The following is a 288358-nucleotide window of genomic DNA, read 5'->3' on the forward strand; positions in this document are numbered from 1 at the left end:
ATACAATCTCCCCATACTCCATTCCTCTGAGAAGTCAGTAAATAGCTGATTATTTTTCTGTCATTTCTTCTTTCATATTTTTAACTCACTTAGCTTCAGATAACTGGTGGAGTAAATCCCCCCTGACAACCAGTTATATATTTTTCCTATCTCCTTCATTAATTCTATATTTCCTAGCCCTACCTCTACCTAGGGCCTCTCCATGGCATATTATGGCAAACTCTCTAATATTGTATAGGCTAGACTGGAAAGGCTAGATTAAGTTGTAGTAACAAAGAAATCCAAAATCTTGGTGACAGAAAAAAAAATCTAAATATATGTCTTGCTCTTTCTATTTACCTATCGTGCCTTTCCACCACACTCCAGAACCTAGTCTGATGAAGCAAACACCATCTCAAACATTGCTGGTCACAGTGACAGAGGGAAAGAGAGCTCTGGGGGGCAGGTGGCGGGTGGGGGGGGATGATCTTGCAGCAATAATTGAATGCATAGGCTAAGATGGGATCTATTTCTTATAACTCATGGCCCATCCAACAAAGGAGCCAAAAAGCATGTTATTCTATACACCCAGAAGGTGGGAAGCCAGAAATAATTGCAGTCGTCACTAATGATTACCACACTGTGTTAATAACATCTCAACCCACCTCTCATTTTTCTACCCCACAAATGCAGAGGTACAGTTCTAAGGTTTTGACACTATTTGTGCCCTGCCCACTTATTTTATTTCTTGCAAAAACAGCTCATTCTACTCTGCCATCTGTATTGCCTCCTTTTTCTCTTTTTAATCTTCACTTTCCTTTTTCTAAGTATTCTCAACAAAATATTTTGTCCATGCTATAGAGAAGCCGGAGGATGAAATGTGGAATTTTGCCAAATTCACTCTAAAATGTGGTTTGAAAGCTTTCCTGTGTGAGAACTGTCAGAAAATAATCAGCAGATTCTCTGTCTCTTCAATTATCCCAAGAAATGATAAAAGCTAGCCATAGATTTGTGGTGGATAGAAACCAAAATTAATTTTTGTCACTTGCATCATTTTAGTCTATATGGGAGGGGGCAGCAGTAATTCACGACTGGGTTATAACTGATTCTGAAAATTTTCTATTTAGATTGGAGGTGATTTGTGGCTGGTATTATAATTTATTCTTTTTCATCAGAATATCCAATACTGATTTGCACATAGTAGGTGGTTCCAAATTGTTACTTATATTGTACAATAAGACCCTGATTCCTGCTTAGGAATGTTTAAATAGGCCAGTAGAAGCAAGGACCACTTTTCTTTCTGCAAAGACCCCTTATTGATTATAATTACTGTTAATACTCTATATAATCCACTTTCATATACAATTTTACACTTAATTGTCACAACAATTTTACAAGTATCCATTATCTTCCCAAATTTGAAAGTGAAGGAACACGTTCTCAGATTAAATTACTTTCCCAGTTGTAAGTGACAACTTAGTCGTCAGGGAAATCTGCAACAGGAACTCATATTTTCTGAATATAAATCCAGGTTTTTTTCCATTGATTATCTATTATAACTCTTGAAGCCAGATGTATTAGTTAGGATCAGGTTTGGCCGCATATACCAACAACAACAGAACAAGACCGAAGTTCTTTTCCTTTTGCCTCTATGTGGAGGTGGGCAGACCAGAGCCGCTGTGGTGACCCTATGGAATCATCAGGGACCAGGCTTCAGTCTTTCTTCCTCACCGCCTAGCACATGGCTGCCACCCTCAGTATCAGTTTATGTTCCAAGAGGACAGGTGGTTTCCAGGGTTTCCAGCCATCACCTCCCTGTTGAGGGTTATGCAGAGAATTGCAGAGTGTTTCCCAAACAAGTCAGCTCTTTTTAAGCAATGTTCTCTGAAGTCCCACACAAAACTTCCATCTACGTGTCATTGGTCGGGACTTAGCATATGACCACATCTCACTCTAAGGGTGGCTGGGAAATCTGGGGAATATAGTCTTTAGTGCTGAGAGGCAATGAACTCAAGGTAAAACTCAGGGATCTGTCACCAAGGAGAAGGGGAAGAATGGATATTGTATAGGACAATGGCAATCTCAGCCAGTTCGGTACCTGATTTCAATCTGAATTCTCTCTCCAACTCCAACCTCCAGTAAATAATTAACCAAGAGACTTACCATGAAATTGATAGTACTGTATTTTATCATTGTGAGGTGTACTCTTCCAACACCTTTTCACATGATGTGACTTACTATAAATAGAATCAATAAAATCAGTGAGAATTTTGATTACCATTACTTGTCACCTGTCCTAACAGCCAGATTCTGTTTGCCTTAGTTTGTCATAGATGCTGCAGAGATGCTGCCTACACGTAGGCTTGGAAGAGTCCCAGGACCTGAGCCTCTCCTGAGGAAGGACAGTGCTCCATGCCCTGCCATGCTTGGACTCAACACATTTATTCATTAAGTTATTATTCTTTCATTTACTCAATAACTCAAAAATATTTCTTGAGTACCTAAAGCCAAGTATTGTACTGGGCCCTGAGGACACACCAGAGAACCATGCCTTTGTTTTAATGGGTATTGCACTCTTCTGGGGACAATGTGACAGAGACAACAAATTATACAAAAATATATATACCAGAAGTGCTAAGTGCAAAGAAAAATAGAACAGGGTGTGGGATAAGGGGTGTGCCTGTGGGGAGTGGGGGACATTTTAGAATTTATAGTCAAAGAAAGTCCATGATAGGTGATATTTGAGTGGCTACTTAATTGAAGCAGAGTGCCGATGTGCATACCCAGAGGAAGGACATGCCAGGCAGTGTGGGATTTAGGATTAAGCTACTCTCTCAGACCCCATATTTGATCCAGTGACCCTGTGATTAAAAAAAAAAAGAGCTATCAAACCATGAAAATACATGGAAGAAACTTACATGCATATAGCTAAGTAGCCAGTCTGAAAAGGCTATCCAATGTGTGATTTCAATATATGACGTTCCTGAGAAGGTAAAACTACAGAGACAGTAAAAGATCAATGGATAGATAACAGGGGTCTGTGAGGAAGGAGGGATGAATGAGTGGAACACAGGGGATTTTTAGGGCAGTGAAACCATTCTGTATGATACTGAAATGGTGAACACATAGTATTATGGATTTATCAAAACCCACAGAATGTACAACAGAATGAACCCTAATGTGAACTATGGACTTCAGGTAATAATAATGTGTTGATATTGGTTCATCAATTGTAACATACCGCACTAATGCAAGATGTTAATAATAGGAGTGTGTGTGCATGCAAGATAGAGAGGGAGAGAGAGGCGGGTGGGAGAAAGGGAGTACATGGGGAATCTGTTCTTTCTGCACAGTTTTTCTGTAAATTCAGAATTCTCTAACAAATAGTCTCTTTTTTAAAAAGGGAAGAATGCATAAAGGGATGAGAAGAACTTGTGACTGCTTTTGCAATCTTCCGCAGCATCAAAGACCATCTGCCAAACCTTACCCTCCAGATTCACTTCCTAATTCATCTACCCAGCCTCCTGGTCCAATGACCTACCTACCCCCAACCCAGTCCCTGATACAACTGCATTTCTATACCCAGGTGCATTTTCTGATGTTCTTCCCTTAGCTGGGGGGGCTCTGAACTCCTCTTCTCTGTGTATTAAAGTTCTGTTCATTTCTTAACCAGACTCTCTTACTTTCTCCATGAATCTTGTCAGTATCCTTTAGTCAAAAAGAATCCCTTCTTCCTTTGCATTCCAGCAACACCCTGCAAGTACCCTATTACTGATCCTGGTTGGCCTTATATTACGCTGTTTTTTATCTGTTTTCCTTGAAGGCCAGTTCCTTGTCTTAATTTTCTTTGATTCAACTATAATGCTAAACACAGTGCAAGGCACATAACTGGAATGGAGTGAATGTTGACTGGAAACTGTAATTAAATGTAGAAGAGATGTGATAATTTAGTCATGAAGGTCCTGTTTTCTTGGCTTTTTTCTTAGTTTGGATTTCCTGGTCCTCTTTCACTGTTAATGACCCAAATGCCATTTTATTTGTAAAATATAAAGAATGGTATAGAGAGGAAGTTATTAAATTACACAAATGATAATAATAGCAAATGATTTCATGTAAAGTATGTGGTGGAAAGGGAAATTGGATCTATTGCATATAAAGAATATCACATTTAACTTATGGGCTGTGGTGAAGGAAAATACATATAAATTATTAGCTATTACAGCCAGTAGATTCCTACTGTAATTGACAATGCTAACATTATAAACACAGACAGTTTCACAAGAATGAATTTGGTATTCAATACTGTACCATTTGGGGGTACATTTTTCTTTATTACTTTGACAATCGGAAACAACAGGAATTTGAGTTGCTGATTTTAATTGATAAGCAGATTGCCTTTTGCCAACTATTGAGCTCTAATGGCCCAAGGTCTGTTCATTTTTTCAACATCATTTCTGTGCAACTGAAATAAAATGATCAATTAGTCTTTTAAGCACAGCATCTGTGTTTTGAGGACAAGTTGAGAATGGAAGTAAAAATTGATTTGTGGACGAGTCTCAGAGGGGTACTGGCTCTTTCCCTTCAGGAAAGTTCCCATCTCTGAGCAGAAGGCAGCTGCTAGAATTAGGGCACAAGTGGCAGATACGGGTAGGTTTAGTACACAACCTATGGAGCAGTTTTAAACTGGTAACAACTGACATAAGTGAGAGCTAATCTAATGCTACATTAGCTGAGAAAAACAAGTGAGCAATACTTACTCAGTGTTACACACCTGGAAGGGAAAGAAGACCATGCCCCGAACTATACGTGGGCTCTACTGCTGCCACTATGAGGGACAGGTAGTAGGGCTGGGATAGGAACCAAGGAGGGAGAATCTCCATTGATGGGAAACTCTATCTTCTCCAAAACTAGATAATGGCTTCACATAATTCCCTAGGTTTTGTAATATACACTTATCAATACAAATGCTTGCATGGATGTGCTTAGTGAGTGCTGTTTATTTAGAAAATGGTGCTCAGAAATGTATGTATTCTAAAGTGTATATGTAGGACTTAGATAACACCAGAAGAAATAATCTGTAGTAGTCAGAAAGAATCTTAGGTTAATGCATGTAGCCCAGAATGTAGGGGAAAAAAGAGCAAGACCATGATATGCATAAACCCAACTGACCATCAATATCCTACACGACAAGCAAGACATGCCTAGTTGGAAAAGCTCCATAGATTCACCGACACCCCAAATTTTGATTAAAAAGATAGCCTCCTGTTGTTTAGTTTTCAGTGATGGCGCCTAGAGTTCATCAGATCCATTTCACTGCTGTGAACACTAGCCTAAGCAGTCATCTCTATCCCTCCCCCTTCCAACACACACACACACACACCCCTTCAGACTCAAAGGGGAGGAATGACAAAGTTCATTTATCAAATCATAATAAAAAATATTTAACTCATTTGGATGTTTTGATTATTAAATGAGCCAAACTTTATAAAATGCCTTGCACATGGAAATCTCATAAAAATTGCTACTGCTGTTACTACTGCTGCTGCTACTGTCTGGCTCTGAGGCAACACATAATCTAGGTATTAACAATTATGCATAATGAGTCAGTTGTGATATAATGTAAAGAGCTGATCTTGGAATCACATCAGCCTGGGTTTGAAACCACTTACTAACAACCGAGAGTTTGGCTTATTTACTCAACTTCCCTGAATCTCCACTTCTTCCTCGGTAAATGGAGCAGTAACATTTACCTCAGGATTGTTGTAAGGAATTAATGTAGAATACCTAGGAAGTAGGTGGTGATTGATAAATGTCAACGTCTTCTGAGATTTCCTCCTAAACATTTACTGTGAGAGTCTCCACTCCAGACATGAGGATGCAGCACAGGAATAAGTGGGTTGTACACCCGATATTCTTTCCAACACTGAGTGATTGATGGAAACCTGTTATCTCTTTCTGAGCAGCAGCTGCTGTTGACTGCCACACAAGTGCCCCCGGAAACATGCTGTTAGCAGATAGTTATGCTTTATTGCCCATAGTCAGCTGATCATTTCTCTGGAGGAGCGAAAATCCCAAATACAGCGTGTGAACCAATGTGGCCAAACTATTCAGAATTTGGTCCCGGATAGATACAAGAGTGATCACATCCTTAACTACCCCATTTCCAGCAACTTTGCATGCTTACAAAGCACTGAAAGCCCATTCATTATAAGTGCCCACCTACAATGCCCCAGTTTATATGTTTATCTTGAAAGCCAATTATATTCCTAAGTTTGTTTTGCAACTTTTCTCCCAGGAAATTTCTAGCCATTCTCTAGAATTAAGCTGTTGTATGACTTTTTAATCTCCTTCCAGAATCCTTCCCCACTCTATTTGGCACCTAGAAGTTGGCCATGAGATTCGAAGTGAATACTAATGTGACTCCTGTACTAGCCCTTCTGCAAAGAGGCAGAGTAATCTCGGAGGCAAGGGCTTTACAGTATGATACAATCCTTATTATCTCCCTGTATGGGACCTATATTAGTTAAGCCTCACTTCTGTCAATTGTGAAATGGAGAGAATGCATTCTGGTAAAGAATGGTTGATGCTTAAGTGAATGCATGAAAGGAAAATGCTTAGCAGGTAATTGATACTCAACTTTTTAATGGGTCTTCCATTTTTATACAGATTTGTTCAATCTACCTTCTTAATCCCCCTTGTTAAAAACTTACTCTGAACCTCTTGCCCATTTCAACTCAGCCCTGTCACAACTTGAGAGAAGCAATCTGTGAGCAAGTAGCTACAGCAATGCCTCAGTGCTTCAATCCCAAAGCTTCAGTGCTTGGTGATGGCTTGGGAAGGATGGTGCCTTCCTTGGAAGAAGTGACACTATGGTTCCACCTTCTGTGAGACCACAGGCAGCCTGACAGACAAGAACATTTCCTGGGCTCCCACTGGGCTCAAAGCACCTGATTAGGTTCAGTGAGGGATGACAAAGGAAGTAGAAGATGGGCCTCCTGCCTGGGTGCTCCCTCCACTAACTGCTTAGAAGCCTGAGAGAAGCCGGGGAGTCAAGGTTAGCTGGAAGATGTCACACCACAGTGCCCTCTACTCAAGGAGAGCTCATTTTGAGTTGGCAAGTATTCTATCTGTTAGCACAGAAAATATTCATTCCTGGAGTAAGGGAATTGGGAGTTAACCAGATCCAGGGCACCCAGGAGGCCTTGTAAATCACAGAGACGCTGAACAACCTCAAAACTCTGCTGAGAACACTGAGACTATGTATTCCAGTCACAAAGGAGCACAGAAGCCTTTTGTAAACCAAGGGAAGGTAGATGCTGTGGGATTGCTTCGCAGAGAGGACAAAATCTAGGACAGCAGCTACAATAAAGCCACAGCTAAGCCGCAGTCCTCCTGGTGTCTTTACTCAGTCCTTCTTAAAATTTCTGATTTGTCTTTTGTGGATATTGCCTGATCAAAAGGAAAATCTCTTGTTTGACCAGAGAAGGGCTGGGAATGGCAGGGGAGGTGTGCAGAGGACAGGCGGGGGCTTGTTTATCTCTATGGTGGATCCGTCCCTCCTTCGGAAGAGCAGGCTGTTCCACCCCGAGATAATGGGGAGCATAATGCCCCGCCGTCTCATTTCTGAAATTCAAACTTGCAAGGGCGGATTCATGTGTTTGCGTTTAGGAGAAAACCCAAGGCCTCCCACATAGTCGTGGGCTTTGTTCACACGGTTTTCTTCTGAGAGTTTCACTCTCCCCCGGGATAACTAGATTCTCATAGAAACTAAACTGAAGTGCAAGATTAATCCAGGTTGGTTACATGCCAGCTGTTTCCTACAAACCTTTGAAGGTGGATGTGTGACAGACATTTCTAATTATTTATAATGACACTTTTATTACTATGGCTCTTTTCTCCTAAGGACTTTGTGATTTCAGCATGCTCTAGAAGGCTAGAGTTATTCATCACAGCTTATTTATTTAAAAATTGAGGTGAGGTGAATATGGAAATAAGCAATCTAAATCTTTCTTTTAAAATCATATTTTATACATCTTTCCATTATTAACATTTTTATATTGCCAAGAGTGCTTACTTTCCTGTTCCAATTCAGTTATATATATATTTTTTCAAGACAAATTTCAAAGTTGTAACTTAAAACAATTTAAAACAATCAAAGTCAATAATGCTTAAAAGCAACTTTAGTATAGGAGAAAAACTCCAGATTTGAGACAAAACACTACGTTTACTTTAGCTGTACCACTTTAGAAAATGTTATTTAACCTTTCCAGCCTCAGTGTCTTTAGGTATAAAACAAGGATGAAGATGTCTACTTGACTGAAGTGTGGTTGAGAGTTGAATGTGATTAATTAAGTGCATGAAAGCTACCAGGTGAGTTTGATAATTAGTGTTTTCCTGGGTAAATACCAATGTTCACAGAACTGAAGAATAGCTTTGAACAGAGGTTCATATTTGAGGATCATGGATAAAGGTTCAAAGATGGGCTTCTTCAGGAAGCCCATGAATACCCTGAAAACAATGTGCAAAACTTCTGGGCATCTGTGTATGTTAGGACTCCGGGTTGTGACAGAAACTGAACCCATACCAGCTTATTCTATCAAGAAAGTACAGGTAGAAGCCTGGGTAGCTTGGGAACAGGTGGAATCAGGGCTTGGAATACAGCCAAGGTGCTCCACCTAGTGGCTCTGTTTCTTCTGCAGATGGGCATTATCTGTAAGCAGATAGGGTGAGGGATCCTGGAGAAAGACAACCAGGCATGACTTTCTCGACACAAGCCATTTTGGCCTAAACTGTTTTGTGATCTAAGCCTGGCCATTATGCTTGCCCTAGAACAGGTCTCAGTAACTAATGTTCTTAAGGGAAGTAAGGGAATGCAGGAACAAAAGAAGTAAAAGCAGTCAAGAAACAATAGTTCAGCAATAAAAAAGAGTCCTAGTTCCTCTGTAAGGGATCTACATAACAATCTGATACAAGTCTGAGTTCTGCAGGAACTAAGCCCCCCACCCAGCTGGAGGATGGAATGATGATGTTGACTCTCCTGACTTCAATCAACTAAAGCCTGGACTCTGGCAACCGTTGCCCCAATGTTATGGTGAATTCTTCTCTGCTCAAGCCCCTTCATGAGTATGCACGTTCCCTTAGCTTAGAACTTCCCCAATTTTGCAGTTCGGGGAGACACTGCTTTGGGAAAGACCCCTGGTGTTCTCCCTACTCGCTGCAGGTAATGATAAATCCTTCCTTCTCCTGACCTTTGGCTTGGTTTTGTCTTTCAGCTCAACACCCACCAAGAGGCGAACCTAGTTTTTGTTTAACATATTCACTTTTACACAGGTGACCAGCTTCTTGAAAACACATTGAGGGGCATGGATTCAGACGATTACATCACCCATACTAGAGAGGAATTGGTTCTCTCTCTTCCCAAGTTAAGAAGTCTCAGGAAAGGACCCTGATCCTTCTGTCTTGATCGGAACATCACGGTGGCCAGGAGGCAGGGAATTTAAGATGCTAGTGGGGACCACTTGTATGACAGAGTAGAAAAAAAACATTTCCTAGGAGAAAAAGGGGCTTGAGTGTGGCTCCAGGGAGACAAAATTCACATAAATGGACTATTTTGTGGGACTTATATATCAGGTTTTCAAATGTTTTCATTCACCATAGAAGAACCACACATCTGCAGATTTGAGAATTAAGAGGTTGTTTCCTTTTGTGGAAATATCTTGTGGCAGATATTTCTTAAAGAAACCCAATGTTTCTGTGAATATGTAAAAAGTTTTCACTTAACTGCAGTCCTATGATTAAAAAATTAATGCAAAGTTATTTATTCATAACCTTCACATAAATTAATATTCCAACTGAAGTGCACAGAAGACTCCAATTAAGTTTAATAATTCTCAGTGGGCATCTTAGGTTCCATAAAAATGGCTTATATCTGTAACTTGCTGTCAATTTAACTCAACAAATATTTGAATACTTTTTATGCATAAGATTTGAGCTTAGATAATGTTAAAAGAGAGTTGACCACTTGAGGAAAACATCCTTAGTATCTGTGATGATTAATTTTACGTGTCAATTTGTCTAGGCTATGGTGTCCAACAGTTTATCAAACGCCAGTCTTGACGTTGCTGTGAAGGTATTTTTAGATGTGATGAACACTGAAATCAGTAGACGAGTAAAGCAGGTCAGTTTCCATACTGTGCGTGGAGACTAATCAGCTGAAGGCCTTAAAAGCAGACAGGTTTCTCAAAGTGCCAATTTGGCCTCAAGACCGCAGCATAAAAACCTTGCCTAAGTTTCCAGCCAGCAGACTTCCAGACTGCAGATTTTGGACTGAACAATGTAACAACAGCGCTGCCTGGAATATCCAGCCTGCTCTACAGATTTCAGACTTGCAAGTCCCCACAATCATGTGAACCAATTCCTTAAACTAAGGCAGAGTCTCTCTCTCCTATTGGTTTTGCTTCTCGAGACTCTTGGCTAATACAATATCCCTAAAATATAAAGGGTATCTATAATTTAGAAGAAAAACCCAACAACCCAAGAATAAAATGAGCAGAAGAAGCAGACCTTCCGCAAGTTCACCTACCTTGGCGTGAACCTCGACCACCTGCTTGGCCAAGTCCTACCAGCAGCTCGGGCCGCGGGGCGGCGGGGCGGCGGGGCGGTGGGGCTGCGGGGCGGCGGCACCAGCCTGCGGAGGACGCCTGCGGAGGACGCCTACTCCCGGCTAAAGCGGCTGCGCAAGACCAAGACCGAGGCGCCGCCCACGAGAAGCCGGACGTGGTAGAGCTGCACCTGAGGGTCATAATCGTCCTGCCTGAGATGGTGCGAAGCATGGGAGGGGCGTCTACAACCGCAAGAGCTTCAACCAGGTGGAAATCAAGCCTGAGATGATGGGCACCTACCTGAGCCAGTTCTCCACCACCTACAGGCCCGTGAAGTACAGTGGGCCCGGCATCAGGACCACCCACTTCCCGTGCTTCTTCCCCCTCGAGTAGCCTGACAGCCAATAAAGGAACAGCCTTCTCAAAAAAAAAAAAAAAAGTGTTCTGTGACTGTTTCACATAAAAAGAAATATAAAAGATACTTAATGTTGCTCAAAATGAGGGATGTCACATTAACAGTAAGTTAAAATATCTTACATATCAGAATGACAAAACGTCAAATACTTTAATTTCTTATTAAAAAACAAGTGAACTCAATTGTTGATTATGTAACCACACAGAGATGAAATTTACTTCAGGTTAAAAAAATAACTTCAAGTGATTACTTTTAGTAGTAAATACATCGTTATTTTAAAACTACAAAAGGTGTGTTTAAGATAAAACTAGGTACTTACATTAAGGTAGTTAAGGGAGGGGTTTTCATCATGAGAAAACGGAGAATGCATACACATGTAAAGTAAAACAAGTTAAATATAAACCTACAGTCTTAAATTTGAAACATTTTTTTCTCTTAAAAAAACCCCTACATTTCCTGACTCTGTCCACAGAAAAGGCCTAGTAGCAATGAGAAGTTGTGTGGTTTGTAAATAATTTTCCACTAAAATATTCTAGGACTCTTGGTGAAACAACTGTTTATAGCCAGACCTGGGGCAGATAGTGGGAAGATGAACCTGAGACATCTTATTGAAACAGGAAATAAGGAATTTATCTAGACCAATGTACTCATATCGAGAGAAAACAGAAACCAAACGGAAAGGACTCTTTCCCCAATAGTCTGAAATAAGATAATGTGAGCATCAAAAATAATAATAATAATAATGCCAACCATAGATTGAAACAAACACAATATATAAAAACCCATTAGCTCATTAATAGTCTTAAGAAAAAAATATTCCTTGGTTACCAATTGGAGTTCATAAGACCCAATGTCATTTCTCTAAAAACTGACATCTGTTCTTCCTTTCCTGTACACACTTTATTTTAGGGTAACTAAGTAATTAATGTGTGAAGTTCTTTAATAGAAGAATCTTTTCTAATATATGCTGAAAGAATTAGAAAATCATTATTTGCAACCTCTAGGTTATCAATGGAACTGGGAAAAGATCATTAATGGATATTCAACCATTTGCTAAAGGTTAATAGGGAACTTCATAAGAAGGACCCTGCATCCCCAACTCTAATCATCATTAAAGTAAAACTAACACTTAAGTGTTGGTGATGATGTGGAAAAGTTACTACCCTTGTGCACTACTGGTTGGCATGTAAAATGATACAACTGTTGTGGAAAACAGTGTGGCAGTTCCTCAAAAATTTAACAATAAAATTACCATATGGTGCAGCAATCCCACTTCTGGATATAAACCCCCCCAAAATTGAAATCAGGGTCTTGAAGAGATATCTGTACACCCATGTTCATAGCAGCATTATTCACAATAGCTAAAATGTGGAAGCAACTTAAGTGTCCACTGAAGGATGAATGGATGAGCAAATTGCAGTATATACACAAAATGGAATACTATTCATGCTTAAAAAGGAAGGAATTCTGCTACAAGATGGATAAAACTTGAGGATATAATGCTAAGTGAAATAATCCAGTCACAAAAAGACAAATATTGTATGATTCCTCTTGTACTTAGGATAGTCGAAATCATAAAGACAGAAAGTATAATGGTGGTAGCCAGGGGCTGGGGGAAGGGAGAGTGGGGAGTTATTTTTCAATAGTTTTAAAGTTTTAGTTTCACAAGATGAAAAAAGTTGTAGGGATGGATAGTGTTGATGGTTGCATAACAATGTGAATGAATAACTACTACTGAACTGTACACTTAAAAATGGTTGTGCTGGTACATTTTATGTTATGTGTATTTACCACAATTTTTTTTTTAAAGTGAGACTACCAGGTGCGTGCGTCCTGATGTGATGCAAAAGGAACTACGTATTACAACCTATAAGAGATGTTTGCCTAGATAATTGCAACTAAATCTACTCAAGCATCCACATTTAACCACCTGCTTACAGGGAGTACAGAGTGAAAAATGAACTGAACTTGGAATGGTAAGCAGAACTTTGAAGTTTGACAGGAGGAGGGAGGGCTGAGAGGAAAGCATTAAAAGCAGGGATCAAACCACAGGAACAAAGGAGCAGCAAGCAGTTCCTGTGGGAAATAGGCATTGAGCTGCTTTCTGAAGACCTTGAATGTCTGACTGAGAAGTGAGAAGACACAAACAAATAAAAATAATGGCAGTCACTTGTGAATGCTTTCTAGGGACCAGACACTGGGCTTCTTGTGCTCATTTATTTCTCACCACAATCTTTTATGAGAGGCATTATTTTCATTGTTTTACAAATGAAGAACCTGAGGCTTATGAAAGGCTAAATAACTTGCCCAAGGACACCAAACACTTACAAAGAAGGGTTCAAAGTTTCAACATCATCGCTTTCTTGACTGTAGAATAGAAAATTCATTGAAGAAAGTATTGCTTATACCTCTCTAGCTAATGCAAATCACTCTTTGTGATTTGTCCTTGGCTTACTTATTTAGCACATACTATATTTCATTGATTCAAAATGCCATCAATTGCAAAGACTCACAATTATTTCATGTACCAAGAAAAATGCCATCAATTAAAATAAAATACCGTGTTTTATCATTTAGAATTTTTATTTGCTACCTATTGAAGGAATCCCTATGGTATTATTTAGACATTTATTTTGAATCATATATCACTTTTATCATACATAAAATCAACAACATTAGCAAACTATGCTGGCTAAGAATTCCTAAAATTTCTTACCATTCATGACTTTTTCACATTGCTTTTCAATTCAGTCAGCAAGGTCTCTGTTCTTCCACATATTTTCCTTTGTGCCATCAAGACCCAAGATATAATCAAAGTCCACTGGTGTTGGGCTCTTAAGTCAGTTTTGCCATGATATAGAGGTAGTCTACTTTTGAGTTCCATTTGGAACTTAACCCATTTTTTTCATGTCCTTCCCACCTCCTCCTGCAATTGTTTATATCCTACGGGTTAAAAGAGTGTTTCTGATTTTCCTCCAATGTACTGAAATTTAATTTTGCAAGTTTTGAGGCTGAAATTTTCTTATAAAATGACAACTATGTCATGATTGGTGCCAGGCAAAATAAGGCGTTCATTGGGCATAACTTGTATCTTGATTACAGAGGTGTTAAAATGTGACAAAGAAAAATGCAGGCCTTAGGATTGCTAAATATAGTAGTTAAAAATAACATATTTGCTTAAACATTATGAGATGTGGAGACAGAATTAGAGTAGCTAGCTGGGAGACTGCCTGGGTTTAAATTCTCTTCTTCAGTTACTTACTTCCTGTGGGTCCAGGGGCAGTCTCCCTCTCTCCCTACCTTCTCCCCGTCTTCCCTTCCTTCTTTCTTGCTCGTATTTATTGAACATCTGTCATGAACTAGACATTAGTATAGGTGCTTGGAAGTCATTAGAAAATAAAATAAGGATCACACCCTTATCCATTTTGATTCCAGTCTTAAGGAAGAGAAGTCTTAAGAAAAACATTTTAGATGTGGACTACCACAAGTAAGTCAACAAAGTCAAAATTAAAATGTGTTTTTTCCTACTATCAATTTAGACTCTTAAAAAATTACTTTTCTGATCTTCAAATTCTTTATTTGCATATTACATGAATAAATTGTGTATGTGTGCATATTTGTATGTGTATGTTACTCTTTAAAATCAAAATACAGATGGAGCTATTTCTACAGAATGTCATGTATTCTTCAAGGTGAAGAAGAAAAACTTCTGCCTAAAATGATGATCAGTGAAACGCAAAAAAGGTAACAGCATGGAAAATGAAACATAAATGAGGTTTATAAAATTATCTTGGTTATATTTCTCTATGGTGTTGTCTGCAGCCCAGATGACCCTCTCATTTAGCACATGAGTTCTTGGTTAACTAAGTTACCTCTGGAGTTACTTTACTGTTGTTCATGTGTGTTATGAATTTTATTTTTCCTCCCTTAAATCCATGGAGAATATATATCATCCCAAATGCACACTGTCATTTTGAATTTGAAATATTTCCTTGGACTCTTCATACAGGAACAAATCTATTATTTTGTACAGGGAATATTTTTTCCTTTGCTTGACATCACAGGCTAAAGAGCATATCATCTTCAGCAATTTAAATTTAAATGAATCAATGGGCTAACATTGATTTGCCTCTGTTCCTCCACAGCCACATACAGTAGTTTGCATTAATTAAATTAGTAATAAAGGAATTAAAATTGCTAGCTTCTAAGGGAGGGACATGTCAGTGGTATTAAATGTTGCACTTGGAATGATTGTCCTTGCATGTTAATTATTAGCTGCCTGAGATGCAGAGGAAGTTCAAGGAAATGATACTCTAACCACGTGTTATCTTAATTTGGGAAAAGTTCCTTTAAAGGATGAATTGCATTACAATGGGTTTTCTAATCAGACCATGCACTAATTTAGAATCAATGACCTCTAATCCTTTAAATCCACTATCACTGGCAGTAATTGGGAGGCTTCTGTAAGGCTGTTTACAAGTTACCTATCTGGACACAACAAAAGATGGATTTGTTTACAAATTCGAATTTGTAATTGTGTGCGCTAGAAAGCTCATCTCTTTAGTTGCAGTGGTGATCAGGTCATTTGTGGCATCGTGTTATTGGTGTATGCGTAGGCTTGCGAAAGAGGAGAAAGAGGAAGAAAGAATAAAAGAAATGACCACTAATGTGGTTCTTATCAATTGCCTAGTTTCTTTCGGCAGCCTAACTGCTGCCACTTTTGGACTGCACAGTGCAGATGACCATTTTTCCTTTGTTAAGCCTAGGTATACAAGCAATAATGGGGCAAGATTAGCAATTGTTTGGTTGCTGTAGCATCCATTCAATGACTTCCGGTCTAAAGAACAAGACACCTCAGCAGAAAAGTTTTCTTTTTGAGTTCCTTACCCCTGGTTGGAAACTTGGGCAGGACTCATGGCTTTTTGGTTCACTGAGAGATAATAGACAGTTTTGTAATTACTTGAAATCACAAAACACAGTCTCAATTCAATCTTCATTGTGAAGTAAGGCTTTCATTTTCCATTTTGCTCTAACTAAAGCTTGACCACAGAAGTGCAGTGTGAATGCTTTTTTCCCCATTCTCACCACACCCTTGCTTTGTATCTGTAGCTTCGACTCTGGACCTGGAGTATGGGAAAGGAGGTGGGAAAAGGCTTAGGGAGGTAGGCTTCAAGGTCTCTGGCCTTGGAGGATATTTAAACCTGTGTCTTCTGATTATTTAATTTTTTTCCCTCCAACATAGCATAGTGGGTCACAGTTGCAATAGACTAAGAAACAAAGGAAGCAAGTAACTAACCTGATTGAATCGGAAGACTTGATGTCACCCCAAACTTCACTCCATCAATCTTAGCTATACTGGGTCACCTAAGTCCATGTGGCTGTAAACTGCAGTAGACAAGGCCAAAGTAAGAAGAACACACATACATCCAATATCTCCTATACAGCAGGTGCTGCGGTCCTTTTGACTATGTCAAACCTTGACATTGCCATCGAGCCTGCTGACAGCGGCACAGACCTGACTTGAAGCTAGAATGAGGACAGTTCTGTACGTGTGGAGACCATTTCCAAGAGTAACTACAAACAGGTAGGCCAGCGTTTGCCCAAGAGCTAATCTATTGGACCAGATACCACCAGCAAGTCAGCAGTTCTCAGAGACTTTGTTTTCCCAGTGTGGGAAAAGATACTGCTCGTTGTTTTCATATTTAACAAACATATCTATTTCTTTGCTTACTGCCTCCATCTTTGTAACCTATACTTTGTTGAACTGGGCTTCCCTGCCCTGCAGAAATCTCCAATTTGCACTCAATAGTCCACGCGGAGTCATTTTCTTCTTAACATGTGCATTTTATTCTTTAAAGGACAACAGGCTCCAATGTAATTAGTATTCCTGACATTTTACAAAGGAGGCAACTGAGGCTCAGGGGTTTGATGTTGTGCTCCAGGCCTTACTGCTAATAAGTTACAGATCCACAGATCCTACATTCATTTAGGAGTCCATTCAAGGTCTGCTTGTTTTTAAAGACTATAATTTTTCCATTAAGCTAATAAGTACATCTGTCCCTCAAGAATGCCCTGTGCCATTTGGGGAACACAAAAAGCAAAGTAACCATCTCTCCCTTCACACCATCGCCACCATAACTTCATCTAGGATGTGGTGGATAGTCAGGTCTGCTGGATCTGCGAAGGATTTGGTGAGGGTACGTACATATGTACATATGTATATGTAGGTCTGTTTAATAACGCCCTCCCAATTATTTGTTATTTATATAGTCCTATCCATATTTTTCTCTCCTTACATTGAACCTTCCTGCTGAGCAGTTTTATGTCTTCAGAACTTGTGCCTGAAATGTGAAAACACAAGGAAAAGGTTAATGAAAGCAGTGAGAAAACTTTTCGGATATCTTTCAGGACGTTGCCTGTGATCTTTTAGATTCATATTCCGATTTACTGCCTGGATACCTGAGTGCTTACTGATCAGTATGATTGTCCAAATGACCAATGACGTGAATTAATGAAAACTTAATTAGGCCTTTTGAGCTAAGAATATTTTTTAAGAGACTCTGACATTTGGTGAGAAATGTGGTGTCAGCGGAATATCTAGCCTGAATATAATTTCTAATTTGGGGAAATGTATTGGCATGTAATTATGTGAGCATATAGAGAGAGCAATTATATGAACCTGCCTTGAGTGCTGAACTTTGGAACAATGAAAAGGGACAAATGTGGGCCAGAGACAGACAGAACACATAATGTGCCCAGTCTGCCCAGAAACTTGTATACAGGCTTAAAATTTATACGCTTAAGATCTCTAAATAGCTACCTGGCATTACTACAAATAATTCTTATGTGTTGATGCCAAAGAGTATTTAATACCATACAGAGGGATTCAAGGTCCTGGGGGAGGGGTGAATGTTGGTCCCAGAAAGGTCAGAGAAGAGGGAAGCATTTCAGAAGCACAAAAATCTAACCATTGGGGTTTTAATAAAATGTCTCTGATTTTTTGAGGAAGGAATCTTCTTGATATTATCCTGACCTAATAAGCCATCCAGGAACTCAGAGTTGCCTCTGAAGAGGTGTACCAGTTCGTTATTGTCACATAACAACAATCTCAAAGCTCAGTGGCTTAAAACAACCCTCATTTATTACTGTAATGCCTGTGTCTGTGGGTCACAGCTGATGTGGGCTATGCTCAGGTGATCTTGGCTGGGCTTGCTCATGTGACTGTGGGCTGGGTAGGAGCTCTGCCCTGGCCTGGGCTTGTCTGAGGCACCTTACCTGGTGCAGATCTGCTCCATGGGTCCTCAACCTCCTCCTGGCATTAACAGGCTTGCCTTGGCTCATCCTTCTTATGGTGATGACAAGAGGGCAAGAAGAAACATGGTAGGCCACTTGAGATCTAGACTCAGAGCTAGAAAATGGTCACTGGTCACTTCTACACAATCTTATGGGCCAAAGCAAACCATAGGGCTGAGTCTAGTGTCAAGGGGTGGGAAAATATGCTCTGACCCTTTTCTGGGAAGAGCTACAAAGTCACATGCAAAGTGTATGAAGACAGGGAAGGGTAAATAATCAGGATAATGCATATTATAATATAATATGCACATATATATAATATATAATGCATATAATGCATATTAGCTACTAATGCAACAGATGGACCATAAAAGAAACAGAAACAGGATGCTTTTTGCAAAAGCATTTAATTTTAGGAAACGTCTTCTGAAACATACAAAGAGGGGAATGGAAGGAAAGGACTTATCCTATCGTATAGCTGTAGTTGCTTCTTCTAAGAAGAAAATATGAACCAAGGACAAGATCAAAGGCTGTACAAACTGTTGTGATATGCTTCATCACACAAAGTCATCTTTTAGCAAAAGATCAGTTAACTGCAATTATAAATACAAGTGCTTTAAATCTGGAAACTCGAGCTGATCGGGAAACCAAATCATAACTGAACGCTCCCTGTGCTCATCAAAGTTTCCAAACGTCTGCTGCTCTGTTCTTCTCTTCCATGTCTAAATTGGAATATAAATTATTTTGGTAAAGCCCATTTGACTTTGCTCCCAACCACATGGTTTCCCCATTGGATCAAATGTCCAGAAAAACCATTTTAAAGAAGAAACTGAGAAGTTGATTTCCACCCCAGCCTATACACATACATATCCTACTTCCACTAGTAAGAGTGGGGAATAATGGAGCCGACCCAACAAGAAGTGTCTACTGCCAGTTTCTCTTTGGTGCAATGCAAGAGTCACGGGGCAACGATGCTGAGGGGATCAATGTAAATTTCACTTCACTGATGTTGCAGAAACACCATAAATACTACAGCATTACTATTTTTAAATCTGTACAACCCTTTGAATTGAGCACAAATTTCATATATTGCTATTGTCATCAGGACAACAAAAAATATAGTGAGTCCTTGGTGATAACTATAAAGTACGTATTTCATATTTTAATGACTTTATTTTATTATATTCAAGAAAAATTAAACTTAAAAAATGAAAGAGTAATCACTACACGCAACTTTTAAATTGCATTTCTCTGAAAACAGATTATCTGTTAGGAATATGGAGGAAGCTCTATTTGTTGTTTTTGTGGTGTTGCCAGTGTGACAAAAACCCATCATCTTTCAAGTAGCTTAATATGCAACTATTATATATGAAGAACAAAGCTCTCTAAATTAAGAAAAGTCACAGACGATTATTCCTGTAAATGAACCTGAAAATGTTTGAAAAAATCATCTTTCCTTTTGGAATCAGACTCAACAATAGGTAATGTCTATTTGTCTGTCAATGCAAACACTATCTTAAAGCTTTTGGTGGCCATTCTAATCAAGGTAAGAAAAAGGAACTTAGTTGTTACTGCCAACAATGTAGAAGCCCAGAATTTGTGGGTAAATTGGGTTTTTACTAACAGTTTAGCATGTAAGGAACGACTCTGATGCTTAAACATAAAACTTTTCTTATCAGAACCATTCCATTTCCTTAATAAGCCATCCCAGGGAGAGTCCCATGAATCAATTTTCCAGCAGTAAATACATCTCATTTCACTAATAACATGTTTTTTTCACCGATGAGAATTCAAAGAATTATTCAGGGTTGCCCAAATTTCAACTATTATTTCTGTGGAAGTGAACATCTCGGTATATGAATCGAGCCATCAATTTAAACTTCTAATTGAAGCTCAATTTATGCTGGCCTAGCTGGGAAAACAATCAGAAAGAAAATATTATAGAAAAAGTTGAGATGACATTTTGATTATTTATCTCACAAATAGTCCACATTGAGCTGCTGTCAGCTTCTGAAGGTATGTTTTGTCAAATGCTATACCTTCTGGAGACCATAGCCTGTGCTCTCTGATAATACACATTTTCTTAAAGAATATAATAATTTATGTTGAGCCTCTAGATGTTGAGGACCTCATTTATTTCTTGGTAGTATAGAGTTTATGCAATTAGGTTTACTCATACAAATTTCATTGCAACTATTGAGTCTAACATGTGCTATTATACCTTTTGTTACAATTATGAATGCCTCCCATCAAAGTACCATGAATATTTTTACCCCGTAGCTGCTTCCTATTTGACAAATATTTTGTAGCTCTTCAAACAATTCCTTTTCTGATGAGCAAATCCTATATCCTCCCTTACAGGTTTATGGGGTAAAGTAGCCCATAATGTGTGTGTGTGTGTGTGTGTGTGTGTGTGTCTGTGTGTGTGTGTGTATGCATGTGTGCGTGTAAACACCTATAAATGTAATTGAATATCTTTGAATTCACTCAGCTGCTTGGCCATCACAAGGTAAAACCTTTTCCTGAGCTAGCTAATAAAAAGAGACAAGACAGGTAACTTGAGAATGCCATCTGCCTTTGCAGTCTTATGCTTGTGTGTTCATTTTCCAATGAATATTTGTGCATTTGAGGAGCATTTATAAGAAAAACTGAGAGATGGATATTTGCTGAAGAAAAAGAAATTGGATTGGAACAGGTAAAGAGGGGGAAAAAATGAACTCCAGTATTCTGACTTCATGTTTCTAGTGTTTTAAAAATACTTTTTATTCAGAAGCTTAGATAAGAAATATACATTCTACGTTTAACTGAAGTAATTTTTATTGTTAAAGTATGATACTTGTAAAGCCAAATCTACTGCATTTTTAAAAATAGTACACTTAATTCCTTAGACATGTAATAAAAAACTAACATTTATATAATAATTTATTGTTTTCAAAGCAGTTTTCACATATTTCTTATCATATTACTCTGAATATGAATGGCATTAGTTACTAGGGGGAACAAGTAGGTTATTCAATGCAAATCTATCTTTTGGCACTCTCCCCAAGCATAGATTAGATGTATATTCAATACAACAGGGATGATAAACAATGTAGTGAATAGAACTTAAACTTGGTCATCTTGAGCACGGGTCCTAGGTCAGCCACTCCTGGTGTCTGTGATTGTAGACAAACTTATTTACATTGTCTTCATGTGTAAGATAGGGACAGCACCTCCTGTAGCAGAATGGTGGGTGGATTCAAATGAAGCAGTGTAAATAAAACACCAATATAGTCCAGGTCTCACAATAGGTAACTAGTATCTGAGAGCAGTTTGTGTGTTTAATATGTAATGTGGTATATATATATATATATATTTATATATATATATTTTTATATATATATATATAGTGTGTGTGTGTGGTATATATATGTGTGTGTGTGTGTGTATATATATATATGTGTGTATAGTGTGTGTGTGTGTGTGTGTGTATGTGTGGTATATATATATATATTTATAGTGTGTGTGTGTGTGTGGTGTATATATATATATATTTATATATATGTGTGTGTGTGAATTTATATATATATGTGTGTGTGTGCGTGTATTTATATATATGTGTGTATGTGTGTGTGTATATATATATGTGTGTATAGTGTGTGTGTGGTATATATATATATTTATATATATTTATATATATATATAGTGTGTGTGTGTGTGTGTGAGATTTTTTTATATATATATATATATATGTGGGGGAGGTATTTAAGTGTGATGTGATTGATATATATATGTCACATCACATTTTTAAATACAGAAGTGTTTTAATCATATATATAATGTCTAATACTCCAAATACAGTTAAAATATTATAATGTTTGCCTATTAAGTGATTTGAATATCTTGGAATAATCCTTTATAGATGGTATAACCAGTTCATGTATCAATTAATGTTTTTCAATTTTACATATTCTAAAAAGGAAGATTTCTTTATTAAAGAAGTGTGGGAATTATAGTAGACTGGGGTGAGCATGGCCTTTAGAATCAGATCGGTTTGACACCTGACTTATCTTCTTAGAAGCTAAACGTACCTGGGAGTTATGGAATCTCTTTAAACCTTAATTTTCTGCTGTGAAACGGGGGATATTTAATACTATTTATAACCGTTCAGGATTAAAAAAGATAACGTATAGATGGCCCAAGCACACAGTGTGAGCTCAATAAATATTAATTACTTTCTCTGACGCACATAGCTGGCTCTACCTTACTTGGAGGGGGAAGCATTTCTAGGTTCATGCCTAGGTAACTCCAGATGGTACGCTGAACAGGCAAGGGTCCTCTTAAGTCAGTTCCCAGGACAGCCACGTGGGAGGCCCACAATAAGTGTGACTCTATGGCTGAAAAGGGAGATACACGCATTATAGAAATCACCCCTTGTGAAATCGGGGACTAGCTGAAGTGGCTTACCTGACATCATAGGAGGGCATGGACAATTTTATTTTGCTGAATTACTTCTCCAGGGAGATGGGGAGTCACAATGAGTTTTCCACTCTTTAATAAAGACAACTACTTTCTATGCATGAACATCCTAGTTTAGACAAGAGGCAGACAGCTGTGAGAGATATGTGAAGACATATTTCAGTTTTATTATCTTTTAGGCATAGACGGGTATGTTAATCCATTTCCACATACAAGTCCTGTAATCACAGATAGGGAGTGAACCTTGAACTGGCAAAACCTGTCTCCTGTTGCCAGAGAGTTAAGTTTGGAAAGACGAAACCTCAAAGGTTGAGGATTGTGCATTATATTCCTTCCAGGCCTTGCTGTGCTTATGGCTGCAGTTGCACACATAAGCTTTCCGTTTTATCCAGGCATTGATTCACTGGTAACAATGTTGTCTCTTTTTTCCCCAGGCAAACTTTCTGCTTTCAGTCCAAAGCTCAGAGTTTCCCATGTTCTGCTCTCTAGGTTCTGACAGCTGTTTTTGGACTTAGTTAACCATAGACGCCAAGAAATAATTGCAGTAAAAACCTCTCTTTCTATTGTTGCATTGCTTCTTTATGCAAATGTCTCTTAGGAATTAAACTTTGAACCTTTGATCTCTCACACCAAAGATAAAAAGAAAAAATATTTATATGGAAATAAGTTCATTTTAGTGTTCACGGTTTATTGTGGAAAGCAGGTGTTTAAAAATTTTAGAATTTTTTTAACAAAATTCTAAAGATAAAAGAAAAAAAATCACAGTATTTACAGAGATAACAGAATGGCGTAGCCATGCAAAACAATAACTTTGGTTTTTCCCCTTTCACTTTGGTTTAAATATTGACCAAGATTCAATTTTTTCCTGCCAAATAAAACTTCAATAAATCAAAGTTTAGAGGCAAAATAACATATTTTCTTTTTTCCCATAATATTTTATACAGCATCGAGTCTAATAGGATATTTTATGTATTTAATTCATACCAATACACTATAGGAAGCTTTTATTAAACTGAGTCACTATTGCTCAGACAGCAAATGGTTTACAAATGTACAACAACGTGTGTTTCTAAATAATGCAGAAGCGGCAAAGTATTTATTCCTAATCTTCATCTGACTTTAATCTTCAATTTATTTTTCATTGCCTTCCTAATTTTTTATTCCATCGATCTAAAAAACAAACACGAGTTTTCCTTTCCTCCCAAAGAACACAGTTCTATACCTGGAAATCTGATGTTCATTTTTCTTCAAGAAAGTTATGTAAATCCATGACAAAAATGGCCATGCCGTGTTCTCCCAGAAACCAGGCTTCTGCTTGAAAGAGCAAAGTTTAAAAGTCTAGTCCCAAGTAGCTATTGGCCCATATCCAGCCTACTTCAAAAAGTTTCCATTTACACTACCACCCTATAAATTTCCTCCAGCATAAAACATGTTTATAAAGTTACAAATTTGAATGTAATTAAAGGTATATAGACATTTTATTATTATACTTTTTGATGTACTGCTTGATAAATTATGTACCAGTTAAAAACACTAAATGATCTCAAGGTGCATTCAATATCTGTAGCGTAGTTAACAAAAACACACGAAAAAAATATATATTCTATATTCTGTGGAAAATAACACAGCTTTGATAATGATCACTGTTAAAAATCTCCAATTCTGACTGATATCTTTTTTTTTAAAGGAAATAGGTATAATTTTAAGGCAGTGGATAACCCAAAGGATTTAATTCCAATTTTCAATTACAGTGATTTACATAGTGACCTATGAAAATGGGAATGTTATCCATGATATTTTCAAACTGTCTCTCATTCATTGATTTGTTTTCTTATTTTGACAGAAAATAATTTACTAGCAGGTGTCTCTAAAGGTAAATGCTACCCAAATTCTACGTGATGTTTTTTTCAGAATAGGTAAAATTGTCAGTTTGGGAGCACCATTATTATGTGTGTGTCCATACATGCGTGTGATTTCCTTGAGAGTCAGCTGGTGGCATGTACACAGAAGTAGTTCATCTGGTGCTTATCAACTTCACTCTTTGCCTCCTCTTCCCTAGTGATAAAAATCAGTTTTTGATTAGGGCAACGTGTGTCCCTAATCTTCACAAGCTTCCACCTTTGGGATTTAGGTGCTTGTGAGAGAGTCTGGGGGCATTACTGATAGCAATCAGAATCAGAAATGTACCTGCTCAGATTATCCATATAAACAATTGAAATAAAAGCGTCACATTATACACCAGATTAACAGCAACTCCCAGAACAAAGCTTACAGTGTATAAAAATAGCTACGTAAAAAATTTACATAAAAGGCAAACCAAAAAGGAATTCTCAGTGCAGACATTTACAGAAAAGAAAATCAAACCAACACAACATATGACCTATTATCATGGCTGCCAAAACTTGTTGTTATTGTTTGTAATTTCATTTCATTGTTTTATTTGAGATAATTCTCTAAAATCCTGTGACAGCTTGGTAGAATGAACTGCTTAACACTTGAACCATGAATTGCTGTCAATGTCTTTGTATATGTCTTAAATACAATCCACGTTCATGCTTCAATTGGTCTATATAGTTTTCTTTTCTCTGAAATGATGAAAAAAACCACAATTCAGATAAGTTACCATAGCAATCACTTTTCACAATCAACATATGCTTTGTACTGAAAGTGATACTTCATAAGAGCTTTTTTTTTTTTTTTATAAGAGCTTTTTATAAAGCTCCACTGTCCCGGAACCTAACTGCAATCCCAGGTATTGCTGCAGCTCTTCAACTAATAATCTTTTTGAATTGTTGAAAGTATTTTTGTGAAAACTGCTTAATTCTTATGAAAATTATAAGGTTTTTCAGGAAAATATTTCGTTCTGTTTCTCTTCAGGTTAACAAACTCACTTATCCCTTCAAATCACACTCCATTTTGTGGGCTTTGTCCTCAAGCTCAATTTTCCTTTGAGAATTTACTCTATCTGATTTTGAAGAAAAAAGACGGCAAACTCTACATTTACAGAGGATTGAGGAACGAATCCTAGAGAAGCAGAAATAAGAATCAGGTGGGAATGCTGTGTACTTGGTCTCCAGTGGAAGGCAGGATAAGGGAAGGAATTCAGATCTCACTCCTTTCACCCAATCATTTTGAGATTCTGGTTTCCAGATTATAAAAATGTCTGATTTCAATCATTCTTATTTTTCTTTCCTGTGTGCATTCTTCTAATTGCAATTCTTTCCCTTGCTCCCTATCTCCTCTATGGGATTAATTTAGGTGACCTACTCGAATCATAACTTGCGGTTTATTTATAATGAACCAAAGTTTTACTATGGCTGTTGGGGATTTTTATATATTTGAGTAAACTATAGTAACACTATTCTCAAGGACACAAAAAATAATTTGTCCAAATGGCTTCTCTGTTTGACTGGCTCAAGAGAACATAAATAAAAATAAAAAGTTCAAATTGAAAGTGGCAATACCATGGAAACATAGCTCTTTTGGAGATTATCTTAAAAATCACACTCATATAGCTATTATATATTGATGTATGCAATATATATGCATGCATATATATTATATTGATATATACATAATACACACATACATATATATGCACATATAGATACATACACACATATATAATATATACACTATTTGGAAAAGTGTGTGTGTACACACACACAAATTTGTTAGTCTGTTCATTAGAATGATTTGAGAGATGGCTGTATAAATATGCTGACACTTTTAAGTACATTAAATCCTTGGATTAAAATTTTTATATTTTAAAATTATTCTCATAATTGCTTTTAAAAATAAAGTATGAGAATTTCTTCTCATCTAATCAAAATATCAATTTATAAAATTAAGATTTTTGCACTCAGCAAAATTTTTGGCATTAGAATAAAAAATGCTCATTGAATGTTAAAATCTCAAAATTGATTTCAATTATTCTGAGGATAATGATTTTTATTCAGAGGATGGGGAATCCATTAAGATTCCATACTTCTGAGAATACCTTTCTGAGTAACCAAAGTTTCCTTTTGAAAAACTCTCTTCCTGTTTGAAAGCTGTAATTATAAGGTATCTTAATGTCAAGGCTTTCCCTTTCATCTCTAGGATGTTTCATACTTTCCTGGGAATTATTTCTGTAAACCTCAAACAGCCTACCCACCTGGACAACAAGTGGAACAGTTTCTCTCTTAGGCTTCTGTTTTGTGATTGTTTTCTTCTAACTTTTTGTTTTCTTCCAGATTACCAAGATCCTTGTTTACATGTTTTGATGCAGTCCTATGAGAGAATTAAACATTATCACATTGACACACACATATTTAACCTTTCTTATTTTTAATTTTAGGGTTCACATTAATGTATCTTTGAAAAGCAAATGTTATACATCTAATACAGGTAAGCCCCTAGGACAAACAATTGCACATCTGTGAGCCTTGACTGGTAACAGAACACATTCCACTGAAATTACCTTGGTTGTAGGGTTGCATTAAATGTATGCTAAGAGAAAAAGAAGTCAGTTATTTTGAACACAGACTATACATACTTAGTTGCATCATGTTTTTGGCTGGGTTGATTTTCTTTCTACTTTCCGGGAAGTAATTATTATCATTTGATAGTCAAAATTTTCATTCTGGGAAAATACATCCTGCAAAAATTTTCTGAAGAAGTTTCATTAGGGGCTTTCAGTTTCTGCATTCCCTATTATGCATCCATGTTGAACCAATGTCCTGTATCCTAGCAGAAGATAAGGCAGCTCCAGTGTGGTGGTTCTCAAACTGTGGCCCCAGACCAGCAGTATCAGCACCCCCTGGGAACGTGACAGAAGCGAAAATTCTGAGGCCCCACCGTAGAAGCATGTAAAGGAAACTCTGGGGATGGGGCCTGCAATCTATGACAAACAAGACCTCCTAGTGGTCCGGCTGCATGTAGTTTGAGAACCACTGCCCTAGTGGCTTCCAGGGTTGCACAAGACTACTAGATTCTCTCTTTTAAGAGCTGAAATCAGGTTTTCTTAAACACACAGCTAAATTCCTTGGTTTTGTGACCACTTGAGAGAAATCATAACTGTATTTCCAAAAGTGTACTATTTCCTTACCTCCTTCCTCCCTCCCTCCCCTCTCTCTTCCTTCCTTCCATTCCTCCTTTATTCCCTAACTCTCTCCTTGTTATAAGCACATCAGGGGAATCACAGTGATATGGTACTTCAAATTATTACTGCTATATAATTCCTAGTAATACTTCTACTTTTATATAAAAATTATATAGTACCAGACGTGTCTCTTGGTTAAGGAAGCTAGGGTAGAAAACTCCATTTTTCCCTAAAAGTATTTCTATGCTTTAAATAGAACTCCTTAACTCATTTGCTAAGAATCACAACTTAATAGTGTGATAGTGTTAAGAGTGTCATAGTGTTAATAGTGTGTAACTGTGTATGATTTATGTCCAAGTGAGATAAAGACATATGGCTCATTCATACTGAGACATTCATTATATTTAGCCTAAATTTAATTTAATTTGTGATTTTAAAATTCTTAATTTAGCTTAAACTACAGCCTTCTAAATTGATTCATAAGCAGGAGAGCAACCTCAAACCCTGCCAACATGATTGAGTCCTATAATATGAGACAGTATATATATATATATGAATTTACATGTATAAAATAGAGGTATATATGCCATCTACATTATATATATCACATTTTATATATATATATATATATACATATATACATATATATATATATACACATATATACATACCACAGATCTTTTGAGGTCTAGTCTCTTTTGCTAATAAGTTACTTAACTAGTAATGAATAAAATCTTAGTAACCTCAATAATATCCACACAAGATAATGTACCTATCATAAGAGTACAGTTCAATGAATTTTCAAAAACTGGGTGCATGAATGTAACTAGTACCTAGTTCAAGAAATAAAATAGTTGCAGATGAAGAAATCCCCAATTATACTCCCTTCCAGTCACTTCTACTTCTCCAAAGGTTACTATAATCCTGATATCTCACAGAATGGTTTTACCTGGTTTTATAATTTGTTATAAATGGAATCATACCACATGTATTCATTTGTCTGCCTTTTATTTAAACTCAACTTTATGTTTGTGACATTCATATATAATGTTGCATGTAGTTGTAGGTTGTTTATTTTCATTGCTGTATAGCTTGTTATTGGGCTTATTTATCTATTTTACTGGTGACAGACATTCTTGCTCTTTATTCTTTCTGGGATTTCACTTATACATAAATTAGACCTTTTGTGTGTGTCCCACATGTCTCTCATTTTCTTGTGTATCTTATCTATTCTTTTTCCTCTCTGTGCTTCAACTTGGATGTTTTCTATTGATCTGTATTCCAGTTTACTTCTCTTATGTTCTGCTGTGGCCAGTCTGCTTTTAAATTTATCCACCAAAGACCTATTTTTTTTTTAAAAGGTCAAGTCTTTTATTTATATATTTATTTATGGCTGCATTGGGTCTTCGTTGCTGTGCACGGGCTTTCCCTAGCTGTGGCAAGCAGGGGCCACTCTTCGCTGCAGTGCACGGGCTCTAGGCATGTTGGCCCCAGCAGCTGTGGCACACGGGGGCTCAGTAGTTGTGGCTCGTGGGCTCTAGAACGCAGGCTCAGAAGCTGTGGCGCATGGGCCCAGTTGCTCCGTGGCATGTGGGATGCTCCCAGACCAGGGCTCCAACCTGGCTCCCCTGCATTGGCAGGCAGATTCCTAACCACTGTACCATGAGGGAAGTCCCCAAAGACCTATTTTTTAATATTATCTGAAGTCCCCCCAAACCTATTTTTTATTAGTATCTTTTTCAAGTCTAAAATGTCAATTTGATTTTTAAATATTTTAAAGTACATTTCTATTTTCTATTCCATTCATCTCCTTTGGCCATCTTTTCTTCCCCTTTCAATATCTTATTTATAGTTATTTTAATATCCTTGCCTGTTAACTACAATACCCAAATAATGCATAGATCTGCTTGTCTATTTTTCCTCTTGATTATTGATTATATTTTCTTGACTCTTTGCATATCTAGTCCTTTTTTTTTTGCATGACACCATATATAAAATAACAGAAGAGACTACATATGATGCTATTTTCCATCACATAATGTCCCCCCTTTACTGCAGATAGGTGAGGAGATAGGGTCTGAAGCTCAGTTGCAGTTTTAGTAAGACTCAGTCTACATCTGGTTTGTCCCTACTCCTAAGTCATGGACCTCTCAAGTTTCTGATTGAGACTCTGGCATGTTTTGCTTTCTTCAGATCTTAAACACAGAGAGATCCAGCTCTTCCATTCAGTGAGTCTCTACCCAGACCTCCAGCCATCTGTCCCATGACACTTCAAATGTGGCCAATCTCTTTAGTCTCCCTGAGTTGAGTGTAAGCTCCTTGATAATAAGGACCATGTTTTATTATATCTTACTTTATGGTAGGCGTCCAAAAGATATTTTTTTCCTGCATTGAACTAACTGACTTTATTACAGTTTATATCTAATCCCTTTTACTGCTCCTGATGATATTAGTGTTCAGCAATATGAAGTCAATACTGACCCAGCTGCTTTTTTACAGATAGGTAAAATAGAGAAAATACTACATTGAAATGACAGAACTTGAGTGACGTCTTACTCCAATGTTTTCAGGTAAAACTGAACAAAATTATATGCATAAACATGTACCTTGATTATTCTAATAGCACCTTGCTATATATTCTAATATATACTAATAACTATAATTTCTATAAATCAGTAAGATATTGTGGCAATCAAGGAAAACTACATGACTCTCAAAACCTTTTTCTTTTATTCTCCTTGCATCCTCTCACCTCCCTGACTTTTCCTTCATTCCTTTTCTCTCTACTTTTCTTTTCACTCCCTCTCTTTCTCTTTTATTCTTTCAAACTCACTTCATTAAATAATATTCTTTCCTCCAAAGTAAAAATTCCAACTTGCAGGGAGCCAGTAGAGAGAGAGACAGATAAAAGAGTCAATGTTGTATAAGTATAAAAATAAAATAAAATAAAATAAATTTAGCAATGTAATAAATCAATTTTGCAATTGTGTTTTTTTTCAACCTACTTTGACCAGTATGGGAAGAAGGAAGTTATAATAAGTTTGAGGACATAATATTTTCACAACTTAAAAATAAATCATGGACCAGTCCCTCTCATCAGGAAACTTGCACAAGCCTCTTAGATAGCCTCATCCACCAGAGGGCAGACAGCAGAAGCAAGAACTACAATCCTGCAGCCTGTGGAACAAAAATGACATTCTCAGAAAGACAGACAAGATGAAAAGGCAGAGAGCTATTTACCAGATGAAGGAACAAGATAAAACCCCAGAAAAACAACTAAATGAAGTGGAGATAGGCAACCTTCCAGAAAAAGAATTCAGAATAATGATAGTGAAGATGATCCAGGACCTTGGAAAAAGAATGGAGGCAAAGATCAGGAAGATGCAAGAAATGCTTAACGAAGACCTAGAAGAATGAAAGAACAAACAAACAGAGATGAACAATACAATAAATGAAATGAAAACTACAGTAGAAGGACTCAATAGCAGAATAACTGAGGCAGAAGAACAGATAAGTGACCTGGAAGACAGAATGGTAGAATTCACTGCTGTGGAACAGAATAAAGAAAACAGAATGAAAAGAAATAAAGACAGCCTAAGTGACCTCTGACACAACATTAAACGCAACAACATTCGCATTATAGGGGTCCCAGAAGGAGAAGAGAGAGAGAAAGGACCCGAGAAAATATTTGAAGAGATTATAGTTGAAAACTTCCCTAACATGGGAAAGGAAATAGCAACCCAAGTCCAGGAAGCACAGAGAGTCCCATACAGGATAAACCCAAGGAGAAACACACCAAGACACACAGTAATCAAATTGGCAGAAATTAAAGACAAAAAAAATTCTTGAAAGCAGCAAGGGAAAAACAACAAATAACATACAAGGGAACTCCCATAAGGTTAACAGCTGATTTCTCAGCAGAAACTCTACAAGCCAGAAGGGAGTGGCATGATATACTTAAAGTGATGAAAGGGAAGAACCTACAACCATGATTACTCTACCCGGCAAGGATCTCATTCAGATTCGATGGAGAAACCAAAAGCTTTACAGACAAGCAAAAGCTAAGAGAATTCAGTACCACCAAAACAGCTCTATAACAAATGCTAAAGGAACTTCTCTAAGTGGGAAACACTAGAGAAGAAAAGAACCAACAAAAATAAACCCAAAACAATTAAGAAAATGGTCATAGGAACATACATATCGATAATTACCTTAAACGTGAATGGATTAAATGCTCCAAGCAAAAGACACAGGCTTGCTGCATGGATACAAAAACAAGACCCATATATATGCTGTCTACAAGAGACCCACTTCAGACCTAGGGACACATACAGACTGAAAGTGAGGGGATGGAAAAAGATATTCCATGCAAATGGAAATCAAAAGAAAGCCGGAGTAGCAATACTCATATCAGATAAAATAGACTTTAAAATAAAGAATGTTACAAGAGACAAGGAAGGACACTACATAATGATCAAGGGATCAATCCAACAAAAAGATATAACAATTATAAATATATATGCACCCAACATAGGAGCACGTCAATACATAAGGCAACTGCTAAGAGCTATAAAAGAGGAAATTGACAGTAACACAATAATAGTGGGGGACTTTAACACCTCACTTACACCAATGAACAGATCATCCAAAATGAAAATAAATAAGGAAACAGAAGGTTTAAGTGACACAATAGACCAGATAGATTTAATTGATATTTATAGGACATTCCATCCAAAAACAGCAGATTACATTTCCTTCTCAAGTGCGCACAGAACATTCTCCAGGATAGATCACATCTTGGGTCACAAATCAAGCCTCAGTAAATTTAAGAAAATTAAAATCATATCAAGCATATTTTCTGACCACAATGCTATGAGATTAGAAATGAATTATAGAGAAAACAACATAAAAACACAAACACATGGAGGCTAAACAATACATTACTAAATAACAAAGAGATGACTGAAGAAATCAAAGAGGAACTCAAAATATACCTAGAGACAAAAGACAATGAAAACACAATGATCCAAATCCTATGGAATGCAGCAAAAGCAGTTCTAAGAGGAAGGTTATAGCTATAAAAGCGTACCTCAAGAAACAAGAAAAATCTCAAATAAAATATCTAATCTTACACCTAAAGGAAGTAGAGAAAGAAGAACAAACAAAACCCAAAGTTAGCAGAAGGAAAGAAATCATAAAGATCAGAGCAGAAATAAATGAAATAGAAACAAAGAAAGCAATAGGAAAGATCAATAAAACTAAAAGCTGCTTCTTTGAGAGGATAAACAAAAGTGATTAACCATTAGCCAGATGCATCAAGAAAAAGACGGAGAGAACTTAAATCAATAAAATTAGAAATGAAAAAGGAGAAATTACAACAGACACTGCAGAAATACAAAGCATCCAAAGAGACTACTACAAGTAACTCTATGCCAATAAAATGGACAACCTGGAAGAAATGGACAAATTCTTAGAAAGGTGTAACCTTCCAGACTGAACCAGGAGGAAATAGAAAATATGAACAGACCAATCAAAAGTAATGAAATTGACACTGTGATTAAAAATCTTCCAACAAAGAGAAGTCCAGGACCAGATGGCTTCACAGGTAGATTCTATCAAACATTTAGTGAAGAGCTAACACCCATTGTTCTCAAACTCTTCCAAAAAATTGCAGAGGAAGGAAAATTCTCAAACTCATTCTATGAGGCCACCATCACCCTGATACCAAAACCAGACTAAGGTACTACAAAAAAAGAAAATTACAGACCAATATCACTGATGAATATAGATGGAAAAATTCTCAACAAAATACTAGCAAACAGAATCCAACAACACATTAAAAGGATCAAACACCATGATCAAGTGGGATTTATCCCAGGGATGCAAGGATTCTTCAATATATGCAAATCAATCAATGTGATACACCATATTTACAGACTGAAAAATAAAAACCATATGATCACCTAAATAGATGCAGGAAAAGCTTTTGACAAAATTCAACACCCATTTGTGATAAACAGTCTCCAGAAAGTGGGCATAGAGGGAACCTACCTCAACATAATAAAGGCCTTATATGACAAACCCACAGCAAGCATCATACTCAGTGGTGAAAAACTGAAAGCATTTCCTCTAAGATCAGGAACAAGACAAGGATGTCCACTCTCACCACTATTATTCAACATAGTTTTGGAAGTCCTAGCCACGGCAATCAGAGAAGAAAAAGAAATAAAATGAATAGAAATTGGAAAAGAAGAAGTAAAACTGTCACTGTTCACAGATGACATGATAATATACACAGAGAATCCTAAAGATGCCACCAGAAAACTACTAGAGCCAATCAATGAAATTGGTAAAGTTGCAGGATACAAAATTAATGCAAAGAAATCTCTTGCATTCCTATACACTAATGATGAAAAATCTGAAAGAGAAATTAAGGAAAAACTCCCATTTACCACTGCAACTAAAAGAATAAAATATCTAGGAATAAACCTACCCAGGGAGACAAAGACCTGTATGCAGAAAACTATAGGACACTGATGAAAGAAATTAAAGATGATACCAACAGATGGAGAGATATACCATATTCTTGGATTGGAAGAATCAATATTGTGAAAGTGACTATACTACCCAAAGCAATCTACAGATTCAATGCAATCCCTATCAAATTACCAATGGCATTTTTTTATGGAACTAGAACAAATAATCTTAAAATTTGTATGGAAACACAAAAGACCCTGAATAGCCAAAGCAGTCTTGAGCGAAAAAAATGGAGCTGGAGAAATCAGACTCCCTGACTTCAGACTATACTACAAAGCTACAGTAATCAAGACAATATGGTACTGGCACAAAAACAGAAACATAGATCAATGGAACAAGATAGGAAGCCCACAGATAAACCCACACACCTATGGCCAACTAATCTATGACAACGGAGGCAAGGATATACAATGGAGAAAAGACAGTCTCTTCAATAAGTGGTGCTGGGAAAACTGGACAGTTACATGTAAGAGAATGAAATTAGAACACTCCCTAACACCGTACATAAAAAGAAACTCAAAATGGATTAGAGACCTAAATGTAAGACCAGACACTATAAAACTCTTAGAGGAAAACATAGGAAGAACACTCTTTGACATAAATCATGGCAAGATCTTTTTTGATCCACCTCCTAATGTAATGGAAATAAAAACAAAAATAAACAAATCGACGTAATGAATCTTCAAAGCTTTTGCACAGCAAAGGAAACCATAAACAAGAAGAAAAGACAACCCTCAGAATGGGAGAAAATATTTGCAAATGAATCATCGGACAAAGGATTAATCTCCAAAATATATATATAGCTCATGCAACTCAATATTAAAAAAACAAACAACCCAATCCAAAAATGGGCAGAAGACCTAAATAGATATTTTTCCAAAGAAGACATACAGATGGCCTAGAAGCACATGAAAAGCTGCTCAATGTCACTAATTATTAGAGAATTGCAAATCAAAACTACAATGAGGTATCACCTCACACCAGTTAGAATGGACATCATCAGAAAATCTACAAACAACAAATGCTGGAGAGGGTGTGGAGAAAAGGGAACCCTCTTGCACTGTTGGTGGGAATGTAAATTGATACAGTCACTAAGGAGAACAGTATGGAGGTTCCTTAATAAACTAGAAATAGAATCACCATATGACCCAGTAATGCCACTACTGGGCATATACCCAGAGAAAACCATAATTCAAAAAGACACATGCACCCCAAATATTCATTGCAGCAGTATTTACAGTAGCCAGGTCATGGAAGCAACCTAAATGCCCACCTACAGACGAATGGATAAAGAAGATGTGGTACATATATACAATGGAATATTACTCAGCCATAAAAGGAATGAAATTGGGTCATTTGTTGAGACGTGGATGGATCTAGAGACTGTCATACAGAGTGAAGTAAGTCAGAAAGAGAAAAACAAATATCGTATATTAACGCATATATGTGGAACCTAGAGAAATGGTACAGATGAACCAGTTTGCAGGGCAGAAATTGAGACACAGATGTAGAGAACAAACCTATGGACACCAAGGGGGGAAAGTGGCATGGGGGTGGGGGTGGGGGTGTGATGAATTGGGTGATTGGGATTGTCATGTATACACTGATGTGTATAAAATTGATGACTAATAAGAACCTGCTGTATAAAAATAAATAAAACAAAATTCAAAAATTATAAGCAAACAAACAAATAAATAAAATAAAATAAAGCATGGACTATAAGAAGCTCTTGTAATAGTAATGATTAAAAAAGCAACCCACTTCTATTTTGTCAATTCTTACATTTATAACATTATAAACTCTCAGGAAAATACAGAATAAGCTATATGGCTATACTTGAGCGTAACAAGAAGAAATTAGAAACTGAAGGAAAGTTGACCCCTATACTGGGTGAGCTCTACTTTTGCATAAGTTTTCCTCTGAGGGCATCTCCCATTTGCAGAGGCATAGGCTAACTAGAACTAAACCTTGAAATCAAGGGTAATAAAATCTCAAAAAAGGAGAGAGCCAAAGAGTGGTGAGGAGCCCAGATTTGTGTGTAAACTACACAAATGATCTCTAAACTGCATGTGTGGAAGAAATTTCATGTAGCCCAGAAGAAAGCAACACCTGGAAAGCTTAAAAACCTGACATAGATTTTAGCTGTTACCCATACAGAGGAGACAGAGTTTGTAGTTGAACCTCACCAAGCCAGGAGTTATTGGCAATCATGTCAATCTTTCTATTGAAATCCCAGAAAAACTTAGTAAAGACTATGTGTCAAGATTCAGCATTCACCCTGAGACAGATGTGAAATATAAAATGTAACAGTAACTGTGACATGATCAAGGAAATCAGCCAGTAATCTAATTCTCTGCCAGAAAAAACAATCCATATCCTTTAGCCTATACAGTAGAACCTAGGATCTCTACAACATATCACCAAACAAAGAATAGTTATGAATAAGAAGTTACCACACATAAAAATGAAGAGTAAAATAATGTAACACAAAGCCCAGAGAATATCCTTGGATAATAGAGACTGGAAATAACAGTTAAGAACTTTAAATCAGTATTACATAACATGTCCAATGACTTAAAGAAAAGTGTGGTAACAATGAGAGAACAGATAGAAATCTCAGTACTGAAAATGTAAACGAAAGTAATTCTACAACTTAAAACCACAATATTGAAAATTAACAATTCACTAAATTATCTTATCACCAGATTGGAGGTGCAGAATAAAGACTCAGTGAACGTAAGGACAAAAAATATAAATTATATATTCTAAAAAATTGAGAGAAAAATAATAGAAATAAAAGAAGCAAATCCTCAGTGACCTGTGGGACAATAGTGAGCAATCTAACAAATGTGTAATTGGAGTCCCAGTAGGAGAAGCAAAAGAGAATTGCGGCATAAAATATATTTGAAGAAACAATGAAAAATATTCCTAGATTTGTTGACGTCCATTAACTTGCATCCAAAATGGTCAGCAGCTCCCAAGGAGGAATGATAAAAAGAAAAACACATCTAATTACATCATACTGAAAGTAACTGAAAGCAAATATAAAGACAATGATTTGAAAGTAGCTGTAGAAAATTTGTTCAGGGGAACAATGACATGAAAAGCAGCTGATGTCTCATCAAGAAAACAATGCATAACAAAGTTAATTCAACATCTTTAAAATGCTGGAAAAAAACCCTCAAACTAGAATTTTATATCTAGTAAAAATATATTTTAATCAAAAGCAAAATAAAGACATGTTAAATTGAATAAAAGAAAACTGGGAAAAATTATCACTAGCAGACCTGTGCTAAAAGAAGTATTAAAGAAAGTTCTTTGGTTGAAGGAAAATGATACTAGATGGAAACTCAGATATATAAGAAAGAATGAATATAGATTGTATATGTGCTAAAATATAAAATACTATTAAAATTTTTTTACAAAGACAACCAACTATTTAATGCTATATATATAGCATTATATATGACCTTTGAAAAATTGTATTTTCATTTAACCTCTTCCATCTTTTTTGCTCTTGTTGTCATATCCATTACAACTGCATACATTATAAACCTCACACTACAATTATATGGAGGAGGATAAATGAAGTTATAATGTTTTGGGGTTTTAGACTATTACATAAGTTGACTGTTATAAACTGAGTTCTTATTGAAATTCCTAGAGCAACCACAATAAAAGAATACAAAGACATATAGTTAAAAGGCCAGTAGATAAATTAAAATGTAATACTAAAACTTATTGGAGTGTCTCAAAAGAAGGCAGGAAAAGAGAAACAGAGGACAACTAGAAAACAAATAGGGAGCTGGTGGTCTTAAATGTAAATATATCAATAATTAAGTAAAATGTGACTTGGCTAAATCCTCCAATTATAAAGTAAAAATTGTCAGACTATAATAAACAATGAAGACTCAACTACATGCTGTATACAAGGGGTTAAGATTTTTTCTGAAAGGTCCGGATAATAAATATCTTAGTCTTGCAGGCCACATGGATTTGTTTCAACTCTTCTGGCTTTGCAGCATAAAACAACACAGGTAACATGTAAAGAAATGGGCACGGCTGTGCTACCATAAAACTTTATTTATGAAATTAAGCAGCAGCCTGGGAGTCATAGTTTGATCAGTCTCTCTGTACATGAGATGCACTTTAAATATAAAGAGATAACTGAAAATAAAAGGGTAGAAAAAGATACACATGTACACTGTAAGCATATGAAAACAGTATGGCTATATTAATATCTGGCAATGTAAAATTCAACACAAGGAGTATTACAACCATAATGAGAGACATTTAATAATTATAACAGGTTCAATACATAAGCAGGTCACAACAATTGTTAGTGTATGTTCCTAATGAAAGCCTAAAGCAAAAAGTGACAGAACTAAAGGGAGAAATAGCCAAATATACAATATTAGAGAATTTAACAGATCTTTCTCAGTAGCTGATAGGGTAAATGGACTAAAATTCAGTAAGCATGATCATAATGAAATAACTAGTACTGGGCTAGCTCTAGTACTGGAAATGTATGCTTGTAACTTTCTTATCAATGCATTATATGTGAAGTGATTTCATATAATTTGAAAAAAATCTATAAGAATAAGAGGATTGAAACAAACTATTATCTACTTTAACATAATATACTATAGAACACTCTACCCATCAGCCACCATACAAGTATTTTCAAGTGTGGAGTAGCATCCACCTGGAAATACTGCATGCCTGCATGCTAGGCCAAAAAAAAACAAAAACAAAAACAAGAAAAACCTCAATGCATTCAAAAGACTAAAAGCATACAGACTAGGCTGTCTGAACAAAATGGAATTAGATGAGAAATGTTTTGAAGTTAATAGAGTTCTAGTTACATGGCTCCAAAGTAGAAACCACAAGAGGAATATAAAAATATTTTGAACTGAGTAAATATGAAAATATAACATACTGAAATTTGTGGAATGCAGCTAACCCATTGCTGAGAGGGAGATTAAAATTTTAAAAGCTTAAGTTATAAAAAAAGAAATGCTAACATCAGTGATCTAAATTTTTCATTTACTTCATGAAATTAGAGAAAGAAAAGCAAGTCAAACTCTAAATAACTAGAAGAAAGAAAATAGTAATGACAAGAGCAAAAAACAATTTAAATTGAAAATAAGCAATAAAAACAAAGCAAAAAGTTAGTTATTTGAAATCATCAAGAAAATTGAAAGTTCCCTAAAAAGACGATACATGATATATGATATATGATATAAAGGAACAAAACATAAATTAAGAAAATTACAGAACAATATTCCTCATGAATGTAGACAAAAAAATCCTTAATGAAACATTGGCAAATAGTATCCATCAATATATATATAAATTATGATACATCATAATAGAGTGGGATTTTTTCCAGGAATGCAAGATTGGCTTAACATTCAATCATCAATCAATGTAACTTACCATTGTATCAGAATAAAAAATATGAGAAAACAATATGATTATTTTTAGAAATAATGTAGATATAGATAGAATATAATATAGATGTAGATATAGAAATGGCATTTGAGAAAATTCAACAATGATTTGCGATAGAAACTCTTAGTAATCTAAGAATATTAAAAAATTTCTTCAACCTGTTAAAGGACATTGTGTTGGAAGGAATTTGGCCTTGCCCAAAGAGAGGTCTGGCCTTTGTGCTCAGTTCCTGGGAGATAATCTCTAAATAGTTAGAATTTTCTGAGTGATAGGAGTGGCTTTCTTATTTGTGGGGGGCTTCTTGGATCACACCTGATAGTTTATGCTGAGGAGATGTCTCAGGGCAGGGCCATCAACACCCAATCATCTTGGGGTGGAGACTGGCCACACCTGAAAGAACAATCATACAGTTTAGGATGGGAGCTTTGGGCCATTTGATATCAGCCTGACATCTGGGGAAGGGAGAGGCTGGAGATTGATTTCAACCACATGGATAATTAATCAATCAATCATGCCCATGTAATGAAGTCTCAACAAAAACTTTGGACACTGAAGTTCAGGTGAACTTCTCAGATCAGCAATACTCCATGCTTTTGCCACTCATTGAGGCCAGTAGAGTAACAGGTCCCTGAGGACAAAGGAAACTTCACATTTAGAATCCTCCCAGACTCTGCCCTGCACTTCTCTTCTCTTAGTCAATTTTAATGTATCCTTTACTTGTAATGAATATAACCATGAGTTCAGTGAGTATTCTAGCAAATTATCAAACCTGAGGGTGGTTTTGCAAAACCCCAAGCTTGAGTTGATAGCAGAAATGAGGGTAGTCTTATGTGAACTCTTCTAACTAAGTATTTGGACCCTAATTCCTTGCAGCTGGAGTCAGAAGTCTTGGGCAGACATGGCAGTCTGGAGGACACTACCCTTAACTAACTCTGAGTAGGCAAATATGAAAAACGTACAGCTAATATCATACATAATGGCAAATACTGAACAATTCAATCTCTAAGATTGAGAATATGTAAAGATGTCTGCTCTCCACATTTCTATTCAACATTGTATTGAAAGTCTCTATGAGGGCAAAAAAATAAATAAATAAAAAGCATATGAAATGGAAGAAAAGAAGTAACATTATTTCTATTTGCAGATAAAATGATTGTTTACATAGAAATCTTAAGGAATTCACAGAACAACTAACAGAACAAGTGAATTTAGGAAGATGGTTGTATGCATTTCAACAGCAAAAATTAATTATATTTCTATATTCTAATATTAAAATGGAAAATAAAACTCACAGAATAATTGCATTTATAATAGCTGCAAAGTACATAAAACATAAGAATGAACTTTATAAGACATATCAAATGTCTACATTAAAATTTATAAAATATTGCTAAGAAAAAAAGGAAAATATTTAAGTAAATGGAGAGATATAGGATAGTCATGGTTTGGAAGACTAAATATTTTTAAGATGTTAAGTATACCCAAACTTATCTAGAAATTCAAAGCAACCATAGTCTCACGAAGCTTTAAAAATTGGGGTGGGGGGGAGGTAGAAAGTAACAAGTTGCTCAAGTTTATATGGAAACACAAAGATATAAAATTACTAACACAAGCAGAACATCAAAGTTGAAGGACTATTATGATGATGAGGATGAAGATGAGGATGACAAATGTGCCAAGGCCAAAAGGAAGTTTTTTTAACCAATGGTGCTAGAATGACTTGATATGTATATGCTATATATATATATATATATATATATATATATATATAGCATAAAACAAGCAAATAAACTAACTTTATCTTGCACCACACACAAAATAGCAGATATATACTCAAATGTAAAACTATAAAATTTCTAGAAAAAGACACAGAAAAATATCTTTTCCACTTTGGAATAAGCAAAGATTTTGTAGAGTGGACACGGAAAGCAGTAAATATAATAGGAAAAAACTGATAAGTTGTTATTCATCAAAATTAAAAACTGCTCATCAAAAGACAGCATTAAGAAAAGAATAATCAAGCCACAGACTTCGACAACATATTTACAATATATAACAAAGGTTTTTGATATAGAATATGTAAAGAACCCTTACAGAGCAATTACATAAGACAAATAACAATAAAATCATAGGCAAAAGATTTGAATAGTCGCTGTACAAAAGAAGCTCACCAATAAGTACATGGAGCTTAAAATCATTAGGTCTCAGGGAAATGCAAGTTAAACCCAAAATTAGATATCATTTCACACCTCCTAGAATGGCTAAAATTAAACAGAACAACACCACCAAATTTATGCAAAGATGTAAAAGAACTGACACTTTATGTATTGCTGGTGGGGCTGCAAATAGGACAACTACTTTGAGAAAGCTGTTTGGCAATTTCTCATGAACAAGTATCTACCCTACAGCCTAGCAGTTCCATTTCTAGGTATTTGCCCAAGAGAATGAAAACATATGCCCACGAAAAATGCTTATATAGAAAGTTGGTTTTAGCCATATTATTCATGACAGCCCATACTGGCTTGAAACTATCCAAGTGTCCATAGATAAGAGAATGGATTAAAATAATGTGATATATTCTAACAACGGACCACTACTCAGCAATTCTAAACAATTAAATCATTAATACATGTATTGATATCTCAGAAACACTGTGTTAAAGGAAAGAAGCCAGATACGAGTACATTCTGTATAGTTCCATTTATGTTAGGTTCCAGATTAAGAAAACGTAATCTCTGGTGATAACAATCAGCATAGTGGTTGCCTAAGGGAAAAAGGATGGCAGGGCTGGACAGGAAGGAATTCCAAGGGAACTTTCTGAGGTGATGGGATGCTCTATATCATGACTGGAATAATGGTTACAAAGGTGTATAAATTTATCAAAACAGATTTAATTGCATATTTAATGTAAGCGAGTTTTACCTTAATATAACAACATTATACAGCGAAAAGCTAAAACATGATCCTTATGGCCAGGGATTGAAAGAACCAGGCAAAAAGTACAATGAGAATCTGGATACCTTTTCCATTTCCAATACTATTTACTTTCTAGGTGGATTTAGTATTTGTCTAGGGATGAAAAGTGGTTTCTGTGATTTTACCAAATTCTGTCAAATAAAAGAAGGAGGTACTCAGAGGAAAGGAGTGATTAGAATTCCCTCGAAGGAATTCTGTGGTATTCAGGGCAAATCATAATATCTTTCAGCATACCTTTCAGGTAAAATCAGGCTAAGAATCACTGCTCTCAGTCTGGCATTACAAAAAAGCGTTTGTTAAGAGCAACATGAAACATATTTGTAGAATAAGAGCTGAGTAACTTCAAACTGATATTTTTCTTATTTTAAAGTTACAAAACAAAAGTAAAAACAATCTCCCTTCTTTTCTTAATTTCACCCTCCAAAATCATAACTGCTAACACTCTTATAATGCCTTAATGTGCCAGGCACTGTTCTAAGTGCTGCATAGGTATTAAATTATTTTAGCCTTAGGATATCTCTGTTTTACATTGAGACTAATAAACTTGCTTGTGGTCATAGAGCTAGCAAGTAGCAAAACCAGGATTCAAGATCCAGCAGTCTGGCTTCCCAGCCCTGTGCCAGGTTATACAAATAAGCTAAGTGTTAACCACTGTGAAATGTACTAAATAGAAATAAAAATAGTGTTGCTGCTGGGGGAAGGGGTATTCACTGACTCTACGTATATAAGATTTACTTGGAATTTTTAATGAATTTCTCCATTTTTGTTACTGAGAGTCCACTCTCTCTTGCAGGGAAAAGCCTCTAAAAATTATTCTGATTACTTTTGGGCTCAGTTTTGAGATTGATATGGTAAAAATAATATAATTTTATGGAAGTGTCCTTTTTAATTTGGGGAAATTTCAGAGATTTGAAAGCAGGTTAGATTTCCATCTACTACTGGAAGAGAACAAAAATTTATTTAAACCATTCCCTTTAGCAATATTTTCAGTCAACATTTTTTTTTCAGTCAACTGATTTGAGGGATGAGGTTAAGGCATTAATAACGAGCACTTGGGTTAAAATAAAAATTGTTACAATTATTTGTCTTAAATGTTCTCAATCAGTCAGCTTTTTTTTTATAACTTTAAATGAGATAAAATTTAAATAATAGAATCACAATAAATTAATATTGGAAGACTCTCTAACTAGTGAGGCAGAGAGAAGAGTCTTGACCTTGGGGTCAGTGAGTCTGGGTTCTCATCCTCATGTGTCAAGACTTAGCTGCAAGTCCCTGGACAAGTCCCTCCTCTTAAGATGCTTGCCCTTCTGTAAATAGGGGACAATAGGATCTACTCACAGGGCTGGTGTGAGGATAAATGTATAGTGTATGTGAAAGACCCCAGCAGGTGACAGGGACTCACAAAACTGATGGTGAGTAATGGACAGCTGCCCAGGCCACATAGCTACTGAGTGGCCAAAGGGAGTTCAGTCCTCGCTCTCAACTCCCCTTCTGTGTTATTTCTGTAAGTGCAGGGCTATTAAAGGTTCAAGTTGCTTTTAAATAACTTTTTAGAAGATTCTTAAACATTTTTGTGAGATTTTCCCCAGTACCATAAACTTGTTTCTAGATCTCCTTGAAAGGAAGTAGGGAACTAATCTAGTGGTGTCTTCTAAGTGTACCTTTATTTATTTATTTAATTTTTTCGGTACGCGGGCCTCTCACTGTTGTGGTCTCTCCCGTTGTGGAGCACAGGCTCCTGACGCGCAGGCTCAGCGGCCATGGCTCACGGGCCCAGCCGCTCCGCGGCATGTGGGATCTTCCCGGACCAGGGCACGAACCCGTGCCCCCTGCATCGGCAGGCGGACTCTCAACCACTGCGCCACCAGGGAAGCCCAGTGTGCCTTTATTTTAATGCTTCAGAGTTGCTAAGAGACTGGATGGAGGTGTTATTAATGCTACAGTAGAGATCATATTGCAGTATATAAATGTATCAAATCAACATGTGGTACACCTTAGATTTATACATTGTTATACGTCAATTATATCTCAGCTAACAAATAGGTTAGAGGGGGATGAAGGAGATAGGAAAAGTGAAGGTGGATAGGAGTTGCACACATAACCAGTACATCACAATCCTGGAATGCAGTGTCATTTGAAAAGATACATAAAGTGTTATAACAGAAATGTATATTTGGAAAATAAAAACAATACCCCTGTAAAATAATTCACACATGAAAGAGTTCATAAGACTTTAGGTTTCCCAAGTGTAGGCATATGTATAACAAATTTGAAAACTCAGAGGCAACATGAGGAACTATTATCACTTCCTCATTTAGAGGGGCATTTTCTGTGATTTCTCATTTATAGCATGCCTGAGACACAGCACAGAAGGGCACCAGGACTATGGGTATTTAAGACTGGGACCCTGGCAGTGTGGAATTGCCACTTTCAGCAAACCAGCCATTGATACCTGTGCAGGTAATTAGGGTCATACCCATGAGAATAGTTATTTTTCTTTCTTCCCTGGTCACAGCTCTCAGCAAAGTAAGTTTCCTCCTGGGCCAAGCTTAATAAAGAGCTAGAGGAGGAGAGGAGGGCTCTAACCACTGCATCTTAGAAAGACAGTTGTCAGCAATTTCTGGGTTTGAAGAAGGAAACAAAGAAGAATAAATAGTTGGACTTATTACAAGTTTCAATTTGATATCCTTAGCATTTCTAAGACTCTCCAAAGAAACTCTCCATTAAAATAGATTTCCTAATGTCTTCAGTGAAAAATAGAAAATGGCTTTCACTTGGGCAATAGTAAATATGGGAACCACCATTATGTAAAGTATCAGTAGATCAAAATAAATGTAACAGTACTGAATATGCATGAAAGCAGGATGCCACTGGCATGTATTCAGCATCATCGTTCAAAGTGTTTCCTTTAGGTGGGTAATGTGCTAACACAGCCTAGGCAGAGGCAGATGCTTGAGGAACAGGATTTCCCTTCACCTTTGAAACAATAATTAAACCAAACACATGAAATTAAAAAAAATAAAGTGAAATGCTAGAAGAGATAAAAATTGAAAACATTATGTTTTGATGCTATCTCTTTCCTCTGGAAATGTTTCAGTTCACGTGTAGTAGGAGAGGGCAGGGCCATGAATGGTTCTGCCCTCTGGGTGGCCAATGACCTTGTGATTGACTAAAGGGGGACTCCAGCATTTCCACATTATCTTATTTCCCCTCTAGTCTCCCCTGTTGTTTATGCTTTGATAGAATAATGGGGCATTTTCTTTTCTTCCTTCTTTTGGCTGCCTGCCAAGCTATGGGTAGGGAAGGAAAAAGAAACGAAAATTTGGATTAGCTTGACGTCTAATACAAGGTGAGAGGCCACATCAGCCCTGCACTTGAGAGCACACCCTTCCACCCCTAGCACTATATTAAATGCTAGCAGGCAATCAAAGTCAGAGATGAAGTTTCAATTCCAAAGAAGTCCTGGTGAGGCAGCAAAATATATTTGAAAGTTTATATGGGATATGGAATAAGATATTGCATGTGTTATCTTAGGCAGATTACACTCACTGAGCTTTAGATACTATGAAATATGGTTACCTTATTAAATTTACCTCATTAAAATTTGAGGATTTGAGTAAAAGTACAAAAAGAGAAGAAGATGCTTACATAGTAATAAATGAGGAAAGTCACTCAAAATGTGCTACAAATGGTCCTTCAGCACTATATTTTCAACTTATTCAGCAGGGAGTCTGAATAAGTTCCCTCATGGGAACATATATTTGATTTTAGACAGAGTATTGATTGGAAATAGAATTCAGTTAAAATCAACTTTCTTGCAAGATCCTGTTCCATATATTAAGAGATACTAATAAGCGTTTTAGAAAGCCTTAATTTAACAGTATTTCTTGAAGTTTGGGGGTTATAGGCAGTCTTCTTTAATCTTTTGCCAATTTAGAACTGTCTTTTTTTTTTTTTCCTAAGACAGTAGAATAGTAAAGCATTATAAAAGGCAAAACTGACAAAAGATATTTGTGATTTTTAGACTTCCGTATTGCCTACATATTGTACAAAAACTTCATGAAAATAGTCATGAGTTCCACAGTTGCAAAAGATAAATCTCTTGGTAAACTTCCAGTATTCACACAATGTGTATTTTGAGATTACAAATGTCTGGTTAATGCTTACTTCCAGTTTAGTGATAAGAAGGATGGTGGTGGTCAAGGGTCTCTTAAATGCAACCAACCTGGAAATTATGGTTTTAATACCGTTCTGAATAAGTTTGTGGCTACATCATGCTACCTTACATTTTTCCTTTATCTTTGACTCTTAATTTTTCATTAATTCTTGTAATATAAGATATGCAGGAGAGAATTTCAAACTCAAATAGTAACATTCAACTTCCTGCAGATATAAAAACAATGTTCAGAGAACAGGATGGAGAGAAAGGGAGTAAATAATTTAAAAAGTCATTGAATTATCTCTAGGTCTTTAATGTTTCCTATCTGTTAAACAACTAGATATGAACTGGGTTTAGTCAATTAATACCTTTTGCCTGGAACTGTCAGTTAATACCCTACATACACAGGAAATGATTGGAGTCATCCATTCTCACTATCAAAATATCTCAAATTAAAAAAAAAAAATTCCAGTGAGAAGTTATATGAATCAAAACAGCTGAGGAATCATGAGCCCTTATTCTGCAATGAATATACCATATCACAGTGTCAAGCACAACTGCTAAGCATATCCTTTCCATATTTAAAATAGATATAAAAATATGTATCTCATATTAATGGAATGGGGAGTGCATGTTATTTGAGTAGCCACTAGGTATGTTAACAAATGTATTCTTAAATTCTACTTGGGTATAAAAGATTGTTTCCCTCATTTCTCTCTCCACTGGCTTTTTAAATTGCCAATGCAAAGAACTAATATAATTGTGGCTCAAAGTTGTTTGCAATAATGGGTGACTCACTAAGATTGTTGATGGTATTATTTTGCAGGATGGTAGACACAAGGGTATATTTCTTTAGGTATCTGCGGAAAAAGTATGGACCATATCTTTATTAAAAATCTCTCATATCCACGTGAAATGGTGATGAATTAAGCTAAGACAGAAATGAAACTCTCATATTGATTTGTAAAGGTGAAGTTATCTAGAAGAAAAAAAAGAGAGTATAGTAGACCCAAAAATAGACTTAGCAATTCTTACCCTGAAGCACTTACTCTGGACACAGGTGTTAACAATAACTCATATAGCAAAAGTGCTTGCTTATCTCAGAGGGCAGTAGAAAGAATAACTAGTTAGAAATGTGAAGCACTTAGAAAATCTGAAAAGTTCTGCAAATTCTTAATAAAAACATTTTGATGCTTGGGGTAAGAATTGAAATTTATTATTTTGATTACCAATAATACTGACACTAGAAAAGTTGGTGCACTTTTCAATTAAATAACAGTTATTTAGACAGATGTTCATGTCAGATGGTAAAATAAGCACTTAATTTAATGAAGTACTTTAAAGGAAATGCATGAAGTCTTAACCCTTAACCTAAAGACACTATGAAGCTAAATGTCCAGTATGTTTTTACCCATGATTTTAATTTTGGGTTACCGTATGGTAATGACAAATGACATAACCAAAAAAACAAAAAACACACACCCAATTTTTTTCTATTCATAGGACGACAAACAGGGTATGATGAGACATTGGCAATCAGAATAGGATGACTAAGGATGCTGGGGGAGCTCCAAGAACTTAACATTCATTTGAACATAATGTAGAGGACTGCTGTTTATTTTTCAGCTCAATTCCAGGATACAGAGAAATTTTATTTTCATTCTTTTAAGAAATAAAATTACTTTGGAGTGCATCAGAAACCCTAAATAAATAAAACCAAAATACCCTAGAGGCCAAGCTGTTAGATTTGTGAGCACCTCACTGTGGATTATAAAGGTAGGATAAGATTTTGATAGTCAGGGAACACACACAGAAGGAGAATTTCTGTAAGATAGATACCACCTCTGGGCAACTCTTTGCACTTCCTTTCTTTTACGTAGTACAGGCAATCTTCTAAATTTTCCATGGAAATCATGGGCACAAAGCAACATGAAGTGTTTGTAGGTAAAATTTTCGCTGAGAAAAAACCCACATTTGTTATCAAGTGATAGTGCAGACTGTTCAAGATTGAGGACTGAAGTGCCAAGATTAGAACTGACTGTGCCCTAGTGTGAGTGGACATGTATATCAACTACAACACACAACAGCAATGTGTTTCTGCCTTATGTGACTGAAAAAGAGAAAAAGTAAGGCATAACAAGAGAAAATAAGAACTAGTAATTAAGCACAAAGATTCTAAAATATCACTGCCTTAAATCGAATATAATTATCCCTTACAACTGTGTAATCTCAAGCAAGTCATTTAACCATTCTTTGCCTTAGTTTTTTCCAATGTAAAATATGTATAATAAGAGTACCTACTTCAGAGATGGATTGTGAGAACGAAATATAACTCGGTACATGCTCACATCACGTGACTTTAAAAATTCTGAGCCACTGCCTCCATTTGATGGCAGCTCCATTCAAATATTACTTCACTGACATTTGTATCTTTACAGGGTGAGATCATGGATCTGATTGAGTCTGTTTTTTCTTTTGATTTTCTTTTAAGTTAACTTACCTGAGTTGTTGAAAGGGGTTATATCAAGACATCAAGAAAATATAAAATAAAGTCTAAAGTTGCCACTAGCTATACATATCCCCTTGCAAAATTCCATTTCCTCATTTATTAGATACAGGAGTTTGAAACCCATGTTTGAAACCAGGGGTACACCACATAATCACCAATGGAACTTTTAAAAACTGCAATGCTAGAATTGCATCTTTGACCAGTTGCATCTGAACCTAGGGTCAGAGCTGGGGCAATGAGGAATACTAGGCATGTGTGTATGTTAAGAATCTTCATTGGTCAACCGGATTTTCATTATAAACCACTGTTAGATGATTTGTGAGGTTGATACCATATGTATTATTTCATGACTCTAATAATCTTTAAACACCATCTAAATCATTTTTAAAGTAATCTTGGTACTTTGTCTAATCATTGTTTTAAAACTCAAGACAACATAATGATGACTTTTTCCCTGAATTAGATTCTTCTATGGAACAAAGTGACCTGAGTAGAATAGAGAAGTAGTGACAACAAGATGGCTCTACCTCACCAACACTTGCACTGCTGGCCAGACCTGTCACTGCAAAGACACCCAGCTGTCCCTGCAGGATGTACTCACCGCTTTTCCTTAATCTCCAGCAACCTCAGCCAAACTGTTTATAATGCCTGACTTTTAGGCACTACGTGCCTTTTAAAAATCTACCTAAGCATTGGAAAAAAATCAGATAATTGAATTCAGACCACTGACTGAGAAAAATAAGGGGACACAGGTGAAATCACTCCAGGCTGTGTCCCCAGTCTTGGTAATATAGTCACAGTGAGCTGAAGACAAAACATGATCAGCCTGATTTGGGGGATATGTCTTTCCTATTATAGAAATTACATGCCCAGCTGAAATGAGCATAATGAACACACTGTATTTTCTCCCAGGGAAAGTCAATGAACAATGAAGATCTTTTTTCTACAACTTACTTTGATTTCTTCATGTACAGCCAATAGACGACACCAGCAACTAGGGCAGCGAGGAGGAGACCAACAACGATTCCCACAATTAGTTTTGCCTGGTCATTCACCTTTTCTTTGTTTTCATCTACAACAAAAAAGAAAAGCCCATGCAATTACAGACAATGCCAAGCATTTGTGAAAATACGTCAATCTAGTTATTATTTCTTATTAAAAATGACTGAGGCTCCCTACTAAGAGTAACATGCAAACTTGTGCTTTTAAAGGAGTAAAATTTTAGCATTCTTACTCTCTTGTCTCATTTGCTATTTTAATTCAAGTCAAAATTGTGACAGCTAAGAAAATTACTTATACAATGACACTTCATAAATCTTGAGCGGATAGTCAAGGAAGAAGAGTCGGCAGCATAGTACCTACCACTTATCTCGTCTGCCTCATCGTGTTCTGGAATACTTACTGAAATGAAAAATGTTAATATGAAATTAAAAACAAAATTTGTTGATATATGAAAGTCACCTTTACCATTATAGTATGATGTAAAAATACTCAAAGATAAAATATCTATTCTACAGCTAAGGGTAGAAAAAAATTTACACTTAATAGAGTGTGAACTTCCCTACAAAGAAATTCATCTTGTTTTAAAGAAAGGAGAGTAGTTAAAACTGCAAAGGTATTAATCTACCACAGATAACTTCACAACTGACAAGCTATAGTATTGATCTGAAATCCATATTAATTTCCCCACTATCTACCACCTTTTAATAGGACTTCTTTTTTAAGAGAAACAAGTTGCAGTGTATGAAATCTTCAATGTAGTGTTTCTCAACTTTTTCCAATTTTCTGACCTCAATGGAGGAGAATTCATTTTCATCCTCTAGTGTCAGGGATTTGCCACTGAGACATTCTCAAAGTGGTAGGGGTGGAGGTTAAAACTGGGGACGTGGGCTTCCCTGGTGGCGCAGTGGTTGAGAGTCTGCCTGCCGATGCAGGGGACGCGGGTTCGTGCCCCGGTCTGGGAGGATCCCACATGCCGCGGAGCGGCTGGGCCCGTGAGCCATGGTCGCTGAGCCTGCGCGTCCGGAGTCTGTGCTCCGCAACGGGAGAGGCCACAACAGTGAGAGGCCCGCGTACCGCAAAAAAAAAAAAAAAAAAAAAAACACATCAAAACAAAACTGGGGACGTCTCAGAGGTGAAGGGGCAATGTATGTTGATGCTTGTAAAAGCCCTCCAAGTGACTCTGATAGTGCCGTGCTCCTGGCCCATGTTAAGGATTGTCACTGTGGTGGATTATCATCTAATATTAGACTAAATAAATATTCTTCTATGCACATGGGCTTGCATCAGAACTTCCAGTGATGTTTGTTAAAATGCAGATTCCTAGACCCCTCCTCATACATACTATATTGGAATTTCTCGGTGCTCAGTGAACTTGAAAATGACGGTATTAGATGTTGATCAAACCACTGCAAGGTCTAGAAAACCACTATTCGATGGGTTAGAATAAAAAGAGAGACTTGTGTTCAGGAAGAAAGGATAAGTTCTCTTTTTAGGTAGGACAAATCAATACTCACTGAATTGAATTCAGAGAAGTCAGTACTCCTATTTTAGAGTTATGTTCGTTTGGTTCTTTTCTCCTGTCAATCCAAAAGGCTTTTAAATTCCAGTCATATTCTGTTAAGGACCATTATCTTTAGATAATTATTTTCTCCTAGCTCCAGCTAATTCCTATCTAGTATATCTTTATCCTGCTAATGTCACATACAGGATTCCAACTGACTGAAGAATGAAGGTTTGTAGGGTCAGTTAGCATCTTGTCCAGAACTGAGCCTCATTCTAAGCCAGCCCTGATTTAAGACTGACATGACAAAAAAAAGAATTACAGAATTGAAGATGAGAGATAATTTCAAATTAAATAAAGAAGCTGCTACTGGTATGTTTCCATTACTTGATTTCAACATTGACAAATTTTTTTTGTCACTTTCTCTGAGATAATCTCATTTGTTTGTTTTTGTAACCTATGATTCAAATATGATATTCAAAAGCATCAATTTTTGAAACTAGATTTCAGGAATTCCGGTATCAGTTTTACTACCAACTTGCTGAACGACTTTAAGCATGTGGCATCCCTGTGCAAAATAAGAATAGGATAAATACTACAAAGAATTGAAATGCAAAATAATAGATGAAGGGGAATTAAAAAATTACCAAAATTAAAATTGTTACAGAAATGTTTTCAGATAATCTTTGAATTATCTGTACTCTGAACACAAAACATGGATTAAGTAAGAGCAACTTAGTCCTTATCCTCTGTTGATCTTGGAAATATTCCTGTACAAGATAAAGTCTCTGACCCATAAAACATGAAATGATTTAACTGTCAAGACAAGGATTGTACAAGAATGGATACCAGGAAAAAAGAAAAAAGAAGAACATTATGATGATGATACCAAATGCAAAATAAATAAATAAAACTTACCATAATGCAGCACAGGAAGATGGAATTGAAGATTTTAAACTAATGAAGAATAACTTCAAATTTTCTTACATTTTTAATGCCAGAAATGAAATACTCACTAGCAGAGACATTCAAGGAGTTTACTGTTCTCTCCAGCTGGTTTTCTGCTGTGCAAGTTAATGTAACATTCTCTTCAGGGGAAATGATAATTTTACTATAATACCTGCCATTGATATAAGGAGATTCCTCTGTCTGGAAAAAGAAAAGGAAAATGGATTTAGAAATGGAAATGAATTAAAAACATGAGAAAGAGTAATATTGAATGAAATGGGATAGGTGTGGTGTTCTGTCGTGTTATCTGGTGTTCAAGGGTACATGTAAGGTCATAGATAAAACCAGTTTAGGTTTATAACCACAGCATGGAGGAAAAAGAGTAGCGAATCCATACCTGGATTTCTGTTTATGCTTCTATTATTAATTCTAATAATTAAATCAATTAAACTCTTCTTTTTCAATAGATGCTCAGGTTAGTCATTATTTTGACATGATAGTACCTGTCTCAAAATAATTAGTTAGAGATTAACTCATCACCAATTTTCTCCTAATAAACATGAATTTAATTCTATTTGTAAACTATGTCATTGTTCTTCACTACAGGGGTGAATCCCTTTATCTTAAGCCATGATATCTAAGTGCATATGTATGTATGGTTTTCTCATGGGAAAAAGACTATTTTTTTCCTCAATTTTCTTGAGCTAAATACAGAGGATAGATTATTTTTTCAGTGACTGGTAAGTTCATTTGGTTTTTGTGAGGTATTAATGAGGATCATCACTGCCATTTAATTCCTTCAAACATAAGAGAAAATTCACTTTAATCTCTTCCCCAGGACATGACTCCTAAGTCCAACTCCACTAAAGCAAGCATGTACTTGTATTCTTTTCTGAGGCATATTATACACACCACATCCTGTATTGTTCTCAATGTGCTTTCTCCTCAACAACATCTTAAAGGCCTTGAGGACAGGAGAGAGCTTCATGCTTAGAGACATCATGGAGCCCCTGGGGTAGGGGTGGGGCACAAGTAACAGCAGTTGTAAAATAATAGATTCACCATGTGATTGAGGAGGGAACAAATAAAAAATTATGGATGTATCAGCACAAACCTAGGACAAGAAAAATAACATATCACCTAGTGGGCCAGAATCAGTCCTTCTTGACAATGAAGAATGGCATTATTATTTTTATCCTCATAGTAAGTTCACCTGCTTCTTTTCCATTTTCCACTAGTATTTTTCACATAACTCTCACTGAGTCTTTGTTTTTATTATGTTTATCTCTACAATACATTTGCTTATTTCTAGGATGGCCTTTTAAACCTTTGTATCTTTTTATTCATCAAATATTTACCAGATGCTTATTTTTCTATTTTCTTTGTTTGCATTACCCAGTACCAAAAGTTATTTTTGCTGTAATTATTACTAAATTGAACTAGAAAGAAAAAAGAATAGAAAAGAAACAGTCATTTTTTATGCCAAAAAAGAGATGTGTACATTGTCAGCAATTCAGGTCTTTTTTCTGAAATCAAGAGCCTTTTTGTCCTCCTCAGGCATGTTCTCTTGCTTGTGTGTCCGCATCGCACTTAACCAAATCAGGAGGCATTTGCTTGTGTCCACTCCTTTGGGGACCTTCCATACTTGAGCTATGCAAATTTATATCCATCACCCATAGGTGAAAGAGCCAAAATTCACCTTGCTCTGCAAAACTACATTGCATAAGCTGGACCAGCAGCCCAACTTCCCCAGACAGAGAAAGAATGGACATTTTAACTTTATATTGAAACTCTGGTTTATGCATGCCTTCTCAGACTTCAACTGGGTCTGAAGCTGGGAAGAAGGCAGCACAGAAGATTCAAACAATCAAATGGCACATCTGGGTATTCCTGAAGAGTCTTTAGGTGGCTGCACTGTGAAGACGGACATGAAGACTGTCTTAGAGAAAATGGAATTAACAAGTATATCAGTAACTCAAGCTGACTGGCAATTTAATGGAATTACAGCTCTGAACTGTTAGTGATAGACAATATTCTCATCTTTGTGTGTGTGTGTGTGTCAAAGAAAATTAATGGTAGTGTTCATAAGTTCTTAGTCCTTTACTACTACCAACTAAAATGGTGTGACAAAGGTACAAATATTACTGTTTATTTTATGAATACTTTATGAATATTTTTGTTCAGCAGGAACCAACCTAGACACTATATATTTAGCTAGCCTTACTCTGGCCCTGGCACACGCAAATCAGACCATATGTTCACAGTATACTATGTTCTTCACCACAACCCAGGGCCCAGTTTCAAGAAGAAATAACACTTAATGTGCATAAGTAAGCAAAGTATAAGTGAGGCCACTTATACTCAGATGTGGAAGTTCATGATGCAGGAAAGCATATACCTTACTGCTTTAATCACCCAAGTTTCAGGAATTAATGATCATGGAACAACACTTAATTTATTTCCTTTTAAAAACAGATATTGAGGGGCTTCCCTGGTGGCGCAGTGGTTGAGAGTCCGCCTGCCGATGCAGGGGACACGGGTTCGTGCCCCGGTCCGGGAAGATCCCACATGCCACGGAGCGGCTGGGCCCGCGAGCCATGGCTGCTGGGCCTGCATGTCCGGAGCCTGTGCTCCGCAACGGGAGAGACCACAACAGTGAGAGGCCCACGTAACGCAAAAAAAAAAAAAAAAAAAAAAAAAAAACAGATATTGACCACAACAAAATGATTCTTCCATTCTCCATGGCCCTATGATTTTAAATTTCTCTTTGAGTTATGGTCTTCCTTTGGGAAAATTAAGAAGTTAACAAAAGCTTCTTCTGAAAATATACTGCAAATTTCATGTTGATAACAAGCTAGCCTACAGTTTAGGTACCTAAATAAAACCCCACATTGGACCAAGTTCAGCACATAACAAGAAGACAAATACTTGCTTGGTTTATGACGCTTCCACTGCCAGTAATTGTCCACTGTATAGCTGGCTTCGGAAAACCTTCCACATGGCAGATTATTGTTTTAGACAGTCCACTGGGATCAGTTTTCTTTGTCATTTTGATTTGAGGTTTTCCTAAAATGTCATTACACTTAAAATAAGATGTTGAACTGAGATCATAAAAGAAAGAGATATTAAATTCTCAAAGAAAAATTTAAATTGGTGCTCACGTATTTTATTACCTTCTACAATCAGAGTCAATGACTCTCTTTTCTTTAGTCCTTCAACCTCTTGCAGAGCAGTCTCACAGACATAGTTTCCAGCATCTTGATAATGGAGACTAGAAAATGATGGGCTAGATCGAAGCCTGATGTTATCCTGATTAAATAAAAAGTTAATTATGTTACATGGCACAATTATAACTCTCCATGTATTTATTACATAATAATGAAACCCAAAATTATACTTCTGGGTCTAATGAAAATGAAAGCTTCTTTTTTTAACTTCAAATTCTTTCAAAAATAGATTTCTTTTTTCCTCTGTACTTTTAGAGTTAGACATATCAGAGTTTTACGTCAGACTCTTCCATTTACTGAATTTATAATTTGGAACAAGTTCATAAACTTCTGAGACTTGGTTTCCTTATTTGTAAAATGGGGTAGTAATCTTACCATATTGAATTGTTATGAGGACTTAATTATATGCATAATATAATGTGTTTACATTCAGGAGAATTCTCAGTTGATAGTAGCTACTCCTTATAGTAAATGTAGATGAATTTGAATTGACAGATATCGGAGACTTGTGCTACATAATCAATGATGGATATAAATACCGAAAGTCATTTTATAGGAGACAGTTTTCAAGACAGGGGATCCATTACACACCCATGGCAATTATGACAAAAATGATTTTTAAAGAAACCTTTAATAACAGATTACTATCCTAATTCCTATGAACAAAGGAAATGCAACATTTAATTTTGAAAATCATTTTATAGACAGAAAATAATGCTATTTACCAGAAATTGAAATGCTCTTAAGAAGACAACTAAACACAATCTTAAGATTATGTGGTATTTGTTCACTACGAATTTTTTTCCATTTCCATCAACTAACCAATGGCCAGGCAATATTGATCGGCGCTACTGACATGAGGTATTTAATCAACAGTAGTGACTGCAGCTGATGTGGAAACTGGTTTAGCCAAGTAAACTTAGTTTCTCCAGTCCTGTAGTAAGACACACTATGAGTGTTCATATGCCTAGAACTTGTCTAGCCCTTTGACCATTAACTACTACAAATACCTCATGTTAAATATGCATTTTAACTATCTGAGTAAATAAGAAGTTGTGATGAGGTTGTGTTTAAAAGAAAGTGAAATAAGAAACTGAGCTTTAAGAGTAAGATAACAAGTAACAGAGGATCCAGCATGAAAAGAGATAAGAAAGCAATAGAAAATAATTAACATTTTCATCAAGAAGAAACTCTAGCAATAAATTTCCCACAATTTTTTTTACAAAGATAATTCTTGCCAACCCCTATTTTAAGTGGTTTGTATGTGTTTTGTCAACACATCACTGGTTAAGTGCTCCTGTTATATGCCATGTTCTAGTAATAAATGGACTGGGTGTTCAGATACACTAGCCAAGGATTCGAGTGGAGGGAACATAGTTACAACCTTTCCCTTTGGTGATAACCTTGTCTCAAATCACTAATTACCAATTCTACTTTCTCACTCTAAAAAGATAATAGCAATGTTTGGGTCCCCAGGTAATGGCCTACATTTCAGACAATTACAAGAAAAGTACTCAGGAAATACAGACAAAGCTCCTAGTATGTTCCAGGTGTTCTACTATGGCCCAGGGGTGAAAAGAGATCTCTGCCTTCAAGGAGCTACTAATTCATGGAACCCACATTCAGACACTTAAGGTCAGTTTCAGCAGAAAGGCAGAAGGTTATGTGACTAGGGTGCACTATTTATGCTGGGTAAGGCCTGAGCTCGTCTCCACTCTGTCACCTGTGGCTCTCTGATTTCTCCTGCCTCAACTTCTTTTGAATAATGTGGGGAAATAATCATTTTCCTACATATTTCACATGGTTGTTGTAAACACACTGTTTATAATGTTGTGGATTAAAACACATTGGAAGTTGTTAATCCCTAAAGTATATAACTGTATATGTGTGTGTAACCATGTGCATGTGTGTATGTGTATAATTACTCAGTAGATACACATAATTAAATTAATGCCCCAAACTAAATTTCAGAGAATCAATTATGGATGCCATAGTGATGCTGAGTACCTCTAAAAAAGTTTATTGTGGTATGATTTGTATTATATAGAGAGAAACAGAGTATGAGTGTGGGTGTATAAACATATTATATAAATATATAAGAGAAGCCTAAAAAGAAATCAGTTCAAACAGTGGAATATTACCAAGGAATATTACTTACTTTCATCCATACCACAGTTGCGTTCCTACTAGCAGATATTGTGCATGACACAAGCAGAGCATCGCCAATCTGCTTGGTCACTTCCCCACTTGGGTTTAAGGACAAATCCAAATCTGTGAAGCAGAAAATATGCTTGAAATGCAACTCCAGAAAGAGAGTCAAAATATTTTTTGAGAAAAAAATAGATGAAAGAAAAAAAAATCCTTCTAACTGCACTTGAAATTCAGAAGTGATTTATGTGACTGAAATAACTGAACTGTAGCATAATCAGTCTAGCTTTTCAAGCCAGCTTTGAGATCAGTTTGGACAAGTGAATGGTCAATCTAATTGATTATGCATTTATTTGCAGTTAACATGATTGATGTTTTGACTGCATGTAAGTGTTCACCTGGGGCCTATCACCTTTAGAAAAAAATTCTTAAATCACTTCTGGAAGAAAATAAAGAAAGATGATGACTAAGTAAATATTATAAAAAGAGCTGATAAGGCACACCATGGGAAAATCAAGTATATTTAGACAGCAGGTGATAAACTAAAAAACCATTAGGTGTCTACGTGTTTCTTCAGAGAGAATTGACTATAATGGTTAGATATTTTTCAAAAATGTTATCCCGTTTCTCATGCAGTTGAAATTTTAAATAAGATTTATTATTAGGTACACTGTCAGCAGAAACCATTTTTTAAAAACAGAGTATAAATACATCTAAGGAAGTAAAATCTTTCAGATGGAAAGTAATTTCTATAAAAATCTTACTGTCATAGTATGATCTGTATGAGGAAAATCCAGTTCAATAGAACATTTATTGTACAACTACTATGTTCCAAGCACTGACAGGAGATACTGAGATGAATAATGAGCTTACAATTTACAATTTGAGGTAGAGGTAATATGCACTCAACTCTGTGATGACACTACACGGCAGCATGAAATCAGCACCTAGTGGCAAACGTGCTATAGATTAGGAGCTCAAGAAATATTTGCTGAAAAACTAGAGTAAGGGCTACAGACAGAGGTACAAGCGAAGACTTATGGGAGTGTGGAGAACAGAACCAACTTGGCTTTCAAAGCAGTAATAAAGGCATTGCATGGAGGCAGTATCTGTTTGTGGCCCCTGATGGTTGAGAAGGGCTTTGATAAGCAGAAATGTTGGGAAAACTTCTGCCACATAAGCAAAGGCAAAGAAGTGAGAGAGCTTGGCAGATTTCACAGTGGTGAGTAAACTGGTATGAATGGTTATAACACATGGAAGGTAAACCTACACAAGTAATTAAGGCCAGACTAAGGACTGTGCTTGCCATGCTAAGAGTTGGGACTTTATCCTATGGCAGTGGGATTTGCTATTGCATCCTGTGCTTCTCCTTGGTTTTACATGTTATAATTGTAATTTATTGACGTTTACAGCATTATTTTTAACACTTGTTTCGCCTGCTAGGCTGTAAGCATCTTTGGGATAGGGACCATGACTTGAGTTGTCACTGTGTATCTACAGTGTCTGCCACATTGGCCCTCAAAAACTATTGTTGAATGAATGAAGGGAAGAAGCATGTTTCTCATTAATAATAAAATAGGCATTATCATATAGAAAAGTGGAGTTTCCTCAGAATATTTGGTTGAGTTATATTTAGATGAAAATTCAATTCAGGGCAAGTTAAAGCTTTTCTTAGCTGGACAGTTAACTTGCCAGTGAGAAGATAAAAGAAGTGATTTTAAAGGATGATGATGGACTTTGAAAGCTTAGATGAAGAATCTATATGTGCGTGAATTGGCAGAGGACTAGTAAATGCTTCATCAGCAACTATAGATCTGTGGGCTAAAAGCCTGATGAGAGGTCTGTTCTGCTAATATGTGCAAGTACTGGTTGGTGCTTCTCTATCTGCTCCCTTTAGTCATCTATGGAAAGGAAACAAATCTTTTTTGAAAGCAAACAATTTAGAATAAATGGGCAAAAATAAGATTTTTATGTTTTCATTTCATGTAATTTAGAGTAAAATCTTGATTTACTTGCAATGCTATTTTAGCTTTTTCTTTTTAATAGATTTTATTGGAGTATAATTGCTTCACGATACTGTGCTAGTTTCTGCTGTACAACAACGTGAATCAGCCATATAAACACATATATTCCCATATCCCCTCCCTCTTGCGTCTCCCTCCCACTCTCCCTATCCCACCCCTCTAGGTCGTAGCAAAACACCGAGCTGATCTCCCTGTGCTATGCTGCTGCTTCCCACTAGCTATCTATTTTACACTTGGTAGTGTATATATGTTGATGCTACTCTCACTTCGCCCCAGCTTCCCATGTCCTACCCCTCCCACATTCCTTGTCCTCAAGTCCATTTTCTATGTCTACGTCTTTATTCCTGCCCTGCCACTAGGTTCATCAGTACCATTTTTTTTTTTTTTTTAGCTTCCATATATATATGTTAGCGTATGGTATTTTAGCTTTTCAGACCAACACAGGCCTTACAGCCCAGTGTTAAAGCCTACCTTCCAAAACCAAAATGTATTTAAATCCAATTAAATGCACTGAAATTCAATTAAACTGTTACATGCTTTTGTTTACTTTCTTTTTAATCGCACCTAATCATTGAGGTATTATGTAGCTGCAGCACAGCCTTTTGCCTAAACCTTCTCCCATCTATCCTTCTTTGCCTGATATACAGGTGATATAAATGAGAGTTCTCTTTCTTTAGCGTCCTGAGTAGCTAGCATCTCTTAAACATAATCAGGGAGCTTCCCCGGTGGCGCAGTGGTTGAGAGTCCGCCTGCCGATGCAGGGGGCGCGGGTTCGTGCCCCAGTCGGGGAAGATCCCACGTGCCGCGGAGCGGCTGGGCCCGTGAGCCGCGTCCGGAGCCTGCGCTCCGTAATGGGAGAGGCCACAACAGTGAGAGGCCCACGTACCTCAAAAAAAACAAAAAAAAGCATAAGCAGATTGTACCATCACTAAGCACTGGAGATTATTGGTTATTGGCCCAAAGATTTCATGAACAATGATATCAGAAAGTTATTCCACAGGCAATTTTATCTGCTGGTTATATTCCCTCACTTCACTTCTTTTCCCCTATGGAACAAACTGGATAAATGTCCTCAGAGAAAAAGTAGCACAGTTGTTATCCTGACAGGTCACTGTTTTCTCTCTAACTAGCCCCTGATGGCAGACACACTCAGATATGTTCAACATGAAAATGGAGCAAACAGAGAAGTAGCTTAGCTGTGTATATTTCTTAACAGTCCACTGTAACCACAGGGCTCCCCAGGGTGTACTCCCAACATCAGACACTCAAAAGCAACCATCTGGTTACTCTATTCCCCGATGTACCTCCTTCAAACTTCTAGCTCCTATCCTACGTGTTTTCCAAGCGTTATGGGTAGAGTAATAGATTTAGAAACATTTCCTCAGAACAGTTTCTAATATCTCTTTCAATTTTGAAACAAAGAAACACTCATATTCAATGAGATTGTAGTGGATCATGTCTAGAGAAACCTTACTGTAATGGATCATGTCTAGAGGTGCTGTTGGGTGCAAAGGACTTATTAGAAAATTTGGCTTATATTTCCAAGCAAGACTGACATTTGCCCAAAGCACTCTGTATATTCTAGTGTCACCAGGGAGCAGTTCAAATTAGTTTCCCATTTCTACAATGCATAGGGTACATCAATAATACAGACTGTCAGGAATTACAAAATGAAGAACTCAAGTGAAGTACCTGTTTTCTATGCATATTTATTTTTTTCTATCTACTGGAGTAAATATAACTTTTGGAGTATCTGAAGTATAAAAGTGGGTTAAAAGTTCTGGGTGATTTTGAAGTGGTTCTGTTTCTAGAAAATTTCTGTTGCTTGGGCTTGGGTGTTAAGAGTACTCTGTAATTTAAAAAAGATACTTAACCTACACTTTTCTTGGCCAAATGCAAACCTTATAAACTTCGAGAATATCCAAATATTTTCTTAAGATATAAAATAATTTATTTCTTTAAGATGCATGTGAATATTTTATTAATACCACAAACTGAAGACATTTAGAAAGAAGATGGAGGTTTATCACTGCCAAAAGTTGCAATTATTAGATCCATTCAAGATTTCAATATTGTAGGGCAAATCTGGACCAAAGTTGGGCTCACGTTGATGCTCTTTAGTAAGTCTATTGAAACCACATTATTTAAGAAAAATATAGCTGCAATTTATTTGAAGAGATAGCAAAGTTAGACTATGAGAGGCCTTTAAAGTGAAGCTGGTAATGAAGAATAAGGTGACTTACAGTGAACTGTGATGGCTGTTGAAGCAATCATGCTTTTTTTGTCTATCAGGGAGCATTTATAGTCTCCTGTTGCATTGCGCCTCACATCTGCCAATGTGTAAGTATTTGAACTTCGTATTCCTTCGGGCTGTCCCTTTTGATAGAGGCAAAATGTCAGATGATTACACTTGGTAGCTACAATAAGAACAGTTATATTTCTTGATTAAAATGACATTTTCTCAGATAAGAAAAAAAAAGGAATGTATTTCTTCAATTGGACAAATGAGAGTAGAGTTTGTATTATCTGCATCCTGGAAAAATAATTGTAATTTGGTTCTAAGGAAATTGAGAAGCTAATTTACATTGTATTGATGACATCTATTTTATTGACAGCATGGCTTGTGTTTGTTAAGGCAGATTTTAAAAAAATGTCTAATATTTTATTTTTACATTTATCCCTTGCTTAATCTGACAAAAAGATTTGAGGCAGCTTAAGAGAAAACATAACATATAATCCAAATTAGGAAGGAAGGAAGGGAGGGAGGAAGAAAGAAAGAGAGGGGGAAAAGAAATTTTAAAAAGAGAAAAGAAAAAGAAAAGAATTAATAAGAATTTAAAAAATATATAGATGAATTAGGAGGATATAGTAACAAAAAAGATAATTGTTGTTAAAACTAAGACACAATTTTGGCTCTGTCATCCCTAAAAAATCAAGGTAGAAACATAATTAGTTTCAATTTTTCATTTGTGCTTTAGACAAAAACAATATGTCAGTTTATTAAGATAAACAGAATTTTCTGTCAACATTTAAGTAGAAAGGAAATCACTTATACTTGTCTTCTGAGTAATATAGTGGATGATACTCTTAAACATTACTGAGCAATGCAGTGGGTGACATTTGTGAACAGATCCCTGCAGTAAATGCAGTACAGAGTTGTATATGGCTTCTCCCAGTGGAAGGTTATGTCAAACGCCAACTTGGGAAGGCTGTGGGAGAGCCAGCAAGTGTCCTCAGACAGAGCTCTCTCCTAGTCTGGCTCCATAGCATCTAGAACACATCCAAATTATCCTCTAGACATCATTTCTTTCAGCTGTGATACTGATAAAAGTTGAGAAAATGGCTGTTTAAGACCACATACAATGGCAAGATACAGCCCATTGCTTTATTCTATCAAGCTAGATATAATGTGCAATAGAAGTGTCCCTATATCAGAAATTCAGGGACGTGTTCATGAATGCACTGTGTATAGATTTAGAATCCACATCAGACCATTTGCTGTCATCATTCTTCATTTTATATTTGTTTGCTTCTGAAGAGCAGATTCTTATAGTTTATTTGGATAATGAGACCTTGAGTTTCTACCATTACAGTTTCCTATGATCAGATTTTTTCCTCTTTGCCCCTGATTTCCCTTAACAGTGAATTAAAAAAAGGCAAGAGCACTGGCAGATGCCAAAAAAACTTTTAAAGGACATTCCACAGGTGTCCCTTGACTCCAAGAATAACATCCTTTCCTCACTCACGCTGCCCAAGAATATACAATTCTTAATGTCAGCCAGCTGCCAAACAACAGGACAGAATGATGGTGGTCTCACTCAAGTAATAATTCTGAAGCACTTACTGGTAAGTAAAACAAAAACTCCTCAGGAGGAGGGTTACCATTTCCCAAGCATTTAAGAGTGATGTTGTCCCCTTCTTTGATGGCATTTTTTGATGGAAGCACTTGTATTGTCACCTGCTCTGTAGGATCTGCAAGAGTCACAGACACAAGTTAACCATTTCATCAAGTACCAAATTACTCAGTACATACAATGAAAATGACTAAATTATACACAATTTTCTCAAGAAGCTAGTAATGGTAATTGCTTCAATGTATCTTTTTATAGAAGGATTGAAGTTAATAGCTACTTGACAAGTACTAATCTTGGTTAGAGCAAACTACAAAGAGACCCTGTTACATAAAAATCAATTTCTTCTCAGCAAAATGTCTTTACCTGAGGTAGGAATGACCATAATTATTTTATGTGTAAAAGACCAGTAGGAACAATCTCACTGTATAATCTCATTATAAGGACACATAACTATATTATATGTATCTTACAGTTTGGAAAGACTGGAACAGCTAGCAAAGGAGCTAAAACTATTAGCCCCTCCCCCACACTTATTACACAATAATACCTTATATTAAATAAAAAGGGACATGAGCCAAACAATACCAGCAAGATTTTTGGCATGCCGGAGAGTAGATCTGCTTTCAAAAAGATAAATCCATGAACTGAGGGAGACCCTTAACACAATCAACAGAACTGTGAATGTATTGTAATTTTTTTCTGTTCATTGGAGCCAAGATGCAACTTTCATTCCATTTCGGTCATTTTTATGGTGAAAATAGGGCTAAAGCGTATTCTTTAGTTGAAGCTACTGCTCAACAGTAGAATGCTAAAGAAATTAAAAGCTGAATACACAGTGGACCATATCCAGCTAATAGGAAAGAAAAGGAGGTGGTGTTGGCAGTTATAAATGACCCACTTTCTAATGTATCCACTTGTTATGTAGCTGATGATACAATGAACAATGAATTTTGAAATCATATAATGCAAAGGTTTATTTTAGAGAACCTCTTCCACAAGGCTTAATAACTACTGAGGCACGTGTCTATATTTCCAAACCAGCAGCACCAGAAATTATCTATGAAGACTTATTTTGCTATTAGCTAATAAAGTGAGACGAATAAGTGGTAGATTTTGAGGCTTTTTTCTATCTCTTGCAGTCATTTACTTACCTTTCTAAGATTAAAGTGCAGGAAAAACAACCTAGAAGGATTGTTATGGATTGCTTCTCTGACTTTTTCCCATGCTTGGGCATCTCTGAATATTTGCCCAGAATGTTCTGAGACTAATCAAAGATTGGTTTAATATACTTGTTCATTTTTCTGAATTTGCCTGAGGTAGTTCCCTGACCAGCAGTTCTCAGTTAAGTCAGAAAGTAAATAAAGTTTGTCCTCCACTGGCCTTCCATTTCTAGGCCTCCCTCACTCATTTTCATGGCCCTTCTCTGACTAGCTTGGTCTGTAGCACGTCACTGCAGCACATCTCTGACCAAAGCTGATGCCAGAACAGCTAGGAATCATAATCGGTCTGACTTCATGCTTTATTTTAAAACCCCCCTTCTCTGTGTCCCCTTTGCAATAGGCTCTGCTCTGTACTAGAGAGTTGAGGAACTACACTGAGATCAGAGGTTAATGTAACACATTTGAGTTTTAACAGTAGCCTTCTGGTTGCCCACTATTTTTGTTGCATCCAACAAAATTAAAGATCTCTTGCTCTCCCTTTGACTTTCAGTTTGACTCTATTAGTGAATCATCAGTCTGCCAGTTACTCTGGCTTTCTCCTTTGCCCTCTCTTATCCACTCAATCACCCATTCTTAATGATTAATCCTTATATTTTGCATCTGAGTCTCCCCTTCTATTCCCACACTTCTCTAGCACAGGCTCTAACTAATCTACACCTGAAACATTGCCTCCAAACTTCATTTGGTCCTTCACTGTGAGCCTTTCTCTTTTCTACATCTTTATATATATATTTTTTTCTCTAAATAAGTTTTTGAAGTAGTGCTTTGAATATTACAATGATATTTAAAATTCTTCACGCATTCCCAATATGTAAAAATTGAAATAAAAATGTCTTAAACTGGTATCCACAATTGCCTTGAACTTAGTTCAGGTAAGACTCCTATATCTCACTACTCCATAAATACCCCTACGTAATGATCAAAAGAGTCTACTCAATTTTTCTTTCTCCCTTCTCCCCATTTATCCTCTGTCCACTCATTTATTCACTCATTTGGGTAATATTTGTTTTGTGCAGGCACTAAGTGCAAGAGTTACAAAGTCAAAAACAGCAATTCCCTGCCCTCAGTGAACTTTCAGTTTATTTATGATGACACCAAACTTATCAATTAAGACCGTAACAACACAAAAACTGCCTAAGATGCATAAGCATAGTAATCACTGGTAGCTTACAGATCCGCCAGACTGGGAAGCTTCCTGTAGGAATTGACCCTGGAGCTGGGTTTTGAAGAATAAGGAGGTGTGTGCTGGATAACAAAGGTAAGATAGCGACAGCATATGGATAGGAATGTACATAGTATTCTACAGGAGGAATCCTGAAAATAGAACAGACTACAGAAAGCAGTTAAATGATGAAGGTTGAGACATGTCAGGACCATGGCTATAGGGGACTCAAGGCATTTTGAAATTGGGAGTTTAAAGATTAACCTGAGAGATCTGGGGAGTCGCTGAAGAGTTTTAACCACAGTAGTGACATGTTCACATTTGTGTTTTAGAAAGATATTTCTGGCAGGAGCTTGCAGGGCAGTTTGGCGTGAACAGACAGGAATACTATTTTAGAAGTTGTTACAAAAATACCAGCAATGAGGAATAGTGGCATAATCTTAGGCAGTGTCAGAAGGCAGAATCAGACACATACAAAGATGAAAGAGCTAGATTCTATAAAACTTCTGACTGGATTCTATAAAAATTACTGACTGGATAGGGTAAAGGAGTGGACCAGCGCGTCTTTCTCAGGCTTCCTCAAGATGAACTGATCAAATTTCTTTTTCTTGAATGTACTCTTCTGTACTTTCCATTTAGCTCCTCCTTCACTTCTCTAAAGTCACCCTAGAGCAGTGGCTCTCCAGCTGTGGTCCTCAGATGATTAGCATTAGCATCACCAAGGAACTTGTTAGAAATGCACAGTATTGGGCCCCTCTCCACAACTACTGGATGAGAATCTATAAAGCCAGGTCCTGTAACTTGTTTACTAACAAGTCCTCCAGGTGATTCTGATGCATATCCTGAAGTTTTAGAATCACTGTCCTTGGGCACCTGAGCTTTCAGGACTGTCCACTAAGTCCCTGTAGCACTTACCACTTGCAACTTTGCATTGACAATTTCCTTCTGATGTACATGTCTTACTTACCTATTGGAATAGTAAACCCCTTGAATGTCAGCACTATATATTAAACACTTTTGGGTCTTTGCCATGAAGCCCAGCACTGCATACATTGTGCTTTCTCAAAAGCTGTGCCCAGTGCTCCCCACACAGCCAGCCACAGTAAAATCATTTCCTTCTTCCTCATCCAAGGACTTTTCTGCCCATCTATCTGCCCATGCCTGACACTCACATACATTTCTGTTCTTTCTTAAGCCAATTTCCCAATCCTTTTCACTCATCTTGCTGTTCTTTCCTATCTTGTACTCCTGTACTTACACCAAGATAGTTTATTTCCAACTGAATATCTTTGAACAGAGTTCTGCTTCCACATACAGAAATAATAGTTTGATTTTAGATAAGCTGTACATGATGAAATCCTTTCAATCCTTGCTTTTAAATCAAGTTGAAATTTATTTACAAAGTTTAAGGCAAAACAACCCATTACGGTTAGGGCATGTGGAACTTCAGTTCTGTTCTTCTATAAGGTTCTGCACTTCATGGAGCCAAAATAAAAATGTAGCTGAGATAAAACTCTTTGAAGGTTCAGTGGGCATTTCTACCCTTTCTCTCAAATAGACGTAGAAGTACTAGGTTAGTCTACAACATAAGGCAGTATTATGAGAATTTCTGACTCACTAATAAGTAATAATAAAGTTTTCTTGCATCTTTCCCCAAGATATATCTCTAGCCTATGCTTATGAAGTAATAATGATTATATAGTAATAATGATGATAGTATTTAATAATGAGCATTTAATGTGCTATATATTGTGCTATTTTAGATTTTTGATTTTACTTAATCTCCATAATAACACCATGAGTTAAGTATTACATTAATATTTTTCCTATTTCAAAATAGGAAAACTGAGACCTAGAGTAGTTAAGCTTCTTTTCTAGAAATACAAACTAACAGCACTGGGACTGGATTGCCAGCATCTTTGCTCTTAATCATATTATCTTGGCTCCTGTCTTACAGGAAAGAGCACAGCATTGGAGAAAAGGATTCTAATCCACTTGCCACAGCTAAGTTAGGGCAAGTCTCTAGGTCTCACTTTACTGCTAGCTAAAATAATGGACTTAGATCAGATGATCAAGAAAGTTCCTTTGTAGTCTAATATTCAAATCTATTATTAACCAAAACATGTTGGAATTCAAAATCCTATTTAACTTTTATGCAATTGATCTCATTAGTAAAATAAATTTCTTTATTAAAATGGAAATTCCATATTTAAAAAACCAATCAGTCATAAGCTTCTATTCATCTGTCATTCATTCAGAAAACCATCAGATGGCATTCTGAACTCCTCCAAAATCCAAGGCTGTGCGTCAGGGCTGAGGACTACCAGAAGAAATCAGACTAAGTTAGAGATCTTGTGTTTAAGGAACTTAGTGTCTAGTGGAATACAGAAGAGATGATTATAAATAACAAAGTAGAGAGTGAAAGATATCATAGATGGGTAAGCATTTATTCTATAGGTCTTGCAAAGAGGAAGAGATTATTTGGGTACCATGCAATGGGGATGGGGGTTTGGAAGTAGATTCCAAAGAGCTTTTGGATTGGGACTTAAAATAGCATTGGGATATTTTTTCTAATACATAAAAATTGCATAATTTTATATTGAGTTACTTACAGTAAATATCAAAGACTGCTTGTTCAGAGTAAACTGTTTTCTGGCCAGATGGTCCATAATATGTCACAGAGCAGGTGAATGGCATTTGAATGTCAGCCTTGGTTGTCTTGTACTCCAGGGATGAAGTCATGATATAGAGCTGAGTCACTGGGTCCATTTGCTTTTTAAAAATTATGACCACCGCTGAAGAAAATAAAGAACACTAATGGTAGGATCTTTCATCGGAAAATCACAGTCCTTAATTAACTGTCACAGCAACTTTGAGAAGTGGTTTTGTCCTTCTTACTGTATTTAACAGGAGGGAAAATTGACATGTAGTGAGGTAGATGTCTTTTCAAAAACATGAATCAGAGACATGGACAGAAATAGAATCCTGGAATTCTATCTCCCACTCACTTTAATTAACTTTTAGAACATGCCATATAGAGAAATAATTTTCTCTGCTCTTGATTCTTCTGCACAAGGCCTAAAATGATGTTTTAAAAATCCCTTCTGATTTAATGGATACTTAAAGTAACAAAGTATAGAGTCATAGATCAAAAGAGGGCAATGCATTTAGACTCAGGATAGTCTAAGGAATGCTTAGACAAGAGAAAGGCAAAACAGGTCATCTGAATTTATTGCCCACTTCTTACCCACCTCCTTCAAGTGGTTGCAGAACTTTTCCATTCCTGTACCACGTGATGTTGCCATCCGGATAACTGTCTTTTGAAACGCACTCACCCAACTGCAAAATAAAGAGGAAATATTACAACCTTGGTTCCATCAGTGGTTGTCCATTTGAAAGCCCCAGACTCCTCAAGGGATGCAGAGTTACTCCAACGATTTCCTGACCCATTCATTTTCCAAGCCTTGACTAAGGACTGAATGAATGCACTCTTGTATAAAAACAATGTTTTGTGCTTAAAATTATGGTCTTGCCCATTTTAAAATGTGCAATAGATGCTGCCACCATTAATGAAATCACATTCATTTAAAAGCATTACCCAATTCATTTTGACAGTATTCAGTTTTAACATTAACTAAATAACATAACTATATTAACATTGGCTATTACCATGGTTCATAGATCTGTGTATTCAAGAATCATTAATGGTGTTAAAATGAGGCTGCCTCTCCAGCTTCATGCTACATTTATTTCAGATGACATATACTTACCACGATCTATAATCCCCACCACTTTATTTCACATGTGTTCTTAATATTTAGTGTTGTATTATGCAGTCAAATTCATTCTGATTCAAAGAATTCTGAACTTGTTTTTTCCCCCAGCCAAGGAAAATTTGGCTATTTTAGTTAGTGAAAATGAGATTATGAATCAAGTGGTGTGTTCATATATGGAACTCCAGTTTTGTCCCTCCTTCAATACAGACTTCCTTCAAACCTCTGCTACTGTGATTGTTTAAACCTGATCTTATCCCTTAACTTCAACTTTTCAATAGTTTAATTTGTCAATAAGATGAGACCAAGCACTATACATGACAGAAGCCTTGTCATAATCCAGCTTCTCTTTAACTCTCGAGATTTATCTCTTATTGCACTCTCTTGCCCACTGGCTAAGCACCCAAAATTCCAGCAACGCAAATAATGTGTTTCTCAAACATGCCATTTTCTTTAACATGGTATTATTTCATATTGTTGGAAAGCCCTTTTTACCTTTGGTCTGGAGAAAATCTACTCATGTGTCATTACTTCATTAAACATACATTTCGTTCAAACAAGAAAGACTTATGCCTTTTTTAACTCTCATCTCCCTCTCCTCCCTTCAGAAATGACCACGCCTTCCTCTGTGTCTCCTCTCTACCTTGTGCAGATTTTCTGCCTGGCACCTGGAACACTGTCAGCTGTCAGCTCCACTGAGCAAAGTCTATCTTATTTGTCCTGGCATCTGAGGCCAGGAGAAGGCATTCAACACTAGGCTAAGGAAAGACAATTAATCAAAAACAAGTTCTTACCTTTTTAAGCTGCTCTGTTTCAAGAAATGGGGCTTTGCTTACAATTTCGGGTTTAGATGGTTGCTCTAAAGTTAAGTAGAGAAAGATTTTAAGTGCATGTGGGAGAAGAAAATGAACTTTTGTGGTTTGGTTTATAGAAAAATAATTCATTTACTCAAAGTAGAAAAATAAGCAACAAAATAAAAAATAGATTTCTCATATAATCTATAATTAAGAAATCTGGTTAGTTTACCCCTTCCAAATATTTGCTTTATTATATTAAATATTATTTTAAGTGCTTATTATTCCTGTGAATAAAATACTGGTAATGTTTTCTGGATGCTTTATAAACAGTGAGTATGGTTTAGATCGTAAACAGAGGTTAATATACTAAAGAGGATATGTTATCTGCAATTGGTTACCATGTGCACTTTCTACTTAATAATTTCCATCTCCTTAGATGAAAACCTGAGTCCACATGAATCTGAATCACAGGGGTGCTTATTTAAAATGCAGATTTCTGGGCTCTACCTGGCCAACTAAATCAGCATATCTGGGGAAAATCCTATAAACCTACTTTTTAAACAAGTTCCATTGGGGATTCTTGGGCACAGTGGAGTTTAAGAATCACTGCTCTAAAATCATGGGAAATGCAAAGTGGCTAAGGGATGTAGAAGCCCAAGTTTCCTGTGTATCTCACACCTTATCTTTTAAATGAAGTTATATTATGAAACTATAAATGTGAGAAAATCTTTCACATTTGGAACCTGAGATAATGGACAGAAGCGTTTTAAATATAGGAAGTTCTGTAAGCATAAATTCTAATAGAGGCTTTGGGAAAAATTGATTACAAATTGCAGCAAGAAGGTATTATTTAAACTTATTTTATTCTTAGCTATCAGTTATCTATCATTGATGGATTTTTAAACTTTTTAATTAGCTCTAACAATTAGTCTATAGAAAATGGATATTGTCTCATTGTCATTGATTTTTGTGAGTCTCATGGAGAACTATTCTATTTTCAAATAAATAGACAAAAACAACCAGCTATTCTCTCTTCTATAGTCTTATTGTCTACCATCTCTATACTTTTAATTTTGACTACCAAACTAAACTAAATTTCTTTTGTATAATTATTACTCAATTTGGAATTCAGTTATCAGACATGTTACCTACCCAGACCATTATAGAAAACAAGGATGAAGACAAAAATCTTTGGAACAGCAAGATGGGTATCACCAAGATTGTATGCAAAAATAATTCTTCAGGTTAACATCCTGAGTTAATTTTCCCTTTGCAATTGTTTTATATTAGAAATTAGAATAATTAATAATAATAGTGAATCTGCCTATCTGTTGAGCTTACACTTTAATTATAAGAGGCCTATTTACTATTAATTCTAGAAGTATAATTCTCTTGATACAATTTTCTGAAGAGCGATTATCTATATTCTAAATGCACAGGTTGGAAAGAAAATATAAGAAAGATAAAAAAATGGAAAAAAGAAACATAGAAAAATAGAAAAGCATAACAGACAATTATATTAACACAAACAAGAAGTGGCAACTGGCTACCTGATTGTTAGGAATGTGACCAAAAATATAAAAAACTGACAAAATATAAAAAACTGGTCCAGCAATTTCACTCCTGGCATATATTCAAAGAAAAGAAAAACTCTAATTCATAAAGATTCATGTACCCCTATGTTTTTAGCAGCATTATTTACAATACACAAGATACGGGAGAAACCTAAGTGTCCATTACACATAAAGAAGATGTTATGTGTGTGTATATATATACACACACACACATATAATGGAATACTAGTCAGCCATATAAAAAACTGAAATTTTGCCATTTGCAACAACATGAATGGACCTGGAGGGTATTTATGTTTAGTGAAATAAGTCTGACAGAAAAAGACAAATACTGTATGTTATCACTAATATGTGGAATATAAAAAAGAAAACAAATGAATGAATATAACAAAACAGAAACACATTCACTGATATATAGAACAAACTAGTGGTTACCAGTGGGGAAAGGAAAAGGGGTAGGGACAAGATATGTGCAGGGGGTTAAGAGGTAAAAATCACCATGTATAAAATTAATAAGTAACAGGTATATATTGTGAAGCACAGGGAAATATAGCCATTATTTAGTAATAACTTTAAATGGAGTATAATCCATAAAAATATTGAATCACTATGTTGTACACCTGAAACTAATATAATATTGTAAATCAAGTATACTTCAATTTAAAAAATGTTTTTCAATTAGAAAAAATAAATTATAAAAATCAAAACGACATAAATAGCAGTTCCTGGGAAACATGTGGTAGGGGATTAAAGCCTTCTCCAATACACATCAGTAGTCTTGGTTTTACCATTATCTTAGTGTAACATCATTAATGTTCATAATTACAACTGAGTTATTGAAAAAACCTTAAATTATGTTCAGAATTCAATGTTTTATGGCAAATGTCTAATACCTTTGAGAGAGGGCTACATCCAAAATATTTAAACAGAACAAAAATCTTGGAGCTTGAGTAAATGTAAGTTCTCTGGGAACTAAAATCAGTTATTCAGTGACACCTCTCTGAAAGCTCAAGAGAGGTAAGATATTAAATTAATTTTTGTGGTTGATCAAGTGTCAAGATTAACAAGAAAAAAAGAGCAAATAGTTTTTTGTTTCCTCAGTACTATCTATGCCTGGAATATATAGAGAGATTTGAAAAAATCCTCCAAAAAATTAGGCTCTTAATAGAAAACGAGGATGGGCAGTTTTGTTAAGTTGTACTAATTTCTAGTTCACCAAAATCAGATACCATTTCAGTTGGAACATACTTCCTCTAATGTCAAATATATTCCTCTACTTTGACTTATAAACCCCATATAACCATAAATACCGATGTGTTACAATTGTTGGTCTTTTCCACATGGCCATGTGTGCTTTGTTTCCATAAACACTTTCTAAAATTTATTCTTATTTCAATAAAATAAAACTGCAGCAAACCCAGGAAAACCTGATGAAAGTATGCTAAAAATTTAGTCCTCTTTGTACTGTTATTCACTTTTCCATTTAGAAGAGAGAGTCACAGTGGGTATTGAGAAAGTAATGGTAATACCTATTGCATTTCTCTGAGTTATTTTCTCAAACTTTTGTTTCAAACCCTCTATATTAAATACATATTTTGTATGTAATTTTCTCTTATATTAGCTTGTAACAATCGATGAGTATTAGTTAGAAGACCATAAAAGAGGATGTGTACTATTTTAGCAAAATTGCATATTGATTCCAAAGTGTGTTAAAAAAACTTTATGTGAATTATGTCTTAATACGATTCAAGGATTCATAACTAAGTATAGAATTGAAAGGGAAAGTCATACTACAAATTTATTTGCATTAGTAAAATAATTTTGTCAAGAGTTTCACAGCCAGTTGAGGATTGAGTGATGAATGCAAAACTGCTCTATATCACCCAAATGCATAAGTGTTATTCTCAATAACCTCACACAGAGGATGTGGCTCAATTGGATATGGGAGGAGAGCAAGAAAAGGCAGGTGCACTGGTTACATTGAGTCAAGGGTGCTTCTCTCAGTACTTTGTCAGCAATCAACTCTTGATGTACTTTAAGTAAGTCACTGTGAACATGAAATCATAGTTTATTTTCCTTATGAGATGGGAAAAGGTATTTTTTATATTTAAAGAATCAAAATGAAATATACAGTGTAGATCTCATTTGTTAAAGAGGTATTTTCTGCTTCCTTCATTCTGAAAAAATAAAAATGACTTGCAGTTGAAAGTTGAATAACTTTCACAGGGAGGGTGGGAGGAGGGATGCTCAGTTTTGATAAAACATTGAGAACAGTGTCCCAGTGAAAGCTCAAATAACTGTGATGTCAACCATCACTAGAAGAGCTGGTTGGTCCAGGTGGAAGTCGCGGGAACAATCTTCCTTTTAATACCACACACACCAGTGCAGAGGATTAGGCTGGATTGTGGTTTTCAAATGCTTTTTAGTACTCAAGCCCTTCTCCCTTTTTTCCCCCTGAACAAAATACCATGAAAAAACTTCGAAATATTGAGTGGGCGAATTATAGCTAATCAAGTAGAAGCAGCTCCTCACCCACCTCAGCCCTATTCATTAGCACGTCAAGAGGATCCTAGGAACAGAGTGGGAAAACTACTGCCTAATCCAAAGTACTTATTTACTGATGATGAGGGAATCGAAGCCCCTGCCCTGACTGGTGAAGTCACTTGCCCAAGGTCAGAAATTAGCAGCACATCTAACAAAGCCAGATCTCCTGATGACCAGTTCAGTGATTTTTCCTTTGTACCACCGACAGCCATTTGGCTCTCTGGGCAAGCATTCAACCTCTCAGATCTACTCTTGCTAAGGGATGGTTTTATTAACTTCAAATGTGCATTAAATGCAAACAGTTTGATTTTGATGCCATTCAACTACTAACCAACCAACCAAACAAAAATGCCTCATTAGTGGTGACAAACCATGGGACTTACTTGGATTTGGTCTGCTTTATGGGCATGACTTCTTGCATCTGAGATATAGCTTAAAACTGAATAAACAAACTTACATCAGAAGTAATAAAGTCATCAGTCATGGCCTCTAGTTTTAATAAAAACAGTTTGTGCTCATCAGGAGGACACCGCAGCAAACTGATCTGGGATTAGCTCACGTTAACCACACTCATTGTGTGGTACACAGTGCATGTTGCTAGGTGCTAGGTGACTCGACAGAAGGAAACAGAGGACTGATTGATGAGCCTAGTAACTCTTAAGTGATTGCAATATATACATGTGTAGAATGAAAGCCTCCATGTCACAGCTGCTATTTGCTTCACAAATAATGATCCAGTGTAAATTCATTATTTTTAAAAAAGCAAAGCCCTTATATGTTCTTGCAGACTCTTTCTTTATCATGAGCTGTGCTGTTTATTTAATTGGACTTGGAGGATCCCACAGTTTCTAGTATAAAACCCCATTTTCAAAAGTGTGTAACTTGTCTATTTAAATTCTCTCTGGCCCAGAGCCTGGAATGCAAATTCTGTTTCTGAGAATCACTTTGTTTTCAACAACATTCAAAAGAGAAGCGGGTAGGGGGAGCTGATGGTATGCAGGGTGTAAGTTTGTTTTTATAGCCATAGAAATCCTCTGTATTCCAAAACAGCTTACAAATTTTATCAAATTAGGCCAAATGAACTTTTATGGCATTTAAAAAATTATATTCTGAAAATTGTCACAAATGTTTCTTCGAAATGGAACAACCTGAATTTTCTCAACTTTCTTGTAGACTGTCTTGATATTTGGTAATTTTAACATAATAACAAAGAAACATGTCAATGACAAATCAATACACATAACTTTAAAATGCTGTGACTTAATCTCTGTACCTACTGCAGTACATTCTTGTGTACTTATATTTACGATGTCATGGCCTAATAAAAAGATTTTGGTTGCTCTCTTTAGAAAAAGTGTTTTTAGCAGCACACCATCCATCTTCCTAATAACATCAAAGTGAAATAAAAGACAAGAAAGAAAAAATACATGGGACTTTGGCAAATACAGGATGGAGATTATCCAGGGTGTTTAATGGAAGGGGGCATAACTGGGAAACGCTTGGTACTTCGTTTGATCCATAAAATGATTGAGTTGAGTGGATGGTTTCTGGAAAGTACCTTCTAAGCTGAAAGGTAATAAACTGAAACGTGTACCATGCTTTTACAAGGTTCTTTGGGAGAACAAAGGTCTCCTTGATAGTATAAGCACTCTTTGAATCCTTGTCATGAGTCCATAGGAGCACTGAAGTCCATATAAATGCTTAAGGGACAGTCCTACTTAGTTGTATAGGCTATTACGAGAGAAACAGGAAAAATCCACGGTTAATTGCTGTAGTAGCAAGGCCCTCTGGGTTTCTTTCTTCCCTGTTTATTTTAATAATTTCTAGGTGCTGTCAAGTTATCAGAAAACAGAGGAAAAAACTGAAAAGTGAGACCTTCTTCCCTAATTAAAAAAGACTGGCATTCTGAAACTTTCGAGACCTATTTTTCTCCCTGTAATTTCTAAGATATTAAGATGTAATAAAGGTGGGATATTTTATTAGAATATTAAAAGATAAAAAGTTTTAATTAGAACTTCTCAAGTCATTCATTTGCATAGCTAGTTGTACACGCACATTAACTATATATCATCATGAAGCAAAGTAACCTCCAGTAATTATTCCAAGTTTCTTCTACAACCTTTTCTTGTTCCAACCCTCCTCTACTTTTTCCCCTTGGTGGATTCCATGTACACATTTAGAGTGGGGTGAACTTCTTTATTTTAGGGCAATTTTCTAAACCGCTTCAACAGTCTCAAGAAGTAAATCAACAAACATTAGCATTAAAGGTCAAAATGTGTGTGTACACACACATGTATATACATATATAGAAAACTTAGGTCTCCTGTTTGTATTTTATTGTTTTTACATATCAAATGGCAACTTTTATATGGTTTAGCCAAATGCATATATATGTAAGCATGATATGCATGAATATGTGCATGTATTATATATCTATGTATCAATATTTATCACAGAACATTGATTTGTACGTCAGTGAAAGTAAAGGATCACATGTCAGTTTTCATTTAGCAGTACTTCATATCACAGGAAATTTTACCCAACAAAACAACAGAATATTCTTTTATTTCCTCATTGTAAAGCTCCTATTTGCATTTCAGGTTTTTTGTTTTCCTCACTGACAGCATGCACGAGCAGAATGAAGATCTCTAGAAGGCCTCTTACATAGATGCCTACTGTGGAGACACTACAGAGAGTTCAGTCTTCTTTCTAAAGAACATTTTCTAGTACCAGCCATCAATCCCACTTAGCAGTTACACTGCAGACTACTTACTGAACACCTTGACTACTGTAGGTGCCTCAAACACGTTGTCCTCAGTTACAAGCATGCACACAAATCTCTTTTCATCACTGATCTTTGCGTTACTGATAGAGAGAGTGTAGTTTTCTGAGAGGTTCAGTCTGTCTTTGTATTCTGGTACATCGTCGTACTGCACACTTTTCTTTGTAGAGGACCTGAAGGCAATAAATACTGGGGAGCCATCAGGCTTTTCCTAAAAATTGAAATAACAATACATTTTTAAAAAACAGGCATATTTAGATGTTTCAGGATTACAGCCAGAACAACAAAATTTTCTTGGCCGTATTATTCCACCAAAATTTGTAGTTTGGTCCAAGAAGAATAATTTTAGATAAGTGCCTCATATAAATCTTTGGTTATAGAAAATTACTCTTCATAAGAAGAGAAGCTGTTAAGTTCTTTTACAGGTATCAATTTAAATATACAAAAATGAAAGGACAGAACTTTAGGAATCCAAGCTTTTCTTGCATCTGGAGGACAGAATTAGTAACTGTTTTGAAAATGACAAGGGTTGGCCTTATGTCTAATGTAAAAGAAAAAATATAGATGAAAACAAACATATAAGTATTATGTTACAAAAGGATTTTCAGCTAACTATCAGAGCAAGCATACACTTGAGCTGCAAACACTCATTTAGAAATCCTGGGCAATTATCTTTAGCATGTTCATTACTTTAATCCACATACTTTATGTGTCCACACTTTTCAGTTTCAGCCAGAACTGGCATAGCTGACCTTTACACCTAACATAGCTTAATGAGTCTTCATAGAGGAACAGTATTTGCCCTTGTGAAATGATCATGTCCATTAAGCAATAGAATTAGATTAATCACTAAAACCCATAGTTTTGCTATCTGAATCTTAAAACTTAGCTCAAAGCGTTTTCATATAAAATCTGGCATATACAATTATGCCAAGAGCACTGAGACATAATTCATTTCTTTCTCTGCTCCCACAAACATTCTCTTACATACTAACAATAATCTAAAATAAGGGCCAATCCCTCTTCTACTTACCTCACAAGGCCTTTGAGAAAATAAAATATGATAAAACATTCTAAAATGCATGACAAATTTCAAGGTGCTATAAGGAGTAACATTTTAAAAATTATTAATATTTACTAATGTTATGGACTAAATTTATATGCCTAAGCCCTAACCCCCAATGTGGGATTAGTGGAGGTGGGCCCCTGAGAGGTGTTGAAGTTTAGATGAGGTCATGGGGATGGTACCCTCATGATGGGATTAGTGCCCTTATAAGAAGAGGAAGAAACGTGAGAGCTCTCTCTCTCAATGAGAACACAAAGAAGAGGTTTTGTGAGCACATAGCAAGTGGCAGCTTTCAGCAAATCAGGAAGAGGGCCGTCCGCAAGAGGTGAATCAGCTGGCACCTTGATTTTGGACTGCCCAGCCTCCAGAACTGTGAGAAATAAAAGACTGTTGTTTAAACTATCCAGTCTGTGGTATTTTATTATAACAGCCCAAGCTGACTAAGACAATTACTAAGCTAATCTTGGAGTCCAAAAGGTTTAGCTGGTTGAATATCTGAATACATCAGTAATATTTTCCTTAAATCTTTTAATTTTGCCACAGGTTTACAATGCAAATCCTTGTATTAAATCATTCCTTCATTAAGAAAAATATGTTAGACCAGTATCTTAAATTTCTATAATATATTTGTTCACTTATGCAAGAAATAATAGTTATTAAATTTCGAGCACTTAACCGTATGCCAGTGTACTTTCTTTGGGCTTTCCATGCATTAATGGATTTAATATTCATAACAACCCTGTAAATTACACATAATATTGTCTTCATTTTTAGACAATGGAGACAGAGATTGGTTAAATAACTGGTCCATTGCCCCAGCCAGTGTATCTCAGCAGGGCCAAGACTGGAGCTCCACAGCCTGGCTCCATTATAACTACACTATATCATTCTCGACAGCCATTAGATGCCTCTTCTGTACAAGGCACAGAGGCAGATGCTGGTGAAGAGGTGGTGGGAGTGAGGTAGGGCGGGGTGCACAGGGAGTTATGATCTCCATTCACAGGGAGATTACGGTGCAGTAAGAGAGAAACTAATCCATCTTTCCTCTGTGTTTGCTCCCTTTCACTCTTTCCAAATCTGCTCTTTGTCTTTCAGGTTACATTAAATTAGAGGTTGTATAGTATGTCTGCGAATCAGGACTGCTTTTAGAGCATATGGTACTTCAAATGTATCTCATCAGTTTATTACTGAAGGTTTTTGTTTCATTAACAATTAGAAAATTGTCATTATTATTTGTTTTCATTGCCATTGTGCCAGTTACATTTAGGTGAAAATTATTTCCTGGGCATCAGTAATGTCTATAATCACAGAAGTATTCACCACTGTATTCCATTTATTTTAGCATTAAGTTTGACTCAATGGTGAATGAGGTGGTAGTCTCCCAGACCCTTGGAATTTTAGGGGTGCTAATAGACTTTGTCCTCATAGGCCTTAACTTCATATTTCCATTTTTATAGGGAGCCAGAAATAGTTAAAAATTACCCAGTGTGAGCTGGATAACAGGAGGAGGGATCAGGGAAGTGCTATGCTGCCTCACCTCCTTCTTTTGCCTTCACCTGACCTTCACACAGTGTGTTTAGAGCTTAGTAGCCCCACACTCATAACAACTTACACTTTTCGTGCAATTACCATGTGCCAAGTACTAGGTAAATATTCTGATATGAGTTACTTCATGTAACCTTCACAACACTATAAGGAAGATTATTATTATTTCATTTTTTTTCTATGAGAAAATGGGGATTAATTCACTCATCCAGAATCCCACAGCCAACACATGGTAGAACATGTCAGTCTGACTTCACAACCAGATTTTAAAAGATTGTGTTATACTACCCCTGGGGTGCAACTTACGTACATTTCTATTCTGCACAACATTTGTTCTTGCAGATATCTGAGAGGAAAAGTTGTGTGGTTCAATAAACTTAAGAAATGAATGAACTCAGACAATTCATCATGTATCTTAATATAGGAAAGGCTCTGAGAAGTACTGCAGTAAAAAAACTTTTCAAAAATTATTGGACCATCACAAGAACTAAAGTAATATAGAAGTGTGATTGGATTTGAAGTAATTCAGAAGTGTAAGATGCTTTCAGGAATATATCAACCAATTAATTCTGCTTTTTTTTACGTGTGTAAGAATAATACATAATAAAAATCTATGCCCAAAGTCAAAAAAAAATATTGGACCATCAAATCCTTTTCCTATTCAAATACCTTTTAACATTTCATGGACCTAGGGAAAATTTGCCAGTTGTGTTCAATGAAACATATGTCCTCTTTTTAAGCTTGCAAACCATTGTGAGTCTCATGTGATCTAGCACTGGGAAATTGTGCCACACAGACACCTTTTGTTGGTCTTGGTAATGAAATTGAGATATTTTATCAAAGTTACCTAGCCTTTCCACATCACCTACCAGGATATCTACCCTTCATTTCCAGACCCATCGGTGCCTTGATACCTGAGAAAATATGATTTTGCTACCTGCAAAAAATGAGTAAAATCAGCAATGTTAAATTTTAAAAGGACCTACCACTTCGACTGAGTTCTAAGATCAAGTAACAGGCTTCTAATACTGATGACTAATTTTCAGTGAACATTTGAATGCTCTGGCTTCTGGTGCATCTTGCCTTTGCAGTAACTACACCAAACAAAACATGAGTGTGTAGAGAAAGGCTGCCATCTTCCACTAAGCTCTGTCGTATACTCCACTGATTTTACCCTGGAACTCTGCCTTTTCTTCTGCCTCAAACACTTCAGGGTGAATCTTTCAGACTAATTTGAGCTAAGAATTACCTGTTTACTGGCTTTATTTTAAAATAGCATTTGTTATGTAAGACTTAGGGATTATTCTTTTGAAATATTCGACACATTAATTTCACCTTTTTACATTTATATCCACAGTTGAATATTGTCATTACGTTAACTTGAAATTCACATCTACTCACAGAAGGAATTTTCTTTCAAAAACTAGAGGCAATTAACCAAGTCCAAGGTAGGTCACACTTACATATTTCCATTTGCCAAACATGAGATTCTGAGGTACACTGAGTCGGCAAGGCATGACAATGGTATCTCCATATGCTGAGTTTACAGTATACCATCCAAGACCTTTAGAAAAAAAGGAACACAAGAGAGAGAAGAGTTTAAATGTTTTCTTGAAATAAAGTAAATAACTTCAGTTCAAGATGCATTTCTTTTTTTTTTTTTTTTTTTTTTTTTTTTTGCGGTACGCGGGCCTCTCACTGTTGAAAGGCCTCTTCCGTTGCGGAGCATGGTCTCCGGACGCGCAGGCTCAGCGGCCATGGCTCATGGGCCCAGCTGCTCCGCGGCATGTGGGATCTTCCTGGACCGGGGCACGAACTCGTGTCCCCTGCATCGGCAGGCGGACTCTCAACCACTGCGCCACCAGGGAAGCCTCAAGATGCATTTCTTAATGAAGGTTATGTATTATAATTTTATCTTAAATGACATAAAACAAAGTATGTAGTTAGAACATATTTCCTATAAATATCAACAGCTCTTATTTAGCTACTAAGGCTTCAAATGTTACATAATTCAAATCTATAAACCTCTCAGTTTAGCGAGGAATAGATAAGTAGTATATGCCAAAGGAACAGTGTGGAATCTGAGGGTTTATTTTCACCTTCACTATATTTCATAAGAAAAAACTTCACTATATTTCATAGAAATGTGGGACTATACAAAGAGATTAACATGCTTAAAATTCTCAAAACTAGCTTTAAATATGTTTGTTTTTTTCATTTGAAAATATTGTTAAGCTTAAATTCGGAAAAATTTAAAAACTGAGAACTAATACATATAAGACCACAACTGAATCTTAAATATAAGTGGCAAAATGAGCATGAAAATGGCCTGCTTTACAGTATTAATGGTTAAAATACTAGTTTTCATTTTAATTATACATAAAATATTAACAGGAAAAGAATTTGTAAGGAATTCCCTGGCACTCCAGTGGTTAGGACTCCACGCTTTCACTACTGAGGGCGCGGGTTCAATCCCTGGTCGGGGAACTAAGAACCTGCAAACTGGGGATCCCCTGGTGGCAGAGTGGTTGAGAGTCCTCCTGCCGATGCAGGGGACACGGGTTCGTGCCCCGGTCCGGGAAGATCCCACATGCCACGGAGTGGCTAGGCCAGTGAGCCATGGCCACTGAGCCTGCGCTCTGGAGCCTGTGCTCCGCAACAGGAGAGGCCACAACAGTGAGAGGCCCGCGTACTACAAAAGAAAAAGAAAAAAAGAACCTGCAAACTGCGTGGCAGCCAAAAAAAAAGTATTTGTAGTATGAAATTTCTTCATGAAGTGATTACACTGTTTTTTGGGTAGACAATCCAACTTAAGCAATAGTTTGCTACTAAGGTAAAGAAAACTTCCTGGTCTTATTTAATTCTTTATTGAAAAGAATGTGATGATCAATAATTAAATTATCAACAATACCCACATTTTTGCATATGTATGTAACATACTATTCAAATCTGTATATATTTATGAAGTTTAAAGAAACATAGGCATTTAACTTGGCAATTGTATAGTACTTAGGAAATATATCAGATCTTTTTACCTTATTTTGTTTACAACTATCTTCAAAGTTAGATACATTTACAATTAAATACCTGTTAAGATATGTCACAGTTGGATATAGAGTGTTAAGGGGCTAACTTTATTTTAAACTGAAAAGAAAAAGAAATGATATTTTGTCCACCAGGTGGTGCTAAAGTGCAAAGCTAAGGCAATTTACAACACATGAATAAGACCATCTTATGACTTTCTGAAGAAACAAGATACGGTGGATACTATCTCTCTCTGTTACCCATCAACCACAACATATAAAAATTTCATATAGGGAGAAAAATCATTAACCTTAGTAAAGAAAGAAAAGGTAATAAAATTCCTATTTTAAAATTCTGTCAATTGAGGAATCTACTTTCCTCTAAAGCAATTTTGCTCCAGTGAACAAAAGCATTACAAAGAACACAAATTTCATGTAAATATACTGCACAACTACTTTCCAGAATTTTTAACATTGTTAAAATAAAGAATACAAAGTATAAGCCATGAGAATGTGTTTTTAACTTGCTATTAGAGACAAAATTTTACTAAAATTTTTATTACATTCTGTTTTATAATGAAAAATTACTGGGTGGGAGGGAGGGAGACGCAAGAGGGAAGAGATATGGGATATGTGTATATGTATAACTGATTCACTTCGTTATAAAGCAGAAACTGACACACCATTGTAAAGTAATTATACTCCAATAAAGATGTTAAAAAAATTACAATTTTCCATCAATAATGTTTAATTGTTTAGTATCCACCATACTTTAAATTCCTTTTTACTATAAATCATTGAAGAGCATAAGACTATAAGGTCTCTTCAGCCTTGTTAAAATAAAACTTGTGAGGATTTAGATATGTGGTGGCAGACAGGCAAAGTGATGACAGTTAAGAAATTGTTTTATTTCACAATATAGTACTTGTTTTCTACAATACTTTGGATATTAAATATGGAACTTGTATCATGTATTTTAGGATCTGTTCATGCAGGTTTGTCAAACCATGGAAACCATTTTGTGATTTAATATTTTGTTTTTTTCATCAATATATAGCAAGACACTTGAATATGTAATGACTCTAAGATAATGTGAATCTCTTCTTAAATTATGGTAAGACATGCACCTCTAATTATCTAGTATAATTATAAAAACATACCTTCTTTTGACAACTGACACTGCTCCCATGAACTCCATGGTTCAAGGAGTGAAAACAGTTTACACAGCTTAGGTACCAATGAGGTGAATCCTTCGCTAGGCACAGGGAAATAAAATATTCCTTTTCCAAAAAATGTAATGCTTTGCTCTTTCTTACAGACCATTTTTCTTTCCTCTTCTCTAAAGAACTTTAATATACACCAAATTTTATAATTTTATATTTTACAATTGATTTAAAAATTTAAAAATTTTATAATTTTTATAATTGATTTTAAAGCTGTATGACTTTCAAGTACATAATGTATTAGCATGATGAAAGCACAATCACAGCAGGAAGAGGACCATATATATATATATATATTTTAACATTTTTATTGGAGTATAATTGCTTTACAATGGTGTGTTAATTTCAAGTTATACATATGTTCCCATATCTCTTCCCTCTTGCATCTCCCCCCCACCCTCCCTATCCCACCCCTCTAGGTGGTCACAAAGCACCGAGCTGATCTCCCTGTGCTATGCGGCTGCTTCCCACTAGCTATCTATTTTACGTTTAGTAGTGTATATAAGTCTATGCCACTCTCTCACTTTGTCACAACTTACCCTTCCCCCTCCCCATATCCTCAAGTCCATTCTCTAGTAGGTCTGTGTCTTTATTCCTGTCTTGCCTCTAGGTTCTTCATGACCATTTTTTTTTTATAGATTCCATATATATGTGTTAGCATATGGTATTTGTTTTTCTCTTTCTGACTTACTTGACTCTGTATGACAGACTCTAGGTCCATCCACCTCACTACAAATAACTCAATTTCGTTTCTTTTTATGGCTGAGTAATATTCCATTGTATATATGTGCCACATCTTCTTTATCCATTCATCTGTCGATGGACACTTAGGTTGCTTCCATGTCCGGGCTATTGTAAATAGAGCCGCAATGAACATTTTGGTACATGACTCTTTGAATTATGGTTTTCTCTGGGTATATGCCCAGTAGTGGGATTGCTGGGTCGTATGGTAGTTCTATTTGTAGTTTCTTAAGGAACCTCCATACTGTTCTCCATAGTGGCTCTATCAATTTACATTCCCACCAACAGTGCAAGAGGGTTCCCTTTTCTCCACACCCTCTCCAGCATTTACTGTTTGTAGATTTTTTGATGATGACCGTTCTGACTGGTGTGAGATGATATCTCATTGTAGTTTTGATTTGCATTTCTCTAATGATGTTGAGCATTCTTTCATGTGTTTGTTGGCAATCTGTATATCTTCTTTGGAGAAATGTCTATTTAGGCCAATTTTTGGGTGGGTTGTTTGTTTTTTTTGATATTGAGCTGCTTGTAAATTTTGGAGATTAATCCTTTGTCAGTTGCTTCATTTACAAATATTTTCTCCCATTCTGAGGGTTGTCTTTTCATCTTGTTTATGGTTTCCTTTGCTGTGCAAAAGCTTTGAAGCTTCATTAGGTCCCATTTGTTTATTTTTGTTTTTATTTCCATTACTCTAGGAGGTGAATCAAAAAAGATATTGCTGTGATTTATGTCAAAGAGTGTTCTTCTTATGTTTTCCTCTAAGAGTTTTATACTGTCTGGTCTTACATTTAGGTCTCTAATCCAGTTTTAGTTTATTTTTTGTGTATGGTGTTCAGGAGTGTTCTAATTTCATACATTTACATGTAGCTGTCCAGTTTTCCCAGCACCACTTATTGAAGTGGCTGTCTTTTCTCCACTGTATATTCTTGCCTCCTTTATCAAAGATAAGGTGACCATATGTGCATGGGCTTATCTCTGGGATTTCTATTCTGTTCCATTAATCTATATTTCTGTTTTTGTGCCAGTACCAGACTGTCTTGATTACTGTAGCTTTGTAGTATAGTCTGAAGTCAGGGAGCCTGATTCCTCCAGCTCCGTTTTTCTTTCTCAAGATTGCTTTGGCTATTTGGGGTCTTTTGTGTTTCCATACAAATTGTGAAATTTTTTGCTCTAGTTCTGTGAAAAATGCTGGTTGTAGTTTGATAGGGATTGCATTGAATCTGTAGATTGCTTTGGGTAGTAGAGTCATTTTCACACCGTTGATTCTTCTAATCCAAGAACATGGTATATCTCTCCATCTTTTTGTATCATCTTTAATTTCTCTCATCTGTGTCTTATAATTTTCTGCATACAGGTCTTCTGTTTCCTTAGGTAGGTTTATTCCTAGATATTTTATTCTTTTTGGTGCAGTGTTAAATCGGAGTGTTTTCTTAATTTTACTTTCAGATTTTTCATCATTAGAGTATAGGAATGCAAGAGATTGCTGTGCATTAATTTTGTATCAGGCTACTTTACCAAATTCATTAATTAGCTCTAGTAGTTTTTTGGTAGCATCTTTAGGATTCTCTATGTATAGTATCATGTCATCTGCAAACAGTGACAGCTTTACTTCTTCTTTTCTGATTTGGAATCCTTTTATTTCTTTTTCTTCTCTGATTGCTGTGGCTAAAACTTCCAAAACTATGCTGAATAATAGTGGTGAGAGTGGGCAACCTTGTCTTGTTCCTGATCTTAGTGGAAATGCTTTCAGTTTTTCACCATTGAGGATGATGTTGGCTGTGGGTTTGTCATATATGGCCTTTATTATGTTGAGGTAAGTTCCCTCTATGCCTACTTTCTGCAGGGTTTTTATCATAAATGGGTGTTGAATTTTGTCAAAAGTTTTCTCTGCATCGATTGAGATGATTGTATGGTTTTTCTCCTTCAACTTGTTAATATGGTGTATCACATTGATTGATTTGCGTATATTGAAGAATCCTTGCATCCCTGGGATAAACCCCACTTGATCATGGTGTATGATCCTTTTAATGTGCTGTTGGATTCTGTCTGCTAGTATTTTGTTGAGGATTTTTGCATCTATGTTCATCAGTGATATTGGCCTGTAGTTTTCTTTCCTGTGACATCTTTGTCTGGTTTTGGTATCAGGGTGATGGTGGCCTCGTAGAATGAGTTTGGGAGTGTTCTTCCCTCTGCTATATTTTGGAAGAGTTTGAGAAGGATAGGTGTTAGCTCTTCTCTAAATGTTTGATAGAATTCGCCTGTGAAGCCATCTGGTCCTGGGCTTTTGTTTGTTGGAAGATTTTTAATCACAGTTTCATTTCAGTGCTTGTGATTGGTCTGTTTATATTTTCTATTTCTTCCTAGGTCAGTCTCAGAAGGCTGTGCATTTCTAAAAATTTAGAACCATATATTTTTAATCATTGTATCCCAGGGACAATGTCTGGCATTTACTGGGCATCTAATAAGATGATTTTTCATTTGAATCTTGTGCCATCCTTTCCATTTTGGTTATCAAATTAGCATCTTTAAAAACCAGGGAGGAGTTGACCACACTGGAACTTTGAGAATTCTTTTTCCTACCAAATACTGCAAAGTCTGTCATACACTGTCTTCGATGTGTAAGGAACATGGATTTGGGCTTGGATGGCCCTCTCTTACTTGAAGAGAAACAAACACAAAGCCAACATTCTTACGAGTTTATGGATTAAACTACAGGAGAGGACATTTCTCCCTTCCCTTTCAAGAGAAATTAAGGATTGTTTGTGCTATGTGATCTGCAAATGACACTAAGAAGTGACTTTTTCCTTACTTGTGATGAGCACAAAGCAAAGAGTTGTTTTTAAAAGTATTTGAAAATTCATGGATTGAGTCTTGTAGTGACTGCTCGATATCCAAAATTATCCAGGACAGGACTCTTCAGAGCACAGCAAATGCAAGGGAAATAAGAGATCTGACAAGAATGAGGGCAGTAGGTAAAAAGGCAATAGTTACAGATAGAAGCCCTGGTCCACAGACTGAAGGCAGAATACATGATAATCATTTGCATTATCACTTGTGGCATTAGGAGCCACAGTCATGATGATTTTAGAAATAATTTTCAAGTTTGTTATAATCATCAACTTTCCTCTTCAGGTAAGACTATAAGGGCTCTAGGTTCATCTGATAGAAAAACCAAGGCTTACACATGTGGGAGGGCTAATATCTCTAACCCCCTAGGGATACAGTAGCTACAAAGACTACTGTGATTTGGTGGTGAATTAGCATCCTGATTTCTAGAGACGTCTCAGTCTTTGAGATGAAGTGCCAGGGAGACCCAAAGCACCTGTCAACACAAATAATTCTGTTTATACTTTTCATAGAAGCAAGAGATTTTTATCTTTGAATTGCCAAGTCTGAATTAAATTTAGCCTACTAGAATTCCCCTGCAATTCTCTCCCTGTAATATTAGTTGGTTAATTTATTCATGGTTTTGTAGCATAGAGATTATTGGATACAATTGCAAATACAGAATGCCTATGCTGTCCTTCCTCAAAGAGGCAAAATATAAAATATAGAAGGAAATGTGTGTGTGCACAAGGGTGTGAATTTCTGTGCTATACGTGTTATGTCTACTTGTATATTGTATGTCATAAGATACTTTAACCTGGGCTAAATCACCTTTTGTATTAAATGTTTTAAAATTTTAACATAGTGTTATGAATTATTATCACTGTTGCTATCAAAATGTCCTGACATAAAGTAAAACATAAATATGTTTGGTAGTGTATATATGTCAATGCTACTCTCTCACTTTGTCCCAGCTTCCCCTTCCCTGTCCCCTGTAAAATAGATAGCTAGTGGGAAGCAGCTGCATAGCACAGAGATATCAGCTAGGTGCTTTGTGATCACCTAGAGGGGTGGGATAGGGAGTGGGGGAGGGAGATGCAAGAGGGAGGGCACATGGGGATATATGTATACATATAGCTGATTCACTTTGTTACACATCAGAAACTAACACAACATTGTAAAGCAACTATACTCCAATAAAGATGTTTAAAAAAAAATACGTGTTATATTTGAGAAGCAGTATGTAATAATTTAATGATTCTTATGAAGAGTTATTAGCTAAAGGTAAAGAACAATAGAACCTAGAAAGGCTATATAGGAGAATTCAGTGGGAATAAAATGAGATAAACACAGCATAAGAATAATCTCTTGACCAAATAATTCTCACACGTAGAATTCTCAGGCAAGTGATCATAAAGTACAAGATAATTATAGTTATGCATTTTATATAGCAAATAATTTAAAGAGGCACTGAAACAGACTGGCAACCTTTTGAAGTTAGGTGAACACTTTATATTTCTAAGTAAAATAATAAAACTGTAATAATTTTGGCAATATTGATGAGAATTCCTTTTTCTGTATAAAGTAATTCTTAAGGACTATCAAGGTCAGAGTAATCATTCTCTTTGCATAGCTGACAACTAGACATTTGAGTTGAGGTCACTTAAACATCAGAATCTGCTACCACGTTTCAAGCAGAAGTACAGCAAATAATATAGAATAATATAGGACCAGAATTCATCAGGGTCTACTTTACATGCTGTAATTTAGCATGGTTAATTATTTTTTATTGCACTGATACTTTAAAAGCATCATCATCCTTGAAAGCTTTTTCTCTTTTTAGCTCTGTATCCCTGTTAGGTGCCATAGAAGGGTTAATCACATTATAATTGGCTCAGAGTTTACAACATAAAAACTAAATTCCAGTTGTACAGAAATTTTAGAGATATATTTGTGCAAATGAATTGTTGGGGAGGAAGTGGGTAAAAATGAGAGTTATCCTTAGAAATTACGTTCATATTTATTTGACTGATTTTGACAGATAAACATGCTAGTGTCCTTATTTGCTTCATTAATGAATTAAGATATGTACAACTCTAATTAAAACATGTAAAACATGTAGTGTTTCTCAGTCTCATTACTATTGACATTTTGGGCTGAATAAATCTTGATTGTGGGGCACTGTCCTATGTACGTTTAGCAATATCCCTGTCTCTGCCCATTGGATGCCAGTAGCACCTTCTCCTCATTATGACAACAAGAAAATCCTCAGACATGACAAATATCCCCTGGGAGGCAAAACTGCCCCCTGAAATCCCATCTAGTTGAGAACTACTGATTTAGACCTTCACTCATTTGATAAAACTGTGGTTTCCAATAAAGGGATCATTGTTGTAAAACAGAATCTTAGTGTAGGACTAAATAATCACTGAATATGAATGAAGGGATGGAGGAAGCAATGGCACATAGTAACATTGGTTATTATCAAATTTGTTTTCCTCACAGAAACATATTATATTAAACTATAATAGGAGGATTGATTTCTAACTTTGAAATATTGGGATCCAATCCAATCCAAGAAATTACAAAAAATATACTGTTTTAGCAATTCTACTTCATATACTACAATCAAGCACAAATTATACCTACTATATATGCTTTCTAAAGTGTAGATATCATATATATTTTATTTGATATGATAAAATATCATAGTTCTACTGATAGAGAATAAAGCTGATGCCTTTAAAGAGTCTTCCAAACCTGATTTTATGATTCAATGACACAAAGTTATCTTATCTCATAATTCCTCCCATAAATTTATTATATGAAACAAGAGTTTAAAATTTTTGTCAAGGTCGTGTAATATATAACAAGTAAAATTTGTTTGTGTGTGTCTGTGTGCGTGTGTGTGGTACAAGGGCCTATAATTCCCAAGTAACTTGGACTGCATGGCAGGTGGGAGAAGACATCTGAGGGAATCGAATGTCATTTTGAGAAATACTGAAAACAGTTATTCTATTCCCCCCCCCCCTTTTTTTTTTTTTTTTGTGGTACGCGGGCCTCTCACTGTTGTGGCCTCTCCCGTTGCGGAGCACAGGCTCCGGACGCACAGGCTCAGCGGCCATGGCTCATGGGCCCAGCCGCTGCGCGGCATGTGGGACCTTCCCAGACTGGGGCACAAACCTGTGTCCCCTGCATCGGCAGGCAGACTCTCAATCACTGCGCCACCAGGAAAGCCCCTCTATCCCCTTTTTCATTTTCTCTTTATAAACTTGGGTACTTGGGGGTCAAGCTGGGTTTTTGCTGAATCAGAGGTAGGAATACATTTGTTCAAACTTTACTTTCTACCTTGCCTTTCACAAGTGTTATATATTATAATGTAGGTATAATTGTGTAATGCCTACATATAAGAAAAAGAGTAATTCTTCTTTTCTCTTTCTCTCATCAGTTCCTATAATTTTATAAATGCATTATATTATATCTTTTAGATAAGTGTTATTCCACTGTGGAATAACATTTCGATGGGAAAAAAACATCTTACCAAATTATTATTGCTAGTACTCAGGAATATGTTTTAATATATGTGTTCTTTATATTACTTCCAAGTTTGGCATGTTACTTGGAAGTGCTCAAAATATTTATCTTTTTAGTGATGTATAGGTCAATGTAATAATCCATATTATGCCATAGAAGGGAGATCTATAAAAACAATACAATTTTAAAAATACAGTACCAGTATTTGCTGTGCTGAAAATTATCTTCTCAATTTACCACATGCCGCATTATACTCTAAGCACAGAATGATCTATGAGGCTGGATAAGTTACAATTCTTCTCAATTAGTTTAGGCTTTACCCCATCTCTGCTTCATTTTTTATCATTGTTCCTTGGGATCATCTGCTCTGGCTCAATTCCTACATATCCTTCAAGGCCTATCTCAAAAATCATCTATTCATACATTCAAACATGCATCAAGTATTTACTGAACACCTATTATAGGCAGAGTGCTAGATGTTCTTTGTGGGGGAAATATATAAAAAAGATACTGAGGCCTACTCCTGAAGGAACATGATGGAATTTGTATGAGCTGCTTATTAGGTAGAGAAAGTGGTATGGCAAAGCAGAGAAGGGAATCACAGCAAAAAGCTTGAGGGTATTGGTTTAGGATTCTTGGAGGAAATTTCATCTGATCTGAACACTGAATTTCTATAAATGGGAAGATGAGAACTACTTCACCAGTCTGTCATAGCCAGGGACCGACCAGGCAGAGGCACTGAGTGATACTTGGTTTTCTCTCTTACGGCAAACTCCATTTTTTCTTTTTAACATCTTTATTGGAGTATAATTGCTTTACAATGGTGTGTTAGTTTCTGCTTTTTAACAAAGTGAATTAGCTATACATATATCCCCATATCTCCTCCCTCTTGCATCCCCTTCCCACCCTCCCTATCCCACACCTCCAGGTGGTCACAAAGCACTGAGCTGATCTCCCTGTGCTATGTGGCTGCTTCCCACTAGCTACCTATTTTACATTTGCTAGTGTATATATGTCCATGCCACTCTCTCACTTCGTCCCAGCTTCCCCTTCCCCTTCCCCATGTCAAATCCATTCTCTATGTCTGCATCTTTATTCCTGTCCTGCCCCTAGGCTCTTTAGAACCATTTTTTAGATTCCATATATATGTGTTAGCATATGGTATTTGTTTTCCTCTTTTTGACTTACTTTACTCTGTATGACAGACTCTAGGTCTATCCACTTCACTACAAGTAACTCAATTTCGTTTCTTTTTATGGCTGAGTAATATTCCATTGTATATATGTGCCACATCTTCTTTATCCATTCATCTGTCAATATAGACACTTAGGTTGCATGTCCAGGCTATTGTAAATAGAGCTGCAATGAACATTGTGGTACATGACTCTTTTTGAATTATGGTTTTCTCAGGGTATATGCCCAGTAGTGGGATTGCTGGGTCGTATGGTAGTTCTATTTGTAGTTTCTTAAGGAACCTCCATACTGTTCTCCATAGTGGCTCTATCAATTTACATTCCCACCAACAGTGCAAGAGTGTTCCCTTTTCTCCACACCTTCTCCAGCATTTATTGTTTCTAGATTTTTTGATGATGGCCATTCTGACTTGTGTGAGGTGATACCTCATTGTAGTTTTGATTTGCATTTCTCTAATGATTAATGATGTTGAGCATTCTTTCATGTGTTTGTTGGCAATGTGTATATCTTCTTTGGAGAAATGCCTATTTAGGTCTTCTACCCATTTTTGGATTGGGTGGTTTGTTTTTTTGATATTGAGCTTCATGAGCTGCTTGTATATTTTGGAGACTAATCCTTTGTCAGTTGCTTTGTTTGCAAATATTTTCTCCCATTCTGAGGGTTGTCTTTTCATCTTGTTAATGGTTTCCTTTGATGTGCAAAAGCTTTTAAGTTTCATTAGGTCCCATTTGTTTATTTTTGTATTTATTTCCATTTCTCTAGGAGGTGGGTCAAAAAGGATCTTGCTGTGATTTATGTAAGAGTGTTCTGCCTATGTTTTCTACTAAGAGTTTTATAGTGCCTGGCCTTACATTTAGGTCTCTAATCCATTTTAAGTTTATTTTTGTCTATGGTGTTAGGGAGTGTTCTAATTTCATTCTTTTACATGTAGCTGTCCAGTTTTCCCAGCACCACTTATTGAAGAGGCTGTGTTTTTTCCATTGTATATTCTTGCCTCCTTTATCAAAAATAAGGTGACCATATGTGCATTGGTTTATCTCTGGGCTTTCTATCCTGTTCCATTGGTCTATATTTCTGTTTTTGTGCCAGTACCAGACTGTCTTGATTACTGTAGCTTTGTAGTATAGTCTGAACTCTGGGAGCCTGATTCCTCCAGCTCCGTTTTTTTTTTCTCAAGATTGCTGTGGCTATTCGGGGTCTTTTGTGTTTCCATACAAATTATGAATTTTTTTTGTTCTAGTTCTGTGAAAAATGCCATTGGTAGTTTTCCATTTTTTATTATAGAAATTTCTACAGATTAGATCTTTTATCTTCGTAAGGAACATGTCCTAAGACTGGCAGTTTTCCCAAATTCATAAATGCACATAAAATTTTCCTAATAAAATGCAATAAACTGTAACACCTTTTTACTTTTTCTTTACTTTCATCATCAACACTAGCATTGGATTCCATTTGGGGTCACTTTTAAATTATAAGCAAAAACTTTATTTAGAGATGATTTAAAAGTAACAGAAATGATTTAATTTGTAGACCCTTATTTTTATTTTTTGAGAAATGCCTCGTGAATTTTACATCAGCAAATGTACAGATTTTACTGTGCTTGTTAGAATTTCTTAACTTAGGATCCATGAATGGACATTAGGGCATCTATGAACCCTCTAAGTTATTTTAAAAACTCCCATATTGTTGTACACTGAAACATCTGTTTTTAAAGAAAGAGAATTCAAAGCTTTCATCAGGTTGTCAAAGGTAACCTTGAATTAAAACGTAAAATGTTTAAGTTTCATTCTAAATTGAAGAGAAGTTGTGGAAGTACAATTTGATGGTATCTATCAAATTTTAAAATGCTAATACCCTTTGATCCAGTAATTCTACCACTGAGACTCTCTCCTACAATTAGTTTCTGCACAAGTGCAGGACTGTATATAAAGATAACGGCATTAATTTGAATACTAAGAAACTGGAGGAACCTAAATGTTTATTAATGCAAAAATATAAACTAGAGTGTGTATCCACACAATGCTCTACACAAACCCCCTGAAGAGAAATGAGAGCCAAATACATTGTTTCCTTTTTTCTATATATATTTCAGTGTTTATAATTTTTTGTCATTCATTCATTGGCTACTGAGTGCCCACTTTGTGCCTAGTGCTGTTCTAGGGTGGGCTATCCAAATTGATAAAAGGAAAAAACCCTGCTCTCATGGAGCTTAAATTCTAGACATTTATATTTATTCATGTATTTTAAAGTTTAATTTCTTTCCAAAAAGAGGGAAATTATCAGTTTAATTTATCTACTATGTTGCAACCTATTTGAAGGAAAAGCCTACATTTCGCTCATTTTGAAATTCACTGCAGCACCATGAAGGTTGCAGGTGCTCAATAATAATGCATAAAATAAAGTCCCACTGCAGTACACTGAAAGGAACTCTATCAGATCATATTCTCACGGCCCATATTCTTTAGTCTGCATTTAACATTCCAGAAAACCATATACTATTCTTTGAAATTCTAGGGAATCCAGGATGGTGGGGAGGGGTGGCACTGTGGTGATTAAAAATCAATACCTTAACATTGTTCCCTGCCAAAAAGCTATTTTTGCTTTAAAAATATGTTTAATGGGATATAACATAAATGCAAAATAGTGCACTGATCTAGATTTACGTTTGAAATGTCACTAAAAGCATCAGGATTTAGGGTTTCTTCGGCAACTCTCCTCACATTCTTTGTTCTGAGGATGAGACTGGGATTTCCAAAAATTTGTCCCACAGGGGAGCTCTGTGTCACCAAGTCCTCATTCCTCAGTGATGAGTTTTTGACTGGGCTATGGGGTCTCTGTCAACAAGCCAAGACACTGGTCTTTTCTTAGGGATAAACTCAAATAAAAACACTTCATGCTCTGTGTGTGTGGGTGGCAGGGGGCGGGGCAGGGAGACTACACTGAACCAGAAATTGCAAATTTGTATATGAAAAGAACAGTATTCTACATTTTATTTTAAAATAGATTTTCATAGTGAAGGAGACTAAACAAGAGAATGTTTAAACATATTTTCCTTTATATTCTACAGTTTACTCATTGTAAAAATTAAAAACATTTATGTATTAATAATTGATGTAACTTGAAGTGCACAAAGTTGACTATTTTCTACTATCATGCTTCTCTCCTAATTACCTAGGACTTGATGCTGTGTCTTTAAGGAGAGTCCAGTCAGACAATTGATACAATGAAAAGAACCAGTAAAATATTATTTTCCTTTTGTTTCTCTCCCCCAATTCAATTTCTTGATTAGTTCTTGCATTGTCTCTAACCAGATCCTGAGGAACCTGGATCATTCGGAACCAGCTTAACCAAAGAGGTAGGTAGAAGGAACCCATATTTGAATACTCCCCCAGGTTAAAATACTGCAAAGGAAAGATGAATACATTTATGCTCCACGTTTAATTAAGAGTATCAGTTCTATTTGAATGGTGAAAAATTACATTTTCCTCTGCATTTTGCCACAGAAGTTGTACTGAAATTGTGAATATGATTTAATTATTTTAGCAAAGACAATAGCTGTACTGTATTCATGAAAACACTATCGACAGGAAAGCAGGCACAACACTTCACAAATGACTTTTAACTGCATCATCTGAACTAATGGAAACTTTTTGGAATTTAGCTAGAGCCTGTCTTCAGAAAGAGTTCATAGTTATTGTGACATTATTAAATTTGTTTTCTGCAAATAATTGAATGCCATGACAACGAAAAGACCTCTTGATTTGAGATAATCAAAGCTGTCCTTGAAAACACTCCCCAACCCCCAAACAACAAATTCCTAATAGCTTTGATATTCCTCAAAATGCCTTAGAAAAAAATATATCACAAAGATTTTTAGCCAATAAGATCATCATTGTTTTCACAGAGAGCTTCTGTTAATAACAGCTTGTGCTAAATTATATTGCTTTAGCATTTAAAGTAATCAGCAGCATTAGCGAATTTTATCTTATAATTGAGGTAGTGAATTGCCGGGGATAGCAAATAAATTGTCAGGGCTCCTCAATGAGCAGAGTAGTAAACTCTTGCTTCTGAATTGGTTGAGTGATCTTGTCCAGTATGCCTGCTTCCGGAATATTCCCCGTTAAGTATTTAACTAGGTACCAAAAAATGTTTACCTGGGTTGAAATAGCTTTTTGCTCTTTTCTTCACATGAATCCCAATTAGCATTGCCTATGTCTCCTGAGGATATAGATTTGTACAATAAAACATAGTAAGTAATAAAGGTTAGAAAGCTATTTAGTAGGTTTTCCCACATATTTGGTGCAGACTGCTGGCTGATTTCCAAGACTTAGATTTGTGAAATTCCAGGCTTTTAATTGACAACTCCCCACAGGGCTTGTAATATAAGTTAAGGTCATAGGAAGAAAATGATGGCTTTCTATGGCATTTTCTCTTTTTTAAGAACTAAACTCAGCTTACTATGAAATCTAGTTTTCTAGTTCTGAGGGGGAAGGAGAAATAGAAACATTCATCCAATATAATTTTTGAAAGAGATTAAGAACACAGGAAAGATAAACTTTTCCTTAAAAAATTTAAAAGTAAGACAAATAGTTGCATAACAGGAAACAGAATAACCTCTTATATGAAAATGAAATAATCTTCCAGCCTTAAGAGACTTTGTGTTGCCTCAAGGACCAGGTAAGCATAGAAACCGGTACCCATTGTAGCTTGTCCACAGTGGGAACTCAATGGTGTTGCTCTGAAATGCATGAACTTAGACAATACTGTCATCTATTAATATTAACTTTTCATAGATGCCACTTTCCCTGGCAGTCATTATTTTTAATTGATGAGTGGGAGGAAAAGTGGGAAGGAGAACAAGATAATTTAGGAAGGCAGTGAGTAGGAATAAGAAATATAGGAAGCTGTATTGAAAGGTAGTTTTATCATTTCTAAGGATGTCAGAATGGAGGAATGCTTTTAAAGATCTTTTAAGATCTGGACCTGAATATGCCTCTAGCTTTGAAACTCTCCCTTACTCCCAAAGATTTTAACTTGCTGAACACTTTGTCTTACACCCTCAGAGGTCCATCCTAACTTTAAAATGTGCCATATCTTTGCTCTCATTTAGGAAATGGTTTAATAATCTGCAGGATTTCTGGAAGGCTAGCCATCACGGACAAGGTGGCAAAAAATAAAAACCAAAAAGCAACAACAACAAAAAAAACCATCTAGAAAGGGAGAACAAGTTCTTACAGCAGGAAAATGGCTCTTCTGCATTCAGTTGGTTTTCTGTGCTTGTTAAGGTTTGCATCATATCTCACCTGCCTGTTTCACATCTTCATATTCTTATATAAGCATCAACTAAATAAATGCTTTCTCTTTATTATTCAAGCGAAAAAATGTGAAGCGTGATGGACATTAAAATGTACCTCACAGACCCCCCAAATGCTGGGAATGTACCAAGGACCCCAACTGCTGCACTCTAATCCATCACCAAGTTTGTTTTGAGGCCACACTTTCCAGGAGTTGTTCCCAGCTCAGGACTGAGCACAGCAGGGATACTAAGGCAGACAAGCTTCTTCCCTGAGGGCTGGCTATGGCTCAAGGACTCCCTGCCAAACCTTCTTTAGGCTGCAGGACAGTCTAGGACGTGTCCATCCAACCTTCCATCCCTTTCTCTTTTCCTTTGACCATTTTTTTGGGGGGCTGCACCATGCAATATGCAGGATCTTAGTTCCTCGACCAGGGATCGAACACGCGCTCCCTGCAGTAGAAGAGCAGAGTCTTAAACATTGGACCGCCAGGGAAGTCCCTCTTTTCCTTTGAAAAGATTTATAATGCCATCTGACATTTCTTCCAGCCCACTAGCTCCTCCTCCATTGTTTTCTCACATTGATGTTTCCCCTAATACAATCCTGGCATGTTAATCCATTCTGGTATAATATCTGCTTCTCAGAAGATCCTAACACATGACTGAAATTAGAATATAACTATATTGACCCTCCAGCATCAGTAGACTATTGGATTCCAGAAAATTCAGATCGCAATAGAGATGTAGTGAAAAAAAGAAAAACCCTACAGCTTGATTTAGTAAGGGGTTAGCCAATTAAAAGTAAAAATACACTAGAACAATAATAGTAAGAATAATGGACATTTATGGTGCTTATAGTTTGCAATACTCTTTTATGTACATTGTACATTTTTGCATTTGAGTCTCACAAAAGCCCTGTATGATGAGCAAATAAATGTGTGTGGTGAACAGATATTATGATGCTTCCTTTGACTGATAGGACACTGTTTGCCCTGCAAAGCCAAGAGACTAAACTAACAACACCAAGCCAATATGTAGTGGAGCCAGAGCTCAAAATTAATTCTCAACTCAAGTCCAATACTCATCAAAATGATGACATGTTCTTATTTCATTTTAAATTGTGGTTAAGTTAGGAATATTGTTTGAAAAGTATTAAAATGTTTTCCATATTTAGTATTAAATAAAATTTCCATATTTAACATTTAAAAACCTATAGATCAAGAGGACTAGAAAGAAAATAAACTATTAAGTTTGATCACCTCTTTCTCAGTGGGATGTCATGTAGCAACTGAGCATTTATTGCCAGGAAATATACAAAGTCCTGTCCACGATAGCTCATCTGATTCTCAAAACACAGTAGAAAACTGCAAATAGCTGAGGAGGTAGGCATCTTTCAGATAAGGAATCAGAGGTATAATAAGGCTCTTTAATATAGACAAGGCACACAGCTGACAGGCAGAGTAGCACTTTATGCATTTCAAACACCCAGCACTGTAGAGATAATACAGTAGACTACCAAGAAAAATTTATGGGATGAATAAAATGAAGGTTAGGATTCAAATCAAGTCCTTCTAACTTCAAAACCTATACCTTTCCTCTCCATCAAAAATACTTTTCACAATTACAATTTTTAGGTGAGTTGAAAATGTAAGTTCGCAAGAAAACCTGAACATGAATGTTTATAGTAGCTTTATTCATAATTGTCAAAATTTGGAAGCAACCAAGATGTCCTTCAGTATGTGAATGGATAAACCAACTGTGGTACAGCCATACAATGGAATATTCAGCAATAACAAGAAATGAGCTATCAAGCCATGAAAAGATAAAGGAAACTTAAATGCACACTGCTAAGTGAAAGAAGCCAATCTGATTAATATTCTGTATCAATCTGTATGACTCCAACTATAGCATAATATAGAAAAGGCAAAGCTCTGGAGACAGTCAAAAGAGGGTTTGCCAGGGGTTTGATGGGAGGAAGGATGGGACAGATAGGCAGAGCACAGAGAATGTTTTGGGTAGTGAAATTATTCTGATACTATAATGGTGGATACAAATCATTATACATTTGTCAAAACCCATAAAATATATAACACAAAGAGAAAAACCTATATAACTTATAGATTTTACTTAATAATGTAGCAATATTGACTCCTCAATTGTAACAAATGTGCAACACTTATGCAAGATGTTAATAATAGGGAAACAGGGATGGCGAGTGTTGAAGGAGTATATGGGAACTCTCTACTTTCCATTCAACTTTCTTATAAACCTAAAACAGATAAAAAATATTCTATTAATTAAAAAAACTGATACACATAGTTTCTTCAGCCTATGGAATGCATTCTCTATTTAGACAATCTAATCTAAATTCTCTTGGTTAAGATGGAAGGAAGGACATAAAATCTTCAAGGGCAAATCTTTGCATTTACCAGCAAAGGTAATCTCCCCAGGCAGATCTCTGCAGGTGCTGACAATTCCAAGACCTCTGCTGAACGGTGTCCTGGGTGGCCGTGCTGCAGCCCAGCAATTGCTGTTTTATGATTATGTTTCCCACATATTCCCAATCCTACTGAGGTGCTAATACATTGGTTCATCTTTCCATTTAAAAGAGACAATGTCTTTGACAATTTGTTCATGGTTACTGCTCAGGAAGATAATGACACTCAAAATTTCCCTAAACTGCATATTATAATATTACCTCTTTGGCTCTGCTATTTTTAACAGCTTTTAAAGACAATAGTGTCATTAAGGTTAAAAAAAGTTCACCATTCCTACACATTAAAAGAATTCCAGGTTACAGAGATGAGCTGTAAGAGGGTTAGCAAGGCTTCAGATTGTATTATGCCTTTTGTTTATGAATCTCATTTAAGTTCTATAACTGAAAAAACTCCTAAAGCTTCCCCCCACAGGAAGAAATTACTTAAAAAACAAACAAACCGAATAGAAAAGATTGAGATGCTTAGACGGTGTCCCTGTCTGAAAATCTAATGGCAATTTTCAAGTTAATTCCCCCTTAAGAGTTCTGCCAAAACATGCTGTACGTGTGCATTCTTCAGCCACAATTCTATCACTCTGTGTATATACAATAGATGATAAAGAAGTCTCTGGAATCAACTTTAAAACGTTTTCTTCTTTATCATTTTTGAATTTCCAGCAGCCTCAACATACAAATATGATTATTGGTGCATGTTCAATCTTTCTGTATATATTAAATACTTTCCAGGTAATCAGTATGATTTTAGAGTGTGTTATTCAGAAATCCATTGATTCTTAAACCTCTAATTTTAAAAACTGGAAGCTATACTACAAAGTAAATTTCCAACCCAACATCTTACTAAACAGTCACCTGGAAGTGTGCTATTTATTCTAAAACCTTTATAGCTAAGACAATTTATAATGATGTACATGGGAAAGCCAGTGCAATCTACTGAAAATGTAAAATTGCACGTGCCTGAAGAATAGTCGATAGTAAATATGGGTTAAACATTTATCCAATATTGTTGATGTAATTGAGAAACTGTAAAAGATATATGCTAAACTCCAAGAGCCATAGGATGTATTCAGTATAAGTTTTTAATTACTGATCTGTGCTGTATTTTCCTTAATTTTTCTAAGAGTTTTTTCTATAAGCTTTTGAAAATAAAATTTCCCTTAACCCAAAAGATTCTATTTCATAATAATTTAAATACATTGTGCCATAAAGCAATCGGTTGGCTACAGTATGTCAGATACTATATTCCTGTTTGGCACACAAACATAAATAAGTTATCTACTCAAAGGAGATTAAAATCTAGAAGAGGCAACAGACGAGACTGCATGGGTATGATTCCAGCCCTGCTACTAATAAGGTAAGTGACCTCCAGAGTTACTTGACCTTTACGTGCTCATGTTTCCCAACCATTAAATGGAAGATAACAACAGTATCAACCTCAAAGGGCTATTGTGAATATTAAATACATTAATATGTATAAGCTGCTTAAAAGAATACTTTTCATACAACAAATGCTCAATAAATGTTAGCTATTATGAAAAGATGCTCAACGTCATTAATCGTTAGGGAAATACAAATCAAAACCACAAGATAGGGCTTCCCTGGTGGCGCAGTAGTTGAGAGTCCGCCTGCCGATGCAGGGGACACTGGTTCGTGCCGTGGTCTGGGAAGATCCCACATGCCGCGGAGCGACTAGGCCCGTGAGCCATGGCTGCTGAGCCTGCGCGTCTGGAGCCTGTGCTCCGCAACGGGAGAGGCCACGGCAGTGAGAGGCCCGCGTACCGCAAAAAATAAAAACCAAAAAAACCCCACACAAGGTATCACCTCACGCCTGTTAGGATGGCTCTTACTAAAACAGTCAAAAGGTAAGTGTTGGTGAGGATGTGGAGAAAAGGGAGTCCTTCCTTCTACACTGTTGAGGGGAATGTAAATTGGTACAGCCATCATGGTACAGTACAGATAAAAATAGAACTACCATATGATCCAGCAATCCCATTTCTGTGTATATATCCAAGGAAACAAAATCACTATATCTAAGTTATATTACACTCTCATGGTCACTGCAGCATTATTCACAGTAGCCAAGATATGCAAACAACTTAAAGGTCCATCAACAAAGAAAATGTGATATAGGCACATGAACACACACACACACACACACACACACACACACACATAATGGAATGTTATTCAACCTTAAAAAAGAAGAAAATAAGGAAATTCTGCCATTTGTGACAACATGGATGAACCTAGACATTACACTGAGTGAAATGACAGACGCAGAGAGACAAGTACTGCATAATCTCATTTATATGTGGAATATATATATATATATATATATATTTTTTTTTTTTTTTTAAAGCCCAACACATAGAAATGGAGAGTAGAATGTGGTTGTCAGGGCTTGGGGAAGGGGAGATGGGGAGATATTGGTCAAACGGTACAAACTTTCAGTTATAAGATGAGTAAGTTCTGGCAACCTAATATACAGGTGATTATAATTAATAGTAATGTATTGTACACCTGAAATTTGCTCAGAGTAGATCTCAAAGTTCTCATCATCCCCCCCCCCCACCAACACACAAAGGGAAACTATGTGAAGTGGTGGATACACTGATTAGATTGAACGTGGTCATCACAATGCATATGTATATCAAAGCATCACATTGCACACTTTGAATATATACAATTTTTATCTGTCAATAGTATCTCAGTAAAACTCAAAAAATGTTAGCTATTATATCTCTGTCTTTTATTTAGTGGAATTAAAGAGATTATGTGCCAAATGTTGTAGGAGCAGAGGAGAGATTAATGGATAGACTGAAGAAGGCTTTACTCCAAAAGGACATTCATAATGACCTTCACAGACAGGGATTTCTTCAAGTGAAAAGGAGAATGAAGGAAAGTCCACGCAGATGAAAGGCTAGGAGCAAGAGGCATGATCTCGTTCAGCCAGTGTGGGTGAGACTTAGGGCATGTGAGAAGCAATGGAAGGAAACATAGCTGGGAAGGTAGCTTTGGGAGTGGTACTTGGAAAGCCCTTAAATAACCGCTTAAAGAATTTGGGTTTTTATCCTGTAAGGAATGTGGAAGCAATAAAAGGTTTTTGGTGTATTTTAAGGATGGCAGTGAACTGGTCAGATTTCTGCTGTTGAAAATTATCTTTAGCAGTAGTGTGGAGGATGACCAACTGGATAAGGGACTAGGGGAGAATAACCTTGTTAGAAAGTTAAAATGTTAGAAGGTCATGTAATCATAGCAAAATAGGGCCAGGGAATGAAGAAGGGAAAGCACAGTGAAGAGGAGACATTTCCAAAGTGGAGTCTACGTGAGCTTCAGTAAGTGTGACACATCATGAGACTACAAAGTTCACATTTCCCAACCTAGCTGAGTACACTGTTCACGGGAAGAAAAGCTAATACTTCGTCTCTGTAGAAGCACATCATGCACTGTGTGTGAAATCACACACTCACTAGGCAAATAGGAAAGCAGCCTTTTAGTGTTAGCTCTTTGGAAACAACTTGAGACTAAATAAGCAGAACAGTCCAAAGCAAATATTAACTCTGGTGGTGTTAGGTGCCTGGATTTCTAAACGCAAATTATTAATGTAACATGCATTTTGGTTTTAACACATGCAAGCCCTTTTTGGTTATCACTGCAAAATACAGAAAGAAAAAAGCCCAAGGTGCTGGAACTTAAATAGTCCTAAAGAAATCTTGCTGCTTTTTAAAGACTTTGTGCTTACCAGTTAGCGCTTTCATGAAAAAAGCACGAAAATGGAACGTAAAAGAAAAAGACCTACACTATTGTGGTTTTTAGACACCACTAATTTTTCTCTTTTAGAGCAGTTTCTGAATTCATTTGGGACTCCAGAAGTGTTTCTGCAAGCACAGATGAGTGGATCAAGGACCTCATAAAGCTCTGATATAAAGTACAAAGCATCGTACTATTGTTTAAACATTCCAATTCAAGTGATAGTGTGACCAAAGATGGTTACCAAAGGCTATTCCTGCTAACTTTAGTTAACAGTAAATTTCAGTCTTGACTTGATGTACAATGTCCCTCCCACAAAGGGAAAGGGTGGAAAATATTACTTATCTATCTTTCAAAGACTCTTTCCAAAGTCGCTGGTAGCTGGGAGTTAGCAGCCTCTGCTGTTGTCTTTCTTTCCCTGCTGTACAAAAGGGTAATTGAGCAATCTGTGCTCTGGTCTGCCGGGAAGTCAATCCATCCAACTAACCTGCACCTGCCTGGCTAATGTCCTTTCTCTTATTCACGATTCAGTTGCTTTTGTGTGCTCTCCTTAAATGCCCTGACTTTAGGAAATGATTTCCAAAATTATGGCCTCAAGACCCCAGGATCATGGACTGTCAAGTCAAGTCAAGACATTCTTAAAATGTCTGCCATTGATGTTATGTAGATGATAAGAAAACTTTATTAAAAATTCAGTATAAAATATCAGTTCTGCAACTCATAGCTGAAAGAACTCTGGTGTAGGAGTCTAGGAACGTGAGTTCTTGTCTCATACTTACCTCGAAATCATTGAGAACTTGCTTTCCTGGGCCTCCATTTATTCATGTATAATATGATATAAAACAAGGCTTAAATATTCTAGGATTAACATTCCCCTATATGGGAAAAGCATGCAGTTAATTTTCAGCTGGGATTTGAAGCCATATTACTTTTGTGTCTGGACTGGCAAAATCTTAAAGAAAAAAGAGAACATGTCAGATTTCTTATTTTTGCTGTATAACTTAATTTGCTGTTGGAGTTTCCAATGAATATTTTGGAAACTTGACACTGAACAAAGTTTGGTTTTGGTTTCTAACTCTGTATGAATTGATGCGTGTTTTTAGATGTAGCTTGAGTTTGCTTTAGATTGGTTACCACTATCGCTTAAGAATTATTAAAAACTTTTATTACATTGCCTCAGCACGTAATATGTTTTAAGTATTGACATATACCATGTTTTGTATCTCTCTAATAGTACTATCATAATAAGCTCATGAGGTTAGAAAGTGTTTCAGAAAATTCTGAACCAAGCATAGAATAATTTTGTTTAAATATGGAGCAAAATGAATTAATATTATTTTATCTTAATTACTTCCATTATGGATAATAAAAAAATTAACTGCCTTTCAAAATTAGAGTAGTACTTCATAGATTCAGTATTATTTAGATATAATTTTCTAGGTAATTGAAATCTAACATCTTATCGACCATATAGCTTTTAAATTTTTAATTCTTTTAGATGGATAACATTTGTACAACATTGCATATTGTCTTGACTTCAAATCAAATTATATGATAATACGTAACATTTATACAGTGCTTAAAAATGCACTTTCCAAGAACATCATCTCTTAAACCAAGTATCATTCAGAATATAAATGAACTTTCTTGTGATAATTCAGTTATTTCTACAAGCATATACTGTGCTGTAATTCAGAGAGGATCTTGGGAACTACTGAAATGACTAAACCTATTTGCCAGTATACTAAAGAGCACAGCCCAACAGGATTTGGACATCACTATGTTTGTCTGAAATTATTTATCTTTTCTCTCACTATTCCTGTCAGTTGTCACTCTTGCTAATGATAACAGCTCACATTTGCACGGTACTTGAGAGCCTACAAAGCACTTTCCCATACATTGCTCCATTCTGTGATTGCCTCCTAGTCCCTTTCCAATTTGCCACCAAAGTGCCAGGCCTTTGAAAACAAGATAATCAGACTTAAAAAGAGATTCTATTTAAAGAGTAAACAACCTCTGAGTGAGGGTCCCAAGGAGTTTCCTAAAAAATAAGGTTTAGATCATGGACAACAGCATTTATTTTGGCTGCTCAGAACCTATGTGTTTCCCACAGATTCTTGGCTGGGCTCTGAATGGTTGAGGTTGGCAGATAAGAAGCCTCTGGCTCTACAAAATATTTCTGTTATTGCACTTTACAATGAATTGTCTAGTGATTTAAAGACATTGCATATTGGAATGAGAAATAACCTTGGAGATTACTTACTGCAGGTTACTCATCATATAACTAAGGAGGTTGAAGACCAGAGAATTTTTAGTGCTAAAGGCAGAACTGACTTAAGGAAACAATCCTTCTGACTCTCAATCAATGTCCTCTCTATTAACTCGACACCATGCATTTGTTCTAAATGACCTTGGTATTTTTAAGATACTGAGCTTTTGGAAGTTTGGCACAAGTGATATGATGAAGATAATATATTTTCAAGTGTATGTACTATGACATGCACTGAAGCATGTAATAGAACGACTGCCTTTCCCGCTATTAAACTGTAAATATTTTATCAGTATTTTCTCCATAGTTTCAAAAGTTGAAGAGAAAACATTTTAAAAGAGATACTGATTTTTTAAAAATGTTATCTGAATACTCCCCCAACATACAAACCCTGTATCTTGAAAATACAAAATCCTAAAAAGAAAAGAAAAAAAAAAAAGGAAGGAGAGAGGGAAGGAAGGAAAAAAGAAAGAAGGAAAGGAGGGAGGAAGGAGGAAAGGAAGGAGAAGAGCTGGGGAAAATTAAATCATTCTTTGCATATTAATATTAAGGAAGCTTAGCAATTTTTGTGTTTCAATAATTTTCTCCTATCCTAATATTAACTATAATTAGTTTGTGGTTAAATCAGCATAGGTATTTCAATTACCTTTCTGGCAGCAGGGCTAAATTGGTCACTTCTAAGTGATGGTGTGTGAAAAAACTTACTACTATTCCCCCTAAATTCTTCACTTTCAACTAACCAACACAATTAATACCAAACATTTTGGTGTTCAAGTGAATGACAGCTTTGACTTAATATGTAATTCTTCTTAGGGGCTGAGAGTAGGAAGAAAACAGTTGCCTAATACAAGCTAGTTCATTCTCTTGTTTGTCAAATGACCACACTGGAATAGAAGAAAAATGGAGCAAGGGCTTTTAAGATTATAGTATTTCATCTCAACAAAAAAATGCATAATGAAATATAAATAGTCTATATATCTCACTGTAGAAAAGCCAGATTTTTAGGTTTTTATTACCTAACAACTTTGCATCATGTTTATACTTAACGACAACAAAAAATGAAGTACACTTTTCCCCTTAGTTAGGAGAAACTGGCTTTGAATATTTGCAGATTTATTCTCATGACAAATTTATGATGATTCACATATTTAGCTTTGGGAGTAGAATTCTAGGGAAGAAATTCTGCTATCACTTAATGTGGAAACTGTGCTGATAAATAAAGTATAACATCTAAGAAATAAATTGGAGGCTTTTAATTGGTCGATATGTGTCCTCAACAAAACCTATAATGAGGACCCTGAGTAGACTGTGTGAGTGAAGCCAATCCACAGCACCCTGACCTTCTTCAAAGAGGCTCTGAAAACAAAGTGGTTGTTAGGTAACGTAATTTGAAATAAAAAACAGGAGATACCATATTAATTTAAAGAACCAGTATTCATCAGTACAGCAATTCTAAAATTCCTATTTTAAAAAGCAGGTCTCCTGGGGATTCCTAGAGTTAAGTGGAGATGCAGCAGTGAAGAATGTAGCCATATTTGAACTGTGATGATTTGGGTATGCTGTTCTCTCTAGAAATCACAGCAGCTTTCCACCAGAGCATCCTGAGGATATGTGTTTGCTTCTGCCTGCCATCCCTGCCAAAGTTTACCCTGTTTAATCATGTGTTTACAGATGTAGAGAAGAAACATATGGACACCAAGGGGGGAAAGCGGGGGCGGGGGGTTGTGGTGGGATGAATTGGGAATGACATATATACACTAATATGTATAAAATAGATAACTAATAAGAACCTGCTGTATGTATATATATATATATATATATATATATATATATATATATATAAAGGTGCATTGTGAAAAAAAAATCATGTGTTTAAACATGATAGGCTAATTACATCAAAAAACCACTCCCAGCAGATTTTAACCAATGAATAGAAATTAATTGGTATGTAGAAGAATAGACATGAACTAATTTATAGAATACATATTTAAGGCAAAAAATATTTCTTTTCTCTAGAAAGATAGGATTAAAGGGCTTTTCTATGCATGGTTGGAAATCAAAACCATGTTAATGTTATATGAGTTTTTTTGGCTGGGAATCTGGGAAAGAATTAATAAAACATATCTTATCACTGGGCCTATTGACTAAACTGGTAACATTATAGTATGAAGAAAAAACTGCATAACTTCTACATTCTTTTTTTATCTATAATTTAACATTCTAGTCTGATCTTTTGTCTTAACTGGTAATTCACTTATCAATTTTTGGTTTCCTCTTACCTAAGGTCTTTTACTCTTAGAAGGTATGAAATACAAGCACATTTTTTATTATTTTCTAGCTCTTAGATATTAAAGATATGAGATCTCCACTCTAAATGGCTGTGAAAATTCTACTTTGCTTGGATTTTTACAGTGATTTAAACATCATTTCTATTCAGCTGGTACATTTTAACCACTTTCATGAACTCAGAAATAATTTTGTGACAATATACTATTGTAATTTATTGCCATTCATTTGCTTTTAAAAAAGGTGCCCTTAGGTTGTGCCCTTCCTATTGCTAAACATATACATTATTTTGAATATATATCAATAAAATTTTAAAAACTCCAAAAAATATTAGTGTTTATATAACATATTGAAGAAATTGTTTCACTTTATTTTAGAGCAGTTTGTGATGAACCACATCTTCACAAATGGAACAAAGTTACCATCTAATGTCACATTGGCCAGATGACAGCAAGACAGATAAACACATACTATATATTATACTAATAAACAGATAGATAGTTAAGGCACCACACACACACACACACACAGAGCAGGCTGACAAACATAACATGCTGGTAAAAAGGTTACCAAACTTAAGACAAACTACATTGTGATTCTTCTCTATTTAGTATGGAGACCTAAGACCAGAGCACACTATTCACACATTTAATATTTAGAAAACTTCTCAGTAATGCTGATGTTTCACATTTAGTTTGCCTGGCCAGAAAGTACAGAATAGTGAAGCAGAATATTGCAGAGCATGGGGAAAAAGCCCAGAGGTTTGCTATTCAAATGTTCTGGTTTGAACCCTAGCACCATGACTTCCTAGATGTATAGTCTTGAATATATTGTTTATCCTCTATGCCTCTCTACTTCACAAACTGTAAAATGGGAATAATTGTACCTGTCTTCCAGCATTAAGTAGATAATGAATGTAAGACATCAATCACTCCACACATGGTGGGTGCTTCACAAAGGATAGCCCAATTTTCACTTTCAAACAATAAGAGCCAAGGAAATCCTGTTTGGCAACATATGAGTTCAGTGACCACATCTTCCAAATGAAAAACTGAGACACAGTCTGCCAAGAATGAGTGCATTTTTGGTGACAGGAGGAAAGAATATTTGAAACTGGAAATGTCACTGCAAAACCTTGATGGGTATTTATCATGCTATGAGAAATGTAGCCATCAGGAGAGCATCCAAGAACATTCATTTTTAAAGGAATTTTATTTAACAAACTTTGGTGTTTTCACTTTAAAAAGAAAGGAGACTTACTAGAGCACAACACCCCAAAAGTCATTATCTCTGAAAAAAGATACCTGCATTATACTTTTCATGTTATTATAAATTGTAGTGGTATCCAATCCTGATATATTACATATAGGTTCAAATACAAAGAGAACTTAAAGGAAGTTCCTTATCATTTAGGATGGCTGGGGAATGCTCTTCCTCTTTCTCTACCTCCTCTTTCTATTTAGTGTCTAGAGAGAAATCACTTCTTATCTTCAATACATTCTGTGACCTTTTAAAAGTCCCCCTTTCCTAGTGAGAATGAATCAGTGTTACTTAAAGATAAATAAAAAGAAAACATTCTCATGGTTTTCTGGGTTTAGGTGGGAAGTACACTTTATTTGAATTTTTTCCTTAAAGGATACCATAAAACTTTCTTTTCTTCATTGACTCAATTCAAAAATAGAGTAGAAGACTTTTCTTCTTTAGCTACTAAGAATAGTTAGAAGGAGGTAATAGGTGAAAGAGGAGATGTAAAAGGCCTATTCATTTCATATTTGAGGGCTAGTCTTTACTGCACTTCTTCACTGCTCCCTCTTGTCTCTTCCTTACACTTCTGCAATAAACACACACACGGACATTTTTTTTTTTACAAAACCACATGGCAAACAAGCCAGAAACTTTATTTTCAATTTACAGAGCAAAGAATTAAATATTTTAATATGTAAGAAGCTCTTACAAATTAATAAGGGAAAGACAAGGGTAAGACTAGGAAATTTACAAAAAAATAAATCCAAAGTCATTCAACATAAAACAACATAAATTAAAACAAAACACTATTTTTCGCTTATAAGATAGACAGAAATGAAAAATATATACAGAATTGGACTTGGTATAGGGAAATAGCATTCTCAGATCTTTTCTGAAAGGCATTTTTAAATATAGCATTTTCAAAACACCAAAATGAGCACATTTCCTTAACCAAGCAATTCCACAAACAGAGAATTTATCTTAAGGAAAAAAATATGACAAGCTTGTAAAATGTTTGTACAATGATGGTCCATGCAGCACTGTTAAAAGCAACAAAATAAATTCATATAATAAATTACATATATATTTTTAAATAGCTACTATTTATGAAGCATATATGAGCTAATTATATATATTACCTCATTTAGTTTTCACAAGAATTCTGAGAACTATTATTCCCATTTTTATCTGCAGATGAGAAAATTGAAGTTCAGAAAAATAATGAGATTTGCTAGCTCAACAATCTAGTAAGTGGCAGATACAGAATAAGAACAGAGTTGGTCAACTCCAAAAGTCAATGTTCTTTAATTTAGATTACATGCCATATGACCCAGCAATCCCACTAGTAGGTACATACCCAGAGGAAACCATAATTCAAAAAACACATGCACCCCAATGTTCATTGCAGCATTATTTACAATAGACAGGTCATGGAGACAATCTAAATGTCCATTGACAGATGAATGGATTAAGAAGATGTGGTACATATATACAATGGAATATTACTCAGCCATAAAAAGGAACGCAATTGGGACATTTGTAGAGATGTGGATGGACCTAGAGACTGCCATACAGAGTGAAGTAAGTCAGAAAGAGAAAAACAAATATCGTATATTAACAAATATATGTAGAATCTAAAAAAAATGGTATAGATGATCTTATTTGCAAAGCAGAAATAGAGACACAGAGAACAAACGTATGAATACCAAGGGGGAAGGAGGGGTGGAATGAATTTGGAGATGACATATATACACTACTGATACACGTATAAAATAGATAACTAATGAGAACCTACTGTAAAGCACAGGGAGCTCTACTCAATGCTCTGCGGTGACCTAAATGGGAAGGAAATCCAAAAAAGAGGGGATATATGTATACATAGAGCTGATTCAGTTTGCTGTACAGTAGAAACTAACACAACATTGTAAAGCAACTATACTCTAGTAAAAATTTTTTAAAAAATAGAAGACTGATTACAAGAGTAACTGGTTTTGACCTGATTTAATTACAGTGATTCTAGAATCTCATAAGTATAATGCCAGTTATTACTTTTAGATATACTTTATCATGTTGACGATACAGTCATTCAGATCTAATTTGTCATGAAATGTTTAAATAAAGAATGTTTTAAAATATTTTCTTTCACACAGACACATTTTAAAATAATTGGACAACCAGAATATCTAACCTCACTGAGTACGGTGAAAAGTAATCTCTTCAGAAACAACCTCTTGTAGTAATAATAAATTACCCCACAACTTTACCTAAGATTGTCTTACCTACCTCAATCACCCTGTTCTGTTAATGTTCTTAACACCAAGAATGTCAAAAGACGTTGTAGAAAATGGAGAATGAGAGGGGGCATGCAGAATGATGTCTGCAAAGTCTAACAAAACTGAAGACAATCAGGGAGGTAGAAAATATATATTTCCTCTTCAGTGACTGAGGAGGACAGAAAGCTTTATTAAAAACTCTGTTTGGATGATACTGTGTAAAACATTAATTTTTCATCTCCTTTCCCTCCATCCTTAGCCCATATTTCCTGCTTTCTTTGCACACACAAAATAAGAAGCAAAGCTCTTTGTAAATTCTTGGAACAGAATTGACTTTTTCTTAAAGGCTATCAATCCATATTGAATGACATTAAGACAATAATATGAAATGTTGTTAGGTAATGAAGATATACGAGCAGCGTCACGCCTCTCTCTAAACTAAAAGAATTTGCTAAAAAATCATTCACCTGATTTGCAAAATCTAGATATATCCCTCTATGTGACAAACATTATTTAATGTTAAAAAATGCAATGTATTGTTGCAATTTGTTGTCACGATGTGCAATGTTTCACATGTAGAAAAACTTTTCTGATCATATTTCTCTTTTCACAGGTCCCATAAGTTTTTCTTTTTTGTTTTAAAAATTAATTAATTAGTTAATTAATTAACTTTTTGGTTGCATTGGGTCTTCATTGCTGCACGCAGGCTTTCTCTAGCTGCCGTGAGCAGAGGGCCACTCTTCGTTGTGGTGAGCAGGCTTCTCATTGTGGTGGCTTCTCTTGCTGCAGAGCACGAGCTCTAGATGCATGGGCTTCAGTAGTTGTGGTGCGTAGGCTCAGTAGTTATGGCTTGTGGACTCTAGAGCGCAGGCTCAGTAGTTGTGGCGCACGGGCTTAGTTGCTCCGCGGCATGTGGGGTCTTCCCGGACCAGGGATTGAACCCGTGTCCCCTGCACTGGCAGGCGGATTCTTAACCACTGCGCCACCAGGGAAGTCCCAAGTTTTTCTGATAGAAAAAATAATTGGGTAATTTCAAAATCCACATATTTTAAAGAAAGATATTGCCATTTCTCATTTTTTACAGAACTAGAACAAAAAATCTTAAAATCTGTATGGAGACACAAAAGAGCCCGAAGAGCCAAAGCAGTCTTGAGGGAAAAAAACGGAGCTGGAAGAATCAGACTCCCTGACTTCAGACTATACTATAAAGCTACAGTAATCAAGACAATATGGTACTGGCGCAAAAACAGAAACATAGATCAATGGAACAAGATAGAAAGCCCAAAGATAAACCGATGCACATATGGTCACCTTACTTTTGATAAAGGAGGCAAGAATGTACAATGGAAAAAACACAGCCTCTTCAATAAGTGGTGCTGGGAAAACTGGAGAGCTACATGTAAAAGAGTGAAATTAGAATACTCCCTAACACCATACACAAAAGTAAACTCAAAATGGATTAGAGACCTAAATGTAAGACCAGACACTATAAAACTCTTAGAGGAAAACATAGGAAGAACACTCTTTGACATAAATCACACAAGATCTTTTTTGATCCACCTCCTAGAGTAATGGAAATAAAAAACAAAAATAAACAAATGGGACCTAATGAAACTTCAAAGCTTTTGCACAGCAAAGGAAACCATAAACAAGATGAAAAGACAACCCTCAGAATGGGAGAAAATATTTGCAAACAAATCAATGGACAAAGGATTAATCTCCAAAATATATAAACAGCTCATGCAGCTCAATATTAAAAAAACAAACAACCCAATCCAAAAATGGGCAGAAGACCTAAATAGACATTTCTCCAAAGAAGACATACAGATGGCCAAGAAGCACATGAAAAGCTGCTCAACATCACTAATTATTAGAGAAATGCAAATCAAAACTACAATGAGGTATCACCTCACACCAGTCAGAATGGGCATCATCAGAAAATCTACAAACAACAAATGCTGGAGAGGGTGTGGAGAAAAGGGAACCCTTTTGCATTGTTGGTGGGAATGTAAATTGATACAGCCACTATGGAGAACAGTATGGAGGTTCCTTAAAAAACTAAAAATAGAATTACCATATGATCCAGCAATCCCACTACTGGGCATATACCCAGAGAAAACCATAATTCAAAAAGACACATGCACCCCAATGTTCATTGCAGCACTATTTACAATAGCCAGGTCATGGAAGCAACCTATATGCCCATCGACAGATGAATAGATAAAGAAGAAGTGGTACATATATACAATGGGATATTATTCAGCCATAAAAAGGAACGAAATTGGGTCATTTGTGGAGACGTGGATGGATCTAGAGACTGTCATACGGAGTAAAGTAAGTCAGAAAGAGAAAAACAAATATCGTATATTAACACATATATGTGGAGCGTAGAAAAATGGTACAGATGAACCGGTTTGCAGGGCAGAAATAGAGACACAGATGTAGAGAACAAACGTACAGACACCAAAGGGGGAAAGCCGCGTGGGGGTGGGGATGGTGGTGGGATGAATTGGGCGATTGGGATTGACATGTATACACTGATGTGTATAATATTGATGACTAATAAGAACATGCTGTATAAAAAAATAAATAAAATTAAATTTAAAAAAAAGATATTGCCGTTTCTAATAAGCATTTTAAACCTACCACGAATGGAAGTATTTAGGCTTTGAGAACAGTCAGTTGTTGAAAGTTAACAAAAAGCAAGAGCAAGAAAGCAGAAATAGTTTAGTTCTCATTTGTAAAAAGTTTATATGCATTGCTCATAAAACGTACTCTGTAAATCTATGATTTTCCATGCCCTTAACAGTTTCTTTATCTTTAGGTAGAATCATCAACCCATTCTCAGCTAATCATTTATTTGCTGTCAAAGGTAGTCAATGGCACTTTGATCTTGTTTGCTAATTTTAGACATAAACTGATTCTAAGCTCTTGCTACACTGTGTAAAATGTATCCCACCCTGCTTGCATACTTTGACTACAACCTCAGGTTCTACAAAAACAAATTCTTATTCATGTTGCTTTTTTCTTTTTTATAAGTTTGGCACCTCACTCTTCCATTGCCAAAGTTTGAGTCTGTCATTTTTTTTTTTTTTTTAACCAGGACTCTATCTTTCACAGATTCTCTTTCTGTCTACACCCATCATCATGTTTTTCTTTTCCTTTGTAAAACAAAACAAGTTTCATTCTCCCCCTCTTCACACCAAAATGTCCTTCTTGTACTGCAGTTCATATCAAAGGATTCTTCTTACAGAGAGTCTGAGATACTGCCAACCCCTAAGTGGCCTCAAGGGCTTGCAGAACCAAAGAAGAAGAAACCAAAGGGCTAAGATACCTTTGGTTCTCCAGCCTTCCTGATGTGGAATGCAGTGGTGCAGTGCCAAAGAGACCTCATACCTCTCAGGAGTTTGAGCTCATCACATCAGATGTTACTCAGACACAGAAGAAGTGGTACTTCGGTGAAGAACATATAGAATGTTCAAAGCCCCCAGGCAAAATAATCTCTCCCAACTTGAATGAGTAAGGAGGGAGTTTGGAAAGCTTTTGAAAGAAGGGGGAAAGAAGCATTAATGCATCAAAGAGAAGAGAGGCATCTGGGAGTAGCAATAAGAATAAAAGAGACGATAAATAGATGGGGGGGCATCATAAAAGTGAAGAGAAAGTGTTGCTTCCTGGCAAACTGACATTGAACATATTTTTTTAAATAGAGACCTAACCTTTTTTCCTTTTTCTCAGATAAATGAGTTTAGCTGCTTAGGGTGAAAAGGAAAAAAGAAAGAAGGAAAGAAGAAAGGAAAAAGGAAGGAATGAAGGAAGGAAGGCAGGAAGGAAGGAAGGAAGGGAGGGAGGGAGGGAGGAGGGACAGGGAGGGAGGCAGGAGGGAGGAAGGAAGCTCCATCATCAAATACAAAATCCTTTGCTACATTCTAGAATATGTCAGACTAGTGATGATATGCTTTATTCTTCCCTTATAAAATACTATCGAAATCATTCTGATTACAAGAAAGGTAAAGTTAATGACTTTAGAAAGAGAAATGAAACTAATTTTACACAATGAACACAGTGGTTTTTTTCCAAAGGACCCCAAATCCTCACAGAGGTATCCTCACTGGCCCTTTTTTCCAGCAGGCAACTGGTAAAGAAAAACTGATTTCATTCTACAGTAGGAGAAATAAAACAGGAAACTATTACTTGGTTTTATATATAAAGGCATTTTAAATACATCATCTTTAGTTGAACAAAACAGTCCTGGGGTCAAATGCTGGCTTCATCATTTATAAGCTTTAAGCTTGAGAAGATATTCAAACACCTTAAACCTCAATTTCCTCATGTATAATCTGAGGATAATGATAGCCTTTATTTCTTAGGGTTGTGAGGCCAGAATGAATTAATTTAAATTACTGTAGCAGAGAGCCTGATACATCAAAAATTTTTTTTACTGCTGCTGTAACAAATTATCAGAAACATAGTGGCTAAAAAAATAAGAATTTATTATCTTACAGTTTCTGGAGGTCAGAAGTCTGACCTGGGTCTCACTGGGCTAATATCAAGGTGTCAGCAGGGTTATGTTCCTTTCTGGAAGCTCTGTGGGAACATCCATTTTCTTGCCTTCTGTTACCTTGTAGAAGATGTGTGCAATACATTCCTCGTCTTATAGCCCCATTCCTCCATCCTCAAAGCCAGCAACATTGCATGTTTTTCTCACTGCAGCAGCAAAGCTTTTCTGCTTTTAAGAACTCATGTAATTAGGTTGGGATACCTGGACAATCCAGGATAATCTCCTCCTCATCTAAGTGTTCTTAACATTAATTACATCAGCAGTGTCCCTTCTGCTATGTAAAGAAATATATTCATGGCTTCCAGGGAACAGAAGGTGGACATGTTTGGTTGGAGTCAGGTCATTATCCTGCTCACCACAGCCTGGTACTTCAGAATGTGCTCCATAAATGTAATTAATTTATTATTTTTATCATTATCATTACTATTTTATTGGCATTATCATGGTCATACGCCTATAGATTCTCATAACTTAGGTATCATGAGTGACACTGACCTCCCACACACATCCACACCACTCATTTCTCAGTTGACGAATTAGAGACCAAGAGACAGGAAATGATTTACCCAAGGCCATCCAGCCAGTTGATGCTGATTTTCCTCAGTTCATAGTCCCTGACTCAACATAGTGCTTCCCCCATATTACCCTGCTGAGAACAGTAATCTAAAATATACACCTAATATTTATGCCTAATTTGAAGTTTATTTGCATAGAATAAAATGTCAAAAATGTCAAATTAAATTCTTAATTTGCATAACCAAGAACATAAATCAAAACAATAATTATTCTACTTTTCATAGAATGCTCTTAAGAAATATTAGGGAGAATGCTTATAATTGCTAAACTTCACTGAAGTCAGGTTAGAATTTAGATTTGGAAAAAGTGACTTTTTAGAGCACATATATTCTATCTCGAAGCCTCTCCTCTTCCTTGTTTGTTTTTTCTTGTATCTTTCTTTCCTTTCCCCTTTTTGTTCCCATAGTTCTGAATGAATATGCTGTTTGTTCAGTGGAAAAAATTAACACCTCAAGAAGACAACAAATTATTTCATTTCTAATTACAGTGACACCTCTTTTCTATATCTTTCCCTGGAGAATAAAATGTTCTGGATGAGAAAATTTTCAAGATAACTAAAATATACCCATTTAATTATAAAATTATATTAACAAAACAGGCTTTGACATTTTGGGTGGCAATTTCTCTAAAAGGCACTGAACACTCCACTGATTTATCCGTCAAACTTGGTAACAGGCTGAGCATAACCTATCCTATTTTAGATGACATGAGGATCAAAACTATTGTCCTGTATTTAAGAGAATGAATTCCCTGGGAGGTACCATGTAGTCTGAGTGTGTTGGACCATCAACTAAATGCCTTCTGAATTGCTGTGTTTTTCTAGATTCTGATTCTTCAATCTCCTTCATCACTGTCAACCATCAATTCTTTAGTGTGTCTGGTTTAAGGATTTTCCCTTCCTTTCCTTGCTTCTTCTAAACTATCTTCCACTAAAATGAACTAAATCATAAGAGGGAATCAGACAACTGAGATAAAATCCAGCAGCCTTAACTATTCACACAAGAACCTACACAGTTGACTCCTAGTTTTTTTCCTTAGCTAAGTCCTGGCAGCAATTTCTTCTTCTTGCGTCAGGATAGATACAGAGCTAGTTCTAGATGAATATTACTGTAATAATTGCCAAAATATGACGTATGAATAAATATGGTATACATGGATTTGCCTTCTTTCACCTCAAACCATCAGAATATAACATGTACTGGGATATGAAAAAAAATGTGCTACTTATTGATATCACATGGGAGTTTGCTAGGAATAAGAAGCTCAGCATCATCCCCACCTTCAAGATCTACCGAATCAGGGGTTTCCCTGGTGGCGCAGTGGTTGAGAATCCGCCTGCCGATGCAGGGGACATGGGTTCGTGCCCTGGTCCGGGAAAATCCCACATGCCGTGGAGCGGCTGGGCCCGTGAGCCATGGCCACTGAGCCTGCGCGTCCGGAGCCTGTGCTCCGCAACGGGAGAGGCCACAACAGTGAGAGGCCCGCGTACCGCAAAAAAAAAAAGATCTACTGAATCAGAATTTTGACAATATCCCCACAAGATCTTTATGCACATTAAATTTGAGAAGCACTGATTTAGAACATAATACTCTCCAACAATAGGCTCTCCAATGATGGAGTTTCATTACTACCACCTGAGAAATCAGGATTTTCTGTTCTTAGAACTCAATTTTTCCCTTTGATACTCTTCAGTCTACCTTCATGAAGTATTTTCATTATCTAACATACCCTTAGCAAAATGTTATCTTCAAGAAAACAATCTGAGTTTAAATAAATTTGTTGCAGATAAATAGATACATTATTCAATTCATTTAGAGCCATGAATCTTAGATTTTTAGATCCTTGAGGAACATTATAAATTACCAGGTTCAACCTAATCCCCTCAATTTGCACAAAAGAAAACTGAAGTCCAGAGAGACGAAGTGAGTTGGTTTAACATGTTTTCAAGTATTAACATGCTTTTTACTCTGCTTTTTACTCTATCTTAATCACAGATCCACTCATTCAATTATGTCCACTCAATTCCCTTTTGTTTGTCTGTTTTTTAAATTTGCTTTCTGTTGAAATTCATGTACTCACTCTTTTTCCACACATCAGTGTCAAAGCTGTTTAATGGGTTTATCCTCCCTTAGATTCCTCTCTACATATCTTTATCAAGACTTATAGTAGGAGTCCCATTTATTTATGCCGCACACTTAGTTCAGTTATTGCTACTGGGCCTGTGCCTAAATTAAAGCTTTATTCATTTTCTGCTGGAGTTCTCCTGGTCTCCATTTCTGCCTGGATTGACCTTTGCATTCAGGTTGGTGGCACTCTCTGCAAGCGCCTTAAATTTTGCTGGCTCAGCCTAGGAACTCTTCTTAAAGTAGTAATTTAATCTTCCCCTACAACATCATCAGTTCTCAGGAGCAAGTCTTGCTCTCTACCCTGTAAAGTCTTTAGTCTGGGGTTAGGATAAAAAACTCAACTCCACCTCCCTCTCTGACCTCATAACTCTTAACAATAAGTACTAAAGTTAGTCATGGCAAAGGCATGATTGTGGGAGATTATGATCTCTGGTGAAAGAAACTATTATTAAGAGCTCTTTTATTTCCGGCCTCCCTTTCTTGGGATCTGTTATAGCTCTTGGATTACTTGTCCTCTTTGCGTTATTTTTCTCTTATTCTTTCTGTGTAGTTAATAGGGGAACATGGGACAGGAACACTTCATTTTCTTCTCACAAGCCTATGACATAAACCAGAAAAAAGGGAAGAGGAGTTGACCTCAAAATTAGATTTTAGTCTAGGCCTTACTTAGATATACACTCCATTAGGTAGAAGTTCAGCCCAGCTAGCCAAGAACACAGATTACATATGGCTTTAAGTTTAGACCCTAATGGGTAATAAAAAGATATAATTTACCTAGAATCTCCCCTCACACATAAATCTCCATGAGGATCTGGGAGATGGATGCAAGGGGAAGAAAAGAATGAGAGGAGACCTTCTGATTAAAAATGTCAGTGGGCCCCAGACAATTTTGTATAGTTAGATTTTTAAAAAAATAGTTATTCTACCTCTAAAATGTATGCTCTTGAATCTTAGCTGATTTCCCCAAATGAACGCTTTCCTTTTTATAGGGCTTATAGATAAAACTCTTGCAAAACTAGGCAAAAATCCTCTTCCTTCATTGGTAACCTATTTTGAATCTGAGCCTAGTACAGCAACTAACTAAATAAATACGTTAGTACTCTGCTCAGAGAGATAGCATAAGAATAATTCACTGTTAAAAATAACCTAATTTTTAATGCAGGTGTTTATTTTAAAAATATAATTCATCCATTTTAAAGTTAGACCTCATGCTAACCAATCTGAAAATTAATGTTGAAAGATAAATGAAGCTATTTCCTAAAGTATTTTTCATCTATATTTTTAGGAATGCCTTTGGATTGGTTAACTATCAGAAGCTGACCTTCCTAAATGCCCATATCTAGCAAATTAATTTAACAGTCTGTATATGCATCCTGTTTTGTGGTAAATTACTAGTAAACAACCACTGTAATTATAACAGGTACATACTCACTAAGATGCATGAGATGAGAATTCAAAATGATGTAGAACACATTCTCTCCTTATTAAAAACAAATGCTAATTCTCCATAATATGGACTTTGTCATGCAATTTGCTCTCTTTCTACTGGCCTCTCCCTTAAAGAAGAATTACTGAGTTACAGTTAAGTATAATATAAAGACACAATTGAAGTTTGTTGAATGCCTACTTGGAACATTTAATAACAGACTATTATTAACTGATACAACAGTCTTACTCATAAAATTGCACTTTATGTGAAAATTCAGTAAGTGCCACAACATCTCAAATAACTTGAGTACAGTAAGCATCCTCTACGCATGAAAGCATTTTTAAAGAATCAAGCTGAGCTTTAGAAGTATCTATCACAGTTTTAAGATCTTCATTCAATAAATTGGACTGGTGTCTCTCCTAGTAGGGCTATCGTTGTAATGACACTGCCCAGCAGGATGCTGTTTTCTAATGCATAGGAAGATCAATGCTTTCATCTAAAAACATTAAATTTAGAAAGGTTCAAAGTTGCTACATATAGATTAACTCTTTTAATGCTTTAGCTAAAGGTTATTGAAACAACTGTTTAATGCAAAAAGTATTGTAAGCAGTAACTTTCTAATAAGAAATCTGATCTTGCTATTTTGGTAGCTGGTAAAACATCAAGAGGAACAAGGCCTTGCTTGATACAGATTGTAAGAATTATTCTTTTTAGTAAATTGGTATAGTTTGCGCTAATCTGTCTAACAGAGTCAAAGCTTAAATTTGCATGTCATTATTTGGATTCATATAAATTTGTGCTTTTCCTAAATTGTCTTTACAAGTTGTTAATTAACATTTACCATTAGAATACTCAGTGATAAATCAAATACTAGGTTCAAAATATGAATTAGCCCTTTTTGAGTTTAAAAATGTCCACAGGTAGGTAATTTCATATTGTTTAACCTAAAACCAAGGTTGGTAGATACATAATTTCATTAATACCATGATTATTATTCAATAACCCAGATGGTTGGTCTGCACTACATATTTATTGAATGAGTAAATAAATAGTGAATAGTTGACATAACTCCATCTGTCAGTCGTCTTATAGACCTAATACTTAAATCCAACTTTTTGGGTTAAACCATATTGATTTAATGGGTCTTCTGCATTCCAGGAAGCATAGAAGCACGTGAATTTCTTCTATATTTTTTTTGTTACAGGCAATGCTTTTATCTCTACCTCTCTCTTCTCTTCTCTTTCTTCTCCCTCTCCTTCCCTACCTCCCTCTCTCTCTCTCTCTCAAACACACACACACACACGCACACACGCACACACACACACTGTAGTCCTGCTGTCTGGCATCTCCAAAACAATCCTAGACTATCTACCAGTATTCCTTTCAGGACTTGTAATTGCAATCTTGTAATTGCAAGATTTCTTTCAAATATAAATCAGTGAAGTACTCAAGGCAAAACACAAGGGCAGTTTTTGACCAGAAGCAGTCAAAAAATGTGTCAGCATTGATGCCAGCAATTTGGATGGACCATTCACAGGCTTCTTTTCATACTGCATTAGAGATGCAATATTTGATTTTGCAAGAATATCTACTTTTATTTTTGTCTTCATATGTAAAGCAGAGTTTTTTTTGTAACTCAACATTTGATCATTAAACATTGGATAATGAATAAAATATTGTTATACATTTTAATTTTTGAGCAAATGTTTATGGGACATTTGGTAAATATTGAGCATGCTTTTGAGATTTCTACTATTTTCCAAAGAAATCCTTCCTGATTGTAAGTTTGTTTATGGGCTTAGTGAAAAATATTTGCTTTCCTAAAGTATGAGCATGTACTGGGTCACTAGCTTCCAAACTGTTTCTCTAGTTGAGTGAAGTTTTCATTTTGGTGGCACATTTCCATGACAGCTGTTTATCCCACATGTTTATATTGAAAGAATATTAATCTGAGCACCTGGGGGTAATTAGCATCAGGTACAAATGTCTTTGGATGTTGATGATTCCTCTTCTCCCCTCTCTCTATTGTCTGAAACCTGATGTTATTAGGTACTAGTATCTTTGGGTCTTTGTGGTACTGATAACACCCTAAAAGTCATCCACATTGACTTTGGTTAAGAAAGCTTGAGTTTTGGTAAAAATTCTTCAGTTAACTGTGTATAACTCAACAAACAGATCTTTCTTTTTTCCGCATGGAGGTATGTATTAATATTGACTTGGTAATAATAATGTGACTCACTGAACTTTGTTCATCTGGAATCATTTAGATTTAACAATTTTTTCCTTGAGACCTGGGTGTGACAATCATATAAGATGTCATTTGGATTAAGCTTGTGAGGGAACACATTGCCGATGCCCTGATTATTGATATTCTTGATTTGGTCTCCCAACTGTTATATAATGAAAGTAATTCATCCAGTAGAGCAAACACAGCAAAAGTTGCTCTTGAACTTTCCTATTTGTACGACTTCAACATTTTCTTCCATCATTGATCTTCTGATATATGATATGAACTTGACATATGATGGCTCTATTTGTCTACTTTTATCCCCTGGGAAATAGCTTCTGGTCAAGAATGCTTACCTGCTTATTTCCAATACTGAATGTAAAATATTGGCTCCAGAAGGATCATTTTATTGAGTTTCTAAATTTTACAAATAAAGGAAAAAGATATATAGACACATTGAGATTTGTTTAAGAACCCTCAGCTTGTTAAAAAGCACTTGTAACTTAATTGGGTTTTGCAAAACCCCAGACAGCCTAAGCTCTGATGTTCAGAGGAAAGCAAACTATAAATCTGATAAAAATTATTTGTTATCACATGTACTTCATTTCACCCCCTTTCACCCCAGTGTAACTTGTGGTCACGTGTGTCCTATAATACATATTCTTTGTTTGGCGTCGATGGTATCTTGCTCTCCTGCTACTCTTCTATCCTCTCTGAGTAATTCTTCTTTCTCTGCCTGCCTGGCTGTTTAAGTTATTTCAACTGCATCCAGTTGCCGGGATCTCTCGGTTTGTATATTCAGCCCTGACCATGCTTCTGTGATCCAGACCCATCTTTGCAGTTGCTCACAAGTCTTCTTCACCTGAATGTTTTACATCTTATTAAACTTAATATGGCCCAAACGGAATCAATTATTTTCTTACTCTCCTCACTCTATCATCCAAAGGCAAGAAATTTTTCTCCTGTATTTTCTACTAGGTCACTAATTCAACAATCTATACAGGCAATCAAATTGGGCAGGTGGGTGTCACTCTAGATTTCTCTACCACCCTGAGTTCCCCACACCTAATCAAACACAAAGTCCCCCTAACATCTTATATGGATGTCTGTCATCTGTCTCCTCCTCACTCTCCCATTCTACCACAATTCATTGTAAGGCCTAACACACAGTAGGTGCTCTATAAATTTTTATGGATGAATGAATAGAACAAGAATGAGCAAATGAATGATGACTTGGACATAGTTTCTACCCTCATTTAGCTCACTGTCTAGCAAATGGAGAAAAACAAAGAGACATGCATTGATGCATTCTATGTTCCAAGAAAAGTCATACATAAGAGGTACTTTACCTAAGCTGGGGCTCGAGGAAGTCTTTCTGAAGAATGAAAACCTAGGTAATGAATAAATTTATTTACTCATTTATAATCTACTTAGTTTTCCACTAATCTCTTCAGATTGAGTAGCAGGAGAAATTTGGATGGTGACAAAGGGAAATTCAGTAGTTTCCATAAAGACCAGTTTAGCTTTTCTACTCCCCGGGTAACCATGACTGCTTAGATGTTCTTGGGTACAATTTTTCCTGAAAGACCTCCTATCTCTGTTTTACAAAATTAATGACTCACAGAGAAAGACTTGGCCCCTGATTTTAGTCACAAATCATGAAACATGAGGCTTTAACTAGCAGATTATATTGTTCTGTAAACTTAAATGAATTCTTATGTTTTAATATAAAGTATAGGTTAAATAAATATACTGATAAAGCTATAGAATAAGATTCAGTCTCAACCTTCTTGTGAGGTGAGCTCCATGGGTTGGTCTCAGCTATGTGGTGACACTCCAAATGAACAGGTATTTCTAGTGCTCTTTACTAGATTTATTTGCTCTGAGGTGGACAAACTACATATTAATAATAATAATAGTAATAATTCAAATTTTCCTAATATATTCTCTAGAAAAAATTCTCCTTGAAAATTTAGAAAATTTCTTCCTATATAATATGAATTAATATTAGTAGTAAATGGTCAAGTTTCAAGAAGTATTTCCTGGCTCTACTTTAAAACTTGTTTTCCATTAAATTTTCTTTTCAGGGTTAATTAGTCTACAGTTATGAAACTTATCAAATAATAGCCTTGTTTACTCTCTAATTACCAGACAGGATGCAGTAAATAGTGAAGAGGCCAATAGATTTAATTCTCATTTTGAATTGAAACATACAAATTATCTTCAATGAATTGGTCAAGCAGCTTAAAGAACACCTTTACAATTTTATAAAGAAAAGACTAAGCATACCTAAACAACAAAGGGAAAACATAGCTTTAGTTTATTTTTTTCCATCAAGAAAACTTCTCATTCCTAAATTTGTGGAAGTCTATGTCTTAATTCACTTTATGAAATATGTAGAGAAATTTAACAAACAAAATATTCCCCTATTTGGTTCCTTTTGGTAAAGGCACCATTTAAAACCTGTATTTAATGCCACATAGCCAAAAGAATCTTCTGAAAGAACAACACTGGAGGTTATCATGCTCCCTGATTTAAAACTGTAAAATACAAAAGTATAGTAATCAAAACAGTATAGTATTAATAGAAAAACAGACACATAGATTAATGGAACAAAATAAAGAGCCCATAAATAAACTCACACCTATATATTGAATTAATTTAAAACAAAGGAGGCAAGAACATATAATGGGGAAAGGACAGTCTCTTCAATAAATGATGTTGGGAAAACTAGAAAGATTCATGCAAAAAATAAAAATGGACCACTACCTTATACCATATACAAAAATTAACTCAAAATGGATTAAAGACTTAAATGAAGACCTGAAACCATAAAACTCCTAGAAGAAAACAAAGGTGGTAAGCTCTTTGACGTCAGTCTTAGCAATGTTTTTTGGGATCCAACTCCAAAAGGCAAGGGAAACAAAAACAAAAATAAACAAATGGGACTACATCAAACCAAAAAACTTCTGCATGGTGAGGGAAACCACCAACAAAATGAAAAGGAGAGCCTACTGAATGGGAGAAGATGTTTGCAAATCATAATCTGATAAGGGGTTAATATCTAAAAAATACATAGAACTCATACAACTCAATAACAACAACAAAAAAAACCCCCAAATAATCCAATTAAAAATGAGTAGAGGATCTGAATAGGCATTTTTCCAAAGAAGACAAACAGATGACCAAGAGGTGCATGAAAAACATCACTCATTGCCAGGGAAACGCAAATCAAAACCACAGTGAGATATCACCTCACACCTGTCAGAATGGCTATTATCAAAAAGACAAGCTATAACAAGTGTTGGCAACAATGTAGAGAAAAGGGAACCCTTATACACTGTTGGTAGGATTGTAAATTGGTGCAGTAACTATGGAAAACAGTATAGTGGTTCCTCAAACAATTAAAAATAGAACTACCATATGATCCAGCAATTCCACTTCTGGGTATTTTTCCAAAGAAAACAAACAAACAAAAAATTTGAAAAGATATAGCATCCCCATATGTTCATTGCAGCATTATTTACAGTAGGCAAGATATGGAAGCAACCTAAATGTCTGTGTATAGATGAATGGATAAAAATGATGTGGTGTATACATTCAATGGAATACTAGCCATAAAGAAGAATGAAATCTTGCCATCTGTGACAACATGGAAGGACCTTGAGGGTATTATGCTAGGCGAAACAAGTCAGAGAAAGACAAATACTGTATGATTTCACTAATATGTGGAATCTAAAAAACAAAACAAACAAACACAACAAAACAGAAACAGACTCCTAGATACAGAGAACAGATTGGTGATTGCCAGAGGGGAAAGGGGTGGAGGAGGCAAAATAGGTGAAGGGGATTAAGAAGTACAAACTTCCAGTTATAAAATAAATAAGTCATGGGCATATAATGTACAGCATGGGAAATATAGTCAATAATATTGTGTTAATTTTGTAAGGTGACATATGGTTACTAGACTTATTGTGGTGACCACTTCACAATGTATACAAGTGTTGAATTACTATGCTGTACACCTGAAACTAATTAATATTGCGTGTCAACCATACCTCAAGGGAAGACCAAAGCATTTTACATTAAGTCAACTGAAAAGGGAAAAATAATAAAATAAAATAAAATCTGTATTTAGTCTGGACTCCTTGTAGAATTAGCTCTTGAAAAAGATAAGAAAAAACTACTGATGCAGAATTACACACCACATTTTACCATCATTTCCCTCACTTTTTCTTTCTTTTAATGCCAAACATTACATTTTAACTTAGTGACTTGTATAACCTGTGCTATGAACGTTCTGGCTTTTAGAAAGTAAAGGCATCACTTTCATCAGTGAAAAATGAAATTTGCGTTGTTTCCCAGTATGGGAAGATGAATAGCACTAAGCTATGCATAATGTAAGTTGGCCCTGGTTCCCCTTGCAGTCACTGAATAACATTGAAAAGGTGGATTATGGACTACAGTTATGTGCTCAGTTTTTGGTTTGAGAAAACAAAATATTTTTGTATGTCTTACATAAGTGCCAAGTCTGATGGCATTTGCTTTATTAGTCCCATTAAACAACCTGAGTTCACCAATTTTCTCTTAGCTTTCTGCCTAAAAAATACATTCTGCTTTCCACTATCATGACTGCTGATGGTTCTGTTCTTATAAATAGTGTTCAAAAAAAAAATCAAAACTTCTCATCTCCCAAGGTTGTGCTACTTTCAGCCTCTCTGGGGGTCAACGGATAGGGCAGTGAGAGAAGTTATGCACTGTCACAGGCTGAACAAAATCTCATCAATCAGAGAACAGGATTTCACTCTCTGGTGCCTTCTTTTCACTAGAGTGGAAGCAAAGGAAAGAATCCCCAAGCAAGCAATTCTGTTGAATTACTGTGTAAGACTAGGGGAACAAATGACAGCGCTTGTATCTTGAGTAAGCAGTTTCTAACATGAATAAATTGTTGTCAGAAAAGACATTGTATCTGAAATTTTATTTCATAAACACAAGAGGCTCAAAGTAATAGCACATAAAAGTTTTAAAAATCTGAAGTCAAGCTTTATTCTATGTACGGAGAAAAGTTCTCATTCTAACAAGAACCTTTTTTGCTACGTGTTAGCCTAGCATGCCCCTTCCAAAACCTCAGATGTCTGGTCATGCTGAAGCCATGCTTCGGAGGGATTTGGATCTGAGCTCTATGATTTTCTGTTAAGTCAATGGCTCTGAATTCTGCTCCCTTCTCAAACCACCTCTTAGGAACTATTTCAAAAACTTCACAGTATACACACACACACACACACACACACACACACACACACACACACACACACAAACTCTGGCAACACGAGGTTTAAATAACACTAGCTAGACCAGAAATTGGAGGCCAATGAATGAATAAACTTTTAAATTATTCTCACTTCCACTATTTTTCCCAGATATCTTTGTTTGCTAATGGATTATGCCAAAATGTGTATTTCATACTGTTAGGATAGGTAGTAAGGAATACAGAGATGCTACATTCCAGATTGTGCCTGGTATGGGGTAGGAGTAGATTAGCCACAACTGAGTGTAATCTCCATATTATATGATCTGTTCAAAACTTTGCAGATACAGACATTAGGTGTAATTACATTTTATGGGACTGATTCACACTATCTAAATTCATAAAGAATGGCTACTTAATTCAAGTACAAAGAAATAGTTTCAAAACAGATATATGTAAAAAAAGATTGACCATGCTAATAGTAAACATAAGAAACATATAACATGGGTATTTTATATCAGATAAAATAGACCCAAACAAAGAGTATTACTAATATAAAAGAAGCTTTTCAGAATGATAAAAGAATTAGGAAGATACAGCCATCATAAATGTATATGAACCTAATAACAGAAGTACATGAAAGCAAAAACGTATAGAAGTAAAGGGGAAAATAAATAATTCTACAATCATAGTTGGAGATTTTTAACATCCTCTCAGCAACTGATAGAACAAGTAGTCACAAAAACACAGTACAAATGTAGATAATCTAAACAACATGATCAAGCACCTTTAACCTGTTGATATTTATATAATATAACCCAGTAAATGCAAAGTACACGATCTTTTCAAGTACACATAGTATGTACCCAAGATAGACATATGTTGGGTCATAAAACAGCTCTCTCAAATATGAAAGTATTAAAATCATAAAAATATTATCTCTGATCATTATGGAATTAAATTAGAATCAACAACAAAATATCTAGAAAAAAAATTTGTTACTTAAAGTGCCAAGCTTTTGTTACTTATGAAATATAATTATGAAGACAATAACCTTCCAAAACAATAGATATGATGTATTACTCTAGTATACTCAGTTGTTCATAGAACTGAAGAGCTGAAAAAGTGCTCAGAGGTAAGCAAAAGTCTGGGATCTTACTTCTAAATGTCTTCAAAATATTTAGATACATGTTGTCAGTGAGCTAGTTAGTGAAAGTTTTTCAGAACTTACGTGTTTTTGTTTAAGACCTTAAAAGGAAGGAATATGAATGTAAAAAATAATTATGAAATTGGGTATTTTTTTTTGGCTACACTTCCAAAAGCACTTTAATTTTGCAAAACTCATTAATCAGTCTTTTGTATTCAGTACTTTTCACTGATTGTACCTATTTGTAAATCTATTTGTTATTATACAATTAACCTGGAAAAGAAACTTCTGTTAAATATGTAAAGTATGTTTACAATAAAAGAAGAAAATGTTTGTAAAATATTGATTCCACAATTTAAAATACAGTAATGGAAAAATCTGCAACCTGAACAAACAACAAGAAAAGTTTTAATTCAATTCTTTGTGAATAACAGAAATCTTAAAAAAATCTTAATAAAGCTCTAAACATTTATTTTTATTTGACTTATATAATCAAACATTTATTTTGTATTGTTTTAGTTTTTAAAGCACTTACATTTTCAAATCTAATTAGAGAAGAAAATTTTCACTCATTATGTATTTATTAACTTGATAATTATTTTAAAAATACCCTCTGTACATGTGAGGCATCATGCCAAAAGTTAGGGATGTAATCATATTATCTGTTCTAATAAAGTTTATATTCTAGTGGGGAAGTTAGAAAGCAAATAAGAATACAAAAATAGCTAACTATTTAATTATAACTGTGCTATGAAATTAAAGCAAATAGTGATATCAAAGCATGTAGTAGATATCCTCAAGTGACAGAAAATGGAACTGAGCTTTGAAGAATGAACAAAAGTTAATTAATCAATGGAGAGAGTTTTAGATAGAGGGAGGAATAAGTGAGGCTTGAATCAGAAAGGGGAAAATGTGTTTGAAGGACCCTAGGAAAAGCCTGTTAGTGAAGCACAGAGAGAAAGGAAGATGGTCTCCAGGTAAGGCAGGCAAGGTTAGCTGAACCTGGCAGACCAAGTAAATTACTTTTTTCTCATGTTGCAATGGATAGCCATTTAATGCACTTTAGACGGGGGATTTAAAATGGAAAGGGATAGCAGATATTCTGAATTTGGAGAGTCAAAGAGAATAGTAAACAACAGTTCTTAGGTTTCTAGCCTAAGCAACTAAGCAGATGGTGATGCCACTTGCTGAGATGGGAAAGACAGAAAAGGTAGAAATCTGTGGAAGAATTATAGAGTACTTGTTGGGACAGACTGAATTTTAGTGGAGGTGCTGTAAGATATTCAGAGGAAGAATTCCCGTATACAGCTCAATATAGAATGGACATCAGAGAAGTGTTTTGGTTTAGAGGTGTAAATTTGAGGATCATGAGCACAGAGATGACAATGAATGCTATGATTATAAATGAGAACATTTAGAGAAAGAGAAGAGAATTGCTATAGAAATATGCCATCAGACGCTCATGGAACTCCACCATTTAAAGGTTAGGTAGATAAGAATGAGCGAGCAAAGGAAAAAACGAGTTTTGTGTAGTGCGGTGAAGGGCAAGAAAATAGTGTCTGGAGGAAGGAATCATGATTAGCTTGTGGTGTACCAGAGAAGCCATATAAAATAAAGAATCAAAAATCCCATCACTTTAGCAACATGGGCCACTGTTGATCTTACAACGAATCACTTTTTTGCTAGAGGGCTGAAGCTTGAAGGAAAATTAGACCCTGAGGAGAAAGGCATGCGTTGTTAAAAAGGGAGTTTGGTTGTTAAAAAAGAAGAAAGAGAAAGAAGGTGGTGGTTTGAAGAATGAAGAAAACGGGAGATATAGAAATACATTTTTTAACATGGCAAAATTTTGAGCATGGTAATGATGGCAAGGATCCAGTTCACTGGGAGAGAGTATAGACAAAAGAGAGTGTGAGGGCTTCCCTGGTGGCGCGGTGGTTGAGAGACCACCTGCCGATGCAGGGGACACGGGTTCGTGCCCGGGTCTGGGAAGATCCCACATGCCGCGGAGCGGCTGGGCCCGTGAGCCATGGCCACTGAGCCTGCGCGTCCGGAGCCTGTGCTCCGCAACGGGAGAGGCCACAACAGTGAGAGGCCCGCATACCGCAAAAAAAAAAATAGAGTGTGAAGTTCCTGAGAAACTGGGAGAAGCTATGACAGATATGAGTTAAGTTTTCAGAGTTAGTCCAATAATCAGAGACAACATTTTAGAAGAGTTTTCTCTTAGACTTATTCAAATAATCTGATCTTTTACTGAGCATAAAATTTATAACATAGTTATATTTGATGCTGAGAAACTTTACTGCCAAATTATGTGTGTGATTGTCTTCTTTATTTAAAACTTATGCCCCAGTTAATGAAAAGTTATAGATATGTCTTATCTACTCAGTAAAGACTATTTTAAAGGGAAATGCTAACTTAACCAGCAAATTAGTTTCAGGAAAGTACACTACTGAAACAGATGAACAGAACACATACTGCAATTTAGTGTTTTATTTCTATAGATTTACCTGAGTGATTTCCCCTCAGAGCAACCAGAGTGTTTTTAAAATCTCATTTAAAATTTTTCTAGCATACAGGCCAACCTCACATGAAAGATGTTATATAGTTATCTGTACCATTTTAAAATGTATTCATTGGGCTTCCCTGGTGGCGCAGTGGTTCAGAGTCTGCCTGCCTGCGTGTCCAGAGCCTGTGTTCCGCAACGGGAGAGGCCACAGCAGTGAGAGGCCCGCGTACCGCAAAAAAAAAAAAAAAAAGTATTCATTGAGGAAACTATAAACTTAAAACCTTCTGCGTTAATAGACTTTGCTTGATGGTTTAAATTCAAAATCCAGGCTTCAAAACAAATGCCCTCTGCCTACTGACAATGTAAGCAAACACTATCAAGAGAAAATAGGTTAGAAAGTGCACTGCCAGATTTTTAGCCACAGCAGGGGGATAAGTAGATGAGTTTGGCTGTATCTACAAGAACATGGCAGTTGTTAGATAATCAGATATTATTTGCTCTAATTGAGCTGTTGTGGGGATGATCTTCAATGGGCCAGTTGAATCAATGCACTGGCTGGAACCTGTAAAGCATTTTATATGTGACACAAATAAAAACTGGGAAGGCAAAGGAGACTGAAAAACAATAATTCTTATAAATATATTATAATGGTAAGTGAAACATTATAGTTTATAATTAAAAATTATAGTATGTCTACTGCCAATGATATCAATGTTCTTCATTGTCAAGGTAGCAGATCAGTATCACCTACTCCCAGATATGAAGAGAAAGTGACTAACTTTTGAATATAAATGATAAAGCTCCTTTTATCCCTTTTTTTAAAATAAGGAGAGGCTTAAATCTGAATATTTTTCATTTGTCATTGAAAGCAGAGCTACCTATAAAATTAGACCAATTATGAATGAAGGTACATATGGTTGCTATAAGTCTCTTAGGTATTAATCTTATGTTTTGGGACAACTTAAACTGAACACCCTCTCACAGAACAAGAGAAAATACACTGTTATAAAATTTTCCATATAATACTTCAATCTGGTCTAAGAATTGCAGTATGGAACAAACTGGAGCACATACATAAACACACGAAGCTGCTTCACGAACACCACAGAGAGAAGCTGACATGCAGGTTGCATTCCAACAGTTCTATTTAGTGTCTAATTACATCTTTAATTCAAAAACATGGGAGGGCAAGCAACAGAACAGCATCAAAATTTTGTAACAAGGTCTACATAATTTATTTGACATTGTTGGAAAAATAGCATATGTTTTGGGTAATTGCTAAAACCTCAAAGGATACTTTTCCAACTTCTGACAGTGAAACAGAATGCTACAAACTCTAACCATTACCTGTGGTACTGATAGAATCACAGGTACATAACCACTGCGATGGATTTGATAGTTAAGTAGTCATTGACCCTTAAAAGCATGGTTTCAACCTTGAATGTAACTTTTTGAATAACTGAGTATAATAGACATTTGAAGACAACCACTTTCGCTTTTTAAAGAAAAATTGTCTTGTTCCTCATTGTTATCAGGAACCCACATTGGCTAGTGGCTTTATTAACCTAAATACCTCTCCAGGACTTCAGAGGGAGAGGATGGGGTAGGAGATGGAATGTGCCATGAAACTGTGGGTAGGAGTAATATACATATATTCCTTAGTCATAATGCTTTTTGGTGAGAAAATGTAAGCATATAAGAAAGAAATCTGCTAACCTTTTAACAAGACAGTAATCAAGCTTTTTCAGCCAAGATGTTCTTAGAAAATGACACTGTTTCTTCCCATAAGTTTCTTTTTCATATAACTTTTTTCCTTTTCTCAACAGTTTGGCCAGAGTAAATTTAAATTCTGGCTTCCAAAAGAGAATGATTTAATCATCAAACAAAAAAGAATCTTATTCCCCATGCTATCAAATTTAATCTCTTCCACACTAATAAAATCTTCCAAGCAATACTCAAATTAAATGAAGATAAACCAATAAATTAACCTACATGTATAAGAATAAATGGGCCTCCTATTTCTCCTATTTTCTTCCTTCTCCTTTCCCCAGCCTCATTCTTTTTGGGGAGGTGATACTGAGAAGAAGGACAGGAAATTAGTGTAAAGGTAAATGTAGCATTTCACAGAGCAGCTTGGAGATTTGAAATATTCCTTATACACTAACAGTACAAAGCTCGGAAAATGGGACGTTCTGACTAATTAGATTTTCTCATGAACTTAAAGTAAACTAGGGAGGAAAAACATGTTTTTAAAATTTCAATCCTTCTTTAAAATCTTTTGAAAGTGATTTAATCCCCTTCTTGGCTTATTAAGTATAATCTATGGAGGAGAATGAACATATTTGATGAGTTAGATTGTATGAATCAGAATCATCATTATGAATAATAATTCTCACTGTATATTTCTGGGATGATGTAGGAGTTTGGATAGATTATACAAAATCTTCAAGAAATGCCATAGAAGGTTCTCTTCTGAATAAATCCTGTTTATCACTTTCTCTTTTTTTCTCTTTTCTCTTTCATTCAAATCTGAGTGTTATAAAATTCTGAAAAAGTGACAACTATAGTTAACCCTATTTATAAAAACTTTAACTTTATATGTACAAATAATTTTCAATTGTCAAAATATGAATTATTTTAATTATATTTTAACCCCTATGCACTTGCTTTCTAACTTCCACTGACATGGTTGATTAGCTAATTTTTGACATGAATACATTCATTATTTACTGTGGCAAAGAAGAACCTGGAATAATGGTTCTTTTTAGTTATAAATTAATTGTGTAAGTTCTTTCTCATCCTGGTAAAGATATGAAGAACTTTTAAGGTGGGAGAGATTATATACCTTCTTAATATGGAGTACACAGAAGATAGAATGTTAATCCAAAGGAGAGGACAGGAAACTGCATAGTAATCCAGGTTTTTTTAAGAATAATTTTCAGTTTATCTATTTATTAAATATTATTATGAACCTACTATGTAAAAAGCACCCTTGAATTTTGCTACCTAGTTCCCACCTTATAAGACTTTAGAGAACAATTGAAAAAAGGATGACTTTCAATTTGGGTAAAAATTGTAGGCAGAAATTAAATCTATAATTTGCTGAGTACTTACCACATTAAAGTGTCAGCCACATTAAAATACTATATATATATATGTATATATAATGTTATACATAGTATAATATACATATATATAACACAAAACCACACACATACAACATATCATAGTGTCCCTAGGGGTTAAGAGTTATTATTTCTGTGTTTATAGATGTAAAAACCTAGGCTCAGTGAGGTTAAGTAAGCCAGAGAGTTTATGAGTTTATGTTTCAATATGAGATGGAAATCACACTGTCAGCTGGAACAGTAATGGTATATATTTTCTGCACACACCTTATTTATTTGGTCTGCAGGCAAAATCCTATAAAACCAGGAAACTTATCTGAATTTACCCAGTGCCATTCTCTATTTCTAAGTTCAACTGTCAACTACTCTCTGCTTTCTGCTTACTTTTGGTCTCTCTTCAGTGTCTTCAAGTTATATAAATAACAGTAAGACCCATAGTCACACTGGCTTAACAAAACCAGAGTTTGGAGCTAATAGCATCTGAAGAGTGAGGGGGGAAATCTTGGAAAAGAAAGAGCTGGAGAGAGGCAGGGGAAAAATACTGTAGATAAACCCTGCCTAATATCTAGCAGAGTCCTGAACTACATATGAGCAGTGAAGATTCTAAGAAACCCAATTAAGGCTAAAAGATCTGAAAAAAATGTCAGCTACTTCCCCAAGTTTGGAACAAAACTTGGAATTCATTGCCTCACAAAACAAACAAACAAACAATCAAACAAAAATCACTCTTTGGGAGAATATAACAGAACCCAGAGTCTCCACAACATATTATTCACAAGTCCAGTACACAATCCAGAATTATCACACATATAAAGAAATAGAATGGAAATAAAAACAAAACTAAACAAATGGGACCTAATGAAACTTAAAAGCTTTTGCACAGCAAAGGAAACCATAAACAAGATGAAAAGACAACCCTCAGAATGGGAGAAAATATTTGCAAGTGAAGCAACTGACAAAGGATTAATCTCCAAAATTTACAAGCAGCTCATGCAGCTCAATATTAAAAAAAAACAACCCAATCCAAAAATGGGCAGAAGACCTAAATAGATATTCCTCCAAAGAAGAAATACAGATTGCCAACAAACACATGAAAGAATGCTCAACATCATTAATCATTAGAGAAATGCAAATCAAAACTACAATGAGATATCATCTCACACTGGTCAGAATGGCCATCATCAAAAAATCTAGAAACAATAAATGCTGGAGAGGGTGTGGAGAAAAGAGAACCCTCTTGCACTGTTGGTGGGAATGTAAATTGATATAGCCACTATGGAGAACAGTATGGAGGTTCCTTAAGAAACTAAAAATAGAACTACCATACGACCCAGCAATCCCACTACTGGGTATATACCCTGAGAAAACCATAATTCAAAAAGAGTCATGTACCACAATGTTCATTGCAGCTCTATTTACAATAGCCCGGACATGCAACCTAAGTGTCCATTGACAGATGAATGGATAAAGAAGATGTGGCACATATATACAATTGAATATTACTCAGCCATAAGAAGAAACAAAATTGAGTTATTTGTAGTGAAGTGGATGGACCTAGAGTCTGTCATACAGAGTGAAGTAAGTCAGAAAGAGAAAAACAAATACCGTATGCTAACACATATATATGGAATATAAGGAAAAAAAAAAAAGGTCATGAAGAATCTAGGGGCAAGACGGGAATAAAGACACAGACCTACTAGAGAATGGACTTGAGGATATGGGGAAGGGGAAGGGTAAGCTGTGACAAAGTGAGAGAGTGGCATGGACATATATACACTACCAAACGTAAAATAGATAGCTAGTGGGAAGCAGCCGCATAGCACAGGGAGATCAGCTTGGTGTTTTGTGACCACCTAGAGGGGTGGGATAGGGAGGGAAGAGATATGGGAACGCATGTATATGTATAACTGATTCACTTTGTTATAAAGCACAAACTAACACACCATTGTATAGCAATTATATTCCAATAAAGATGTTAAAAAAAAATAGGATAATGTGATTCACATGTACTGAAATGACAGTCAAAGAGAACGGGCCATTGTGTGACCCAAATGCTCAAATTAGCAGGCAAGGACTTTAAAGCAGCTATTATAAGTACACTCAAAGACATTTACTAAAAAAAATAAAATAAAATAAAATTTAAAAAATCAGTAAACAAATAGGAAATGACACCAAGAAATAAAAAGTAACCAGATAAAATTTTAGAACTGAAAAATGCAATATCTGAAATAAGAGGTTGGAGTGGACATATAGCATTCATTTAGATAAATACCAATCTTTTCAGACATGCCAGCTTCACATTCTAAGTATGAACTCACAATAAAACTGAACTGAATATTATTTTATGTGCTCTTGGTCACTGTCTATGGCTCTGTTCAGCCCTGTTAGTAAGACATTCTTTTTCAGAAGAGGAATAGAGATGGCAGAGTAAATTATATCAGCAACCTGTCACATGCATTGCCCACCACAGACATGGAACCACAGCCTTCTTCCAGTGGACATGCCTGTTCATGGATTGATTTTCCTGCAATGCTGACAGGATGCAAAAAACATTCATATTTTCTATTACTCTATAAAAAATAACAAAGAAATGGTTTCTGGTCAAGTTTACAGATACAGTCTGTAAAAAATAAAGAGTTCACTATATGATATTGCTTAGGAAGGGTATAGAGTAGTCAAAGCTATGTCATTAGATCTCTTAGTATTACTATCTAACTAACCAACAGTTGATCAACGAAACTTCTTACTAACTTGCTTTTATTAAGTGGAAATTAGCAAGGTAGTTTTATTACATATTTTATAGTTATCCTAGTCTGTAGCAGTGTCAGAGAAAGAGAGCAGTAAAGTCAAGAGTTTAGTAAAATGCTGTCTTACTATTCCTTGGACAAACTTCAGGTACCTGTTCAGTTTGAACCAGACACTTTCCTTCTCCTAAAACAAATTTGTTCTCCTATTACACCATATACATGGCTCAATGATGAAATTAGCCCATTCTATTTTAATTGTCCTTTTCTTGCCTACATCTTTATCATAGTCAAACTTCTTGAGAGAGGGTATAAATTACTGCTACTTTCTCATGTGGCAATAGGCAACCACATGGAAAGAGTCACAAAAACTTGATTCCTACTTCCAGACCTCAACAAAACTGAAAGATTTAAAGTGAGAGATGAAAAAATGATTAAAAAAAGTTTTACAAGTTGTCTGAGGCAGTGGTGGACAGATGTATAAGATTACAAGAAGCACAGTGCTATTTTGCAAAATGAGATCCCTCATTTTTATTGTTCATAAGTGTAATTTTTACTGGGTACACTGCAGGCACCAAATAAGTTTTCTCACTTCAAACTCAGGGTTTGAAAATCATCTGATATTTAAGCTGATAAGAACGAACATAAATCTATAGAAATGACAACCTAATCACTCCTGATAAATTTAAGGTATCTCCAAACCTCACTAAAGATCCTGAAGTATTTTCCTAATCAAAAATGCATCATAAAAGATTAGGAGTTAAATTAGCTAAGAAAGTCATCTTCTAGGAAAGACCATACTATTGGAAGTATGCAACTAATAAGGAATATTGAAGAATGAGAGGTTTATAGTAAAATGTTTTCTGTATGTCTCTTATACTCTCTACGGAAGAGGTTTTTTAAGGCTAAAGTCCAATATTAGTTATCTACCCAGAAATATTCCTAGGTTGAAGAAGATCAATTCATTAAGCCTGTACTAGATGAAAATATCACTCTCTGTATAATTCTATGTTTATAAAATAGCTGTTTAATCTGTAGATTGACTTTCTGAAGGAATCTGCCTACTAGTGCACCAAACTTTCATTAGATAAACATTTCTTTGCTCAACAGGAATGAAGAAAAATAAAGTAATATTTATTTAGCCCATAATACATTCCAGAGAAGTTCCTACACACTTTTCATGTATAGACTATGTAATTCTCAGCAGAGTCCTGAATAAGTATTATATTCATTTTACAAATAGGAAAATTAAATTCAGAGGGATTAAATTATACATCCAAAGTTACACAGCTGTTAAATGGTGAGGTTGAGAATTAAACCCCATTATACATGGTTCCAAAGTCCATGCTCTTTCTTTTCCACTGTGAATTGATAAAATGCCATTTTGCTCCATAAATCAGTTTCTGATGAGCTTGCTTAGTGCAAATCACTTCTGCACAGCCTACTCACCCTATGCGGTACTGATAAAATCAAAAGTCATATATTCAGCAGAATATTACTCAGCCATAAAAAGAATGAAACTGAGTTATTTGTAGTGAGGTGGATGGACCTAGAGTCTGTCATACAGAGTTAAGTAAGTCAGAAAGAGAAAAACAAATACCGTATGCTAACACATATATATGGAATATAAAAAGAAAAAAGAAAAGAAAATGGTCAGAAAAACCTAGGGGAAGGTTGGGAATAAAGATGCAGACCTACTAGAGAATGGACTTGAGGATATGGGGAGGGGGAAGGGTAAGCTGGAACAAAGTGAGAGAGTGGCATGGACATATATACACTACCAAACGTAAAATAGATAGCTAGTGGGAAGCAGCCGCATAGCACAGGGAGATCAGCTCAGTGCTTTGTGACCACCTAGAGGGGTGGGATAGGGAGGTTGGGAGGGAGGGAGATGCAAGAGGGAAGAGATATGGGGACATATGTGTATGTATAACTGATTCACTTTGTTATAAAGCAGAAACCAACACACCGTTGTAAAGCAATTATACTCTAATAAAGATGTTAAAAAAAATACAAAAAAAAAAGTGTAACTCATTTAAACAGTTGAGACTAGACCCTGGGTCTCCTGGTGGAAAAATCCAACAGCCAGGTTGGTAGCATCTGAGACTAGAAGTCAAATACCTGCTTGCTCATTTGGCCTGGATCTAGACAGAATCAATTCAGCTCATTTGTCACTAATTAATATGTGCTGAAACAATGTTCTAAACATTCAGAGTTTATAACCTTTCCATTCTGCATGTCTCAGAGATACCAGAGTACAGTAACCTCTTGATTAAGCTGGATGGACAAGTTAACCTTTGAACTACATCCTGGCACATGAAAAGAAAAAGAATGGCTTTGATAACTAATGAAGCTGGGAAGAGAAGGATTTTTTTAAATAAAAAAAGAACAAATGGATATAAGAAGAGGACTTAAACCTTCATATACAGGAGCAGAATCTTCAGAACATATGCAGCCTTAATAAATGAGTAACCAAACCATAAACAAGATGAAAAGACAACTGTCAGAATGGGAGAAGCTATTTGCAAATGAAACAACTGACAAAGGACTAATCTCCAAAATTTACAAGCAGCTCATGCAGCTCAATATCAAAAAAGCAAACAACCCAATCCAAAAATGGGCAAAAGACCTATATAGATATTTCTCCAAAGAAGAAATACAGATTGCCAACAAACACATGAAAGAATGCTCAACATCATTAATCATTAGAGAAATGCAAATCAAAACTACAATGAGGTATCACCTCACACCAGTCAGAACGGCCATCACCAAAAAATCTGCAAACAATAAATGCTGGAGAGGGTGTGGAGAAAAGGAACCCTCTTGCACTGTTGGTGGGAATGTAAATTGATATAGCCACTATGGAGAACAGGATGGAGGTTCCTTAAAAAACTAAAAATAGAACTACCATACTACCCAGCAATCCCACTACTGGGTATATACCCTGCGAAAACCATAATTCAAAAAGAGTGATGTACCACAGTGTTCGTTGCGGCTTTACAATAGCCAGGACATGGAAGCAACCTAAGTGTCCATCGACAGATGAATGGATAAAGAAGATGTGGCACATATATACAATGGAATATTACTCAGCCATAAAAAGAAACGAAATTGAGTTATTTGTAGTGAAGTGGATGGACCTAGAGTCTGTCATAGAGAGTGATTTAAGTCAGAAAGAGAAAAACAAATACTGTATTCTAACACATATATATGGAATCAAAAAAAAAAAAAAGGTTCTGAAGAACCTGGGGGCAGGACAGGAATAATGATACAGATGTAGAGAATGGACTTGAGGACATGGGGAGGGGGAAGGGTAAGCTGGGACGAAGTGAGAGAGTAACATTGACATATATACACTACCAAATGTAAGACAGATAGCTAGTGGGAAGCAGCGCATAGCACAGGGAGATCAGCACCGTGTTTTGTGACCACCTAGAGGGGTGGGATAGGGAGGGTGGGAAGGAGATGCAAGAGGGAGGAGATATGGGGATATACGTATATGTATAGCTGATTCACTTTGTTATAAAGCAGAAACTAACACACCATTGTAAAGCAATTATACTCCAATAAAAATGTTTAAAAAATAAATTAAAATGAATAACCATTAAATAAAAAGGTGAAGATGCTTTAAAGAAACATTAAAGAATGCTTTTGCCTGATCTCTGGCCCCTGATTGCTGAAATGGCTGTGATTTGCACTTAAGAGCATCATCACCCTGGCCTACTCATCCATGCTTTCTTGGAGAACATTCAAGATGACCAGAAAGATACTTATTAGGTGTAGATAGCACTGGAAATTATGGGAATCTGGACCTACAAGGGCATGAGCTCCCTGCCAAATATTGAAGAGTTAAGAAAGTATAATCATAAAGCATGGATAGGGGAATTCCCTGGCAGTTCAGTGGTTAGGACTCTGTGCTTCCACTGCAGGCAGCCTGGATTCAATCTCTGGTCCAGGGACTAAATCCCAAAAGCCGTGTGGGGTGGCCAAAAAATTTTTTTAAATTAAATAAATAAATAAAGCAGGGATAATGAAACAGTTATCGTCACATTCTTTGAGTTAGAAATCAAGGACCAAAAAATAAATGGTGGGAGAAATTTTTAAAAAGTAGATATTAGGGACTATTTGACTGTTTTCAATAAAAGATGAATGCAAAATTAATGTTGTGGCATTGCTTTGATTGTTAGTGAAACCATTGTAGAGTTGGGGTTTGAAGGACAACAACTGTCCTTCTTGTGGTATTTTTCCTGGTGTTTAAAGTCAAAACCTATTTACCCCTTTGGTAATAGGCACTGGTCTAATTCTGTAGTCCGGTTTAACCTGAGACACAGATTTTTTATGAAAGATTAAAAGCTACAAAAATTCCATGTTTGGAGGAAGGATTTCATTAACAAATGCGTTTTAATGCTTACCTATAATAACAAAATGAAAAATCTCCTAAATTTGCTAAAGGATTATCAACCATGTTGTGTTTAAATAAACACATTGTCTCTTTAAAGCTAGAAAAAGAAATCAGGTATAAACTGGAGATAGTTACTTTCAGATATTATGCTAAAAGTGGTCACAAGTTCTTCAAACCACAAACCACAAATAACCAGAAGGTGTAAGTGCCTTACTCATAATAACTGCATTCCCTTCATTTTCTTTTTTTTTTACCAATTTTTTTCTCTATGTATTTTTTACTGCGCTCTAATTATCATTACACTTTTGATCATCTGCTGAACCCATCTTGCCCATAATCAATCTTGGCTAAATTATGTCTTCTGATTCCCCTGAACCTACTCCAGCTTAGAATTTGCTGGAAAAAGTCATGTAACAGTGTTGACTGACATCATTATGAATTTATGTTTACACATCTTGTTACCTCCAGTTCAGAAAAGATATGTTTTTACTCTTTCAAAATCACGTCATTACTTATGCCCTCTCTCTTGAGTCCTCTAGCTCTTTCTCTGCACAAGTTCTTTCCCTGAGCCCATGAACCATGTAAACAAGTCTCTTCTATCTTGACAAAACCTTCCTTGCCTCTTCTAACTACTAGGTGTTACTATTTTTTTCTCATTTTTTTCATTATCAAAATTTCTAAGTATATATCATATAATTTCATTTATAAGAAACTCAAGAACAGACAAAACTAATCTATGACATAGAAATTGTAACTGATTGTCTCTGGGCAGGGGTAGGGGAGATTGACTGGAAAGGGTCATGAGGGAATTAGCTGGGATAACAGAGATGTTCTATTTTGGTTAGGTTAGCTGAATGCATTGTCAAAACTCACTGAACTGTACAATTAAGATCTAAATTCAAATTACATCTCAAAAACATGTTCAGAAAGTGTAGCATGTATTATATTTCCTCCACCAAACTAGTCACATACTTTCATCTCTTATTAGCTATTTCTACCACAATATTATTTTGTAGCTACTTTTCCAATGACAACCACAGTCAGTCCTCATATTAAAACCCCATTAATCAGCAAATGTAGTCACCTATTCTGGGAAGGATTATTTCTTGATAAGACTATTTTCTTTCTTTTGATGATAAAATACATTTTCCTATAAAACAGAAAATATACTACATTATTCTACATGGGCATCCAATGCAATAAAATTTATTTGTCCCAGTGTGCTTACAGTTAAGGAGGAGAAAATATAGAGAAAAAACTAGGCACCTCACCTGAAGACCCTTGAAATCTCTTTGTAGACTGAGATTTGCCTGTCTTGAATAACCAAAATAACCAATTTCCTTTCTAAAATGCTCACTACTTTTTTTTTTACTAACTAAAAACTCTGTATACAGAAACTTTATGTTTGGGAACCGGGATTATGAATAATATAAACAATGCAAACTTACTAATTATTTTCAATTATTGTTCTATTACGTTGCATTTCATGAGTCAAATATTGCTCTAAGTAGAAGCTTTCAGTGAAAATTTTGGTGAAAACTTCTGAATTTACCAACACTCTATAATGCACTTGGACAAGAAAATAAACATACTTAACTGTCTAAGACATAACTGTCTGTCTCTGTTCTATGCATTACCTTGCACTGACATGGAGGTTGACAGATTGGCTCTTTGAGAGCAGCAGATATTTTACAGGCACTAACTATGGCAAAAGAAACTGCACATTTTGTTAGCTTATTTTAATCTTGCTTGTGGTGAACAAATATCTGTGCATTATAAAAAACCTTCCTTAGGAAGGATGCAAATTTTATAAATTGCCAATCATCCAGATAAAGTAATCTGTAGTCCCTGGGAAACTGCTATTCCTTCTATTGACTAAGTGACTTCAGGGAAAATACTTCAGTAACAGAACAAAATCTCCCCAATTCCTAAATAGCTTCATCTCTTCTCTGAATCCATGGCCTCAATATTCCACAGTTATATATTATAACACATTCACTATGAAAAATGTAGTCAACAAAGGATTTTTTTAGAGTAATTGCAAATTTTAAAATTTCAAGAGAATTAGTTTAGCCTTGTGATGCAGGTGGTACTCATTGAGTAATCCTCTTTTTCTCAAAACCCTCCAAACTCCCAATTCTTGTAAATAGCAAATCAAAAAACTTAACAAGAAATTTTAATTTTTTTATCAAAATGACTTAAGAAAGTGTGTCAAGTTGTTCATTGTTAGAAAAATCTGTTTTTAAAGTTATGTCACTTAAAGGTTGCTGCACATTTACCTTCTCAGCATATAGACTTACTGGACACAGAAATAGACAAATTAGGAAATATATTTGTGAAGATAAAAATTCCATCAGAGCAGGCAGTAAAAGGTACACAAGAGAGCCACCATTAAAGACACAACAACCCTAATAGCTGCTGCCCGAGATAATGTTGTGCTGACACAGTAGAAACAGGACTGAGGAAGGTGAAATATTACTGAAATTCAAATGCTGGGATGTTCCTTTTGGGTATATAGTTTTTAATCAAAATTATTAAGCGATATTGATTTGTATCCCTTTTCATGATTGAAATATGGTTTTCTGAAAGGTATGCAACAAAATAAGGTTAAACTGCATGTAGTATGTCAGCTATGAAGGAGTAGCTTTTAAAAATAATATCCAAGATACAGATTTAAGATGGCCATGCTGACACTTTATTTTTTTTGTACATATGGATCTGATCTCTCTCAATTTTCAAGTTAAATTTAGAGAGTGCACAGCTAATATTCTGTGTGTCTTGGAAGAGTGCCAGGATAAGAAGACTGTGAGAAACGGATAGAGAGGCTAGGCCAGCAATATAGCATTTTTGAGCTGAATGTCACTATGCAATACAAGCTTTGTAAGTACATATTTTATATTAAACTACCTAGACTTTCATGCTTTTGGAATGGTTTCCAACTGTTTGATCGTGTTTTAAGAGTAATACTGAGTTTGAAACATCAACATAGACTTTTGTTTTAGCTTTATGTTCTGCAATTTATTTTGCTATGGGCAATGAACAATTGAATAAAGCTTTCCCCCGCCCAGTACTTACTCATATTCATTGATTAACCATGTAATTACTCTTTAAACACATTACATTTTACACTGTTAAATATGGGTCTTTTGATATATATGTCAATCTATAAAATTAATATATATGTCAATCTATATTTTAGAAAGTACAAAGGTATTTGCTGAAGCTAGAAAGCCAAGTATCTTTATATTTATACATGTATATTGTTTTTTCATAAAATGAAATGTTATATATAATGAAAGATTTTTGGGGGGACACACCAGTATTGCTCCCACCCCCCAAAATAGTTGTTCTTTCTCTTTTAGGCTCTCTACCTATCTCTCCGCAAATCTATGTGGCACCTTCTCAAAGTGCATGAGAGGTGAGGAAGCAAAGTATAAAAATATTACTTATACTGATTTTAATATTTGTCCTGATGATAAATATTCATTTTGATGGCTGCTGAATGGAATTTATTCATTAACTGACCAAACTGTTGTTTTAGTTTGACTATCCACTTCTAATTTTTTATAAACTTTTGATGAACATGAGATTGTTTTATACCCATTTGCTTCTAGAAATATTTGACACGAGTATATTTGACATACTATAGAATCTCATATTCAAAATATTATTTTTGATTATATTTTAACAGGATTATGGAAATTCTCAAATAATTCCACTTTCTTCTAGAATAATTAAAGTGTATCTAGTGTGACTGTCCATGTAATCAATTTGTAATAAGGTTGGTTTGACCAGTGTCCATACATATGGGAGAGCATGTATTAACAGGAACTGTCATCTAGAGCCTGAACTAGTGCTTGGCACAGAGTAGGTATTCAATAAATATTTAGTTTCTTAATGAATACCTCTATTTCATCCTAAGTCAAGATAGGAGGTGACAGAGCATGGAGGAGAAAACAATGGACTAGGGGTTAGAAGAAACGGTTTTAGTCCTTTCTTTGTTCTCACTTAGTATAAGCTATTCACTGTCTTCCCAAATTATCATCTCTAGGCTTCATACTACTTTTGTTTGGAATGCTTGCCTCCCCTGCTTACTGTGACAAATAGCCACTCATTCTTTAAGTTTCAGATAACATCACACTCCTTCACATAATTCTGGTTTAACCACAGCCAACATTGAGCTCTCCCCTTCTACACTTATAAATTTGTCAACTGACGCCTCATTTTATTTAATTTAACATCTAATTATGTAATGGCTTATACTTCTTTTGAATTTCTTAACACGTTGTGAGTCTTACTTCCCCAGTAAGACTCAAATCCAGAGGTCTCAAACTTGTAGCTCAATTGTCCCAAATACGTGTTTTATTTGACCATCACAAAATTTCAATGTTTAGCTAGTTGCAGATATTCATTTGAGAATGCATGACAAAAAAATAGTTTTCTAGTTTCTCTTGGAAAAATACAAAGTATGGTCCCACTGGGGCTGCTTTCTCGTTTGGCAGTGACCAACCAGAGCTGAACAGCTATTGGCCATTTAGTCCAGGCACATATTTCCATTAATCCCGACGTAGCTTGAACCTGTGGGATGTATGAGATTTTAACCCCTGATGATACTTCATCCTAATGTACCCACTCCAACACCCCCACAAACAGCTCCCCCTACCACACTCCAAACTTACTTGAAGTCTCTAAAAAGACCCAAAGTCTCTACCTAGGTATCTCTTAGGCATTTCATATTCAAAATGTTTAAATTTTTAAAAATTATCTAAATTGTCAAGTTATCTTCCTGTTTTCTATGTATCCATACAGCAAGATTCAATTAAAAAATGGTGTTAAACCTACTTCTTATTTCCCATCTTCACTAACGGCACGTTGAGCAACTAGAAATCGAAAAGCCATTTTGACTTCTACATTTCGTTATCCAGTGATTTCCCAAGTTCTGTCAGATTTACTGGCAGAGAGAGCAGTTAGGGTGGTGGAGGGGGACTCATTTTCTTCTCTCCACTCCTATTGCCTCTGCCCTCAGAGTCTGCATTTAGTGAAATGATGCTCCTTGCTCTGTGAGCGTACCTGTCCTTAAACTTAACAGAGCCGCACTAAGAGACTCCATTTAGCTTTGATTTCAGATTCCAGAAACCAAAGTCAATTTATAGTCAATAGTAAGAGTTGTTTCAGAGCTCAAATTTACTTTCATGGAGCTTGCAAAATGGCACTTCAAAACATTTACAATGATCTAAGAGACGATTGGTGAAATGTTTTGGCACCAGCAAGTCTGGCATGCAGCTCTCAAGACAAGTGGCATTTCAACCTATATCCTACTTGACTTTATTAGAAGCACTGTATGTGAGAGAAACAGGAAATCTGCACAGCACTTTTAAAGCAATGCAGTGAATTATAAATTAATGAAGGTTTAGTATGGGAAGGGAATAACATCTGCAGAGGAGCGGATTTCATAAAGACAAAAGGGAAAAACGTTTCCCTTAATAAAACATACCCTTTCTGCATGCACAATCAATTCTCAATTAGTCATACCAGAGAGAGTATCCACCACAGACTGTCAAACTGCCTCACTTTAACTGCTTCCTTCCCCCCACACTGTTTTCTGATTCTGCCTCCTCTCACCCACAATACTCCTTGAACTAATATTTCCAACAATTTTCTTCAATCTGTTTCTGCCATCAAAAAATCCAATTTTCTTTTTATTTTGATGGAGTCTCTACTGCATGATATAGCTTTTTCTCCCACAGTTTCCAGGCCCTTCTCTGCCCAAGCCTAATGCTTAGTCAATCAGAGTGGTAGCAAGCCAGAAGAGAACAGGAATTCAGAGAAGAAATGATTTCCCTAGGAAGTTCTCCAATTCCTTCTTTATACCCCTTTAATGAGCATACAGCAATGAAGTCATCATTTTGGAAGTTCAAACAGACTACAGAGAAATATGTTGGAGTGCTTTCAAAATTCAATTCAACAATTATGGATTGAGTACTTACTTACTATGTGCAAAGGCTTTTACTAGGTACATAGGAGAAAGAACTCACTGCCCTACAGGGCCTTACTGTCTAACTGGAAGGGAAAGTAGAAGATAATTTTACAAATAACCAAGACATACAACAGGGCTTGTATCACAGTAGCACCATCAATGTATTGCCCATCTGAAGCAGGGAGGTGGCCATTCAGTAATTTCTTCAGTAGACATTAACCAAACATTCACTATTTGTTAGATGTCCTGTAAAGCTCTGGGAATACCAAGATGAACAAGATAATACCCGTCTTTACAGTCTATTAGGAAAGTAATGCAAGGAAACAGTTACAAACATCAAGATTAAAATGTTCACTTAAGTGCTAGCTAGAAAAACATGGCTATATGGGCACCAAAGAGAAAGTTTCTATCCCCGTCCAGTAACGGGCAGGAGTGCCAAGAAGGTTTTCACAGAGAAGGAGATGCGTCTTGAAGGGTGAAGACAGAAAGGAACTTCACACTGAAGCACCAGGATGTGCAGAAGCTTGGAAGTGTGAGAGAACGTTCTGCATGCTAGAAGAGTTCATAGTTCTGAATGGTGAGCGTACTCACAGGATCTGACCAGGGGGTGCTAGGAGATGAATCAAGGAAGAAATACGATCCTGGAAAGCTTTTATATGTAAAGCACCCAGTACAGTGCATAGTGTGTCAAAATTTTGTGTGAATGAATAAGTGAATAAGGAGTTTGGCTTTTATCCTAAGGATGTTGCATATGTATAGAAGGATTTGCATTTGGGAAAAGTCTCCAAAAGGTGAATGTGATGGTTGGAATGGAGGGGCTAAGATGAAAGGTACAGAGACCAGACAGGACATTCCTGCAGTCATCCTTATAAGATGATATGAGCCCCCAATAAAGGGAGAGTTGACAAACTGGAGTAGAGCTATTTCAGAAGTTAAATGGCATAGCTTGTGGAATAACTGGATATGAAGAGGTAAGAGAGAGCTCAAACATGAAAATGTTTTTCACATTTGTAGTTTGGATAATTGAATAGCCTTTGGTGCCCTTCATATAGATAGGGAATCTGAAAGAAAAGCAGGTTTAGTATCCACCTAAGCTACCACATGCTTAGCGGAAATTCCTCAGGTACCTATTTGAGGTTCATCTTATTTTATTTAGATAAGTTAAAAATAAGCCTAGGGAATTCCCTGGTGGTCCAGTGGTTAAGACTCACCGCTTCCACTGCAGGGGGGCACGGGCTCAATCCCTGTCAACCCCTGGTCAGGGAAGATGCCGCATGGCGCAGCCCAAAAAAAATTAAAAAATTAAAAAAATTAAGCCTACATATCTAGTTTACCAATTCATCTTAAGCTAGAAACTGAAATTTTTGAGTAGGTAGGTTTCAAAGAGCAGTAAGAAGTGATAGCCAATAGCTTAATTAGAGAAAGAGACAAAAAAACAAAAAACCTTAAAAACAAACAAACAAAAAACCTCACCAACTAGATCAGTCTTTATTTCTGGCATGCTTAATGACATTTAACATTTCTCTACATGCTGAAGTAGAATTCTGCCTTGGCCCACATATGCCTGGGTTTCTGTACAAAAGACAATGGTACACCCAGTTTCACTAACTGGTGAAGCACACAGCTCCTCATTTAAAGGAGCAGCATAGGACCACTGCTTTCAAGGTACTTTCCAGGGAAAGTAACCTTGAACTTAATACTGCTTAATACATAGTAGTCCCGCCTTATCTTCAGTTTTGACTTCCTTGGTTCAGTTACTCTTGGTCAACTGCAGTCCAAAAATCTTAAATGGAAAATTCCAGGAATAATTCATACATCTTTTAAATTGCCGGCTGTTCTAAGTAGCATGATGAAATCTCGTGCCGTCGGCTCCATCCCAAGCGGGACGTGAATCATCTCGTTGTCCAGTGCATCCAGCCTGTTAGTCACTTAGTAGTTGGTCCCTTAGTAGTCATCTGAGTTATCAGATCAACTGCTGAGCTATCACAGCGCTTGTGTTCAAGTAACCCTTATTTTACCTAATAATAGCCCTAAAGTATAACAGTAGTAATGTTGGCAATTCAGATATGCCAAAGAGAAGCCATAAGTGCTTCCTTTAAGCAAAAAGGTGAATTGATAGGAAAGAAAAAAATTGTATGCTGTGGTTGCTAAGATCTATGATAAGAAGGAATCTTCTATCCATGAAATCGTGAAGAATGAAAGAGAAATGCATGCTAGTTTTGCTGTAGCACCTCAGCTTGTAAAAGTTGCAGTCACAGTGCAGGATACATCCTTAGTTAAGATGGAAAAAGCATTCAATCTGTACAATAAGATATTTTCAGAGAGAGAGAGAGAGAGACCACATTCACATAACTTTTATTACAGTAAATGGTTATAATAGTTCTATTTTATTATTGTTGTTAATCTCTTACTATGCCTAATTTATACATTAAACTATCATATGAATGTATGTATAGGAAAAAACATAGTATATACAGGGTGCTGTATATTGGCGGTTTCAGGCATCCACTGAGGGACTACTGTATATCAAGCATTTGGGTGAAATAACTTCTTAAGATTGTATAATGATTCTTAATCCAACCATTCCTCTAAAATTTATCTCTGAGTTGAGTCCCCTAATTGCAGATGTGTTGGTTCAGCTATAAAGTTGTTGTTGTTTTTCTGAACTGCATGTACAATAAGGAAGATTAAAAGAAATAGCTCTAAGAAAGTAGCTTTTTATCTTTATAATGAGTATATTGTTTAAGAAGTTCTTTAGTACAATACCAGTACCCTTTCATTCATTCAAGATATAGTTATTGATTATCTGTAATTTTCCAGACACTGCTAGGTTTTGTACAAAATATAATGAATAACACAGAGCCACTGCTATTAAGAAGCTTTCAAAATCATGGTGCAGAAAGATGATTAAAGAAATAATTATAATACACTGTTTTAAGTGCAATGATACTGATATGTCTCAAATGACAGTATTACAAAGGAGGGGCACCTAACAATGCCATTCTAGGAATGCATCACGGATTTCTGAGCAGTGTTTTGAGTAAGTCAGTGAGGAGTGGTAAGACATGCCAGGTAGAATTAGAGAGCATATGGGAACACATGGAAACACCAGAAAGTTTTTCTCAGTACCAGAAATAGTTCTGATTCTTCTGCACATCTGAACATGAGAACTTGCAGTACATGTGACATATCCCTGTCTTTGTTGGCTGTTACTCACTTGTGCCTTCCTCTAACAAATAAACAGCACTTCCTAACATGCACTTTGTACTAATATCATCCCCAGCCTCATTTTATTAGTTTTACTTAATTCATTTGTGTCTTGATTGCCTTGTTTTCTTAAAATTATTTAAGTCCTTAAAAATGTATTATTTTGTAAGGAACATTAAGCCCTTTAGCATAAGATGGGGTATAGATAAATAACTAACTCTAATGGGGGTCATGATAATAGTAACGTCATTTAGAACAAAGGCAAATAATCCCAAACACCTGAGTGCATCAGTGTGTAACTGATATTCATGATGTTCACCCCTAAATCATTAAGAAAGGTTTAAACTTTATATGTTCTATATAATAAGGCACTTTAGTTTCGAATACTCAGATCATTTAAAAATGGTTAATTTTACATATTTGTGTGAATATTTGTGTAAATATTTGTGTGAATACATTTACAAACCTTTAGATTTGTAAACTTACAAACCTTTAGATTTAGAGAGAAAACATGCCTAACTGGAATCGTTTTTCCCTGAAGTCTATATTAAGCAGAAGCTTTCATACGTTTGACTTAGAAAGAAACACTTTTAATATAATGTAGCTAAAAATCTACCTATGGACTCTGCTGTACTCATTTAAGAAGAAGCATGTCACCTTTCTGTACTTGAATGAGTTTGAGCTGACTATATATCCACATGTAAAATACAAACAGGAGTCCAGGGAAAACCCATTTAGTTGCTTTATAAGTCTCATCCAAGCTTGGATAAACACTTATTACACAAACTATGAATATGCTTTTGCTGAAAATGCATAGAAAAACAGCAGGTAATGATGCTTTGTACCTACTATAACACTGAAATTGTTTGTAAGGGCTCAATTTAGTGAATAACTTACCAGTACCTATTTGCATTTTGCCATTGGCAATTTATAACTTTTTAAGTCATTCAATTTACACTTTCATGTTTTTTATGTGTATCATATCTACATTGCCTTTTCTATATTTTGAACTTATCATCTCTAATACATGTTTTCTTACAGAAATCAAAAGTTGGGTAAAATATCACTGTACAGCTAACAAAGCTTATGAATAACATTTTAACTTAAATATCTTAAAAAACAGGGGTCTGCCTTAACCTCTTACAGTAACTGAACAAGTGTTTGTTATTACATGGTGTCATTCATTCAACAAATTTTAATGAGCACCTACTGTGTGCCAGCACCATTCCAGGTGCTATCTAGCAGTAAACAATGAGGAAGAGTGTATTCAGAATTTCTCTTTCTAATGGGATATCACTGGAAATTACTAGTTAATAAATGAAGGAGCCAGGACGGAAATACAAGCTGACTCATGGTCCACCTTCCAAGCCTTTGGGATACTCAGCTTCCCATATTAAAAAATGAAGTTAATACAGAGGAAAGCATGTAGAGAGATAGGGAGAGACAATATCCTATGACATGTTTTAGTACCTGAATCCAGCCAGACCTAAAGTCATCTGTACCCTGTACTTCCTAGCACTCCAAGCCAATAAATTCTCTTTTTAGCTTAAAATAGTTTGTTTACTGTTAGTTGCCACTAAATGAAACCTAGCTAATAGATAATCTCTTGGATAATTCTGTGATTAGTCTCTATGAATATGAATAAGAAACGTATTATTTGATTATAGAATTAGTTGATAAAAGCAAGACACTTGTCCTGATCCTGCTAGAATTTTCAGAATTACATTAAAAATATTATAAATATAATGTTATCTCCCTTTCAATAGGGCAGGTGTGTGCTCTTGAGCAAGTCATTTAATCTTCCAGTGCCTCAGTTTTCTCATGTGTATAATGGGTAAGATAATAGCACATAGGAATGATTTGAAGATAAGATTAAATGAAATAATACACATTTTATATAAAAATTAAAATTGTACCTGACAAATGAAAAGTACTGAAGTATAATACAAATATTATTATTACTATTAATCTTCTCAAAGGGGCTTATGGCACCCACACAATTAAAGAATCACTACCCTATACTTTCATGACTATTTTATTTTAGAAGTTATGTGGGATAACCATGATTGATTCAAAGTATTTTAAATCCTTTTTGTAATGCTAAATGGGTCTATGTGAGGTGGTGTTGGGAGATGACAGTTGGCCCTGGGCATTGAGAAGATGAAGAGGAATGATATGAAATCTGCATACCAATTTTGGTAGAACTTCTACCAAAATGCCTCTGCTTCTGCAGGGCAAAAAGGAATGACACTGAGGGGATAATATGGAGTCTCAGTCAATATCAGGAAGGAAAGAATGAAAGAGAAGAGAGATTCCAAGCATGGAAAACAGATAAGGAGATGAAAATACTGTGACCCTGTGATTTAATTGGTGGAGTATCTCAACCACTACTTGGAGTGGCTACTCTATGTTGTATGTGAAGCACCTTCAAACTAGTAAATTTGTTGTAAATATTCATGGTACTGTAATTGGAACTATTAGTAGCATTTGGGAAGCGATAACTAGTGCCCAGAAGGCAGTAAACATGTGGAACACTTTCTTCTTCAAAGACACAAGGACCTATCATGCTTTATTTGTTAATTACAGATGTGGTAGTGTAGCATAATAGACTAGTTTGGGTTCAACCAGCAGCATTTTTAAATTCATCGTTTGGAAAAAAATGAGAAAACAATCCCTTTGATAAAAGGAGTATACTTCCATCGAGGTATACAAACAATGCCATCATTCTTTTGGTGATTTTCTTCCTCTATTTCTCATTAGTTTCATCCCATTAAAATTTTTGGCAAATGTAAATCTTATAAGGCTGATCGGTTTGATTAACCTAATAAAGAAAAAAAGTCAGCCACTTATCAACCTTCACCTGACATTGACATAAAGTCTTTACATGGCACAGTTCCTGGGTTTTGTCATTTGAAATGGGGCGAGGGATAGCTAGAAGAATGAATAGAGTTGCAGTGCAACAGATTAATTAAGCAGCTCTCAGGAACGATATTGAGACATAACTGATTAATTGAACACTGAAACCATCTAATCAAATAGCAGACACAATAAATATGTTTCTTCAGAGATAAATTATGCCCGGATTATCATATTCATTTTTAGAGTTGAATTAACTCTTTATGTGCTTTTTAAGCTTTGCTTAGCTGGAAATAGTCACCTGCTACAGATTCTCTTGCAGGTTACTCTAAAAACACCTGGTGAACATGCCTGTATTCCTTCAAGATGTGAGCAGTTTATTCATTAAATATTCAGGCTTTCTGTTCACAAAAAAGGTAAAAAAAATCCACTGAGTCATTATTATTATTCCACACAACCTGCAGTCAGACAAAGCATACAATAGTATTGAAGATGAGTCAGTAAGAACCTATTTTATGCTGAACCCAGTGTTTAATAAGGGAGAACACAGTTGTGAAAACATTAAAGCCAAAGATCCACCAAGCCATTTACATATGAAAAAATATCTTTTGAGGTGTGAAAACAGGATTATTATTTTTTTCATATGCACCTATGGAAGACATGGTCACTTTACAGCTATGAAGTTTCAGTAAAATAAAGCATGGATCTTAAATCAGGGCAACTGGGGAAAGATAAATTCACAGAGCATAAAGCAGTTCATTTGTATTTAAACTGTCTTCCCTTTTGCTTATACTGAAGCCCTGCCCCCTATTTTTGACACCCGGGCAGGATCCAGTTGTCACAGCTGTGCAGCTCAATGAATAGCAAGAGTCTGCTTGTGGATGCTCCTCATCAAAGGGGGTCTGTCACCCTCTAGTCCAGAGGCGAGTTCCCTGCCAGCCTGGAGGAACCGAGCTTCATGGGGGAAGGGCAGAAAATCCCAGAGATAAGAAACATGGCCTTGTCAGCGTCTGAGCCCTGGCAGCATCTAGTCCTAAAGCAAAGTCCTGTTTGAATTCCTGTGTCAATGATTTTCTAACAGAAATTCAAGCTCCACCCAAGGGAGAGCTCTCCAGGAAAGAGGTCTTGTGAATGCCTCTGCTGCCACAGATGTCATGTGGAAAATTGGATGGAGCCATGGTTACTCATCTCTCTGAGTTGGAATTGGCTAAGAAGGCAGTATCACGTGTAGAGGCAAGATGTCACAGAGCTGTTGGCTGAAAAGGGATTCAGAAGATTACTGGAATTGTTTATTTTAATGAAACTAAAGAAGTACAAGTGACATTTTTCCTTTAGCTTAAAAGAATTTAATCGTATCAGTGGTGAATAATCTTATACTGCCTAATATTTTATGCATATATATGTATTTTATGCATATATGTACAGATGAAGATTGCTTAAAATTGATCAGAAAGAGCAGGTCTCTCTCTGTGTATGTCTCACTTCCTCTCTCTCTATTTTTTATTATTTATTTACCACATTTCTACTGTTTATAAAATCCTAAAGTTCAAAGTTCTGTAAACAGAAAGAAATAATATGTAAACTATACTTTATATATATGATAATTATTTTGAATTGATCAGAAAAAGAAAGTCTCTAAATTGGAACTGAAATGCTTTCAGGAAGTTACTGAAATACAGTTCAGCTTCAGATGACCTTTAAATAACTAACCTCTCCTCTAAAAATAAAGTGTCTCCTATACCATTAGAACTTCACAATCACAACTCCTTTTTGTTAGTGGTAGTGGTGTCTATATATCAAGAGTTCATGTAAAACACATCCAATTGCAGAAATCTAGAAATCTATATGAAAAATAATAATCAGGACAATCAAACATCTTTCTCATGTTTTTGGTCTTCTCCTTAGAACATTATAAAGAGAAAAAGAAGTACATCTTTTCATTCTATTCATGTGTTTATTGGTAACAATGTTGTGAAGGAAGACTGAACCCCATTCCACTGCCAAACACCAGCATTATCTGATAACAAAAGCAGAACACTTGTCGAAAACATGCTAGAGTTTAGAGGATTATATGTTTTAAAATTATAAACATAAACTTGTCTTCCTTTTAATAAGACAGGTTGTGATTTACCTTTAAAAATATATTCAACCTCTTTAAATTCTGAAATTCACTCCTGCACTGAAATTGCAACCCTTTTACATCTTTCTCTCTTAGCTAATCCTTCCAAATTTTATTTTTTAACTTTTTGTAGGATGAAAAATATTTTATTCAATAACTTAGCTGAATAAGCATTAATCCTTCCAAATTTTAAAGGTAAAAAAAATTACCTGTTCATGTATTACTTAACATTTATCGTATTTGAATATGTGGCAATTGTGTGATGAGTGACTTAATTTATATATATCTTCAGTGTTAATTTCTCCAATTATTTTTGTTGTTGTTGCTCTTTAAGTTCATTATAAATATTATTACTGTCTTACCGACTAAGATGAATGACGGTCGCAAAAATAATTTGTTACATATATCATACATCAAATAAACTGTTAGCCGTTTCCTAGATGTACTTGCAATGTTTGAGTTATATATATGTATATATGTATACATACATATATATATATATATATATAAAAACTTCTTTCTAGGGTAGCTTTCAATATTCTCAAAGGAAAGGTCATTGTTCATATTTGTTAAGATCTGCATCAGTGATTACTTACCTGACTACTTGTCTTTAAAAAAAAAAAAAAGATAAAAGAGCAGAAAGATAAAAAGCATGATGAATACTTTTTAAAAGTATGTGTAAACAAAAATAATATTACCAAGCATTTTGGTTCTAATTATGAAGATGAATACCTTGCACACTGGAGGGACCTGATTTAGATAGTCACTGCATTTTAAATTATTTTTTCATCTTCAGAACAAATTTTAAGATGTGTTTTGTGGCTTTTTGAATTTACTTTATTATATTTGGTCAATATTGTTATTTACTTAAAGAAAAATCCCAAATAAACAATCTAACATAACTATTAAGGGAAGAAATTGAAATCTGAACAGACCAATCACTAGTAATGAAATTGAATCAGTAATCAATAAACTCCCACCAAACAAAAGTCCAGAACAAGACGGCTTCACAGGTGAATTCTATCAAACATTTAAAGAAGAGATAATACCTATCCTTCTCAAACCATTCCCAAAAAATCGAAAAGGAAGGAATGTTTCCAAACACATTCTATGAGGGCAGATTTACCTTGATACCATAACCAGATAAAGACACTACAAAAAAAGAAAATTACAGTCCAATATCCCTGATGAACATACATGTAAAAATCCTCAACAAAATATTAGCCAATCAAATTCAACAATACATTAAAAGGATTATATAACATTATCAAGTGGGATTTATTCCAGGGATGGTTCAATATTTGCAAATCAATCACATGATATACCACATTAACAAAATGAAGGATTAAAAATCATATGATCATCTCAATAAGTGGAGACAAAGCAGTTGAGAAAATTCAACATCCATTTATGATAAAAACTCAACAAAGTGTGACATACACCACTTTATTATGTTGGACATACACCAACATAATAAAGACCATGTATGATGAACCCTCTAAGATGAGGAACAAGACAAGAATGTCCACTATTACCAGTTTTAATCAAGATAGTACTGGAAATCCTAGCCACAGCAATCAAACACACACACACACACACACAGACACATATACAAAAGAAAGAAAAAAAGAAAGAAAAAAGAAAAATAAAGAGATAAAAGCCATCCAAATTGGAAAGAAAGAGCAAAACTGTCACTATTTGCAGATGACATTATGCTATATTTAGAAAACCCTAAAGACTTTACCAAAAACCTATTAGAGCTAATAAATGAATTCAGTAAAGTTGCAGGATAAAAAATCAATATACAGGAATATGCTGCATTCCTCCACATTAATAATGAACTATCAGACAGAGAAGTTAAGAAAACAATTGCATAAGAAAATAAAATACCCATGAATAAATTTAACCAAGGAGGTGAAAGACCTGTACTCTGAAAAATATAAGACATTGTGGAAAAAATTGAAGCTGACACAAATAAATGGAAAGATATACCATGCTTATGAATCAGAAGAATTAATATCATTAAAATGTCCATGCTACCCAAAGAAATCTACAGATTCAATTTAGTCCCTATCAAAATACTCATGACATTTTTACATAGAACTAGAACAAATCATCATAAAATTGTATGAAACTCCAAGATCCCTAAGAGCCAAAGCAATCTTAAGAAAGAAGAACAAACCTGGATGTATTATGCTCCCTGATTTCAAAGTATACTACAAAGCTAAGTAACCAAAACTGTATGGTACTGGCATAAAAACAGGCACATAGACCAATGTAACAGAAAAGAGAGCCCAGAAGTAAACCTACACTTATGTATTCAATTAATTTATGACAAAGAAGCAAAGAATATACCATCAGGAAGAAAGCGTCCCTTCAATCAATGGTATTGGGAAAATTGGACAGCTACATGCAAAAGAATGAAATTGGACCACTTTCTCACTCGTAAAATATGTAAAAATAAACTCAAAATGGATTAAAGACTTAAATGTAAGACCTGAAACCATAAAACTCCTCCAAAAAGACATAGACAGTGTACTCTTTGACACTGGCATTACCAATATCTTTTTGGATCTGCCTCCTAAGGCAAGGGCAACAAAAGCAAAAATAAACAAATGGGACCACATCAAATTAAAAAGCTTTTGCACAGCAAAGGAAATCATCAACAAAATGAAAAAGGCAGCCTACTGAATGGGAGATGTTTCAAATCATATATCTGATAAGGGGTTAATGTCCAAAATATATAAGAACTCACACAGCTCAATATCAAAAAAACAAACAATCCAAATAAAAAATGGACAGAAGACCTGAATAGATATTTTTCTAAGGAAGACATAACAATAGCCAACAGACACATGAAAAGATGCTCAACATCAGTAATCAGCAGGGAAATGCAAATCAATACCACAGTGAGATATCACCTCACACCTGTCAGAATGGCTATTACCAAAAAAACAAAAATCAAGTGTTGGCTAGGATATGTGTTGTTGGTAGGATTGAATATTGGTATACCCACTATGGAAAACAGCATGGAGGTTCCTCAAAAAATTAAAAATAACACTACCATATGATCCAGCAATTCCACTTCTGGATATTTTCCCAAAGGAAAAAAACCACTAATTCAAAAAGGTATCTGCACCACTAGTTTCACTACAGCATTATTTACAATACCCAAGATATGAAAACAAAATGGAATATTACTCAGCCATAAAAAAGAATGAAATCTTACCATCTGCAACAACATGGATAGACCTGGAAAATATTACACTGAGTGATATATGTCAGACAGAGAAAGACAAATACTGTATAATTTCACTTATATGTGGAATCTAACAAACAAAACAAAAAATGAGCAAAACATAAGCAGACTCACAGATACAAAGAACAAACTGGTGTTTGCCAGAGGGGAGGGAGGTGGGGAGTTGGGTGAAATAGGTGATGAGGAATTGAGGAACAAATTTCTAGTTATAAAATAAATAAGTCACGAGGATGTAATGTACAGTATTGGGAATACAGTAAATAGTACTGCAATAACTTGTATGGTGACAGATGGTTACTAGACTTGTAGTGATCAATTAATAATGTATATAAATGTTGAATCACTATGTTCTACACCTGAAACTAATATAATGTTGTATGTCAACTATACTTCAATTAAGATAAATTGCAATAACATTGTAAAAGTAAATATAACTACCTTTTATTTTGAATGCATTATAAAAAGCAGCATTCCTTGCTCTGTGATGAACAAATCATGCTGTTCTTACAATCATTTTCTTAAAAGGCCCTTTAAGAAACGAGTAGTGGTTTCATTTTATTTAAAAGGGATAAAATTAGTTCAGAACTTAGACTGTACTATACAATTACCCCAGATTCTTTTTATCATATTGGGAACTTTATTAAAAGTTCAGTCTGTTTTGGGCATCATGACAGCAGTCCTCCAAAACTGGGTATAGATTGAATGAAAGTAGGCATTAAAGAAACATTTGATTTATCTTTCTAATACTGTGAAAGTAGGAGTTTTGAATTCAGTTCAGAGTATGAAAGCTATAACTGGCCTGATTTGAAATTATGTATGTCAGCAAGTTTATATGCAGAACCGTTTGAAACTTGTCTAAGCCTATTTTAATAACAAAGATGTTTCATTCTACATTTGTCCAGTGTTTAAGATCCAAGCCTCTCTCTCTCTCTCTATATATATATATATATAAAATAGTTTCAAGGGAAATCATTTTAAATTAGATATATCATATATTTTCTAGTTTAAAAAGCTTATTATTTTTGAAAAACCTCAGCTATGGTTTTAATTAATGAATTATTGAATTTTATTGTATACCTCTTACTATTATTCAATGTGTTTTAGATAGCCATGATTTAATTAATGGTTCTCAACATTTTTCCAGATTTTAGGAAGCTCATTTGCACAATATCCTTACCCAGAAACACTGCAAGTCGACAGAATAGTTTTCATCACAGTAGAAATGGGGGAAACAGGGAGGAGGCATTTCAAATCTAGAGAAAGCTGGGGAGGTAGGGATGCAGTTTGAAAAAAATATCTCTAAGGTTCATGATTTAAACCCCATGAAATTATGTTTGTCCTCATACAAAAATTAATGATTAAATGAATAATCTTTTGATTTCATTTTCCAAATAATACATACTAACATTTTAATAGTATACTTGATATCTTAGAAAGGGTGCATTCAAAAGAGAAATAAGAAAAAAATCTTTGAGTTGAAATAACTCTTTTTATGAAAAAGAAGTATTCTACTTCTTTTAATAATGTTTTGATATATTAAATGCTTCTTCCATCTGAGAACTTGGAATTTACTCATTTACACAAAAGTATCTCTTTATTTAAAAAAAATATTTTTTCCCCTTCAAACATTTGATATTTTTCTTATTTATCCTAAGGAGCAAAGTGAAAAGATATTTTCATTATTCCCTTGCAGTGGAAATAAGTTTCAATTTAAAATAAATTTTAAAAGTTACTTGGCTCACATCATTCAATGTTTTAACACACTTTGAAACCAATAAATATCATTAAGCTCATGGTATCTCTGAGAATTAGGATGGCCCTATGTGTACCCTGGTACCTTAAACCCAGGAGACAAAAGGAGGTATAAAGGCCAAAGATAGGTTGGTTCTGGTCATAATCTAGTCCTAATTAACAATATAAAATCTCATTCAGTCTCAAATCCAGTATCGACCCATTTTCAATCTTCTATTCTTCCCAGTACTTTCACAAATATATACAGAGAAAAAGAACATACATTGGTGTATATTAAATCCCCCTGGTTACTTTTAACAGCGGATAATGAAAAATCTTCACTTGTAGTAAATAATGAAAATTGAGGCTTGACTATGAAGTATCGAAGCTTGAAAATACTGAATAGGTTCTAAATGCCATCCCAAAAGAACAACAGCAATAACCTTCATGTAATGGCAACACCCTTGGAATAAAAGTATTGCCACTCAGGGTGACTCCTTAGAAATATGCAGTATTCATTTAGATATTTAAGTAGAGCTGGATTTCTTTAAATACCAATCTTGTTAACTCATTATTTTATAGTCATACCTCAAAATTGAAAAGAAATGCTAAGCCCTTCTTTTATGAAACTTACAATATAATAAGGATTGGAGCCTGTTACAGGGAAAAGAAAGAAGTTTTACAGAAGCTTAGATAATGTGTAGGAAAAACAGATATTTGAAGGTGAGTTGTGAAGGGGCTGGAATACTATGTCATTGATTGATGACAGGATTTATAAGAGGCAACTCCGGAAGGATGCATATTCAAGGTCAGCTGCACCTTTATATATAAGTTCACACATTAACTGATGAGCTACAACTCCGTATGTTTCCTACTGAAAATCTGTGAAGGCTTTCTCTTTCAATTGATTAAAAGCAACAGAAAGTTGACAGGGGAACTAATGAGCTATACATAATGAATAAGGTGGCAATGTTCTCTTCTAGTCAATCTTTTTATAAAAATGGGAACAGAAACTTGATTCTATGCATTTCCATAGAGGCTGATCTGTGAACTTCGGCCACTGTAGCTACTATTAGTTACCATAATTAAACGATATGTATAAACATGAAAAACAAAACCAATTATCTGGTTCTGGGCTAAAAAATGGTGAGCCCACAAGAAAAGTCAGATTTAGAACTTATATTTTCTTTGTTTGGTCACAAAGTACATTGGGCCATTGGCAAATGGTCAAATGATATTTGGGCTTCTATTCATAATCCAGTGATTATGGTTGATGTACAGAACAAAGTCATAAATTCAGGTCTTATTATTTTACATTAGCTCAGGCCTCAGCAGCGTAGAACAAATGCTCTTGAAAGGATTTTCTAACTCATACAAAGACCCTAAGTGAAATTTTTAAAAAGAGGAAGTTTCTTTTCCATGCCCTCATTCTATTCCTCCAAGCAGATTAGAAACTCACACCTCTCCTCTACTGCCTGAAATAATATCCTGGGGCAGAAGATCTAAGATAGCATAAACAGAAAAGCAATTTGTTTGCTTATCTGATGGAGGTAATTTATGTAGAAGTGTGAATCGACTTAAATTTCCTGCCTGACTTGCTTTTAAAAAAGGGATTATTAACGTAAATGAATCTTGATTACTGACAGGAGGTGGTAGGCTCAGTGCTCTTTGCTAACGTCTTCCCTAGGGCATGTTGGAGATAAGAGGTCAGTAACTTGGCAATCCTTTAAAGACTGCACCAACTTTTATTTTAGTTGAAAGTCTCTTATTTGATGGCCTCTGAACAAAGTACTGAAAGCAAGGACATAAATGAGACACTCCAGTCCCCGACCTTGAGAAGTTCTAACTTGAGGAGGTTGTCTCCCAGCACCATCTCTCCTCCTCTCATTCCATCACAACCACAACAAATTAAGCAAAATAAAATAGGTATGAAAAAACTCTGTGCTACTCCAGAATAGGCAGCAGGATAATCAATAAATATTTTGCTTTTTAGTTTTAGAATTGTTCAACAAATGGTTTATTTATTTTTCCTATCAAAAGTGCTACCTCTTAGAAGGAGCTTCCCTTTCCTGTTTCATGTTCTCTTGACTTTCCTGCCCCAAGGTTGACTTAGGAGTTGATTTAGGTGCTATTCCTTGTGCATCCACAGCTAAACTACTCCAAGGTGTTTTCTCTCATTCTGAATTTGTTTTCTCCTTGATCACTTTAATCTGCATCGATAAGTAGAGTTCCTTGCAAACACTAAATGGCCTTTACATATTTTGAATGAATGATATACAACTAATATTTTTCCCATAGGAAAGAAATAATACTGTGTATCTAAACCATCTTTAGAATGAAAGTTTACCCAATGTGAGACCATAACTTCATATTCTTTTAGATGCAAGATAATAAGTCAAATGCTGCAGTCTAACAAAGAAATTGTCTTAATTTGTATTAAGTTGGAAGTAAGAAGAATTTAAAATAACCATTAGTGAAAGAAAATTATTCAAGTTTTACTGAAACTTTGACTCAGTAAACTGATGAAAATTGACTCTGAGGCCTTAACGTTTGATATTATCTTCACAAAGGCACCACCAGAGGAAAAGTACATCTTCTAAATTTTGTCATTCTTACCTGTTTTTTAAAAAAAAAATTTACAAATGAAACTGAAGGACAGCACTTCAATCAACCATGACAGTATTTTCTGACAGAATTTATTTTAAAAATTTCTCCTATTAAGATTAAATATTCTAGAATGATTTTACATTGTTTACAGTGTCAATGACCAATTATTAAAAAATGACTTATAAATTATTTATAGTTATAAATCATAAGGTAAAAGAAAATTACAGTTTGTCTCACTTGGTAGGTATTTTGAACTTTTAAAGCTAAACAGGGGAAGTAACTACCATCTTTATGATTAATAGTGCTATAGGTTGAGGGCTTTCATTCAAAATATTAATTTATGCCCTGAACTAAATAAGTAATGAAGTGAGAGAAGAGAAATAGCATGCACATTCAGAAATTATTCAATATAATGCACAGTTTTGAAAACAAAACTGCAAAGATGCTGAAATAAAATAATTTTCTTTTCTAGAATACAGAATAGTGTCACATAAAAATTTATTTTTAAGTTTTCCAAAAAATCCTTGAATGTTAATGTTAAAAAGTAAAATGAAATTCACTTTTATTCATTTATTTCTTTCCATCATTTAAAAAAAAGAATTAGAAAAAAATGATATTATCTATATAAACTTAATCTAGTTTTTCTTTTATTTATATTACTTTCATCATCATTTAATCCTGGAAACCTTACATTTCTTATTTACTTTATAGACAGTAATAATTAATATGCATTTTTCTTATGATGATATAGCAGAGCAAGGAAAAGTAAAGAATACAGACAAAAAGAGAGTGGAAATGTTCTACAAATTCTGCTAGGGACTTTCACATGCCTACTTTTATTTTAAGACAAATTCAAAATCAAGAAGGAGAATTACTGTCATGCACAAAAACAGGACCTATGATTTAAGATAAAATAAAGTTATAATATTAGAATAATTATTTATTAACACTTTAAATTTTATTTTTGATGATATTCATAGACCAGAACTGAACTGTAAAAATATTCCTTTAACCACACTTTTCCTCCTATGTTATAGTCAATAACAACAATGACAACAACAACAAAATGGCAAGGTTTGCAGCCACAGGGATTCTGCTCTCCATGAAGCAACTATAGTTATTACTTTGACCTTCAGCCAGGAAGACTCCTTCAGGAAATATAAAATAGACCACAGAAATTACTCACTCAGCCTTGGGATTTGGATTCATTCTGTGCTCTGAATACTTGTATCCTGATCTTACTGCACCTGACCTTTTAGATTCTAGATCAACCCTTGCTCCAACTTTCCATCTTAAAATACAACAAGCTCAGATTCCGCACTGAACCCAGATTCTTCACATCCCCAATTCCTATCCATTTGTGTTACTTATTTTATGTCTTTCTTTCCAACAGAATCACAAACTCATTTTAGAAAGAGACTGTTTCTTTACCCAGATCATAGTAAGTATAATTTGTTGAGTGCTTACCATGTGGAAGGTGAATTTCATGATTTTCTATATATATAACAAAAAAAAAACCCCAAAAAGATCCCAAACATATAAGGTGTTTTTGTTTAGTTTCATTTTACAGTTGACCCTTGAACAACATGGGTTTGAACTGCATGGATCCACTTACACACAGATATTTTTCAGCAATAAATACTACCATACTATATGGCCCGTGGTTGGTTGAATCCAAGGATGTTGAGGAACCTCGGATATGGAGAGCAGACTATAAATTACAGGCAGATTAACCACTGCATTATCCAAGGGTAAACTGTGTTTTGTTTTGCCATTTTTATCGATAATGAAACTGAGGCACATGTCAATTGCATAAGGCTCTCAGATAATCTAAATGACTGATCTGGGATTCCATTCCAGTCTGCATCATCACCATTACAGGACTTTGCATTCAGTACATGTTTATAATTTAAATAATTAAATAAAATCTCTGAGACCTATTTACTCTGAGCTAATGATTCTAAAATTCTTTGACTTCTGACTCTTAGTATAATCCTCTACCTTTTAGCCTAATTCCCTTACTTGTTACCCTAGGTACTAACAACCACAGAGACATAGTTTCTGCTTTCAATCTTTGGTTACTCACTGTCTAGGACCCTCCATTCATCTCACCCTTGCCTGAAGAGCAAACACTTTCACTTATTTTGTAATTGTCGTATAACATCCCAATCCCATATACCTTGGTCAGTAGTATAACATTATTTCTATATATTTTTCTATACAGTATCTTTAACAACATGAATGGTTCATTGTAGGAAGAGCAATTTGACATTTCTCTCTTTAATCTACACTTGCCAGATAGTTAAGGATTGATGGAACATCCAAGTACTGAGAATTTCAAGAAAATAATAATGCCTATTATATTTAATGAAATGTTTATGTAATAATTAAAATTTATCATCATATAATTTTGATATCTATTCCACAATGAAATTTTTTTTTTTTTTTGGTCCGCGGTCCTCTCACTGTTGTGGCCTCTCCCGTTGTGGAGAACAGGCTCCAGACGCGCAGGCCCAGCGGCCATGGCTCACGGGCCCAGCCACTCCGCGGCATGTGGGATCTTCCCGGACCGGAGCACAAACCCGCGTCCCTTGCATCGGCAGGCGGGCTCTCAACCACTGCGCCACCAGGGAAGCCCCCACAATGAAATATTTTTTAACGTTTATATATTAAATTCTCCCTAGTATATACTGAATAAATGTTATTGAATTATAGATTTTTTTTCATGTTTTTCTAAGAAATTCAAAATTTGATTAACATTTTAAAATTACGTGTGCCCATCACATATAAAAATAAAAAAAAAAAATGCCAAAGAGTCATAATGTTGAATAAACACACTACGTCAAAAATAAGTAAGAGTTATGTAAAAAGCAAGCATGATAAATTAATCCTAAACTAGTATATAGTCTCCGAAAAATTAGGGATTCTCTATCAGGCCCAAGAGCAAAAGACCATTAACTGGAATATCAAGCTTCATACCATAAGGAGGATCACATTCTCTTTAAAGAATATGACAGGGGCTTCCCTGGTGGCGCAGTGGTTGAGAATCCGCCTGCCGATGCAGGGGACACGGGTTCATGCTCCGGTCCGGGAAGATTGCACATGCTGCAGAGCGGCTGGGCCCGTGAGCCATGGCCTTTGGGCCTGAACGTCCGGAGCCTGTGCTCCACAACGGAAGAGGCCACAATGGTGAGAGGCCCGCATACCGCAAAAAGAAAAAAAAAAAAAAAAGAATATGACAGAGTAAATATTTAGAAAACATGTTAGGAATGGGCAACAGATGCCAAATTCATGCCTTAAAGATGACTTTGTGTTATATAAGGAGTTGTGCAGAATCATGTATTCACAAATAGGGTTTGAGTTTAGGCTACAACTTTTCTTTTAAAATTGAAATGTGGCCTAAATTTAAAATTGATAAAAATATAAATTTTCCAGCTCTGAGAGCTTAGGAATCTCTTCATATGCATGGCTGTAAAAATAGGCTGCTTCCAATTTATACACAATGGTTTAAGTACAGCATTTTATATTCATTTGTAATTTGAAAAGGAATTCATAACATTGTAATGAATTTTGGGGTAGATTTTAAAAGGAAAACTTTTCACGCTAACTTACATCCTTTTTCCTCTTTTGGAGGAAAAAAAGTGTTAAATCAGATTCAGGAAGAGCCTCTTATCCCAGGAAGATGGTTTACTATTAGGACACTAGTTTCTTTAATATTATAGCTAACTAGAGTTTCCTACCAGATACATACCAAAGGTTCATTTAGTAGAGTTGAATTAATTTAAATGTCCTTATGCATTAAACTTTTCTTTCTTATTAACTGTTGTGGATGAATTGTTCTAATATTTTAACACATAAGAACCAGCTAGCACTTCTTTTGCAAAACACCTAGGGTTTTTAAAAATCATTTTGCTTTTATTCCTTTAGAAAAGAAAAGAAAAGAAAAAAAAGAATCCTTGAAAAGAAAAGAAAAAAAAGAATCCTTCCAGGTAATATCAAGAATGCTAAGGAATAGTCTTTAAAAATTTTCCTTGCCTCAAGATATCTGGGGAGGCTGAGGGGTAGAAGGGATAGGAAAATAAAAACTAATTTTATCTTTGCCATGAAGTCATATATTATCATGGAAACAGGAGTCCAGAAATTGGGAAAAGCTTTCTAAAGGACAGCTAATGAACTCCCCAAAAGGTATATGAAAAAGAATCTTTTTACTAATGAAATTAAGCAAAGATTACTATAATGTATGACATATTGCAGGTTTAAAAATCCTGTTGTTAAGTTTTCAGAGGTTTGTTTCTATTATAGGCAATAATCAACTGTAAGGAGAATAAAATAAAATCCTTAGCATTTGTCCTCAAAATTACAGTGGGTGGAAGTGAGAAGTGAATTAATCATGCAAACCCCATCTTGAACCAAACATGAATCCAAATAGTTCCCATATCATGAAGTATACTGCACCAGTTACTATGGACTGAATGTTTATGTTCTGAATTTACATGTTGAAGTCCTAACCCCAATATGATGGTATTAGGAGGTGGGGCCTTTGGGAGGTGATTAGGTCATGAGGGTAGAGCACTCATGAATGAGATTAGTGTCCTTATAAAAGAAACCCCAGAGAATTCCCTTGTCCCTTCCACCATGTGAGGACCTGAGAAAATGACCATTTATAAACCAGGAAGTGGGCTCTCATCTGACACTAAACCTGCTGGTGCCTTGATCTAGGACTTCCCAGTCTCCAGAACTATGAGTAATATATTTCTATTGTTTTTAAGCCACCCAGCCTATGTTATTCTGTTATAGGAGCCGGAACAGACCGAAACACAATATTTTGCTAGAGGTCAACACATATTCTGTCTCTCCCACCAGAGTAAATAACATAAGAATAAGGATATTTGTTTGTTTTGTCCATTTCTGTGTTCTAAGTATATGGGACACTTAGCAACACTCAAAATATAGTTGTTGAAAGAGTGGTACTTTACTTTCTGACTTTTCTTCCTTTCTGATTCCTTATTGGAGTGGCTATCTATTGCTTGAGCCTGCCCAGCAGTCATTCTCTCTTCTGAGAACAGCACCCTGATTGTTATTACATCATCACTCCTCCCCAGATCCTAGCCTATGCAATTCAGGCAGGTTGACATTGTTCCCACCTCCACCCCTGGCAGGTTCCAGGTATGAGAACACACTTAATTTGGACAATAGGAAGAGTCCATCCCATTGAGCCAAATGCATGGTTCAGATGGCATGTGACCTCTAGGTGGTGACTCAGGCCAAGGTAACTCAGGTGAAGAACTTTTACTGGGACAATTAAGGAAGAGAAGCTTTTTACACTGAAGTTGCTGAGTGGAAGAATTGTGATACTGGCCATTCTAACCACACACACCATGGCAAGAAGTTGTTCAAATGAAGTCAAGACAAAAGAAAACCATGCCAAGAGATGGTAAGATGTGTATGTTGGCATCATACAAGCTCTGGATTCTAGGCCTGAAGCCAGTACTATCCCACTATTTTGAAGTTATGTGACCCAGTAAATTTCATTTTTATAAATGTTGTTTGAGATAGATTCCTACTTGCTACTGAAAGAGTCATAACCTCCAATACCATTGTATTAATTACTTAAAGCTTTATACATGGAAGAAATGAACAGCACCATGCTGATGCTAGATCATATAATAACCATGGGAGGAAAATAGTGATAGTCATACGGTGTATTCTTAGAAATGTCTAGCAGTGCTTGTGTTGTCTTTTTAATTTACTCATATTAAATTTTGGAAGGAGAAAGAATAGCATTTATTTTTCCATCAACAGCTCTAGATGGTGTGTTTTTCCTTGTGTGACTTGCCACTGGTTGCTTCAGCTCTGCTGACTACAGAACTGAAGTAAGATAATTAATCATTTTTTTTTGTCGATAGCACACAACCATAAGCATGGCTTAAAAACAGAGAAAAAACAGTCCATATTTTAGAAGGAGTTACAATTTACTAAATCATATAGAGGCCTAAAATGGCTTGAGGGATCAACATACATGCCCTCATTTCACAGTTGAAGAAAGGGGTTGGCCTAATGTCGTATCATTGCCTTGTAGCAGAGGCAAAAACTATAACACAGCAAACCATACTAGGATTTTACTTATTTTCACACTGTAATTTCTTTCCAGAGACTTGCTTTTAAATCACAAAACATAAAGAGTTTAAAATATTTAGTTAGGCTTAGAATTCTATTCACATGTAGAAAACTTGTTCACAATTTCTACATACATGTATTATCATTGGGCAGAATTTCATACTGTACACTACTAAATAAGAGCTCATTAAACAGTAATTTCATTAGCACCCTCAAAATTCCAATACAAACTTATATGAGTTAAGAAATAAACAGTTTCATTTCTAGAGAATTAGTTATCTTATAGGTCAATGGAACTTAATTTACCTAATGCTACTTTAGTGTCCTGACAAATTTAATTTATCTCTATTTACCAATAAGAACAGGTCTATGAATTACTTTAGTAATTGCCCAAGAGGATAAAAAGGCCAACGTAGAATATGTTTACATATATTAAGATATGAAATTTTTTCGTGAAAGAAACTCAAAATCTGAGACAAAATATTCTCCATATTATATTTTCAAAATAATGACAAACCATTTAAAATTAAAATCCAATTTAAAATAAATAGATCCTTCATGTAACATCCTAAATGGGAAAAGAATTTGAAAAAGAATAGATACATGTATATGTACAATTGAATCACTTTGCTGTACACTTGAAACTAACACAACATTGTTAACTATACTCCAGTATAAAATTTTAAAAAATAAACAAATAAAATAAAGTTATTAACAAAGCTAACTTTCCACATTTCAGTCTCATTTACCATGAACTATAGAAAACTAAGACAATTGGTTAAGATAAAATCTTATGCATTTGAAATTTTTCCCAAAATCGTACTGTTTTTCTTAACGTTTTCTCACTTCAATATCAATCATGAAAGCAATTTATAGTCATATAAAATTAACCATAGTATGTGACAAATAAAAAGTGCTTTGAAGTTCCTGGATGAAAGGCTCTGTGTTAATGCAACACATTATTAATCCCATAAATACCAAAGAATTTAAAAGAGAAAGTCATTTCACAGGGAAAATAGATTTTGAAGTTGATATGAATCATAAGGAATTCTTAATATCAACAGCACCTTAGTCTTATATTTTAAGATCAGTTGATTGATAATTATTGAGACCCTCCATATATCCCCGTTGGTGGGACAATGAAGTAAGTGACTATGGGGGAAGGAAATATGAGTACAAAGAAACACCTCTATCGCTCTTAATTAATCACCCAGTCTTCTTCCCAGCAACAGCCCCAGGAGCACTTTTCTGCAGTGGGATAAAGAGTAATTGGTAGATTCACTCTGACCATCTCATCATATGTCTATCACGAAACTTAAAGACACTGTCTATAATCCAGTTACAGGGTGTCAGCTTGTCTGAGAGTGTGCATATATTTCTTACTGTGATGGAAGTAATAAGCTCTGTTTAGAAACCTCCTCAGCACCCTCCAAAGAAGGTAGAGGAGGAATTTGGTAGCTTAGACATAACTTATTCACGGATTCTATGCAAAACAATATTCAGGATATTGCAGTGAAAAACTGCTTTGCTGGAACATCAGAATGTTTCATTGAACCAGGGGAAGCTCTGATTTGAAAACTGCACATTGAACATCTATTTATTGACTGAACCTGTATCCTTCACTGACACTGGCATTGAGGACCTGGCATCAACCAGGATATCCTATGACAAGCATCTGGCAATAGCAGAAGAATCAAACTAAGAACAGTTCTTAGAAATGTATGTAAAATACTAGCCTGATTACTATAGCTATAAGCAAGAGTTTTCATTGTCTCTGGAAGGAGGAAAAAGTGATACTTAAACTGAAGTTTAATATTTACAATCCTGTTTATTTTCCTATATGGCCATTTCTCAAAGCTCAAAGTGTTCTGAACAAAGTTCTCCAGTTTAATTTACGTGTGTGTGTGTGTATTAGTGGGGCAAATTTGTTACATTAAACTGGTTAATGCACATGTTCCTGTTAAGTTTCAGAGAATGTGATTAGAATGAGAGTGTATATATAAAACCTTGTAACATACTGGTTTATACCGTTGATTTGTTTTGCTCAGACTCTGCAGGAGGATTTTCTTTCTAGCATGCATTTTCCAATGCCTACTTTTGAACCAGGTTTGGTACATGGCAGATAATCTAAACCTGAGAATAGTAAATGCATGTACCCTGGCAAGTGACTGAAAACTTTTTTAAAGGTAGTATTGGGAAGTAAGGTATTAAATAAATGTAAGAGTGTATACCAGTGATATGCAAATATTACTAATGATCTTATGTGTAAAGCACTGTACTAAGTTTGACATTTTATATATCATTAAATTTTCATTGAAAAACATGAGATAGACACTATACTTCCTTTTTACAAATAAGGAAACTGAGGTTCACAGAGGTTAAAAACCCCAGCTAAACCAATTTTTCAAAACAAAAAATCAAGATTTCAATGCAGATCTCCTTGGATCTGAAACTTTTATCTTTTTCACTACAAAGGGCTACCTCAAACATAAGCAGCTTTCTAAGGGAAGTGTAATAGAAACTGCTTCTTTTAGGATTGTCTTTAGTATATAAGATGTAAACACAAAAGTTTATGTTTAATTACATCTCACACATTATTTTCACATGTTCTGAGAAAAAAAGATACTTATTTCAGTTTGTTTCAATTTTCCTACAGAAAAAAATAGGATTTGATATGAATTCTTAAAGGCATATTTTATTTCAAACAAACCCTAAAACAACAAATATTCAAGTTATATATTTTGCAGTTGTCAATAACTCTATTTGAAAGAGCATTTCCATGGAGACCTCTTTAGAAGTATGAGTTTATCCTTTCCTGAATATTCACTAAGAATAGATTATTCATATGTCTAATTCTAGCATAAATATATATGGAGGAGATTTATAGGCTTAGCTAATTCTTTCATTTTGCAGACCTGTTCATTATTACACTTCAAATTTTGCCGCATGAACTTCTCATTGATATTGAAAATACACCCCATTAAAAAGCTTTTGTTCAGTAAGATTTTATTATAATCCAAGATGTGTGCAGAATTGAAAAGTAAATTACTATCTTATACTTTTAAATGATTTGGTCCTCAGTTTGGAAAGAACAACTTTTGAAATATGACAGTTCATGATAATGCTGCACTTCCATTTACTGTCATAATTCATAACAAAAACAGGGTGGAAACTTATTTCAAAAACAATCAACACACAGCCGGGAGAGCTTAGACACTTTCCCTTACATAGTTAGGCATGGTAGATTGATTGCTTTAATGGCCCTATTCTTTACCCCTTCTTGTATATGCCACCTTTGCCATGTGACTGTTTAGTTCCTCTTGCTAAGGAAGCACAACCTCTTTCCCCTCTTCTTAAATTTGGGGTCACCTTGTGTCTTGCTTTGGCTACCATAATGATAGCAAATGTGATGCAAGAAGAGTCTTCAGAAAAGTACTTACACATTTCTGCTCACTCTTGCCCAGAACATGCTCAGGCTGGCCTCCTTCATGAAGAGAGACGATCTTGGACTGGAGCTAATTTGCCCCAGTTATGCTACCTGAGGCATAACTAGTGCCAGCTGATTCCCCCTGACCACTCTCCCACCCTCTGACACCTACAAATACGTGTAACAGAGAACCCAGCCAAAATCAGCCAAACTCAGCCCAGATAGGGTGAACCCCACAGACTCACAAACTATATAAATGTTTATTGTTGTCTGCTGCTAAGTTTTGGTGGTTGTTTATAATGCCACATTACTGCAGCAATATCTAAATTATATACTCTGTCTACTCTCATTTTTTTTTCTTTCTAAGGGTATAAGTGGGTATCTGCAATTAAGGATTAAGTTTACCTTAATAAAGTACATTTTCTATTTCTTAATCAGGAAATAGCCCATGAGCATATTTCTACATTTAGATTTGCATTAAATTACCATTCATTGAGTATCTACTATGTTTCTGGCACTGTGCTAAGAACTCCAAATATAAATAAATAGTTCAAAAGATATGTCTGGAACTGTTAGAGCAACAAAATAAGCAAAGTAGTAAAGGAATATAATTGAAAGCATAAAATAAATATCCATGAGCACATACTGATATAAATGATTAAATACATAAATAAGGGAGAATAGATAAATATCCCATGCAGAATAATTCCAAGTTATTTAGGTAGATACTTCACCCTTAAGGAGGCAGAGCATAAATACCCACTCCTTAAGTGAGGCCTGCACAGTGACTTCGTTCCAAAAGCAATGGTATAGAAAGAGGGAAAAAGAGTAACTTTACTGGGCAGAAACCTGACAAACACCAACTCAGCCAGGTGTTCAAGATTAACAACAGCAGTTGTTAATCACGTTGATAGTATGGACCTCTGATATGATGGGATGAGAATTGCATTTTGCCTCTGTGGTTTCCCTCCTCAGAGCCTAATACTCCAATCCCAAAATTATAAGAAAAACATCAGACAAATCCCAATAAGGAATATTCTACTAAATACCTGACCAGTACTCCTCAAAACTGTCAAGATGAATCAAAAGGAGGGGGTGGGATCTGAGCAACTGTCATAGTCTAGAAGACCTTAAAGAGGCATGATGACTGAATGGAGGGTAGTATTCTAATAATATTAGGTAAAAACTAAGAAATACTGAATGAAGTATGAATTTTAATTTATAATTATTATTGGTTTAATTGTGACAAATGTACCATACTATTGGTAAGATGTTAAGAATAGGGGAAACTGGGGGCTTCCCTGGTGGCACAGTGGTTGAGAGTCCGCCTGCCGATGCAGGGGACACGGGCTCATGACCCGGTCCGGGAAGATCTCACATGCCGTGGAGCGGCTGGGCCCGTGAGCCATGGCCGCTGAGCCTGCGCGTCCTGAGCCTGTGCTCCACAACGGGAGAGGCCACAACACTGAGAGGCCCGCGTACTGCAAAAAAAAAAAAAAATAGGGGAAACTGGCTATGGAGTATATGGGAACTCTGTGCTATTTTCACAACTTTTCTATAAATCCAAAATAGTCTGAAATTAAACTTTTATTAAAACTATACAGTCCCTGAAAACATGTAACAATTAGTATGTTTTTTATTTTTTATTTATTTATTTATTTTTGCGGTACGCGGGCCTCTCACTGTTGTGGCCTCTCCCGTTGTGGAGCACAGGCTCCGGACGCACAGGCTCAGCGGCCATGGCTCACAGGCCCAGCCGCTCTGCGGCATGTGGGATCTTCCCGGACCGGGGCACGAACCCATGTCCCCTGCATCAGCAGGCGGACTCTCAACCACTGCGTCACCAGGGAAGCCCAGTATGTTTTTTATTTTTAATGAATCATTCACTGCTCTACTGTACAGACTGAAAGTTTTGATTGATTATATACAATGTTTTTACTCATGTATTACTGATTTGTTTTCTCTTTTATTACCTAGTTAGGTTCTGTCAAAATTTCAGGCATAGTTTCTTTAAAAAATCTGAAAAATTGTAATTTCCCAAACGGTGCTATAGAGATATGAATTTTAACAGATTGCTAATTTACTATAAATTATTAGTAAACAAATAGTATCTCATTCTGAAAGATAAATTTTGTAAGTTAAAATAATTTTAATTCCAAAATGAATTTAAACGAACAGATTGCACATTATTTTAACATAATTTTGAAAGTTAAATGTAAATTGCATAATCAATTAATTTTCACTATCATTTTCTAAAATTCTTGTCAAATATCACTTCTTGTCACAGTCTTTCTGGAGAAGATTAATGGTAGGATCACAGAGATACCAGCTGTTTAAATATTCTTTTTATTTACAGTGCTCGCTTAATAAGTAACCAACCTGCTTAGCAACTATAACCTTTTTTCAACTGGAGAACTTTCATGGAGATCCCCTACATATATGGAACATTATTATTTTTTAATGCTAGGCCATTATCCTTAATAATTTAATGGTATGAGACAAATGTCCAGTGCAGTGACAAAAATAACGACTAGCTCATATCTTTGGTGGCTTTAAAGAAATGAAGGATACCCAATGGGCTTTGGTAAACAGGTCTAAAAGATAAAGGAAGTGTAGAAGACATTTAATAAAACATGCCTCTCATTTTTATTCGTTTTCTGTTTGGTTTCTTGGGAATCTCTGTTTGACAGTGAACTGCAGTGTATTTGCTTCAGGCAGATGCTTTTCTTCTTTTCATCTACTGACATGGCAACCAAGAGAAGGATGGTGGGGAGAATGGTTGACACCTAATATTAAGTTTTAAAGAGCAAAATAGACTTTTTGCAGACAGGATTATAGTGTGAAACAATTTAAGATGTTGGTGTTTTTTGGGGTTTTTTTGGCTATGCCACATGGGGCACCTCAGTTCCCTGACCAGGGATAGAATTCGCACTCCCTGCATTGGAAGCAAGGAGTCTTAACCACTGGACCGCCAGGGAAGTCCCAAGATGTTGGTTTAATGTTTATTATCTGAAGTTGGGCATGAAATGGAAGCATAGATTCAGATTCCAACCAAAGGTTAGAATGCAATCATATTACATTTGATTTTTTTCTGTAACTAAAAATATCAACATAGATTCATTGAGAATGTTTCGTTTTTGTCCAGTGTGAAGGTTATATTGAGGATAAATGGAGAAATGTAAGTCACTAAGTCATAAAGATTAAAGATTCATTTCTTCCTTTCTTAAGGGTCTGGTCATGCCAATTCCCTTCTGGAGGCCAACTCCAGAGCACTCTGGCACTGGCTTGTTTTTTTGCATGCCCTCACAAACACACTTTCTAGTTTTAATAAATACTTTTGGTTAACTGTTTCAGAAACTAATAGTATTAATCTACCTTTACTTTGTATAATGGTCCAGACAACAACTACCATGTCTCCACAGGAGAGATAAATAGTGGAATTATTAAGAGATATATAAATGCAGTGTTTTATGAATTACCTTTTAAAAGTAGCAATTCTGAAATATTTATTAAAAGTCAGGACTGTAATATCTACTCCTTGTAATTTGCTCAATATCCAATTCCATCATTAATGAGATTAGCAGAAAATTTTAAATGGTGTTTGTATATACATTCCTAGTATTTATAATACATGCATTGTATGTAGTATTCCAAAAATTATGTGTAGAGTACTCAATCTTTTCCAGTGCCAGAAAACATGAATATCACACTATTTTGGAAAGAAGAACCCTTAGAGAAATTTTTTCCTTTCAAATCAAGAAAAGAAAGTGGCTCAAGAATGTAAGGGTGAAAAATTGATAGAAAAATACTCTCTGATGTCCCTGGTTTTCTTTTTAGAGTTTATTGTTTCCAGGTTCATTAAACCTTAAGAGAAACATTGTGTGAAAAGGGCCTTTTAGCCCTGGAAATCTTTTGGTCAAAAAAGTTAAGCATCTAATTCTAAGGTTGTCTGATAATATTTATACAGTCATGGGGAGTTTACAAAAGATATGAGTAGAGTGATCCCAAGAGCACATAGCAACCCATGGCCTTTCTAGGCATTCAAATATTTAGTTCAGATGCTTCAAGATTACAAATGAAGGATTTAAAAATGTTTTTCTTTCTTTTTCAAAATTCTTTTGTGTATGGGGCAGGGGGATAAAATATATCTTACCTCAATCCAGCTTTTGATTTGCCTATCATTTTATTTTAATAAATATTATAGGTTGTCTCTAATCTTAAAATTCTTTGTCTGGAAACTTCCTTTGTTTATCATTTGTAAACATTTTCCAAAGGAAAGAACTTTGTACACATGGTGGTTAAATTTTCAGGAGAACCCACAGAAGCAAAATAAGGGTTGACAAAGAGCTGGAGAGAAGACAAGGAAAAGAGTTAAAAAGCACACGTGAGTTAGGTTACACTGAACCAAATTGAAGTCCAGGCTATATCTAAGAATCTAGTCAATTCTATGCACTATCTCTGTCCAAACCCTCAAAGACACCCCAAACTAATAATTTCATGGAGTAAAGAACATTGTGAAGCTCATTTAAGGACCCTCCTTCCCAGAAGCTTAGGATTTAAGAGGCTTTGCTCTAAGTAAGGTGTCAGACAAGGCAGGGAAATAGAAGAAGAATGGTGGATACTGAGGGAGACCAGAGTTTTCCTATCTCCAGGTTCCTCTTTCTTTCCTTCACCACTTAAAGGCAATCTTCAGCCTACGATGATGAAACAGTAGGGACAGAGGGCAAGAAGTGGCAGCAATGGAAGTTTTAAGGCAATCTAAATTTGAGTTTGCCCTTCTCCCCGCACACCCTCTTTTTTTTTCTCTGCCTCCCAGCTTTTCCTCTCCCTTCTCCTCTAGCTCTTTATTACAGATGAAAGAAAGACACAATAACAACAAGGGCAGTGGAGGTTTATCAGGAAAAGGAGAAGCATAGCCAATGGGAGTCCTCTGGTAAAAGAGTGAGAAAGATTACCTTGGCCAGCCATTCTGCTCTCCTAGTTACCCTGGCTCCCCTCTCTCCACATATTCTATCCCTCCTGTGTTTGCTTTCTTTCCATTTCCATACTGTATAAGGAACTACTAAGAACTAGAGATGGTTCTTTTGGAAAGTATGGGCAGTGGTGAAGGAAAGAGAATGATTTCCTTTTTTTCTCCTTCCTTTCCTACTCCTTAAGGATTTCTTCTAAGACAGGACAATCCCACCTGGCATTGAGGAAGGCAGCAGAATCTCCATGTCTCTCCAGAAGGAATGATTGTTCAAATGTAAGACAAATATCTCAATAGTATATAAATACAAAACTACCCATATTGCTAAATTGTGATTTGTTTAAATCAATAATGGAAACATTAAAAAAAATAAGTTTACAAAAGTCTTTCTAGTGATTCTTTTTTGTTGTAAATTCTAGCCATGTTTATAATATCCAGGAAGAATACATTTATATGCAAATTTACATTTTGCATTTGAAGCAAGTAGTAATTCTACATTGGCTAGACCTCCTTTAACGTATCAAAGGTCAGCTATATTCTTGAGGGAAACCTTTTTCAAAAACAGACAATGCTATACACTCTTAAACTTTGTTTGCCAAACTATAACTTTGTTATAGTCTTTCCTCCATTTTGTGTTAATCCTAAAAGTAACCAAAAGGATAGAAATCATCATCATCATCCCAGCAGAGATGTCTGGGGATTGAATCTAAGTCTTAGTGCATTCTGGGTAGGCTTAAGAATTTTATGGTATTTTGCCCAATGAGATCCAAAGTCTAATTCAGAAGAATCCTAGTTGCTTAAGCAGTAACAATCTGCATAACTGGAAAGCAAACTGAACATTTTTCTTCATGTCAGAAGACTGAGGGGTTGCTTTTTAAAAAATACTTTTAAGTATTTTTGACTTCTAAGATAATATTGAAAGAACTTAGGTGCCAAGAACCTTCAAAATTAGAATGGATATAGAAATATTATTTTGATTTGACACCAACCCTAAAATGAGGAACAAGTGTGTAACCTAAAATAAGCAAGAAAGCTCCTACAAAAATAGCAAAGTAGAGTTTAGTTTTGCTATGATCCTAAGGCCAACATTCCCTTCTACTGGAGGAATAGGTCTCCTATGAAAATAAATAAGTGAAATCTTCCAAGGATCTCATTTTTGAAAGAGAGACTTCTCATTTTCTAAGAAATGAACAAATCGGCAACCACGTAGCAACTAGGTAAAGTCTATTGCTCACGTTCTGAAAGAATATTTTGCCACTCCAATAATCATGTGATGGATACTCCCACTCTACAGAATCTACCCCACTTTACAGTAAAAAGTATCAAAACTATGACAGCAAAAATGCCTACTAGTTGCAGTATTAATCTTTTTACCATGTACCTACCAGTGGCTATTTAATTTACGCCTAATTATAAGGTACTGAATGGTACATTTAAAACATAAGCTTACAGCTAATCAGAAGCTAATTGAAAACTTTACACTATAATTTTCTGTGCTTGCTTTCCTCTATAGTTTTACAGGAATAATTTGTGATTTTTACAGTGTAATCTATTTAATTTTTATGATAAATTATTCTTTAAATCATTTCTGGAGAACAAAGATCAGTTCTCTAGAATAAAAAGTGTTCAGCAGAAGCCCTAAAAGAACAAGATTCCTCTAAAGGAGGCTCCTCCTTTGACAACTTGAGAGGGTCGCCTCTGGAAGAAGAGAAAATTCCTCAAGCCTAGCTAGATAATTATATACCAGGAAAAAAAAAAAAAAAAAGGCAAAGCAAATGGAATAATTGTGTCACCAAACATACAGCACAGCCTTTACGCAAGTAGACAGTAATCTTTCCAGAGAGATTAGCACTTACACTGAAAAAATTATAGAAGTATTTAATAATCATGAAGCACAGAACAAGACTGCAAAGGTTCTGAATTTTAGCACTCATTCTTCTATTTATGGTTAAAATAACTTAAGGCATCTTTGAGTCCCATTCTCCCTATCTCTAGAATGAGACTCAAAATAGCTGAACATGGTGCCACCCGCAGGTTGGAGGCAGTACAGTGAAATTAAGAGTAAAGACCATGTGAAACACCTGAGTTCAAGTTCTAGTTCTTCCACTTTACTTCATGGTACTTAACACCATGGAAGATACGTAGCAGGTGCTCAGTTTTGATTTGTTCATCCTAAGTGGATGAAGCCAGACTCCCAGGTTAGAAAGTAAGCTGCTTTTTCCTCTTCTTCACCTATCATGGTCAGTCTATCACAAAGCATTTGTTTCTTTGAAATAACTATAGTGTTCTGAACATGATTTCATTGTTTTGATGTCACTTTAGTCTGGCTGGGACTTCACATCAAGATTCCTGTAAGGTCATCCTCACTTCTCTTGCTAATCTTGTCCTTTTCCAAGGAAATTTGTCTTTTCTGTCACCTATAGATGTTTCCAAATGTTCTCAGTGCCTTTAAATACCTGCCTTTAAAAAAATCCCAAATTACAATGGCTCTCATTTAAGATATTCTCTAAACTGGCCTTACAACTATTTAATATTATTATTTAATATTATTTACCCATAACTCTAAAATAAGCAAAGTTAATTCTTCAGCATAATCATAAAAATTCTCATTCCTATACCAACATGTTCTGCTCTGAAATTCCCTCTCATCCTCAGCATAGTAAAAATAACATGATTTTTGGATTCAAAAAATTCTAAGTGTTAATATGAATTCTGATACTTAACTAGATGGCTCCTTGTAAAATGGGAATAAGTACTCAATAGGCTTTTGTGAGGATTAAATGAGATAATAATAGCTAATAATAGATATAATTTATTGAGATCATACTGTGGTTCATGCCCCATTCTATACCTTTTACATGTATTTATGCATTTGATACTTGCAATAACCCTATGAAGTAGATAAGACACTATTTCTCATACATAAGGAAATTGTAGCATGGAAAACCAAAACAATTTTCTAGTAAAGAGTGTGTGGCTTCTGAGCTGGCATGCTTAACTTCTAAAAAACATGTGTATCCAGAGTAGTAGTGTACCTGGTATACGCACCAAAAATGTTAGTAAATGAATAATCTGAAATTTTAGTAAAAATGTATTTCTTTGAAAAATACTAGTTGTATTTCCCCCAAACTATTCAAATAAGGGTAGCTTATTTGACTCAAGATAAAATAGTTGCCATGAATCAAAGTTACTGTATATATAGTTAGACCCTTATAAGCTCTATTTTTCCTCTATGAAAAGTGCATGAACTCTTACCTACAAGATCAAGGTTTATTAAAGTGTTGATTGCTTTAGACTTAAATACTAAGAGACTTTTTCTTTATATTATACAATTAGAACAGTATTAATTTATAGAATAAAATGACGTGTGTATATAATTTTCTAGTTAAATGTGTGAAAATACTACTACCAACTAATTTGGCTAATACAGAACTAATACAAATCTTAGTCATTAGAGAAACAAGCATAGTCCTGGAAAGCATTAGAATTAGTACAGAACTTAAGAATACCTGATTGTATGTTGCTGTTTTTTTTTTCTTCTGAAAGAAAAGATGTAAAAAAATGCCCAGCAAATGTGATTATCACCCACACCTACAAAAATAATTCCATATTGAAATCCTAGGATAACTGATTCAGCTTAATGTCTTTATTAAATCTTTAGTCCTGTTTGTCCTCCCCTGAAAGAATCTGTACGCAAGTGAGACTCCACAAACAATGCTAACAGCTACTTGTTGCAATATTTATTTTTTTATAGGCCCTGAAGAAAGTACATCACATATTTTTATTGCATAGTGGGGAGGGGGTAGATTTAGTAAAGAACCAAGGATATTAAAGAACTGAGGATATTACAATGTTTGTAATACATTATTGCAATAAAGTTGTTACTCTAAAGACTTTCTGATTCACTGTCTATAATATAGAAATGAAGGTCTGGTACATAATTTCCATTTTATCCAGCTTTATCAAAAATGCACTAGTGGCCAGTTGTTTCATTGCTAACAGTACAGACTTACATTGGAAGATCACAGTAAAATTATATGACTTACTTATATCCTATGTTCCAAAATAGAATGGCTACCATATTTTCAAACAAAACTAGTAAAACTGTTAGTTATGAGTCTAATAATTTCTGAAAAGTATGTTCAGTTGTTGAACTATGTCATTCCCTAGAGTCATGACTACACTTGCTCTTTCTATTAGTGCTTTCCGCACTTGAGCATTTTGTTTCCCACTGACTCTTTACGAAGTGGCTAGAGAAAAAAAAAGTTTACCTGGCAAAATTTCATAATTATCAATGACTAACACTGGTTGTTTGAAAAGCTGTTCTATCTTATTATTGTTCAATATACTGCTCTATAATATACCAAAGAAATCCAATACTGTATCATGATGATAACACCCAGCATGTTGCACACATTAAGTGACTGCCGCAGTGTGCAACGATACTGGAAAAAAAGGCACTATTTTCTCCATTTATAACTTGTGGTCTGGAAGAGCACATGTTTTGCCCAATGCTACAAAAATCTCAGAGGCAATGCAAAATTTTAGAAACATTAATTCATTAATTGGTGTCCATAAAGTGCATTGATTCAAATGAAAGGAGGAAAGTCAACAAATTTTCTGCCAGAGTGTATTACCAGTACCACTGAAAAAATCACAGAATTACTAGTTGTCTTAAAGTACTGTCACCTTGGAGAGGCCAAAATTATTCAAAACTAAGTAGAAGTGGAGTAAAATGTTTTTAACTTCATGAAGGTTTTGACTCAAGAGTGAACAAAGATCTCCTAGGAATTTTTTCAACTAGATCACTTTTTTGGAGCTCTAATAAATTGCCACGGATTGGGCAAAGTTGTGAACCTAGGATTTCTATCGATGACAGGTCTTAATCCATGTTTTAGGGTGGCACTTTTCTGTCAGAAACCATCTCCTTCTTGATCCTTCATTAGGATAGAGGAGGCTAAGGAAAAGAACAGATACTATTAAAAGTGATCTATTTGTTTTTCTATTTTAAAAATAGTGAGAAGTAATTCTTCAAGTTACCAATTTGATTGGCTTCTTATGATAAAAGTTTATTATTGAGATCTGATATTTTCAATGTTATACTCAACACAGAGACTTAATTTTTATGGACCTGAAAAAGAAACATAGCACAGATATTATTCTTTTTTTCTATCAATTCCATAATTTGTTTCCTCATCATAGATTCTCCTCTTACATTTAATTCAATCAGCTAGAACATTAGCAGTGATTCGTAACTGTGTAAACAGAGCCATTTGGTCACTCTCTCTGAAGCTATTTCTTCCTCTCTGAAATAAAGCTAACAACTCACTTCAGAGGGTTATTGCTACTATTAAGGGAGATACTATAAGCAGAACACCTCTTATCTAAAAATGTTTTAAATTGAGTCTGAGGATTATAAACAAAGGTTTACTAAATCATTTGCTCACAGGTTGCCAATCCTGAAAAAATTGCTCCAGATTAAAGTTACTACTAATTCATCATTCATTCCCTAGCTTAAAATGCAACCAAATTGTGTATGAAACCCCTGAATCTTTTACTCCATACTCCCACAGAGATGACAAATCTCTGTCCTTTTTCCTTCCTCTCTTCTGCACAGACACCTTCCACACCTCCACCAAAATATATTGCTCACTCATTTATGTTCCCATAGCAATATCTCCATTACAGTCCCCATCCCAGTGCACTATAGCTAGCTGTGAATATGTTTGTCATTTTGGCTGCACTGTGAGTACATCTAGGGAAAGTACCTGGTACCTGCTGGAACATGATCGCTGAACTGAATGGCCCAGGAGCAGCATTAAGAAATAAATACTCTATGAGCTAAGGAAGATAGTACTAAAATTATTATTTGATGGGACACATAAGTTTTAAAAGTCAAATATATAATTCCAAATACTCTCATCTATCAAATCAATTCATTCAGCTCCCTGAAAGTTCAGTCTCTAGTTAGTTGATTTTGGCTGATGTTTAGCTGCAATATTTCTTCAAAGCAAACATTCTTAGAGTCAAATTTGGATTCTCTTATAGTGGAGAGCAGTGTGTGGAAACTGTCCTTGAATTTCGCTAAGTTAAAATGGTCTTCTCAATGTTTTGCAATATAGAACTCTGAGACTGTAATAAAGGGCATCACATGTCTAGGCACTGAACACTTTTGGAGCACCTTTTTTTTTTTTTTAAGAAAAGCAAGTTTTGTCTAAGCTGCTGCAAGTGTTCTATATATGGCAAGTTGGAAAGGAGAAAGCTGCTCCTTCTCGAGCAAAAAAAGGGCGGGCTTCTCATTTTTCACATTCGGGTCCTGAGTATCTTCGCTCCTTGTAACTATTTTCTAGGCTGTGTGCTACTTGTGGAATGAAGGAGCTTCAGGGACTCTTACCATGCACAACCCTGAATCGACTCCTATCCAGTTCTTCCTAAAGTACAATTCAGATGTCTGGAATTTGGGAGAGGCTACCACAGAGATGTGTGAACTCTCCCTTTCTCTTGGCTTTTTAGGCTTTCTCTCTGTTATACTGGTTTTCATCCTTTCAGAGGTAAATGCCTTTTTGAGAAACCAAGAAAAGCAATGAAAATTCTCCTCAGAAGAATGCAAGTGAGCAGATACTGCAGCCTGTCTGTGGAATCCACATCAAGAACCCCTGTACTTATGTTGAGTCATTATCACCAGAACAACATGTATGCATCATATCAGTTTAGGCGTCCACAAGCATGACTTAAACTGAGTTACATGTCAAGGAATTGTTCTGAACTTTTATTATTGAGAACCAATATAAAAATGACAACTTGAAGATTGTGTGTGTGTGTGTGTGTGTGTGTGTGCGTGCGTGTGTGTATGAAGAAGAAGAGAGTAAGAGAGGAGAACATCTAACAGTGACTCTACAATGTTAGGTAAGTCAACTGTCTATGGTAAAATTGGAGCACATACACTTTAGGGAATTTTTTAAAGTAGTTAATATTTGCTAATCTTTCTCACTTTAAAATATGAAGTAATATTTGTGATTCTTCAAAAATTCCCCAAAAAATTTTGTATTTGTGCTTATATATGTAAGCCCCATCCACCTTCCATATACATATTCAGATGGCTAAAACAGTAAACCTATAGCTGTGCCAGCCACACAGTAGGCATGCAACAAATGCTCATTTTGGGAAATAAAGTTGAATTCTACCTTCACTATGTGACCATCACAATGTGAACTATGTGATACTACATTTACTTGCATGTCATTATTATTTATTCATTCTGCAGGGAAATTAAATTTTTCATAACCACCTGTTTATGTGGACCACCACATACTGTTAAATCTCAGATCAGCAGCAGATACTTCAACTGGAAAAATAAGACTCCTTTGGGACCACTCATAATTTCTAGTATGCTACATTTTAAGACATTCCCTATAGGAAATTTTATTACCATCTACTTTAAGGCCTAACAAAATTTGGCACTTTATATTCATTTTCATTCTTTATCTCTGGACTCTCCCTGTCAAAATGACCTTTAAAACATCACAGAGTTACTACATTCACTGTGACGTGGTTTGGGGCACCACTTGTATCATTTCTCAAAGAGAATGTAATATAGCTCTCTTGACTTATTACCTCATTTTTCCATTAGTGCTCTAGAACCATTAGTATTTTCCCTGACTCCTGTTTTTTGTTTTCATTTTTATTAGTTTTGTCTTTAATAGTCCAAACTTAACTGTTTGACACTACTTTCTCAAATGCAGCAATGAAAAGAAGTGGTACCAATCTGAATGTGACTCAGAAATCAAGTTGCCTCCTGAACTTAAACACTTTCCAGATTTCTTCCCTAAGTTAAGTTTCTTTGGCCTCACTAAGGAAGTAAATTTCTTCCCTAAGTTAAGTTTCTTTGGCCTCACTAAGGAAGTAACTGACAATTCAAAATGTGATTTTGTAACGTAATTAATTCTTTTACATTATTGAGAAAAAGGAGGACAATTTACTATTCTGTATGTATAAGAAGTATATAATGATTTTCTACCTTATAGCATCCTCTTTTAGAGGACTATAAAAATCAGAGGTCCTGTAGATGCACTGGAATTGGGGGGAAAGAGAAATGATCTTAAAATAAAGCAGAATGTATCAACTGTTCAAGGAAACACAGAAATGGAAATTGATAAGGAATTTTATTTGTAAGCAGGCAAGAAGATGGTATTAATGAGCAGGTAGACGATGATACATAAGAAAGGAATGGAAATGTTTTAGGATTTGGTATAAAAAAACAGAACTCAGGAAAAATTCCATTTGTAACAAGTTGCACTTTTTTTCTGGAGTGAATATTTGGGAGACTCAAGAAGCTAAAGATATAATCGAATACCTAAAATATCAAACGCTAGCTTTTGTCCTAAATGCACTTTTTATAACACTGCACTCCTTGTTTGTATTTTGGTTATAGCTTGTTAATGCTAAAACCCTCCAAATTCTGAGGCAGATGAACCTTAATATATCAAATTAACTTAGTAGCAAAACCAGACCAAACCAACCAACCAACCAAACAACAAAAAACACACATATGTCAGAAGAAAAACAATCCAGTTCTCAACCATCACAATCCATGGTTTTAGAAAAGTTTACTCTATGAAGTGAATCTGAACTGTCATTACTGTTTTAAATCTCATCGTAGTGCAGACTGATTTAATGAAGCACATTTGCTTGACTGCAGAATCAAGGAGAAACGGTGTCATACTCAACCTCTCAGATGTTTCTTAGTGGAGAATTAGCTTCAAAGCTTTTTGAGCATTTAAACTCTGGCTCTAAAGATAACCAACGCACACAGTGCCCCATGTGAGAAAAGGAAATCTAATTTCTAAATGGACAGCTGGTGAAGATTGTATTTTAATGTTCTTAAAACTGAAGGAGTCACTTCTTCAACCCCTTTATTCTGTTTTACCTTTAAAAACCAAGTAAGAGACATTTTCAAAACACACAAGATTTGCATTAAAGCTTACACTTGAAGAATTTAAAGACCTCTGTAAGAAGAATGAGCCCAGCCATATATCATAGGAGGAAATGAAAATGAGATACATTTATTCACTCAGGGTGAGTCAGCACCAATGCACCACATAATCAGACCACTCAAATTAATCAGCAAAAGGACAATTCCTTTTCTTCTGGTAGTTCTAACCATAGCATCACGTCCTCAACTTACAGCAAAGAAAATAATACTCACTCCTGAAGAAAAAAAGGGGGGAATAATAATTCCTCCATTCCCAAAGACACAAAAATGGCTCATCATCAATCATTTAAAGAATACTGACAAAAAGAAGGAACGAATTTTGCTCTGCATGTCCTAGGAGAATATACAATAAAAGGGCATGAATGCTTCACACTAATCAAAATTACTGCTACTACTTCAAAAAGAAAAGAAAAAGAAAAACCTCTAAACATAAATGGAAAAAAAGAAGTAACATTTATAGAAAATACACTATATTAAGTGCTTTACATATGTTACCTTATTTAACTTTCCTAATCGTCATGAGGAGAGTATAATTATCTCCCAACTTCCTGATTTAAAACAAACAAAAAACCCCACAAAACCTGAGACTAAACAATTTGTTCAAGGTAATAGAGTCAGCAAGTGGTCAAGCTGGGATTTGAGTCCAAGTCTGAATGGTTAGCAAAAGACTGTTATCTTCTCACTATAGTTCATTTCTTTCAAGTATTCACTAAATATCTATTCATCTATGTTATGTACTTGGGCCAAAATAGTGAAAAAATGGAATTGTCATGGTCCTCAAGGAGCTTAAGAATCAGCTGGAGAACACCTTGCCTGGAATGAGTAAACACAATGCAATGAATGTAGTGTAAAATCTAGAGGATTTAATAATAGATCAGCAGGGGGTGGAGTGGGGAGGGAGGGAAACATCAGGAAAGCTTTGGGGAAAAGTTCCTAGAACTAAAGGGTAAGCGTTAAGCAGGAGAAGCAGGAGCTTTAGATGCAGAGGAAGTGGTGTGTGTAAAGGCCTTGGGTGGGAGTAAGGCAGGGGGACTGTTGGAGAATAAAAGAAGTTCAGTAAAGCTGAAGCTTGGGGACAGAGGAGATCAATGTCACTAGCCCATTGTGTTGTACTTTTCCCATAGTTCATATCAAGGATTTTGGATCTTTTATAAGAGGTTATAAGGTGCCACTGAAATATTTTAAGCAGGGGATGACACGATCAGATTTGGATTTTCTAAAAATCTCTCCAGCTGTAATATGAGAATAGACTGTAGAGTTTACAAAAGGAATGTGGGGAAATTAGTTAGAAAGCTATTGTAGCTCAAGGAAGAAATGAACTATGAATAAAAAATTTCTTTCTTATAGAAGTGGAGAAAATTTATTGAGACAGATATCTAGAAGTAAAATCAACAGAATTTGTTGATTGACTGTGGCATATGACAGATGGAGAGGTGTCAAAGATAATTCAGAATACTGGTCTAAAAATTGGTTGAATGGTGGTGCCGCTTATCAAGACTGGGAACACAGAACAAGGGGCAATAAGGAGCAATTTCATAAAAATAACATTGTTACTATATCAATAATAGGAATGATGATAACCAATTGTTGAACTTTTAACTGCGCAGCAGAAACTGTGCTAAGTGCTTTATATGTATTTTCTATTTTCTCCAACTCTGCCCCTGAAGTTGTTATTCTTATTATCTCAATTTTATAAGTGAAAAAATTAAGAACTAAAAAGTTTGGTAACTTACCCAGTGAGTATGCAACAATGCCAACTGGATAGGGTGTAAGAAAAAAAGAGGGATTAAATGCTATGTTTGGAAAAAGATAGCTTAAGACATTGTTGAAGTCTCCTCTTAGTTGTCTAAATGTCCTAAGGGGATGTCCTAATGAATTTATTCTCCAATGGAAATCATTGGTCAGAAAAGTCTATACTACATGCTTGAAAGAGAGAGAGCAAGGTCAAGTTGAGAATGACAGATGGAGCAAAGAATCAGGAGCCACATAGAAGCTAATAGAAAGGGCCAAATTTGGAAACAAGCAGGATTGTTGGGAGACTACCCCAAATAGCGTTACCCAGCACATCTGCCTTGTCTGTTGGCAGGAAGATAGTGCATGAGAGTGCCTGGTTGTCACAGAGATGCAATAAAGAATATCAATAGGAGGGCTCTCCTGGTGGCGCAGTGGTTGAGAGTCCGCTTGCCGATGCAGGAGACGCGGGTTCGTGCCCCGGTCCGGGAAGATCCCACATGCCGCAGAGCGGCTGGGCCCGTGAGCCATGGCCGCTGAGCCTGCGCGTCCGCAGCCTGTGCTCCGCAACGGGAGAGGCCACAACAGTGAGAGGCCCGCGTACCACAAAAAAAAAGAAAAAAAAAAAATCAATAGGAAAATATACTAAAAACAAAATAAAATATACTTACTTTAGGCCCCCAAATCTGAGTAATTTTCACTATATTCTAACTATACAACCTACCGAAAAACGGTAAAACCTACGGAATGAATGTTCTCTGATGTTCATTTATGGTGGCCTCAAGGAAAAGCCATTGGTAAAAGTATAATGAAGCTACATCTTTTGACATAAAATTGTAGGGATGATTTAAGAAGAAAGAGAGCAAAGACAAAAATCTTGGTGGAAAAAATACAACACACAACCCTATCAGTAATAACTAAAAGGTTTGACATTCAAGTAAAAGTAATTTATATATGGCCACTTTGATTCAACATACTCGCTCATTCATGTGGTTTCCAGAAGAGAACCAATAAATGTTTCCATGGTTGGCATTTATGTGGCCGTGGGGCTGATCGGCAGGCTGTTTTCTGAAGGGACTATCTATAAACTGTCATACGTCGGTGGGCAGAAATGTTCACTTCCTTGCAAAAGCTGGTCTTGGGTGATCACTTATTTGGAGATTTCTACTAATCTTTCACTTTACAAAATTTCTGCCTTTTAAAAATGTACTTCGAAAGCATAGACCTAGAGACACCTATAAGATTTATTTGTTTCGGGAAAACCATATGTTCCCTAGTTCTTCTTTCTAAAGAACTTTATCTCAACTAATCAGTCCTTAAAACCTCTCTGAGACCAAAGTGATGAAGGCAAGTAATTCATGTTTACTGAGAAATAGCAAATGTAGGCATCTTGCCCAGAGTAAATGGGCATCCATCAACTATTCCGACATACTCTCTAAAGAGGACTCTGCAACATTTTCAGGCTACTAGCCTGACAGTGCATGCAAAACAGTACTCTACAGGGAAGCCAAAACTTTCTAAGCTGGCACGGATCTTGCTTGTGCTTTGTCTAATATATCTCTTGAGTCAGCTATACCAGTTCTGCTCTTACTGCTGTGGATCAGATCCAGTTTGTCTCTTGCTCTTACCTGCATCATAGCTTCCTAAATGCTCTCCCTCTTCAAACTCTCTCTCTCTGCAAACATATCTTAAATGCTATCATCAGACTTGCCTTTCTCAAATACAAATTGGGTCTTTTCATTCCCCCAGTCAAAAAAGCTTTTAATGTGTTTACAAAATAAGCTCCACAACCCTTAGCTTAGAATTCAAATCCTTCTTCAGTTTAATTACAACTTTAGTTTTTGAACTTTATCTCCCATTACACTCTGACTCTTAGTCCATGTCTTACAAATAAACACACACACACACACACACACACACACATACACACACACACACACACACGCTCACCCTATATTCCCTGAACATGCTCTGAGCTTCCGCTTCCTCAAATTTGAGTTTCTTTGCTCAAGCTGTTTTCAAAAGACTCAGACTTCATAGCAGCCTTCCCCCCACTTTGTAGGTCAGCTACATAAAGAAGATATCCAATTCATCCCAGTTTGAACAAATCTATATTTCTCTTCCAAATTCATAGTACTCTGAAAGTGCATCTCTTCAAACACTTTCACTGCTTATCTTAAACTCTGCATTTTTGTGCATCACTGGATTTTAAATCACTAAATAGCAGAGCTTTATCTAGCTACTTACAGGTATTCCCCGCTATCAGCATCGGGCATGATGTTTTACATATAGTGGGCATTGCATTTGCTAACTGAACTGAATTATGTTTGATAAATGACATCATAGCACATGTCCATTTTAGGCCTAAGTAAAGAAAACTATGTTCTAAACCATTTTCTTCCATTCAGTGAGTGCAAAACCTCATTCAAAATATTCCACATTCTATTTCTAATTACTTTTCATTTGTGTTTCTTTAATAAAAAGAGATTGTAACTAAAAGGAAGCCTACAATGATCAAACACATGTTGCACTAAAAAGGAGCTGTGGACACATTACTCATCCAGTATTAAGCCTGCTGTATATAAAACATAGAGATTCTTGACATGGTTATATCAATAATTCCAAATAACTTATATCAGTCCTCTCATTTTACATATGAGAAGGTCAGAGATGGAATAGGTGACTTATCCTGTGCCTAGCCATTAGGTTCCAGAGCAGGAAATAGAAGTCAGGTATATTTTACTATAGAGTCTAGACATGTTCTAGGCTACAGTACAAATTCCCACGTCTACAAGATTGAAATTATATGCAAACATGTATAGTGGAGATGGAGAAACTATTTTTCATCCTGGTTTGTACAGCAAATTTATACAGAAATTCAACACCAGAAAGAACTACTAAGCAAATATACCTTTTCTCTAAATGTCCAACCTGTAATACTTAACCTAAAATATATGGTGTTATTATCAGATATATTTTAAATCATATGATAATTTAAAAATATAATCTTCATGGACATATTAAATACAAGTTACTGTACCATGCATTTAATTCACTAATTAATTTAATCTTCACAAGAACACTAAGGTAAATACTATCATTATACACATCCTACAGATGAAGAAACAGAAACTCGGAGATGGTATTAATCTACCCAAGGTCACAGTGCTAGCTAGTGGTAGGACATTGATTTAGAACCAGACCTGCTGGAATAGCAAAATGTATTTCCTAACTATATGCACAAGTTTATATAATCCAGGCAAAACTTAGGCCTCTGAAAATGTTAAATTTAGATAAACTTTTCATTATCGTTTATCATATGTTAAGGAGTTTACATGCATGAGATTTATGATCATTTACCTCAAAATGTTTCCTTGGAGAAATTCTAATTAATATCCTAGTTAATACACCCCTTGGTTCTTATTGAGTATTTAATATAAAATATCAAACAGTGGATCAACATTAACTTATATTTCATATTTTTATTCACATGTTCTTGTAGTATTTTCCAAAATTAGTAGGCCAGGGAAATTTTTTCTTAAACTAGACAAAACCATCATTTGTTTTCTGTTCATGTTGACTTGTGGTGCTATATCTAAGTTATTTTTCTTCTGAAGAACATAGCACTTAGATTGTAAATCATCTCATGTGTAAAAGAAACAGTATGGCAATTAAAAAATATATGATTCTGAATTAAAATTTGAGCATTTCCCAAACACAAAAGTGCAATACAAGATTAATAACTTTCATGAAAAGAAGTATCTATGGATCACTAATTTTACTGCTTTTAAGTACAAAATCACTCTACTTTGTTTTACCTCTAACAGTGTTACTGTGAGAGGGATATATTTGTTTAAATTTTGTGTACCACATTACAAATTAATTATAATTATACAATTTAAACATCATCTACCATTTCAGTTAACAACGAGAATAAAGCATACTTGTTTCTAATGCTTTTTGACCTTTTTTTTTTTAACCACATTCTTCAAGGTTGTTAAAGTGGAAATGCTGAAGAAAGCTGATGTCCTAATTATTTGGACACATTGATCTCTTTCTCCCCTTATGAGTACTATTCTGAGATACCAAAAATTTAAGAATTACTTTATAAAATCAGAGGTCTGAAAAGGACTCTAGAAGTTTATTCCTTCTTTCTCCAGGTTTTATTCATGTCATTCTATACTTATGCTATTAGTCCTGACATTAAATATCTCCAAGGGAAAAGATTTCATTTCCTCCTTCAGCAATTTGCTTCAGGTCGTAAAATGCCCTAACCACTAAGAGATTTTTTTCCCCTTTTTCCAATTTACAATATAAAATTTTATATGTGATTAAATCATTTCTTATACTTTTCATCTTTAGGATAAACACATTCTGCTGCTTCACTTTAAGTTATATTTCGCTCCTAGGTTCTGAGACCCCAAGCACATAGGACTGTAGAGCTTTCTATATATTCTGCTCTTTAGCATCAGAAGCTGTCCATGTCAGTAGTCACCTGAGGACTTCTGTTGCTTTAAAGGCAGCATTGCTAAGGAGCCCCTGTTCAGCTCTGTTCAGATGATAACCAGCATCTCTAAGCTTTGAACACTGCATACCAATTTGCCCTTAGTCCCTTTGCCGATTTTGATGAATAATGTTCTCATAGATAATATCCTGTAAAATGGGAATAGCTCATGTTTTAAGGGCTATTTTGAGAATTAAATGAGTTAAAACACATGAGGAGCTTAGAACAGTGCTTGGGACATAGTTAATAAATGTCAGTTGTTGCTCCTGATACCATTGATACTGTTTTAATTACTCCTATTACTTACTATTGCTGCTGTTGCTACTACTACTACTACTGCTACTGCTACTATTATTATAATTATACTAATAATTATTACTAAGTAATAATACTATTACTCTTTTACTACTACTACTATTGCTACTACTATTACTTCTTTGATACTGCTTCTACTGCTATTATACCCTGACAGACACACTTTCTTCTACCATGTGGGGCATCCAGAGTGAGCTTTAGGAGGCTAGACATCACCTCCTCCCAACTCCCAGCTCCTCTTAATTGTACAGTTGAGCTGGGCTCTCCCTGATCACATGGCTTCTAACACAATTATTATCCACAGGTGACAAAGACACTACAGTAAATTTATAGAGATCAGGGCCTCTAGGTTTTCTGGCCCTTCATCCTTCCTGAGAGCTTTCTGAAAGTCTGTCATCTTGTAAGATCTGCATTAATGTTCTTCTATTAACATGAATAACTGAAAGTTTGCCTAACAGAAATATCTTTCAATATTATATGATGTTTATCAACTCCATTAATGGGTTATGACGTTTTGCACGCGAGTATGTAGAAAATTATAAGGATAAACCAAAAATTAAATTTCTTAAAAAGATCTATAATGGGAAATATTACTTCTTCTCATAAGTTGATGTCAAAGGGAATTTTGAAAATAATTAAAAATAATTTTTTCAAAACAATTTGTATTTTCAAAATGCCACACAATCATTAGTATGGCATCATCAAACATATTTTCACAGATGAAGAGTCTAAACTGTGGATATGAAGCCATTTAAGGATGCATCAAAATGTGATTAGATTTCACCATCTCCGAGTTGCTAGCATGCTGTTAAGTCTATTGAAGCACAGCATGCCTCAGAAAGGTAACAGAATAAATGAGTTAGCATTTAGATTTGCAAGTAAACCAACAAAGATCATCAACCAAGTAAATGAAGCCTATTTCCACGGAGTTAAAAATAAGATTGGGGTACACAAACACATGCACACCATAAACAACACACAGACACACATACACACACAAAGAAGAAATGGACATTAACTCCTCTGCCCTGATTTGCTTTAAACCCACTCTAATTTCTCTGATAGATTTAAGGAAGCCATCAGAGCAGACACTACCTCCTTCCCTCCAACGTAAGACAACTTGTCTTTGTGACTTCTAACGCAGCCTGTCCAACCTGACTTTCCCATTGTGCTAATTCTGGGTGACCCAGATTGGTGATCTTGGAGACTGAAACTGCAAATGGATGGTTGTTCAGATGGCCCTGTTATAGCATCAAAGGTGACTGTGAGGATAAAATAAAGCCAGTAGTTTAAAGTTACAAGTAGCAAATTCAAATTCATGTAGGTGTTATTATATTAAATATAGACCAATCTGGCCTATATTCATTGTAATCATATAGCTCCTGTTGGCAAGGTATAGCACAGTAAACCATTTATTTTGGGGACAAGAAATTCCTATTACTATGACAAAGTGTCTAGAATTGGCACATTTCTTGACAGAAATTTCCACTGAGTATAAATGAAAACACTAGATTATCTAAGAGTAAATTGTTTCACTTGTTTTCTGTATAAGCCATATACTTGAAGTATTATTTAAGTACTTCAGAAATATTAATTTTATTATTCTCTTTGCTTGGTGTTTGTCATTATTCATTATCCCAAAATTACATAGTCGTTGCTGTTTCTCTTCTCTGTTTTTCTCTCGCAAGCAGTGGTTCTCAATCATGGCTGCACATTAGAATCAATTCCAAAGTTTTTTTACTTAATTGCCTGTGGTGAGACTCAGTTATTGGTATTTTTTTAAACTCCCAAGATGATCCTATGGTGCAGTCAGGGTTGAAAACCACCGATCTTGGTGCATTTACTTTGTTTCAGAGCATCGAATCATTATCTAATAATGATTAAAGGCAGGGGTCACTGAAAGTATAATAGTATGGGAATGGCAACTTTACATAATTTCTTCTACATAGTACCCTGTGAAAGAACTGAAATTATTAGTTTTTTAGACACACTTTAAGTTCTATGACAGCAGGGACTATATCTATCTCGGCTACTACTGTATTTACAGGTGTAGTTCCTTATTAATAACACAATAAACACTTGATAAAAACTTACTGAATAAATGAATGAACAAACAACCATACTGATAAAACCATGAATTTATTGGGAAGGAAAACATATTTCTTATGACAAAATTCTCTGAATATGATCTCTGGAAGATTCTGTCTAGCTCCTCTACTGTGTTGCTCCTGCATCACAGTTCCTTAAGAAGCTTCTCAAGTAGCTGTATATAGAACTCAGCAGGGTTTATATGTCTCAATGGCGCTCCATCAAATACAAGATATAAATTCCAGGGAGACAGCTATTATGCTTTTAACTTCAATTGTTTGAAAACAGAAGTAGTGACAACATATAAAATTTGTATATAAGAATAAAGGTGTTTGATAATAAGTCAGAGACAGAAAGTAGGCGATGGTAGTGAGGGATGCAGTAAAGGAATTTAAAACAATGTTTGCTACTTTTTAAGAACAGTTTTTATACAAAGAGATGCAGGCTGTCTACTAAACAAGTTAATTTTAGCCAGCGGGTAAAAATACTCTGTATTCTCAGGCCAATGGCAACTCTGCTGAAAGAGAGCCAAAGTTTTCCAAACAGAGTGACCCTTGTTGTCTTTGTGTGAACTGACCAGCTCTTTTGGATTTTCCAGGGAGGGCAGGTGTTCACAGTTTTGGTGGTCAGAAAATTCTAACCTGCAAGACTGGACCGAAAAACACAAAACTATCATGATAGAGAGAACCTTAAACAATTATGAGATAGAGACATTAACATTAATAACAATAACTAGGCATAGCCTTTTGCTTATTTCATTCACTGTTTTTCGTTATATTGAAATTTGATAAGGAAATCTAAAGAGTTGCAGACAATAATTCTGCTTAGGTCTAATATGTGTATATATGTGCAATACTATGTTTATTGAGCTAAATATTTAAAATATAGCTAAATATTTCTTGTTAGATATTCTGAATTGTTTTAACTAGTTATTTGGCACATGGATAATAACTAAATTAATATTCTTACACAGTGTTATATATTATCTTTTCAAATTTATAAAATTTAAAAGGGAAGATGAGTCTTGTAAATGTAGCAGTGACTATCCTAAGCCTCAGAAAAATAACAGACATGCAATTTCCTCTGAAGTTAAAATGTATAGAACAAAAATAGTCAGTTTAGCAAATATTTACTAAAATGTATTAGGCACTATAATGGATACAGAAATAAGGCGACCAGTATCCACACTTTATCTGAATAATTCCTATAAAATCTGAGGTGCATTTATTTTTGAAATGGAAAAGACCACCAAATTCAAGTAGCATTTTTAAAATATAAAAGTTTATTGCTATCTGTATTTTAAGGTAGTTTCAAATATACCTTATAAGAAATTCACATTTGGGGCTGTGCTTCTATGTACTTTGGGTAAACTGCCCCAAATCACTTAAGATTCCCAAGGGAAAGGGCTGAGACTCAGAACAAAATAAAGGAAGTGTAAAGGTAATCAAAAAAAAAAAAAAAAAAAGGCTTATGAGGGCTAGAGGCCCTTTTCTTTTGCTGCTCTTGGCAGAAGGAACAAAGTGAAAGGCAATCTTCAGTGCTAAGAAAAATGCAGACATGAATTAATGGTGATTAAAAATTGGTAAATACTACCAGTTTCTTTATAAATATCTCTCCTAAACGTGCTATATTTAATGGTTTAGGATACAAAAGATATGACCAAAGCAAAAGCCATAAAAGAGGCTTTCATACTAGGAAAATAATTTATACAACAAACACAAGTGTAGTCATTCCAGCTGGCATGCTGCTATCCATCTTAATTATTGCAATAAATGAACCGCTGGCCATCACTTTTAAAAGACTATGGAAATCTGGAAGCTTACCAAAAAATCAGAAAGAAAAGCTTTATGTTAAAATAAAGTGATGATTAAATTGGAAATCAAGCCATAATGCTGATGATACATTTTTATTGGGATAAACTAGGTAGCTTTGTCTTTGAAAACAGTATCTATCTGACCTTGTAAATTTCTTGATTATTTGATAAGCAACTATACAATCTGTGGGCTATCCAAACACCAGACTGCACTTACAGAAAGCATATTTACTACTGAAAATAACTACAAAGGGGGTCCTGCAGTGGGCGTGGGTCAGCAGAAGGTAGGCTAATTGGAGACTGGGTAGATAGACAACATTGCCTTCCTCTGGCACAGCTGTTCTCAAAATGTGGTTCCAGGACCAGCAGCAACAGCAACATAAGGGAACTTAGAAATGCAAATTCTGGACCCCACATCAGAAGTGCTGAATTGGAAACTCTAGGCCCTGGACCCAACAATTTATGTTTTAGCAAGCTAACCAGGTCACTCTGATGCATGTCCAAGTTTGAGAACCACAGTTCCAATGAAATGAAAGCCCCATGGGACCATATTGTGTTTGCTGCTGTATCCCCACTGCCCAACCTAGCACAATGGCTACCCCATGGCCGGCACTCAAATGTTTGTTGATTGAATTCATTAAAAATAGAAACCTTTTTTCTGAAAGAAAGTAGATTTTAAAAGATATCCCAAACTATCATTTTAGGTATTTCTAGTGCTAGCAAATACATAATTTCATTTATAGAACAGAAGTTAAGCTTTTTTAAAAGCTTCATTAAAATGGATACATTCTTATTCAAATTTAGTCAATAGCAGTTGGAAAACAAAATGTTCTTTAAAAAGTTATTGTGACAATCATTACATAAATAGCTTTGAAACTGTGAATGGGGAGTTAGTTGGTTTTTTTGTTGGTGTTGTAGGGGGGAGGATTATTTGAGGAGAGATTGGTCTTGAAAAATAAAATCTATTACCTATTATTCTCCATAACTGGCAAAAATTATTTTTTAAATTTAGTCATCCATTTAAACTTTTAGCTATCACTTCTTGTTACTCAACATAACAATATATTCATTAAATTTTGTGTCACAAAATAACTCTAGCACTTTGGATAGGTTCAATTCATATATACATGTGTAAAATTTGCAAAAATTATCCTTTATTTTTCAAATTACAGAGAATGAACAAAAATAAAAACTTGAAAATAATAGTAAGGATTGCATCTGTAAACTCTAAACTTATATTGCCAGTTAAATAAGGGAACAGATACCAAGAGGATAATTTATGAGCCTCAAGGGGCAGAATAATGGCCATCATCATTTCACAAAGTACAATTTTAGGAGGCATTTTTATTGTATTTTTGTTTGAATTATAAACTTTACTAGAAAGTGGGAAATTGGGCAAAGTAATACATTTTAACTCTAGCACACCATTTGATATAGCCTCACAAAAATATGTTACTTCAAAAAATTAATTCAATCCATCTGCAATAGGAAACCTGTCACCATGATCTGAAAACTTGCTGAAAGCCAACAAATAGAAAGTCAACAAACAATTTAATGCCTAAAGATATACATTCCCTTTTTATAAAAATTACTATTTCACATGCTGGTGTATAACAAGAGAACTATAGAACTGCTACGAAATGAATCCAGAGGCCATGACCTTTGGAAAGGAATGATAACCTGTAAGGGAACAACCTCTTCTCCTGAATTTCTTCTGTGGGGTTAGCTATGCCAATAACTGCTGACAACAGGAGCATCCAGGACAGGGGAAAAGAACAAAAGAAACAGAGGACCAGGCAGTGAAGAAAGCAATGGTTCTATCATATTTTAACTCCTAGGGAGTAGATATCACTGTAGAATGTCAAAAACTTTATTAAGTCCACTACAGATCTACTTTTAAAATTCAACTGGTATTAACGCCTTTATCCATATTTTGTTTTCACCTTTGAGGAAGAAGCCCAAGTTCCTAAGCACTCTTCTCCCATTTCTTGGCTTCTCCTCCTCCAACTTTAACAGTTTGCTCAATCAATCCCCATTTGCTTCCCAGTTTAGTTCTGCCCCTTTGGCTTGCTCCTTCTTTTCTGTTGACCCACATACATATTTAGATCTCTTCTTTTCCAAATATTCTCAAGAGGATCAAACCTCTTATCTCCTTGACCTCCTATTTCTCTCCATTCTCTGTCTGCATTGTACTCCAATGATTTGTGTAGCTGCTCTGTCCTGTTACATCTTTTGATACAGAAACTGTATCTTATTCATCTTTATTCAGCACAATAGCTATATGCAATGGCATGCTCATAATGGATGTCCAAGAAACATTAGGTTAGTTAAATTAAATTAAAAGTGTTGTAGTAAGCAAGTATTATTTTGCCTGCCCAGTCCCTTCTGTTACCACATGCCCAGTTTTCACGAAACTGCACAGAAACCTGTCAACTTCCCCTCCTCCAGCCTTAGTTGACTGATCCAAAGTCAGTATCTGATCCAAGCTGAGCCAAAAAGAATCCTTTCCATGCTAATTTGGAACTGAAACTAGGCAAACCATGATGGTTAGTTTATTGAGTGGAGGAGAACTAAATCCAGGAGATAGACTAGCCTTCAGCATTAGAATCAAAACAGGATAGTCTGTAGAAAGAGAGAAGGCACACAAAGATAAACAAGAACTGAGAAATGAAGACCGAGAACTGACAGCGTTCATGCCCTTGATTCTATTTAGTTCCCAAGTTCTAAGTCCTAGTTGTATCATCTCCCTTTGTTATAGAGGCTTTTTTTTTTGTACCCTCATTGTAAATCCCCTTTTTTGCTTAAGCTAGATCAAGTAGACCACTGTCACTGCCATAAAAGATCCTAAGCAACACAGGTACCAGAATCATGGGTCATATTTAGTTAATTACTTTTGACTTAATAAGAGAAAGCATATTTTCAGGGTAAATAATCTAAAATAGAAATCCAATGTGGAAAAGTCACTTGAAATCAAATAGAATATATACCATGAGTATACAGAGTAAGAAAGTAAGAAAAAACATCTACATGTGAGAAGTAGGAGTCTATTTGTTGTTTTGGATTTCTACATTTCTGTATTTTCTCCAAGGACAAAAAGCTCTAGGTACCTATTTTACTATACAGGATGAAGGTGACAATACGTGGAACATCACTATGAAAAAGTTCCATTGAATATGATTCAACATAAAATGTAAAAGCATACTCTGTTGTGGTCACTAAATATTTTTTTTTAATGGAGAGCTATAAAAGAGTCCAAAGTAATTGTTAAAAAATGTCAATAGCACAAATCCCTTGTCAGTAAGTTGGCAGGAAGGTCACTTGATTAAAATTTAAATCACAGATACTGATTGTTAACTTATGATTAAGCTTTAGGTGCAATTCTGTGGCATGAGATGCATGCTTTATTTACCACACTTCCAGTTTATAACCTTATGAAAAACTCTATATGAACCTGGTTATTATTACCTACCCTGCGTTTGTTTCACCAATTATAAAACTACTCCTACTTTCCGTATTAATGGAAAGGATAACAACATAAAGCAAAACCTTATAAGGTCACTATGATGGATTCAGAAAAAGTAAAAGCAATCTCTGTAAGCTACTGAATTATTAAAGAATTTTCCAAAATATAGTTATTGGCCTGCCACACTTTCTGTATGGCTGCAGTTAATCTTAAAATGAAAAAAAAATCATTTTCCAGACTAAATAAGTTTGCTCATGACAATAAATTCATGAGACCCATAGGCCATAGAGCTGCGTAGTTCTAAGTGTACACAATGTAACTCTGAAATAAGGAAAATAATAATTTTCTGGAGTACTTTGTGGAATATGCTTCATATCTTGCATTTTCTTAAAAAACAGTGATAACTCAGTAAAAATCCTCTGGGACAAAGGTCTGTTTTACAAAGTCAGCCTAGGTTGAAGGAGTTAATGGAAACCTTCGAGGCCTTAGTAAATGTAAATGGTAGCAACGAAGCAAAGAAATGTTGATTGAGAGGCCATGTGCCTCTTCAAGATGGAAAAGCCCAGGCATCCGGGAGTGAGAGTGGTAGCTGGCTGGCCAGGCCTGTGGTGTCTACAGCAGCCAAGTGGAAATGTCTCAAGATGCCTGTGTTTCCCTCCTTGCTCATATGTCCAATTTAGGTACTGTCATCTCAGACAGATGCACACAGGCAGTGAGTCAGGTATTGGACTACACGGAAAAGGAAAAGAGGAACTAAATACACTCAACCCACTGCCCCAAACTATTCTGTACTTTCTTAGTGGTTCAGTGATCTAAGAATTAATTTTAATTCTTTCAGCTTTAGGTGTTTTACACGCTGTTACCATACTCAGTGAAAGTGCTGTAGGACTCTGGCTACTGATGTGGCATTCTTGAGGAAATGGACTAGAACTATATTTTAAAAACACACAAAGCCTTTTTGTTTGTTCCTGTAGCTATGGGATTACTATGGCAATCTGAGGGGATTCATAATGCCTTTCATATACTATTCATCCCAGCTCATAAATTGAAAGCACTTTTACTTAAATCAGCCTGGCTTCAATACTTGACAAGTGAGGTCAGTTATAGTAGTCTGGAATTGTTGATTACCTACAGGCAGGTGTTCATTATATTTTTCAATTAAAAAAACAAGAACCTTTTACTACCTGTCTTAATTTTAGTATCTTATTCTTTCAGTTGTTTCTTTTAAAACACGTTTACATGCGTTTTAAAGTCTAATCTCTTTTGAATTAGCTCTTGACTAGCTGTGAAATAAATGTCAGATACAAAGGAGGGCCTAGAAATCAGACCAATTTGGATTTCTAAATACCAGAATACAATCTAAAAGTAAAACACCATTAGACTGCCAGTATGGAAAAGAATCATTTTATGAGTGATGTTTCTGAAAAATGCCAGAGATAACAGCTATAGGGAGATTGTGGCCAAGTGGTGTCTCTTTGATTCAAGTGAGTTATAAACATGTTTTGTATTAATCTATACTTGAAAAGAATCATCCTTTATTGTTGCAAAGATTCCTAGGAGGGTTAACTCTACCTCACAGAATTTAGCCCTGCTAAATTCCTCCAACGAAGAGATAAGATTTAATATTCTTCCATTCCTCTAAGCAGTCCTTAAATTAGAATAACAAAAATGTTTTACTTGCAGATATTTATGCTTCGAAATTTTCTACCATTGATAAAATTAGTTTGGCAATACAAATTTTCTCTATTCTGTGTAGTAAAGTTATATCTTTGATAATCCCTGAGGCCTCTAGCTTCCATTTATGAGATGCTAAGTATTCAGCATACCAGGCAAAAAATAATAAAAAAATACAATTATAATTGGCTACTTCTCCAAATTTAAAATTAGTAATAATTTAAGTAAGCTTAAAATTAAAAACTGGATGATATAAATTCCAAATGATGAAGAAATCTTATATGCAGCTTCAAAGAAATGAACTGTAGGCTTCCTTTGCAGGCTGTTTTGCTCTTCTGTTGTTGTATTTTTATTTTTAATGCAGAAATATAGTTCTAGATGATACCAGAAATCAAATAATCCTAAATTTGGAAAATATGTTTCATTTGCATAATATATTTAATGTAATATATTTTATTTATAAATGTGATTAAAGTAATGTTTCCTAAGCACTGCTTCTTCAAGTGTAAAGTCACACACCAGATTAAACAATGTTAAACAAATTTCTTTACATCAGGCATTAGCTAAGTTTATTCATATTCTGAATTTTAAGAATGCATATAAATGTGCACCATTTCACAAATGAATTTAGTCATGGCCTAATTATTGGCATCATAAGAGTCTGAGAAACATTTCTCCAGGACTACGATGCCACAAGCTTCTAAAGTTATCCATTTCATAAAACATGGTTCAACAACTTTGGTGTCAGAAAATTATTACTGATACAAAATTTAAATTCTTCTTGTATGTTTTCTTCTCATGCTTACTTTCTTGTCTACACAGGTGTGAATTCGTTAACTATATGTCTGAACAATCTTTTAGTAGGCATCATTTAGGTTTACATTTGTATTTGTAAATCACTTCAAAATGCCAGTCAACAAGCAAACTCTGCAATCTTGTCTTAAATTGATTTAAACTTAAATGTGGACTACTATTTTGTAAAATGTGAATAAAAATGAAGGGTCATTTTAATTCCAATATATTTGTAGGTTTACTGTAATAAATCAAAACTTTCATGGGCCTAAAGAAGAGAAAGAGAAGCGAGAAACATGCAAAAATGAGTATAACTGTTATTCTAAAATTTTATAATCATGGATAGCACTATATGCAATGAAATGTTCTAATTTCTCAATTCAAAATAAATACATTACTACTTGAGTAGATGTATCTCTTCTACAGTTTTGGTAGTAGCACTATTGTTATAATGATCTTTGTGCTAGTAGTTTATTTAAAAATAATACACAAATTATAAATATTCAAATCACATAAAAGAATATGCACTTAAAAAAAAATGGCTTCCCTTCTATCTCATATCCCCAGCCCTCTCTTTCAGAGACAGTCATTACTAAATGTTCTTGTATATTTTTCAGAAAAAAATAGCTATGTGTATACAGGCATGTTAAATTTTTGTCTGTTTAAAGACATATTCCACTTTCATGCAAACAAGCATATCATATACATTGTTCTGTCACCACATTTTTCTTACTATCCTTATATTTTTAATAAAAAAGGATAAAGAAAATTATAGTGGGATAATTTTCCACTTTACATGAAAATTTTTTCCTCTTATCTATTATATTTGAATATGTGTCATATTTAAACTTTTTCATGGAAGGTACAGTATATTAAAACATTATTTAAGATGTTGATAATAATGGCAGTATTAACAGTAATAGCTAACATTTCTGAAGCCTGTACTCCTTGCCACTCAATTTGCTAATTACTTTACAAAGATTATCTCATTTAGTTCTTTCAACAAAACTCTGATATAATTATTATTATTCCTTTCACTTTACAGATAAGTAAACTGACCTAGAGACATTACATAACTTGCCCACTTAAGTAGCTTGTTTCAGTTATTCATTCTTTCTCTTTTCTTTCACAAAATCCTTAATATAACCATTCAATTTATAGGCTTTATATCTTGATTGTAAAGTGTCAGGATTTTGAGCCTCCAAGAGCTAAAAGATCCACAGGGTGTGGCTAGACTCATTTGGAATCTATTGCAATAATTATTAAGTTCAAAATCTACCCATTTTATCTTTTAAAAGAAAAAGAAAGAAGAGTCTGGTCTCTTAAACTAAGTTTCCTAGAAGGATATTTCTACAATCAAATATTAAGCTAAGGTGTAGATCCAACATCCCAACACTCAAAAATCATAGACAATTTGAACCAGAAGGGATCTTAAATTACAGTTTCTATCACTTTACAGATAAGAAAAATGAAGTATTTATCACCAAATTTATTATCCTTTCATAGTGATGTCTACATTGAAAGAGATATCAGAAACATCTCTGCCTTGAGTATGGAATACATATAAAACATTCCAGACAGACAATTGGCTATAACATTTTCTAACACTATCAGCGATAGCGGTCTCTCAGTCGTTCTCAAAAGCAGCAAATTCAAAGTCAAGGAACTAGCTTTTTCTTTCAGCTGCTGAATCCTGTTTTGTGATTATTGGTGTGGGACAGCTGTCTGTGAAGACAGGAAATCATGGATCAGTGTTTTCACAACAGCTATTAATTCACAGTTTACACCTTCCTTCTCCGGACGTTAACTCTTCCTCACAGAACCTGTATTGTATAAGGTTTAATCAAGTTTATTGTTTTTCTCTGAACAAAATCCAATTTCTCTAAATCTTTATTTAAAATATTGAGACCAAAATGAAACATAATAGTGTATTCTCATGAAGTATGTTCAGTGTTGAACAGGGGAGAAGTTGTATCCTTCCTTGTCTATCATAATGTCACACACTGTTAATGCTTGTCTGTACTGTATTCTTTATTTCTATGACTTATTATTTTATTTATGGTCCACTGTGACTGGGAATCTCAATCTGCAAAATGTTACATGTCTAGCCCTTAATTGAGCATGCTGGTGAGAACAAAAGAAGAACAAATAATACCAAAAGATACAATGCAAAGATCCTTTTTATTTGGCAATGGAATTAAATCACACAACACATAATCACATGGAAGGAAATCCACCCAGTTCTGGCCTAATATCATCATTGAACAAGCAAAGAAATAAAGAACAAATATATGAAGTGACTAACCAAAATCCCAGGGCTGCTGACAAAGGCAGAACCGAAACTTGGGCTCATATTCCCTCTCCAATCTTCTACATCACTCTGCCATTGACCATCGGCAGTCAAGCCCCACAGAGTAGGAAAGCTCCTGGTCACTGTTATTAACGCCACAATGATCCTGGTTACTGTTATTGATTCAACAATGATAAACCAACACTCACTATTAAATGTTTTCTAGTTTAATTGCTAAATAATAAAGTTAGTGGAGTGTATGAACTGTTTGCATGGGGCCTCTTTTCTTCTTTTTCATTTTATTTTATTATTGTGAAGCAACTATGTTTAACAGTGTACTTATGTGGTTAACAAGTACACACTGGTTCTTCTGTGAGAATCAATGTTATTTTTTTTAAACTTAGTAGTACATTCCGTATCCTGCAAACATCTAAGGAGAAAAAGCTAACAGGTTGTGCAATATTTCCAGAGGGCAAAGTAAATAACCAACAAAAAAGTAAAGGATGATCTTATGTTTGAAGCGTTTCTGGGCTTTGTTTGACGGTTTCTGAGGGTTTTTTGCGGGAGGTGGGGAGGATCGTTTATTATTTTTATTTCCTCCTACCATTCCTATAGCAAACTCATTTGGAAGCTCAGCCTGTCTGACTACTAAATACTGCTGTGGAAAATGTAATTACTCCTCAGCTATTCTATTTCTCTTATGGAGAAATCTCTAAATTTCTATCTAGAAAATGATCTGAGGTGAAAAAAGAAGATAAAACTCAAAACTTATCAATTTGAAATATCATTAACACTTAATATGATATTAACCAGAGTGAGATTAAAACCACTGGGAAAATAATGTTTATTAGATAACTTCTTCATACTACCTTTGATATTTGTTTTCATGTTAAAGGATTAAGCTCAGAGGATAGCATTTTAAACATTGTAGACCGTGCTTGAAAAAGGCATACAGTGATACCAGTTATTTGGTAGTTCCTGAATTGGGCTTTGTGTTCCAACAGGTATGCTTCTCATAAATATGCCTAACTCGATAGGAAATAATAAACACCTTCCACATAATTTTAATTTAAAAAAATCCACAACTCACTAAGAAAGCAACTAAACATATATATTTACTTTAATATGATGATAGGCCAAGTTTAGGCTCTCAGGAAGTGGGGTCTGATGTCTAGGGGTAAAGGTCACAGGGAAAAGGGGTAGGAAGGTAGGATGTAGGGAAAAGTCGTGCAAAATCTAAACATGGGTAATAATGTCCCTAGCCAATGAGAATGGATTTGTTTGGGCTCTCTCTTTATGAATAAACCAAGAGAGGGAAGCTGTAAGTAGAACCAAATTTGCAGTTTATTATGACCTTGAATATTTCTATTCAGTTGGCTCATGCATGAACCATTGCGTAGTTGATTCCAAACAGATGTAGAGGCACCTGTTCTAACCAAACACGTTTCACTGGTTTGGTTTTGTCTTCCTAACTCTGGTTTTCTAAAATCCATTTCTTCTTCCTTCAGATTTGTTCACCCATCAGACTTCCCTGTCCAGAACTTGACTAGTCACCCACTCATCTCTCTGTTATACTCATTTCTCTAATTTTAACTTCCTCTGCACACTTGGGAAGTAAACTCTCTATTCCAGCCCAGCCCCACTCTTTGAAATAAAATCCCAATGCTCAAGTCTTATCTCAGGCCCACTGATCTCTAGGTTTAGAGCAGATCATTCAATACTATATTAATAGTATATGTTCCATCCATCTCTTGGGGGGAGTAGTTTCAAAAACACTGTCTTACTAGATTCTCACTGGTTCAGGGAACTGAATCTGTACAGATAAGCCTTTAGCACTCACCAAAGATCTGAGTATACACAAATACGCTCAGTTGGAAACTGACAGATGTATTGTATATTTATATAATTTCACTATTAAATGATATGCCTTAGACTGTTCAGAATTACTCAACTTTGATAAAGAACCATGAATTCACATTCTGCTATTGTAGAATTTGATAAGCACTGCTAAATTTGGTCAATAAGTATCTGGATTTCAATAGAGATTTACATCAAAATTTCTCTGTAAGAAGTTTCTTTCCAGCCATTGTTCTCCCCTCTCCAAGATAAAAAATTAAGTGATTTTTAGTTATTGAGAAGAGAGATTCAAATTTGGAATTATTAGAGTGTATTATCAACTCCATGCAGAGCCGAAAATAAAAATTATTTTATAGTATGATGTTACTGGTCCATGTAAGCAATCTGTGGTTATCTCTTTTTAAACAGCAATTTCTCTTTCATGCTAGTATTCAGGTTTTGTCTCTCTTTTCTCTCTGTAGAGAGGTCCACTCATTCCCTCCTGTACCTTCCTCACTGGTACAAGCTGCCCACTTAAGTATCACATGTCCTCTACAGCATATACAGAACACTCAACATTTCCTGTAATTACACCCATTATAGTAAAATTTAACTTTTTAAACCTATTCACACAGAATAAAATAAGGCTCGTTGATGAGGAAAATTATTTCATTGTATTAACCTTCGATTCTGCTTCCATGGAAAAGTGAAATCTCTATTACTTTTATATTGTCTGACATGTCTGTGGGAAGATTATTTTGTTGGATCACAATATCATTAATGTGAAATCTATATTAGAACCCAAGAATCCATGCACTATTTGTCATAGAAATGGGTAACATTTTTTCAAGTAGAAGAGATAAAAAATAATAATTTTCATGTAGACTACTTGATTAATCCAGACTCTTAACAGGTCATTGGTATGGCCCAACCAGTTTTATATATTTAAAGAAAGAGAAAGTCTCATTTACTTGGCTTTATTTGATAATAACTTTGCTCTGATTACTTTTTGATACATATGCTATACTGCATTCAAAGTCTTATATTGTAAAGGCTGAAAGTGAGAGTATTTTGTAATTCAAAAAATAAAATAAAAAGTACAGTTTTTACATTTAAAATTGATTATACAAATATATTGGTCATTCTTTTGTAAAGTACTACTGTGCATGGAGCACAGCAGGTATACAATACATGGGAGCTATCAGTGACAACATGTTGCATTTATATTGGTTTATCTGGACAAGTAACTTTTATAACATATTAGAAAAATATTAGAATTTCTCTGTGGGAATTCAGGACTTGACTATCAGACCATAGAAGTAAAAATTTACTAACAATGTTTTCTATGGGGAATAAAACCATAGGGAAGTTAAAATTCAGAACAACTGGGAAGGATCCAAAGTAAAGTAAAAATAAAATAAAATAAAGGCTTATTAAAAAAAAAAGACTTTAATTAAAAAGATTATAAGGATTTAGATTATTTTGCCCAGAGAAAAGATGTCAGTTTCAAGAGCACAAGGTTTATTTTTCAGTAAAAACAAAATCTTTCAATTTTTTCTTAGGTTTGTGTCTGAATTCTTTTAATTCGTCAATAAAAAAATCCTTCTGCAAAAGTAACACTAGATTTTCTCTGAATTATCTCTGATATATTACTGTTAACAGCATTCAAGGCATGGTCCACAATACACACATATTTTCTGTGGTACAAATACATTCAATACTGCCTGTGTGATTGATCAACTTCTCATGAAATCTTTTCTATACTATTTTTGCCATATTCAGGAAAATGCCCTGATCCAAAGGTTTAATCTAAGAATTAAAAACAGGAGAAATAAAAATATTACCAGTCATTTACTGCCACTGAGAATGTGTTCCTAGAATTATCCTAGAAAACCTTAGTTAAATAAATCAGTTTAAATAAATTTTTGTATTTCTCTGGATGATCTTACATTTAATGTTCAATGTCTATGAAAACTCAAAGAAGACAGTTATTAAGGTTTTTATTTTATGTTAATCTGGATTGACACCTGGAAGAAAAATTAGTCTAACTTTATTTCATTTCTTTTTATACTTCATTGCGTAGCTTGGGTAGAATACGGCAAATTCTGTTTTGTTTATTTTTTTAAAGAACCATAATTCAGGATATTAGTCATTCTCTAACTAAATTTTTAAAAGCAATTGAAAAATTGTCTCAATACAGATTTCTAATTCATATGTGAATATACGTAGGCTTTATTAATAATCGATATTTCTAATTTTGACTAATGTGTTTATTCAATCATCATATATGTACTGGGGATATACTGTATATCAGTAGACACTGAGCAGAAAAAAGACTAAGACATAGCCCCTGCCTCTAGAACACAAAAATATTCTAAAGTAGAGAGAAATGAATAAACAGGCAATAGGCAATAAGTGAAATTAGCTCTGGAACTACGCTGAACGGACACTTCAGGACGATCAACGAAGAATTTCTGGAGAAGATGGAATCTAAACTGTGTTCTGAAGGATGGAGATGCTAGCTATTTTTCAGACAAAGGGAGGGTGATGGGGGAGGGTGCAGAGAGAGTTCTGGAAGAAGACAGTGACATGAATAACAACACAGGAAACAAGAAGGCCATGGCACACTTAGATGTATGGCTGGAGCATGGACTTCCAAGAAAGACTGTGTTGAGAAATGCATGAAGGACCTTAAATGCTATGCTAATAAGTTTGCAGTTTATCCTTACTGCAACAGGGAGCCATTGAAGTATTTTAAGCAGAGCAGTTACAAGATTCTATTCATATCTTACTCATTTTAATGGCAGAGGGGAGAAGAGATTGGAGGGGAGCTAGACTGAAGTTAGGGAAAACTTTAGACTGTTTATTTTGTTCACTTCCTTAAAACTTCTTATGATCACTACTCTATTTTACTCAGAATCTAGAGTCTACATAAATCTGTTATAAGCACACACACATTTTCTTACTCCTAAGTTACCTCTGGCCAACTTACAGAAATGACCTAAAACAGCAATATGCTCTCAGACATTGTGAACTACAATCTGCAAGGCATCTCTTTTTTAGCCTTAATTTTACCTCTAAGTTTAGATTTCAACCACAGGATCACAATGCAATGATGATTTATTATCAGATAAGAATTGTGTCATCATGAATATGATACTAATAATTAATGGATAAAGTCTAGGCATTTGTGAATGATTTATTTATTTTATATAGTGAATAGATTCAAGGTTATGCCCAATAAATAATATGACATCACTCTCATTAATATTCCACTTCTTGAGTAGGAAAAAAAGGTGGAGTGGGGAGGAGCTACAGCTATCAATTTTATGATTTTGAACAACCTGAGACCTCTCTTCTTTATGTACTCATCGGAGTAAGCTGGGTTTATATTTGTATTTGCGGGAAGGTGGAAAGATTAACTGAAATTAAATATTTCAATAATACTAACAATTTATTGAGAACGTATTATTTGACAGTCATACGATTGGATGAGTTTGTCCCTACTGCACAAATTAGGACAGAAGACGGGTTAAGCAATTTGTCCAGTGTCACCCGGCTGGGAGGGTGGAGGATGGAGATACAGGTCTCAGAACCACACAGTCTGGCTCCAGAAGCCACATTCTCAAACTCTAATCTATCACAGAAAGAAAACTAAATAAAACCAGCACTTACTTGAAAGAACGCTTAAAACCTTAATGCATAAACTACAGGCCTCAATCCCAGGCTTCCCTACCAGCACCGCCACAAGAGCACATATCTAATTTTAATATGAAATGTTTAAAATCTGTCTCTGTTTTGGAGATTCTTACATGTACCAGACAACTGGGCTGTTTCTTTAACTGATGGCATTTTTGAAATAAATTAGGAGGTCTATGTGTGAGATTATGCAATTTTCTGCAGAACTCAAAAAAATAATTTCCATTTTGAATAAAGAGTAAATGGGGATCGTCATTTAAAACCTTTTTTTCCTTAATTGGACCTCCAGTAAAAATTATTGCTTACCATTGATTCGAACCTATATAAAATATTCTAAATCAATGTATAATTTTGAATCTTAGAATTTTTAAGCTGCAAAGATCTTAGAAATCATATGAGACAATACTTCCTTGACAAAAGTGAACCTCATAAAGGGTAAATGAATTGTCAGGGTCACACAGGTGATGGATATCAACTTAGATTGAAAGTATAGTTGGAGTTATCTAAATCAAGGGGATATTGGGGAAAATAAAAAAGAGGGAAAGATATGAGTATAGGCCATTTCCACATAGAAATCTATAATCACTTGATTAAAAATCTAGGCAGAGTGAGAAAAATACTATTTTTCTTCTCCTATTCTAATATATAACTGTTTTCACTTAATAGATACCACAAAAGTATTATCAAAATATTCATTATTTTACTGGAAATAAACTTTGTTCTCCTTTGATGCTTTCCTATATTAAAGTATGCTTCTCAAGAGTACACCTACTTTAATTTCTTCTAGTGATTTATTATCCAAAGGGTATAGGGAACTAAGAACTAGGGTTTTAAAACAATTATTTGTAGAAGCATTTTTGAATTCCATTAACAAGAGGAAGATATTACTCAATTTCAAAAAAACATTAATATTAAAATTACAGATTTTTAATAATTTCACCATTAAATTAGAGGTCACCAGAAAATCATAATTAATAAAGCACCCTCCAGTGCTCACAAAAAAAAAGTAGTGGAGCTCCCTCTATTGAATTATGGTTGAGAAAATATGCCTTGTATTTAAAATCACAATTTTATCTTCAAAACAATTCTATTATAATAATTGTAAATTTTTTCTCTTTCTAAGCTCTAGTACCTTTCAAATTTTAGAAGCACATATGCAATATCAATTTCTAAGAATAATATTGTAAATTACATATGTCTTTATAATTTTAGAATGTGTTCTTTCTCTTTCACAGTTTTTGTTTGCAGGAAATTACATTTTAAGGCTGCAATTTTCAATTTGCGTTTTTCTTTTGTTTTCCTTGAGTTGGTAAAACTAAAAAGTTATTTGACAGATACTGGGACTATGATACATCCTAATAAGAATATGAATTCAAATTTTGTTATGGAAACTCAAAAATGTAGTTTAATGGAACTAAATGTATCTTCCAACCAGTAAAATGCAGTATTTCACATATTTTTCTGATATGAATAAACTGGCATTTATTATAATATTGTGATTACTTAAAAATGTGATTCATAATGATTATTATTGGTTGAGAGTCCACTGTGTGCCAGGCACTGAGACATGTGCCATACACTCATTATCTTTTTGAATATTCATATCAAATGAACTTCATAGTACTGTAATCCTCATTTTACAAAACAGAAAAAAAGACAAGAGACAGTAATCTAACTAATGCTCTGATACAGAGCCCAAGCTCTTGAGCTCTTGTGCAATGGAATATATGCTATGTATTGACAGTCTGTGAAATCTGTAAGCCTTGACAGTCTATAAAAATTAAGCAATTAGTTTTTAATACCACTGAGGTATAGCCACACTGTACACAAAAACTCACTACTCAGGTAGTTCAAATCCTTTCTAGCTGAACATTTAGGATCAATTCTAAAAAATGATCACCTCTAAACTATACCTGGAAACTCTATTCTTTTTACTGTTTTATCATTTATTTTAGAAAGAAGACATACTTCTTATCAGCAAAGAGAAAAAAAGCTGAACAGATGCAGGTTTTGTTTTAATAAACAGATACTTATTTGCCATTCTACTATGATAAGAAAAGCAATTTTATCATATGCTAATAAATCATTTCTAAAGGAAAATTTCTATTTGAGAACTAAATTACCATATACTGGGGTTGGGTTGAGTAGGGGATTAATCCAACAGGGTAAATCCAAATATGTATTGCATTTTACTCTTAGATCTGATATCAAAAGCATTATTCATATTTAGAGCCATGCTCATCTCTGCAAAAATATAAAACCTATGCCTTATGACCAACATAAACACTTTTCTTGGGAAGTGTCATACCTATCACCACATAGAGAAAATGCTTGCAGAATGAAGTATAAATGCCACAAGTTTGGACATTTAAAACTAAACGCTAAGCAGAAACTGCTTTAGTTTCATAAAATTACAGTATGTACATACTAATATTAAGTCCATTATGAGTGTTTGTTGCCTTGTTTAAAAAATATATCTTCAGCATATGCTTGTTGAAAACTCTTCATGTACATATTTTATGTTTTTTTTAATAAAAGTAACTATAAAAATATATTTTACTCCTTTTCACAATAGGTCCAAAAATTACAGGGTGAAACATTTAGTAGCACTGATTTTTAAAATAAATTTACAGAAGATGGTATTTTTATCAGCTCATAAACAATTTTGACAAGCCTGTTAAAACAAACTTGTTGGAAGAAATGTTCAAAATATGATTTACTTAAAAATAACTGAAGTCTGTTTAGTAAAACTATTAAACTGGGTTTACAAAATGGCATTAGTTAGACGTATATTGCATCTACAATGAACAAACACGAATATTTGGAAAACATTTGTGTAATGAAAAACATTATCAACTACTCTTAAGGGTCACATCTTGTTGCCTGTTAATCCACTGCTTCAGTTAATCTCATATCACAGAGTATGAACCTTCTAAAATGGAAGAAAATATGGCTTACAATTACATGGTTTATGTTCTAAAAGTTACCCGTCTTATATGGAAAGAGCAATGATAATAATTCATAATAAATGCACTTCTTTCCTGCATTTGTGGTTCCATCTCATGTATAAAAATTTAGGCACAAATCTGTCTATAGCTTTTGCCTTACATATGAGTGTGTGTGCCTATTACTCCTATAATTCTCATTTTTTCCATAAACTTTAAATAAATAAGAACCAACATATCCTGGTTTTTAAGAAGTTATAGTAACAGTACAGAGTTATGGAGGTAGTATGGGGAAGGTACATCCCCATATACTTTAGCTGGGACTAAAGATACTCTTTTTTAAATAGAGATATATTTGACATATATTTGTTTTAGGTGTACAGTATAATGATTTGATAGATGTATATATTGCAAAAATAATCACCACAATAAGTTTAGTTAACATTCATCACCACACATAGTTACAATCATTTCTTGTGATGAGAACTTTTAAGATCTACTTTCTCAGCAACTTTCAAGTATACAATATAGTATATACTCTTTGAACCGTAATTTTAGAATTTCTTTCTAAACAAAAAATACACATATTCTTTGACTCAGCAATTTCACTTCTAAGACATTTTCCTGCCAACATAATTGCTCATATGGACAAGAACAAGTATTAAGATGTCCACTGCCGTATTGTTTGTAACAAATAGATTAGAAACAATCTACATTTCCAAGAGCTGGGGAAATGGTTAATTGTGGTGTGTACAATAAACTCCAATACACCATGTTAAAAAATGATGTAGAGCTATATGTGCTGATATTAGATATTCTCTTAATCTCCAACATGTACTGCAAAGTGAAAAAGGAAAGGTACAGTACGTTCTCACTAGATATGTTTAAAGGGTGGGAAGTTTATATGCAAATATGTGCTAGTATATAAGCATTTGAATAAAATCAAAGAGATCCTCTTCTGAACCCCGTAACTGGTAAGTAAATTAGAGAAATTAAAAAACAAGTATTTGAACAACTTCAAGGAATTCCTGGTCACCTCCAGGAGTTAGAGCCATGTTCCTCCTTAGTGTCTTCACTCATTCCATTCTCTCAGCCCATATCTTTTGTTTGATTATTTCTCATCTCGTACTTCAGATATCACTTCCTGAAAGAACTTTTCTGAGTTTTTCCTAAACTCCAGACCAAATTTGGCCACACTGATGTAAAATGCTCTTTATGTGCCCTTGCCGTACTTAGCAAAAGTTCTAGCAAATAATTATATAATTAGTTGACTGATGTCTGTTTCCCAGAGAGGACATAATTTCTTGGAGAGACAGTGGACCTTGGCTATTTAGTAACTAGTTCATGGCAGTATCCCCAGCACCAAGCCCAATGCTTTGCACATATTGAGCACAATAAATATTTATTGAATGCTATTATTAAACATTGAATGGTTAATTGACAAGAGTTTTAATTTTGGATTGGTTAACAATATGACCTTAGGGAAGTAGCTAAGTAATTTTAAGGCTCTTCATAGCTCCAAAACCTTGAACCTATGGGTCTAAACATACATCAAACTAAGAACATTGTTGTCTCTAAAAATGGTGGTTAATCTTCTACTGAATTTTAGGTAATCTCTTTACCTGTATCTTCATCTAGCTCAGCTGTCAAATAAGAGAACTGAACAAGATAGACATCTAAGGCACCTTCTCATTTTTCCAATAACCCCTCTTCTACCACATTTTAGCTTCTGATCATGAATTGCATGCCTTTAACCCTTCAATTTCTCTCTCTCTCTCTCTCCCTCCACACACACACACACACACACACAACACACACACACACACACACACACACATACACTTTCCATAATTTTATTCCTGGGGAAGATAAAGTTTGAGCAGTAGGAAACAGTACTCTTACTGGACACTGATCTATAATATATGAGCCTCTATAATATTTCTTGCCCAATAATCTGAAAGAAGAGGGTGTAGACTGTGAATATGGGGCTGAGGATCTGCAGTAAGGATCCCTGCTGTTGCCACACCCCTCACACTATCCTGAGAGGTAGACTTCCATCAAGAGAACTAGCCTAGGGAAGCCTATTAGAAAATGAAAGACCATGGAGAAGAATTAATTTTTCCTGAACAACAACCAGCCAAATCCCAGAAGCAACGCTTCATAGGTTGACTCACACAGCAGCCTACGGTAGAATGGCATAGAGCTAAAATCAGAAAAGCACCCAACTGTCCAGCTTAAATTGCCAAACTACAAAATAATGAACTACATAAAATGGTTGCTGTTTTAAACCACTTTATTTTGGAGTACTTTATTATGTGGCATAGTTAACTGATACACTGTGGTTCAAAATTTTAATAAGAGTAGCAAGACTTATTTTTCTGTTTTTTGCTTGATTTGGAGCTAGGCAAATTTTATAGCCAGAAACCTCCCTACTATTAGGGAAAGTACTTGGGAATATGCTGACAAGAGTTTTAGCCACAGTGTCCAATGCCCGCTCCCTTCAATCCGTCTTATTAAGGACAAATCTATGGCATCCTTTACCCATGTGCTTAGAAAATACCCTCTCACCATTCCTACCTCCATTTGCTTTTGGAGTTTTCTGAATATCTGGGACACTCAGAGATATTTGAACCAAATAACATGTGGGTGATCAATTAGGAATAGTCAGTCTTGGCACCAACTGTTCTGGCTATATAGTTGGCTGTCCCAAGTCAGGTCACCATACCTAACTGATACAACTGTAGTTCACATGTACAAAAAGACTTGAGACCCTCCTTCAATTTTATAGACATCTTTGGTAATTTATTCTTAGATCTAAATTGATAGTGGAGCTACTGAGAAACCTCACAGAAGAACAGAATGGGAATTGTGCAGTTGGCTAAGAAAGGATTTCAGTATCAAATTGAAACAGGCCTTCCCTAGATAACTGCATGGCTAAGTATAGCTCCCAGGTGAATTTCAAACATCATTATTCTCTTGGCATCTCAGGTCGATTCGGTTTCCACTCCAATCCACGGAATCCTTAATGTTCCACACGTACTACAATATTCTGGGGTTCCAGCCATAACCTTATCTCTCTCTTATACTTGACATTAAAGAGGCATATAACCCCTTATTGATACTTCACTATTGCTGATACTTAAATAAAAAAGGTTAGAAATATTCAGTTTGTCAGGTTGAGGAATGTCTTATAGTTAAGTATTCTATGACAGACACATAGTCAAGTCATTAACAATTATTGTGATCATCTAATTTGCCATCCAAACTGCACTTTTGAGAGTAAAAAGGGTACCATTAATAATCGAATAAACCAGGCATAAACCAGGAGTGTCTTGGATATACCAGGATGTATGGATCATGGAGTGATAGAGAACAGAGCTTTAGGGGAGAAAAGGAAAGGAAGCAAGCCAGGGAAACTGGACAGCTGTCTAATTTCTGATTAGTCTATTCTCCCACAATTTTGTTTCATTTTATTGCAATGCTAGAAGATCAGACACAGTCATGTTCATTGAAGTACCTCAACTCAAAGTTGAATTATGTAATCCTTTGATTAGAAACTATTTTGGATTTTGCACAATTCTGACTGCCCCTTGAATGCAATGGATAATTGAAAACTGACTGGATAAATAAGAGAGGAAGCAGTCAAAGCTAATTTCATTCTTGGAACATATACTACAATAATGGGCTATGATAATAGGTTACCACAAAACAATTACTGAGTATCATAGCACAATTGGAACTAGTCCCAGCTGAAATATATATGTTATTCTGTCTAATAAGGTTGGGGGGAAAGAACATAAATTTTATTATTTAAACAGAGAAATTAGCTGGATGAAAATATCAGTAACTCCAAATATACGATAACATTTTGTACACTACAGGGATACTTGTAATAATTGTAGGATTTAACCTTATCAAAGAGCCTATAATATCCTCTTCTTAAACATAGAAGATATATTTTAGTCTTGGCTTTGTTCTCCACAGGGAAAGGAAACTTCTGCCCTAATAAAAAAAAGCAATGAGAAATATAAATGGACATTTTTCTGGACATTTTATTGAAAATAAAAAGGAGCTGATATCCAAAAGTAATAACCAAATAAATATTAACTCATCATGCAGCACTCCCAAGAAATTTTTCTTTAGTATTCCAGTGAGTTAGCTCATCTTAATATGCCACATACACTCATGTGTGAGAAATAAAATGGGCCTTTTGAAAACCTAACAGTGAAGAATAAAATTAACACTTTGAGAAGAACTAAATTTAAGTTTCCATGTATACACACAGGTACAGAGATACTCTTTTATCGTATCTGTACCTATGCTGCTCTCCTGCGTATTTGGGATAACATGTTGCATGTGTCAGAGAGCTAGAACTCTTTGATGATGTTTTATGTGAAACAGATGGCCAGAACAAAAAGAGGTGTGTTTGGGAATATAAAACACGGTGATTATAAAGCATTTAAAATACTATATGACAAAAAGCTGCCATCTTACACTAAGTAATGCTGACAACTTAGTGCTCAGTTTTACAAAGGCCTATATTTAGTGTCATGAAAACTTGAGGGAGAAAAAAAAGAAAAGAAACATTTTTGCCTGCTTTTAATAAAATGGTCAAAGTGATAATTAAGTGGAATAAATTAAAGAGTGTTATTCTATTAAGAATATAATAAAAAGTCTTAATATAGCATGTTTTACTTGAAAAATTCAAAATGCTGAGCAAGGGAGTTAGTAATCTCACCAAAATCAGAACAATGTACTACATAGGGAGATAATTTTACAGATGGGAAATAAAAAGGAGTATAAAAATAACTTCCCCCAAGTTTACAACATTCTTAAGCAGCACAGCTAAAAACTGAACACATGAGTACTGACTCCATTATAAAGAATTTTTTGTTGACACTTAGGAGTCTTAAAGTAGGTTTTTATTGATTTTCTTCTTTTTAATAAGTCCACAGTAGACAAGCATTTTCTTCTAAATTTCTATTTTAAAAGATATGCTAGTTTGAATTTTCTAAAAAGTCAGAAAAAGTTTGGAATCTAGTCATGAAAATATTTTGGATTTCTATAGATTTGAAAACAATGGGAAAGCATTATTATTTTCTATTTCCTTCTATATTGTACTTACAACCATGGAACAAATCAACTTCCTTGTTTAGGAGCCTTTTTAGCGTGTACATATAAGGCTTTGTCACATAAACATATTAGCATCAACCATCACTTAACATTTTATTCTAGGAACTATATATGAAGTTTAAATAGAGCCAGTCTTCCAGAAGGGATGGGTTGCATATATATATTTCTTTTTATGACCTAAAGCCCTTTCTGACTGTTGGGGTCTCTTTTCCCAGGAGAATGGGAGACTAATTCTCTCCAGTATAAATTTTTTTAATAGCCTTATTCAGGCTTGGAGGAGTAATCACAAGATACGAGTTTATAAAAGTAGGAAAAAAGACAGAAAGCTAGCAATTGGGAGCCACTGACATTTTTCTAGTAATACAACTTATATGAATCGTGTCTGTCCAGGCTGTTTGAAAGCATTAGAAAAATACAGTTGGAAAATGACTCTGCCTTGCCTAAATGGGCTTTTTACCCTAGGTCATTAGAAACAAACGGTTGAGCTGGCAGAGCTCTCAGAGAGCAGAGCCTTAGTCCACCCTTTTCCTTACACACGAGAATACTGAAACCCAAAATGGTGAAATGACTTGCTCAAGTGCCTGAAGGTAACTGGTCCCAAAACAAACCTAGGAAAGCAGTCTACTGAAAATAGTGCCCCATTAAATCATAAATTGCTATTGGATTAAATAAATCATCAAAGAAAAAGCAGTATTACTGCCTACTAAGCAGTTTGCAGTTTTGAAATTATAAATTTTAATAGTCCCACATCAGTTAGTCTGAAAGGACATTATTTGAATTGATGCTCCTCCCAAGGCCTACTGAGATAAACGGATACATTCCAAACATGATAACCCACTGAAAAAAAAAAGCTTTAAGTGTGCTTACGTCTTGGAATGAACTTTTTATCAGTGAGCAATTAAGAAACATTCCAGAGGGGGTGCACACAGATGACCCAAGAGAAGAAACAGTTCGGGGCCCATCTCCTTGTTGTAAATAATCAAGGAAAGCCTTTTTTTTTTTTTTTAAAGCAATACAAAATGTTACCACAGGCTGACGCTCTTTCTACGAGAATAATAAAATTCTTGCTCCCTCGGATGCTGAGCTCATACTTCATTGCCTTCATCTCCGAATTCAGTTTCCGTGGTTCATAGATAATTCTCCTCCTGCCTTCAAAACAGGTAACATGCCATGCCTAAAATATATCCATGGCTACGTAGCGACTACAGACCGACAGACCTGCAGACGCAGTTTCACAAACTCTAGTTTTTGTTCTCTAGGTCTGGACACACTATCAAAACCGCTCCGGAAATGAAGGGCTGCAGGGGGGCCAGTCCCTTCATTCAGTCCCTTTGCCTAAGCCAGCTATTGGTGCTGCATCACCCCCGGGCTCAGCGGTACAGAAGGCTCTGGAGGAGGGGCACTTGCCGTCCAGGACTTGCACCCTGAATCTGGACGTGGCGCTTTTAGTGCCATAATTCTTTCTTTTAAAACACACTGACGCCGCACCGAAAATCTGGCGCATTTGCCAGTCGGGTAATTTCAAGGAAAGCGCTGATCTGAGGGTCTCAGTCTCCTGACCCGCAGATCAGCAGAGGGTAGGCGGCGGTGAGAGAGCCCGCCCCGCTAGCTGAAAGCGCGCAGCTGGGTTCCGGCGAGAAACGCGCGAGCTTGCTGCGTCAAAAGAATCCCCGCGAAGATCAGAAAGAGGAACCTCTCCCTTTTTAGCAGTTACATGTGCGGAAAACCTGTCCTCTGAGGTGGCCCAACTGAAAATAAATTCCGGCACGGAAAAGGAAACTGGGCGTGTGCCTGTGGTCCGAGCGTAGTGGTGTAGGTGAGACTACGCTCTCCAAGCGGCGAGGGGGTTAAAACGAAAACCAGCTGTGGGACTGTGGGCGTGTGGATCTTCGCACTGAACAAACTACAGAACCCTCATCCTCCCTCCTCTCTCCCCTCGGCTCCAGAGAGAGTGCCCCTACTTCCCACACCAGCCACTGGGATCAGGAAAAAGTGAAATCCGTACAGTACCAAAGCCAAGGGGGTCTCTCCTTCCCACCTCCCGGGGGGTTCTCACCCCCCTCCACCTGCTTTTAAATCCTGTTCGACTCTCGATTCACAGTCCCAGCCCCAGAGCCGGCGATCTGTCACAGACGCCTCTTGCTCTAGCCTCAAAACAGCAGGTGAGCTCATTACCTCGACTCGAAATGTAACTTTAAAAATGAGAGCAGAACGGGAGGGGGCACGCACCTCGCGCGTACACCACCACTAACACACACCGCGGCGGCAGTTCACAAACACTAGGGATCTGCAGACTCTAACCCCGAGCCCCACTCTCCTCTCTTTTCTGGGAGAGCTCCAGAGGCTTTCAAACCCCTTCTTTGACCTCAGCATGCCAACAACTGAAGGGATGTGCAGAAATTAAAGACGCGAAGAGGAAGTGAGTTTTTCTTTGATAAAAACTAAAGAAAGGGGCAAGAGTACAAACAGAAGCCGAAATAACAAGAAGTAGGAGGTTTTTTTGCAATTGTCTACGAGGGGCTAGAGATCAAAACTTCAAAGGGAGAAAAAAAATTCCCCCCAAATCTTCATTTCTAGCGAAAAATTAACCTGCTGCTCTGTCAAGCGACGGCGAGCACACAGAATTTCCCGTTAGGGTCAACTCACTTCAGCCACCCGGCGCGTCTCAGGATGACAGTGCCAGGGGACGTCCCTAAGGGCAAGGAAAGAGATTTCCAGGCGAGATATATTCGTAGTTGGGGCTTTTTCTTTTTCTTTTCTTTTTTTTTTTTTTCTTATGAGGCTCAATACAGAACTGAGAACTGAGGTTAGGTCACAGGTCCTGAACAATCCACAACCCCCTCACTAAGGGCTCACAAACCTGGCTGCGAATTCCAGTCCAGGCTGCGTTCTTTGCCCGCCATCACCCCTACTCTCACCACCCACCCAGACAATGGGGGACACGACGTCCAAACCAAGGTCGGAGCTTTAGGAGGTTTTAAAAGGGAGTGATTGAAAGTCCTCCCTTCCTCCTCTACCCCTCCCCCTCCCTTCGCCTCTCACCACGGGAAGTTACCAGGGGATTCATCACGAAAAAGTGCGAGCTATTGCCTCCAAGAGCTAAGCGAAAGGAAAACTGCCCAGAGCGCAGTGACGTGGACTTTGATATCCAGCGACTGGAGGGGTGGTCAGAGGGCGAGAGCTCACCGCCCAGGCTGGAGCCGCAGGGGGGAAGGGGAGAGAGCCAGATGAATCTTGCCCGTGGGCCCCGCGGAGCCCCGGCCCCGGCCGCACCCAAACTTCCTGGAGATTTATCAAGTCCCCCCAGTCGCTGCCCCAACTTCAGCCAACCGGTCGAGCCCAAATATGCGGCACAGGTGAAGGTACCCAGGGCCAGCTCTGTGCCCGCACCGCCGTCCCCTTACCTCCCCCATGCGCCCCGGCGCGCCTCCCCGGGTGTGCGAGGCCCGGGCCGGGCACCTAGAAAAGAACCCCCCCCCCGCCCAGGTTGGCCTGGGGCTGCTCTGAGGCCCCTGCTCTTACCTGGCCGAAGGACAGCAGCGGAGATCAAGAGGCAGAAGACCAGACGGCAGGAGGAGGCCGCCTTCGATGCCATATTCCTCCTCCTCCTCGGGGACCACCGACAGAGTCCGCGCCGCAGGAGGGGGCGTCCTCCCCGGCTCCGCGCTGCCCGCGCGCTCGCGGGTCCGGACGCAGCGGGCAGCGGCTTGTCCCAGACACACCGCCCCCTGGGCTGTGGCGCTGCACCTTCGGGTGTCCGCTGCTCGCAACTTTCCACCACGCAGTGCCCCAACTCCTCCTGTCTCCCCGTCAACACCCGCCCTTGGCCCCTTCGGCTGCTCCTCCCGGGACCGGCGACCCTCTCTTCCCGGGAGACACTTGAGTAATTCGGAAAGGTATACGTGGTTCTTTTTAGCTGGTCTGTTATTTTCCTTCTCTTGGAATAATAATAATAATGGTAGTGGCAGTGCGCATAAAAAGCCTGGTGCTAGGAAAGAATTGCCGGGAGGGGCAACAGTGGGGCGACAGGTCCAGGCGGTCTCCTCAGGTGGTAGCGGCGGTGGCAGCGATAGCAGCGGCGCCAGCAGCGGTCTCTGGGCTGCTCTGAGTGGAGGGACTGGAAGGCGTGTGTAAGCTGCCGCTTGCCTCCTCCCTTCGCCTCCTCCCTCTCTCTTCTCTCCTCCCAGCTTCGCGGGACATGGAGCCAAGCGCAGGTGGTAGGAGCTGGATCTGCAGCCTAGAGGCGCTGCAGGACCGAGTCCGAGACGAAGTCCGCCTCAGGAACTCCACTGGGCTGTCATGCTCACCGAGTCCCGGAGACCAAGTGGGCGGGGCTTTCTAGTGGCTCCGCCCCGGGGGCACGCCCGCCAATAGGGAGCCCGCCGAAGAGCTGCGCGCTCCTGGGTGGGCCCCCAGTACTGTCACTTCCCTGTGGCGTTATCTTTGCCATCGTCCTACGGATTCTCACTTCACGCTGCCCACGCAGCTTCGCCACGGTTCAAATTGCCCTTTTCTTGCCCCCAGGCGCCTATCCACTGGCTCACTCCTCAGGGACTTTTCGGCCGTGATATCTCAGCCTCCTTCTCCTATAAGGAGAGTAGTGGGGCAGGGAGGTGGGGGTCGGGACCTCCCCGGGGACTCGCACTTCGGGTCCAAGGGTGAAAGCGAAGGAGGGAGGAAGGGGCTGGAGGAGGTGGCAAATCGGTGAACTTGCCTCCTGGGAGTTAACAGGAACAGCTACTGGTTGGCGGTGGGGGGGGGGGGTAACTCACTAGGCTGATTCCCCGGCCCTACTCTCGCCACGTGCCCTTCTCGCACGCATCTTGTTTTGCAGGCAGATTACTTGAGTCGACTGCCCACCAGCAAATAGAAAATATTCACTCTTTCCCGGGGGAAATTAAATCAGGAATTTCTAGATCATACTTCGTTACACGGATTGTCCCAATGTCTACAAAAGCCAGAGCGAGTGTCTCTTTTATTTTGAATGAAGCGGCGATTTTAAGTTGCAAACAGAAATCCTCAAATTACTCAGATTAAAAGCCAAGCTTCTCCTTGTCCGTTCCAGAAAGCCAGGCATCCCAGCAGATGGACAGGCTTCTCTGGCAATTTCTAAAGATTGAACCACCTCCCAGGCGGAACGTCAGGAAGCTGTGTCGCTTTCAGATCAGGCAGAGAGCATGAAGGAATTTTTCCCTCTAGAACACCGGGGTGGAGCTGTCGGAGCCCTAAGTGGCTCTAAATCAGGGATGTGGGATCACAAGTCTCATCCACGAAGCATAATAAAATCTTGGTCCCAGAACCACTTCGCCGGGGCATTAAATAGCCTTCCGTGCATCACAGGGACACCCCTGTGTGAGACTAGTCTCCAGCAGAGAATGCCAACTAGTAATCGTCACATACTGCGCTTTCATCAGAAGACTTGAGTCACCAGCTAGATGGGGATGAGGGAAGTTGGTGGCAGGAGAAATAATAAAACAAGCGGGAGTGCGCGCGCGCGCCCACACACGCCTTTGAATTCTTTCTCTTTTCCTGCTCCAAACTATTAAGCTCCATCTTCCGCTGTGATTTTTATCGAAAGCCTGCCAGTCTTGTCCTCCCGGTTCTCCTTACATTACATTCGCAGTATTCTAGAGTAGAGCTCTTATATTTTTCCTCTCAGAATAAGTAGTTTCTCCCTTTTGGTTTTAACATTAGCATTTCATTTGCATCTCATGAACCTACAAGAAGGCTAATGCTATGAGGCAGATGCCTTTTAATTCAGTATTCCATGAGCTAAGTATGGCTGAATTGCTAGCATTCCCATGGGATCCTGTAGAATTCCTTTAGGGAATTGTTTCCCCTTTAACAGCAGCTCTAAGTAGCTCTTACTCGAACAAATCATCCTAACTATATATTTAACCTGGATCCCTCCCAACCCACCCTCTGTCTATCTGACCCCCTTTATTTTGGGGTGGGAGTTAATACAGTTTAATTGTTAAAAAGTTGGTCTGCAAAGGCAGACTGTCTGATTTGGGCTTTGACATTCCCAGGGGCATGATCTTGGTGAACTCAACCCCTCTAAGCCTCAGTTTCCTTACTTGTAAAAAGTGATAACAATAGTGCTAGCCTTTTGAGATTTTTGTGATGATTAAATGAGATCACACAAATAACTGGCTAGATACAGTAGAAGGAGTGTGGGCTTTGGGGAGCAATCAGAGCCTAGGTAAAGCCCCTGTTCTGCACAAGCGAGTGACCTTGAGCAAAAGTCAGTCTCTTATAATCAAAGTATGATAAGTATGATGACACATCAGAGTACCAACTTCAAAGGTGAGCAGCTAAGTCGGATCAAAATACATTCTATAAATTAAGTATATTATACTTACCCACATTTATGACAAGTATGATTGTATGTAGTACAGTCAGTTGGTCCAGAATTCCTTTTAGAGAGGAATTTGTCCTAGTGTAGGAAAATGCCTTAACAAGCCGCTTGGAGCAGTAACTTCAAAAGCTATTAGTCTTATATAGCTAAGGCCACAAAGTGATGGTGAAACTACTCTATATTAACTAACATAATAAAAATAAAATGAGGAATTACAAAATAATAAAAATAAGAATTTGGCAGGGGAGTGAAGACAGGGATGCTGAGAAAAGAAGAAGGGACAAAGACTAAGCCATACAATTATAAATTGAAATGGTGGAAGACCTTTAAATATATTATAAATAATTAGTTAATGGCAGCTATTGAACACTTACTATATGTTAGGTTATTCTAAGCAATTTATATGAACTAGTGGAATAATTCCCCCTCCAAAAAAATCCTGCGAGGGAGATGTTAATGTTATCTTCATTTTACTCATGAAGAAACTGAAGTCCAGAGATATGAAGTAACTTTTCCAAGTTCACACAGTGATTAGTGATTCATAGTAATAGTAATGCCACCATTCTACCAAAGGCACTTTGATATTAGAGCTTCATTTCTATCTACTTACTCATCGCTATCCACTTCACTTATCAGATATGTGCAAAAATAAATTTATGACTTTCTTTTTGGTTGAGGGGGGCTTGATTGAAACATAAATTCCTAAAACATTAATAAAGCCTCCTACTCTCAAATACATTGTCCTTGAGGAAATTAATAAGGCAGTGCACCCTATCTGCATGAGACAGATACAGTGCATATGAGATGACAAGACCATTTCTAGTAATTTAGCATAAGTAAGAGCTCAGAATTGGAAATAAACTTCAGATGTAAGCTCCACAAAATAATGTAGTAGAGAGAGTATTTGTCTGTCAAGATTTGGGGAATGGGGGGTTGGATCCACCTGACCTAGTTCTTAACAGGAAGAGCTTTTCCAGCTGCATCTGGACCACAAGTGCTTTTGTTACAACCAAGAAAACATAGTATTCCAATGATATTTACCAGTTTAATCATGCCTCAGAGCATCATAATGGGGACTGCTTATTGCAAGGAATAAAATGAATAATGTTCAGCCAGAGGAAAACGTACTTCTTGTTACCTGAAACATGAGAAGCATTTTGTATCTCCAGTATAAAAGAATTCATCATCAGTCAGGACAGTATGCTCAAAGCAGTGACAGCACAGTAGGCAGCTTTCCTGCTTAGAATCTGTTGAGGTCAGATCTCAGGATTCCAGAGGCTCAGGCCAGGAACCTTTGCCCCATCTGTACTACTTCATCAGTATGTGACAACATAGCTAGGTAGGGCATGTGAGCATTTGAAGAGTTGAGGTGATTTTTTTCTTCTGATCAATGTAAACAATTTCCCACTGGAGATGAAATTTCCAAAAGATAGCTTTGGAGGCTGGTGACATTTGTTCTTTACCACATTTATCATAGTGTTTTGTGTGCCTTCCTAGTTTTTGAACAAAACATGTATGCAATTCAAGAGCATGCAACAAATCTGACTCACTTTCTCCCCAACCCCACCTCTCCATCAATGATTACACATTTCTAGCCAATACTTTGCAAATACATTGGGTACTCTGTAAGTATTTATGTATGAATGATAAATAGTGAGGAAAATCTTTTATAGAACATAGACCCTGAAACAAACTTAACAGGGAGAATGAAATAAGGAGATGAAAGCTGTTTCCACTGAGCCTTCAATGATTGGACTAGTATGATTCTGGTACCAGTTCCAACGTGTGGGTTTTTTTTTTTTTTTTGCATACCACCAAAGCAATTCTTGGACACTAGGTTGATGTTCTACAATTCAACTAAATTCTCACAGTATCAGCCTGGTTATAGCGTCAACCAGGTAGAGAGATACCTAGGGCAAGGTCTGTGGGAAGGAGAGCAGAGCATCCATGCTCTCTGAGCATGCCACTCTCCCCAAATAACCATGTGTTTATCAACCGGGAAGCTCTTGGAGCACAGACCTTTCAAGTTTTTATGGAGGCTTCATTACATAGGCACTGTTGATTACATTCTAGGCCATTGGTGATTGAACTCAATCTCCAGCCCCACTGCTTTCCCAGGAGGTCCAGAGTTGGGACTAAAAGTTTCACCCTCTAATCACAGAGTCAGATTGGATCTCCTGGCAACCAGGCCCCATCCTTAGGTGACCTAGGGACTTTCCAAAGTTACCTCATTAACACAGCAAAACGCACCATTATGTTACCACTCTACTCACTTAGGAAATTACAAGGGTTTTAGCAGCTCTTACCAGGGATGGCATCAAGACCAAATATTAAATTTCTTAGTATAACACACAGTATCACAACTAGGCAGAACTAAGGTTTAGGGAAAGCAAAGAGAATGAGTCAAGACCTAGTCACCATAGTGAAAAACTTTGAAATATAAACTGAGGAAACCTAATCTACAGGAAGAAGAGAGTGAAAAAAAAAACTATTTGCTATCAGTGAGAAGAAAACAGAGCCACAGGAGAATAGAATCCTGACTAGTAAAGGTTTCAAGTGACCAGGAAGGGAATGGGCAAGGGCCTTGCTTAATGCACTGATGAGAAAATTGAAATAGACGGCTAAGTGGCATTTATATTAAGTTTAAGAAGATATGACTATTTAAAGAGGCACAGAGATTACACAGGTATAAGATAAAGCTCTGTTTTTTTTCTGGACCCTAAGGTTTTTAAGTCAATGATTCCTAAAATGACTCTATATACGGCCTGGGGAACAGATGGGTATCTGTCTTCCTAAGAAATATTCCCTTGAACTTTATTTTTTAATTTTGATTACTATTAATATCAGTCATGGTTTTGAATAAAATTTTGCAACTCACATGTTCAATAACATCAGCTAATAAAGCTGTATCACTGGAGCTCAGGAGCGCAAAAACTTTCAAAGCCTATGGTAAACATTACGTTCTTATTTCAGACTGTAGCTCGCTCAATGTCTGGGTACAAAAAGAAATTCATAGCTATTTCAGTCGAAGTAGAAATCCACTTAGTCGTTTTCCTTCCTGTCTTAGACATGAGGAATGGAAAAAGAATCTAGCTAGGCCCTTTGACCGTGAAACATACACCATAACTATAAAATAGATTCCCAAAACTCTTAGTGTATTAAACACTCATAATTCATTAGTGCTTTCGGTAGGTGCATAAAATTTACTCAGAAATTATAACAGTCTAAGTTCCTGAGAGTTTCTCCTTAGAGTTCTCTATGTGTTTTCAACTTTTAACTGAAATATACGGTTCTTTCAGTTTGGAGTAAGTAAAAGTGATTCAGAGCGTAGTTATTCAAATGTTTGATACCTCAAAAGAAGTTTCAACTTAATTACCCCTCAAAAAGTTCTCCAGAGTTATCGCTACTTGCTTTGTCATATATCTGCTAGCCATACTGATCTATGATAATTTCATTCAGGAATTTGAAGTGGACATGCAATGACTATAGAAGTTGAAAACAATGTATTTTTGATTTCCTAAAACAGATCACCATGGATTTAATGGACTTCTGGAAAACCAAAATGAAGTATTAACTAAGCCCAGGTTATCTATACTAGTTTTCCTTAAAATAAGCAAGATAGTTGCAAGAGTTTACAGGAAAGTATTAAGAAGAAATTCTTACGTAAATGCATAATCCCTAAGGAGTGATATTAATTAGCAAAAAACAGATGAATAACACTGAATGAAGTCTCATTGATTATGTAATATATGACAGAATCTTATAATTTTAATGTTTCTTAGGGCCTTACAATAATTTAGATGAAGAGTTTTCAATCTTTATTTAAATACAAACATTTTTCTTCTAATGAAGGCTCACTCTGAAGTCAAATTTCCTATTTTCCCGTTTGACCCATTCAAACCATACAGGTCTCCTCATTATTCCTAAATATACCTACCATATTCCCACATCAGGGCCTTTGCACTTGCTGTTTCTAATCCTCGGAATTCTTTAACCCAGTTATTAGTGTAGCTTACTCCATCACCTCTTTCAAGGTACTTGCGCAAATATTACCTTCTCACTGAAGCTTTCCATGAACAACTATTTAAATTTTCAACCCCCATCCCCAGTACTCCTTATCTCCCTTTTGTGCTTCATTTTTTTCTCTGTTGTCTCTATCCCCATAGAGCATAATAGATTGAAAGCTCAATGAGGGCAGAAATGTGTGTCTGTGTTACTCTCTGCTATATGCCTAGAATAGACAGACACATTAGTAGACACATAATACTACTTGACCAATGAGTTCATCAATTCTTGAATACTTGATGAGTAATAAATTATAGTGCAGGGTAATTAATAAACTGATACAGGTGGGGCTGCTTTGACTGAAGTTTGATAAGTAGCCTGAAGTTTCACTTCCCCCTTTAGATACTTCAAAGCTTTTTAGCATAATTAGGAAACCCACCAGGTCAGTATCATACAACAGATGAGGTCATTGAGGTCCCAGGATCCAGAAGTCTTAACCAAAATTTACACAGGTATGGGTACCACTCTTGCTTAAATGAAAATGGACCACTTTCTGGTAGAGTAAATACACAAGATACTCTGTAAATTTTTAGTCAAATTCTCAGAACAATAAAAAATTTTGGATGCATATAAGACATTATTAATCAATTTTAAATACAGTATATTTGCCCAAACTCTTTTCAGAACAGACATTCTGAATAGTGTTCTGTATAAACTTTCTCTAAGGCATGATTATGGATGCAGTATCAATATTGCAAAGTCTACAGAGGTGGTTCAGTATTCAGGATTTTAAGCCTCAGTGTTCTTTATACTTTGTTCTTTTCTGGTGGATTTGGCAACATTATAATTCAAAGCAATGTATTCCACAAACATAGATGATTCATAACCTATTCAGCTAACAGTGCTATAGGACAAATATTTGATTTAATTTGATGTCCAACATTTTAACGTTACATGGAGGTGTTTAATGTGTTTACTTTTCTTTGTAAGGGCAAGAAATTCACTTAATAATTGTACCTCAAGGTGAAAAACTTATGAGAAAACACAATACATTTAAAAACGGCTATAAAATCCAGTGCACAAAAAGATTTATAAACATGTATATGCTTTCATTGAAATCACCAGAATCTGTGATGTGTCAGAGCCAGCAGGGAAGTAGATTAAATTATTTTTGGCTATTGCTTCCAGTTTTGAAATTCTATTAAAACCAGTTAATTGATACATCTCTTAAGGAAAATGATTTGCCTTTTTATAAAGAATGACATCCAACTTATAGAGTGAAGCATACTGTCCATGTGTTATTAACATATCAAGTTAGAAGAGAATCCCCAAAGAACAGAACTCTCGATTATTTTTCCTAGACTCAAGGACATTTCAAAAGAGGGCAAGGTCCATGGTGATTTCTCAGGTTTTTTTCAGGGCTGAGACAAATCTTGAGTTCCGGATTAAATGAACTCTGAATTCAACCTTTAAAGGCAAAGACACGTCAAAAGGCAGCTTGAGAAGTGTGACTAGAGGGGGAATCATACACATTTAGCCTGACTGAGAAGGTGAGCCTTGGTTACTCAGGTCTTTCTTCCACACCAGCATCATCTATTCTCACTTCACCTTCTGAGATCTTCCCAGAAAGTCTAAGAAAAACTCCCAAGTTACTCTATCTTGAGGTGATTTTTCACCATCTGCTCGAATTCCTGCCATGAAACTTAAGATGTGAAGACCTTTTTTCTAGTGCTGATTTGTCCTTCCAGTTCTAAAATGATCAGCATTTCCTTCTCCTTTCTTTTCCTCTCAACTTAGTACCTTGTCTTTTGCCTATTCAGTGAAAGCTCAGCATTTTGAATCAAATAATAAAGCCGTGATAATTTATGAAAGGAGAAATGAAAGTATTGTGGCCTGTGTGCCAATGAAAGAAAGAGACGTTTAAAGAGAGATGAATCATAGGTCAGGAAAACACAAAATTAAATAAGCATATCTTAGAATATAGGCCCAAAAGGGAATTTAGTTCTTGGTATTTCCCCACCCCCTTTACTCTGCTAGTTTTTTTGTTTGTTTTTAGCTAGAAAGACATTATTTTCATAATCTCAGTCAGCCAAAAGGAGTTTGTCATCAGGTCAGGAAATTTTTACTAAAGTTTTTTAATGGTCAGGATACTTTCAACTGAAAGTGACAAAAACCCAGTCCAAAGAGTTTAACCAAAAAAAAAAAAAAAAAGAAAAAAGAAAGAAAGAAAGAAAAGAAAAGAAGAGGGTTTAAATGATTTACTTACTAGTTTAAATTTTTGGGAATCCCCAAAGTATGTATATTTTTAGGCATATCATGATCAAAGCATTTGAGCAAAGTTGTCAAGGCTCTTTGTCCTTTTTTCCATGTTCCAGCTCTACATGCCTTTGCTTGTCTTGGACTGTTTTCTCAGTTTCTCTACTGCAGCCCAACTTCCTTCATACCAAAAAGGTACCTTCAAACCTACTTTTGACCAAAAAGATACTTTCAAACCTAAGCCTATATCCACAGAGATTGAAATCCTAGAGGTAGCCTCTCACTCTTAGAAAAGGTATGATTGGCTTTGTCCATCTCTTGAGATGGACATGACTGGCCAGGCCTGAGTCATATGTCCAGCCCTGAAGCCAGAGGGCAGGTGGGCATCATGCTTGACAGTACCTCAGAATCACAGAGATGGGTGCCATTCCCCAAGGAGCAGACAAAAACAGTAGACAACCATTTCATTTCCTTTACGTCATTTTTTAATTGATTCTTAGGACCAATATGCTTTCTGTCCAGATTGTGTACAACAAGAGCTTTGATTATGGAGGGGAAAAATAGAAATATTCTGCAACATAGGAAACCTAACCTTATTTTCGTCCTTGCTTCTTTTAAAGGGCCAGATTATTGACACAAAGGGAAAACAGGCATTATTTGCAGGTACTTGCTAATGTTTTTTCTCCTCACTGTCCTATGCACTCTCTGATTCTGTGGGGAAGGAAGGAAACATTAGTGTTGTTCTATGCTTAGAAGGATGTGAAATAAGGTGACAAAATAAATATTCTAAAGTATTTGCAAATATGTTTATTTCCCCTGAATACAGGTCAATATAAAGTACATTCAGAAAGTCTGCCAAACAAGCAAGTATTTCCTCAGGACTTCTTTTGAAAGTGAGTACTGAGTAATTCTTTTCAACTTTATTGTCCATATGTTTGCTAAAGCTCATTTTCCATCGATTTATCACCTTCATCAGTCTGCTGTTGTCCTTACATAAAGAAAGAGAAAAGTAGATAAATAGCCAGACATTCATATTGGCCAATCTTTATAATTCATCTAGCCCCAGTTTCAGTGTTTTAAGTATAGTTTCAGTTTTAGCAGTGATTAAGACAAGTGCCTGTAGAAAGTTTTGGATGAAATAAGTCAACATTTTGGTCTTTTATTTTCAAGCAAATTGCCACCCTTCAGGAATGGTGATTTTAAGCAAGAAGCTGTCCGCAGCCAATCCTCAATCACACTTTCTACTTGATCCAACTACAGTTAGCTCAATCTATCTACCTTCTTTGAATGTAACTAAACTAATCCCCATTCCAGCCTTCATGCATTAGTCCTTCTTTCTCCAAGAATTACCCCAAATCTTTCCCACTTCTCCTCTAACACACTGCCTGAGCATCTCCTCCTCTGTGGTACAGTTGTAGGCTGCAGGCTCTCCAGAGCTGCTTGTGCCCATCGCTTCCAAATGCCACCTTCAGTGATGTCACGCTGGTAGCTTGAAGTTGCCATTGTGGAATTATTTACACACTGTGGGAATCGGAAATTGGCAAACACTACAAATCCAGACTGTTTTTGGTTTAGTTTTTGAGACTTTGTTCTTAAACTACTAGCATACCATACTGTCCATGGAACTGACTTCATTCTTCACTAACCACTCTAATAGTGTTTACAAGTCTGAGTTTGGTGTCAGATAAACTGGAGCTTGAGTTCTGGCTCATTGATCTATTATTTATGTGACACTGAGCAAGTTATTTCACCTGTCTACATCAGTTTTCTTAAGTAAAATAATACATGTGAAGCCCCTGGCACAGGAAAGTGCTGAATAAAAGTAGCTATTTTTTCAATAGCCCTTGATCCTTCATGTGTATTCCATTCATAGTTTTGATTAGCTATGTTTCTGGCTGTATGTTGATGTCATTTGTATTTGCTCTTTCTTTTACCATAAAACCCCCAGTCTTAAAAAGGATCATCAGAGTATCTTGCCTCGTGTGTTTGGTAGATAGTAAGTGCACAATAAATGCTACTTCAGGGCATATTCATACAGAAGACAATCAAACAGTCGAAAATGTGTGGCCAATGATGCCTGAGAGCACTAGATTAAGAGTAAGGATGCCTAATGGCAGAACGCAGCATACAAAACTGTAAGAAATCCTGGATCAAATATCTCTAGTTTTGAATCCCAGTTCTGCCTCTAATTATTTGTGCAGACTTCATCAGGTTACTGACCTCAGCTTCCTTATCTGTTAAATGGACAAAAGAGCAGCTTTGCACTTAGCTTCATAGTTTAGGAGGGTTGCTTGTATTAAAGGATGCTAAATGTGTGGGCAGTCTTCTCTTAATAAAAAGTGGCTATTATTCTTCCATTAGTTGATTGTGTGGTTTAATCTTCCAAAGCTTCATAGACTTTAACTATATCTATAAAAGTAAGAGGGCTAATTTGGTGCTCCCTCAAGAGGACTTTTTTATTTTGAATAAAATTATTTGTGCCTAAAGCCCTTTATTCTAGAAACAGATAAAGTCCTAATGCCAATTTTCTTTGGTGAACAAAACCTCTCCTTTCCAGTCTCAATACTCTTAGCCCAGGTCCCCATCACCTGTACAGCAAGTTTCCAACCAGTCTCCCATCACCTGGATGGCTCTAAGCTACTTTCTCCAGACTTCCCTGTGGTCATCTTAGACAGACAGACAGACAGACACACACACACACACACACACACACAGAGAAATTTGATTATGTCACTCCCTTTCTTTAAAATCTCTGCTGGAGTCATTTTACCTAAAAATGAAAGCTAGTCTTCCTAGCAAGATCTCTAAAGTCCTTGACATTCTCATCCCAGTTTCATATTTCCCCATCTTAGTTTCATTTCACAACCCTCCCTCATGAATACTATGCTTCAATCAGGTTGAACTCACTGTTTCCTAAACATACCCTGGCAGTCTTTCTCAACTTGTGTCAGTACATATATGTTTCCCTCAGCCTGAAATGCACCCACTACATCTATCCCTTTGTTTTCCTGGGATACTGCTCCTCATATTTCAAGACCCACATCACATGTCAAGTTGTCTTTTAAAAAGCCTTTCCTGATTCCCCTAGGCAGTGTTAGTCATGCTGTCTCTGTATTTCTACAGTGCTAGCACTTACCTCTTTGAATTATATTTATCTGTTTACAAGTCTGCCTCCTCCACTGGAACAGTGACTTACTAGTGATGTGCCACAAGTCTGGAGTCAGACTGTCTGGTTTATAAACCCCTGCACCAACACATACTAGATGAATGAGCTTGAGAAAACTACTTAGCTTCTTTAATCGCCAGTCTTCTCACCTATAAAATAGAATGTTCCATTATCAGGGGTCCTTATAATAATTAAAAGAGAAAATGCATGTAGAGCTCCTACCCATATGCCTGGCATAAATTAAGGGCTCAATAACTCTCAATGTTGATGGAGATGACAGAGGAGATAGGACGGCAGGAGAGGGAGAGAAAGTGATGGGAAAAAAAAAACATCATTTATCTTTTCAGTCCCTGGACCAGTTCCCAGAGTCTGGCATCTAGTAAGTACTCAATGCGTGTTTGTAGAATGAATCGTTGTGCTACTTTACAGTGCAGCTAAAATGACAGATACCAGCTCTTTTCTCATATCTAAGTCCACGATGTTGAATTAATTTTTGAGATGCCAACAACTGAGGTGCTGATAGAGAGGGAGAGGAGTGGAGAACAAGGATGGTAGGAGAGGGAGAAAGGAGGTACTGTATTGGGCGTGCAGAGAACAGCTCTTCAGAGCCTGTCTAAGCATTTCTATTATTGTTATTATCAAGAACTGAAACAGTTTTTTTTTTTTTTTTTTTTTTTTAAGGAGTTAAATGGTGAGGATTCCCAGTCTAGGGAGCAGCCCCACCAGTAGGCACCGCTTGGGTTTTAAGGGCAGTCAAAGCAAACTCCTTTGATGTGCTCTGAGAGCCTGAGGGCAAAACAGCAACGCAGCAAGGGGTTGGAATGCAAGGAGCTTAGAATGAAAATGTGTTCCTGCAAGGAAGTGGGTAGGGAGGGACAGAGCTCACTTCATGATGAAACCCCTGGACTAGAAAGGACTGGAACATTGAGAGTGGAAGTCCAGCTTAGCGGAATAGTAAACTCTGGAGACATTTACACAGATTAAAACAAAAACAAAAATCGAAACAAACCCTGATACACAGGACGTAAAAACCGAGACAAGTTCGTTCAATTAGTCCCAAAGACACCTGGTAATTAGACCAGAGATGCTGTGGGAATGGTATACCAGAAAATAAACTGGGGAAGAAAAACCGAGGTGGTGAAGAGAGAAACAGTGTTACTGAATTTATTTCAAAGAAGAAAAAGATGCTCTTGTTTTCATCAAATGTTTGATGCTCCCCAGGCCAGAGAAGCGGCTGATTCCCTTTTGCGCTCGGTAGAGAAAACACACAAGCAAAAACAGAAATAAAAACAGAAAAAAAGAGGCGTGATTTCGTCTTCTCTTCCTCCTCCCTTCTTCCAACCTAGTCCTTCCTTCAGGCCCAGAGCCCGCGCGCGAAGGTTCGCCTTTGCTGTACACCGCCGCGTCCTGCCGGACCCCCAGCAGCTGGCCGTGGTTTCCATTCTCCAGACCCGAGTTGGGTTTGGTCCTGAGATCTCACAGGCCAGGGAGCAGATCCAGTTCTCCCTCCTTCTCGTTTTCTCTCCTCTCCTCCCGCTTCTTCCCTTCGCTTTCCTCTGGTCCCTCCGCTCCTCTGCTCGGCTGTCACCCGCTCCCCTCCCTCCCCACACCTACGTCCCCGAACCTGCGGCTGGGAGGAGGGCCCGCTGACACTCCGCGAGAGTTGGCAGGGTCCCAAGGGGAACCCCCGCTCTTCCTCTTTAGCAAAGCACTGTCTTTCAGAGCAGAAACTGATTTCCATGGCCGAGGACTGTCCTGTCTACATCCCTCGGGACAGACACCGTGCGCGGTTCTTGGCTCCTGACTCGGGACCCGAGAGAGTCCGGCTGGCGGCGCCCTGGCCGCGGAAGTGCTCGTGCTCCGCTGCCCCAACCGGCTGGGGCATCGCCACCCCCCAGGGGCGGATCGCTTGCTTCCAGCCTCGCACAGAAGAGATCACGGTCAAGGTGTGGTCCGCTGCAATCGTCCGGGGATTCTGTTCCTCTAGATAAAGGGCCGCAGCCTGCCTCCTGGGTCAGAAGCCGCTAATCCATCGTTTCCGGGAAGTGGATGGACTGATACACATAGAGGAACAAAGGCCACAAATACGTTAAACAAAATAAGCAAGTGCTTGCCTCTGTCTTGTCATTATCACTGGCCAAAAGAAGTCCAAGATTTCCCCAAGTAAAATCTTACTAGCTCCACTCCCCCACAAACTTTCATTTTAAATGACTCTATATCCCATAAATTGTTTAGAAATGATGATTGCACTTAAATCAACACCTGACCCTACTCAGATTAAATACAACTACTTTTACTGGAAGGAATTCCTTACCAAGGAAGAATGTGTGACTTCTGGAAGGCTACTACGTGAATTCTCCTCTGGAAGCCCAAGACAGGATTGTGAAATAGCTGACAGTACAGCTGAGTTGGTTGCAGGAAGTGAAAGCCCCGCTCAGGTTTTAGGAGTTCTGGGGGACTGTTTTATATTTAGGTGAGAATGCTGATCTGGGCATAATTGACACATAGGAAGTTATTGAATTGAGGCAGGAAAAAAAATCATAAGAAATCCTTGGGCAATATCTGAAAGAGCATTTAATTCTCTGTCACTCAAGAAAAAGGAACAGTTCAGCTTTCAAAATGTATCTACATTATACAGTCAGCCAATAAAACATAATCCCCACTCAAGCAATTAGAGGAGAGTGGGAGATTGCAGTTGGGATTTTTAGCTTGGTTAAAGCAAATAAAATACTATAGAAGGAATGAAATCAAACTTGTTGAAACTTGGATTTGCAGAAATATAAGGTAGCTTGGAGAAGATGAATTCAGGTGGAAAATGACCTTTCTATTATGTTCAGGAAGGCATTAGAATGTCAGGAGAAATGCTGGAAAGGAGATTTATTACCATAAACACAGTTGACAAATTCCATTTTGTTGAGTATCTTGAATGGAGGAAGGAAACCAGCTTTTCAGGCGGTGATTTAAAAAGCTCTGAAAAGAGTGTTCAGTAATCCAAGGAGAACTGAGTGGAAGAGGAATGTGATGCTCTTGGTCTGCTGAGAGGCTCCCGGGAGCCTCAGAGTTCCCCGGATTTGCCTATTCCTTGTCTGAATATTTGTAGTAGATGAATTACATGCGATACGAGGTGGGTTGGATACAACATGTGTGTGTGTATGTGTGTATCCTTCTCATTCTCTACAAAAATTTCTCCCCCCCTCCCCTCCCTCTCTATGTGTCTATTTGTGTGTAGATGTGTGTATTTGTGTGTGTGTGTGAATATATCTATCTCTCTCTATATTCAGAGATGAGGAGGGGATACTCAAAAAAGAAATAATTTTTTTGTAGTAAAGTCATACAATATATTGTTTTACATTTTGAAGGCCACATTCATTTGAGACATACACACACCTTATGTAGCCTATAGGGCTAATATTAGGATTCCATTTGAACGATGAGGAAATGAGGATAAGTAAAGGGAAGTCATGTATATATTGTTTTACATTGTGAAGCCCACGTTCATTTGAGACACACACATGCCTGCCTCATGTGGCCTAGATGGCTAATGTTAGGAGTCCCATTTTAAAGATGAGGAAATGAAGACAAAAGAAGGGAAATGATTTTCTCAATATCCTTTTCACTTTGCCATGAAATCTTTCACAGTACTTGTGATTCATAAGCACGAACTTAAAACCCACACTGGACCTCAACACATCCTCTTTTCTTGAGAATTTTCCCTCTCTCCTTTTTAGTTTGAATAAGCAGTTAAAATCTGATCAAAAACTTCAACAGTTCTCCATATATGCTCACTTCCTATTCTTTTTCCTTGCTTTGTTTTTCTCCTTAGCACTTCTGACTCTTTAACACACCTTATATTTATATATTCATCTTCTTTTTTTGCATGTGGTTTTCTGCTCCAGAGAATACACTCAGTGGAGACAGGGAATTATTTTGCGGGGTGAGATGGTGACTATTCTTTTTCTGCTGGATCCTCAGTGCCAAGAAAAGTGACTAGCAAATAGGAGGCACTCAAAAAATATCTGTTAAATGAATTCCCACATGCATGAATGAATGAAGGCTTGAAAATAGTCCATGTAAATCTAATTAGCATCTATCTGCCACTGCTTTTTTGTAAGGGAGGGGTGCTAATTAATTATCTACAAGAAGAGTAATGAAAGGAAGCTCGCTGCAGGTCTCTGGACACTTGATGTAAAGATGATATCCCTTATTTGTTTGTCTTAGTTCTTTCTGACTATCAGCAAAATGCGGTGTTTGGAACCTCACTTCTGATGTCCAGATGATGCCTCTGCTATGGCTGGGAAAGTTTTTTGTATGTCTTATGTCTTTGCTGTCCTAGTCTCCCTTCACCTTTCTCTCACATGTGCACAACACACAGGAAATGCCCCTTGCCTACACTCAGCCAGGAAAATATTTTTCCTGGACCAGTGCCTTTTACTTAGGATCTTTCCAGGCCTTTTCCTCCCTCATCAAATTTTACCTACCCTTTTTCCCATTCCCTCTGGTGTCTACTTTCCATACTGGTTTATGCTTCGTAGTTAATACATTTGTATTTTGTTAGAATCAAGTAGTAGAATTTCAAGACCACATAGTACAGTTTCTTTTCCGATGAACCAAATCTTTCTATAGTATTGACATTTAAGAATCAGTGTGAGTGAAAATTCAGTCTCTGGACATAAGACAGATGTGCTTTCTGCCTTTCATGAATTATATGACTTTGGGCAAGTTACTTAACCTCTCTAAGCTTCAGGCCCTTCATTTAAGAATGATGACAAAATAGATTTCATCTCCCAGGGCCACTGTATTAAATAGAATATGTGGAACAGTGCATCGAATAAATCCTCGCCAGTAGTAACCACTAATAAGTATTAGCTATTCCTAGTAATGTCCTTGATAAATGGGCTTCCAGATTCCATTTCAATGCCAACAGGGTTGGGAAAGAGATCACTACTTTCTTGAGTCAATCAGTTCTTTTTGAAGATCCACTGTCCACCTCCTGTAAAGATCCTTTTCAATCAGCCCAAACCTGCTCCCTAATAGCTTCCACCCACTGGTCCCCAGTGTTTACTTGGAGAAACATGGAGTAGGAATGTGCTGCTATGGTCTGAATGTTTGTATCCCACTCCCCCCAAATTCATATGCTGAAGCCCTAACCCTTAATGTGATGGTATTTGGAGATAAGGCTTTGGGGAGGTAATTAAATGTAGATGAGGTTAGGAGAGTGGTTCTCTCATGACGGATTAGTGCCCTAAAAAGGAGAGCAAGAGACAAGAGAACTCTTTCTCCATGAGCATGCACTGAGGAAAGAACATGTGAACATAGAGCAAAATGGCAGTCATTGCAAACCAGGAAGACAGCCCTCACCAAGAACCAAATCTACTGGCACCTTGGGCTTGGGCTTTCCAGCCTCTGGAATTGTGAAAAATAAACATCTGTTGTTTAAGTCACCCAGTCTATGGTATTTTGTTGTAGTAGTCTGAGATAAGACATGTGACTTCTCTTTCATAAATTTTTTTTTAAGTTTCTAAAACAGTTTTTATAGCCTAGCTACATCTTCTCCATTTTAAGCTAAGATTTTCCAATTCCTTCAGGTGCTGTTCATCTGTAGTGATTTCTCACCCCATCACCAACGGACTGCTCACGATGACGATGACGTCTAGTTTACCTATGTACCTCTTCAAGAGCTGCACCAGAAATGTACGCAATAGCCTAATTATTGTCTAACTAATACAAATTACAGGGGAGATAATTATCTCGTGTTGTCTGTACATTCTATTCTTGATGATGGCCGAGATCTCATTAGGTTCTTTTGCAACCATGTCACACAGTTGGAGGTATGTCTATCTTGCCAAACACAAGTTAGCAACAGGGTAAGAATTCCAGGTCTTTTTCACATGAAACACTGATAAACCAGATCTAGCCTGGTCTGTACCTGAGTATCTAGGAGTGTGTCTAACAGCAGAGTTTATTATTTGCTCCTATTAAGTCACACTGAAGGAACTTCTGGAAACAATGTCTTCAACCTGTTGTTCCCAACCTTTTTTTTCCCTCTCAGTACACATTAATGATGGTATTCACATGAAATACAAATGTCCATGGGCACACCCATGATTATCTGAAATTTCCATCTGCCAGTTTTAACTCCACCCTTATTCTTCTGAGCGAAAGAGCATATTGGAACTTGAGTGAGTAAACCAAAGAACTAAATTTGAAAAATAATAACCTAAAGCTTTTGGATTACATTGGTTAATATCTTCATGATATTAGGAAAAAAAGAATTTCTTACACAATGTAGTAAAGAAAGAAAGCAAAAATAATAAAGGAAGATGTTGAGACATTTGGTTTTATTAAAACAAACAAACAAAAAATCACCAATCCCCATAAACAGAATGAAAGTATTCGCAACACATATATTTGACAAAGGGCCAGTATGTTCCCTTCAATTATAAAGGATTCTGACAAATTATTAAGAAAAAATACAATCAATAGAAAAATTGGTAAAAGATTTAAATATGTACTTCACAGAAGAAGATACCTGATTGAACAAAAATCATATGAAAAAAATTAGCAATAGTAATTAGGGAAATATAACTTAAATCTCAGCAAGCTAGCATTTGATTCCTGCTAGAGTTGTAAAAGTTAAAATGATTGACAATACCAGATATGAGGGAGGAATTACGGTAATGAGAACTCATACTCTACTGGTGGAAGTGCCAATTGATACAACCAGTTTAGAAAAAAACATTTTGGCATAACCTAGTCAAATCAAATATGTGCATATGTTATATATTACACAGATTAGAGGTCAAGATGCTGTAAAATAAAATCTCAGTGTTATTTGCCTCTCATATAACCGTCCCAAGTAACTTTGGAGGATTCTCCTATCTCATTAGTTTATCCTTTCTTAGGTCACTGTCCATGTTTGCATGGTCTGTAAGCTGGATTGCAGGCACATCAAAGTCCCAGAGTGTGTGTGGGAAGGGGAATGAGAGCATAGAGAAGTACACATCTATTTTTTAGGCCTAGACTAGGAAGCATCTTACTTTCATTTCACTTAGACTCCATTGGCAAGGACTTAGCCACATAGCCACAAATGGCTGCAAGAAAGCTGGGAAATGTCTTCTCTAGTTCTCTATTTTTGTGGAGTAAGAATAGGGTAGATAGTAATGAACAATCTCCACCACACCCTATGACACAGAAATTCTACTCCTAGGTATGCACCTAGAGATTTGTTTCTAAATACACACCAGGAGACATTGTATAAGAATATTCAGAACAATGTTGTTTTAGTGACAAAAATTCTGGAGTTTTTGGATTATCTATCTGGGCTATCCATCAACAATACAAAGAATAAATGAATTGAGGTGTACAATGGAATACAAACTAAGGCTACACATCAACATAGATGAATGTCAAATCATTGCTAAAAACATAAGCAAGTCATAGAATATACATAGGATGGTGCATGAAGTTAAAAAAAGGGAGAAACTGAAAAATGTAATGTTTGGGGATACCTAACATGGGTGGTAAATTGATGAAAAATAAGAGAATGAAATCTCAAAAGTCAGGATAGTAAGTAGCTGTCTTTCGTGCAAAAGGAAGTTGATGAGTTTGGGAAAAAGCACTCAACAGTACGGGCACTGCTCTATTTCTTAACGAGGTGGTGATTACAAAAATTGCCCCTTTTCTGTGTGTATATGTTGAGCAACAAAACCTGTCCTGAAAAAGCAAATTTAAAAAGTAAATAATTTTTTAAATTCTGTACTTTAAGTATATAAATAACTAATTATTTGTGACATGTAGTTTACAACACATGTGTCAAGATGACACAATCATCATTTTACCCAGAGGACGGATTTGGAAAGGGAATTTCAGCCATCCTAGGACCAGACTTTGGGGAAGATACTGTGGGGATGTTGGGGAATGAGAGCTTCTTCTATAGTATAATGCAGGCTCCATGTTTCTCTCTTCTGTCCTCTGGAGGTCAACTAGTTTGGTGCCCACCTGTATGCAAATCATACAACAGAACACAAACTCCATACTAAACACAGTTCTGATTTTAGCAAGTAACAAACAAAGTCAGTGTTCTCATCAACTCCTTCAATGAAACATAGTGATGAGAACATGGTTCTAGAATCAGAGTGTCTAGGTTAAAAGTCTGATTTTTCCCAGCAACCATAGACAATCTTCTTAACAGCACAGTCTCTCTGTTTTTTCATCTATAAAATGCAAACTTTAATAGTACCTACTTTACAGGGTAATTGTGGGGGTTAAATAATATAATGAATAATAATTTTACACATGCTCATTATATAGTAGGTGCTTAAAAATGTTAAGTTAAAAAATACAATGATAAAAACATTTTTTTCAGTTAGCAATTAGTTAATACCAAGGGATATAGAAATGTAACACACTGCCTGGCCAAGTATAGAGTCTTTTACAATTTGTTACGTATGTGCAAAAACTAGTTCTAACATGTGATAGTAGTGGCATGTAATGGGTACTCAATAAATCTTAGATTCCTTTCGTTTTTTGGATATTTGGAAGCTTTGTCCTGTTTCTTTCAATGTGTTATTATCCATGAATCTACTAATCAGAGTCGTGAGCTGTAATTAGGACGTAGAATATCCTACAACCTCTCTGAAGTGTTGAAAATTTTTGTTTCAAAATTTTTGCTTGTGTCTGGAGGTCAGAATCTCAAGGGGTCAATGATGTAAAATATAATACTGTAAAATGAGATAACTATATGTAAGCTTCTAGAACTGTAATGGTATATAATAGGAACTTAATACACTTGAATTTTCTTTTCCTCACTTGGACTTGCTTTAGATGCTGTATAAAACACTAAAACAAATCCTTAATATATCTTTGTCTTTGGAATTTGAGTCTGATTTTTGAAAATAGCTCAGAGCCACTCAGAGCCAACTGTCATGAATAATAAAAGTGAACAAGTCGTATAATACCATTTTTGGTCAAAAATGAGTTGTGATAAAATTAATGAGACTTTTTTTTACTTGTACAAGTTTGTAAACGGGCTCTGAAGGCCATTCCAAAAAGGAGTTCCACACGTGGCTTAGGCAATGACAATATCTTTGGAGTACATTTTGACTCCTATTCATCTTATCACATCATGTTGACTTCACCCATGTATACTACAGTCATATCAGTTTTAAAAACATTGAAATAATTCTGTAACTACTAGTAATAGCCCCTGACCTAAATTCCCTTGAATACAGTTCTCCCCACTTCCCAGCAGCCACTGCCCATACACTAGGTTAACTCATGGTATAGCAAGGGGTCTCGAATCCTGCTTAAGCACTACAACCAGTATAAATTCTGATTGGCTGATGCCTGTGCCATTCACTCTGCTAATTATTTTGAATGTCACTACTGCTTGTCATGCTGTCTGACCAGCAATTTCATGGTCCTGGCAATGCTCATTTCGGTGTTAATCTTGGGTAGTTTGTATGACATCAACAACAATATCTTTCTGAGATGACTAGAACAGAAAATTAGTAGTTCTTCTTTGGAATAACTGATCACCCAGAAAATTCTTTCCTTAATAAAGTGCTACAGGCATCAGATTAAGACTTCAGATGTATTTACCTTCAACAAATAAATGCTTTATTGCTTTACTGCAAAAATCTGTTTGCAGTACAGACAGAAAAAGATCCTAAATAGATCTGGTTAATTCCAACGCCCTTACAGATGTTAAGGCATAATTAATTCTGCCAATGATAATTCCATGGAATTCCTGTGTATGATAAAAATAAGTAGAATAAAATCCTAGATGCTTATAAAGCAAATAGTACAGATCAATCAAATCTGGAGACATGGTAGGAAAAAAAATCTTTGAAAATCCATTTAGGTTTTTATGGTCCATTTATTTTCACAATTTTCAGTTGTTCCTCATTGAACTCACCTCATCGATATTGTTACTGGTCACAGAATGGTGATTCTTTCATTTCTGTCATAAATAACCCCACCTTATTGGCAATTTTCTATTAAGTTTTAATTTGGCATTAATTGCAGTTGCCAGCTATTGACATCATGTGATCATACATTCATGTGATCATACTGCTGTGGCTGCAGTTTACATCAACTAATCCCAAAGAAGCTGTATGATGAAGTGAGCTCTGTTTATAAATGTAATAAATAAAATATGTTATAAAAAGTTTATCCCATTTTTTATACTTTTTTGTATATACATTTGAAAGTAATTCTGCTTTCCTTTTCTGTTCCTTGTATTTTACAAGAAAGAGAAAAAAGAAAAACCAAGGAAAAATAAAACTAAAGAATCTGAAGATTGCCAGGATCTCCAGCACCCAACACAGTGCCTGGCACACAGGTGTTCAATCAATGGTGAGTGAATGGAGAACTGTCTAAGCATAGAAATCAAGTGTCTTAAGTACTTTCATCAGTTATTGGCTGCAGCCCTGTGGTAGCCAAGAGTGGAGTCTGGAGCAGTCAAGGCCCTTGACCCTTCCCCAGTTAATTTTTAACTTGAGAGAACTTCCTGGTAGATGGTATGTGGGAGGTTTCTGGGCTCTGTTGTCAAAAGCTTTCTCATTTTGAAAAAATGAGACACTTTGCAAGCTATGGAATGAAACAGTATGATAAAGATGTCCAATTCGAGACCAATAGACTGATTTTCCTATAGTGCTGTGTTTGAAATAGCTAGAGTAGGCTAATGAAACAAGAGGAAACTGGAAGATGATTTTATGTTTATTGCCAAAGGGGATAATACCTTGAGTTCTTTGTTACAGAGTGACAAAGTGTAGGGAGTAAATGGTTCTCAACACAGCAGTGTGTTGATATACTATGAAGCATTGTATAATTTCTTTCATCTCCTCTCTGAGGATACAAACTTAGTGTTTATTTTAATAGTTGGCTATGGTTTTATTACTTGGAAAAAATCAAACTAGAATGGTGTATTAGTTATTTATTGCTATATAACAAATTACCCCAATACTTAGTAAAAGCAAACATTTGTTATCACTGTTTTTGCAGGTCAGTAACTGGAGAGTGGATCAGCTCAGCAATTCTGGCTCAGAGTTTCTCATGAGACCAAGTGAAAATGTTGGCTGGGGCTACCATCATGTGAAGGCTTGACTGGGCCTGGAGGATCCACTTCCAGGATGACCCATTCACATAGTTAGCAAGTTGGTGCTTGTTGTTGGGAAGAGGCCTCAGTTCCTCCCCATGTTAGCCTCTCCTCAGTGTTGCTTGAGTGTTCACATGACATGGCTGCTGGCTTTCCTCACACTGAGAGATAGGAGAGTTGGTAGCAGTGATGTCTATAACTCAGCCTCAGAAGTCACATATTGTCACTTCAATATTCTGTCAAGCAGATCAGCCTTAATCACTGTGGGAGGGAACTACATAAGGATGTGAATACCACAAAGAGAACATAATTTGGGGATCATCTTGGAGGCAACCAGAAATGCTAAAAACGTAAATGTAAATACTGTGCACTGGAGGACGAGGAAATGGTTGTATCCTATCCTCAGTTCCCCATCTCTCTAAAAGTTTTTATTAATTTTTTGTCTACTAAGACTATCTCATTTAATTCACACCATAAAATTGTAAATGAGATATATTATTGGTCCCATTTTTAGGTGAGAAAATGGAGGTCTAGAGTGATTAACTAAGTTATACTATGTTATACAACTAGTACATAATTGAGTTAGCATTTCAATGCTAACTCAGAACCAACAAATAGATGGGAATACTGTAGCTATTTAACTAATAAAAATAAATAAAAGATTAGATGAGAATTTGCCTGAATTTCTATCAAACTAGATAACCTCTCTTAACCATTAAGCTAGAATGTCTTCGCATGCTGCAAACGTGATTTCACCTGACTCTTGCACTCGTTATTTAAGTGTAGGAACAATGGATTTATACAGTAAAATTCTAGGTAATTCACTTATAATATGAAATTTAATTGCCAGAACAATTAGGTGTTTACTTTGATCTGATTGGCATATTCTCCCTCTGTAGGGAGTTAATTAGTTAATTGTATCAGATGTGATAATCTAGATTATGTTGCTGTAACCACCTCACAATTTCAGTGTTCTGAAACAGCAAAGATTTATTCTGTGCTCAGGCTTGTCCAAACTTTGGCAGCAGGGTGACCTCATTGTAGTGCATCAGGGAACTAGACTGATGCAGGCTCTGTGTCACAGGCTTCCAGGGCAGATCCAGGATATGTGGGGTCTGAGGCCTATACTGTTTTGGGTGCCCTTCTTAAGAAATATAATACAAAATCACAAATACAGAATTAGATACGGAGCTTTGAAGTGGGCCTATGCAAATGCGGGGCCCTAAAACTTAAATTTTTTTTAATTAGCTTCACAATAGATCAGCTTCATCCTTCAACAATTTCCAGGGCAGGGAAAAACAATGCAGTGAATCACACAGTGTTCAAGTTTCAATCTGGAAGTGACATAGGCCAAGTTCAAAGTGGGTTGGGAAGCATAATTCTACCAGGTGTCCCCAAGGAGGAGAGCTGGGAATATTTGGTAAACAGCAGTAATAATTACTACAATAACCAAGGAACAGAGGCAGGAGAGAGACATGATTTGAATGCATGGTCATATTACTTTTAAACTTGATGCATCTGCTTGTCCACTTGTGCAAAATGTCGTTACCTATCTCTCAAACAGAGTGGAACCACAGGTTAGCTTTCTTGGGTCTCCATCCCAAGGATAGCACAGAGAAGGGTACAGGCAATGTTTGTTTCATACATTTCTATTTTTTTTCCTTTTCTTTTTCTTTTTTTTTTTTGTGGTACACGGGCCTCTCACTGTTGTGTCCTCTCCCGTTGCGGAGCACAGGCTCCGGACGCGCAGGCTCAGCGGCCATGGCTCACGGGCCCAGCCGCTCCGCGGCATGTGGGATCTTCCTGGACCGGGGCACGAACCCGTGTCCCCTGCATCGGCAGGCGGGCTCCCAACCACTGCGCCACCAGGGAAGCCCCTCCCTTTTCCTTTAAAAGTGATCAGTTCCTTTTCATATTGATACATTCTTTCTTAGATATAATATTATCTTTTGTCAAGTTAAATGATATGATATCTATAGATACGTATACAGATATAGTACTATAGATATAATATATATATATGTATATATATAATAATATATTCTCTCTATATTACAGGTGACCCTTGAACGATGTGGCGATTAGGGGCTCCCATCCTCTGCACAGTTGAAAATCTGGATCACACTTATAGTTAGCCCTCTGTATTCATGGTTCCATACCCATGTGGAACCAACTGTGGATCATGTAGTAATGTAATATTTAGTATTGAAAAAAATCTGTATATAAATGGACCCGTGCAATTCAAACTCATGTTGTTCAAGGGTCAAACGTATACTATACATATATAGTATGTAAGTAGATATATGTATAGTTTAGACAGTATATATAGATTTGTGTATATATACACACACAGTAGAGCTATATATAGTATGCTATATAATAGCATATATACTATAAATACTATAGATATATAGATAGATGCTAGGGGCTTATATAGTATTCAATAGATATGTACTATATATTATAGATATATAAATATATAGGTATACTATATTTTACCAAGGTTTTTTGGTCTCTTTAATGTGGTTTTACATATAATCTGTGTTACTATATATTGATTTTCTAGTTTGCTGCAGAATCACTTTACTTTCAAATTCTTGGAAATGTACTGCCTAAAATATCTTCTAGCCTTTTTATAATGATGCCCATACCCCAAATTAGCAAGTATGATTGCTCCGAGTAATAGCTGCAAATGTGAGGATCTGAAATAACCAGCAGAATAAGATTTAGTACAAAGAGAAGAGAAATATGTTCATCAAAAGTTTGGATTTTTTGTTTTTTTATTGGGTATTCTGGGAAAGCAGAGTACAGAGACAGAATTCACAGTTAACTACTGTTTTTGAAATATGGATGAATTGGTGTCCTGTTTTATATTTGCATATTGATAATTCTTATAACATTATTTGGAAGACAAATCATTGTGTTCACTTGCTGTTAATCTGGAAATATGCCAAAAATTCATGTATATATGCATGTACATGTTAATCAATCAAAACAATTATAATACGCCATTTGCTTTCTCTAATGTGATTTCTTATACTCAGCTCTTAACCACTTACCTTAACAAAAAGGAGGCTGTGGCTTAAATAATTTTTAAAATAATGACAACAAAAATCCTAAAATGTATTGAGTTCCTATTAATATACTAAGAAATGATTTAAATTCATGCTACTTAACTATGATATTTCACTGCATTTTATTTAAAAAAATATATTCTCTCTATTGTTTGAGTTGAATTGTACTAAACTTTCAAAGTCCACTATAATAAAAAGGAGCATTGGCATAAATAATATTTCAAAAAAATAATGACAATGTTTAAAATGTATGAAATGTGCTTTGTGTGAGGCATGATGCTACTTAATGAGTGTAATCTCATTTCATCCACTCACAATGACTCTATGAGGTAGATCTGATTTTCCCCATTTTACTGACGAAGCTGAGACTCTGCGAGGTTAATGAATTTGGGATCACACAGCTAATGAGTGATAGAGTAGGCCAGCTTAATTCAGAACTGCAATATATGGTTTCACGAATTGTATTATCCTTGCACTATTCAAATCCTGAATAAATGAGTTGTCGGTAAGAAAGAGGTAATTAAGAGCCTTTATAAAAAGAAAATGGTTCATCTCTAGATAATCTACAAACGGGGGTTGATTTTATGTTTTTGTAAAAAAGCAGAAAAAAAGAAAAGAAGGAAAATAGAACAAACAAGTAAATAAAGATCGGTCAAATATAGAAATTTGCGGATGTTAGAGGAGGTCATCAAGAGGACATGACCACTGGTTGACCAGAGGTCTGGACTTTCACAAACGGAGGCACTTCACTTCCTCCTCTGTCCTCAGAATGTATGCTTTGCCCACCCTGTTCCCACAGTGGGAGCTGCTCCAAAGACATATCCTTGAGAGGATAAGATGTCATTGAAACCCTCTGGACTGAATACATCACTGAACTCAGGTAAGGTCTCTGCATAAATTCTTAAGATTCTGGTAGGCAGGTGAGGAGATCTACAAGTCTCATGTGTAAGTTCCCTTGGTTATTAAAAGTGCCACCTACCAATCTGAAGTAGTCTGTTTCTTTCTTTGGTCTCTCCATGGCCTCCATGTGCCCCTGCCAGATTGTGAAGCAACGATTGGCAAGCCAGCCAGGAAATTGAAGTGATGGGTCTTTGGAAAGAGGCATCCGAGGGGAAATCCTGGGTTGGCCATTGACTTCTGTGTAGAGAGGGATGACGCCTGTGTTAGGTGCTTGTGGACTGCTGTGTGAGTGTGGTGAAGCTCTGAAGACACAGGCTGGTTTAACGCACTTGGGTGAGGAACTGTACATAGTACACTGTGGCAAAGAAGAGAAACGAACAGCTGCCACAGTGTGCTAGCCTCCGATGCCCAACTAGACACTGAAGCTCGAGTTAGAAAGTTGGAAGGAGAGCTGAGGTTAGAGAAGGTCCACTGCTCTGCTAGGTCCACTGCTCTGCTAGCTCGGGGCTGGCAGACAAGGTGGGAGAGCAGGATAAGAAGTTGGAGAACTTAGTGTGCATTTTGCAAAGCTAGGAGGGTGGAAACTGCCACAGGTTAAGGCCACAGTGCTTGTGAAGAAGCCTGATTGGGATGATAAGAGGTGGAACCCCTGGGAAAGTGAGGAGGGTGAAGAGGAGGTTACCATGATTGACAGTGAAAGGGAAAAAATACCCCCTGCCATCTGACTCCTAATACACAGAAAAGGCAAAGTACAGTAACCATAACCCCAGCCAGCAGGGCAGACCCCCATGAGAGGATTTACTCCCACTGAGCTTATTGATGTAGCTGCCAAGTTCCAGGGACAGGCCAGGAGAAGTATCTAGGCATAGTTGGTGCAGAGGTGGGACATGGGGTGTGATGGCATTTTCCTGACTGGGCAAGAGGCAGAGAAAATGAGCAACGTCACCACACTCTCTGCCCTCTGGCAGTGCCTGTGTGGTGATCAGGCGGTTCAAGGAACTCACTCACTTACAGGTTGGATTATTCTAGCTGCAGGGAGGCTTGGCCCAATGAGGGGGATCTCCCTGGGCATGTGAGGCCCTGGAAATCTACAGAGGAGATATAACAAATTCTTAGGGACTTGAGAATGAGACAGGCCACGTACACTCCTGTCTCTGAAGGCTCTGATCCAGTCACATTCACTGCAGGAATGAAAGCCAAGATACTCTAGTCCTTCCCCAGCACCTGGTATGGGATGGTGATATCCATGCTGAGCCCAGTCGTGGGATAAGACATTTATGAGGTTGGGCAACCCACTGCTGATTTGGGGGAAATTGACAAATCTAGGGAATGGCTTGTGGGAAAGGCCCTAGACAGAGTGGGAACTCAAAAAGCCAAAAGGCTATCCCAATAGGGTCGGAAAGATTCAATAAAAATAACCTGGAAGCAAATGTGGTTTGATTTCAAGGCTGCTAGGACCCTACCTGAACAGGTAAACTGATAATCCAACACTATGTTGGTTGAACCTTGACCAGTCCTTTCAGAGGATTGAAATTGCCTCATATTGTGATTCTAAAGTTTATATTCACTATATTCCCTAAAGTATAGCTTAATAAATATTTTATGACCAGAAAAAAAAAAATTAAAAAACAAAACAACACAAAAAAACTGCACCATTCTTAGAATGGTGAGGTTCATCACTCTCTCTTGCCTTTGTGTGGATTTAGCTGTGGAAAGCCTTAAAACCTGAACAATGGTTCAGAGCTGCCCCACCTGCCCCTACAATTTCCTACTCGGGGTGCGTGCCTCCACAGTCCAGGAATAGGATGCAGGCCAAGATAGCCTCCAGGGAGGCTGTTGCAGGTGATTGAAGGACTCCTGTTGAGCCCACTATTCACTGGTCCCCCAGAAATAAGCAAAAGGTGACGACTCTGTTGATACTGGAGCTGAATGTACTCTAATACCTGGTCACCCCCAGAAGTTTTCTGGCCCCCTCAGTGCCATCAGTAATTACAAACAGCAAAAGGTTATAGTCAGAAAGGTCCCTTTGACACTGCAAATTGGGCGTTCTCCCCGATGAGAACACCAGGTTTTTATCTCTTCAATACCAGAGGATATACTGGGCAATGATATCCTGCAAGGTCAAACTCTGCAAACCTCTGTCAGTGAATTCTGCCTCCGGTGAGTAATCAAACCAGCACTGAGGAGAAACACCAACTGGGAACCAGTAATGTACCACTCCCATGAAGAATGGTAACTGTCAAACAATATAAATTGCCTGGGGGCCATAAGGAAATAGGAGAAACTATCCAAGAACTGCACTGAGTGGGCTTTGTACATCCTGCCCATAGTGCTTTCAAGAGCTCAGTGGAGCCGGTAAAAAAGCCAGATGGCTCATGGAGGATGACCATGAACTACAGAGAACTGAACAAGGTAGTGCCCCCATCCATGCGGCTGTGCTCAACATTGCCACCATCTTAGATGCCTTGGCCCTGGTCCTAGGAGTGTATCCTACTGTACTGGACTTAGCAAATGCTTTTTTTCAGTATATCCCTTGTCACTGAGTCACAAGATCAATTTGCCTTCACATTGGAGAGACAAAAATGGACCTTTCAAGTGTTCCCTGAGGCTACCCGCCTAGCTCCACCATATGTCATGGAATGGTAGCCTGAGATGTATCTCTGTTCTCCTTCCCCACCTTAGTAAAATGGGCTCATTGTGTTAATGATAAACTGTTAACACGTAAAGCCTTGGCTCTGCTGCAGGACTCTGCAGATTTTGCTGGAAAATCTTTGAGGGAGAGAATGGAAGGAGGTGAATTCATAGAATTATCAAGGCCCAGAAACTGCTGTAAAATTTTTTGGAGTCATTTGGTTGGGTAAGATGCCTGTTGTTCCAGGAGCTGTAAATGATAAGAGGTAAACTTATCCAACCCCTAAGAACATGAAAGAGATGCAAGCCTCTGTGGGGATTTGGGGGCTTTGGAAGACTTTTATTGCTCACCTGGCACAGTGACTCTGTCCCTTACACCACCTGGTTAAGAAAGGGCATGTGAGGGGCTGAGGATCAGAGCATCAAGTCACCTTCCAGAAGGCAAAAATACCAGTGAAGCAGACTAAAGCTCTGGGCATCTCCCAAGCAGGGTACCATCTGGGTAGATGTGTCTGTCACTCTGGAAGGGATGGGCTGGGCATTGTGGCAGAGACAACAGAAGGAGTGAGCACCCCTAGGGTTTTGGTCCCAGCTCTGGAAGGGGACAGATACCCCATATACCCCGTAGAGCAACAACTCCTAGCAGGGTACACAGAGCTCCTCCAGATAGAGCCTCTCATGGAGGAACAGCGTATTATGGTAAGAACTTCCTTTCTTATAAGGGCTGGGTTGAGAATACATTCCGTCCACCCACCTCTGCCATGGCTCACACTCCCAGGTTGACTGAGTGGCCTACTTGCAGCAGACAAGCACCCTGTCCATCAGCCACTGTCTCTAGAATTGTGAGTGCTATTAGACCCTGTGGAGTGTGTGGATCCTCCAAATGCCCCTGTTCTTGCAGAGGCCCCTGCAGCCTGTAGAGAGGGAGTGAAGAAATTCCCCCTAACACCTGCTATACAGATGGTCCTAGTAGGGGCAACACTTTCACACGGACTAGCCGCCATTCAGTCCAACACTGACACCATCTGGATGGAAAAAGGAACAAACCACAGCAGTCAGTGGGCTCAACTTAGAGGGGTTTGGCTAAAGATCACTCTTGACTCCTGGCCATTAACTCTTTGCATTGACAGTTGGACTGTTCTAAAGGCATTAACCCTATGGCTTAGACAATGGGAAGCCAAGGGGTGACTGATCATGAATAAACCATTGCAGGGTCAGGGTATGTGGGAAGACGTTTGGGTTGCTCTGCAAAAGCCTGAGGCAGTCCACACTGTCTTCCATGTCTCAGCTCATAGGATGCTGACACCTCCTGGCAATCAGGAAGCTGATGCTCTAGCTCAGGTACAACCCTAGCAACTGTATTGCCAAGGATGACAGATTGTTCTAGAAATACAGTAACTTGGTTAACACAGTCCAGCATGCCCTGTGTGTTCTAAGTAATGCCCAAGGCAAATTCGCAAGGATGCCAAAGGCCATTCCCTGGAGTCCCCAACTGGTGAGGGATTGGCCCCCTCCCGCTGAGTGAGGGTTCTAAGTTTGCCTTTGTTTCTGTGGACACTGCATCTGGCTTAAGCCAAGCTTGTCAGCAGGCAAGCCTGGCTGCCATCGTTAGAGGATTAGAGAAGCTGAGTACCAGGTACAGACACCTTTGCTGAATAGACAGTGATTATGGGTCACATATCAAAGGTCATGGTGTGCAAGACATGGTGTGCAAGAACATGACCATTAAATGGAGGTTTTATCTCTCCTGTAACCTGTAAGCAGCAGAGTTAATAGAAAGGAAGAATGGAATATTAAAACAGCAGATTAATTACTAATAGGTAACCCCCCCCTGGCCTGGTGGACTAAAGTACTGTCTCAGGCTATCGTATATTTAAGTGATTGACCAGTAGGGCCTGTTGCTCCCTACACCAGACTGAGAGTGCCTCTGTTGCTGCTGGGACTCCAGCACAGCCAGATTGCCGCCAAATGAGCCATCTCCAGGCTAGTGACCCCTCAGGGCACATTGTGGAAGAGGAAGGGCGTGTGAGCTTGTAAGAGCCGGCATGAGGGTGGAGTGTTGGAGGAGGTCATCGAGAGGACATGACTGCCGGTTGACTCCAGAGCTGGACCCGGGCAACTGGAGGCTCCTCTCCCTCTCCATTGTCCTTGGAATGTATACCTCTACCCACCTTTCCTACAGCTGGAGCCATTTTCAAGGATGCAGCCTTGGGAGAGCAAGGTGTAGTTGAGACCATCTGGATTGCATATGTGACTGAACCCCGGTAAGGTGTCTGTGTAACCTTTTAAGATTCTGGAGGGCAGGTGGGTGCGGGGATCTTTTGCAGCAGCTGCTGCCAGGCCTCTAAAGTAAGTTCCGTTGCTTATTAAATCTGCCACCTACCAGTCTGGAGTGGGCTGCCTCTTTTTTCCGTCTCTCCTTGCCCTCCGTGTACAGGGCCAATTTGGGAACCGACAGTGAAATATTTAGAACTTAACTTTCATAGGAATTAAAATCGTGTTTGAATTCTTTCCTAACTTTACCAAGCTACGTTTACAGAAGCCTGATATTATAACATGGGAGTAAACATGGCAACTGTGTTTTTGAGGTATTGCTTGTAATTACTGGTAAAGATAGGGATATTAGAAAAAACAGCTGCAAGATTTATTGCTGTTTCACCATGCATGGAGAAACTAAGTACAGATTACATAAAGTTTGCCGAAAAGATCTATGAATTAATGTTATTGTATATTGTTTATTTTTCCTGTGTTCCTTATATTAATGTGATGAAAAAATATTCAAAAGGAGTAGGGAAATAAGAGGAGAAAGATAAATTCAAAACTACAGGATATGTCTTATAAAATTAATTTCTCTCCCACCAGCTCTCCTATCTTATTTACCTAAGTGCCTGCTACTTGGTTTCCCATAACCTCAGATACCTAATAGTAGAATATATACAGACTGTAGGTTATACAAATATTCAGTTTACAGGAATGTGCTTAATACTATTACCAATTCACTTATACATATTCTCAGTGTGTTTGAGATTAAAGCATGAACATTTATAAAAAATAGTATCAGCCTATTACTGTTTCAGGACCTATAATCATGTGACAGATTATTTGGACTCCCAATTTGCAGTTAGAATGTCTTTTCAACTGTGTTTATGCTATTCACATTTCATGTATCATCTTCCTTTGCTTCAGTCCATAGTCGTATCTTACTCTAAACTTTTAAAGCATGCTTATTTGTAACATTCATTTGTGTCACATCCTGCTTTTTATTTAAATTCCCTAAATGGGTTTCCACAGTTCCAGTCATCAGAAGTTAATTGATGTAGCGAAATGTATACTTTTTTAAAAAAAACTTCACTGAGCCTAGCAATTAATATTTGTTGAATGAAGTTATAGAACACCAGTTATTCAACCAATAAAAAGCAATTAATATTTGTTGAATGAAGTAATAGAACACCAGTTATTCAACCAATAAAAACCCTCTTTAGACCTTGTGTTGACATTATGCACTTTAGTAGAAAAGAATAAGTACATACGTTAATTTATTTAAAATATTTTTATTATACTCCAATAAAGATGTAAAAAAAAAATGCAGGTGAAATACCATTTCAACCTAGAATATATATCTTACTTATGTCATTATTTGAAAATTTTATAGAGCACCTACTATGTAGCAAGCACTTGCTGGATACCCTTACATTTAAATCAACTCTATTCTTGTCAAGTAAATTATCCCCATTTGGCAAGGCTAGGAAAATAAAATAAATAAATAAATAAATAAATAAAATATTTTTAACCAGAAAAACTATAGATTAAAAAACAAAATACTTCTTTGGCACTTCCACCTCTTACAAAGCAAATGAAAAACAGTACGTGGTAAAATAATTTCAGAAAACTAATGATTAAAAGAAGACAGCATAGAGTTGCAGCAGTGGTAACTTCTGTTCAGTGTTCCATAAAGCACAAATATAGGTTCTTTTAATATAAAAGTAAAAGTGGAAAAACACAAATGTCAAAAACAATTATTTATGTCAAGGTTGAGATTTGATAGCTAGATGACTTCCTGCATATTATTAGATTAAGTCACTTGTTCATTTTCGAAAATCCATTTTCTAGGTGGTTCAACAGATGTTTACTAGTCAGTTTTAAATGGAAATGAATATTAAAATAGTGCAAATTATTAACATGCAACACAATTTATCCGAAGATGGAAAAGATTCAATGGAATGGCGATCTCAGTGTATTTCTTTGAAAATAGGATTTTAAAAGTGTATAAGGCACTCCAGGAAGTTGTGAGGGAGGTCTTACTATTTGCCGGACACTTTTCTAAGTGCTGTTTCATGTATTCCCTCATTTATTCTAGATAATACTATGGGGTAGACATTATTATGATCCTCATTTTAGAGCTAACGAGAGTGAGGTCTATAGAAAGATATTTTAATCAAGCACCTTGCAGTGTGTGAGGACATAATAAGCTCTTCTAGGTGCTGTTTCCTGCCAACACTTCCGTGCTTTTGTTTACCGTCACTATTTTCTTTGCTTGCAATATACTTAACCTGCTGGTACTTTGTCTGTAAACTCTTTTTCATTCTTCAAATCTCACTGATCTTGCTTTGGGCCTAGTTCTGGTTCATGAGGGCTCACAGAGTACTTACTGCCCCCTCACTGAATTATCTACTGAATTTACCTGGGGCAGCTTTCACTTGGCTGTTAAACTGCTGAGGGCAGGGACCTCGGCTTACCTTTAGTCTTAGCTGCAGCTCCCTGCAAAACCGAAACTGGTATGTGCTATACTTTATAGAAAGATGCAATTTCAGGGCAGAAGGAATGTGTGAAAGGGGAAGTGGGACAGCGAAGGGGGGAAAGAAAACATAAGGCCATTGTTCTGAGCTGGTCACAGCTTCACAGGACAATGCAGCTGGTTGCTCAGCCACATGAGGTGTCTTCCAGGGTGGCCATGTGGAAACACTGCACCTTGAAGAGTCACGTAGGAGGAAGAAGGATTGAGAGTTTGTCTACTTCCTCCTTCCTGTCTCTTGTCTTTCACTGGTTAAAGTTAGACCCCTTGGATGTTACCACACTCTGCACTTCTGAATTGTTCTCTGGCACCCACAGGGCAGCACTTCACCTGATCTTCAAAGTAGTGGGAGAAGCCATCATTTAACATTTTGATTTTTTTGTTCATTGTGGACTTTGCATTAATTTGATTTTTAAAAAATATTGCCTTAAACTGTACTTTTTCTTGATTACTGAATTTTTTGCAACCACTTAAATTCTGCTTCACCCTAGTCCCAAACCTTCTACATAACCATATATTCCCACAGGTCTAGGCTGTTCAACACGGCACTAGTTTAAAGTGGACAATTTTCAAATCACCAGATGCAGGAACTCAAAGATCCCCAGGCTCCAGACAAAGCCAGAAACACCTTAAGTCACTTTCATCGATTAATAAATCAATTCATTAATTCAACAAATATGTATTAATATTAAGGTTCTACGTGCCAGTAAAGGTGTTAGCAGGCACCTGTGAAAATGACACTGAAACTATCATATCTAAAAGTTTGATTTCTATTGTGATAACCTTTAATTATTCTTCTGGAAATTTGCATTGGTACATAACTAGTCTGTTTGCCTTATGTAATTAAAATATATGACATATCTAGCACTTTTCAAGGTGAACAAATGCATCATGCTCCATTGTTTGCTTTCACATCAAAATTACTGTTTTATGGAAAACCATTGAAAACAAAGTCTATAGGCATGCCCTACTCAAAAGCACATACTCAAATAACTTTCAATTAAAAACATTTTTTTGGTGGACAGGAACTTCATATTCAATTATATATACTATTGCAGGATCTTGAGTGCTGACATTCTAAATTTTCCTTTATACTTGATATATGACTTCTATTAAAATTTACATTTTGTTGAGTTTGGCTATTTGTATAATCCTTCACTTTTTTCTTACTGCTTATGTTACATGACAGAAAACAGGAAAAATATATTTATATACTGTTATATTTATATTTCAAGGAGAGATAATGATCAAATAGTATAGAGTTCAGAGAAGGGAATGGTAATGAATTTCCTTGTAGCTGAACTTCCCAGGTTGAAACACTATGTCCCAACTCACTAATATACTGCTTATGCACTAATATACTAATATAACTCACTAGTATACCAAGTATACTGCTGTCATTCTCTCTAAGGAAAAGAAATAATTTGAAGCAGAAACTGATTCATTACTACAACACGTAATTACATAAACAAAACTCCAACTGTTTTGGAGTTGATATTGACGACAAGCTATACTAGATAATGAGCAGATGCAGACTTGAATGAATGACTAAGAACATATGGTAAGAAGAAATACAGAAAGATGAGCTAGATAACATTGGGAATTTTAAATGAGTTGAGGGAAAAAAAACTGAAAAAAAATAACTGAATTTTTACAACAAAGAATATATCAAGAAGGTATTGTGATGAGATAAATAGGAATACCTGCAACAGCAAGCTGCCTTCCCTGTTGTTAATTGAGGCCTCGGGCTCCTATGGTTTTGAAGACCAGTAAATAAACCTGCAAGACTGGGGTAGCTGACGATGTAGAGGACACAAAAGGCAACTTTTTTCTACCTATTTTATTTTCAGGGCAATAAAACAAAAATTGAGGCGTTAGAAAAAAAGGCAGTAAAAGGATCCATTCCAAGCTGGCCTACCACTTTGGCCTTATGAAGGAGAAATATATTAAGGTGTTAAAATAGGAGATTGAGTATAAATCCCCACAACATGATAAACACAATTAGAAAATAGATTATGACCATGGCAAAAAGGTAGCAGTAATAGTTTGCTCTGTTACAGACACTGTGACCTAAGGAAATCTAGGATAAAAATGTGCAAGAGATGTTGCTGATAACTTGTATCTCCTGAGTATGTTGCATGTTTCCTAATTTTCTTTTATTTTTAAGATTTTTTTGATGTGGACCATTTTTAAAGTCTTTATTGAATTTGTTACAAGATTGCTTCTGTTTTATGTTATGGTTTTTTTGGCCGCAAGGCATGTGGGATCTTAGCTTCGTGACCAGGGATGGAACCCGCACCTGCTGCATTGGAAGGCAAAGTCTTAACCACTGGACCACCAAGGAGGTCCCTCTAATTTTCTTTTGATGAGTCACTTTGTGTTATAAACTATTATTTATTCTAACAAGACAATGCATGACAATTACCTGTATATTTTCTCACGCTATTAACATTCTTTGAACATTGTTGATAATCAACCCTGATTAATCAGAATAAATTAGGGAAGTTAAATTTGCTCACATATATCACCTCCTGTTTTCATATTCATATTGACAGGAATCAGGGCACAAAATAAGACTTTAAGTAATCTTCCATTCAGTTGCTCTTTTAAAAATAGGACTCTAGTCAAATTAGTGGATAGGTAAAGCCTCATCAATTTTTCTATAGAAATACATCCAGTTTTTATGGACTATTTTAGATATTTATTAAAGACAGTAACATTTAGTAAAAATTCCAGACTTCTTGAGGATTTCTCATTTTCCAATGCATTTATGTCTAGTGTATTATAAAACAAGGGCATGTAAGATACTCATACTGTAGTAAGTAGCAATGAATATAAGTCTATATTACTTCATTAGCAGGATATTTGTATTAATTGCAAACATTGTTAAGGGGAATACTCAGAATATGTATCACTGTGACTAAATATTCTTTTAAGTGATTTAAACTGTTTAGGAAACAACATTAATTATGATTATTTCTTTAGTCGCTTTCATTTAAAAAACAATTTAGGTAGAACATTTTTTTCTTTAACCGTTATGACTTATTTCAATCTCCCCCTACCATCATTACAGCAAAACACTTGGAAGTTAGCATTATTATACCACTGATGAGTTTGTGTCCCTGCTGTACACACTATAGTACATCTCACCCACAAGATTAGTGATAGCTTGTAAATGAAATGCCATCCATGCTTCTTGGTATCTGTGTAGTAATGCTAAGGAGTCTGAAAAATTCTTTTAGACAATATTTTACAGTTATTTCCATTTAAATCCCAGGTATCTTACCATGGCTTCAAAGGACTCCTTTTTAAAATATAAATTTTGAAAACTATTAACATCAAACCAGAAGCAATTTATAAAAAAGTAAATTAATAGTCATCCCAGGGACATAATCTTAGAAACAGCTTTGTGGTTACTCAGGAGTAATAGTGTGATAGACACTATCTCGGACACTTGGAATCTTACTGTAATTTCCAAAACTCAAAAACGGGAAAAATCTAGCATAATAGAAAAACTAGCACTGCAGATATAAGAGATGATCACTGCACTGTGCTTGGATAGGACCTGGAAGTGAAAGCTTAGTTCATGTGGCTCAGGGAAGCAATAGATAATGGAGTTTGGCATGACCTGAGGAGCTAAGGATTACTGCCTTTGAAAAGCAGAATATTGACCTAATTATTACAGGCCAAAAAAAAAAAAAAGGCATGTCACGTTACCGGTTTCACATACAGGAATTTCCCGTCTCAGGTAGACAAGAGGATGACATTTGAAACAGAGGCTTGCGAAGACTGTTATAACACCCATCTCTATTTTGTTGAAGATTGTTTTTTTTTGTGTGTGTGTGTGTGTGTGTGTGTGTGTGTGTGTGTGTGTGTGTGTGTAGGTGGAGGTGATGGTATAGAGGCAGAATTCCCCTTTTCTTACTGGTGAGAAGATTTACATGGCTCTCACAGCTCACTCAGATAAGAAGGAAAAGGTCCATTCTTTCTGTCACACACAATATCCTTATCTGTCTCTCTGAATGATCTGTCTAGTCCAGTGGGTTTGTGTTCTCACTGTCAGATGAGCTGCTGTATCAACGTTGAAGAGGAACTCTAATTAGCCAGCCTGGGGCCAGGGAGACCACCACTTAATTACTCCCTGAACCACAGAGGTTTAGAAAAAGTGGTTTCCCAAAGGAAGGGATAAAGAGAAAATGAAAAAGTAAAAGATAGGTCTTCCAAGGATGACCAAAAACTCCTCTGAAAGCAGCTAAAATTTAATGATTGAGTTGTGAGAATAGAATTATTTTTCTCTTTCATGTGGACAGCCTGTTTTTTTCAAATATTATTCCTTACCAAATATTGCTCTGTTGAACTATTGTACAGTTTTTCATCCAGAAAAGATGAAATATTGTCATCTGCCTTACTTTCTTCACCCTAAGGATGAGAAGCTGCACCATTCGGTGGGGTAAAAACAACTCAGAGCAAGAGGTTTGAAAGGCAGCCCTGGCTGATTAGTAACCTGTGGAAGGTAAACCTGAGTAAATCACCTCCAGTTAATATCTTCTCCAGTAACTGCAGCCTAGTCAAAGTTGTATTTGATGCCAGGAACTTGTGGACAGATTGTATGGATCGATGCAGGAAGTAGTGTTAGAGTCTTGGGAAGAACAGAGATATATAAATTATCCATGAGCAAGGAATAGTCTGAATGGTGTACTTAAATTGCAGTTCTGAGCTTTCATGAAAGATTTGCAAAAGAGCTCCTCTATACAGGTCACTTCTCTTAGAAACACACTCATCCTTTTCTGTTCCCATCTTAACTTTCTTAAACAGGACTTCAGTTTTCAACAATCTACTGAAACTGTTGTAGTTTCCTTCTTGCCAAACCTAAGAACGTTTCCTCTGTTTTCTTTGTCTTGACCCCTTCGAGATCTCTTCAGATTATTATTTCTTGTGAAAACTCTTCCTCCTTTACCTTTAGTATCACTAATGCTTTCTTGCTTTATTTCTACAACTTTGAGCCAATTCTTACCCTCCTTTTGTGGCTCATTATTCCTCATTCTCTAGTTAGGGGTATTAACAAAGACCTAACTTTTAGACTTACGGTTTCTTCTTTCTTTCTGTACATTTCCAAGACAGCTGATTCCTTCCACTCTCTCCCTCCCTCTCTCCGTCTCTCTCTTTCATTCTCTCTCTCTCTCTCCTTCCCAGCTCCTTTCCTTCCTCTCTTTCTTTCCTTTTTCCTCTAGCTCCTTCTCATCCAACCTCCCTGTGACTCTAATGTTTTTTTCCTTTGTTTTGTTTCTCGTGGGAGAGTGATCTTTCTTTAAACTAATGTCCTTGTGTTGACCATGGCTCACACATGTTTAAGTATTTCCAAATTACATTATTGGTTCTACCTTCTTATCCTATTGGCCAGTTCCATTTGAATGTTTTATTATTACTATAGCATAAACATGCTTAAAATTAACATCACTGTCACTATCGTCTTCATTTTTGTCATAGTCACTTACCTCCAATCAGATACTCAGCTCTAAAGAAGTCTTCTATTCTATTCTAATATATGTTATTTTGCAAAACAAGTGAGCAAACAAACAAACCCATTGGGCTAATCCTTTGAAATGTCTCTCAGATATGTTGCTATCACCTTTCTGTGATACTTAACACCTCAGCATGGTACTAACTGCTACAGTTTCCTGTTCTTCCTGACTTTAGTTTCTCTTTTTTCCCACCTTACATACATTATAGGATTTATATAACATCTAAATGTAAAAACTGACCATCTGAAAATACTGAATTAATCATGCTATTTTCAATTGTTATATATTCCAGTAATTTCTCTTTGAATCCACCTTTCTCAAGTGGGTCATTAAAGGCGGTCCACAGTCTGATCTCAGATTGTAATTTGCTTCTATAGGTTGGCCCTGTCTTAGTGTCAAATTCTATTCTGGATTTAAAGTCCAGTAGTAATATTAGCTTTTAATGATATTTTTCTCATTAATTCTGGCCTATTTGGTCTCTGTTTCTCTCAAATCCTAGAATCTGTGCCACACATTTAGTAGCTCTCTCTCTCTCTTCATGTCTGTCTCTAGCTTTCCATCTATCATCTATTGTATAGTATCAATTTCATGTTTATTATAGTATACTAAATTATACTAAATTTAGTATACTAAATTATACATATATAATTATAGGCACATCTCATTTAATCCTCAAAATATCCCTATTATTATTCCTATTCTAAATAATAGAAAACTAAGCCTTAAAATTTTAAACTATTTCCCCAAATCACATGTTGAGACAGATCTAATATTCAAAAATCTTTGACTTTAAAAGTGTAATTTTCCACTAAACTATACTGAAGTATTTTGCCTTGTATTATTTTATTAGTACTTAATAAAATCCTTAACTAAGTGGGGGTACCAAGAACATGGATACAATGAATGAATGGATGAAAGTTTAAGGTTTTAAGTCTAAGACTCCTAAATGGATGATAAGCAGCTTAAAGCCTGGGTTCATGACTTATGCTAATGTGAATGTCCCTAATGTCACTGTAATTGTAGACTCTATAAATACTAGTGCTTGTTAAAACTTCACCATCAGCCATACTGTACATACATTTTCTTATTTAATCATCATAAAAACCTAATTAGATAGTGGTTTTTCCAGCTTACCCACTGGAAGAAACAGAAGTTCAGACAAGTTAAATAAGTTGCCAAGGACACACAGCAAGTGCCAGAACGAAGAACAAGATGCAGGTACCTTCACTTCATATTCTTGTTTACTTCACTATGCAGCCTCCCAGTCAATACTTGGTATTAAAATACATGTATCTTCCTGAGCTCTCCATGGGGCTTGAAAGAGCAGAGTCAAAACAAGCTTGGGCATACTCTTTGCCATGTACACTGAGGCTGCTGGCTCCAGTGCTATGACAGTGCCATCTTGCATCCGGAGGTGTACCCCAGGTAGTGCTCCAAGGTCTCTTTTTCCAAGTGTGTTTGTCTGAGTGGCCAATTAGACTTTTCTAGGTTTTCTTCTTGGAAGAATCTGAAGACATGATTATTCTGCAGTGCTCTGAGTCTAGAGTGAGTTGATAATCACAGGAAAACATGTGCATCCAGAATCAGATTGAGAACATTTTGGATAAATGGATGAAATGAGTACCTATTTATATATTTATATATATAGACCATACTTGTTACAATCAAATTGAAAACATAACCTACATTTGTGAAATTTTTACTTTGTCGTAAGTTATTACCATTTAGTATTCTTTTGAAAAGAATATAGCCTTCCATTGGCTTTTGTTTTAAAATGTGCATGATAGATTAGGATGTTGAGAAGAAATAGAAAATATTATAAATTATTTGTAATATACAAAGCTTCATATAGAATCTTAAGAACATTACAAAGTTCTGGGCTGCAACTTGCTACCCTGTTACTGATTCAGGGACATTTTAGATAATGAATGGGGCCATTGACCCATTCATTGACCAAAAATAGGGATTTTCTAAACATGAAAAAAAATCATTTAAGAGAATGATGAGGGCTTCCCTGGTGGCACAGTGGTTAAGAATCTGCCTGCCAATTCAGGGGACATGGGTTTGAGCCCTGGTCTGGGAAGATCCCACATACCGCGGACAAACTAAGCCCATGTGCCGCAACTACTGATCCTGTGCTCTAGAGCCTGTGAGCCACAACTACTGAGCCTGTGTGCCACAACTACTGAAGCCTGCATGCCTAGGTGCCATGCTCCACAACGGGAGAAGCCACTGCAATGAGAAGCCTGCACACTGCAACGAAGAGTAGCCCCCGCTCACTGCAACTGGAGAAAAGCCCGAACGCAGCAACAAAGATCCAATGCAGCCAAAAATAAATAAATAAAATTTATATATAAAAAAAGAGAACGATGAGTGAGTGGAAGATAAATAATATTGTCCTTAGCAAAATAATTTATTGAAATTTTTGGCAAATTGCATGTCAGCAGGTAATGTTTTGTATTCAAGACATTTTTCCCTACCTTAAGCACAGTAAGTATATATTTCTCTTTTTATTATCACATAGTTACTGATATTTAATATTAAAAAGATCACAACTATTATATCATCACTTTCACATCTCTATTTCTAGTTCAATGAGTAATGAAAGTAAATAACACTGTGCTCAGTTAAATGTTAAAATTCAAAAGAAGTATGAAACATGCAAAATACTAGTACATCCAGTATTTATGAGCAAAAGTGTTTGGCTGGTCTACAAGGCATTAGCATTTTTCAATGATCACATAATCTCAAGCCAAAAGAAACAAACAAAAACTGTTTAATGCAAATCAAAGGATTTCAGTCAAATTTAATAAATTTAATATTGGCAGGCAGGTTGGGGAAGTTGTGAAGGATACTTGAGGGCATGGTAGGTTAAGAAATGCAACTGTTTTGAAATAGTATGGTTTCTTATCAGTTTATTTCAACTCTACCTCTACAGTTAATGTTCTGTGTTTCGTTTCACGAGTCTACATTGTAAGGAGTATGCCAGAGCTTGTTTTCAGATAACTGATGCCTGTAAAAGCTGTGTTAAAGGGACACACAGTGAAAATCTATATGATAACAGATTTGTAAATGGATGAAATATTTTGGTATACATTATGTTCAATTTCAATACAAATGTTGTTCAGGGGTCTTCTGTGGCATAAAGATGACATACTTTTAAAGACTTATTGCATGTCAGGAAAATGCTAAATGTTTCAAGTGTGCAGTTCTGCAAGTCCAGATCACTGTGGTGAAATGAAATGTAAGGGGAGATATGTCTACCCAGGTAGGGCGCCAGGGTAAAGAGATGTTGATTGAGTCCAACACAATTAACTATCTCTCCTTAGCAAGAGGTCAAGCTGTTCTTTATCCCAGGATTGTATAATAGCAACAAAAGGTTTTTATCAATTATATAAAACTGGAGTGTTACCATAAACAAAAATATATGAAATAGATTATAAATACAGTTATAAAAATAAGGTATATCTAGAGATGTCTGGTTATTAGTACAAATATTTAATGATGAAATAACATCTTAATATGTGCCAGGGCCTTTCCAAATATTACTTTTTACAGATAGAGTAGCTAAAGTTCAAGGGCAAAAAGAACTTTGCCAAAGATCACACCACTGATTGGCCTGAATCAAATTTTGATCCTACGCCTGTTTCAGGATTAAGGCAACCTTATGTTCAGTTTTTTATACTGATTTGCGTAAAAAAATCATTCCCACTTACTTCGTGAATCTAGTGGTGTTTCTGTGCAGCTCTGTCCCCTCATATATTTTTTGCTCCTTTTATTTCTTCAGTCCATGCTCTTCCTGCTATATCTCATGTTCTCTATTCTGGTTTAATCCAAGTCAATACGTTCACTGTAATGAACTTATTTTCTCTATTTACTAATGCTTAGAATTCATTTCCTAGAATATTAGACTTTTGACTTTAGCAATTGAGGCCATGGTGCTATTGCTATTTTTCCTTCTTTTTCTTATGTTTTTACTTAAATCACAGCAAACAAAGAGAAGGAATATATATTCCATATCCCTGAAAGTTTTCTTCTGGACTGAGCACTGGTTGCGCTGGAAGGGTTTGGTAGGTAGCAAGAAGACTGCTGATTTGGTTCTTTTTGCTCTTTGTTTCATTTTTCTCTCTCATCCCCTCATCTGAACATGTCCTCTCTTGTACTGTCCTCCTTTTATTACGCAGGGAACTACAGCTCTTGTTGCCTAGGCACCCTCATGTTTCTCACCTTGAAAGGCCCACCATGGCTCCTCAAGGGTTTTTCCTCAACAAAAGTGTCTGCCATCATCTTTTCACTTAAGTAGGATTTTTTTTTTTCCTTTCTGCTATGCTGTGAAAGCAGTATGTCAACCAAGTTGCCAACTTCTCTTTGTTTTCAAGCTGAACAACTGCAGAGCCTTGCCCTGGAAAGAATGAGAGTCTCCAGTGGCTTCAGCAGTGTTTAGGTTGTGTCTGTGAAAAAGACTGGTTCGAAATGAAAGAGCTAGAAGTTAATGAACGTAAAATAATTTTGAGAAATACAGTAAGTGGCTCAACATCTTATGTGTCCCTAGTCCTGTTACAAGGCTGAGAAAAGAGTCTATGACTCGATGATTCACACAGATATATAAAAGGAGGAAGGTAGTTTAAAGGATTAGTGACAGTGAAAGAGAAGTGGAAAACTGTTCATTATACTGACTCGGTTCTTGTATTCTTTTCTAGATCTTCCACAGTTTATATTCCTTTTGAGGGTTTTGTAAACCACAGGGAGAAAAATTAAAATGGAATACATGTTATAGTCTTTGGCTTGCTCACGATGAAGGAAGCAGGGATTGGGGCTAGCAATAAAGTCACCTTCCTTGAGCACATGGCTGCATGGTAGGAGGTTGAAATTCAATGAATTTGGATCGCTGAAGTGAGGAAGGTGGTGTTGGTGAGTTTGGAGTTGGGGCTTAGATGATGAATTACCAGCACGTACTGAAAATTGTATCTCTCCAACACGTGGTCTACAGGATAAATCAAAGGGCAATATTCAACTAAAAGTCTTACACTATTTCTTAATAATAATTATTCTTTTTTTGTTTAGTTCAATTCAAGAAATGGATATTTTAGTCAAGATTGAAAATGATTGCAGTTCCCATACTCTTAATCCATTCTCCATATTGTGGTCCCTGAATCTGACCAAAAGACATGAGAAGGTTAGAATAAACAAATGGTTGCTTTAGTTTTGCAAATAATATTCTGAGTCCAAGGAATTATGACAAATCCTCTTAGGCTGTTTTTTAGAAAGAGCTGTTGATAAATTAATTTTGACTGCTCTGAGCTTAAACTGTGCCTCCCAACCCCCATTTCTTCATCTAGACTTCTAGGAAGTTAGAAAAAAAAAATTGGCAAAGTTAGGGAGACAACACCTCACATGGAGTTTAGATGAAGTCACACATAAGTGTATTAGGTTCAAATCCTTTTATAAGTAACTTATTCTTTAAAAAATTGAATTAAATCAATGGGAGTTCTGGGCGCAAACATCAGTTCCAATCCAATAATAAAAGTAGAGTAGGGAATGCTGTTTCTCGTGTAATTACTTCTGTAACATAAATGACTGACTGAAAAAAAAAAAAAAATGACTGACTGAAATCATCTAATGAAGAAGACCAGGCATATTACTTCTCTAGGTTTTACAGTTTTATGACATACTCATTTGCATTTTCTAACTTCCAGGATTTTCTTAAAGCTTGATCCAGCAACCTCATTGATTTAAAAAAATTTAAAGCTAAAAAGGACTTAAAATTTTTTTCAGAAGAATTTCTCAGCCTCAACACTGAGTGATTGGATCATATTGATGTTACTAATAAAATTTAGACATATTTCCTCTGGATGGACTCAAATTGTAATATACTTTATATTAATGAAAAGTCCTTTCACCACCCCAAATTAGAAAGCTGTTTTATTCCAAATACTCTCACAGAATTCAATGCTAATCTTTCTCAACAAATTTTGAGATTGAATTTTAATATATTAACTTTCACAATGACTATGTACATATAATCCACAGACTACTGACACACTGTGAATAAATAAATACAGAAATTTTTTATAATATAAGAAAATGTATAGAGCTATGTTAACAGGAATGTAAGAGCAGCTTAGAGGTTTTTTTAAATATAAGTTTATTAGTATGTAGCCAGGAAATATCTACTGATTAATATGTGTGATCTTGACATGGGTTAATCATAACATTTCAGTTAACTCTATACTTAGTTTGTATCTTCTTAAAATAAATTTGGATTTTTTAGTTTGTTTGCCAAAGGGAAAAGAGCTTTCCTATCATATGGAAAGGTTTAATAGATTCAAGAAACAAATATATTGTTAAAAGCTCTTGTGTACCTTCTAATTCCCTCTATCGGCTTACGGCTGTGGTCTCAATTTATTGTACTTTTTAAAAAAGTAGCATTAAGTGAATTTTATTGGCAGGTGTGGTAGGTTGAATAATGGCTTCCCTACAATGGCCACATCCTAATCCCTGAAACCTGTGAATACATTATGTTAGCTGGCAAGGGAGAATTAAGGTAGCAAATGGAATAAACATGGCTCATCAATTAACCTGGAGATGGGGAGAGCTTCCTGGATTATCCAGGTGGGCCCAATGTAATCACAAGCATCCTTACGAGTAAATGAGGGAGAAGAAAGTCAGTGGGCAGCTTCTAGAAGCTAAAAAAATGCAGGAAAATAGAATATCCTCCAGGGCCTCCAGGAGGGAATGCAGCCCTGCTAAAACCTTGACTGTAGTGCAGCGATGCTCATTTTGAACTTTTTTTTTTTTTTGCGGTACGCGGGCCTCTCACTGTTGTGGCCTCTCCCGTTGCGGAGCACAGGCCCCGGACGCGCAGGCTCAGCGGCCATGGCTCCCGGGCCTAACCGCTCCGCCCCCATGTGGGATATTTCCGGACCGAGGCACGAACCCGTGTCCCCTGCATCGGCAGAAGGACTCTCAACCACTGCACCACCAGGGAAGCCCCATTTTGAACTTTTGACCTCCAAAACTGTAAGGTAATAAATTTGTATTGTTTTACTTCACTAAATTTGTGGTAATTTGTTAGAGCAGCAATAGGAAACTAGTGTAGCAGGCATTACTCTGAGTAGCCTTAAAATTTTCTCCTGCTAATTTTAAGTATGTTCAAAAGATATTTGAAGCTTATAATTCTTACCTGTCCTAGTAAGATTTTATTCTGGAAATAATATGACTTTTCCGTATTTCCCAGGGGTGGATGTGGTGGTGGGGGACTTGGTGTTGATGGTGATGGCTGTAGTCTCAACTGAATATTTCTTTCAGATTTTGTTTAAGCAGGCTTGCCATAGCTCCAAATCCATTTCTTCAAATACACTAGGCCTGGGGAGATTTGAAAATAAGCCTTGGCCCCAGCATCTCCTACTTATAGTTTGGAATCCCTTTATCCACTCTGGCAACTTTGCCTGCTGTCTTGCTGACTTTTCCTAGCATTCTGCTTCTCTGCTGAGCCCCTCTGATGGAAACCTCAGTGGTTCTTTGATTGTGTTTTACTCTAGGACATTGTCTGTCATACCATCTTTAGTTCTACAATCTGCCTCTTTGGAGTCAGTTTCATCCAAATTTAGGCTCAAGATCCAGGGCTATTTCTTGTCTACAGGGAAATTTAGATAGATTCAATATCTGTCCCTCTGAGAGAAAAACAATGTGGCTAAACACCAAGGCATGCCTGAGACTTAACCTAGGTATAGTTTAGGATGTTTCTCTTTCTGAGAATACAACAGGCTTCTAAATTATTAACACAGATTTGCCAGCTGCCTGAACATTTGGCATCTAAGGCATAGGATTTCTTTCTAATAAACCAAACATAACCTCACTTCTTCAGGCAATGTCAGGAAGTCTAATCAAGAGTTGACTGTGGGACTTCCCTGGTAGCTCAGTGGTTAAGAATCCGCCTGCTAATGCAGGGGACACGGGTTCAAGCCCTGGTCCAGGAAGATCCCACATGCCGTGGAGCAGCTAAGCCCGTGTGCCATAACTACTGAAGTCCGCGTGCCTAGAGCCTGTGCTCTGCAACAAGAGAAGCCATGGCAATGAGAAGCCCGTGCACCACAATGAGAAGCCCGTGCACCACAATGAGAAGCCAGTGCACTGCAATGAAGAGTAGCCCCACTCACCACACTAGAGAAAGCCCACCCGCAGCAATGAAGACCCAACACAGCCAAAAATAAATTAATTCATTCATTCATTTTAAAAAATGATTTTTTTTAAAGAGGTGACTATGAGCCAACACTTTCCATCTTCTCTGTTGAGACATAACAACGGAGGCTAAGACTATATTAACTATTCATTTCTCTAGGTTTTCTAAATTGAGTCTCTGTATCAAGTTAGATCAGCCAGGATAACAAATCTGAGTGAGATTAGCTTGGTTCCTTTCAGAGATACTTGCATAGATATATGATTTAATGCTGTGCTCTAAGCTTTTATAGAGGGTTGATGTAAGAAATAGCCATTTGAACACTTTATTTGCTTGGGAAATGGTAGTTGAAGACATTGTCCATTATGTAGCCTAGAATCTCTCATATAAGACTCCACATGATAAGGACCTCCTTAAATTTTGTGTTGGGGGAAAAATGTCTTACCAGACAAACTTTTATGTTTCTTTTAATCAATAAGTAAAAGTTATATAAGACAAATTTCATTTAAAATTATGGTATGTAAACAAACGAATAAAACTTCATAAAATCATTCAAAATAAAGCTCCTATCATAGCTTAACAAAAATTGTCTCAGAATAATTTCTCTATGTTATAAACATTGATTTTAACCACAACCCCTTTTCCTACCCCATCCTTGAGGGAAATGTGACTTTGACAAAAACAAAACGGCAAGTGAGGCCTCTCAGAATGATGTTCATTAATCCCGCTGCACATAAACTGGATAGGAAGCAGTGGAGCTTCTCTGTTGAGTGGTTAAGACCTTGGTTTAATTAAATCCCATATCACCCCACTTATTAGCTGAAGCCTTGGGCTATTTATTTAACCTTTCATTTTCAATTTCCCATCTACAGAGTGGAAATAGTGTAATATCTGCCTTCTAGGATTGTGGTGAGGATTAAATGAGGTAATTCATTTGAAGTACTTAGCGCAGTGCCTGGCATATAAGGTACAAGACTCAGTAGCTATGGGTGTTGTATATATGGATGTGGTAGGTAGTAGGTTGCTGATAATTATGACAGTGATGATAACATCAGTGAAGGTAGACCTAGTTGAGGACAGTTCTCTCTTTCTTCACAATATTTTTTGCATCATATCATGGTGCTTCATTATTAGCTTTCTGCTGAGGAAACACCTGCCCTCAAGATGAATATGCCCAGTAGGGAGAATGGAAGCTTCCTCAGAAAGAAATCTGCATGATCTTTTCACGGAGAAGTATAAAAGGTGTTGGTGGTTTTCCTTCTCTAACTGGAAGTATAAGATTTAGATTGAATAGCCTTTTTTTTTTTTTTAAAGCCTCTTGCCAGCTCTGCAAAGACAAGCATGGTTGGGTTAATCTTGAGGAAACTAAGGGTCAAGCTCTATTTTGTGTTGGGAGAAAGAAATATAAAAGGGGCTCTTTGAAGTTCATGCTTGCTCTAGCTCACATCATAAAGATGGGTGACTACATAGGAATTTGTGCAGAATCTCCAGCCAGAATTTAAAAAGTGTATATTTTCATGGAGCAGTAGTTTGCAAACTTTTTGGCCTTAGGACCCTTATACTTAAAAATTACTGAAGGTGAAAAAGAGTTTTGTTTATGTGGATTATAGTTATTGATATTTACTGCACTAGAAATTAATATTGAAAATATTTAAATATTAACTCATTTATAAACAGCAATACTTAACCCATTATGTGTTAGTATAAAACTATTTTTTATGAAAAAAGCATATTTTTCCAAAGCAAAAAGAAGTATGGTGGCATTATTTTACATTTTTTTTCAAATTTACCTAATATTTGATTTAGTAGAAGACAGCTGAATTCACATATCTGCGTCTGCAATTAGTCAGTTTTGATGTGTTATTTTGGCTGCAGTAAACAAAGTAAATCCAAATTTACAAAGATAGGAAGTTGGAAAGGAATATTTTAATGGCTTTTTGAAACAATTTTGGATATTCTTTTTCACTCTATCCCACTTACAAGTGGTCATTTCTTAAAGGTTAGTTGCAATGTGGAAACTGAAACCATACCAATGAACTTTTCAACTCCACGACATTAACATCATTAGATAATCTTTGTATGTTCTACCATGCTTGACCTTGTAACATCATGCCTTTGTCATTTGGAAAATGTTGGTCCATTGAATTATGTAGATTTCCAAATGTTAAAACATTTTATTGTATATTATTAAGTAGTAACATTTGTTAATCTCATTAGAAAAGTCTTTCTGTATGCAGAAGGTGTCAAGCTCATAAAGACATATAAATTTCCCCAAATTCTGGTTTTTGCTTGAAAGCTCAAATTTTATCCTTGCCAACAAATACTGTCAGCTGTTTCCTTGAAATGTCAGGCTCCCTGTGTTCATTTTTGAGAAAATATCTTCCAAGCGCCCAAGTCTGAATAACCATAGTATATCTGTCCACAGTTCTTTCAAGTAAACTTAGTGCTCCATGAGAAAAGCAGCTAGTTCAGCTTGCAACTCCAAAAATGGCACAAGAGCTTTTTCTTGATCCAAACATCACAGATCAGTGTACATCAAGAGTGACTGATATTTAAAAAATCATGCACTCAAGGGTTGAGATGAAATAAAATGAATAATCTTTACTGCTTCATTAATGACATTCCTAAGTAAAACTGTCATTTTTACTTCAAGTGTGTAGCAGTTGAGAATGTAATGACTATTCATTTTATTTGGTGTTATTGCTTTGTTTTCTGCTTAGACATCAGCAGTTTCACCCACTTTTGCTTTTATAGAATCAGAGCAAATATTAAGACAGTGAAATAGGCAAATAATATCTTAGTATTATTATTAACTTTTATGTTTATTGCTGGAAACCTAAGCGAGCTAATAAGCTATTATGTGGAATTGGGACTCAGAGATTTGGGATGGAGATTCACAAGAACATGGATGAAGATTGTCTATTTCACCTAAAGCCTCCAATTTTCTACTTACTTGTATATCAGAGATAAACCCTACTATTTCCTCATTTTAGGCACTGAGACCAGGAGAAACATGAAGACTCTGATGTCATTTTTTTAGTTTAATTAGTTTCGATCAGTATTAACTCAGTGTACCCATTTAAAGAAGTGTGTGTGTATATTTACATACCAATTATATAACTTTACAGCTATCTATGGTTATATGCAGTGTAGTGGGGTAAATTGTGTTCCCTAAAAAATTCATATTATATGTTTGAATCTTAACCCCTAGTACCTAGAATGTGGTTGGTTTTGGAAATAGGGTCCTTAAGAGGTAATTAAGTTAAAATGAGGTCATTAGATTGAGCACTAATCCAATATGACTGGTGTCCTCTTAAGAAGAGAAGGTTAGGACACATACACATACGGAGGGAAGCCCATGTGAAGACATAGGGAGAAGACAGCCATCTACAAGTCAAGGAGAGTGGTCTCAGAAGAAACCAACCTTGCCAACAACTTGATTTCAAACTGCTAGCCTCCAGAACTGTGAGAAAATAAATTTTTGTTTAAGCCACCGCATCTGTGGTACTTTGTTATGGCAGCCCTAGAAAACTAATACATGGACTATTAAAATAATTTCAAGCATCAGTACATAAGTATTGGAGATCAAGATTAAATTATATTCAGTCAGTTTGGGAAGAAAAAGAAGGATGGGATACTAACTGTAACTATTTAGTATTCATAGCTAAAACTTCTACCACCAGTTCTATTTAGGCTCTGGGATTTAACCTCAGTGCTCAAGTTCCTTATCCCAACTTTCAGTTCCCAAGCACATACTCTTCAACTAAATAGGCTGTATTTTCAAATATTATTTTTCTTAAAAACAAAAACCTCACCAATAGAATCTACTGCCCAAATAGATTATAGGTTTTACAGTGTTCGGTTATGGGTGTAGTATATTATAAAGTCTTTGCTCTTCAGAGTGCAGCATCAGTATCATCTGAGAGTTTGTTAGAAATGCAGGGTCTTGGGACCCACCCTAAATCTACTGAGTTAGCATCCACATTTTAGAAATACTCCCATATGATTCCTATGCACAGTAAAGTTTGAGATACACTGCGCTAAAGGCATATGTCTAGAAAGATATCATTTTCTTTTATTGGATTCAAATATCCTATAGAAAGACAAGGCTTGGAATTTCCTGAAAGAATGTGCAGTGTGTGGGAGTTTTCTAGGCCACATACAGTAAACTTGGTTTTGAAATCATTTTTACAATATTTCAATCACTAGGGTGACAGTATATTTTTGCTTGACATATGACTGCTCTCTTCTAAGAAATTCCAGGACATGAGGTGGTCCTGCAGGAAGCAGTGACATTTCTCTTTCAGTGTCAATACTTCATGGGGGAAAAGCATTTATTACTACAGTTGCCAAAACAAAAAAAGAGAGAATCTCTTATGTGTATTTTCAACAATTAAGTTTTTCTCTTTTCTGCTGTCTTTTTTTAAGTATTCAGTGAGGACATCCCCAAATCCTGTATATATACAATGTGTTCAGAGTACATATTTCCTTCTTAGATCATTACTAAATTGTGTGGCTATAATGAACCACTTCACAAGTTAGTTTGAGTGTAGGCTGGAGTCCAGCGGTTCACTATAAAGTGGGAAACAGCTGGATGTCTTAGATATTTCTCCTATACCTTTTGTAGACCAGAATTTGAACGTATTTTCCCGGGAAATATACTGTGAAACTATGAGCATCTGTTGAAAATCTCTCCTGTCAGTAGTAGTGTTCAATCCGGACATATATTTACTCTGTGAAAGCAGTTTTCTGATGGTAACATCACCATCAACCTGTCAAAATGAAAAAAATAGGTTTTTTCATCATCATAAAATGCTATGATTGAAAATCCATTCTGAAGAAGTTGCCAGTGGTATCATTTTATTTGTAGATCCTAAAATAATGGCTATTGGCAAATGTTGTAACTGATGTTTAGTCCTGCTCTGTGTTGTTTAGTACTTTAATGACAATACTAGTTTTTAGCAACAGTTTCCACGTGGGGAAGTTACATCATTTATTTGCACTTTTAAGGTGTTTGTACAACTGTGAGGATGAGTTTAAACTTAGACTTACAGTGATGTTGTATGATAGAGGTGTCTACTGCTAATCCCACATAGCATGACCTCCCAAAAATCAAAATAACAGTCCTCCCCACCCTCATATGCTGACATTTGACAAGCCAGGTGGTCTAGCTTGTTCTTAGAAACCCATATCTTCTTTTGTGTCCTCCCAGATGTTCCTAGCAGAGATTTGCCAAAACTTTCCCAAATACAAATGGGAGAATAATAGAGGCATTGAATTTCTTTCCTAGAAACTTTAGTGGAAGATTACTTTTATATTTTCAACATGGTCATTTCTAAGATTATATAATCATTAGGCATTTGAAAAATTACAGCTGGTATCAGTTAATGATCAACTGGCATTTTTCATATTTAACAACCTTTTGGGTGAATGAGCTGACCTTGGAATATATAATGTAGTTGTACAGGCTTCCAGTGGTTTTTCCACAGTTGCATTTTCAATAGCTGAACTGCTAAAAGATAAATGTAAACACATGGTAATAGGTTACAATTCATTATCTATTTTCTTTTCATAAAATAAAATGACCTTAGGAAAATGCCATTAATTATGTAAAGTTACTAAAGTCCTCCTCAAGATTTTCTAAAGAAAAATCTTAAATTGTTAATACTACATTTTATAACTTCCTTAGAAATTTGTATCAATGTGCTATTTTTAAATGTGTATAAATACAAAAACTACAAGAAATATAGTACCCATTTTCTCTTCTTTTTAAAAAGCTAAGTATTAAGTTATTAGTATCATATTTATATACAATAATATTCACCCTTTGTACACAATGATGTGCAGTTGATGAGGAGATATTTTGAACTAAATGAAAATAAAAACAACATGTCAAATAGCATAAACTATAAAAGACAAAAAATTACATCATTTTGCACAACTGTACTGTATAGTTATGGCAGTTACACAATTATATACATTTGATGAGTTGTAACAAGTGTATAGTTGTATAACTTCCACCACAGTTGTTATGGGTGAAGTGTATCTCCACAATTCATATGTTGAAGCCCTATTCCCCAGAACCTCAGAATGGTGACTATTTGGAGATTGGGCCTTTAAAGAGGTAATTAAGGTTAAATGAGGTCATATGGGTGGGCCCTAATCCAGTATGACTAGTATTTTTATAAGAAGACAAAATTTAGATTCACAAAGGAAGACCAAAGATGTCCTTGCGCAGAGAAAAGACCATGTGAAGAGGCAGCAAGAGAATGGCCATTTGTAAACTAAGGAAAGTGGCCTCAGAGGACACCACCCCTGCCAGCATCTGGATTTTGGACTTCCCGCCTCCAGATCTGTGAGAAAATAAATTTCTGCTGTTTAAGCTACCCAGTCTGTGGTATTTGTTATGGCAGCCCTAGCCCGCTAATACAACAGTCAGGATATAGAAACTTTTCATTAATCTCTCAAAAGCTTCTCCTGTCCCTTTGTACCCACTCCTTCCCTCCACTCTCAGCCGCTAGTAATCTCTAGTCTGATAACTCTCTCCACAGTTTTGCCTTTTCCAGACTAGAATGCCATTTAAAAGCAATCATATGGTATGTAGCCTTCAGAGTTTGGCTTATTTAACTTAGATAAAGCTTTAGATATTCATTCATGTTATTTCGTGTATCACTAGTTTGTTACATTTTTATTGCTAAGTAGTATTCCATTGTTCAGATGTACTGCAATTTGCTTATCCATTCAGCAGTTGGGTTGTTTCTTCTTTTGGCTATTATAAATAGTGCTACAAACATTCTCATACGGTCTTTGTGTGGACCTCTGTTTTTATTTATCTTGGTGAACACCCAGCAGTTTGATTGCTGGGTCATGTGGTAAGTGTATTTACAGTTTCATAAGAAACTGTTAAACTTTTCCAAAATGACTGCACCATGTTGCATTCTGGCAACAATATGTGAGAGTTCCTGTTGCTTTACATCTTCACCAGCACTTAGCATTTTCAGTCTTTTTTTATTTTATCCATCCTGGTAGGTGGGTAGTGTTATCTCACTGGAGTTTTAATATTTCTTTTCCTAGTGACTGAAGGTTTTGGGCTTCTTTATATGTACCCACTTGCCATCTACCTGTATGTTCTTTGATACGATGTCTTTTCAAGTATTTTGCCCATTGTGAACTGTTATTTTTCTTCTGATAAAGGATTTGTAAGAAGAATATATAAAGACTTTTTTTTAGATATGGGTTTTCTCTCAGTCTGTGTTTTATCTTAAAATTGTCTTTTTTTCTCCAGCTTTATTAAGATGTAATTGACATATAGCATTGGGTAATTTTAAGATGTACAAGTTATGATTTGATAATTGTGAAATAATTATCACAATAAGATTAACACATTCATCACATAACATACTTACCTTTTTTTCCTTTTGGTAAGAACTTTAAGATCTATTTTCTTACCAACTTTCAAGTGTACCATTCAGTATTGTTAACTATAGTCACCATGCTGTACATTACATCTCCAGAACTTTTTCATCTTATAAGTGAAAGTTTATATCCTTTAAGATCTTCACCCATTTCCCCCACCCCAAGCAACCCCACTGCTGGCAGCTAACAATCTATTTCCATGAGTTCAGTTTTTTTAGATTCCACATATAAGTGAGATCATGCAGTATTTGTCTTTCTCTGTTTGACTTATTTCACGTAGTGTAATGCCCCCAAGGTTCATCCATGTTGTCCCAAATGGCAGGATTTCCTTCTCTTTTATAGCTGAATAACATTCCATATATGTGTAGACCACATTTTTTTCATCCATTCGTCTGTCCATGCACGACTATTGTAAACAAAGCTGAAGTAAACGTGGGAGTGAAGATATCTTTTCAAGATAATGATTTTATTTCAATCAGATACATACCCAAATGTAGAATTGCTGGATCATATGGTAGTTCTCTTCTTAATTTTTTGAGGAAACTTCATACTGTTTTTCCAAAGCGACTGTACCCACTTACATTTACACCAACAGTGTACAAGTCTTCCCTTTTCTCCACATCCTCACCACCACTTGTTATCTCTTTTCTTTTTGATGATAACCGCTCTAACAGGTATGAACTAATATCTCATTGTGGTTTTGATTTGCATTTCCCTGATGGTTAGTGATATTGAGTATATTTTCATGTAACTGTTGGCAGTTTGTATATCTGCTTTGGAAAAATGTTTATTCAGGTCCTCTGCCCATTTTTAAATTATATTGTTCATTTTTTGGCTGTTGAGTTGTGTGAGTGCTTTATATATTTTAGATATTAACTCCTTATCACATGTATGCCTTGTAAATATTTTCTCACATTCAGCAGGCTTCCTTTTCATTTTGTTGATGGTTTCCTTTGCTGTGCAGAAATTTTAGTTTGATGTAGTCACACTTGCTTATTTTTGCTTTTGGTGTTAAATCCAAAAACTCATTTCCAAGACTGATGTTAAGAAGCTTATCCCTATGTTTTGATCCATTTTGAGTCAATTTTTATGTATGGTGTCAGATAGAGGTCCAGTTTCATTATTTTGGGTCACTGTCCAGTTTTCCCAGCACAATTTATTGAAGAGACTATTGCTTCCCCATTGTATATTTTTGGCTCCATTGTTGTAAATTAATTGACCATATATGCATAGGTTTATTTCGTGGCTCTCTATTCTGTTCCACTGACCAAAGTGTCTGCTTTTATGCCAATGTCATAATGTTTTGTTATATAGCTTTGTTATGTATAGCTTTCTTATATAGTTTGAAATTAGGAGGTATAATGTCTCCAGGTTTGTTCTTCTTTACCAAGCTTGTTTTAGCTATTTGGGGTCTTTTGTGGTTCCATACAAATTTTAGGATTATTTTTTCTATTTCTATAAAAATGCCATTGGAGGATTGTATACAATCTGTAGATCACTTTGGGTTATATGGACATTTTAACAGTATGAATTCTTCCAATCTATGAGCATGGAATAGCTTTCCATTTATTTATGTTTTCTTCAGTTTCTTTTATTAATGCCTTATAATTTTTAGTGTATAGATCTTTTACCTCCTTGGTTAAATTTGTTCTTCAGTTTTCTATTCTTCTTAATGCTATTATAAATTGGATTGTTTTCTTAATTTCTCTTTTTGATAGTTATTGTTAGAGTATAGAAATGCAATTGATTTTTATATGTTGATCTTGTATCCTCAACTTTACAAAATTTTTTTTTTAGTTCTAGTATTTAGGGTTTCCTATGTATAATATCATGTCAACTGCAAGTAGAAACAGTTTTACTTATTCTTTTCTGATTCTGATGGCTTTTATTTCTTTTTCTTGCTTTAACTGCTCTGGCTGGGACTTCCAGTGCTGTGTTGAATAAAAGTGGCAGGAGTGGACATCATTGTTATGTCCCTGATCTTAGAAGAAAAGCTTTCAGTTTTTCACCATGGCGTATGATGTTAGCCATGGGCTTGTCATAACAGGCCTTTATTATGTTGTGGTACATTCCCTCTATACTCAGTTTGTTGCAAATTTTTATCATGAATGGATGTTGCATTTTGTCATATGTTTTTTCTGCATCTATTGAGATGATCATATTTTTATTCTTCATTTTGGTAATGTGATGTATCACATTGCTGTTTTGGATATTGATCCATCCTTACATCCCAGGAATAAATTCTACTTGATCATGGTGTATGATTCTTTTAATGTTGAATTTAGTTTGCTAATATTTTGTTGAGGATTTTGCATATATACTCATCAGATATATTGCTCTGTAATTTTCTTTTCTTGTAGTGTCCTTGTCTGGTTTTGGTATCAGGTAATTGTAATGCTGGTCTCATAAAATGAGCTTTGAAGTGTTTCCTCTTCTTGTAGTTATGTAAGACTTGAGAAGCATTGGTGTTAAATCTTTTTGAAATATTTGGTATACTTCACCAGTGAAACTATCTGGTCCTGGATTTATTTTTGTTGGAATTTTTTGATTACTGATTCAATCTCCTTGTTAGTAATTGATTCATTCTGATTTTCTCTTTCTTCATAATTCAGTCTTGGTATCAATAGCTTGTATGTCCTAGGAATGTATCCATTTCTTTTAGGTTTTACAATTTGTTAGTGTATAAATGTTCATAGTAATCTCTTTGATCCTTTGTATTTCTGAGGTATCAGTTGTAATATCTCCTCTTTTATTTCTAATTTTATTTATTTGACTCCTCTTTTTCTTGGTGAGTCAACTAAAAGTTTATTTATTTCTCTTTTAAAAATCAACTCTTAGTTTTCTTGATACTTTCTATTGTCTTTTTAGTTTCTTTTTCATTTACTTTCACTTTGCTTTTTGTTATTTCCTTTCTTTACTAACTTTGGGCTAAGTTTGTTTTTCTTTCACTAGTTCCTTGACATGTGAAGTTAGGTTGTCAAGTTGAGATCTTTCTTTTTCTCAGTGTAGATATTTATTGCTATAAACTTCCCTTTTAGAAGTACTTTTGTGGCATTCTACAATTATTAATATGTTGTAGTTCCATTTTCATTTGTCTCAAGATAATTTTTGATTTCTCTTTCGATTTTTTCTTTGGCTGATTGGTTGTTCAGGAGCATATTGTTTAATCCTCACTTTTTGTGATTTTTATTTTATCCTTGTAATTGACTTCTAGTTTCATACCATTGTGCTCAAAAAAGATGCTTGATACAATTTAAATTTTCTTAAATTTATTAAGACTTGTTCTGTGGCCTAACATATGGTCTATTCAGGAGAATGTTCCATATGTGCTTGAGAAGACTGTGTATTCTGCTACTTTTGAGTGAAATGTCTGTTAAGTCCATTTGGTCTTATGTGTAGTTTAAGTTCAGTGTTTCCCTGTTGATTTTCTGTCTGGATGATGTATCTATTGTTAAAAATAGGATAATGAAGTCCCTTACTATTATTATATTTCTGTCTGTGGCTACCTTCAGGTCTGTTCATATTTGCTTTATGTATTAAGTGCTTCTACATGGATATATAAATATTTGCAAATGTTATATCCTCTTGTTGGATTGACCCCTTTATTATTACGTAATGACTTTCTTTGTTTCTTTTTACAGCCTTAGACTTAAAGGCTATTTTATCTGACATAAGTATAACTTCCTCTGCTTTCTTTTGGTTCCCATTTGCATGGAATATATTTTTTATCCCTTCACTTTCATGTCCTTCAAGCTGAAGTGAATCTCTTGTAGGGAGCACATAACTGGATCTTGTTTTATTAACCATGCAGCCACTGTATGTCTTTTGATTAGAGAATTCAGTCCATTTACATTTAAAGTAAGTAGAGAAACTGGGAGGTGAGATTTCTTTCCTGGCTCTCTGTACTGGGCCTACTATACAGCCATGGGCAGGGAGGGATTCTTCTGTACCCATTAATAATAGCTTCTTTTTTGTTACAGACCTGTGGAAACTGTGCATGCAAGCCTTTTTGACTATCAGGCCACGTGATCCAGGGGTCTGTCCCTTGGGTAGCAATCACAAAATCTGGGGTGCTAGACATATGTAAAACTTGTTTCATGGTGGGTGTACTGGTGACTTGGAGCAGGATAGAGCGAGAGGGCAGAGGAGGTGTCAAGAGGCTTCCCTGTTTTCTGGATTGGATCACAGTCTATCCCTAGACGTGTGCTATGTTAGAAGCTTGATGCTCAGGCAGCAGCTTTCATACTTTAAGTATGAAAATAAACATTTTTTAGGGAAAGCCTGGGAGATGGGTATTTCTGTCTGCTTCCTTTGCACTGAGCCCTGGGGAAGAGGGTGGGAGACTAGCCCCTGCAAGTCCCTGTGAGCCTTTTAAGAACTGTTTATTTGTTTGCTCTGTAATCTTGTGGTTCTCATGGATGCAAGCACCACTGGCTTTTAGAGCTAGTTGTTTTGGGGGAGTCTTACAAGTTGGGGAACTGGATATAGGGTTCAAACTCTTTTCTCCTCAGGGAGAAGCTGGGAGTTGGTGCTGTGCCGGGGGTGGATTTATGGTAATAGGGTATCTCAGCCTTTCCTACCCATTTTGATGTGAGTGATGTGGATATTTTCTTGTCCACACAATGAGGAGTCACTCAGCTAGTGTCTAGATTTGTTTTCTGAGGGAATTGTCCCATGGCTAGCTGTAGATTCAGTTTATCCATAGGAGGAGGTGAGTTCAGAAGGCTCCTGTGTCCCCATACTGACCTGGACAGATGGCAACAAGAACCCGTTGCTAGTGGAATCTAATAACATTAATCTTTATCATTGGTGCAAACATGTGGAGTTTTAAAAATATGTTGTTTTCTTTCAAAATGAAGAAAACCACCCAAGAATTTCTATTCATAGTCAACAATTATTGAGTTGTATGTGTTAGGGGTTTTGCTGAAGCTTTCATAATATATTTCTTTAATAATTTCAATGACTGAAATTTCATTTTATATTGTATATTTTGATTGCTTGTATTTGTGAGGAGAAAAAACCCCACATACAAATAACCAGAGATATATCTGGTGTGAATAATGAGAGACTGTGTCATCTAGGAGTCTACTATGTGTAAATAGAAGTACTTCTTATCTTGTTATTCAAAAGAAGATCACTTCATAAATTAGCCTCTCTAATTTCCCTTCTAGGGTTTTACTCCTAATATGCGTAATTTATTAAAGGTGAATAGTGAATGATTTGGAGGCCAGTGATTAATAAAATTTGGATTACCTGAATTTTAATAATTTGTAGCTGAGCTATTCCTTTTATTAATGTGGGAAATTGATATTTTATTGTTACTTTTTATGAAAAATTATTTTTTAACCATACAAGTTCTTGTGTTAGTTGATATGATAGGTCAAATAATGACTCAGACTCAGATTTTGTTTATAAGAAGCGTGTTTTCTGGGAGTAGCTATAAGACATATACATTTAAAGAATAAAGAAAAAAATTTATAACAGTAATACTGATGAGTTGTATAAGTTTAGAGGAAGGAAAGATTACTGGAGGGATTAGAAAAAGTTTTGTGGAGGTGATGGCATTTGAATTCCACTTGAAAGCTGGGCAGGATTTGGAATGTGAAAATGGGCATGGCAGATTGGGATGTTTAATAAGAAGAAAGTACTTTCTTAGCAAGGCAAGCTATAGGGCAATCTTAACAAATTAAGTTGGGAAACTTTGTTGACTTAGATGATGGAGAACATTGGATGTTAGGCTAAAGTTTTAGAATTAATATCATAGGCCATGGAGATTTTGGAGAGAAATAATATAATCAGGGCTGAATTTCAGGAAGACTAACCTTGGCAGCAGTATATAAGAAGGACTGGAGACAGGAGAGATTAGAAATGATGGGACCAGCTGGAGGCTGTTTAAATGTTTTAAGAAAAAGGTGATCAAAATTTGAAGATTGTAATGATGATGAAAGAATCAAACATAAAAATATTTTAGAGATGAAATGGAGAACCTGGCAATTAGTGTTTAGTTAGTAGAAATTTTTTAATCAGTATTATGTTGGATGTTGTGATTAACGTATAATGAGTAAGAAGGGTCAGGGAACTTACAATGTGCTAAATCACACACACATGCATAAACTCAATACAGAACAGAATATGGTAAGTGACTTAAGAAAGGTACATAGAATTATAAAGATACAAGACTGAGAACAGCCATGTATTTCATCTCCCTTCAAAGTCCCATTGAAATGGGAGGAAATATATAAATTAAGAAGGAGAGGAGACTTCCGGGAAGATGGCGGAAGAGTAAGACGCGGAGATCACCTTCCTCCCCACAGATACACCAGAAATACATCTACGCGTGGAACAACTCCTACGGAGCACCTACTGAACGCTGGCAGAAGACCTCAGACCTCCCAAAAGGCAAGGAACCCCCCACGTACCTGGTTAGGGCAAAAGAAAAAACTAAACAGAGACAAAAGGATAGGGACGGGTCCTGCACCAGCGGGAGAGAGCTGTGAAGGAGGAAAAGTGTCCACACACTAGGAAGCCCCTTCGCGGGTGGAGACTTCGGGAGGCGGAGTGGGGGAGCTTGGGAGCCGCGGAGGAGAGCACAGCAACAGGGGTGCGGAGGGCAAAGCGGACAGATTCCAGCGCAGAGGATCGGGCCGACCGGAACTCACCAGCCGAGAGGCTTTTCTGCTCGCCCGCCGGGGCGGGCGGGACTGGGAGCTGAGGCTCCGGCTTTTGTCGGAGCACCGGGAGAGGACTGAGGTTGGCGGCGTGAACACAGCCTGCAGGGCGTTAGTGCACCGCGGCTAGCCGGGAGAGAGTCCGGGGAAAAGTCTGGACCTGCCGAAGAGGCAAGAGACTTTTACGTCCCTCTTTGTTTCCTGGTACACGAGAGGGGATTAAGAACGCTGCTTGAGAGAGCTCCAGGGACGGGCGCGAGCCGCGGCTAAAAGTGCGGAGCCCAGAGACAGACATGAGACGCTAAGGCCGCTGCTGCCGCCACCAGGAGGCCTGTGTGCGAACACAGGTCACTAGCCACACGCCCTTCCGGGGAGCCTGTGCAGCCCGCCACTGCCAGGGTCCCGGGATCCAGGGACAACTCGCCCGGGAGATCGCACGGCGCGCCTCAGGCTGCAACGTCACGCCGGCCTCTGCCGCTGCAGGCCCGCCCCACACTCCGTGACCCTCCCTACCCCCCGGCCTGAGTGAGCCAGAGCCTCCGAATCAGCGGCTCCTTTAACCCCGTCCTGTCTGAGCAAAGAACAGACGCCCTCCGGCGACCTACACGCACAGGCGGGGCCAAATCCAAAGCTGAGCCCCTGGGAGCTGTGAGAACAAAGAAGAGAAAGGGAAATCTCTCCCAGCAGCCTCAGAAGCAGCGGATTAAAGCTCCACAATCAACTTGATATACCCTGCATCTGTGGAATACCTGAATAGTCAACGAATCATCCCAAATTAAGGAGCCCTGTGGATGAAAGGCTCTTGGTGCTGCAGCCAGGAGTCAGTGCTGTGCCTCTGAGGTGGGAGAGCCAACTTCAGGACACTGGTCCACAAGAGGCCTCCCAGCTGCACATAATATCAAACAGCAAAAATCTCCGAGAGATCTCCATCTCAACGCCAGCACCCAGCTTCACTCAACGACCAGCAAGCTACAGTGCTGGACATCCTATGCCAAACAACTAGCAAGACAGGAACACAACCCCACCCATTAGCAGAGAGGCTGCCCAAAAGCATAATAAGTCTACAGACACCCCAAAACACACCACCAGACGTGGACCTGCCCACCAGAAAGACAAGATCCAGCCTCATCCACCAGAACACAGGCACTAGTACCCTCCACCAGGAAGCCGACACAACCCACTGAACCAACCTTAGCCACTGGGGACAGACACAAAAAACAACAGGAACTACGAACCTTCAGCCTGCAAAAAAGGAGACCACAAACACAGTAAGATAAGCAAAATGAAAAGACAGAAAAACACACAGCAGATGAAGGAGCAAGATAAAAACCCACCAGACCTAACAAATGAAGAGGAAATAGGCAGTCTACCGGAAAAAGAATTCAGAATAATGATAGTAAGGTTGATCCGAAATCTTGGAGATAGAATGGACAATAGAATGGACAAAATGCAAGAATCAGTTAACAAGGACCTAGAAGAACTAAAGATGAAACAGGCAACGATGAACAACACAATAAATGAAATTAAAAGTACTCTAGATGGGATCAATAGCAGAATAACTGAGGCAGAAGAACGGATAAGTGACCTGGAAGATAAAATAGTGGAAATAACTACTGCAGAGCAGAATAAAGAAAAAAGAATGAAAAGAACTGAGGACAGTCTCAGAGACCTCTGGGACAACATTAAACGCACCAACATTCGAATTATAGGGGTTCCAGAAGAAGAAGAGAAAAAGAAAGGGACTGAGAAAATATTTGAAGAGATTATAGTTGAAAACTTCCCTAATATGGGAAAGGAAATAGTTAATCAAGTCCAGGAAGCACAGAGAGTCCCATACAGGATAAATCCAAGGAGAAATACGCCAAGACACATATTAATC

General features: G+C 36.2%; 1 protein-coding gene and 1 pseudogene across 3 annotated transcripts; one reads left to right on the forward strand and one right to left on the reverse strand.

The window, feature by feature from the left end:
- Window positions 1–8496: 8496 nt before the first annotated feature.
- Window positions 8497–10973, forward strand: LOC117202262 (40S ribosomal protein S15-like; annotated as a pseudogene).
- An 11916-nt stretch (window positions 10974–22889) lies between these two features.
- Window positions 22890–224665, reverse strand: ALCAM (activated leukocyte cell adhesion molecule). Of its 3 annotated transcripts, none has more exons than XM_004272085.3 (16): window positions 223937–224665; window positions 82095–82195; window positions 78012–78231; window positions 71118–71182; window positions 69802–69889; window positions 69163–69345; window positions 64159–64286; window positions 62558–62690; window positions 58301–58413; window positions 56089–56224; window positions 55848–55981; window positions 52984–53116; window positions 50827–50865; window positions 50419–50536; window positions 26903–27018; window positions 22890–25331 (listed from the first exon to the last, which is right to left on the reverse strand). In XM_004272085.3, exons 1-15 carry the CDS (start codon window positions 224007–224009, stop codon window positions 26931–26933), a joined length of 1752 nt encoding a protein of 583 aa, XP_004272133.2. In that variant the 5' UTR covers window positions 224010–224665; the 3' UTR covers window positions 22890–25331; window positions 26903–26930. The 3 variants fall into 3 exon arrangements, with proteins under 3 accessions (XP_004272133.2, XP_049566599.1, XP_004272134.2); XM_049710642.1 differs by having other exon boundaries at window positions 52984–53112; window positions 55844–55981; window positions 223937–224570; XM_004272086.3 differs by lacking the exon at window positions 50827–50865 and having other exon boundaries at window positions 223937–224555.
- Window positions 224666–288358: the final 63693 nt, after the last annotated feature.

Source organism: Orcinus orca, chromosome 5, assembly GCF_937001465.1.
Source record: "Orcinus orca chromosome 5, mOrcOrc1.1, whole genome shotgun sequence".
Lineage (NCBI taxonomy): Eukaryota > Metazoa > Chordata > Mammalia > Artiodactyla > Delphinidae > Orcinus > Orcinus orca.

Excerpts from the sequence above, each read along its gene's own strand:
- ALCAM (XM_004272085.3), bottom strand. The coding sequence starts at position 224,009 with ATGGCATCGAAGGCGGCCTCCTCCTGCCGTCTGGTCTTCTGCCTCTTG. Across the intron at positions 64,287-69,162 it reads AGCAGTCTTTGATATTTACT|ATCCTACAGAGCAGGTGACA; the intron begins GTAAGTAACTCA and ends TGACTCTTGCAG. Across the intron at positions 56,225-58,300 it reads CAACTGTGGTATGGATGAAA|GATAACATCAGGCTTCGATC; the intron begins GTAAGTAATATT and ends TTATTTAATCAG.